The 283,736-nt window shown below is 33.9% G+C and overlaps 13 protein-coding genes and 1 long non-coding RNA gene across 17 annotated transcripts in view; 5 read left to right on the top strand and 9 right to left on the bottom strand.

Moving 5' to 3' along the window:
* The first annotated feature begins 24,105 nt into the window (after positions 1–24,105).
* LOC140044344 (uncharacterized) lies at positions 24,106–26,959 on the top strand. Its single transcript, XM_072088822.1, has one exon. It carries the CDS (start codon positions 24,304–24,306, stop codon positions 26,641–26,643), a length of 2,340 nt encoding a protein of 779 aa, XP_071944923.1. The 5' UTR covers positions 24,106–24,303; the 3' UTR covers positions 26,644–26,959.
* Positions 26,960–28,476: 1,517 nt separating this feature from the next.
* LOC140044343 (uncharacterized) lies at positions 28,477–28,833 on the top strand. Its single transcript, XM_072088821.1, has one exon. It carries the CDS (start codon positions 28,477–28,479, stop codon positions 28,831–28,833), a length of 357 nt encoding a protein of 118 aa, XP_071944922.1.
* A 21,665-nt stretch (positions 28,834–50,498) lies between these two features.
* On the bottom strand, positions 50,499–54,029 carry LOC140044342 (uncharacterized). The gene is made up of 3 exons (XM_072088820.1): positions 53,907–54,029; positions 52,973–53,390; positions 50,499–52,925 (listed from the first exon to the last, which is right to left on the bottom strand). Exons 2-3 carry the CDS (start codon positions 53,363–53,365, stop codon positions 50,499–50,501), a joined length of 2,820 nt encoding a protein of 939 aa, XP_071944921.1. The 5' UTR covers positions 53,366–53,390; positions 53,907–54,029.
* Positions 54,030–100,649: 46,620 nt separating this feature from the next.
* Positions 100,650–105,083, top strand: LOC140044340 (uncharacterized). Its single transcript, XM_072088819.1, has 3 exons — positions 100,650–101,365; positions 101,885–104,081; positions 104,540–105,083. Exons 1-2 carry the CDS (start codon positions 100,650–100,652, stop codon positions 102,795–102,797), a joined length of 1,629 nt encoding a protein of 542 aa, XP_071944920.1. The 3' UTR covers positions 102,798–104,081; positions 104,540–105,083.
* Positions 105,084–127,811: 22,728 nt separating this feature from the next.
* On the bottom strand, positions 127,812–165,492 carry LOC140045391 (clustered mitochondria protein homolog). Its single transcript, XM_072090254.1, has 30 exons — positions 165,394–165,492; positions 156,646–157,024; positions 151,350–151,521; positions 151,095–151,229; positions 150,704–150,889; positions 149,784–149,868; positions 148,140–148,265; positions 141,965–142,068; positions 141,834–141,877; positions 141,455–141,639; positions 141,154–141,256; positions 139,774–139,986; positions 138,057–138,152; positions 137,264–137,342; positions 136,359–136,464; positions 135,741–136,009; positions 135,075–135,202; positions 134,795–134,872; positions 134,263–134,406; positions 133,682–133,843; positions 133,062–133,128; positions 132,826–132,916; positions 132,256–132,497; positions 131,720–131,859; positions 131,380–131,460; positions 131,143–131,268; positions 130,768–130,983; positions 130,319–130,402; positions 130,102–130,226; positions 127,812–129,991 (listed from the first exon to the last, which is right to left on the bottom strand). The coding sequence occupies exons 2-30, from the start codon at positions 156,988–156,990 to the stop codon at positions 129,763–129,765; spliced, it is 4,161 nt and encodes a 1,386-aa protein (XP_071946355.1). The 5' UTR covers positions 156,991–157,024; positions 165,394–165,492; the 3' UTR covers positions 127,812–129,762.
* A 174-nt stretch (positions 165,493–165,666) lies between these two features.
* On the bottom strand, positions 165,667–179,412 carry LOC140045379 (ubiquitin-protein ligase E3B-like). Its single transcript, XM_072090242.1, has 25 exons — positions 179,096–179,412; positions 178,574–178,694; positions 178,363–178,427; positions 178,145–178,228; positions 177,511–177,615; positions 177,095–177,194; positions 176,569–176,737; positions 176,353–176,458; positions 175,554–175,739; positions 174,632–174,744; positions 174,265–174,416; positions 174,001–174,156; positions 173,226–173,394; positions 172,600–172,718; positions 172,018–172,129; positions 171,586–171,685; positions 171,040–171,159; positions 170,415–170,591; positions 169,681–169,788; positions 169,352–169,489; positions 169,132–169,256; positions 168,546–168,728; positions 168,125–168,236; positions 167,123–167,215; positions 165,667–166,551 (listed from the first exon to the last, which is right to left on the bottom strand). Exons 1-25 carry the CDS (start codon positions 179,204–179,206, stop codon positions 166,360–166,362), a joined length of 3,216 nt encoding a protein of 1,071 aa, XP_071946343.1. The 5' UTR covers positions 179,207–179,412; the 3' UTR covers positions 165,667–166,359.
* LOC140045380 (probable RNA-binding protein 19) lies at positions 179,337–189,533 on the top strand. Of its 2 annotated transcripts, none has more exons than XM_072090244.1 (26): positions 179,337–179,414; positions 179,659–179,841; positions 179,970–180,128; positions 180,492–180,536; positions 180,705–180,888; positions 181,105–181,217; positions 181,355–181,462; positions 181,684–181,770; positions 181,958–182,036; positions 182,341–182,412; positions 182,572–182,660; positions 182,830–182,868; positions 182,988–183,063; positions 183,432–183,562; positions 183,900–184,018; positions 184,407–184,503; positions 184,799–184,909; positions 185,117–185,317; positions 185,896–186,073; positions 186,682–186,773; positions 186,972–187,038; positions 187,284–187,422; positions 187,593–187,706; positions 187,946–188,051; positions 188,431–188,554; positions 189,020–189,533. In XM_072090244.1, exons 1-26 carry the CDS (start codon positions 179,379–179,381, stop codon positions 189,073–189,075), a joined length of 2,805 nt encoding a protein of 934 aa, XP_071946345.1. In that variant the 5' UTR covers positions 179,337–179,378; the 3' UTR covers positions 189,076–189,533. The 2 variants fall into 2 exon arrangements, with proteins under 2 accessions (XP_071946345.1, XP_071946344.1); XM_072090243.1 differs by having other exon boundaries at positions 180,702–180,888.
* LOC140045390 (uncharacterized) lies at positions 185,226–201,997 on the bottom strand. Its single transcript, XR_011844579.1, has 4 exons — positions 201,796–201,997; positions 187,883–188,034; positions 185,917–186,004; positions 185,226–185,282 (listed from the first exon to the last, which is right to left on the bottom strand). It is a non-coding gene; the product is annotated as an uncharacterized lncRNA (long non-coding RNA).
* Positions 201,998–206,893: 4,896 nt separating this feature from the next.
* Positions 206,894–209,857, top strand: LOC140045387 (transport and Golgi organization protein 2 homolog). The gene is made up of 7 exons (XM_072090250.1): positions 206,894–207,108; positions 207,632–207,751; positions 207,957–208,065; positions 208,469–208,536; positions 208,652–208,805; positions 209,096–209,191; positions 209,553–209,857. Exons 1-7 carry the CDS (start codon positions 206,967–206,969, stop codon positions 209,698–209,700), a joined length of 837 nt encoding a protein of 278 aa, XP_071946351.1. The 5' UTR covers positions 206,894–206,966; the 3' UTR covers positions 209,701–209,857.
* A 1,388-nt stretch (positions 209,858–211,245) lies between these two features.
* Positions 211,246–245,359, bottom strand: LOC140045378 (transmembrane protein 132B-like). Its single transcript, XM_072090241.1, has 10 exons — positions 244,963–245,359; positions 232,589–233,438; positions 229,159–229,308; positions 221,520–221,700; positions 217,916–218,059; positions 216,522–216,727; positions 215,063–215,160; positions 214,496–214,644; positions 212,989–213,180; positions 211,246–212,853 (listed from the first exon to the last, which is right to left on the bottom strand). The coding sequence occupies exons 1-10, from the start codon at positions 245,018–245,020 to the stop codon at positions 211,654–211,656; spliced, it is 3,228 nt and encodes a 1,075-aa protein (XP_071946342.1). The 5' UTR covers positions 245,021–245,359; the 3' UTR covers positions 211,246–211,653.
* A 3,636-nt stretch (positions 245,360–248,995) lies between these two features.
* Positions 248,996–260,698, bottom strand: LOC140043917 (acetoacetyl-CoA synthetase-like). The gene is made up of 17 exons (XM_072088405.1): positions 260,667–260,698; positions 260,349–260,563; positions 258,782–258,885; positions 258,460–258,577; positions 258,135–258,248; positions 257,450–257,547; positions 256,585–256,781; positions 255,967–256,120; positions 255,586–255,666; positions 255,005–255,129; positions 254,415–254,602; positions 253,748–253,861; positions 253,427–253,552; positions 253,233–253,302; positions 252,782–252,840; positions 252,248–252,450; positions 248,996–250,509 (listed from the first exon to the last, which is right to left on the bottom strand). Exons 2-17 carry the CDS (start codon positions 260,476–260,478, stop codon positions 250,372–250,374), a joined length of 2,019 nt encoding a protein of 672 aa, XP_071944506.1. The 5' UTR covers positions 260,479–260,563; positions 260,667–260,698; the 3' UTR covers positions 248,996–250,371.
* A 2,335-nt stretch (positions 260,699–263,033) lies between these two features.
* On the bottom strand, positions 263,034–276,954 carry LOC140045373 (protein-tyrosine sulfotransferase 1-like). The gene is made up of 3 exons (XM_072090235.1): positions 276,871–276,954; positions 265,346–266,323; positions 263,034–264,812 (listed from the first exon to the last, which is right to left on the bottom strand). Exons 2-3 carry the CDS (start codon positions 266,167–266,169, stop codon positions 264,404–264,406), a joined length of 1,233 nt encoding a protein of 410 aa, XP_071946336.1. The 5' UTR covers positions 266,170–266,323; positions 276,871–276,954; the 3' UTR covers positions 263,034–264,403.
* A 377-nt stretch (positions 276,955–277,331) lies between these two features.
* LOC140043916 (peptidyl-tRNA hydrolase 2, mitochondrial-like) lies at positions 277,332–280,605 on the bottom strand. Of its 2 annotated transcripts, none has more exons than XM_072088404.1 (5): positions 280,381–280,605; positions 280,191–280,283; positions 279,765–279,886; positions 278,769–278,881; positions 277,332–278,178 (listed from the first exon to the last, which is right to left on the bottom strand). In XM_072088404.1, the coding sequence occupies exons 1-5, from the start codon at positions 280,573–280,575 to the stop codon at positions 278,129–278,131; spliced, it is 573 nt and encodes a 190-aa protein (XP_071944505.1). In that variant the 5' UTR covers positions 280,576–280,605; the 3' UTR covers positions 277,332–278,128. The 2 variants fall into 2 exon arrangements, with proteins under 2 accessions (XP_071944505.1, XP_071944504.1); XM_072088403.1 differs by lacking the exon at positions 279,765–279,886 and adding an exon at positions 279,197–279,324.
* Positions 280,606–280,865: 260 nt separating this feature from the next.
* LOC140045375 (small integral membrane protein 14-like) overlaps positions 280,866–283,736 on the bottom strand; it is a 10,088-nt gene continuing 7,217 nt past the window's right edge. For both annotated transcript variants that reach the window (XM_072090236.1, XM_072090237.1), the window contains exon 6: positions 280,866–283,578. In XM_072090236.1, coding sequence (XP_071946337.1) covers positions 283,540–283,578 — 39 coding nt within the window. In that variant the 3' untranslated portion in view covers positions 280,866–283,539. The remainder of the gene's footprint in view (positions 283,579–283,736) is intronic.

The following is a 283,736-nucleotide window of genomic DNA, read 5'->3' as shown; positions in this document are numbered from 1 at the left end:
GGTGTTATCATCGATTTTGGTCGGATTTTGTGCACACTACCATTTCGTAGGGTCTTCGCTTTCGAGGTCTTCGGTCTTCGATCTTCGCTTTCGAGGTCTTCGCTTTCGACACACCCAACTGCGATACGATTCTTTCTACAATACAGTCGGAAAGCCGCGTTGGTAACGCATCACTGATTTCATTCATTGTGAGGGCGCGCTTCGTGGAAAATGTTGGAATTTTTGCTATTTTAGTACACTTTGAAAATTGTATAATTTTGATATTAGATGAAATCAATAAACGTATTTCAATAGTTGAACTGCAAGCTTAAATAATGATAAAAACTGTGATCTAAATTCCACAGTTTTTTTGTTTCGAGAAATATCATTATTTTGTGTATAAACTTTTTTATTTATATTTTTTTTTAAATGATGGTAAAAAATCATTAAATTTCATATTTTCTAGATAAGGTTTCAAAACGAATTTAAAATCCTTACAAGATAAACTATTAAGCTATCTATTAAAATAAAAATCTAATTTTAAGCTTTCTTGGGATGCAACTCCCACTAATCAAACCAAACCTACTACATTTCTGTTCAGTTACGATCGAAAAACCGCCATTTTGAAACTTTGTTTACGTTTTACGAAGCTGGTACGAATCGACCCGGACCGAATCGTGTCCCTGTTTAATCCGGTTGTTCATGCAGGCGTACTGCGTCACAGGCCTAAGGTTTCAATCTGCTGCCCGATTATTGTTCTATTTGGTTTCTGAGCTAGGAAAGGCCTACTTAGACTAGCTACTATAATTACTTACTTAACTTCTAGCCTAGCTAGGCCTAAAAATAGTATTTTCTAGGCCTAGTTAGGCTAGGTAATTCTGATAGTAGTTTGTGTTATACTGTAGTAGGGCCTATAGTAGCTGGAGTAGAAGTAGACATAATCTGGGTATTCCATAATCTAGGCTGGTAGGTCTATCCCAGCTCATATACCAAGCAAGAAGAAGCCTGAAGAAGAACCTAGGCCCAGAAAAAATTACAAAAACTGTTAAAAAACAATAAATTGAAAAACAAAGTGCCAAAAGATAACCCATTTTCAATTTATATATAAATATGGTGGGGAATGTTATTTACAAAATCAGGCATCTTTTGTTTGAGAGACTCAACCATGTATTTTTATATGGTCATGTTTTTAAAAAAGATAATTATTAGCCCATCATTTACTTGAGTATTGTTAATTGGTTGGTACTTATCAGTATATCAATATCTGGCAGTAAATGTCACACTTGTATACAGAAATATTCTATTACTTTATTAGATACAACTTACATTTCACACAAGCAATACATTTTTTCTTTTTATGTATACATATACAGAATGTGAAAAAATACAACCTTTCAAACAATTACTGATACAAATAGTAAATACTACTGTATATAAAAACTTCTAATAGCACCTTGTTCATCAGACATAACAAACTAGCTAGGCCTAATACTGTAAATATAAAATATGCCACCATATGTACTTTTTGAGATATCATTTTTACTTGAGTCTTACTGTTGTACTGATTTTATGATTGTTTTATGTTTATATTGTATGCATCTGTGCGACTCTGGTTAATAAAGTAAATCAATCAATCGCAACTTAATTTATATCTTTATAAATATTTACTGATCTGAAACACTTCTACAACTTAAATGAATATAAATTTATATGTTATATTAGCGAATAAAATGAAAAACTATCAGCAATGATATTGAAATCGAGAAAACCACTTTACAGCTTCCACCGTCCAACCTCATATTGAAGAACGAGATAGAAAATCTTGATACCAACAAAAAACCTGAAATGAAAATGAATAGCTGAAATGTAAAGAACTATTTAAATAATTGTCACTATGACGAAAACATTTTCTTAAATACTGTACTGTATAATTATATAATTATTCCACAACCTGAAAACATATTCAGATAAAATATGACTGTACTGTAGGCCTACCATAAAAAAGCACTAAACACAAAACTTCCTTGTGTCTGTATATTTATTGTATAATTATTAATTAATAATACAGTAAATAAATTGTACCCATCAGTTGCCAATAATGAGGATATTTAACTATATGTCAGGCTGCGATTGGCTTAATTATCTTTTTAAAACCTTCCCAACGCATCTTCAATATAGAGTATAGGATTAACGAAACTTTAATAATACTAAATTGTAACTAAAGTATTTTAATTATCAACATGTTACTAAGGCTAAGCCTAGGCCGATATTACGACAACGATCCACCAGGTCGTGCACACCCACACCTGCAACAACCACAATCAACACACCATGCACTACACACGACGGAACTAGTGCCGCGAGACGTAACAATTATGTGAAATGAGGACCTTTTTTAAAATGTTCGCTGTAGGAAGCTTAAATAGGGTTTCAAGCCAATTTTAACGTAAAACAGACTATTGATACTTACTCTATCCATATACGCCGATTTTTTGGTAATTCACTGTATGGGATGCAAATCCCACTAATGGAAAATTTGTAAACAAACACAAGTTAGAAAACTTCAGCTTTGACGGCTGCACACGAACTTTGGAAAGAAACTGTCACTGACAACAAATCCAACAAATTATTCCGAAAATTAGGTGACCTGCGACATCTTAAACATATAAGGAACTGATCTTACCATATATGGTTAATTTTTCGCCTATTAATGTTTATTAAACAGCTATAAAATGACGTATACTTTATGCTAATGTTTTCGCGCGAAACGTTGATGCCTCTGTGCCGAGAGAGGGCTTCTAAAATTAATGACGTCATGCGAAGTCGAAAATTTCGCGATAACGGTCATATTTCCCAACGCGGCTCTCCGACTGAATAGGCCTAGGATTCTAGGTCAATTCACGTGATTGCCTCGCCTTCGCGCACTATTTTTTTTCACACACACGTCCACTACTATGCAAATGTGTGGAGGCTAATCGACAGCTAGACAAAGTAGTAATTGGACATAGCCCAAAGAAAGCTTAGACCCACAAGAATAAAGAATGTGTATAATGTGTGTACTGTAATTTTTTAATTCTGCTATTTTATTATCAAACAATATGCATGTACTCAAAGAAACTTTAAAAATGCACGTATATGAACACATGAGATGGGATTAGACCCACGAGAATAAAAAATGTATTTTTGTGTAATGTTTATTGTTTAATTTTGCTGACTTAGGCCTATTAATCGGACTGTGTCATACCTAACTAACACACACGTCACACACACCAACACAGCTACTACTAGAATAGACATGGGTTTAGAGACTAGTAATTAGGCTAATAGTATCAATAGAAACTATAATTTTAACACGTAATTCTTTAGTAATAAATTATATTAAAAACACCAAACTAAAGGCTGATTATTTCGACAATCCACACAAAACGCCGCTATTCTATTAGTATTATGAAATCGCACGCGGCAACCACAGCGGAGATAGGCCTAGAATCGTACCGCACTTGTGTAAACTGTCACTTCTTGTTGCTATACGCTTGGGTGCACACGGAACAAGAAAATTTAACTGATGAATTATTCATGTTTATTTTGTGACGTTTCATGAGGGGGTCCCCAACTTATGTACGAAAAAAAAAATCGCGACCGGGCGACTAAACACCGTATCTAGCAGTCATCACTACTAAAAAGGCCTAGCTAGCTGCTTCAGGCCATGGCATTATTGTCAAACACCATTTACTCGTCCAACGGTTTCTTCAAAACGATGTTAACACACGATGTGGACGAATTTCCATCAATTTCAGTTAATTACAACGAAATAATAATAAAATGATGTTTCAATAATACGTGTATACTAAATAGCGAAATAAACATCGCTCGCGAGAGGAGGGTCGAGAGAGAGGCCAAGGTGATCGACTCTGTGATTCTCACGCATGCGCAAAATAACTCCGTGTACCCAGCAAGATAGGCATTTGGCTATGAATTTCGTGAAAGGTGGCCTTGAAAAACGAAATTAAAATCCGTTTAAAAAAAAACATGGTTGATAATATGAATTAATTTTATTCGATTAAGCTAACATACTTATCCAAGAATAAAAATATCAAAGCGATAAGTAATTACTACCATGCTTTTGCATCAATCAATGATTTACTCCAAAATTCCTATCTCTGTAATACAAAAATAACTTTTAGTGACGTCACAAAAAGTTTTTCACAGGTTTCCCAGGGGCGTTTTGAGGGCGTTGTCGTCCTCCAAAACATTAAGTATGACTATGGCGAGCTTAAAACCGATTGATCTACACGTTGAGCCAATAAAATGATATTGCTAGGAACCCTTTCATATCCATTTTAAGGAGCCACATATATTGCTAGACATGCATTTATAGGTCATTGTTATGTTTTGTTTTAGTAATCTGGTTCACATTCAAGAAACAGGAATAAAGGAGCACCTTGGGTGTTGGACTTGAATAACGACTATCACTCGCATTATTTTTAGGGCAGTTACAGCGTCCTTGCGTTCTGGAACCAAGCATATGATTTGGTCTCGGTGCTCCGATCCTAAAAACTCTCTTGAACAGTAAACGACATACTAGACTACACAAAAGCAAAAAATATGACAGGTGCTATTGTTTTTCTTGATTATGCGAAAGCTTTCGACTCAATAGACAGAATACTGCTGTTTAAGGTTTTAAAACTCTTTGGTTTTGGAAATTCATTTATCAAATGGATAAAGGTTATGTATAAAGAAACAGAATGTGTCATGCATAGTAAACAACGGATGGTTGTCAGAAAAGTTTAAAATGGAGTGTGGTGTGAGGCAAGGCTGCCCATTATCTGCTTTGCTATTTATTCTGGTATCAGAAATAATGGCAGTAAATATCAGAAATAATTCTAAATGTATAGGAATTACGTTACCTAATAGCAATGACGATGATGATAATATCGTTAAAATTGCTCAATTAGCGGATGACACCGTAATTTTTTCACATGACGAAGGTAGTTTAAAATATTTCTTTAATGAGATTGAGTCTTTTTGTAGTGTTTCAGGGTTAACATTAAATAGAAAAAAGACAAATGGTATGTGGATTGGTGTAAACGAAAATAGTGTTTCAAAACCATTAGATATTACATGGACTAGTGAACCTGTTAAATTCTTAGGAATCCATATAGGTTACAATAAGCATTTATGTGAAAAGAGAAACTGGGATAAAAAAATTACCAACCTAGAAAACGTATTAAATTTATGGAAAAGAAGGAATCTTACCTTTTTTGGTAAAATAACTATTATTAAAACACTTGCATTGTCTAAGTTTATATATAACGCAAGTATAATTGATGTTCCCAAAGATATAGTTAAACAAATAGAAAAACTATTATATACGTTCCTATGGGGAACCAGAAGGGAAAAGATAAAGAGAATAACCTTAATTAAAAATATTAAGGAAGGTGGTTTAAACATGCCAGATATTAGCTCTGTGGTTGAATCACTTAAACTGAATTGGGTCAAGCGACTGTTAAGTCCAGATCCAGGTAAATGGAAATGCATACCAAAATATTTCCTTCACCCAATTGAATATACAATAAAAAGTACTAAACTTAATGTACATGATCATGCTAACTTGAGAGATATGCCTACATTCTACAAGAACATGATTAATGCTGTTGTAAAATTTAATAATATTGTGTATTCAGAACCAACAACTTTAATAGAAATAAAAAATCAACAACTATGGGAAAATAAGTTTATACTATCTAACAATAAATCATTGTACTTCAAATCATGGTTATATTCTGATTATAAAATAATTGGTGACATATTTATAAATGATAGAGTATGTACCGCAGGTGAAATAATCTCAAATTTGTATGAAAAACATAATGGTTTAATTGAATATTTACAGCTTATGAATGCCATACCAAATGGGTGGAAAGAAATTATTAGAAAAGACAATACAAATAATCAAGATGTAGGTAATAATGACTCATTGTTGCATAAGAACATTAAAGGATCTATCTACTATAAATATTTTATAAACAAACGTTCCACTGAACCAGGTTCACAAAGAAAATGGGAATGTGAGCTAAATAACGTAGAAATAGATTGGAATAAAGTATGGTATTATAAGGTATACAAGATGAAACATATAGTTAAAGTTGCTCAATTCAACTTTAAACTCTTACATCGAATATTACCGTGTAAAAAAAGATTAAAATTATGGAATTTGGCAGAAAATAATTTATGTGACAATTGTATAAATCAGATAGAAAGTGAACAGCACATGCTGTTTGAATGCAATGCCATTCAATGGACATGGCACAAATTTAAAGGTGTGCTGGCTAATTGCTTTCCAGCTGAAGATAATATTACATGGTTTAAAATTGTTACAGGAACAAAAAACAATATTGTAAATGAATTGATTTCTATGTTTTTATTCTGTATATACAAGGTACACATAATATCCAATGGTGGAAGAAAAGATAAAGATGATAAAAAAAAGATCTGGATTCTTTTCACTGCTGAAGTTAAAAATCTAATAGAAAATGAACATATGTGTAACTTCATGAAGGCACAACGTAAATGGGGTGCAAAAAAGGAAACTCTGTTACAATTGATAGCATGAATATAATCTGTATGAAGTGTTTTTTTTTTCATGTTTTCTAAAATGCAATATGTTTTGTTTATTTCCCAATTACAAATTGTATACAGAAGTAGAAGTAGTATTATAATAAGATGTCATCGGGTATGAAGCGTCTCACATACACACAGAGCCAAAATGGCATCTTGGACTTGCACGGTGTATGGACTCTAACCTTACGGTTTTCATTTAAATATTTCATTCCACTCTATCATCCTTATCTAGTTTTCAAACTTTTGCATTCCTCTTTTTTCATCTCATCCTTTTTGTCTTGGTGAAAAGGGAGGATATTTTATATTCCTCCTCTGAGTTTATAGCCTCTCTACCAGAACATGAACAAGATTTTATAAGTACGTTTTTAATGACAGTTCATAGACTTTTATTACCATCTTTTATCTTTATATTTTAATTAACATCTTTTTAAAATTGTAAATGAAAGCATGGTTATTATATTGAAATCAATCATCTTTTTATGTAAATATGCCTACTTTTTAACTACTTGTTAACTTGTAACAATCTTAGTAATATACAACAGAAATAGAAATATTCATACAAATAATTAATTGCTACAATGTACCTTTATTTTATATATAATATATATACATATAAATCTGAGAATTATAATAAAAGTGGGAAGATCCCACACAAGACAAAAACAAAAATAAACGCCCGGGTAGTTTATTCTAATAAATAGCGGTATGCAGATGTCCTAACTAGAACACCGAGCGGTTTAGAATGTGTTGTCTGTTAATTTAGCTCTAGTTAATTTACACGTTGTTGTAAGTACTGTCAAAGAATATATATCACAAGAATGAGTAATCCGCGGTTTTCCCTGTCCCGAGAAATTCCAATGGTTTGCGTACAAACATTCCGTTAAAGGAATTCTTCACAAGCCAACATGGAATCACAGCACAGCACAGAAAATGTATATCCACGCAAACACGTTCACGGAGGAAAAACAAAAACACGGGCAATACGACTTGGAGTTTTATTGAGACATTTTGCTTTTATGATTCTTGTTTTAAGTGGAAATATATCGACTAACCCTGGACCCACAATTTGTGATCCATGTGGGCTGTGTTCAGGATCTGTGAAATCAAATCAACGAGGTATCTATCTGCTGCGATGGATGCGACTCATGGTACCACATTAAATGTGCGAATATCTCTATTAGAGAATATAATCGCCTTGCCAAATCGGATTCGGATTAGCATTGCTACTCATGTATGGTACCTAACTTCAGTGATTCATTATTTGAAGATTACACTATTAATATAATTATCTGATGTTTCGCACACGGAGTTGTTGAATGCCAATTTGGATAACGAGGATAGGCTGCTCAACGAGTTAGACTGTACGGTAAACTTCTTCGTGGTAAGGGTTTGATATTTATTCACCTTAACGTTAGAAGTTTACGTAACAAAATCGATCAAATTCGGGATATTGCAAAAAATACGAACGCATCAGTCATTGCAATAAGTGAGTTTGATTCAATCAATGATGCTGAAATAAAAATTGAAAATTTCTCCATAGAAAGGAAGGACAGAAATGGAAAAAGGGGTGGAGTGTGTTTATATATCCACAATACTATTTCATATTCAGTCAGAAATGATTTGGACAGAGAGGATATTGAATGCATGGATTGATATAATTTTGCCAAAGTCGAAGCCAATTTTAACCGGTGTTTGCTATCGCCCACCAAAACAAGGTACATTTTTTAACTGTTTAGAAAACCTGCTTATGACTGTTGGAAACTTCAATGCTCAAGAAAGTATTATTCTTGGAGACTTTAATGTAAATGTTTTAAATTGTAATCGTAACACTATGAGTCAGTGACTAACTTCTGTAATATTTTCGGCCTTGAACAACTTATCACTGAACCAACTAGGATCAGTGATAACAATAGCTCAGCAATAGATTTGATCTTTGCCAGTGATCCCTTAACAATTAAGGCCAGTGGAGTAATTCCTATTGGACTAAGTGATCACTTTTTCACGTTTTGTAGACGAAAACGGACTAACATCATTTCTGGTATACAGAAACATGTTACACAAGAAACAAAAATTGTCATGAAATTCGTTACATAAAAAATAATTTATCAAGAATCTTTTTTTACATACATTTAATGTTATCATTAAATTTGTTATAAAATTTATTTTGTCATTAAATTTGTTACATAAAAAATAATTGTTTCATGATTCTTGTTACATTTTTTCCTTTTGTTCAACTACTTATATGAAAATTCAATTTAAGAACGCAATGACAATGATTGGGCGTTTAGTGTGATTTGCGGACCGCTTTCCTGCGGTAAATCGGTATTTGTTAACAATCTTTTAGAGAATAATTACTTTGACAAGTCGTTTGATGATATGACATAGTGTTATGGCGAATATCAAACTTAGTTTACGGAACTAATTACTGCAACATCTGACATAAGTTTTACGAAGGGTATACTTATACATTGGATGTTTTCGATGTTAGTAAATAACACAATAGTGAATAACTAGATGTTTATTTACACCTTCACTGTTATAATTACAGTTAGAATGTCATAAAGGGTAAATCGGTATTCTTTAAAGAATTAGGCCTATAAAACAATTAAATTGTCGAGTTGCTTGACGTTAGAGAAGTAAATGTTGTTTGTGTTTACATGTGTGTCATAGTAGAGAATGAATTATAAAACCATTACATTGTCGAGTTTCTTGACGTTAGAGAAGTAAATGCTGTTTGTGTTTACATGCGTGTCATAGTAGTATGTGGGCGTAAACCGCCCGTCCACTTCGCGTTATGTGTAAATAGTCCATGGGATTTAGACTTTAACCTCACAAATTGCAAGAAATGGTTTTTTTTATGAAATGTGTTCTTTAGACCCTACTGAACACATTTATCAACGTTAGAACATTTTTCGACAACGGGAAGTAGCCTAATGGCGGCCATTTTTAATAACGTACTATGTATCTTAGAAACCGCTAGTCACAGATACTTAATTAAAACAAGCAATGCGAGAAATCAATGTTTAAACACATTTATTTTCTAGGCGGCACATGATCAAAAGTATACTGAATTGGTTGCCAGTTGATAAGAAAATGCTATCTCATTAATCATATCTACTAACTATTTTACTGTAAATACTACTAAGAAAAAATGTTATATTTATACTTGTGATAAATACATATATAAGTCTGTAACTATACGCATTTTTTATTTGTAGGCCTACAACGAGTATCAAGGCGAATGCACAAGGTAAGACTTTATATTATTCAATTCAATTCTAAAATGTTTTACAATTTCGAAACTGATAACCACCAATGTAATGATTTTAATATACCGTTTCATGTTGAAATTATATTTATTTCTACCATTGAAATTTGGCCATTTATATTTATTTCCCCCCGTTTCTTAGTGCAACTGAGGCCGATTACTGGTACTATTCAAATTGCATTGCTGCTGTGCTTCTTACCAACTTCTGTCCGATTAGAAAGTGTCAATATTGGTGATTTTTATCAATTATTTTCGTCGTGGTAAGTTATTTGACTCGCATCTATACCTTTAATCACAAAATAAATCCATGTTAATGAACTTTACATTAGATCAATACTGAAACTTACAGTATTTTATTGAATATAATATTTTGCTATTAAAAAAATTAATTTTGTAATGTAGAAACCGTTTTTCGGAACATATTTCACAGGAGCTCGAGTGAAAATGGTGTCTGAGTATCTATAAAAATAAATGTTCTTTCAGTTATTTGTGTATAAATAAATGTAAACATTACGACATTTCAAGTTCAATATAATTTGACATGTACTCTTGATCGACATATTTTACTAAAATTGCCAAAATTTCGACTTTAAAAATATGTTGAGGTAACACATTATGTGCGTCTGCGCATGTCAATTATTGATAGATTGTTTAATATAACATCATGTTGTAGAGCATACTCCTCAAATACGTTAACAATATTTTGGAGCCATAATGGTCATGTCATCAGCATAACTTAAATTATTTAGAACCATATTTGAAGTTCTTCACCCGTAACCACATTTACTAAGTGCTACATTCAGATCATCTATGTAAACATTATACACTAATGGAGACATGATTCCGCCCTGTCACACTCGTTCCTTAAATAGAACCATCGGGAGATGGATCTTCCCCATTTAACCAACACGATAAGAATTTTTTTTAAAATAGTCCTGTGATTTACTCTATCATGCCTTAGAGCATCAAGAAAGCAAGCATATACAGGCTATTTTGCCGCGTATAAAATTAATTAACCTGTTGTAAGACAAATATACATGTATCTGTGGAGTGACCAGATTTAAATGCAAACTGATGATCACATGACTTAAGGCTATCTCAGGACAATTTAATTAATACAGATTCTATTACCTTAGATATCACTCTATAGCTAACACTATTTGCCTATAATTGCCTTTCCTCGTAATATCACCTAATTTAGATTTTAAAATCGGAACAATTAGAAATTTACATACAATTTTGCAAATAACGAAAATAAGCACAGACCACATTATGTGATTCTGCGCATGTCACATTAAAAAAAATTTTTTTTTTTACATAATCAGTTACTAAAGCACTATAAGATGATAACGCAATATATGCGTATAATAGCAATAATAGTCATAGTAAGCTCAGTTACGGTATGCCGAGGCTCGAAATTCGGTCATTCTAAAAACTCATTTATTTATTATTAAATTTAAAGATGTATTTTCCCTTGAAACACAAAATATTCTAAATTTAAATTGGCCATATCAAAGTAATATTTAAGTTATTCTCTTTAAGTCGAAAATTCGAGCCAAAAACAACACGTTTACATAATTAACAAGTGAATTAATTTCATTACATTTCGTCTGGAAAATCGTTGCGAGCGAAAGTAAACAAAGATTTCAAACCACGAGTATGCATTATGCATGATGCTAATTAGGATTGTTTACAAATCGTCACGGTTGAGAAGGTGTTTTCACACAGATCGCGAGGAAGATTTATGATTATGCATACAGAGTAGCCAAACAAGTGCGTTGCATTATGAGATATGTTTTGATCGAAAACTTTGACTGGAAGTCAAAGTTATTTTTTGAACAAAAAAACTTCTGTATTTCAGTTAACTGATTTTTTTTCCCGACTAATTGTTGGTGAAAGTTAATAACTATTATGATACTTCAAAATGACCCACTTTTTTCCAAATCTTTAATTTTTTATTTTTTTGGAATTAGTCAAAGGGACAATACATCTTTATTATGACATTTATAAATTCAATTATCTTGAGTACTTGGCTAAACACGCCACATGACTGTCAATCACGTACCGTACTTTAGATATGTGATGATATTTTCGCGAACACTCCATGATTTTTAGACACCTTGTGACGACGTAGGTCTATGTTTGAAAATCAAAGTACATGCTCAACTATACAGTACACTTTTCCCTTTCTTAACTATTAATATCAACATAAATTCATATTTAATTTGATTTCACTAACGACTGACATTTTTACCACTTTATCAAACATAAGGCCTAGACCAATTAAAAGTAGAAATTTATAATAATTATACGAAATATTTAATTAAGAAATCATTTGTAAATTGCCGGTCAAAATCCCAGACAGAACATTTGAACCTTTATACAGATATGCTACGACACAATGGTATCTCAGTCGGATCGCTTTGTCCTGTGGTAGAGTTTATATTTGTATTAATTCAATAACAAAAGTAATGTAAAAGATCAATATTTAACATAGGCCTAATCTAGTTTTAGGTGGCACATCGAGATCATGTAGCCGTATACTGAATTAATTCCTCTATAAATAGGATAATAATTATCTTTTATATATAACTTATTAGTCGCGCGGATGCGACTCTATAGTTCACTATGTCGGTCGGTCGGTCGGTCTGTCTGTCGGTCTGTCGGTCTGTCTGTCGGTCTGTCTGTCGGTCCGGTATCACTATGCGTTTTATCGCTTTCTGACCTTATCTTGATATCAGTTTAATCTAGCTAAGTCAATTTTTCACAGTATATTCCTTATGACCAGGAATCGATGTGGTTATGTTTTCACGGTGCGCAATAAAACATTACGCGGTGTACGCACGATGTAACGAAATCACGTTTGTAATCATATCTTCACAACCATGAATCACAATTAAATAAAATTTGGTACTCATAAATTTCAGGGCATAAAGCATCATATGGCAATACAATTACGTGCGTAGCGCATGTAACGCATGCGTACGCGCGCTTAAAATTTTCAAAATTTATTTTCGATGAGTACGTTTCAGGCAATTTTAAGCTTTTACAAAATTGCCATAAGTGCGCAGATTTTTGCGCTCGCACTGCGCGTTAAATGTTATTGCGCACTCTTTTTGCCCGATTTATGTTTTCTTGACTTACTTTTCAACTCGAAATTACGTTATACGAGCACGTCAAAAGTGACAGGCTACGCACGTGGAAATTAAAAAAATATAAATGTTTTTAAACATTTCAACATTTTTAAACATGTTCAGTAATTTCGGTCAGTTGGTAGGTTGATCGGTCGGTCGGTAAACACCAATGAGCACGCGACTGCAGCCATCTATATGGCCTTGTTTAATATAATGTAAATACGACTAAAAAATTATTGAATTATTATTATTTATTTCTCCCATCGAAATTTGGCCATTTATATTTATTTTCTCCCGTTTCTTAGTGCAACTGAGGCTGACTACTAATTCTATTCAAATTACATAATCTGCTACTTCTATCCGAGGTGTTGTGTCACTGTTTTTCATTTTGGCAATCAATTTTTTCGTCGTGGACTGTGGTAAGTTATTCGACTGGCATCTATACCTTTGCTTATATTCACAAAATAAATGATAAAGGCCAATTTATACAGACGATCCGAGCCGTAATAAAGCAGAAAACCGCGTAGCTTGTGCCACATAGAATCTGTATATTTGTGAGCGTAAACCACCCGTCCACTTCGCGTTATGTGTAAATGGTCATAAGGAATAACATATATTCTATATTGTTATTACCGTTACCGCTCGTCTGTGTAAATTGGCCTTAGTAGTTATTTTTATATAGCCCTATCTACACAAACATTATAAAAGATTATAAAAAGATCCTGAAAGATCTTTGCCAGTAAGCAAAATGCTTGAGAGGTGAAAGTAAGACCTCTCAACTCTCTCGATAATGGCAGAAGTCTCCAGATATTGCGAGACAACTTTCGATCTCCCGCTAAAATGTTTTTTCCGATATTTTGGATTGGATAAACCAATCAAATGCCCGATATGTATAAATTTATCATTTCTGCTACCCTAGATATTGATAAGAAAATAGAAAACAAACTAATATCGGTCCGTATAGTGTTTATAATCCAATCGTGTGTTGTTTAATAATGAGTTACCAATGCATTGGCACGCATTATATAACCCTATATAATCTCATAAAACGTCCCGATATTTCATTTTCCAAGTTGGGAGGTCTGTACCGTAATGCAAGATAGGGTTTATTTACGACACATAATGACAACAGGTAGTCCTATTAAAATTAATTTAAGGGGACCATCAAAATTCACCCCTAAATCATGGATGTAATATGTTTACAGTAGTCTAGTACAACACATTTTCAAATATATATTAATTGATTATTTTCAGAGTCATTATCTTTACTCCTCAAACCATGACACGTTTTCGGAGCATCTTACTTCTTCTAGCAGCCATGTGTGTTGTGACGTCATCCAGAGACATCTCTACAAGGATCCAATCCGATAACACTACCTGTCTACTGGAGATGGATGGCTCAGATGTCTTGCAAGAACTCTTAAAAGGTGATGCTGTCTTTATCAACGTAAAGTTGTTATCTTTTGTTGATGCTTCTGATTCTGTTGGAAAAAGTTTTTATAAAAATACAACAGTCATTGACGTCAACCACTGGGTTGTGGCTGTCGGGGAAATCGGTGAACTCCTTTTGACTTTTCCATTTGATTTTGAATTTCTATCACTGGGAACTCTATCTCCTGGTGTGGAACACATCTCCTTAAACGTCACCTCAGCACCCGAGTGTTTCTTTGAAGTTGACAACGAAAACAAATTGAACGTAATCGCAAATTCCCTTCTTCAGCTCGAAAATGACAAAGATGCGAAACAAGAGGTTTGTATTGAACGAAAACTTGACAATTTTAGCAGCACAAGGGATATTAACTTAGCGTCTGGGGGTTATTACGCTATTCTTAAAAGCAGTACGTACTTTCAATGCTGGCAAATTTCAGAAGATGAGTCAGTTGAACTTAGTAAATTTATGAAACATTCCTTGTATACGATATTTAACTGGCTTATTTATAATATTATATTCTCGTTATATTTTATTTTGTTCCTTGTCTCGTTTTTGTGTCGCGTAAAACCAATGAATGAGAATGGAAACGAATATTTGAGCTTACGGACTGATCTACCAATGGGCCCTAAGTATTTTCTATTACATAGTGGAAATCAATATAACTGTATTTTTATTCTACGTTGGCTGATACTATGGGCACTTTTCGGTTTTCTACAATTTATACCTTACATCATTGCTAATGTTTTGGACAGTGATTCTTTTTACCGTCGTCGTGCAGCGCTTAAGAACATTGAAGGCATACCAGAGTGTAAGCCTGATAATACATTTTGCCAGGGAAATATTTGGATTAATTTATTTTATATACTTGCTTGCATTACCCTGTTGATAACCTGTTTAACGTGCCAAGACTGGTTTGAAACTGATTTTATGAATAGATATTCTAATTTGTCCGACATTAAAGGTTTGTCTATTGTTCGTTTATTTCTACATATTATATTGAAACTTCCAAAAAATAATTACAGTGGTTTGTAAGGAAACGATCAAATCAATTGTTTCAAGTTCCCACTGGAAGGATGGGTTAAACTGGTTTCGGAAGTTTTTAAAAATAAACAATATAGGAATACATGTTACTATGTTTTTTATTCTTTTAGTACCGTTCTTAATTGTCTACGGTATGCTGACTATTTTGGTGTCTTTACCGATAATTTATCTTGTCATGCGTTTAATGATATCACCGTTTGTAAACTTGACAAAAATTAATAATAATAATAATAATATTACTATAAAAAAAATTACGACATTGATATATATTGCGATGGGGGCAGGTGGTGGTTTTGGTATGATGATGATTGTGTTTACAAAGGTGGGATTATCCATTGGATACATATTTAATATTATTTGGTACTTCTACATCGGCTTGCTGGTAAAGCCTGGTACTGCTGGAGTCGTTGCAGCGATTAGTTTAATTATCATTGGTTACGTCATTTCAATTATAACAGGTTATTACAAAGGATATGTGGTTCTCCTGCAGCAAGTGATTTCAGTATTTGATGAGTTAATCAAAGATAACGTGGTGCAAGTTTCTGGTGATAAACTGCCCTCTTTTCCACAATTTAAAAACGAGGACGATGATGAGGACCACGAGGGCGATGATGAGGACCATGAGGACGATGATGAGGACCACGAGGACGATGATGAGGACCATGAGGACGATGATGAGGACCACGAGGACGATGATGAGGACCACGAGGACGATGATGAGGACCACGAGGACGATGATGAGGACCACGAGGGCGATGATGAGGACCATGAGGACGATGATGAGGACCACGAGGACGATGATGAGGACCACGAGGACGATGATGAGGACCACGAGGACGATGATGAGGACCACGAGGACGATGATGAGGACCACGAGGACGATGATGAGGACCGTGATGTCGTTGAAATATGGACGATAGTAAAGAAGATGCCAAGGGATATATGGACGAAGGTTAAGACGATGCCAAGGGATACACGGACGAAGATAAAGACGATGCAAATGGATATATGGACGAAGGTAAAGAAGATAGTAAGGACCAATGACAATGGTGAACGTTATCATTTAGCTGCACCAGATAGCACTGCAGCAGAATCTGCTTCTAACCCACAACCTACAGATACTCTCTCAGATCATACGTCTGTATCTGTACAATCAGATAGCACTGCAGCAGAATCTGCTTTTAACCCACAACTTACTGATCCTTCAAATGGACATCCTGAATCATCAAGTGATAGCACATCTTTACCCGTAATCCGACAAGACACTGAAGGCTTAACTACTATTGAAAAGACTTTCTTCTTTCTTGACACCATTGTAACAAAGTATAGACCACCAGAGACTCAACTTCTAATTATAATCATAAAACTTCTAATTCTGAGCCTAGTAATTTGGGTAAGTTTATCAACGGTAAAGGCCATCGCTGATTTCGATGAGTTACAACAAGTGAATCTATATGCAGCTGTTTTTATTGCTGGAATTTTACCTCTTCTTGAGGTAATAATACGGAATAAGGCGGAAGAAGAGAGTCAAAAAAAGATCCTTGAAAAATGCATCCGTCGCGAAATTGAAGAACATTTGGGTGTCAGTGAAGAAAACATTCAAATTACGGTTGTATAAAGATTGTTAATTCTGATTTCCTACAATTAAAATACATAGAAGTGTATTGTGGTACAACGATATAATAAGTAGATGACAAAATATATAAAATAAATGAAATATAGGACATCAAATAGAAAAAGGTAAATATGTTGTGATGGAAAACTCTGATCACCCAAACAACGGCCGAACAATACTGTAAATAAACATAAGAGACAACTGCCGAATGAAATGTATAAATATACAATAAGAAAAATAAATTGCAATTAATTAACTTTGATTAAATCAATGAACAATCAATTATTTAAAACGAGCAATAAAATGCAAATGGAGAAACGTGTGTTTTTATTTTCTTATTTTGTGTAAAAAAATTATTTTATATTGTTTGTAAGGTTACATATCAGGCCCGGAGCCAGGGGGTTTGGTTAACCACACCCCCACCCCCCTCCCCCCCCCCTACTTACAGCGAAACCCCCTTTACAGCGAACCCCCTTAACCGACTGCGAACCCCCTCATCCCGACATGCCCAATACCTCATCTCTGAAGATCCTCCAAATACGTGCCCCACAGTATAAAAGGTTATTCATAAATTATTTTTTTCCTAAAATCGACGACTTCCTTTGTTTTGATAACATTTAATATTAGGTTGCTATAGGCACACCAGTGTATTACATTATCGACCTGAGTTCGGTACTCTACTTCATCATTATTTGTTATAAGCCCTGCGATTGTAGTATCATCGGCAAACTTGACCATGAGACAGATGTCATAGGAAACAACAAAATCATAAATATAAAAAGAAAATAAAAAAGGGGGAAGTACGCACCGTTGTGGTACTCTCGTGCTAACTACTGCTTTATCCGACATCAAATTACTCAGCTTAACGTTGTGATCTATTACTGAGGAAGTCCAACACCCATCTGCATATCGGCAGTGATACTCCCAGTTTACGCATCTTGCCAAACAGTCTATGTGGGACCACAGCATTGAATTACCAATAAGATGTCATTATGCTGTCTCGGTGCTATGAAATGTTTTATATGCATGTATGTTCATGTAGATGATGCTCAGACTTGACATAATAACAATTTAAATGTTTGGCTACCACCCGTCTAATAATAATAATATCATTATTATCATTTGTATAGCGCCTTTCCAAATTGATCAAGGCGCTTCACATTCTAATGCATAGGAAACAAATAGGTTTTAAGGCCTTTCTTAAATAGATCTATAATAAGATGACATTATAAGCCATGACGTTTAATGATGGTCTTGTATAGGCAGTAAATAATGCGGGGCTAACGGTTGACACTTGTGGGACACGTCCTAACTTCAGGAGTGGTTTCCTCGATTCCGAACCATGTAGTCTTACAATTTCTATCTTCAATGTATGTCTTGATTTATTAGCATTCTGAGTAATCCCAAAACAATGTCTTAATCTATCTACAAGAATATGGTGATCCATCGTATCAAAGGCTGAAGACAAATCAAGCATCATCAAAATCACAACACGACTTTTAGCAAAATTGTGTAAGATATCTGTTTTTACCTTCAACGATGCAGTCTCAGTACTGACGTAGCTTTATAAGCGGGTTGTAAGGGTTCTGTTAAATTGTTTAAAAGACAGTGCTGGTTAAAAGTCTTAATGACCGGTCTTTCTAAAATCTTGCCAAGAGGCAAGTTCGAAACGGGACGTAGTTTGACAAGACATTTGGGTCAAGTGAAGCTTTCTTGATTATGGGAGTTACAGCAGCTTTTTTTAAACTCGGTGGGAAAATACCGGAAGCATAGGAGCAATTTGCTATATGGGTTATGACAGAGGTCTGTAAGTAGCCAAGTGGGTAATGGGTCAAGGGGGCTTGTTTTGTTTGGGGAGTATGTCTTCAACCTCCACGGGTGGGAAGGTTTCTAAGCAAACATTGGTTGGCTGACGATCATCTATGCATGCTTGGATATTAACTACCTTATTTCTAAAATAGTTAGATAGTGATTTATTAGAATTACACAATGGTTAGACTTTTCTGAAACAGATTTTGTTTTCTCCATTTGCGTTCGAGTATCCTCCGGTTTTTTTCGCGCAACCTCAACCTCGCTAGTATACCAACCTGGTTTACTGTCTATTTTGTGCACGCGTGTTTTTTCAGGGCAATGCTTGTCAAACATGATTATATGTCTTGGAATGGGCTTCAGAATCCTCTAGATATAATACTAAGGTCGTGTTGCAGTTCTAACTTAAACGAATAATGTCGAAATTGTTAAAAGAGCGAGACGTTATAATTCGCTTCATCCGATCACCACCGGTGATCGGTCTGCTTTACTGATGTTCTTTATTCTTTATTTCAAACCAACAGTGTAAAACACCAATAACAGGTTAAAAATAAAATAACTAAACTATAAAATATGAGCCAATATAAATATATACAAAAATGAAAAAAAAAATTATTTAAATAATTTCATTAATAATACATTTAAATTGAGAAAAATTACAGTTAAAAATATCTAAAGAATTATTTTTTAAAAGACATGAATTGTACAATGACGAGACTCACCATACAATACCATTTTTACAAACATTGACACGAGAATATTTAACATGAAGAAAGGGTTTACTACGAAGATTACGAACAGGAACATTAAAATAAAACAACGAAACAAGATTACAATACAGGAAGTGCAAATCCTGTCTAGCGTAACCCCTATGAGGTGATGATCCGAACCATCTATGTAGCAAAACCGCGCAGTCCACAACGACACCATCATCTTCACAACAGATGACATGATCAAGAATATGACCTCTGATTTGCGTGGGCTCATCAACGGTTTGTTTGAAGTCATGCGAGATAGGTATTGTGACACTCGGGCTGGTCAACGGGGACATTCACCGACAACAAGGGGTATACCTGGTGGGGTATACCTGGTGGGGTATACCTGGTGGGGTATACCTGGTGGGGTATACCTGGTAGGCCATCCATTTCTCCCAGAAATTCGATGGTTCTATACCATTTTTCTGTGAAGGAGGTGGGCGGTAAACGGCAATCAATCTAAAATACTTAGTGAGATCTGTCATACAAGCATGCTGAAACGATTTAAATTCATGCGTTAAAGGCGATGACACAAACTTAAGTTCAGACTTATATATAATCACTATTCCGCCACCCATCACGTCTCATTGACGTGGGAAACCCGTCAGGTGTACACTCCTCTCTAATCGCAGAAATTCCATCGCTTAACCAAGACTCCGTACTAACTAAGATGTCAATTTTAGAGTCTACTAATAAGTCAAAAATTGTAGTGGTTTTGTTACAAGTAGAGCGTGCGCTCCAAACGCAAAGAAAAACGCGTTTGTCAGAAGCATAGTTCCGGTTAATTTTTACAGGTGTTAAAATACGTTCGCGCCCAGCAGTATAGTCGGTATTTCAAGAGTTTTTGGCCTAAAATTAATAATGTGTACAGTCATTTTGTCTGATTCTAGTTCTTGTATGTCTTCTATAAGTGGAATATTAACGAGCGCGGACACTCTGCCTTCAATGGGTCTACGGTCACACATCGCTACATCTAAACGCTGTTTTATAAGGTCCGTATTGGTCGTGGCTATTTTTACCTGCTCTCCTACCTCTATGACGAACAAATGAACCATAATGTCTTATCTTACCTCTATCCTGTGGTATAATGTCTTCATAACATAAATCTCAAGCCGTATTTCCATTTGAGTAGTCCGAGTATACATTATAACAACAATCATCCTGTGTAATGTAAGGCGGCATTTCGAATGAGTTATCTGGAATGCTCCAGTAGCCCACTTTGCATATCAATAGACTATCGAAACGATTTACCGTATGCGGGTTCGGGCGGCAAGCCAACCAGGTATCTGCAATGAGGCTACATAATCGAGATCAAAAACACATTTAAATGACACTATCCACAAAATATAATCACCAAACTCTTCACAACCGTATAAACACGGAAACTTTAAACACCAAAAAACTTGTAAACTCTATCTAACGAGACACCAAAAACAGACATTTTCTAAGCAGTTAAACAGCAGTTACAATCTAAAGTTCAACATCTTCAAGATGTTGTGATCAAAATTATTCTTTTTCAACAAAGGTTTGATAACTGCTGATTAAAGTGACGGTGGTACGAATCTTTCTTTAAGAGACATATTCACGATATATGTAAGACAGTGTGAAAGCGAGTCTATTGACTTCTTAACCATTTATAATGGGACTGGGTCTAAAGAGCATGACGCACTTGTAGACTTCTTGACAATGGTCTTGACTTCTTCTGCTGATGATACAGATCAAAGGTGTTCCATGTTGCCGTGTGTAAAGTAGCATATTTAATTTGATCTGAGATGACAATAACCATTGGAAGAGCTGTTCTGATGCCCTCGATCTTTGTCTTGAAATAATTAGCAAATTGATTATCATGATTATGTAATTTAGCTGTATATGTTTCTTTCTTTGCAGAATGTCGTTGAGGGTGGAAAACAAAAACTTGAAGTCTTCACCACAATCGATAATCCTACGATTGAAGACATTACACTTTGCATGGAACATTGTGTTCGGCCTTTCACCGTTCTTATTTGATGCGATATAATGAGTCAGTAAACCAAGGTAGTTGTTTGCGAGTAACTACGGTTTTGATGCGTACTGGTGCATGATGGTCAAAAAGGATTTATTGTTACTTTTTACGTGATTTTTCTTCATAAAAGTACTAATTCCAATGTGTGGTATTCAGGATAAAGTTGGTTAACACATTTGGAGTTAAAATACAAGGCAGATGCGAAGGGGAAATAGCGGGCCTAGGCTACATCAATTTCGGTGATTTCCTGCCTTACGCACTTGAAATAAACTGATGCTTCCCATAAATTTCTGACTTGCCTCACACTTTGTTATTTCCTCTTCCATGCGGTACAATGAAAATGTGATAACCGACTGAAGTAAGATTATATAAAGTCATCCGTTTCATCACCAGCTAACCAGGTTTCTTGAAGCGCAAGATTAGAAATATTATAATATAATAATGATAATGATAATACCGGTAGATGCTTTATTTTTAATTGAAACGTACTCGATCGTATTTTAACAAGGTAACTTTAGAGCACGGGGACGGGGGGGGGAGGAGAGATCCCCTCTGTAGGTCTGTAGTTATTAAGTCGGATTTGTACAGCAAGTATCCATGCACGTCGGTCGAATGTAAACGGAAATTGTTTATATTGAATTGAGGCTAATTAAAAAACGTTTTACAATTTCGAAATTGATAACCATCAATGTAATGATTTTAATATATCGTTTCATGTTAAATTTATATTTACTTCCCTCATTGAAATTTGACCATATATTCATTTCCCACCGTATTTTAGTGCAAATGTAGACTTCTTGACAATGGTCAACAACTACTAATACTATTCAAATTACATAAAACAAACTTCTGCTTTGCTGCTGCTTCTTACCAAATTCTAATAGTGTCACTGTTGGTAATCATTTCGTGTTAATCACTTTTATTGGTAAGTTATTACTGGTAAGTTATACCACTCGCATCTATAGTATACCTTTGCTTGGATATTCACAAAATAAATTCATGTTTATAAGCCTTACATACAATACTGTTACTTACAGTATTGTATTGAATATAATATTTTGCTATTATACAATTTAATTTGTTAGGCCCTTACTATAGAAACCATTTTCCGAAACAGATTTCACTGCAGCTCGAGTGAAAATTGCGTCTGAGTGTCCTATAAAAATAAATATTCTTTCAGTTATTTGTGTAACAATAAAAATAAAAATTACGACAAATGAAATGACAATATGAGAATTATGTCTAAATAGTTTAAAATTATGAATTGTAGTAGAAGTTGGCATTGGTTTTAATACTGCAAATCACATGTAATTTTGGGATGTTCCCTACTTACACCACACACAGTTTTGTCTTATTTTATTTATTTTATTCATTTCGGCAAGCACATTTATACAAATCTGCCATATACAATACAAAGGCAAAACGAAATATAATAAAAGGCAAGGAAAGATTAAACACCTATACTATTTGGTAAATCCAGAACAATGCACAGAAAATAAACAAATAAATTACATTCTATACAATTAAAGCATCTACAAGAAAGCGACCAACTACAAACATTTTCAACATCAAAATTATTTCCTAAATAATTATTTAGATAAACCTACTTATAAATTTATAATTTTAAATAGTCTAAAAGTAGATGACCATATAAAGAAATATTTTCCTAATTCCTAAAACGAAACAAGGAAACAAGTATTGTATTTAAAACAATTGATTTTTTCAGAAATCAACTAAAACAACACGGCTACTGAGAAAAAAAATGATATAATTTGATCAGCAGTAGAGGTATCGTATTATACCAAAGAGGAAATGCCAAGAAGCTCATGAATATTCATGACCCCATAGAAATTGCCTAACCACTGAAAAAAGGGGTTTTAACCATGAAACAAAACGAATTATTTATTTATTTTATTTTAAAACAATTATATTCATTTCCCACCGTTTTTTAGTGCAAATGAGGTCGACTACTAATACTATTCAAATTACATAAAACAAACTTCTGCTTTGCTGCTGCTTCTTACCAAATTCTAATAGTGTCACTGTTGGTAATCATTTCGTGTTAATCACTTATTGGTAAGTTAATAGTACTGGTAAGTTATTCGACTTCCATCTATACCTTTGCTTAGATATTCATAGAATAAATTCATGTTAGTGTGCCTTACATACAATACTGTAACTTATTGTATTGAATATAATATGTTGCTATTAAACAATTTAATTTTGTAGGCCCTTCCTATAGAAACCATTTTCCGAAACAGAATTCATAGGAGCTCAAGTGAAAATTAAATGTTCTTTCAGTTATTTTGTGTACCAATAAATATAAAAAGACATTTCAACTTCAATATAAGTTGACATGTTCTCTTGATTGACATCTTTAATTATGGCCTAAATATACTAATCGTGGGTACTATATATGATTAGCTTGAATGCATGCGGGGGTGTAAAATACAGTAATGTAAGGTATGGTTTATTTGGCAAAAATCCTGTTAAAATTAAAAAGGACCACACAAATTACCCCTATATGGGGCAAGCTACGCCAATCATGGATTAACAAATACAATACTACCATAAAAAAACTTCATCCACAAAATGTAGGTATATTAATTTGATTATTTTCAGAGTCATTATCTTTACTCCTCAAACCATGACACGTTCTCGGAGCATCTTAGTTCTTCTGGCAACCATGTTCATTGTGACGTCATCCAGAGACATCTCTGCAAGGATCCAGTCCGATAACACTACCTGTCTACTAGAGATGGATGGCACAGATGTCTTGCAAGAACTCTTAAAAGGTGATGCTGTCTTTATCAACGTAAAGTTGTTATCTTTTGTTGATGCTTCTGATTCTGTTGGAAAAAGTTTTTATAAAAATACAACAGTCATTGACGTCAACCACTGGGTTGTGGCTGTCGGGGAAATCGGTGAACTCCTTTTGACTTTTCCATTTGATTTTGAATTTCTATCACTGGGAACTCTGTCTCCTAGTGTGGAACACATCTCCTTAAACGTCACCTCCATACCAGAGTGTTTCTTTGAAGTTGACAACGAAGACAAATTGAACGTAATCGCAAATTCCCTTCTTCAGCTCGAAAGTGACAAAGATGCGAAACAAGAGGTCTGTATTGAACGACAGCTTGATAGTTTTAACGTATGGGATTTGTCTTTAGCGTCTGCGGCTTATTACTCTATTCTTCAAATCAGTACGTACTTTGAATGCTGGCAAATTTCAGAAGATGGGTCAATTGAACTCAGTAAATTCATGAAACATTCCTATACGATATTTAACTGGCTTATTTATATATTCCCACTCTATTTTATTTGGTTCATTGTCTCCTTTTTGTGTCACGTAAAACCAATGAATGAGACGGGAAAAGAATATTTGAGCTTACGGACAGATCTACCAATGGGCCCTAAGTATTTTCTATTACATAGTGGAAATCAAAATAACTGTATTTTTATTCTACGTTGGCTGATACTATGGGCACTTGTTGGTTTGCTACAATTTGTACCTTACATCATTGCTAACGTTTCGGACAGCGATTCTTTTTACCGTCGTCGTGCAGCGCTTAAGAACATTGAAGGCATACCAGAGTGTAAGCCTGATAATACATTTTGCCAGGGAAATATTTTCAATAATTTAATGTATATACTTGCTTGCATTGTCCTGTTGATAACCTGTTTAACGCGTCAAGTCTGGTTTGAAACTGATTTTATGAATAACTATTCTAATTTGCCCGTTAGAAGAATTGAGACAGTTCGTTTATTTCTACATATATTTAAACTTCCAAAAAATAATTACAGTGGTTTGTACAAACTTTCGTTTGAAATGAAGGAAAATATCAAGTTGATTGTTTCAAGTTCCCACTGGAAGGATGGGTTAAACTGGTTTCGGAAGTATTTTAAAATAAACAATATAGGAATACATGTTACTATGTTTTTTATTCTTGTAGTACCGTTCTTAATATTCTACGGTATGCATACTATTCTTATGTCTTTGCCGATTACTTATCTTACCATGCGTTTATGTCTGTTACCGTTCGTAAACATTGAAAATATTACTGTAAAAAAAACAGTTGTGATGGTGGTGGTGTGGATGCCTTGTGGTGCTATTATGGTGGTTGTTCTGTCTACAAAGGTGGGATTAGCCATTAGATACATATTAAATATTATATGGTACTTCTACATCGGCTTGCTGGTGAACCCAGGTACTGCTGGAATCGTTGCAGCGATTAGTTTAATTATCATTGGTTACGTCATTTCAATTATAACAGATTATTACAAAGGATATGTGGTTCTCCTGCAGCAAGTGATTTCGGCATTTGATGAGTTAATCAAAGATAACAAGGTGCACGTTTCTGGTGATAAACTGCCCTCTTTTCCACAATTTATAAACGAGGACGTTGATGAGGAGCACGAGGGCGATGATGAGGATATATGGACGACGGTAAAGACGATGTCAAGGGATACATGGACGAAGATAAAGACGATGCCAAGGGATATATGGACGAAGATAAAGACGATGCCAAGGGATATATGGACGAAGGTAAAGAAGATAGTAAGGACCAATGACGATGGTGAACGTTATGATTTAGCTGCACAAGATAGCACTCCATCTTTACCGATTATCCGGCAAGACACTGACGGCTTAACTGCAATTGAAAAGACTCTCTTTGACACCATTGTAACAAAGTATAGACCACCAGAGACCCAACTTCTAATTATAATCATAAAACTTGTAATTCTGAGCCTGGTAATTTGGGTAAGTTTATCAACGCTAAAGGCCATCGCTGATTTCGATGATTTAAAACAAGTGAATCTATATGTAGCTGTTTTTATTGCTGGAATTGTACCTCTTTTTGAGGTAATACTACGGAATAAGGCAGAAGAGGAGAGTAAAAAAAGGATCCTTGAAAAATGCATTCGGCAAGACATTAAAGAATATTTGGCCGTCCGTGAGAGAACCACTCAAACTACGGCTGTATAGGCCTAAAGATTGTTAGGAAAATTGTGTGGGACTATAGTACGATTTCCTACAATTAAAATATATAGAAGTGAATTGTGATACAATATAAAAAGTAGATGACAATACTGTATATAAAATAAATAGGCCTAGGAAATCAAATAGAAAAATGTAAATATTTTGTGATGGAAGACTCTGATCAGCCAAAAGACGGCTGAACAATACTGTAAATAAAACATAAAAGAGACAAACACCGAATGAAATATATAAATATAAAATAAGAAAAATAAATAAATAACTTAAATAAACAATCAATTATTTATGTAAAATATCGATTTAAATGGAGCAGTAAAATGCAAATGAAGAAACGTGTGTCTTTATTTTCTTATTTTGTGTAAAAAAAGAATTATTTTATAATAAATTGTTTGGAATTGTTTATAAAGTTTCATTCAGCAGCTGTGTATATTTGTCTTATGGTAGTTTTGTAAAGTCTGTGACTATACGCACAGCAGCTGTGCATATAGGTGCTGACAGTCCTGTGCTAGTGTGTATAGTAACTATAGTGAGATCCCACTATTCTGTAATTTGCAGTAATTTACTACTACTGAATAAGAAATAGTAATTAATAGTGTCAAACTCCTGTATACCAATATACAAAACAAATTTAAGGGCAGATAAAACAACCGAGGTTTAATTACTGATTAACAGATAAATGAACAAGGCCAACAGCCATTAAGTCGCGTGCTACAATGCATAGTGATACCGGACCGACAGACAAACAGACCGACAGACAGACAGACAGACCGACAGACAGACAGACCGACCGACATAGTGAACTATACTGACCGAAATTACTGAACATGTTTAAAAATGTTGAAATGTTTAAAAACATTTATATTTTTTTAATTTACACGTGCGTAGCCTGTCACTTTTGACGTGCTCGTACAACGCAATTTCGAGTTGAAAAGTAAGTCAAGAAAACAGAAATCAGGCAAAAAGAGTGCGCAATAACATTTAACGCACAGTGCGCGCGCAAAAATCTGCGCACTCATGGCAATTTTGTAAACGCTTAAAATTGCCTGAAACGTACTCTTATTTCATCGAAAATAAATTTTGAAAATTTTAAGCGCGCGTACGCATGCGTTACATGCGCTACGCACGTAATTGTATTGCCATATGATGATTTATGCCCTGAAATTTATGAGTACCAAATTTTATTTAATTGTGATTCATGGTTGTTAAGATATGATTACAAACGTGATTTCGTTAAATCGTGCGTAGACCGCGTAATTTTTTATTGCGCACCGTGAAAACATAACCACATCGATTCCTGGCCATAAGGAATATTCTGTGAAAAATTGACTTAGCTAGATTAAACTGATATCAAGATAAGGTCATAAAGCGATAAAACGCATAGTGATACCGGACCGACAGACAGACAGACAGACAGACCGACAGACAGACCGACAGACAGACCGACAGACAGACCGACAGACAGACAGACAGACAGACCGACCGACCGACATAGTGAACTATAGAGTCGCTTCCACGCGACTAAAAACTAACAAAAACAATTACAACATCACTCTCAAGTGTCACATTACTCTCGTACGGTATACTGACAACAAGCATTCAGTGTCCGAATGGCAGCTGGGTAAAAGCTGTTACAAAACCTATTTGTACGAGAGATGTTTGAACGGTAACGTCTACCGCTACGTAACACCTCAACTACAGACACCGGAAAGGATACACAGCGACCAAGGGAAGTGTTTTGAGGCTGAGGTTATACAGGAACTGTGCAAACTCCTTAAAATAAAAAAGAGCCGAACCACACCTTATCACCCACATGGGAATGGCATGACGGAGCGATTCAACTCTACATTACTCAATATGTTGGGAACGCTTCAGCCTCACCAGAAACCTCGGTGGCGTGACTATGTAGAGACCATGACACACGCCTACAATTGTACCACGCATTCATCAACTGGGTTCACTCCATTCTTTTTAATGTTTATGCGGAAACCGAGAGTGCCTTCAGACTTAGTATTTGAACTAGAGACAGATGGAGAGGAATTCACTGACACAAATGAAGCTGATTTTGTCCATCGACTCAGAAACCAACTTCAAGAAGCTTACGACTTAGCAGCGACGCATGCAAATGCTGCAAGAAAGAAGCAAAAAAAATGCGTACAACAAAAGGTCCCGTGGAGTTGATTTGAACGTTGGAGACTCTGTTTTAGTTGCTAACAAGTCATTGCGGGGCCGTAATAAACTGAGGGATAGATGGGAGGAAACACCATATACCATAATTCATCACACCCAAGGTCAGCCCACATTCACTGTGCGCCGAAATAATTATGGCAGAGAGCGAACTGTTCACCGTAACCTATTGACACCATGTACCTTTGAAAATGTTGATAGTGGTGATAGTAGTTGCAACAGTGCACACGAGTCTCTTTCAACTGATGATGATGATCCAGAAGTTAACTTAATTAAAGATGTATTTTCCCCAAAAACTTGAAAAATAAAGATTAATAAAATCAAAACTTTGAATAGATTATTTTGTAGTTTTATTAAAGTTAATCACTTCCATAGAAAAAACATCGGAAAACATTAATGTTTTCACTTATAAAATGACAAAAGAAATGGCTATATTCAACCAAAAACCCATTTGCTGACAGCCAATTTGACTATTTTGTTGCTTTAAATTGCAGTTTTTTACGTAAATACATTTTTTCAATCCAATTTTTGGTCAAAGTGGATAACTATTAGGTGCCATCAAAATGGCATATTAAAAAAAATTGTTAAGAATTATTTTTCAAGAGGACAATACATTTTTAACGACACGTTGTAGACCTGACTTAGCTTTACTTGTGGCTCCGGTAAATCACACAACAAAACTAAAGGTGAGTACACTTTCAATGACAGACTTGTAAAAAATGACAATATGAAAGAGTTAACTCCAAAAGATTTCAGTCTATGCAAAAAGTAAAGGCGTTGTTGGGCTTGTTTGATACACTTGGTTATGTGATCATGTCATTTTAGATCGCTGGTAATCACCACACCATGCCTAAAAATGCTTAAAATTATCTAAAATATCCCTTTGTTTTATTAACATTTAATATTAGGTTGTTATCGGCACACCAGTGTATTACATTATCGACCTGAGTTCGGTACTCTACTTCATCATTATTTGTTATAAGCCCTGCGATTGTAGTATCATCGACAAATTTTAACAACAAAATCATAAATATAAATAGAAAATAAAAAAGGGGAAAGTACGCACTCTTGTGGTACTCCCGTGCTAACTACTGCTTTATCCGACATCAAATTACTCAGCTTAACGAATTGTGATCTATTAATGAGGAAGTCCAACACCCACCTACATATCGGCAGTGATACTCCCAGTTTACGCATCTTGCCAAACAGTCTATACCACTGTATTGAATTGCCCATAAGATGTCATTATGGACATTAAGTAATGCTGTCTCGGTGCTATGAAATGCTTTATATGCAGATTGAAACGGTTCATGTAGACATGTAACAGTTTAAGTGTTTGGCTACCACCATCCGTCCAATGATCTTAGATAGAAATGAGAGGTTGCTCACTGGACGATAGTTCTTCAAGATGTTGAGATCAAGATTACTCTTTTTCAGCTGATTTGACGGTGGTACGAAACCTTCTCTAAAGCGCGGTTCCCACTAGAGACGCAACGCAACGACGCAACGCAACGCAAGGGATTTGACCAATCACAAGCAATGGATTTATTCGACTGTCGATTGTCATTGGTCAAATCCCTTACGTTGCGTCTACGTCCTTGCGTTGCGTCCTAGTGGGAACTAACCTTAAGAGACATATTCACAATCGATGCAAGGCAGTGTGAAAGCGAGTTGATTGACTTCTTAACCATCCATGATGGGACTGAGTTTAAAGAGCATGACGCACTTGTAGACTTCTTGACAATGGTCTTGACTTCCTCTGATGATACAGATTCAAAGGTGTTCCATGTTTCCGTGTGTACAGTAGCATATTTAATTTGATCTGAGATGACATTAACCATTGGAAGAGCTGCTCTGATTGATTGAAATATATATTTATACTGGGCGACCTCTTCAGTCAAAGACTGGTCTCCCAGTTGTTTGTATTTAAATAATTAGCAAATTAATTTGCCAATCTTGCAGAACTATCGTGATGAGGTAATTTATCTGTATGTTTCTTTCTTTGCAGAATGTCGTTGAGGATGGAAAATAAAGACTTGAAGTCGTCACCACAATCGATAATCCTGCGATTGAAGAACTTACACTTTGCATGGAACATTTCGACATTAAACTTATTTTTAATTTTTTTAAATTGTTTAAAGTCTGAAAGATCCTGACTTGTCTTGTTTGATGCGGTATGAGTCAGTAAACCAATGTTGCGAGGAACTACGGTCTTGATCCGTACATGTGCATGATGGTTAAGAAGGTCAGCAAGTGTCGTGTTATCTGACGCATCAATGACAGTAGTTGCCATACTATCCGACAAGATTGAAGACTTGATATCTGCGTTGAAAAAGTTAAAATCAGCTTATTTGAGGCAATGGTCATTTTTAAAGACTTAGACTTCCTGATCAAGACATCGCAGCCAATTGTTGTGGTCAAGAGTCAAGAGCACTAGATTGTCAGTTTAATATGACATCAAGCGTATGGCCAAAGCGATGAGTAGGCCTAAAGCCCATAATGAGTGATAAGATCAGTGAATTTTATGGTATTGCAATCTTCATTAACATCAAGATGTCACCCAGCCATATTCCTCTGGAAAGTATAGTCATGTAGAAAGTCAGAAAACTCAACAAAGAACATGCATTCCGGTTGTAAGTTGGTTCTTTGCGGATGGAGCATGTCTATGGTTGACAATAGTGAAACACTTTGATTCAGATGTAAACACGATTTCACAATATTCAAATCTATTTATACGATGATCTATGTCCTTAGACTTTGAAACAATCAGTTAAACTATCTTTGTATAAAACTACAACTTCACCGTGAGGATCTCCTCTTCCACGCGGTACACTGAAAACGTGGTAACCGACTGAAGTAAGATTTTTTAAATGAAAGCCATCACCAGCTAACCAGGTTTCTTGAAGCGCAAATGTTATAGTATATCAGTGATGGTGACGGGACGTTTTGCCGAACGCCATTTTGCTGACAGATCACTGACCGACAGACTATCTGTCGATCGGACATTTCGCCGACCGAACAATTCGCCGACAAGACATTTCGCCGACAGGACATTTCGCCGAAAACCATTTAGCCGACAGACAATTAGCCGACAGACATTTGGCCGACAGACTATTGGCCGACAAGACACCGACAGGATACCGCCGATATTTTTTATGTACGAGTTTTGAATTGAATTTAAAACGTTTGCATTACGGTCTCGTTACGTGAAAGAACACGTTTCACTTTAGTAAAATAAAAATACGGTAGGCCTTTACAGTATAAACCAATTCGCATGAAAAACACTCATATAACGAATCCACTCTGACACAACAATTTAGTGATAATACCGGTAGATGCTTTATTTTTAACTGACTGGCAATTCATAGAAAGTAGTGTGATATTGTTTGAAGAACGTTCATTAGGCGGGTGTCAACTTCAGTCCCTTCTTCCGTCCCCAAAGTAATTTGCATAATAATGTGTTCACCTGCGCGATGATAACGTGTGTATTGTTGATATAAAGTTAGCGGTACACCACGTGTATTAATTCTGAAAAGAGAACTATTGAGTTTATCGACGATTCGATCAATATGCTTTGACTGTAGTAATGTGAACACATTCGGATCGCGACACTTTGATTTGTACAGCCAATATCCATGCACGTCGTACAAGGTAATTATTTACAATTTCGAAATTTATAACCACCAATGTATCATTTTAATATATCGTTTCAATATATCGTTTCATGTTAAAATTATATCTATTTCTCTCATAGAAATTTGACCATTTATATTTATTTCACCACGTTTTTTTAGTTCAAATGAGGCAGACTACTAATACTTTTCAAATTACATAATACAGACCTCTGTCGTTTGCTGTTGCTTCTTTACAACTAGTCTTCTAATAGTGTAAATGTTGGTAATCATTTCGTTTTGATCACTTATTATTGCGGTAAGTTATTACTGGTAAGTTATTCCACTCGCATCTATACCTTTGCTTAGATATTCACAAAATAAATCCATGTTAATGTGCCTTATTGAACATAGTGTTTTGTTTTTATACAATTTCAATTTTCCGAAACAGATTTCACAGGAGCTCGAGTAAAAATGGCGTCTAAGTATCCTATAAAACTAAATGTTTTTTCAGTTATTTGTGTACCATTACGACATTTCAACTTCAATATAAGTTAACATGTTCTCTTGATTTACAACTGGCCTAAATATACTAATCGTAGGTTACTATAGGTGATTAGCTTGAATGCATGCGGGGGTGTAAAGTACAGTAACGTAAGGTATGATTTATTTGGCAAAAATCCTGTTAAAATTAAAGAGGACCACACAAATTACCCCTATATGGGACAAGCTACGTGAATCATGGATTAATAAGTACAACAATAGTACCATAAAAAACTTAATCTACAAAATGTAGGTATATTAATTGATTAATTAAAACAGTTAAAACAAATAAACATAAATTTTAATTCTTACCTAGCGCTATTAGACTACACAACAATGAGTTCCAAGGATAGGTCATTAGGTCTTTTGTATATTATATTGCTTGATCAGTTGTTGTTGTTAGTTCCATGTTGATAATGAATGTAAATATTATGTGTGTATTGTTTTGTTTGTGTTTTTCTGCCAAGAAAACAATTATCATTATACTATGTATGAATGACTTAATACATCGAATCTGAATCTGATTATTTTCAGAGTCATTTACTCGACTCCTCAAACCATGCCACGTTTTCGGAGCATCTTACTTCTTTTGTCAACCATGTGCATTGTGACGTCATCCAGAGACAACTCTGCAAGGATCCAATCCGATAACACTACCTGTCTACTGGAGATGGATGGCACAGATGTCTTGCAAGAACTCTTGGAAGGTGATGCTGTCTTTATCAACATAAAGTTGTTATCTTTTGTTGATGCTTCTGATTCTGTTGGAATTGATTTTTATGAAAATACAACAGTGATTGACGTCAACCACTGGGTTGTGGCTGTCGGAGAAATCGGTGAACTCCTCTTGACTTTTCCATTTGATTTTGAATTTCTATCACTCGGAACTCTATCTCCTGGTGTGGAACACATCTCCTTAAACGTCACCTCCGTACCCGAGTGTTTCTTTGAAGTTGACAACGAAGACAAATTGAACGTAATCGCAAATTCCCTTCTTCAACTCAAAGGTGACAAAGATGCAAAACAAGAGGTTTGTATTGAACGACAGCTTGACAATTTTAGCCCATGGGATATTCACTTAGCCTCTGCGGGTTATTACTCTATTCTTCAAAGCAGTACCTACTTTGAATGCTGGCAAATTTCAGAAGATGGGTCAGTTGAACTTAGTAAATTTATGAAACATTCCTTGTATAAGATATTTAACTGGCTTAGTTTTATATTCACACTCTATTTTATTTGGTTCATTGTCTCCTTTTTGTGTCACGTAAAGCCAATGAATGAGACGGGAAAAGAATATTTGAGCTTACGGACAGATCTACCAATGGGCCCTAAGTATTTTCTATTACATAGTGGAAATCAGTATAACTGTATTTTTATTCTACGTTGGCTGATAATATGGGCACTTGTCGGTTTGCTACAATTTATACCTTACATCATTGCTAATGTTTTGGACAGCGATTCTTTTTACCATCGCCGTGCAGCGCTAAAGAACACTGGAATCATGACAGAGTGTAGGCCTGATAAAACGTTTTGCCAGGGACATATTTTCATTAATTTATTATATATATTTCTTTGCTTCCTTCTGTTGATAACCTGTTTAACGTGTCAAGTCTGGTTTGAAACTGATTTAATGGATAACTATTCTAATTTGCACACAATTCCGAAATATCGAAAATTTCTTTGGATTTGGAAGATACTGAAACTTCCAAAAAATAATTACAGTGGTTTACACAAACTTTCGTTTGAAATGAAAGAGAAGATAATGTCGATTGTTTCAATTTCCCACTGGAAGAATGGGTTAAACGCGTTTCGGGACTGTTTTAAAATAAACAATAAAGTAATATACATTATTACTACTTGTTTTCTCGCAGTACCGTTCTTGATAGTCTACGGTATTGCCACTATGTTGATGTCAATACCAATAGTTTATCTTTACTGCCGTTTCTTGCTATTATTTTCAGTAGGCTCGGTACATATTCGTGGAAAAGTAGGAGTTGTGATATGCACATCTATTATTTGGATAGGCAGTGGTTTTTCTATGCAGATTGTTCTGTTAACAAAGGTGGGATGCACCATTGGGTACATATTTGATATTATTTGGTACTTCTACATCGGTTTGCTGGTGAACCCTGGTACTGCTGGAGTTGTTGCAGCGATCATTTTAATTGTCATTGGTTACGTCATTTCAATTATATCAGATTATTACAAAGGATATGTGGTTCTGCTGCAGCAAGTGATTTTGGCATTTGATGAGTTAATCAAAGATAACAAGGTGCACGTTTCTGGTGATAAACTGTCCCCTTTTCCACAATTTATAAATCAGAACAAAGAGGACCGCCTTAATAATCAACATCCTGATGAAAATACATCATTATTAGACGTGAATGAACAATCAGTAGAATCTGGTGCCACTCCACAACCTACGCTTTCAGTTAGACCTCCTGAATCTGTACCATCAAGTGATAGCACACCTTTACCGGTAATCCGGCAAGATAGCGAAGGCTTGACTGCTATTGATAAGACTTTTTTTTACACCATTGTAACAAAGTATAGACCACCAGAGACCCAACTTCTAATTATAATCATGCAACTTCTAATTCTGAGCCTAGTAATTTGGGTAGGGTTCTCAACGCTAAAGTTCATTGACGATTTCAACCAGTTAAAACAAGTGAAGCTATATGCAGCTGTTGTCATTGCTGGAATTGTACCTCTTTTTGAGGTAATACTACGGAATAAAGCAGAAGAGGAGAGTAAAAAAATGATTCTTGAAAAATGCATTCAGCAAGACATTGAAGAATATTTCAAAAAACCACTGTCTGAAAATTGGTATGAAATTATGAACAGTGGTGGCGCCGACGAAGGTTGGGAGCCAAGGCTCCCTGGTTCTAGGGTTATTTGAGACCGTTCTATTCAGATTTAGGAACCCAGAAATTGCAATTATACATTGATAATATGATACGAAATTATAAGTGTACAGAACCAGTCCACCATGGGTGGGATGGAGCATAACAGTAAAGGCTGTAGCTTGGAGTAGAAGTAGTACAGGCTACGTGTTTTTCATATACCGTAAAATGATATAACTGTACATCTACTAAAAACTCACAGGTCTACAAGCTTCATATCTTTTTACATCAGCTGAGTTTAGCCTCTCGTATTTATTGGTACTGTTTACTGATCTCTTTAAACGATCTGTCAAAGCTAGCCCCTGGCCGCAAACACGAAGGAAACTCCCGCCGCGACGGGCACAACAACAAGACAATCAAAACAAAACCGTCTGTCAGTGTCGGAAGTTATGAATAGTCCAGATATGGTTCTATTCATTGAAGATATCATTAAAAAGGCGTTCCAGGGACCAACGATTGCTGATATTATTGGTAAGCTAGTACTGGATTCTTTCTCAAGTAAGACATTCATAGAAGTATCATGGTTACCATGGAAACTACATTAAACAGAATTGATAAGTTAGAAGGCGAATTCTATACGATCTTGAAAACAAAATTTCAAATATAGAATCTGAGTCGGAATCTATTAGTTCTTATGTAGACGAAATAAAAACTGTAATACATAAGCAAAATAAATTAACAGCGTCAGAGTTTTTGGAATTCCAGAAACCGATAAAGAAAGCACTGACGAAATCATATGCAAATTAGCCAGCAGTAAGCTCGGAGTCGATGTAAACAAACTTGACATCGATCGATCACACCGTACGGACCACGGAACTCAAGTTCACGGTGACCTAGACCCATTCTAGTCAATTAAGTTTACCTCATACATATGTAGACGAAATAAAAACTGTATACATAAGCAAAATAAATTAACAGCGTCAGAGTTTTTGGAATTCCAGAAACCGATAAAGAAAGCACTGACAAAATCATATGCAAATTAGCCAGCAGTAAGCTCGGAGTCGATGTAAACAAACTTGACATCGATCGATCACACCGTACGGACCACGGAACTCAAGTTCACGGTGACCTAGACCCATTCTAGTCAATTAAGTTTACCTCATACAGGAGCTATATATCCAATACCAAATTGGCGAGTAAATCATGTTTTACTTTAAATTAAATTTATACGCTCTTCCACAAGGTCAATTGTTAGTTATACATACAGACTATATTAAAACAATGATTTTGAACACGTAGGGCATTTCTTTGAATTCTTTCCTATTGTCGTTTTGTGGTAATTTACAGCTTTTTATATGTTTAACAAACGTACATAATCAATTGCGTCTGCATCATGCTAGACTACAACTTCCGGTAGTGACGTAATCATATTTTTGGTAATAAAACTTTTTCACTAAGCTAGGGAATCTTCTGATATCAATATTCATTAGACCGTACTTTAGTTAGCCAATCAAAATAAACGTATAACAATTTTGCGGCGATGTTACATGTTGCTGAGGTAAAATATACTGTGTTTTACAATAACCAATTTGGTTAGAGTAAAACACAATGATAAAGAATAGGAAACATTTAATAATATGATAAATGACATTTACATAGCAATTTTGCACTGTGTTTTACTATAACCAATTTGGTTAAATAGTAAAACACAATGATAAAGAATAGGAAACATTTAATAATATGATAAATGACATTTACATAGTAATTTATCACTGTGTTTTACTATAACCAATTTGGTTAGAGTAAAACATTTTAACTATGATAAATGATATTTAGCACTGTGCTGGATACAGTAAAACACAAATAAAGAATAGGAAACATATAATAATATGATACATTTACATACAAATTTAGTATTGTGTTTTACTATAGCCAATTTGGTTACAGTAAAACACAATGATAATGAAACATTTATTATATGATGTTATTTACATAGCAAAATATTTTATTAAACATATCTTATTATCTAAACGTTATGATAAAGAATAGGATACATATAATGTAATAATATAATAAATACAAGTTACATAGTTTATCATCTTGTTTTACAGAACCAATTTGGTGACACAGTTAAACACAGTGATAAAGAATAGATACTGTTTTAGGTTATATAACCCTAACCCTAGTTTGAAGCGACATAATAAATTCATCGCGAAAAAGTACGTATCGTATTCAGAAACTTTTGAAATTTGTTAGATATGTTTAATAGGTTCTTACGTCTATAAAACAAAAAATATAAATTTCACGAAAAATTCGTGATTTTAATAATTTGCATTTCTAAAAATGTACACTTATGAAATAGGCCTACCATACATTTTCCAACACATTTTTACTTCATTGATGATTCCCAGAAATCAAAATAAAACAAATTATGATATTTCTTTTACATTATGTAAGAACCTATATTGAACATGTACCAAATTTCAAACGTTTTTTAAGACGATACGTATTTTTATCGATGAATTAAGTATGTGATCGCTTCAAACTAGGGTTAGGGTTAAATAACCTAACAGTTCCATTCTTTAACACTGTGTTTAACTTTTAACCAAATTGGTTTTAGTACAACACAATGATAAACTATGTACATTTTATTTTTCATATTACATTATAGGATACATATAATGTAATAATAATAAATACAAGTTACATAGTTTATCATCTTGTTTTACAGAACCAATTTGGTTACACAATTAAACACAGTGATTTCAAGTTTCAAGACAAATTCGTGATTTTAATAATTTGCATTTCTAAACATTTACACTTATGGATGAAAGACAATACATTTCCAACACATTTTTACTTCATTGATGATTCCCAGAAATCAAAATAAAACTATAATAGGATATTTCTTTTGCATTATAGATGTAAGAACCTATATTGAACATATCTACCAAATATCAAACGTTTTTCAAGACGATACGTATTTTTAGCGATGAATATTAAATATGTGATCACTTCAAACTAGGGTTAGGGTTAAATAAACTAAAACAGTTCTATTCTTTATCACTCACTGTGTTTAACAACGAATATGTTGAAAATGTATGGTCTTTCATAAGTGTGAATTTTTAAAAATGCAAATAATGGAAATCATCGATTTGTCTTGAAATTTATAATTTGTTTTGTCTTATTGAACATATCTATACAAAATGTCAAACGTTTCTGAATACGATACGTTTTTTTTCTCGATGAATTTATAATGTCGCTTCAAACTAGAGGGTAGGGTAGTAACCTAACAAGTATCTATTCTTTATCACTATGTTTAACTGTGTAACCATATTGGTTCTAATAAAAAACAATGATAAACTATGTAAATTGTATGTTTCATATATTACATTTTTGTCAAAAAAAATTATTGGGAATGTCAAATTTCTTTTTCATGACATATATCTACAAATTTCAGAAGCTTTTGAATACGAGTATTTTACGCGATGTTTTTTTATCCTCATTTTAATATTTTGGTAATGTAATTCACATGCATAAAGTTTTGTATCCAAAAATTGTTTATTCTTGGGTAGAAATGAGGAAATAAATAGTATTCCTGTATAATATAATAATCAATAATAAAGTATTAAAAAAAGTGTTGTGTAAACGAACGTTTTTTACGCTTCGAATTTTCTGTTACATTATGTTTGAATTGAAGCTACAGATATTGAATCATGGACCTATAAATTAGTAATTTATAGGTCCATGATTGAACATATCGTCACTCACCACACATTTTTTGTTTTGTATTTCGAAAGTATTAATTCTAAAGAACAATTGATGCAAACATCAACTGCGTATCTTATTTCATTAATTAATTATATTAATTATAATTTGGCGATTATTCGTCACACGAAGCGTCGAATATCGATTCGTCTCGTCATGGGAAGAAAACGTGCATTGCGCACACTGTTTACGCGCCTCAACAATAAACGGCGAATATGCAATTCATCACTAATTATGGAACGCCGTTTTACACAAGTTTTTGGCGATGATAAAAATTGCGTCGATGATGAAATTGCGTCGATGAAAATTGCATCGACGCAATGTAGATTGCGTCGATGCAATGTAGATTGCGTCGACGTACATTGCGTCGACGCAATTTACATTGCGTCGATGAAAATTGCATCGATGAAAATTGCGTCGATGAAAATTGCGTCGATGAAAACTGTATCGATGAAAATTGCGTCGATGAAAACTGCATCGATGAAAATTGATGTGATGAATTTAATTGATTATGAAAATTCCAAATGGTTTTAATTCAATCAATGATGAAAATAACTACTAGTAAAGTAAATGATGATGTTAATAATGATGTTAATAATGTTATTATGTTGCTAAAAATTGACGGTTTCTGAATATTTTGATATGATAAACATGTTTACCGCTTGCGCTAGCGCGCGTTATAGACAAGCGCACAGTGAGCGCGCACTAAAACAATGTTGAAATATATGCACTGATTAACATTTTAGTGATTTATTGTTAACACATTTTAGCAATGGATCCATTATTGTCCTTTCGGACACATTATATCGTCTAGCTAATTGATTCCGTTAATCCACCAGTTCAGTACATAAAATTCAGATGTCCAGCATCCATGACATCTTATTCAAATCATACCGGCAGGGAGATCGCAATTTTCATCGATGAAAACTGCATCGATGAAAATTTTCATTAGGCTACATCGACGCAATTTTCATCGACGCAATGTTCATCACATCGACTTAAATTTTCATTACATCAATACTATATTCATCGACGCAATTTTCATCACATCGACGCAATTTTCATTGCATCATCGACGCGATTTTATCATCGCCTAAACTGGCATTCCATACTAATTGCGTGTGATCTGATTGGTGTATTATAAATAAATTCATCGCGATGAATTTTTCAGTAGATGTAATGAGACAGTTCAGTAGATGTAATGACAGTTAATTTAATTGTTCTGCTCTTTTTGTACAAATCTATACTACTTTATATTATGGATTTTGTAGTACTGTTAAAATTATTAAATCTCTGGAAGTGTGTTTTACGAGTATGTCCGCAAATTTATGCGTTTACAGTTTTAAAATGTGAGTTTTAAATAGCGAACATGATCTTGTTAGGTGCACTACGCACGCAGTATTCCAAAATGTCTTACTAATTGGGAGAAAATCATATTGTATCATATCATATTATATCCATTCTTTAAATTCATATTCTTTATCCAAAACTAAATTGGTATAGTAAAACACAGTGCTAGCAATTTATCATATTATTAAATGTTTCATATTCTTTATCATTGTGTTTTACTCTAATCAAATTGGTATAGTAAAACACAGTGCTAAATTGCTATGTGAATGTCATTTATCATATTTTTAAATGTTTCCTATTCTTTATCATTGTGTTTAACTCTAACCAAATTGGTTATAGTAAAACACAGTGCTAAATTGCTATGTAAATGTTATATATCATATTATTAAATTCCTATTCTTTATCATTGTGTTTTACTCTAACCAAATTGGTTATAGTAAAACACAGTGATAAATTGCTATGTGAATGTAATTTATCATATTATTAAATGTTTCCTATTCTTTATCATTGTGTTTTACTCTAACCAAATTGGTTATAGTAAAACACAGTGATAAATTGCTTTGTAAATGTAATTTATCATGTTATTAAATGTTTCCTATTCTTTATCGTTGTGTTTTACTCTAATCAAATTGGTTATAGTAAAACACAGTGCTAAATTGCTATGTGAATGTCATTTATCATGTTATTAAATGTTTCCTATTCTTTATCATTGTGCTTTTACTCTAACCAAATTGGTTATAGTAAAACACAGTGCTAAATTGCTATGTAAATGTCATTTATCATGTTATTAAATGTTTCTTATTCTTTATCATTGTGTTTTACTCTAACCAAATTGGTTATAGTAAAACACAGTGCTAAATTGCTATGTAAATGTAATTTATCATATTATTAAATGTTTCCTATTCTTTATCATTGTGTTTTACTCTAACCAAATTGGTTATAATTTATTTAATTTAATTTCAAAAGACATTTACCTAAATTGCTATTTAAATGTCATTTATCAAATTATTAAATGTTTCCTATTATTTATCTGGTTATATAGTAAAACACTGTGCTAAATTGCTATTGTATTAAGGACGAGTTCCGAGAAGATGTATTCAAAGCTACAACCAATCAGAACAGTGTTAATCAATATAGTCCATGGCTACAGCCAATCAGAAACGTCCAAATCGCAATAAGCCCTAGGCTAATAGAAATTATTGGTCCGAGTAGCCTTTTCAACCAGACGTTGCGAGGTTTAAAAAGTAAAACATGATTTACTCGCCAGTTTGGTATAGTTTATATACCTGCATACAGGACCAGGAAGAATGTTTTAATATCACGTAGAAAACTGAAAGGTAGTGGAGTATCTATACAAGAGGATCTGACTCAAGCTAAACGCAATCTACTTGCCCAAGTTAAACTGAACTCTAAATCAAACAACGTTTGGTCAATTGATGGGCGTGTATTTGCATCTGTAAACAAGAATGGCCGTGAAGTGGTGGTCAACACATCCTGCCAAGACGACATTTGTTTTTTCTCATTAATACACGTATATAAAGTGATGTAATTTATTGTTCCACTAATAATCATTGTTTATATTTATCATACTTTTGAATTTTTTGATATTTGGATTATTTATCTACTTCATTTGATATTATAAAATGAATGCTATGCTTGTATTTTCAGATACGAATGAATGTCAGCTTTCGAAAATAATCAATTATTATCTAATCAAGTACTCGAATTACAAATAATGCATTAATACTAAACAATAACAGAAAAACAAAAAAAAAGTGTTACTGATATTTATATATTGTTAATTAATCCAAATTGTATTAACTTAAACTTAAATAATCAACTCAATTATTATTGATACAATTTTACCTAACAGCACCATATCATACTGCTGTATAACATATTACATGTGATATAATGTGTATATATGTATATATATAAGAGAAAAGTTGCTATTCTCAAATGTTGTTTCAAAGTTACTCACTTCTTAATGTTGATAGTTGATAGACTTGTGAGTTATGTTATGTCTAAAAAGTACTGTAATTCAAGCTGTAAGCTTATACTTTTTTATTATTCAAATCTAACTATTTTTATGTGTTTGTTAATAATATGGAAGCACAAAACCAAAATAATAATCATGACCGACTCTCTAATTTAGTTTTTAACCCCTCTACACACAGTAGACAATTCGATGATATAGACCCAGATAATTTTTTTAATGACATAAATATCTCTAATTATTACCTGCCAAATGAATTTAACACTCAGTTTAATGACAGAACCCAATTTAACTTTTCTTGTGTCCATTTTAATGCCAGAAGCCTGCAAAAAAATTTTGATTCTATCTATGATTGCATTCAATCTTTAAACCTCAATTTCAATATTATTTCAATTACAGAAACATGGATGGATCACCCATTGATCACACTATTTTACTTTCAAAACTCTTTAACTATGGTATCCGTGGCATTACTCTTGACCTTTTTAAAGATTATCTGTCCAATCGACTTTAATGCACCTATATCAACAATGTATTTTCCGATTTCAAACCTATTGTTTGTCTCTATTAGGCCCTCTTCTTTTTTTATTGTATATCAATGATTTACCAAATGCATCTGACATCCTTTCTTTTTATCTTTATGCTGATGATATAACCATTTTTTATTCACATACTAATTTTGATTTCATTTTTAATATTTTTAATAGGGAATTGAAGAACGTGAACGATTATTTCAATGCAAACAAACTTTCAATAAATATTAACAAATACCATTTTATGCTTTTTGGTTTTCGACACCAAGATTTGATTAACGAAACTCATAATGTTTACCTTGCTGCTCACAAAATTCCTATTGTTAAGCACACCAAATTTCTTGGAGTAGAAATAGACGAAGACTAAACTTCAAACACCACATTAAAGAAATCGAAACTAAAATTTCGAAAAATATTGGAATTTTATATCGTCTTTCATTTTACTTGCCCAAAGAAGTCCTTCGCATGATTTATTATTCACTTGTTTTACCTTTTATTTCTTACTGTAATATTGTCTGGGCAAACAACTATGTCTCAACCCTTAACAACATTTTTATTCTAAAAAAAAAAAGCTATTTGCCTCATCTCTGGTGCATCACGCCTAGATCACACTAGTGAGCTTTTCTCTGACCTTAAATTATTAACTGTCCAAAACATCAATATCCTCCAACAATGCACCTTCGTCTATGAACATGTCAACTGTCTACTTCCAACTACTTCCTATTTGGGGCAAATCGTTGAACCTAAATTCGTTTTAATCGTCAATAACTAATTACCTAACTCAATTTAATTAGTAAACAGGGTTACATCAGATGGTTAAAATCAGTACCGAAAGTATGAACCAACTTTATATACCATCGAGTAGAAATTCTAGAAATAAACCGAGATTTACCGAATTTTGCCCTTACGTAAATTTATATATAGATATAGCCCGTAAAGTCAGCGTATCCATTTTTATACTTATGCATACTGTGGCAGATTATATCATATCCATGTCGTTAACAACATACTATTCGATCACCTTATTTTTATTTCTATCCGTTATGTAGGATAATATTAAGTGTATAATGATTATTGTTGAGGCAAATCACGTGTATATTTTTATTTCTGAGGTTTAAAATAGTTGTTAGTAAAATGATCATTATATGCGGATGGTTAAAAGGCGAGTAACTGAAATAACCCCCCACATAAGCCATATTGGAGATGCGCCTTCTATGATCGTGCAGCTGTTTCCTCTAACACAATACGTTATTTTGCTGACGGGGTTTCCCCTTTTTAAAAAACACGCACTTGTTAGTGTGTCAACTCATGGACAAAACACGTACGATCGTTGTCCATGGCGAGGTAAAGATGACAGTTGACAGTATGATTTATATATAATTTACGTATATACGTCGGCGATACTATAGATTTTAATTTGAATATCTTTTATTTCTTCATTTATAATACAGTAATCATTTAATGTAAATTTAAGTAAGTGCAACTCAGTGTCTCACATTCATACGCCGTTTGTAAATATAAATGTTTAAATATCAGTGCAGATTACCTCAGTCTTTGAGAATCGTGTCCACCTTTATTATCCATACATTATTATTCTCACATCAATCATTGTACATCATAGTCCTACTGTAGGCCGGTAGATTGATTTATAACGGCATATTATCTATATATTTTATTATTATCCTAAAACCATACGTAATTGTTTGCATAATTATTAATAAAAGACACGACAGACGTATATTCTCTATATAATATATTAATTACAGTACATATAAATAGAGGTAAATTATTATATTCCTTATATAATATTATGCCTAATATAATAGGCCTATTTAAACGTGTTTATAAATGGCCATTTTGAACAGACACAGTCCTTCTCCGAGACCTGTGAAATACAAAAAAAAAATTAATTTAATGATTAACAATAAATATTTATTAACCAAATAAAAAATATCCACATAAATAATCTAGTTCCTAAAAAATATCAATTAAATATATATAAACGAAAAATTTATATCCCGCTCTAGCATGCATCCCGCTCGATCCATACAAAATAGCGTGACCGATTTCAAACGCGACCGATATAATCAAAAGTATAGCTCTAGCGGCGCGCCATACAAAATACCGGAAGTCGATTTTATCGCGACCGATTTCAAACGCGACCGATTTCAAGCGCGACCGATTTCATCTGACACCGGAGGGGGCGGCCTAAACTAGTTTTTAGGGCCTCCGATCCTACTTACTAATACTACTAGGCCTAGGCTAGTCACATAGCTTGTATAATTTATTAAACAGCTAGGGCCTAACTTAAACTAGGCCTACTTAGCTGTAAAAATATTATATTCTCCACCAAAATATTTACAATTTTATTTAACAGCAGCTGTTAAATAAAGAGCTTGGACTGGGTCAGAAAGAAAATAGGTAAGTCGTCATTTAAAATGATCAATTATTCGATCGATTATCCATTATTTTCGTTATGAAGCTTTTCTGTATAATATTAATAATGAGTGTTAAAAACACTGAATGGTCTATATTATTAGTATTATGAAAATGAAAATAGTTGAAATCATATAACTTTTATTTCTTTATAGCAAAAAAAACCATAAGGTATTGCGCAGCAACGGACATAATGCTGCTGAAGGAGGTCCTGTCACTAAACCCTTATGAAAATGGAGAAAAATGGAACGATGTAGCTTCAAATTTCAATGTTGCCCTCAAGGTGTTTCGTTCATCCACCTTGCAGGTAAACACGAGATCAGTTAAAGAGAGGATATTTAAGTCGCAGCAGTTAGAATCACTAAGAAAGTAAGTGTATTTATGAATTCTTCATAGTTAACATAACTATTTGGAAACATAAAGTAAAAATGAGGTATGTAAGCTTTTCTAATGTCTACAAAATAAGGACATCTGCATAAAAAAAGGTAATAATACTTTTCACCCACTGTGCTAAATAAATAATATGTATGTATAAAGTTTTCATTAACCTGCTTTTAAATTACCAGAAATTCAATGTAATTTTGCAGATCGTGATGTGACAGAACTAACTACCCTGAAGGATGAGAGCCACAAATCAAGCAAAATACTCTATCAGAGGTGTTGTTTGAATCAGGTTTAGAAATTAGAAAAAGAGCATTGGAAACATTGGGTCCAGTAAATAGAGGTTAGTTACTCTATATATATAAAGTAAGTTAAAGTAATTATAAACTTTAACTCTTTGAAAACAAGCATGAACATTTTACCCTGGGTGGTGACACAGCAATGATTACCAAAATCATATGTAAAATCTCATTCAGTGAAAAAAAAAATCTATTTGATTGGTTCCATATTTTATATTCTAAAATATATCATGACAAATTATGTCATAAAACTGAAAACCCAGACTTTTTTCCAAAACATCTTCAGAAAGGGTTAATACTTTCAAAAAAATTTTAATGGTGTTATACTGTACTTTGTTTTTATATTTTATGGCAGATAAAACCAGTGAAAAAAAAAAGATGAAGACAAATTCACTTCATAATTACACAACTATGAAGAATAGAGAACTGGATCTTAAGGAAAGGGAGTTGGAGGTTAGAAGGCAAGAGCTGCAGTTGCAGAGGGAGGAGGCGGTTTTCAGAAGAGAGAGAGAAAAAGAAGAGAGGGACGCACTAATAGAGTGTTTGAAGGCATTTGCCAATAAATAATTTATTTATTCTCACTATCTATATTATATAAATTTACGTAAGTGCAAAATTCGGTAAATCGCGTGTTATTTCTAGAATGTTTACTCGATGGTATATAAAGTTGGTTAGAATCTCGGTAGTGATTTTAACCACCTGATGTAACCCTGTTTACTAATTAAATTTAGTTAGATAATTAGTTATTGACAATTAAAACGAATTTAGGTTTGACGATTTGCCCCAAATAGGGTGTTTTCCGATCTTGGTATACACTGTCTAATGGATGTTCTCATGAAAAAATACCTGCACACAATTCCTATCTCCTCCTACGATAATTGTTTTTAATAGCTGAAAACCGGTTGAACAGCTCGAGTACAGTATCATAATGTTGAAGACAGGCCGATTTTCTTTTAAAAAAATACTATTTTGATAGATTTAATATACGTTTATACAAATGTATTGATTTGCGATGAATGGAACATTCCAATCTATCAGACTCCCAGTTTGTAGATAAATTTATGAGCCCATGGTTTAACACAAGTAGGTAAATTTATGGGCCTTGGAGAATAAAACTTACATATAAATAATATTGCAATACTTTGACAATATTGTAAATACTGTACATATTAACCATTTTGTTTGCCATTTGAATCAAAATTGTCTTACTGTGAATACAGGGACAGTTTTAAAAAAGTATTATAAATCGTACTTCTTTACTGTGTTTAGTGGTATATTATTGATAGGCCTATAAAACATTTAATATTAAAACAATATTTCGTTACTAAGTGGATAGTAATGTTATATACAATCTAATTAAATATGAAATTTAGCATAGTAGACTGTTTATAAATATAGTAATTGAAAAGTAATTTTGACCTATGGTAGTAGTAGTGCAATAAATACATATATTTTTGCAATTGATAATTATGTTGAGGATCTATTATAGTTTTCAATTAAGCATTGCCCAAATACTCCTCGAGTGTTGGGGGTTCGACTTCAAAAAATGATCCAGTTACTGACCCATACAAACAAGTATGACAATTGGTCAGCAAACAAGCCACAATATAGTATTTTGCCACTGGTTGTAAAAACACCTTAAGGTCTTTCTTGAAGTCCACAAAAGCCCAGTTCTGTAGCATCTTTCCAAATACCCACTCCACACAAACACGTACAGAAGACATGGCAGCATTGAACTCCTGCTGACGCTGATCTAAGTTAGCAGCTCCTTGTCTGAACGGTGAAATCAGCCATGGGCGTATAGGATACGCTGGATCTCCATACAAGCAGTAATGTTGCAAAATCTACCAAATTTTCGGCCATTTTCACGTTACTTTAATAGTACCCAAGGACCTGGTGCCGATTAGTTACGATCGAGTGTACACAGTACGGCGCTAGTTCCGTTTCGCACCTGTTTTTATTTCGACTTCCTTTTGACTCCAAATTGTTAAGCAACTTATTGTGAATACCACACCTTAAAATTGGGCCTCATAAGTACTTTTATGAAGAATAATCACATAAAAAGTAACAAATAAATCCTTAAATTTATGATTTTACAGACATGTTTCTCGCGAATTTAGCATACTCGAAGTTCAATATTTTCGTTTCTATGGAGCGCCAAAAGAGCAACAACAACAGATGGTCTTCTTTTAATGCTTTTATTATTGAAATACACGTTTAATTTTAATATATTTTGTCAATAAAAATGCTGTAACATTTTACTGCTAATAATTTGCTGTTTTTAAATAGCAACCAACCCTACGCCTACGCCTAAGACTAAGAGGAATATTATTATTTAGATCAGATATACCCCTCCCTACAGTACATGTAATATGATGATGAATTTTTCGATTTTCATTCCTAAAAGTTCCTGCAAAAACCATGTACAGTATCAACAGTAATATTTTGTTGCATTGACATTGACAAAATATGATAAAATTGAACGTAATTTTCATCAATAAATGCATTAAATATACGTAATTTACTGAGTATTTAGCCCTCTAGTATGATTGCTCTTTTGGCGCTCCATAGAAACAACAACATTGAACATATCACGATAAAGTTACTTAACCAATTTTGAGTCGAAATAAACGACAGGTGCGAAACGGAACTAGCGCCCACAGTACTACTACTGTACAGTAGGCCTACAGTAGTTTGTTTTTGTTTATATCGTATGCTTTGAAGCGTATCAGAACTCTGCTGCCACCTATAGTTTTCATATTATCGGTGATCGAGGATACGAAACTACATTTGTTCTTTAAACGAGTACGAGATCGAGAACCGGTTAATGCTGGTTCTCGTTCCCGATCGAGATAGCGAAAGCTCTCTATTATCTGCGTAAATTGTACGAGTTGTCATTTCGATCCTTATTTATCTGATGTAATTTGGTCCTATAAGACATCATAAACAACACACACTTAGGCTCGCATAAACGAACTTCATTTTTAGTCGCAACAGCTCACTATGTCGGTCGGTAAACACCAAATAAAATTTACGCACACGACTGCAGCCATATATATGGTCTTTTTAGTCGCGTTGCAACGCGGCTCTACAGCTTACTATGTCGGTCGGTCGGTTGGTCGGTAAACACTAATTTGAGCACGCCACCGCATATGTTGGTCGGTTGGTTGGTCGGTAAACACTAACTTTAGCAGGCGACTGCAACCATGTATATGGCCTTGTTTTTACAGGGCTAGGTACTTCTGTCGATGCATTAAACAAGTATGACAAGTTTAGGTACTTAAAATGGCCACACCAGGAAATAAGTCGAGTAACAATAAGGAACAATATTGAAACTGGTACAACGTAAAGTTACATTTGTATAGCGTGTAACCATACAAACAATATATTTATATTTAATATCTACTTCCAAAAATATTTGTTACAAAAATAAGCAAATAAAAACACATTTCGTTTCCTAATTTACCTTTTCTTCTCCCATTATCTATATACAAAGTTGATCTATCATTAACAAACAAGATTATTCAATTGAAGCTTTTTCCATTCTTTTAAGATATTTCATGTTTTATCTTGGTGTTCGGAGGTCGTTTGACATCCAACCTTCCCTCACAAAAGATTGAATTATTTTCTTAAATGTACTACATACGATTTATTTTGCATCATCTTTCATTTCATAATCAGTGGTGGCGCCAGCGGTGGTGGAGGAAATAGTATAATACAGTAACAATCTTTCGCGTTCACTTCGTAGCTTCAGCGCGCCATGAGTACGTCGGGGGGCTATTACCCTTTAAATGCACTGCATTATTGCCAGCGATCTAAACATTAAGTACACACTTGTTTGGCGGTGTCCCTTTGTACGAATTGTTAAACATTGGGCACAGCTCATTGCGTATAATTGCTCATAGAACGCGTGCGGGGGCCCTTGGCTCCCCACTCCCGTCGTTGGCGCCATCACTGTTCATAATTTCATACCAATTTTCAGACAGTCGTGTTTTGAAATATTCTTTAATGTCTTTCCGGATTCGTTTTTCAAGGATAATTTTGTTACTCTCTTCTTCCGACTTATTCCGTAGTAATACCGCAAAAAAGGGTACAATACCAGCAATTGCAACGGCTGCATATAGCTTCACTTGTTTTAACTCGTCGTAATCAGCGATGGTCTTTAGCGTAGAGAAACCTACCCACATTACTAGGCTCAGAATTAGAAGTTTCATGATTATAGTTAGACGTTCGGTCTCTGGTGGTCTATACTTTGTTACAATGGTGTCAAAGAAAGTCTTTTCAATTGCAGTTAAGCCTTCAGTATCTTGCCGTATTACGAGTAATTTAGATGTGCTATCACTTGATGGTTCAGCATATTCTGCTGCAGTGCTATCTGATTGTACAGATACAGACGTATGACTAGCTGAAAGAGTATCTATAGGTTGTGGGTTAAAAGCAGATTCTGCTGCAGTGCTATCTGATTGTACAGATACAGACGTATGACCTGCTGAAAGAGTATCAGTAGGTTGCGGGTTAAAAGCAGATTGTGCTGCAGTGCTATCTGATTGTACAGATACAGACGTATGACCTGCTGAAAGAGTATCTGTAGCTTGTGGGTTAAAAGCAGATTCTGCTGCAGTGCTATCTGATTGTACAGATATAGACGTATGACCTGCTGAAAGAGTATCTGTAGGTTGCGGATTAAAAGCAGATTGTGCTGCAGTGATATCTGATCGTACAGATACAGACGTATGACCTGCTGAAAGAGTATCAGTAGGTTGCGCATTAAAAGCAGATTCTGCTGCAGTGCTGTCTGATTGTACAGATACAGAGGTATGGCCTGCTGAAAGAGTATCTATAGGTTGTGGGTTAAAAGCAGATTCTGCTGCAGTGCTATCTGATTGTACAGGGGCAGAAGTTTGATCTGAAAAAATGTAGTTATTTTGTGGAAGCCACCAAATTTTCAGGAAATAATGATTCCGTTTCATCAGAAGGTTCAATATAATACTTACTATCGTCTCATGCTCCTCGCCATCTTCGCCATCGTTTTTAAATTGTGGAAAAGATGGCAGTTTCTCACTAGAAACTTGCACCATGTTATTTTTTATTAACTCATCAAATGCCGAAATCACTTGCTGCAGGAGAACCACATATTCTTTGTAATAATCTGTTATAATTGAAATGACGTAACCAAGCACAATTAAAATTATCGCTGCAACGGCTCCAGCGGTACCAGGGTTCACCAGCAAACCGATGTAGAAGTACCAAATAATAATAAATATGTGCGGAGTGATTAATTTCACATTTGCAAACAGAACAGACAACATAGAAATACCGTACATCAATATCACTATGTAGATTGTCACAACTTTACAACTATTTACCATGCCTACTGGATGTAATAGCATGAAACGCAAGAAAATATGAACAATTGGTAGAGACATAAAAATAGTGAAAATACCGTAGCCTATTAAGAACGGTCCTCCAAGAATACAAAGCATAGTAATATGTATTACTTTATTGTTTATTTTTGTAAAACAGTCCCGAAACCAGTTTAACCCATTCTTCCAGTGGGAAATTGAAACAATCAACTTCATATGTTCCTTCATTTCAAACGAAAGTTTGTGTAAACCACTGTAATTATTTTTTGGAAGTTTCATTATCTTTAGAATTAAACGAACATCCATACTTCTTCTAATTTTGTGCAAATTAGATAAGTTTATTAAATGAGTTTCAACCCAGACTTGACGCGCTAAACAGCTTATCAACAGAAGGAAGCAAAGAATTATTTGTGGTACATTAATGAAAATACCTTTCTGGCAACACAGATACTGAGGCATACACTCTGGAATGACTTTAAGCGCTGCACGACGACGGTTAAAAGAATTACTGTCCAACAAATTAGCAATGATGTCAGGTATATATTGTAGCAAACCGACAAGTGCCCATAGTATCAGCCAACGTAGAATAAAAATACAGTTATACTGATTTCCACTATGTATTAGAAAATACTTAGGCCCCATTGGTAGATCAGTCTGTAAGCTCAAATATTCTTTTCTATTCTCATTCATGGGTTTTACGTGACACAAAAACGAGACAAGGAACCAAATAAAATAGAGTGCGAATATGGAACTAAGCCAGTTAAATATCTTATACAAGGAATGTTTCATAAATTTACTAAGTTTAACTGACCCATCGTCTGAAATTTGCCAGCATTGAAAGTACGTACTGATTTGAAGAATAGAGTAATAAGCCGCAGACGCTAAAGACAAATCCCATACGTTAAAATTGTCAAGCTGTCGTTCAATACAGACCTCTTGTTTCGCATCTTTGTCACTTTCGAGCTGAAGAGGGAATTTGCGATTACGTTCAATTTGTCTTCGTTGTCAACTTCAAAGAAACACTCTGGTATGGAGGTGACGTTTAAGGAGATGTGTTCCACACTAGGAGACAGAGTTCCCAGTGATAGAAATTCAAAATCAAATGGAAAAGTCAAAAGGAGTTCACCGATTTCCCCGACAGCCACAACCCAGTGGTTGACGTCAATGACTGTTGTATTTTCATAAAAACTTGTTCCAACAGAATCAGAAGCATCAACAAAAGATAACAACTTTACGTTGATAAAGACAGCATCACCTTTCAAGAGTTCTTGCAAGACATCTGTGTCATCCATCTCCAGGAGACAGGTTGTGTTATCGGATTGGATCCTTGTAGAGATGTTTCTAGGTGACGTCACAATACAAATGGCTGCCAGAAGAAGTAAGATGCTCCGAAAACGTGTCATGGTTTGAGGAGTAAATATAAGGACTCTGAAAATAATTAATTAATATACCTATATTTTTTAGATAAAGTTTTTTTTATGGTAATATTGTATTTATTAGTCCATATTGTGGTATATGTGTTCCTCTTTAATTTTAACAGGATTTTTCCCAAATAAACCATACCTTACATTACCGTACTTTACACCCCCGCATAGATTCAAGGTAATCACCTACTAGTAGCCTATACGATTAGTATATTTCGGCCATAATTAAAGATGTCAATCAAGAGAACATGTCAACTTATATTGAAGTTGAAATGTCTTTTTATATTTATTGGTACACAAAATAACTGAAAGAACATTTATTTTTCACTTGAGCTCCTGTGAATTCTGTTTCGGAAAATGGAAGGGCCTACAAAATTAAATTGTTTAATAGCAAAATATTATATTCAATACAATAAGTTACTGTATTGTATGTAAGGCACACTAACATGAATTTATTCTATGAATATCTAAGCAAAGGTATAGATGGAAGTCGAATAACTTACTAGTACTATTAACTTACCAATACGTGATTAACACGAAATGATCACCAACAGTGACACTATTAGAAGTTGGTAAGAAGCAGCAAAGCAGAAGTTTGTTTTATGTAATTTGAATAGTATTTAATAGTCGACCTCATTTGCACTAAAAAACGGTGGGAAATGAATATAATTGTTTTAAAATAAAATAAATAAATAATTCGTTTTTTTCCTAGTTAAAACCCTTTTTTCAGTGGTGGTTAGGAAATTAATATTCATGAGCTTCTTGGCATTTCCTGTTTGGTATAATATGATACCTCTGCTGATGAAATTATATCTTTTTTTTCGTAGTAGCCGTGTTGTTTTAGTTGATTTCTGAAAAAATCAATTGTTTTGAATACAATACTTGCTTCCTTGTTTCGTTTTGAGAATTAGGGAAAATATTTCCTTATATGGTCATCTACTTTTAGACCAGCACTTAAACTCCAAATTTACAATGGAGGTCGTTTAATTTAATGTATTCAAATTTGGCTATATGCACTACCTACTACCAATAATGATTTACTTGATAATTCAAGTTACAATTCACATTTAGTTGTTACTGTGTTGTAACAGTGATTATTCATATTTTGGGTTTGTTGCATATTGTGCGCAATAATAAATAAAATGTTTTGAAGTTATTGATTTAGGCCTATGAAATACGGTTTGTAGAAGTTATTGATTTAGGCCTATGAAATACGGTTTGTAGAAGTTATTGATGTAGGCCTATGAAATACGGTTTGTAGAAGTTATTGATTTAGGCCTATGAAATACGGTTTGTAGTTTGAAATCAGAAATTGGTTTGTATGCGTGACGAATCCTGAAAGTTAGAAATATTATTGTCTGTATTTTTCATAATGTTTAAGATTTACCACTGTATCTATCAATTGTTTGTAGAATACTGTACTACAAATGTTCAATAAAACCCGGAATATATGAAAATCGTCCTGTACTCGGCGGCAATAGTTTTTGTAATTACAAAAACTATTGTCGCCGAGTACAGAATGATTTTCATATATTCCGGGTTTTATTGAACATTTGTAGTACAGTAGGCCTATTCTACAAACAATTGATTGATAGATACAGTGGTAAATCTTAAACATTGTGAATAATAAAGACAATAATATTTCTAACTTTCAGGATTCATCACGCATACAAACCAATTTATGATTTCAACTACAAACTGTATTTCATAGGCCTAAATCAATAACTTTTTATTTATTATTGCGCAAAATATGTAACAAACCCAAAATATGAATAATTACTGTTACAACACAGTAACAACTAAATTTGAATTGTAACTTGAATTATCAAGTAAATCATTATTGGTAGTAGGTAGTGCATATAGCCAAATTTGAATACATTAAATTAAATGACCCCCATTATAAATTTGAGAGTTTAAAAGCTTATTGGCACTGCACTTAAAATCAAGAACACACTACTAACGTAATACCGTCAAAATTAACGGTGACAAAATGCCATTCTTTTTAAATTCTTTGTACATCCAGTTATTGAAATTTCAGCACAGTAAAAGAATATGGCCATACACACAGCAGGTGTGTATAGTCTTATGCTAGTTTTGTTACTATACGCACAGAATTTGCGTGTATAGGCAGTCCTGTGCTAGTTCTGTAAAGTATGTGGCTATACGCAAAGCAGCTGACGTGTGTATAGCCTTATGCTAGTTCTCTAAAGTTTGTGGCTATAAGCACAGCAGCTGTGTGTATAGCGAGTAATTATAGTGAGATCCCACTATTCTGTATTTTACTACTACTGTAGTTACTAAATATGAAATATTAGTGTCAACTCCTGTATACCAATATAAAACAAATTTAAGGGCAGACAAAATAAACAAGGTTTAATTACTGTTACAACACAGCAATAACTTATAAAATATACATAGAAATTATGTTTGCTCTAAGATATACAAAAACAGATAAATGAAAAACTAACAAAAACAATTACAGTGTCACATCACTCTCGTATGGTATACTGACAAGCCGCTTCAGTGCCTGAATGGCAGCTGGATAAAAACTGTTACGAAACCTATTTGTACGAGAGATGATGGACCGTAACTTCTACCGCTACGTAATACTACATTATGCATGGGATGAGTATACAATCTTGCAATATAGAATGTGTTTTTTTAATTGATCGATTTTCAAAAACGGATTCAATAGAGCTCTGCTTAGTTCCAATGATACGTGATGCATACTTAACAACACGTTGTAGATCTGAATTATCTTGTGGCCCCGATGAACCACAAAACAAAACTAAGGGTGAGTCACTTTCAATGACCGACTTGTAAAAGAAGCACGAATGTGCAATACTCGGGGTACAGCGAAAGAAGCTGTAATGACGTCATAAGACCGGATGTAACGTCACATACACATCAATAACCGCGCTACCAAATACGGCTATACGGTACCATCTTCGAGACGTGATATGGCTGCATCCGGTATGAAATTAAACATTCCGGCTCTATAGCTTTGAGGACATGTCCCTGTAGTATATTCATGCTAAATCCGAGCTCAATACTACAACGAATAAGGGCGGGAGGAGTAGTACTTTATAAATCGCACTTTTTGCTCAATAGTGTCCGGATGGAAGAAGAAGAGGAAAAGATGAGAGAGTCCTAGACTCAGGTACCCCGAGTAATAAAACGAGATATACTCTATATCATATTACGTATACAGTATATTTCACCATAAAGTTAAAGAAAAATAGGTTTCGCCAGGGCTCGAACCGGGGACCTTCTGCGTGTTATGCAGACTTGATAACCACTACACTACGAAACCTCTTGCACTAAAAATGTGGGTTACAGAAAGTTTTTTAATCCATTTAAATTACAAATAAATATGGTAATAAGCACAAAGCAAAATAAACATGTGTAAAAGTGATAATTACCGATTACACAAAATAAGTATTTAAAAAAATAATAAAAATAAGATATACTGTGTATAATTATCATATTGCGTATACAGTACTTTTCACCATAACGTTTTAAAAAAAGGTTTCGCCCGGGCTCGAACCTTCTGCGTGTTAAGCAAACGTGATAACCACTACGTCAAGAAGCCGCATATAACTACATAACGCTGTGGTGTGTGTCACACATTGTGGCTTCTTAATTAAACAAATTAATTAACAAAAAAGCACGAATGTGCGATACTCGGGGTACAGAAAATGAAGCTGTAATGACGTCATAAGACGGGATGTGACGTCACATACACATCAATAACCTACCAAATACGGCTATATGGTACCATCTTCGAGACGTCATATGGCTGCATCCGGTTTGAAATTTAAAAATCCGGCTCTATAGATTTGAGGACATGTCCCTGTAGTATATTCATGCCAAATCCCAGCTCAATACTACAACTAATAAGGGAGGAGTTGTACTTTAAAAATCGGACTTTCTACCCAATAGTGTCCAGATGGAGAAAATGAGTAAGTCCTAAAAAGTGATAATGAAATGTTTAAAAAGATTTCAGTCCACACAAAAAGTAAAGGCATTGTTGGACTTCTTTGATACACTTGGTTATGTGATCATGCCATTTTAGATCACTGGTAATCACCACGCCAAGAAACTTAAAATTATCTACAATCTCAACTTGAATTATTAATATACAATGGAATTTTATTTGGTTTATTTTTTTTCCCTGAAATTTTCCTTTGTTTTATTAACATTTAATATTAGGTTGTTACCAACACACCAGTGTATTACATTATTGACCTGAGTTAGGCACTCTACTTCATCATTATTTGTTATAAGCCCCGCGATTGTAGTATCATCGGCAAAAACCGTGCGACAATTGTCATAACAAAATCATAAATTAAGTATAAATAGAAAACAAAGGGAGACATTAAATTACTCAGCTTAACGTATTGTGATCTATTACTAAGGAAGTCCAACACCCACCTATATATCGGCAGTGATACTCCCAGTTTGCCCATCTTGCCAAACAGTCTATGTGGAACCACTGTATTGAATTGCCAATAAGATGTCATTGTGGACCTCAAGGTTAAGTAATGCTGTTTCGGTGCTATGACATGTTTTATATGCAGATTGAAACGGTTCATGTAGATGATGCTCAGACATAAGAATTTAAATGTTTGGCTACCACCCGTTAAATAATAATAAAACAATTTGTATAGCGCCTTTCTAAATTGATCAAGGCGCTTCACATTCTAATGCATAGGAAACAAGTAAGTTTTAAGGCCTTTCTTAAATAGATCTATCGATTTCAGTTCCCTTAAGTCTATTGGCAGAGGGTTCCAGAAACTTGCTCCTAATTTGGAGAAAGCAATGTCCCCCTAGACACGCCTTTCAGGTGCACTTTGCCGCAGTTACAAAGACGTTCACTGGGTGGCGTGCGAGACCACCGCCCGATTTCTTTATTGAGATGCTTTATTTTTAACTGACTGACAATTCATAGAAAATAGTGTGATGTTGTTCGAAGAACGTTCATAGGTTATTGCGGGTTTCAATTTACTTCAATCCCTTCTTCCGTCCCCAAAGTAATTTGCATAATAATGTGTTCACTTGCGCGACGATAAAGTGTGTATTGTTGTTATAAAGTTTGTTGAGTTTCTCGACGTGTCGATCAATATATGCTTTGATCATCCTCAGGCGTATTGTTTTGTTTTGTAAAGGTTGCGATAGGGTAGGTTGCGATCGCATAAAAGGCAAATTCAATCAAGTGGTAGGCCTAGAGTTGTTGACATACAATAGTCTTTAAAATATATTTGATAAATTAGATCACAAGTGAGTGAAATAGGTTGAACACTAGTACGAATCTTGTGGACGATTTCAAAACGTACTCGTATTTTAACAAGGTAAATTTAGAGCATGTGGAGAGATCACCCCTGTAAGGTCTGTAGTTATTCAATTTTGTACAGCGAGTATCCATGCACGTCGGTTGAATGTAGGCTACAGTTTACAAGGAAATTCAAAACTGTTTTACAATTTCGAAATTGATAACCATATCGTTTCATGTTAAAATTATTTTTATTTCTCTCATCGACATTTTACCATTTGTATTTATATTCCTCCGTTTTTTTAGTGCAAGTCAGACCGACTATACTGTAATACTATTCAAATTACATAATACTAATAATAATTGGCCTTCTTGAATATTAACCTTAAATCAGTACGTTGTTACAACTTCCACCATACTACCATATGGCAAACGTAGAAGTATGTAGTTTGAATGTTGGGCCTAAGGAACTCGTTTAAGCGTCGGACGGTTTTTAATTGGTTACAGGATCAGCCATTTCCATTTATTTGTTACAAGAAACACACTGCACAATCGAATTAGAAAACAGTGGCGAATAGAATGGAGGCACTAACATATTATTCAGTAATGGCACATCCAATTCTGCCGGAGTATGTGTACGTTTTAAACGGTATGCCACATACGAATTCGATAATGTTTATCAGGATGACAATGGTAGAATAATCATTGCAATTAATGAACAATTATTTACTATTGCAAACATTTACGGACCTAATAAAGCTGAACACTAGTTTATTACAGTATCCCAACTACGTAAAGGATATTATAGAAACAATAAAGAACACCAAGATAGAATGTGCAGAAAATAACCCTAACACTATTTGGGAAATGACAAAATGGAACATAAGAAGAACAACAATTAAATTTGCTATTAAACAAAATAACATGAAAAATAATAATAAAACACATTACATAATCAAAGGTCAAAGGTCAAAGGTATACTAAATTGTTTCCTCTAGTTAATGAGAGATTATGACATCTTTTTACCCATATCTTAACTTATTTTGTAAATACTACTAAAACAAAATGTTACTTAGTTAATATAAGTCTTTAGTTAATCAATTTTGATTTGTACATACAGCTAGTATCCATGCACGTCGGTCGAATGTACAAGGAAATTGTTTATATTCAATTGAGGCCAATTCAAAACCGTTTTACAATTTCGAAATTAATAACCACCAATGTATCATTTTAATATATCGTTTCATATTAAAATTATATTTATTTCTCTCATCGACATTTGATCATTTGTATTTATATTCCTCCGTTTTTTTTAGTGCAAGTCAGGCCGACTATTACTGTAATACTATTCAAATTACATAAAATAAACTTCTGCTTTGCTGCTTCTTACCAACTTCTAATAGTGTCACTGTTGGTAATCATTTCGTTTTGATCACTTATTCGTCGTCACTGGTAAGTTATTCCAATCGCATCTATACCTTTGCTTGGATATTCACAAAATAAATTCATGTTAATGTGCCTTACATACAATACTGTAAGTTACAGTATTGTATTGAATATAATATTTTGCTATTATACAATTTAATTTTGTACTGTAGAAACCATTTTCCGGAACAGGTTTCACATGAGCTTTGTTGAAAATGGCGTCTGAGTATCCTATAAAAATAAATGCTCTTTCAGTTATTTTGTGTACCAATAAATGTAAAAATTACGACATTTCAACTTCAATATAAGTTGACATGTTCTCTTGATTGACATCTTTATTATGGCCTAAATATACTAATCGTATAGGGTATTAGTATAGGTGATTAGCTTGAATGCATACGGGGGTGTAAAGTACAGTAATGTAAGGTATGGTTTATTTGGCAAAAATCCTGTTAAATTAAAGAGGAACACACAAATTACCCCTATGTGGACAAGCTACGCGACTCATGAATAAATACATACAATAGTAGCATACCAAAAAACTTCATCCACAAAGTGTAGGTACATTAATTTGATTATTTTCAGAGTCATTATCTTTACTCCTCAAACCATGACACGTTTTCGGAGCATCTTACTTCTTCTGGCAACCATGTTCATTGTGACGTCATCCAGAGACATCTCTGCAAGGATCCAGTTCGATAACACTACCTGTCTACTAGAGATGGATGGCACAGATGTCTTGCAAGAACTCTTAAAAGGTGATGCTGTCTTTATCAACGTAAAGTTGTTATCTTTTGTTGATGCTTCTGATTCTGTTGGAAAAAGTTTTTATGACAATACAACAGTGATTGATGTCAACCACTGGGTTGTGACTGTCGGGGAAATTGGTGAACTGCTTTCGACTTTTCCTTTTGATTTTGAACACCTGTCACTTGGAACTCTGTCTCCTGGTGTAGAACACATCTCCTTAAACATCACCTCAGTACCAGAGTGTTTCTTTGATGTTGAAAATGAAGACAAATTAAACATAATCGCAAACTCTTTACTGCAGCTAAAAATTGACAATGTGAAACAAGATGTTTGCATTGAGCGACAGCTTACACGTTATAATTTCAGCATATCGACAACGCCAGGGTGTTATTACCAACTTCTTCAAAGTAGTACGTACTTTGAATGCTGGACAAATTCAGACGATGGCTCAATTAAACTTCGTAAAAATATGAAACATTCTTGGTATAACACATTTTCCTGGTTTAGTAGCATATTCACATTCTACTTTATTTGGTTCCTTGTCTCCTTTTTGTGTCGCGTAAAACCAATGAATGAGTATGGAAAAGAATATTTTAGCTTACGGACTGATCTACCAATAGGCACTAAACACTTGATATTTTATAGTGGAAATCAACATAAATGTAGTTTTATTCTGCGTTGGCTGATTTTATGGGTACTTGCTGGTTTTCTACCATATCTACCTTACATCATTGCTCATGTTTCGGACAGCGATAATTTTCACCGTCGCCGTGCAGCGTTTAAGAACAGTGAAGTCATACCAAAGTGTTGGGAGCCTTTAAATATGATATGCCAGCATTCAAATATTTTTGTTGATTCATTTTATATATTTGCTTGCATTTTTATGTTGATAATCTGGTTAAAGTGTCAAGTTTGGTTTGAAACTAGTTTTTTGAATAATTACTCTAATTTGCACAACATTAGAACAAATTGGAAAGTTCGTTGCATTCTCAAGATATTGAAACTTCCAGAAAATAATTACAGTGGTTTACACAAACTTTCGTTTGAAATGAAGGAAAGGATCAAATTGATTGTTTCAATTTCCCACTGGAAGGATGGGTTAAACTGGTTCTGGAAGTGTTTGAGCAAAAAAGGATTACTCTGTAAAACTATGTTTTATATTCTTGTAGGACCGTTCTTATTAGTCTACGGTATTTTTACTGTTGTTATGTCTACATCGACATTTTATCTTTATGTTCGTTTATGTCTAGTAGTGGCAGTAGGCCAAACACTATCTGGAGTTGTGATGACATTATTATCGCCGTTTTGGGTGATATCAATTAGTGCTACTGTGAACATTGTTCTGTCTACAAAGTGGGGATGTACCATTAGGTACATATTTGATATTATTTGGTACTTCTACATCGGTTTGTTGGTCAACCCTGGTACCGCTGGGGTCGTTGCTGTTATAACTTTAATTGTGATTGGTTACGTCATTTCAATTATAACCGGTTATTACAAAGGATATGTGGTTCTCCTTCAGCAAGTGATTGCGGCATTTGATGAGTTAATTAAAGATAACAAGGTGCAAGTTTCTGGTGATAAACTGCCCTCTTTTCCACAATTTAAAAACAAGGACGATGAGGACTGCTTTGAACTTAATATTATTGAACATTCTGATGAAAGGACGGCATTATTAGCTGGAAATGAAGTTTCCACTAATTATAACTACGACACTCTTTCAGATCAAACTTCTACCCATGCACAATTATCAGATAGCCCTGCAGCAGAATCTGCTTTTAACCCACAACCTACTGATACTCTTTCAGCAGGTCATACGTCTGTATCTGTACAATCAGACAGCACTGCATCAGAATCTTCTTTTAACCCGCAACCTACAGATACTCTTTCAGCAGGTCATACGTCTATATCTGTACAATCAGATAGCACTGCAGCAGAATCTGCTTTTAATCCACAACCTACAGATACTCTTTCGGCAGGTCATACGTCTGTATCTGTACAATCAGATAGCACTGCAGTAGAATCTGCTTTTAACCAACAACCTACAGATACTCTTTCAGAAGGTCATACGTCTGTATCTATACAAACGGATATCACTATAGAAATTCCATCTTTACCGATAATCCGGCAAGATACTGAAGGCTTAATTGCTATTGAAAAGACTTTCTTTGACACCATTGTAACAAAGTATAGACCACCAGAGACTCAACTTCTAATTATAATCATGCAACTTCTAATTCTGAGCCTAGTAATTTGGGTAGGTTTCTCAACGCTAAAGTTCATTGACAATTTCAACCAGTTAAAACAAGTGAAGCTATATGCAGCGGTTTTTATTGCTGGAATTGTACCACTTTTTGAGGTAATACTACGGAATAAGGCAGAAGAGGAGAGTAAAAAAACGATCCTTGAAAAATGCATTCGGCAAGACATTAAAGAATATTTGGCTGTCCGCGAGAGAACCACTCAAACTACGGCTGTATAGACCTAAAGATTGTTAGGAAAATTGTGTGGGACTATAGTCTGATTTCTTAAAATACATAAAAGTGAATTGTGATACAATATAAAAAGTAGATGACAATACTGTATAAAATAAATAGGCCTATAGGAAATCAAATAGAAAAATGTAAATATTTGTGATGGAAGACTCTGATCAGCCAAAAGACGGCTGAACAATACTATAAACAAAACATAAAGAGACAAACACCGAATGAAATATATAAATATATAGGTCTAAAATAAGAAAAAAACAATTGCTAACCAACTTTGATTTAATCATCTAATTTTTGAATGAACAATCAATTTAATTATTTATGTAAAATATCGATTTAAAACGAGCAATAAAATGCAAATGAAGAAACGAGTGTTTTTATTTTACATTGTTTGGAAGGTTACACCGTATACACTTTCATTCAGCAGCTGTGTGTATAGTCTATGCTAGTTTTGTAAAGTCTGTGACTATCAGCATCTGTGTGTATAGGCAGTCCTGTGCTATTTAGATAGATAAAAGATGTTACGAAACCTATTTGTACGAGAGATGATGGCCCGGTAACGTCTACCGATCGTAACACCTCAAATACATTATGCATGGAGTGCAATCTTGTAATACATAATGTGTTTTCTTAATTGATCGATTTTAAAAAACGGATTCAATAGAACACTGCTCAGTTCCAATGATACGTGATGCATAACTTAAAGACGTATTGTCCCCAAAAACTTGAAAAATAAAGAAGAATAAAATCAGACTTTGAATAGATTATTTTGTAGTTTCATTGAAGTTAATCACTTCCATAGAAAAAACACCGGAAAAAAATTAATGTTTTCAGTTATAAAATGACAAAAACAAATGGTTAAATTCAACCAAAAACCCATTGGTTGGCAGCCAATTTGAGTATTTTGTTGCTTTAAATTACAGTTTTTTTAGGTAAATACATTTTTTCGATCCAATTTTTGGTCAAAGTGGATATACTATTAGGTGCCATCAAAATGGCATATTAAAAAAAAATTGTTAAGAATTATTTTTTCAAGAGGACAATAGATCTTTAACGATACGTTGTAGACCTGACTTAGCTTTACTTGTGGCTCCGGTAAATCACACAATAAAACTAAAGGTGAGTAAACTTTCAGTAACCGACTTGTACAAAAAGTGACAAAATGTAAAGGTACGTTAACTCTCAAAATATTACAGTCTACGCAAAAACTAAAGGCATTATTGGGCTTGTTTGACACTTGGTTATGTGATCATGTCATTTTAGATCGCTGGTAATCACCACACCAAGAAACTTAAAATTATATCTACAATCTCAACTTGAGAATTAATTAACTAACAATGGAATTATATTTGGTTTATTTTTCCTGAAATAGACAATGATTTCCTTTGTTTTATTAACATTTAATATCAAGTTGTATCGACACACCGGTGTATTACAATGATTTTATTAACATTTAATACTAGGTTGTTATCGGCACACGTACCACTGTATTACAATGATTTTATTAACATTTAATACTAGGTTGTTATCGGCCCACGTACCAGTGTAATACAATGATTTTATTAACATTTAATACTAGGTTGTTATCGGCCCACGTACCAGTGTATTACAATGATTTTATTAACATTTAATACTAGGTTGTTATCGGCACACGTACCAGTGTATTACAATGATTTTATTAACATTTAATACTAGTAGTCCGGTGGCAGGAGGGGGGATTCACCACCACCCGAAAGGGGACAAATTGCCATCCAACTTTTCTAGACCAGAATTTTCCGTAGATTACAAATATGGAAGGTAATCGATCAGGATAGGAAGCGTTTTCGAGATATAAGGGGTCAAAGTTCAAAATTGACCAATTACAACAATGTATTATGTATATGTATCTATATATAAATTTACGTAAGGGCAAAATTCGGTAAATCGCGCGTTACTTCTAGAATTTTTACTCGATGGTATATAAAGTTGGTTCGTACTTTCGGTACTGATTTTAACCACCTGATGTAAGCCTGTTTACTAATTAAATTAAGTTAGATAATTAGTTATTGACGATTAAAACGAATTTAGGTTCAACGATTTGCCCCAAATAGGGGTGTTTTCCGATCGTTGTATACACTGTCTAATGGATGTCCATCTTGAAAAATACCCGCCACAAAAATGCGAGGAGGCTTCGCATTTTCCTATCTCCTCCTACGATGATTGTTTTTAATAGCTGAAACTGGTTGAACAGCTAGAGTACAGCATCATAATGTTGAAGACAGGCCGATTTTATTAAAAAAATACTATTTTGATAGATTTAATATACGATTATACAAATGTATTGATTTGCGATGAATGGAACATCCCAATCTCTAGAGTTTGGTTTAACACAAGTAGGTAGATTTATGAGCCCTTGGTTTAACACATACGGTAGGTAAATATATGGGCCCTTTGAGAATAAACTTGCAATACTTTGACAATACTGTAAATACCTATTAACTATTTTTGGTCCTCATTTGAATCGAACATTTCTTACTGTGAATGTTCGTACTGTTAGATGTAGTATAAAAATATATAGGCCTACAAATAAACTTTATTACTGAGATTGTGGATAGGCTCTACTGTTAGATATATAAACACATTATTATATATACAAATAAACTTTATACTGACAGTTCCTTCTCAACGTTTGTATTAATTAATGATTACCAATAATATAAACGTCGTAGTGGTGTATCGTGAAATGTACTTTAATATTTCAATCGATTATGACAGTGACAGTTTTAACAAAGTATTAAATCGCAAATGTTTTACTGTATTTGGAGGTATATTACTTATAGGCCTATAAAACATGAACAAAATATTTCGTTACTGAGTGGATAAAGAATATATTTAAAAATTGTTCCTCTTTGTACCTATCCGCTTTCCCATCCCTCAACCCTAATGTTACATACAAAACACAAATTGGGTTTCTTTAAATGAGTCCAAACCAAAAATTTGGACTCATTTTGTGATAAGTTTCTCCTTCGGAAGTAATTCCCAGGGTGCTAATTTTAGTTGACTACATAAATCATCGTGTCTGTTTATTCGTTTCTGTAAACGACAATGTATTGTAGTCCTGCGGTACGTACATTTGAAATCGCCAGTTTTGTTACGCTGAAATTACTGTGTATTCGAGAACCATCTAGGTACCATCTATCTAACAAATTTATTGAAGCACAATTTGGTCTTTTATTACATTTTTATGATTATGTTTGTTTCTTTATATGTGTATTATAAGTGTCTATTCAATCACCTTATGAAAAAAAAATTCTTTGTAATTAAGGGTCAAATGTCAATATTGACCAATCATAGAACGTACCTATAAAACCAAATAAAAACTTATATTTAATAAAAATTGGATGTTTTCTCATCCTGTTAATCAATCATACGCAATGTAAAAGAGCGAATACATCATTTCATCAGTTGACATAAGGTCAATTTCATCAGTTGACATAAGGTCAAAGGTCAACATAATAAACGTATTAGTTAACAAATAAATGCAAAGTTGTCCAAATTATGATATTGATGGTTTTACAAATAATCAAATTATTTGATCAGTAAAGTTATGTTATTTCATTATAATTTTGATTAATATAATTATAATACTGTATTTAATCAAATCAGACTTTGATCAGGATAGGAAGCGAATAGGAAGAGATAAGGGGTCAAAGTTCAAAATTGACCAATTATAACAATGTATTATATACATATGTATTATAACCAATTTATTGAAGTTCAATTTGGTCTTTTAATACATTTGTATGGTCATATGTATCTATTCCGTCGCCTTATAAAACAAATACTTCTCAATTAAAGGTCAAATGTCAATATTGACCAATCACACAATTTGCATATAAACCCAAATAAAAACTAACATTTAAGACAAAATGTTATGTTTTGTCATTCTGTTAAGACATCTATCAATCATACACAATCCAAAAGAGCACATTTATCATTGACATAGGTCAAAGGTCAACATTTGAACAAATAATGCAAAGTTATTCAAACTATATGAGATCGATGTTCATAAATGTAATCACGTTATTTGATCAGTGAAGTATTTTTATATTTTTTCTAGTGCGCATTATTTTAAATGTATTAATATATTACTGTAAAATAAATAATAAAATTATTAATATTATGACGGTTAAAATGATGTTAAAATGTTACGCTAACCTTCAATGATTTGCCACTATACAGTTGCATTTATTAGGGCTACAATATTCGTTTTTGGAAAATAAACTACTTTCATCAGAACCAGAGAGTACCAATTCGTACAGGATAGGGCATAGGCAGATCCAGGTGGCCAAACTCAATCCACAACTCACTACACAGACACACCACAATTTTTATATAGCCACAGATAGTTTGGCCATACAGGAAAGTGTTTCCTGTACACAAAAGATTCTAAAATAACCCATATGGATTTGCCCGAATGAACCCTCTAAGGACCCTTTTGGGATCTCTATGTGGTGTGCTACATAAGGCCCTGTATTAGAAATTAATATTGGGTATATAGTTCATAGATGAACTATGGAATGAAACTAAAATGTTCACCCTCAATCTATGGATTTGCCCAAATGAACCCAAGGGCCGATCCTTCATGGACCCTTCGGGGTTCTCTATGTGGGTCTACACGAGACCCTATATTGAAAATACTGTATGTGGGGTGAAAATGTGGGTTCATAGAGATATAATAAATATCCCTGTGCACCCTCGATCATCCATAAGGAACATTTTATGGATTTGCCCAAATTAACCCAAGGGCCGGTCGTTCTCCATGGATGGACATTAAGCCCCATAATGGAAATATAAGGGGTGACACTGTGAGTTCATATAGACAGGCGCGGCCCATGGAATAAAGCTGCCTGTGCACTCTCGATCCTTAAGGAACACTTATGGATTTGCCAAAATTAACCCCCCAAAGGCCGGTCCTCCATGGATGGACATTAAGCCCCATAATGAAAATATAAGGGGTGACAATGTGGGTTTATATAGACAGGCACATGGAATAAAGCTGCCTGTGCACTCTCGATCCTTAAGGAACCGATTTGGATTTTGCCTAAAATGAAACAACAGCAGGTCATCTATTTAGACCCTTCTCTACCGTATGTTCAGTTCTACATTTGGCCCCGGTATCGGATCAATGCATTTGGCTACATAGTTACTGTGTTAGAAATATATCGGGTAACTAAAACTGTAGGTTCCAATATTAAGCCATGGGAAAAGCCTGTCTGTGCACTCTCAATCCTTTTAAAAGGAACCCATATGGATTTGCCAAAATGAACCAAGGGTAACTTCTGAATTCTCTATGAACCGTACATTCTGTTTATTGGAGATACATGGATACCTGATTGAAATTTCTGAAATGTTTCTGAAAGACATTGTACTGTATAGTAGTAGTATTCCCCTTCCACACCTCTTTGAATTAAATCTGTCCGATAGGCTCTTATGTACAGGATTTCAAAGCAATAATCACACTTATATTTTTCAAGCAGTATAATCTATTAGATTGAATAAAAATATCTATTATTGAATTGAATTGAATTGAAATTTATATTTATACTGGGTAACCTCTTCAGTCAAAGACTGGTCTCCCAGAGGGCCCAGTTGGCGATCAGTGGCTGTGATGTACTAATACAACGGGGTAAAACCCCCTACTCGTCTCGAAAGATGTACTAGGTTCTTTAAAGTGCACACGAGCTAGATGTGTACACTGGACCTACGGTTTATAGTCCTTATCCGAGAAGACTCGTTCTACCACCAGAACCATGGAGTGAGTGAGCCTCGAACCCCTGCCGATGTTATGGCTACGTAATTACGGTTCCACTGTCTTAACCGCTCGGCCACTCACTCAATTATTATTATAAACAATTTGCCGTTAGAAATCTCTATGCCATGTCGTTATTTAGATGAGAAAAACAGGTCAAAGGTTAAAATTACAGAAAAATAGTGTTTCAGTCACTTTGTGAAAAAAAATGTTGCATTATGGCAAGTATAAACATATATATTGTGAACAGGAAGTGCAAATCCTGTCTAGCGTAACCCCTATGAGGTGATGATCCGAACCATATCTATGTAGCAAAACCGCGCAGTCCACAACGAAACCATCATCTTCACGACAGATGACATGATCAAGAAGATGACCTCTGATTTGCGTGGGCTCATCAACGGTTTGTTTGAAGTCATGCGAGATAGGTATTGTGACACTCGGGCTCGGCGCTGGTCAACGGGGACATTCACCGACAACAAGGGGTATACCTGGTGGGGTTATACCTGGTGGGGTATACTTGGTAGGCCATCCATTTCTCCCAGAAATTCGATGGTTCTATACCATTTTTCTGTGAAGGAGGTGGGCGGTAAACGGCAATCAATCTAAAAGACTTAGTGAGATCTGTCATACAAGCATGCACACAAACTTAAGTTCAGACTTATATAATAATCACTATTCCGCCACCCCTCACGTCTCCTTGACGTGGGAAACCCGTCAAGTGTACACTCCTCGCTAATCGGAGAAATTCTATCGCTTAACCAAGACTCCGTAATAATTAAGCTGTCAATTTTAGAGTCTACTAATAAGTCAAAAATTGTAGTGGTTTTGTTACAAATAAAGCGTGCGTTCCAAACGCAAAAAAAAACCCGTTTATCAGAAGCATAGTTCCGGTTAATTTTTACAGGTGTTAAAATACGTTCGCGCTCAGCAGTATAGTCAGTCTTTCAAGAGTTTTTGGCCTAAAATTAATAATGTGTACAGTCATTTTGTTTGATTCTAGTTCTTGTATGTCTTCTATAAGTGGAATATTAACGAGCGCGGACACTCTGCCTACAATGGGTCTACGGTCAAACATCGCTACATCTGAACGCTGTTTTATAAGTGTCCGTATTGGTCGATGGCTATTTTTACCTGCTCTCCTACCTCTATGACGAACAAATGAACCATAATTTCTTATCTTACCCCTATCCTGTGGTATAATATCTTCACAACATAAATCTCAATCCGTATTTCCATTTGAGTAGTCCGAGTATACATTATAACAACAATCATCCTGTGTAATGTAAGGCGGCATTTCGAATGAGTTACCTGGAATGCTCCAGTAGCCCACTTTGCATATCAATAGACTATCGAAACGATTTACGGTATGCGGGTCCGGACGGCAAGCCAACCAGGTATCTGCAGTGAGGCTACATAATCGAGATCAAAAACAAATTTAAATGACACTATTTACAAAATATAATCACCAAACTCTTCACAACACGGAAACTTTAAACACCAAAAAACTTGTAAACTCTATCTAAAAAGACACTAAAAACAGAGATTTCCTGAGCGGCAGTTAAACAGCGCTTGTTACAATCTAAAGTTGTTCAACATCTTCAAGATGATGTGATCAAAATTACTCTTTTTCAGCAAAGGTTTGATAACTGCTGATTTAAATGACGGTGGTACGAATCCTTCTTTAAGAGACATATTCACAATCAATGTAAGACAGTGTGAAAGCGAGTCTATTGACTTCTTAACCATCCATGATGAGACTAGGTCTAAAGAGCATGACGCACTTGTAGACTTCTTGACTTCTTCTGCTGATACAGATTCAAAGGTGTTTCATGATGCCGTGTGTAAAGTAGCATATTTAATTTGATCTGAGATGAAATTAACCATTCGAAGAGCTGTTCTGATGTCCTCGATCTTTGTCTTGAAATAATTAGCAAATTGATTTGCCAATCTTTCAGGACTATCGTGGAGGATGGAAAATAAAGACTTCAAGTCGCCACCACAATCGATAATCCTGCGATTGAAGACATTACACTTTGCATGAAAAAGTTCGACATTAAACTTATTTCTATTTTGTTTTTATTGTTTAAAGTCTGAAAGATCTTGACACTCATTTGTTGTTCGCTGTTCTTGTTTGATGCGGTATGAGTCAGTAAACCAATGTTGCGAGGAACTACGGTCTTGATCCGTACAGTTGCATGATGGTCAAGAAGGTCAGCAAGTGTCGTGTTATCTGACGCATCATCCGATAAGATTAAAGACCTGATATCTGCGTTGAATAAGTCGAAATCAATCTCCCGCAGTTTCTTTGAGGCAATGGTCGTTTTTAAAGACTTAGACTTCCTGATCAAGACATCGCAGCCAATTAGGCTGTGTTCAAAAGTCAAGAACACGAGTGTTCTCAACTAGATTGTGAGTTTCGCGACATAGTCTAATGTCTAATCCAATTCTAGTCTAATCAAGCGTATGGCCAAAGCGATGAGTAGGCTTAGAGCCCACAATGAGTGATAAGATCAGTGAATGTGATGGTATTGCAATCTTCATTAACATCAAGATGTCACCATGCAATACTCCTCTGGAAACTATAGTACATTAGAAAGTCAGAAACCTCAGCAAAGAACATTCCGGTTGTAAGTTGGTTCTTTGCGGATGGAGCATGTCTATATAAGTTGACGATAGTGAAATACTTTGATCAAGATGTAAACACGATTTCACAATATTCAAATCTATTTATACGATGATCTATGTCCTTAGACTTTGAAACAAACAGTTAAGCTATCTTTGTATAAAACTGCAATTCCACCGTGAGGATCTCCTCTTCCACGCGGTACACTGAAAACGTGGTACCGACTGAAGTAAGATTATTTAAATGAAAGCCATCACAAGTTAACCAGGTTTCTTGAAGCGCAAATGTTATCAGTGATGGTGACGGGACGTTTTGCCGAACGCCATTTCGCCGACAGACCACTGACCGACAGACTATCTGTCGACCGGACATTTCGCCGACCGGACATTTCGCCGACCGAACGAACAATCCGCCGACAAGACATTTCGCTAAAAGCCATTTAGCCGAAAGACAATTAGCGGACAGACATTTGGCCGACACACATTTGACCGACAGACTATTGGCCGACAAGACACTTTGACGACAGGATACCGCCGATATTTTTTATGTACGAGTTTTGAATTGAATTTAACACGTTTGCATTACGGTCTCGTTACGTGAAAGAACACGTTTCACTTTAGTAAAATAAAAATACGGTAGGCCTTTACAGTATAAACCAATTCGCATGAAAAACACTCATATAACGAATCCACTCTGACACAACAATTTAGTTATAATACCGGTAGATACTTTATTTTTAACTGACTGGCAATTCATAGAAAGTAGGGCGATATTGTTTGAAGAACGTTCATTAGGCGGGTGTCAACTTCAGTCCCTTTTTCCGTCCCCAAAGTAATTTGGGCCATCATAATGTGTTCACCTGCGCGACGATAATGTGTGTAATCCGGACAATGATACACAAACTCTTGGTAGTTACTTTAACCGTTCTTTATTCTTCGGTAAAGTCTGAAACACAAATAAACTCAGTGAAAACACGCACAAGGCAGCACAGCTGCGTGTGCAAACAACCCCAAAATACAGCGTAGCAGATACATACGATCAAACTACTACACGAGACGAGGGCTAGTCAGGCTTATGGCCAATTAGCCGATCGAAACACTTAACTAAATAGCTTAACTAATAATTTTAATATTCAAAGTCAAGAACATTAACACAACTTAAATGTTATAAAACGTACGTAGTACTCCCACGTATCACAGTCGGAAATAAGATAAATACAGTATCTACTATTAGATAATAAGCGTGATCTTGCTGACAATTCTGTTTACCACCAAAACAAATCTTTACGCCACCAACGTCAAAGTTCGAAATCCGAAACACTCCCGCCTCGTGACAAATTGACATGAGTCACAGTACATAAAGGATTTCGAAAAATAACCACAACAAAGTGAATCTTAATTAAAATACAGTAATTAAATGTTCACAACTCAAGTAGTTACATAATAAAAGCATTCCTTGTTTAGAAGAAAACCCGTGTTTAAGTTCTCCCACAGTTGCAATCAAACACAACTTATGTACAGGCCCTTCCTTAATACTTATATTTGATCTTTTCTTTAACGGTCCAACTAGAGCCTTTGCTATAACGTATGTCAATTTAACTCCTACTGGGGTATCCCAACGCAGCCAGATGACAGAACCAAATGCAGCTTCACTAGCATCACTGAAACAGTGTAACTGGGGGTAAGCAATAGAATCCTCAGGCGTTAGCTGACGTGGAATTTCAAATCCCAAAAGATGATTCATCTCCTTTATAAAAACCTTCCACATAGCTGTTTGCTCATCATCAAACACGTCGTCCCAATCAAGCCTAGCTGCCCAAATCTCCTGGAGTCCGATTTTATAACGAATAGTCACAGGGCTCAACATTCGTAATGGATCCCACAACCTGGCAACAAGACTGGAAACTTTTCTTTTGGTAAGTGGAGTCTGTTCTTCATCGAACTTATCAAGCTGAATCGTTACCGTGTCATCTAGCTTATTCCACAAATGGCCTAGAACACGTGTGTGTTTCTCTTCAGGGCACTGGTCTACCATCGGATGGTTAGAATGCCACACTTTGATTTCAAACGATCCCTTTCTTAGAATACGAGTAACCTGCTCAACTGCCTCATTCGGTTTTGTAAATGAGTCGGTTATATCATCCATGTACACACAATCTTTGATCCTAAGAGCCCCTATAGGATCTGAACCGGTGTTAGCCTCAGCAAGTAAACGAACGTTTCTGTCTTCACTTGGCGTGAGCTCACGCGTAAATCCATTGTCAAGGAGAGCTCGAATTTCATCATTGTATTCATTGATTTGCTTGTTTTTTAGCAACCTAGCCTCATGTGAAATCATCCCCGTCACGGCTTGTACTCTATTACAGTCTAGAGACTCAGGAAATCCATCCTTCCATGGCATTTCCATGGTAATGTGGCCCTTCTCATTTATTTGGAGATTTTTTCTACAATGTTTGATAAACTGAGATTCAGCAATTTCCTTATTTGTACATGTACACAAGGTTGTTGGTTTAACTCCAATGACATCGGATGTATATAAAAGCTGGGAGTCATCCATGAAATTTACGTTTGTGATGTGGCTGATGACATTGAAAAATGGCTTTGGAATGGTTTGTCCGATAATTGTCCAACCTAGAGCACTTTTTGCTGCAGTTGGTGATGTATCAGGATCAGTTAATGAACGTATTGTTTTCAGTGGTGTAGTAAGACTTTGATAGTCGTATCCAATGAGTAGGTCAATCTCGGCTTCCTCCACAGGCAAATGTTCTTTAACTACCGTTAAGTGAGAGTGTTCGTCAAAGATATCTTCTCCAACAGATGGGCTATCATGGGCAGGCTTTTTTACACTAATTGCGACCAAGTCGTATGCTTTCAATTCCCGTAGTGGTCTGACTCGAAGTTGATACCTTGCACTGTTTTCTTGTACGATGCCTCCTCCAGCCACACCATAAGTAAATACAAAGGGCAGTCCGTTTAAGCCTAGACTTTCAGCGGTGGAGCACTTGACCAGAGTGGTATCAGCACCACTATCAAAGAATGCGACAGCTTTTTGCCAATTGCCCTCGTTGTCTTGTATCTCGACATATGTAGTCGGGGAATAGCGACGGCGTTCGGCATGCTTCGTCGAATTCATTTTCGAAATTGTCTGATTTGTTGATGGAGGCAAAGACACGAATGGATTTTGACTGGGTCCTGCTACAGTCTGACGTAGACTTGGGCTTGCTCCCGCTTGAGCTATCTGAGGTGAATTTATTGAGGTTTGATCTAAATTCATATTTGAAACAGTTTGGTTGGTTGATGCTGGCAAATATATGAATGGATTCTGACCTAAGTTGGTTCCTACCTGGGTTTCGTGGCGTACAATTGGCCGTAGATTTGTGTTCGCTCCCACCTGTGTTTTAGGTGACATTTGACTTTGACAGAAACCATCTGTGTTGTTGTTAGTTCTGAAAGTGCGATTGGGTGGGCAAGCAATCAGTCGGTGGTGAAATAGCTGACACACAGAGCAGCGTTTTTTGTCATGTCTGGGGCATCTGAACGCACTGTGATTTGTACGGAAACATAGGAAACATCTTCTAGCTTTCATTATCATTAACCGTCTCTTTTCATTAGATTTTGAGTTAAAGATAGGGCACTTTATAATTAAGTGACGTGAGTGGTCAGTGCAGAAAGGACAATCATCCGCGCTAGTTTCAGCACCTTTAAAATTAGATTTCGGTAAAAATTGGGTAGTATTTTTAAGTGTACTAATTTGTCCTGTAATGTGATGAGTAGATGCATTTTGATCGCCAAACATATGAGGTTGCTCTCGGCGTTCCCTTGCTTCCGTTTCACTTCGTAAGAATGAGATCAAACTTGGTATTGTCGGCTCATCTTGCTTTATCTGCCGCATGTATTCGAAGCTTAATTCAGCATCGATTTTCTGACTCACTAGTTCAACCACTACTGACGATGAGAGTTCTAATTCTTTTCCAAGTTCACGCATTCGTCTTGCAAAGTCTGTGAGTCCATTTAAAACAGGTTGCATTTCCTTTGCTGTTGCTAACTTCATTGGCTTCATCATCTGAAGTGTCAGAATAACATCACGAACAATAGCTGAAGTCGGGACCTTTTCCTTCAGACGAGCCCAAGCTCCATTATCACCTTCAACTGAGCAGCAATCAGCAATATGATCTTGAATAGATTTGGGTAACGCATCACCATTGAGCAAAACCATCAATTTTTCTTGGTCACCTTTAATACCAGCAGATTCGAAGTATTGGTCAATTCGTACATGCCAAGAATGAAAGTTTCTTGGAGATCCATCCCACCGAGGGGCTGGGAGTCCTGGTGTTTTAATCGAAGGCCGTTTGTTGTCTGAGCCGTTTCCGTTCAATTTTATTGTAAGCTGTGCCACCATTTCAGACTGAGCTTTAATTAATTTTATCATCTCTTCATCTTTTCCTGCTGCAGTTGGCTCACCTTGGGAAGAATGAGCGGTTTGCTCATTCCTTGAAAACCTTCTGTATTCTTGATATTTTCGCTCCACGTCATCAGCTGCTGACATTAGCTCTGCATGTAGACGTGTAGTAGTGTCAGTCTCATCAGGTGGTTTGACAACATCCATAGCATCAAGTAAGTCGGTTATCTTTCGAATTTTCTTTTGAATATGGTCGAATGCCACTTTAACCAGTTCCGGTTCGTCTCGGTCGAGAACACGGGTAAAACGGTCCCTTGCCCTCGTTAGGTGACCTTTAAACGAACGGTGTTTGACCTCGAGCTCTTCGAAGCTGAGGTCGATGAACGTATTTTCCTCCATTATTAAGGGAATACACTTTACTAATCCGGACAATGATACACAAACTCTTGGTAGTTACTTTAACCGTTCTTTATTCTTCGGTAAAGTCTGAAACACAAATAAACTCAGTGAAAACACGCACAAGGCAGCACAGCTGCGTGTGCAAACAACCCCAAAATACAGCGTAGCAGATACATACGATCAAACTACTACACGAGACGAGGGCTAGTCAGGCTTATGGCCAATTAGCCGATCGAAACACTTAACTAAATAGCCTAACTAATAATTTTAATATTCAAAGTCAAGAACATTAACACAACTTAAATGTTATAAAACGTACGTAGTACTCCCACGTATCACAGTCGGAAATAAGATAAATACAGTATCTACTATTAGATAATAAGCGTGATCTTGCTGACAATTCTGTTTACCACCAAAACAAATCTTTACGCCACCAACGTCAAAGTTCGAAATCCGAAACAGTGTGTATTGTTGATAGGAACACCCTGGGCTAAATGTGCCACTGTGCTTATAGATAAATGTAATAAAAACATGATTACAATGGTTCAAGGTACAATAGTAAGCAATTTAGTTAAAAAATAGACTTTTAAACGACAACATATCGGAAATTGAACAGCGCCATTTTGACAGGTTAAGAGCAATTATGTGACGTCAGATTAGGTGGACGCATTCAAGCAAATCCAAGCGTCCATCGTCTTAGTTACAGTATTTCAATATGGAAGTGCGGGATATAACCATAAATAAAATCATTTAAATAGCCTAACATACCTAATATTTTCGGAATATGACTTGGAGTTTTTATAATTCAGAAAATTTGGAACCAGAATATACAGAAAGAGAGTTAGTTTTGCGTCGTGCTGATGAGGAAAAAAGAAGAGAAGAAGAACATTCTCGAGCATAACAAGCCGTCGAAGAATGGTTTACTTTCGGCCAGTGTATCTGTACTGTATATGCTTTACTAGGCCTAGAACTCGTGTTGGACGAAAATAAAGTAGACACTGTATCGTCAACCAACAGCCTCCGTTTGGAAGGTTTGCCAGTTAATTCCCCTACCAAATCCCGTTTGAAACAGCTAGGCAATAAAAGCAATAGATTAACAATAGCTGAAAGATTTACGAATTGGCTTGCAGAAGAAAAAATCGATCGAAGGTTTGTTTACCAAGTCAGCGCATGCTCATACCGTGTCATTGATTAATCATGAATAATTCATGATTAATTATGACATAATAGGGAACATTATAGAGGGCGCTGTATAAGAATGCAGAGATATTAAATAATTAGTGTAAACAACATTTGCCTACCGAAATGTTTGGTCTAGTGGTAAAGGCTTTAACCTATTACGCTGAAGCCCTCGGTTCGAGGTGTTTCATGAACATGTTTTTTTTAATAGTTGAGAGAGATTATTTAGAGGGTTAGGTTTAGTATAATTAGGAAGTAGATCAGCTATCGTTCAATTCTTTATAATAGAAAATAATTAAGGTAATGAATTATTCATGACTTCTGCCCACGTTCGTCCTGGAAAAAAAAAACACGCGGACGGCGATGACACGGTATGAGCAGCTGCATGACCGCATGTCGCGTTATTAGCCAATCATATTAGCGGATTCGCTTAGCCAATAGAAGCGCCGAATGCAACCGCGAATCTTAAAATTTTCGTCGGCCGTATCTGACGTCACAAACAGGCTGCCATGAGCACAAGATGGCGATTTTCAAATGTCTTGAAAACAGCTTTAAAATCCTGTTTACTAGAAAACTACAAATCCGATTTAAACATAAATTGTGCTGAATATTAAGTTGGTAGGGTTACTTTTATAATAGTTAGGTAAGATATTAGGGTGTTCCTTTCCTTTAACGGTACACCACGTGTATTAATTCTGAAAAGAGAACTATTGAGTTTATCGACAATTCGATGATCAATATGCTTTGCCTGTAGTAATGTGAACATATTCGGATCGCGACACTTTGATTTGTACAGCCAATATCCATGCACGTCGTACAAGGTAATTGTTTACAATTTCGAAATTTATAACCACCAATGTAATCATTTAATATATCGTTTCAATTTCATGTTAAAATTATATTTATTTCTCTCATCGAAATTTGACCATTTGTATTTATATCCCCTTTTTTTTAGTGCAAGTGAGGCCGACTATTACTGTAATACTATTCAAAATTACATTATTATTCCACTCGCATCTGTACCTTTGCTTAGATATTCACAAAATAAATTCATGTCAATGAGTCTTACATCAATACTGAAACTTACAGTATTGTATTGAATATAATGTTTTGCTATTAAACAATTTAATTTTGTATCGTATAAACCATTTTAAATAACGAACAGATTTCACAGGAGCTCGGGTGAAAAATGGCGTCTGAGTATCCTATGAAAAATAAATTTTCTTTAGTTATTCGTGTACGAATAAAATTGTAAAAATTACGACATTTCAACTTCAATATAATTTGACAAGTCATATTCTTTTGATTGAAATATTTAATTATGACCTAAATATACTAATCGTATAGGGTATTAGTATAGGTGATTAACTTGAATACATGCGGGGGTGTAAAGTACAGTAATGTAATGTATGGTTTATTTGGTAAAAATCCTGTTAAAATTAAAGAGGAACACACAAATTACCCCTATGTCACATTAAACACTTAGACGACTATAATCAGTTTAAAAAACATTTAAAGGCACTATATTTCAAACAATGTTACGATACTAATTGATGTGAAGAGCCGCTGATTATAATTAAATGTTGTATAAATGTGCGCTTTACAAGTAATAATAATAATATGGGACAGGCTACGCAAATAATGGATTAATACACAATAGTACCATAAAACAAAAACTTCATCTACAAAATGTAAGTATATTAATTTTATTTTCAGAGTCATTATCTTTACGCCTCAAACCATGACACGTTCTCGGAGCATCTTACTTCTTCTGTGTGTTGTGACGTCATCCAGAAACATCTCTACACGGATCCAATCCGATAACATTACCTGTCTACTGGAGATGGATGGCACAGATGGCTTGCAAGAAATATTGAATAGTGATGCTGTTTTTATCAACATAAAGTTGTTATCTTTTGTTGATTTTTCTGATTTTGCTACACAAGTGATTGATTTCAACCGCTGGGTGATGATTAGCGGGAAAATTGGTGAACTCCTTGTGACTTTTCCTTTTGATTTTGAATGCCTGTCACTTGGAACTTTATCTCCTAGTGTTGAACATATCTTCCTAAATGTCACATCAGTACCCAAGTGTTTCCTTGATGTTGACAGTGAAGACAAATTAAACATTATCGCAAAATCTATTCTGCAGCGTATAAATGAAGGCAGTGTGAAACAAGATGTTTGCATTGAGCGAATACAGGACATAGGCACTTTTTATTGCGTATACGTTATGCTTCAAAGCAGTACGTACTTTGAATGCTGGCATATTTCAGAAGATGATAGTTCAGTGGAATCTCATAAATTTATGAAACATTTCTGGTTTAGAACATTTCTCTGGATTAGTTTCATATTCACTGTATTAAATTTTGACTGGTTCTTCGTATCCTTTTTGTGTCGCGTAAAACCAATGATTGAGAACGGTAAAAAATATTTGAGCTTACGGACTGATCTACCAATGGGCCCTAAATATTTTCTACTACATAGTGGAAATCAACATAATTGTATTTTTGTATTTCGTTGGCTGATACTATGGACACTTTTCGGTTCGCTACAATATATACCTATCATCATTTGTCATGTCTTTGACAGCGAAGGTCTTCAGCATCGCTTCATGTTTAACGATAAAGTTTTCATGGAAATCTTTAATAATGTGATGTATACATTGTTAGGCATTATTATGTTGAGGATATGGGTAAAGTATCGTCATTTCATTGAAGATAAATTCATGAAAAATAACGAAAATAGTTTGTATTTGAATCTTTCACAAATTAATTACAGCGGTTTACATAGACTTTCGTTTGAATTGAAGGAAAACTTTAGGTTGGCCGTTTCGAGTTGGAAAGATATTTTTGCAAATGTTAAGTGTTCGCCACTCAAAATTCTTGAAGTACCGTTATTATGTATCGTATGTGTGTTGAATGTTCTAATGTATACTCCATTATTTCAACGTTATTTATTGGATTTGCATTTAGGTCACTACTATAGTATCTGTTATTTTATATATTGTTGTGTTCTGATATCGAAATTAGCATGTATCTTTGTGTACATATGTCAGATTCTATTATACTTCTACATTGGATTGCTGGTTAACCCTAGTACCTGGAGTCGTTGCAGCTATGGCTGTGATTGCGATTGGTTACGTAATTTCAACTATAACCAGTTATTACAAAGGATATGTGGTTCTCTTACAGCAAGTGATATTGGTATTAGATGAGTTAATCAAAGATAACATAGTGCAAGTTTCTGGTGATAACCTGCCATCTTTTCCACAATTTAGGCCTGCAAATCACGAATCTGAAGAAGGAATGGAGTTAGTGGTAGCATCTGCTCCAAATGATAGCGCATCTTTACCCGTAATCCGGCAAGATACTGAAGGCTTAACTGCCGTTGAAAAGACTCTCTTTGACTTGATTGTTAAGAAGTATAGACCGACAGAGATCCAATTTCTAACTATCATCCTAAAAGTTCTAATTCTGAGTCTAGTAATTTGGGTAGGCTTCTCAACGCTAAAGACCATCGCTGATTACGACGAGTTAAAACAAGTGAAACTATATATGCAGCTGTTGCAATTGCTAGTATTGTAGGCCTACCTCTTTTTGAGGTATTACTACGAAATAAGGCAGAAGAGGAGAGTAAAAAAAAGATCCTAGAAAAATGCATTCGAGAAGACATTGAAGAATATTTTAAAAAACGACTGTCTGAAAATTGGTATGAAATTATGACTAACAGGAATGAAGCGGATTTTCGTTACGGCGATTCGAACACGTTTCAAACAGTGACGTGTCTTTGAAGTTAAAAATAGTATCTCTTCTCTTAAGATCTTATTTTATTCTAACTGGAAGACAAACACAGATAAATTAGTTGGTAAAGCTTGTCAAAGAATGTATATATTGCGAAAAATAAAAACGCTCAATATTGATATCACTATTATGAAGTTGTTTTATACAACGATGGTCCTAAGTGTATTGTCTTACTGTCTGATTTGTAACTAAAGTAATTTATTTATGAAAGATAAAAAAAAGGCTAAATCAAATTGTGAAAAGAGCTGGTAAACTTATAGGCGATATACCAATCTACCTGAATGAATTATATATTGATAGATCAATACAGGCTGCTTTGCGTATAATGGGTGATGTCAGTCATCCCCTAAATGATAAATTTATTCGATCCGGTGGTAGGCTCTGTATCCCTAAGACAAGAACAAACCGATCCCGTTACGCCTTTATTAGTACAGTCACATATGTAAGGAAAACTAGCTCCAGCTCGATATTAGTGCCAAAATAGATTTTATTGGCTAACTTTGTTATTCTTGAGTTGCTGAATTCAATTTTGTATTTCAAAATGGCCGACATTTCACACTGAACTTTGCCATCCATGGTATCATCGGAAAGGGAATATAATACTGATCATTTTATCCCATTACATCCATATCATAAAATGCATAGTTACATAGTTATTCAACAATAAAACAAGTCACGTGACCAAAAAGGTCAAAAGGTCAACATTTTAATTTTCTCAAATACTTTACTGTTTGGTATCGTAGGATACCTTTTTTTTATTCTGAATACAGTTTTACTAATATCTATTCGATTTTCCTTTATTTATTGTCATAACTTTCCAATTATGTAAATAAATTTTTAAATGTACAATAAAAAAGGTCTCCTTCGTATTAAGATAAATACGGTTTTTCCTATTGGTTTTACAATTCATTCAAATGTTGGTAACATTTAATATCTGGTTATAATAACAATTTCAGTGTGTGAAACTACTTTAGTATAAGTTAAGTTTAACTATCAAGATCCTCGATATGCCCGGTTTTTGCATTGCAAGTAAAAAACAAGATAAAACAACCATTGCTTTGCAGGTAAATTAGTTGCGACGCAAACATGATTTGGACTTAAAGTAATTGATTTTAGTACGTTTTATTTGAGCAAGTTCATACAACTACTACAGCAGAAACAGAAACGTAACTTTGGAAAGTAATTTAGATTTGTCTTAATTCTGCTAGTTAATGTAGTTTTATTTATAACTATATCCAGTACAGTGGCGTCTATGTTGTTTTTTTCAAACATGGTTTTCTGCCAATAACATGGTTGCATGTTGAAAGCCTAGGCCTATATATATATATAAAGTAAATCGATAAAAAAGTTGTTGCTTATTTAAATTAATTTATGTACACATTCTTATATTATATATATTGGATATTTGTGTGACCATAAAGGCAGGATAGAAAACAGCTCATCTATAACTGTGTATAAGTAGTCGAATAATCTTCCACCGTTTCAGATGATAACATAATTTTATTGAATATAAATTAAATCGGTGGCATATGCTCATACTCATAAGAATACAAATACTAACAACAAACGGATACAATAGGATCATGCCCAAGAACAATAAAATAATAACAATAATTCAAAACGCATCGATGACTGAAAGGCCGATTCCATCTCCTACCGGTGTGTGGTCGCACTTCACTCTTTAAAAAAACCCCACTGCATTTTTTATAAATATAACTGAGAAATGCAGTAAAAGTAACAAAATTAAAATATAAATTTATAAAAGGGAATTCAATAACTGAAATCGTTACATACGGTACATATTTATAAAGTGTCTGTAGTTAAAAGATTTCGTTTTTCTCAAACTAATTTGAATATTATTGCTGGAAAGCGGATTTTGTTTCCCTTCTTTCCGATAAGTTCTTAAAGTTAAGTTACCACAAACAAGTATAGTTTGATTAATTATTTTATGTGACTTTTAATAATAACAACGTATAGTTAGGATTTATATTGCGATAATCACAAACCACACGTAAAAATCAAAGGGCACCTTTTGACATTAAAAATACCGTAATTTGTTTCTTTACAATATCGATTGGTAGTTCTAAATTCTTAAGATTTTTTTCACTGTATAATAATATCAAATGCAAACATTCTGTTTGCTGCACTTCATCTGACGTTCAAAGAGAAAGGCATGCCAATTAACATTGGCATTGTGCACAGATGGCTTTATATTGTGTGGTACCCGCTTTGACAAAAATACAAATGATTTTGAACGCTACGCAAAGGATACCGTGACCCGTAGCATTTTTTTCTTTTTACGAAAAACAGAAATGTAAACTACTAAAAATAAAATAGATTCAGAATTTAAAAAGCTATCCAACAAAAAAAGCAAAGATGTGATGTGACAACAGTTTATTTCACCTTTGTTCACGGACAATAGTTATTTTGATTTTAAATTAAATAACTCGGAAACTTGACATTGAAGTTAAGTGTAATCCAGTACCGTACGGTACTTATTCAGTATTAAGATAATATATAATATAATATATAATATGTATAAATGGACAATAACAAAGTAGAAAGAAAATCAAACAAACATTTGAATGAATTGTAAAACCAATAAGAACAAGGCCAACAGCCATTAAGTCGCGTGCTACAATGCATAGTGATACCGGACCGACAGACAGACCGACAGACAGACCGACAGACAGACCGACAGACAGACAGACAGACCGACATAGTGAACTATACTGACCGAAATTACTGAACATGTTTAAAAATGTTGAAATGTTTAAAAACATCTATATTTTTTTAATTTACACGTGCGTAGCCTGTCACTTTTGACGTGCTCGTATAACGTAATTTCGAGTTGAAAAGTAAGTCAAGAAAACAGAAATCGGGCAAAAAGAGTGCGCAATAACATTTAACGCGCAGCAGTGGGCGCGCAAAAATCTGCGCACTCATGCCAATTTTGTAAACGCTTAAAATTGCCTGAAACGTACTCTTATTTCATCGAAAATAAATTTTGAAAATTTTAAGCGCGCGTACGCATGCGTTACATGCGCTACGCACGTAATTGTATTGCCATAGTAGAGGCTATATATGGTTTGACCTTGAAAAAATTCTAATAAAAGGTCTTTTGGTATTTTCTTGTAGCTTTAGGTGTCAATAATTACCAAAAAATTTTTGCAGCCTTCTAGTTGCTGCGTTAGTGAGATATTGAGGGTCAAAGGTCAGTGACCTTTTTGTGGCATTTGATGGCTCATAACTCCTCAATTCCTGGGTTTAAAAAGACAAATGTGGTTTCTACATCTATGTTGTATGTCAAACAACAAAATAAAGTTTTTGCAATTTTCGGGTTACTTGTGCCATTGGTCAGATAGTCGGGTCAAAGGTCATTGACCTTTATTCATTAATAACTACTGCTAGTGTAGGACCTGAGTAAGATTTGTATGCATTTAATTTAGGAGAGAATATCTCAACTGTTATAGGATAATTTGACCCCAAGGAACAACATGGGATATGTGTCAAATTCGTTATCTGGGGCGAACATGCCCAAAATCGGGGTCAAAGGTTAGAAATGTGTGGTTCTTATATCTCGAAAACCACTTGTCATACAGATTTGCTTTTGGTGTCAAATTGTTCAGAATATACATATTTATATTCGGTCTAACACAACTTTTACCCCAAAAAATGACCGGAAATGCTTTTACTGACCTTTGACCAAAAAACACATTTTCGGGTTAAATATTTAAAATGTCAATGGACACACTGTATGGTATCAAATGAAAGCATATACAATATGCTACCCATTGCTACCCAACTTGTATTTAATTATGTGATGTTATTTTTGGAAAATATGCATATTTTATTAAATTTAGACAAAAATGAGTATAAATTAATGTAAGTTTATTTTAGGTGAAATAATTCTAGCGTTGTAATGAAATATTTGGTATAAAAACAGAAAAGACTTAGTTGTAGTTTATTAAGTTCTTTATTTGGTAGACCAAACAAAATGGCATTGCAGTAGTCTAACCGTGATGTTATTAGTGCATGGACAAGTTTAATAAGCGAGGAGTGTGTTTGCGAATTGATCTTATGTTACGAAGGTGGTAGGTATCAGATTTACTAATGTTGTTGATATGTCTGGACATAATCGTTGCTGAGTCAAATACAACTCCGATATATCTAACCTCCAACGATGATGTGATTGATGTTTCTAGCAATGGCCAATTTCTTGAAGTGTTTTGAATGAAGAAATAAGATTTCTGTTTTACCAGATTTAAAAAGAGCATGTTTTTAGTTAGCCAATCCTGAACATCAACAACACAAGCTTCGATAACCGATTTCGCCTCATTAAACTCTGCTGGATTAAAGCTGATGTACAGTTGTGTATCATCTGCGTACACATGATATTGGACACAATGTCTCTTAATGATATCACTCATGGGCGAGACTTCAGTGGTAGATGACATGGATATCGTCAAAATTTTCAACTTAACCACCAGATAAGCTCCGAGAGGTTCTCCGAGGCTGAGGTGTCAATTGCCTGCAAACAGATGAAATCTGGCAAAGCACCTGGTCTTGAAGGTCTTCCCATCGAAATATGGAAATTACCTGGCACCCAGAAAGCTCTCACTTCTTTCTGCAATCAAATTCTTGATGGAAACAGGCCATCAGAATGGGGAATTTCGTTCATATCCCGAAAAAAGGTGATCTTTCAAAACCAGATAACTACAGGGGTATTTCATTATCACAATTGGCTGCAAAGATCTACAATCGCCTGATTTTAAATAGGATACGTCCTGTGATTAATGAAGTTTTACGCCCCAACCAGAATGGCTTTCGTCAGGCACGATCAACAACTACGCACATTCTTGCACTGAGGAGAATTGTTGTTTATTTTGTTAAAATTATAATTACTATCTTTTTAGGGACCACATTGGAATTAAGTTGTTTTACTTTAAACGACTTTATGTGTTTTCCCGTGCATCGTCAGACTTCATTAATCCCGCCATTTTTATTTGCTTTTTTGATGTACATGTATATTAATATTTAAGGTGATTTTATATATTATTGATGTATTTTTAATGTTATTTATTGAGATGCCAAATAAATGAAAGAAAAATGAAAGAAAAAAAGAGGTTAAGAACCATCACAAAGAGGCAGTCATTATCTTTATTGACTTTCGCAAAGCCTTCGATTCCATCAATCGCAACATCATGATGAAGATCCTCTTAGCATACGGCATCCCTCATAAAATTGTAGAAGCCATCAGAGTAATATATATCAATACATCAGCAGTTGTCCTGATTCCAGATGGTGAGACTGATTGCTTCAACATCGACTCTGGCGTAGTTCAAGGAGACCCTCTTGCTCCATTCTTGTTTATTGTCTGCCTTGACTATGTAGTGCGATCAGCAACTACATCATCAGACGGTCTCACCCTCCGCCGTAGTAGAAGACATCCAGCTGAAGTACTACCAGACCTGGACTTTGCCGATGACATCGCCATTCTTGAAGATTCCATACATGCTGCCGAAAATCTACTGCACAGAATTCAACTTAAACACTTAAACATCAAGAAGACCCAATTCATACATTTAAACCCCTCATCACCTTCTATAACTCTCGCACTGGATGGATCAGCAATAGAACAAGTAGAGGATTTCAAGTACCTCGGAAGCTACTGTTCATCCACTAACCATGATGTCGAAGCAAGACTTGGTCAAGCATGGGGTGCGCTGAACAATCTTTCAAAAATATGGGCATCTCGTATCAACAAGTCCACAAAAATCCGCCTCTTTAAGTCAACAGTTGAAGCCATTCTTCTTTACGGCTGTGAGACATGGAGTCTTACTTCATCGCTCTCAAAATCATTGGATGGAGCATACACCCGCATGCTGAGGAAAGTCCAAAACATCCCATGGTCCTCACACGCTACCAACAAGACACTATATGCCAACCTTCCCCGTCTTACGACCATCATTCAAAGACGTCGCATGGGCCTTGCCGGTCATGTTATGAGAAGCTCTGAGCCTGCCTCAAGAGTTCTCCTTTAGGAACCAGAAGAGAAAAGGAAAGTGGGAAGACCTCAACTGACTTCGCTCGACATTCTGTTGAAAGATACCAAACTAGACCTGAGTGAACTGAGAAAGAGCATGCTTGATAGAGATGTGTGGAGACAAATTATCATGGCACCCACTTAATAGTGGGATGACATTAAGTAAGTAAGTTTGGTCAAAGGTCAGTAAAAGCATTTCCGGTCATTTTTTGGGGTAAACGTTGTGTTAGACTGAATATAAATATGTATTTTCTGAACAATTTGACACCAAAAGCAAATCTGTATGATTTGGTTGTCGAGATATAAGAACCACACATGTCTAACCTTTTGACCCCGATTTTGGGCATGTTCGCCCCCCCCCCCCCCCCCGATAACGAATTTGGCACATATCTCATGTTGTTCCTTGGGGTCTAATTATCCTATAACAGTTGAGATATTCTCTCCTAAATTGAATGCATACAAATCTTATCCAGGTCCTAAACTAGTAGTAGTTATTAATGAATAAAGGTCAATGACCTTTGACCCGACTATCTAACCAATGGCACAAGTAACCCGAAATTTGCAAAAACTTTATTTTGTTGTTTGACCACTAAAACATAGATGTAGACACCACAGTTGTCTTTTTAAACCCAGGAATTGAGGAGTTATGAGCCATCAAATGCCACAAAAAGGTCACTGACCTTTGACCCTCAATATCTCACTAACGCAGCAACTAGAAGGCTGCAAAAATTTTTTGGTATTTATTCACACCTAAAGCTACAAGAAAATACCAAAAGACCTTTTATTAGAATTTTTTCAAGGTTACATAGGATAAATGTCACATATAGCCTGTACTAATATGATGATTTATGCCCTGAAATTTATGAGTACCAAATTTTATTTAATTGTGATTCATGGTTGTTAAGATATGATTACAAACGTGATTTCGTTAAATCGTGCGTAGACCGCGTAATTTTTTATTGCGCACCGTGAAAACATAACCACATCGATTCCTGGCCATAAGGAATATTCTATGAAAAATTGACTTAGCTAGATTAAACTGATATCAAGATAAGGTCAGAAAGCGATAAAACGCATAGTGATACCGGACCGACAGACAGACAGACAGACCGACAGACAGACCGACAGACAGACCGACCAACCGACCGACATAGTGAACTATAGAGTCGCTTCCACGCGACTAAAAACCGTATTTATCTTAATATGAAGGAGACTACTTTTGTCATTGTTAAAATGAGTATAGCGATTTAATGAATAGGCAAACTGCCTCAAAATGTGACATGTTTCGAGAAACTATTATCAGAAGAAAAACAGAAAACAACGCCTAAAGTACTTATATACCAATAGGACAGGTTGTATTGTAAATAAGAAAGCAATTAGCATGATAAAACAACAAGGAACATTTAAAAACAATTTATTTACATAATTGGAAAATTATGACAATAAACAAAGTAAAATACAATAGATATTAGTAAAACTGTATTCAGAATAAAAAAATCTATCCAGCAATACCAAACAGTACAGTATTTTGGTGAAATTGCATTTTGACCTTTTGACCTTTATTGGTCATGTGATTTGTTTTATTTCGCAATAACTATGTAACTATGCGTTTATTGATATGGGTGTAATGGAATAAAATAATCAGTATTACATTCCCTTTCCAATGATACCATGGATGACCAAGTTTAGTGTGGAACGTCGGCCATTTTGAAATACAAAATGGTGGCTGAAGGAGTGGTCGAAAAAAATGGCACCTAACTTTTTTAGATTCAGAATCTCAAGAATAACAAAGTTAGCTAAAAAAATCTATTTTGGCACAAATATCGAGCTGGAAGACATAATAACCCGTACTATAGCCAACGTCATACATTTGATAAACTCACGGCAAAAAAAGATAGGAAACTGTAGAGTTAACGTATCATTGTCTCCTTTTTGTGTCGCGTATAACCAATGATTGAGAACGGTAAAGAATATTTGAGCATACGGACTGATCTACCAATGGGCCCTAAATATTGTCTACTATACATAGTAGAAATCAACATAATTCTATTTTTGTATTTCGTTGGCTGATACTATTGACACTTTTCGGTTCGCTACAATATATACTGATAAAGGGAATTATCGGCCAATAGCTTTGGCATGTGTAGCTTCTAAACTTCTAGAGTCTGTAATGATACAACATTGTGGTAATTCACTGGACTCCCATGACAACCAGTTTGCCTTCAAATCTGGTCACTCAACCGAATTGTGTATATTTGCTCTTAAACAGATTATCGAGCATTACAACAATCATGGTAGCCCAGTTTATTGCTGTTTCTTGGACGCTAGCAAAGCCTTTGATAAAGTGAACCACTGGACACATTCAAGACACTAATTGACAGGGGTACCCCTTCACCTGTAGTTAAGATACTGAGGTCATGGTATAGGAATCAGGAATTTGTTGTCAGGTGGGGAAGTTCCGTTTCCGATTCTTTCACTGTTCGTAATGGGGTTCGCCAGGGAGGCGTTATGTCCCCTCTACTTTACAATGTGTACACTGATCCGTTAACTGTTGAACTGACTAAGTCAAAAGAAGGTTGTGAAATTAACAGTCTTAAACTGAATTGCCTAAGCTTTGCCGATGACTTGGTCCTTGTGGCTCCGTCAGTGACTGGCTTACAAAGCCTAATTGGACTCTGTGAAGGTTTTGCTAGTGACCATGATATTACTTTTAATGAAACCAAATCCAAATGCTTGCTATTTTGCCCGAAAGTCCGCAACCTCAAAGGTGTTCCACATATTACCTTAAATGGGGCACCTCTAATCGTTGATAATTCAATAACCTATCTTGGTCATGTGATCAGTAATAACCTGAGTGATGAAAGTGACATCAAACGTCAATATCGATCTATTTGCATTAGGGCCAACTCTCTAAATAGAAAGTTTGGAAAATGTTCTACTAAAACTAAATGTTATCTATTTTAAGAGTTACTGTGTCAGCATGTACTGTTCAACCTTATGGTGTAGATATAATAAGAGCACTCTGAGATCACTGAAAGTATGTTATAACAATGCCTTACGTTTGCTGCTGAAGCAGCCTAGACATTGTAGTGCAAGCATGATGTTTGTCTTAAATGACGTCCCATCCTTTGATGAGTTCATTAGAAAATCTGTTTTTAGTTTTTAAAATCGTGTGAACGCAAGTAGTAATTCCTTGATCATGGCCATTAATCTTAATGGGTCAAGAATGCACATACAATGGAATGCTTTGTTGCATTGATTTTATATATTTACATATCTTTGTTTTTGTTCTATGAGCTGTTAGATTAAGATTTTTTTTTTCTCTCTTTTGCTATGGATATAATATTATGTCAACATGATATTCCGAAATAAAAAGATAAATGAATGAATGAATGAATGAAATATACCTAGCATCATTTGTCATGACTTTGACATCGAAGGTCTTCAGCATCGCTTCATGTTTAACAATAGCGTTTTGAATTTGGAAATCTTTTATAATTTGCTGTATACATTGTTAGGCATTATTATGTTGATAACATGGCTAAAGTATCATCATTTCATTGAAGACGAAAATAGTTCGTGTTTGAATCTTCCACAAATTAATTACAGGGGTGTAGGCCTACATAGAATTTCGTTTGAAATGAAGGAAACCTTTAGGTTGGCCGTTTCAATTTCGTATTGATAGATATTTTTGCAAATGTTAAGTGTTTGCTACTAGAATAGTAAGATTTAGGTCTCCGGAAATTGCAATTATACATTAATATTATATGATACGAAATTATAAGTGTACAGAACTAGTCCACCATGGGTGGGATAGAGCTAAGTTAATTTTAAAAAATAGAGTTGCTAAGTCCCCGGAAATTGGATTATATCTTGAAATATGAAACAAAATATAAGTCTACATGACCAGCCCACCATGGTGGTTGGAGTGGAGTTAAGAAAATATTGAAAAATAGATTTGCTAGGTCCTGGATATTTGACTTATAAAATGTTAAGTCTCCAGAACTGGGACTAGCTGAGCTAAGAAAATGTAGAAAAATATAGTGGACCTTTCTCCCCCCCCCCCCACTCCCAGCGTTTTTTTTTTGTTTTTTTTTTAGATAGAGCGGGGGGTAGGTGGTTAACAAAATCAAGCGTAGACCATTTTCCGTCGGGAAATCAGTTCAGATTTCGTGTGTTTTGTTTAGTGATGTAGGCCTACAGTCATCCTACAATGAAACATCTACTGTAGATACCCCACGGTACAGAGGGTTAATCAGAAATTATTATGATCGTGAACATAATTCGTACCAATTTGCTATAGCGTAGTACAGTACGTCGATACACAGTACACGACGTAACGAGTCGGTACACTTCGCATGGAAAGTAACTATAGGCCTATACACATTCTTGTCCCTGGATGAAACGCATATAAACCGCAATGATCTGGGCCCAATATTGAACAATTCGTACAAAGGGACAACTCCAGAAAAATGTGTGGATCGCTGGCAATAATGCAGTGCATTTATGGGTAATTAAGTAGCCTTCCGACGTACTCAAAATGGAACGTCACGGGTCTCTGGGCGATGAAGCTACGAAGTGAACGCGAAAGATTTATAATCCCCGACAAAAAGTACTAGGCTCCCCTCCCTCGGCTGGCGCCACCACTGATTTTGAAAGAAAATACATAGAAGTACATTATGGTCCGATGAAATAAAAGATAATATAAAATAAATTGTATGTAAATTAATAGTCAATTAGTAAATAATTCAATCTTTTGCGATATGAGGGAAGATCGGATGTCGAACGAACCCCGGACACCAAGATAAAACATGAAATATTTTTTTTTTAAATGGAAAAAGCTTCGATTGAATAATCTTGTTTGTTAGAAAATAGGACAATAAAAGACAAATTAGAAAACAAAAGGTGTTTTTATTTGCTTATTTGTGTGTAAAATGTTGATGTAGTAGATGTTAAATATTGTTTGTATGGTTACACACTATACAAATGTAACTTTACGTTGTACCAGTTTCAATGTTGTTCGTTATTGTTACTCGACTTATTTCCTGGTGTGGACATTTTAAACACCTAAACTTGTCATACTTGTTTTATAATAGAACACTAGTTATTCTTTAAACACGAAATATTTCTTACAAAAAACGCCGCTCGACTTTTTGACGTAACAGTTTAAATTATTTTTCTTTCGTCATTAATGATGTTTTTTTAAAGAAATAATGATTCATTATCAACTAGCAATTATACCCGCCCCAGGGCGAGTTTCAAAATTAGTTTAAAGCCTTCTCAGTACATAACACCCGACCCCAGTATCTCCCTATACTCACCAACCTCAACCCCTCTCCACACTCTTTCCAGTTAAGGACAACTTCAATCAAACTTTAGCTTCAAATTGAGAGGGGGTATATTGGCTATGATAGGCCTATGGTTTAGGTAAGTTGTAAACTGTGTAAATGAATAGGTGTCATATTGGCTGATAATTAAACTATATAATTTTGATACTTCGGTACCCCAGCTTTCTTTCTCCTCTCACCATCCCAGCCACAATCAACAAACCTTAACTCCTCACCTGGACAGTTCAAAAGTAGTAACTTTTCGTAGTACAATTCAATCATATAGGCTACTTCATTACGCCAGTATTTTCGCTCCTTCTCCCAACACACCCCAGATACTGGTTGATGTTTTTAAAACGGATCCAGTACAAATTATGTTAGCCATCATTCCCAACCCATAATCCCTCAGTGGCAGTTTTCAAATGTAGTTTAAAACATTCCCAATACAGTTTCGGTCATGGTGATAGGCCTACATCCCCACCCCAAACTCCCAGCCCCCTCCAGGGATATTTAAATACTTTAACATTTTCCAACCACAATTCTGGTCAATTTGATAGCCTACTACTCCTAGCCTAAACAAAATCCCCAATATCCCCTGAACCTCAACTCCCACACCCTATCTCCCAACCCTGCTCTCCCACCAAATCCTCGGACTTTTTGAAATGTAGTTTAAAACCTTCTCGGTACAATTGCGATCATTTTGATACCCCATGTATGGTTACATGCAGAAACAGAAATTTGTATAACGAAGAAACATCGAAAGTGGGGAAAAGTGGGCCATTTTGACCACATTTTGGCCCTTAACTTGGATCCTAGATGGCGGATGATGTTCAAATATAGTTTAGAACTTTCCCGGTACAATTGCGGTCATTTTGATACCCCATATGTAAGGTTACGTACAGTAACACAAATTTGTATAAAGAACAAACAAACAAACAAACAAACACACAAACGTACAAACTCTCTCACTTATAATATAGATTTTATTTGTTTAATAATCAGTAGGCCTAGTGTAAGTACGTGATATAGTATATATGTATTATGAAATGCTCTATTTAATTATAAAGCAAGGCCTATTGGGTATTAAATACAACTTTTTTTTGAAGATGGGAATTATGATTATGACTTCTGATTATTCCAATGCACCCATGTTACCAAGTTACGCCAAGTCTTAACTTTGACCTTTTGGCCCTTGTTCTGACCAAGCATCCCAATTTTGTTTCGGCCAACAGCAAAAAATTGACTTGTATAAGGAAGCAAAGAAAACATTAATATAGTTTGCTAGAGGGTGCAGGTAAACCCTTTCTGGCTCCCCAACCATATTGCTTAAATAATATTTATGTTTATTCTGCTATTAATGATTATTAACCGTAATGTAATGATTTGTTATATTATGCCTAGTAATGCTGACGGACGATTACACAGTAAAAGAAATGATCAATGGTAAAACTTTCCATTCCACACTAAAACAGGTTATTATCTACCTTATCTTCTTAATTACATGACGCTCACTTGTGAAGTACAGGTATGTAGTATGATTTTTTATTTTTTTTCTCATGATAGACCTGGTTGCCGTATTTAAACAGCCATACGACGTTTCTGTGGACTTTTTTTTTAACGTTGTATACTTTACTAGATATATAATCACTACTTTGTGGTATGAATGTTTTAATTTTATTTAAATTCAGAACTACGTTGTTACAATAACCACCATACTACCCTATGGCAAACGTAGAAATATGTAGTTTGAATGTTGGGCCTAAGGAACTCTTTAATTGGTTACAGGATCAGCCTTTTCCCATTTATTTGTTACAAGAAACACATTGCACCAGCGAATTGGAAACAAAATGGCAAAAAGAATGGGGGCACAACATATTATTCAGTAATGGCACATCCAATAATTCTGCCAGAGTATGTGTACTTTATAAACCAAAGCCACATACAAATTCGATAATGTTTATCGGGATGAAAATGGTATCATAATCATTGCAAACATGTCAATTAATGAAAAATTATTTACCATTGCAAACATTTACGGACCCAATAATGATGACAGTAGCTTTTCTGAAGAATTCAGAAAAAACCTATTATCATTGGAGGTGATTTTAATACAAAAACGCATACAAAAGGCACCGAGCAAATAAATACAATTAATTATAGACAAATTAAATTTAATTGATATTTGGAGAATATAAAACCGAAAGAAGCAATTATTTACATGGCACTCAAACCACCAATATATTGTAAAATTGACTATTGTCTTATCTCAAATTCTCTATGGTCACAAGTAAACGACACTTCAATTATATCAGCCTTTTAAACTGACCATTCATTAATAACCCTTTCCTGGGTTTTGGATGGATAGTGGTGTCCTCTGAATAGTGGTGTCCCCTGAATAGTTGTGCCCCCTGAATAGTGGTGTCCCCTGAATAGATGCAGGTCGTAGTGTTCAAATATATATTGCCTCTCATTCGTTTCACAGGAAAATGATTGTCCCCTGAATAGGTTCAGATCATAATGTTGAAATAATTATATATTGCCTCTCATTCGTTTCACAGGATAGTGTCCCCTGAATAGTGGTGTCCCTGAATAGTGGTATCCCCTGAATAGTGGTGTCCCCTGAATAGGGATGTCCCCTGAATAGTGGTGTCCTCTGAATAGGGATGTCCCCTGAATAGTGGTGTCCCCTGAATAGGGTTGTGCCCTGAATAGTGGTGTCCCCTGAATAGTGGTATATATTGCCTCTCATTTGTTTTGCAGGATAGTGTCCCCTGAATAGAGGTGAGATGCTTTGAATAGAGTGGAAGGGTTCTATTGTGTTATGTTTGTAATCAGGACATTTATTGATTTTTTATGTTAAAAAGCATTTAAAGTTCCTTGTTACCAAATCATGATATGGAATTAGAAGAAGAAAGTGCAACAATTATGTTTGCATACTTAGCAAGCTAGGCTGGCCAAGTATCAACAAATGACTGAATCCTTATTTATATATTTGTAAATATGCTAATTTGTAAAATAGTGCTACTGCCTTCGCTGCATTTGTATTTGTATACAAATTTTCTAGAAGATAAATTTCTAATTAAAAGCTTTGATTAAAGCAGTGCTTTTGTTTTTGTCAAGTATATAATGACTTTTTAAAATAAGCTGAGGTAACATGCGCAGAACACATTACGTGCGTCTGCGCATGCACATTAATGATATAATTATTAGCCCAACAACAACAACAACTGAGATATGAAAAATGTGCTCCAAAAATGTTTGTGCCAGCGGTATGTCAAAGGTCAAAACTAGGGGTTTATTGGCAGTTTTATGATGATTAATACATTAGAATAAATATAAACATATAGTTAGCGAGTAATTTGAGATCTCAATTATCACTTTCTGACCAGTGGTTGCTAGAGGGTGCAGGTAAACCCTTTCTGGCTCCCCAACCATATTGCTTAAATAATATGTATGTTTATTCTGCTATTAATGATCATTAAACCGTAATGTAATGATTTGTTATATTATGCCTAGTAATGCTGACGGACGATTACACAGTAAAAGAAATGATCAATGGTAAAACTTTCCATTCCACACTAAAACAGGTTATTATCTACCTTATCTTCTTAATTACATGACGCTCACTTGTGAAGTACAGGTATGTAGTATGATTTTTTATTTTTTCTCATGATAGACATGGCTGCCGTATTTATAAATAGCCATACGACGTGACTTTTTTGACGTAGTATACTTTACTAGATATATAATCACTACCTTGTGGTATGAATTTTTAATTTTTATTTAAATTTTTATTGGCCTTCTTGAGTATTAACCTTAAATCAGTACGTTGTTACAATAACCACCATACCGTACTACCCTGTGGCAAACGTAGAAATAATATGTAGTTTGAATGTATGGGGCGCAAGGAACTCGTTTAACCCATCAAGGCCTATTGGGTCATATTGGGCGGTTTTTAATTGGTTACAGGATCAGCCCTTTCCATTTATTTGTTACAAGAAACACATTGCACCAGCGAATTGGAAACAAAATGGCAAAAAGAATGGGGGCACAACATATTATTCAGTAATGGCACATCCAATAATTCTGCCAGAGTATGTGTACTTTATAAACCAAAGCCACATACAAATTCGATAATGTTTATCGGGATGAAAATGGTATCATAATCATTGCAAACATGTCAATTAATGAAAAATTATTTACCATTGCAAACATTTACGGACCCAATAATGATGACAGTAGCTTTTCTGAAGAATTCAGAAAAAACCTATTATCATTGGAGGTGATTTTAATACAAAAACGCATACAAAAGGCACCGAGCAAATAAATACAATTAATTATAGACAAATTAAATTTAATTGATATTTGGAGAATATAAAACCGAAAGAAGCAATTATTTACATGGCACTCAAACCACCAATATATTGTAAAATTGACTATTGTCTTATCTCAAATTCTCTATGGTCACAAGTAAACGACACTTCAATTATATCAGCCTTTTAAACTGACCATTCATTAATAACCCTTTCCTGGGTTTTGGATGGATAGTGGTGTCCTCTGAATAGTGGTGTCCCCTGAATAGTTGTGCCCCCTGAATAGTGGTGTCCCCTGAATAGATGCAGGTCGTAGTGTTCAAATATATATTGCCTCTCATTCGTTTCACAGGAAAATGATTGTCCCCTGAATAGGTTCAGGTCATAATGTTGAAATAATTATATATTGCCTCTCATTCGTTTCACAGGATAGTGTCCCCTGAATAGTGGTGTCCCTGAATAGTGGTATCCCCTGAATAGTGGTGTCCCCTGAATAGGGATGTCCCCTGAATAGTGGTGTCCTCTGAATAGGGATGTCCCCTGAATAGTGGTGTCCCCTGAATAGGGTTGTGCCCTGAATAGTGGTGTCCCCTGAATAGTGGTATATATTGCCTCTCATTTGTTTTGCAGGATAGTGTCCCCTGAATAGAGGTGAGATGCTTTGAATAGAGTGGAAGGGTTCTATTGTGTTATGTTTGTAATCAGGACATTTATTGATTCTTTATAATTATATTAAAAAGCATGATTATGGTTTAAATATCATGGTATGGAAATAGAAGAAAGTGCAAAATTATGTTTGTATACTTAGCAAGCTAGGCTGGCCAAGTATCAACAAATGACTGAATCCTTATTTATATATTTGTAAATTTGCTAATTTGTAAAATAGTGCTGCCTTCGCTGCATTTGTATTTGTATACAAATTTTCTAGAAGATAAATTTCTAATTAAAAGCTTTGACCTAAAGCAGTGCTTTTGTTTTTGTCAAATGTATATAAATGACTTTTTAAAATAAGCTGAGGTAACATGCGCAGAACACATTACGTGCGTCTGCGCATGCACATTAATAATATAATTATTAGCCCAACAACAACAACAACAACAACAACTGAGATATGAAAAATGTTCTCCACAAATGTTTGTGCCGGCGGTATGTCAAAAGTCAAAACTAGGGGTTTATTGGCAGTTTTATGATTATCAATACATTAGAATAAATATAAACATATAGTTTGCGAGTAATTTGAGACCACAATTATCACTTTCTGACCAGTGGTTGCTAGAGGGTGCAGGTAAACCCTTTCTGGCTCCCTAACCATATTGCTTAAATAATATTTATGTTTATTCTGCTATTAATGATTATTAACCGTAATGTAATGATTTGTTATATTATGCCTAGTAATTCTGACGGATGATTACACAGTAAAAGAAATGATCAGTGGTAAAACTTTCCATTCCACACCAAAACAGGTTATTATCTACCTTATCTTCTTAATTACATGACGCTCACTTGTGAAGTACAGGTATGTAGTATGATTTTTTATTTTTTCTCATGATAGACCTGGCTGCCGTATTTATAAATAGCCATACGACGTTTCTTTGGACTTTTTTGACGTAGTATACTTTACTAGAGATATAATCACTACTTTGTGGTATCAATTTTTATTTTTATTTAAATTTGTATTGGCCTTCTTGAGTATTAACCTTAAATCAGTAGGTTGTTACAATAACCACCATACCGTACTACCCTGTGGCAAACGTAGAAATATGTAGTTTGAATGTATGGGGCGCAAGGAACTCGTTTAAGCGTCGGACGGTTTTTAATTGGTTACAGGAGGATCAGCCCTTTCCATTTATTTGTTACAAGAAACACACTGCACAATCGAATTAGAATCAACATAGCGAAACGAATGGAGGCACAACATAATATTCAGTAATGGCACATGCAATTCTGCCGGAGTATGTGTACTTTTTAAACCGTATGCCACATACGAATTCGATAATGTTTATCGGTATAACAATGGTAGAATAATCATTGCAATTAATGAACAATTATTTACTATTGCAAACATTTACGGACCCAATAATGATGACAGTAGCTTTTGAACTGACAAATGACAAAATTGAAGAATTCGGAAAAAACCCCTATTATCATTGGAGGTGATTTTAATATTTATTGATTTTATTTTATTTTTATCAGGCTTTAAAACTGACCATTCATTAGTAACACTTTCCTGGTTTTTGGAAGCTGAACACTAGGCCTATAGTTTATTACAGTATCCCAACTACGTAAAGGCTATTATAGAAACAATAAAGAACACCAAGATAGAATGTGCAGAAAATAAAACAATTTGGGAAATGACAAAATTTATTTCTAGGCGGCATATTACATGATCAAAGGTATACTAAATTGTTTCCTCCAGTTAATGAGAGTATGTGATATCTTTTTACCCATATCTAAACTTATTTTGTAAATACAAAAAAAATGTTATATTTATGATGACTTAATACAAGTCTTTAGTTATTCGATTTTGTACATACAGCTAGTATCCATGCACGTCGGTCGAATGTACAAGGAAATTGTTTATATTCAATTGAGGCCAATTCAAAACCGTTTTACAATTTCGAAATTAATAACCACCAATGTATCATTTTAATATATCGTTTCATAATAAAATTATATTTATTTCTCTCATCGACATTTGATCATTTGTATTTATATTCCTCCGTTTTTTTTAGTGCAAGTCAGGCCGACTACTAATACTATTCAAATTACATAAAACAAACTTCTGCTTTGCTGCTTCTTACCAACTTCTAATAGTGTCACTGTTGGTAATCATTTCGTTTTGATCACTTATTCGTCGTCACTGGTAAGTTATTCCAATCGCATCTATAGTATACCTTTGCTTGGATATTCACAAAATAAATTCATGTTTATAAGCCTTACATACAATATTGTAAGTTACAGTATTGTATTGAATATAATATTTTGCTATTATACAATTTAATTTTGTACCGTAGAAACCATTTTCCGCCGGAACAGGTTTCACATGAGCTTGATTGAAAATGGCGTCTGAGTATCCTATAAAAATAAATGCTCTTTCAGTTATTTTGTGTACCAATAAATGTAAAAATTACGACATTTCCACTTCAATATAAGTTGACATGTTCTCTTGATTGACATCTTTAATTATGGCCTAAATATACTAATCATAGGGTACTATAGGTGATTAGTTTGAATGCATGCGGGGTGTAAAATACAGTAATGTAAGGTATGGTTTATTTGGTAAAAATCCTGTTAAAATTAAAGAGGAACACACAAATTACCCCTATGGACAAGCTACGCGAATCATGGATTAATACATAAAATAGTACCATAACAAAACTTCATCTACAAAATGTAGGTATATTAATTGATTATTTTCAGGGTCATCATATTTACTCTTTAAACCATGACACGTTTTCGGAGCATCTTACTTCTTCTGGCAGCCATGTGTATTGTGACGTCATCCAGAGACACTACCTGTCTATTGGAGATAGATGGCACAGATGTCTTGCAAGAACTCTTGAAAGGTGATGCTGTCTCTATCAACATAAAGTTGTTGAATTTTGTTGATTCTTCTGATTTTGCTACACAAGTATCAGCGGTTGATATCAACCGCTGGGTGATGATTAGCGAGAAAATTGGTAAACTCCTTTTGACTTTTTCTTCTGATTTTGAATATCTGTCACTTGGAGCTCTATCTCCTGGTGTTGAACATATCTTCCTAAAGGTCACATCAGTACCCAAGTGTTTCTTTGATGTTGACAACGAAGACAAATTAAACATTATCGCAATGTCTATTTTGCAGCGTATAAGTGAAGACAATGTGAAACAAAAGGTTTGTATTGAGCGAAGGCTGTATTCAATAACTTGGGTTTCTATTTCTAGTATTCTTCAACGCAGAACGTACTTTGATTGCTGGCAAATTTCAGAAGATGATAGTTCAGTGGAATCTCATATATTTATTAATAATGTCTGGTTCCGGTGTCTCTACTGGATTACTGCCACATTAACTTCATTGAAGTTTGAATTGTTCTTTGTCTCCTATTTGTGTCACGTAAAACCAATGACTGAGAACGGAAAAGAATATTTTAGCTTACGGACTGATCTACCAATGGGTCCTAAGTATTTTTTATTGTATAGTGGAAATGAACATAATTGTATTTTTGTTTTTCGTTGGCTGATACTATGGACACTTTTCGGTACGCTACAATATGTACCTTACATCATTGCTTATGTCTGTGACAGCGAAGGTTTTAAGCATCGCTTTACAACAATGTTTTATGATAGCCCTATATTTTCGATTTCGGAAATCTCTATTAATTTGTTGTATATATTGTTAGGCCTTATTATGTTGATAACATGGCTAAAGTATCATCATTTCATTGAAGCTGAATTAAGAGAAAAAAACGAAAATAGTTCGTGTTCGAATCTTCCACAAATTAATTACAGCGTTTTACATAGAATTGCGTGTGACATGAAGGAAAGCGTTAGGTTGCCTTTTTCAATTTCGTATTGGAAAGATAATTCTGCAAGTGGTAGGTGTTTGTCACTCAAACTTCTTGTAGTACCGTTATTATTACCGTTATTATGTATCCGATATGTGTTGAATGTTCTTATGTTTACTCGGCCATTATTTCACAGTTATGCAAATTTGAAGCATTTTGGAGGTTACTGCATTTCTTTCGGTCATTTTATATTTCATTGTGTTCTGATGTTCAAATTAGAATGTATCTTTACGTACATATATAAGATTCTATTATACTTCTACGTCGGCTTGCTGGTGAACCCTGGTACCGCTGGAGTCGTTGCAGCTATGGTTGTGATTGTGATTGGTTACGTTGTTTCAACTATAACCGGTTATTACAAAGGATATGTGGTTCTCCTACGGCAAGTGATTTCGGCATTTGATGAGTTAATCAAAGATAACAAGGTGCACGTTTCTGGTGATAAACTTTCCCCTTTTCCACAATTTACAAATCATGAACTTCCCGACGAAAATGATTATGAAGAAGGAATGGAGTTAATGTCAGCTTCGGCTTCCAATAGCACAGTACCACCTAACGAGACTCCTTCCAATGAAACTTTTGGATCTGCACCAAATGATAGCACATCTTTACCCGCAATCCGGCAGGATACTGAAGGCTTAATTGCCGTTGATAAAACTCTCTTTGACTTGATTGTTCAGAAGTATCGACCGACAGAGATCCAACTTCAAACTATCATCATGAAAGTTCTAATTCTGAGTCTAGTAATTTGGGTAGGCTTCTCAACGCTAAAGGTCATTGACGATTTCGATGAGTTAAAGGAAGTGAAGCTATACGCAGCTGTTGCAATTGCTGGAATTGTATCTCTTTTTAAAGTATTACTACGGAATAAGGCTGAAGAAGAGAGTAAAAAAATGATCCTCGAAAAATGCATTCGGAAAGAAATTGAAGAATATTTTAACAAACAACTGTCTGAAAATTGGTATAAAATTATGACTAACAGGTATTCCAATGAAGCGGATTGTTGTTACGGCGATTCGAACACGTTTCAAATAGTAACGTGTCTTTGAAGTTAACAAGGCCATACATGGCTGCAGACGTCGCGTGCTCAACTTAGTGTTTACCGACCAAACGACCGACCAACATAGTGAGCTGTAGATTCGCGTTGCACGCGACTAAAAATAGGGCTGCACGATGCAAATGGAACTGAATTTAAAATATGGGAAACACATTAAACGTTTAAAATTTCCTGAAACGTACGCTTATTTCATCGAAAATAAATTTTGAAAATTTTAAGCGCGTTACATGCGCTACGCACGTAATTGTATTGTCATATGATGATTTATGCCCTGAAAGTTATGAGTACCAAATTTTATTTAATTGTGATTTATTCATGCTGGTGAAGATATGATTACAAACGTGATTTCGTTAAATCGTGCGTAGACCGCGTAATTTTTGATTGCGCACCGTGAAAACATAACCACATCCTTTCCTGGCCATAAGGAACATACTTTGAAAAATTGACTTAGCTAGATGAAAGTGATATCAATATATACAAGTTAGTGTTTACCGACCGATCGACTGACCGACATAGTGAACTGTAGAGTCGCGTTGCACGCGACTAAACATAGTATTTCTTATGTTATGTACCCATGTGATTAAAAAATATATGTCTGGAAAGATCTTGTTTAAGGGTTTATTTTATTCCATGTTAACTATTTTAATAGAAAAAGCTGGCGAGCCCAAATCCGCGCGCTAAAAATAACTTTGGAAAACACCTACCCGTTTTCAAAAACACGATCGCACAAGGTCCATAATAGGTGGCGGAGTAGTTCTTGTTGCATGTATGAGGCTTTAAATGAATTTGTGAGTCTTTATAGTGGGAAAGCCACTTCGCGTTTTGACCGTTAAATCGTGTAAAATCGACTTACTTCCGCATTGACGATTTTGAAGCGCCACCTATCGTTGAAAACTGAAACCACGATTTTTCGTCGCCTAGCAAATAAGTGCTGTTTTATTTTAAGCTCTCATAAATATTTAAGACCCGCCCAACATTACCTATTATGGTAAAAGCATTTCCTAATAAGTATTATTGAATAACCAATCGGTTTCCTTCAAAGAAACCGAAGCTAATACAATACATTCGGCGACTGAAGTCGGGACTCGTGAAATTTATAAATGTGGTACGATTTGACTACTGTTTTGTTGTCCATTTTCTGAATAGTCGGAGGTGCATCCCAACAAATTAAAACAATTATAATCAATTGTTTTATCAAGAATAATATTAGTTTAATCGAGTATGATATATTTCTATCCTGTTCAAAATTTGTTGGTGTATTCTCAGGCCTCGAAAGGTAGGTACATTTTCTAGCTGTGAGCGTGGTTTCGGCAACGCGAGACACGTGTGTCAGTATAGGCGATAGCGAGACGTGTGTTGTACTGTGTTGATGCTGATCCGATAGTCGTTAATGTTGTACTGATTACGAGTATCATTGGTCCTGGCCGGCCTAGCCTGGTGATCTGATCCCCGCAAAAAAAAAACTTTTTTTCAATCAGTATTAATATTATTATTTTATTTTTCATTTATTATTTTATTTATTAGGCTCAATAGATGCCTAGCAGGCTACTAGTACTAGTAGTAGGCCTAGATTATATAAATAATAATAGTAAATACTGTAATTTAATTAATAAAATACAGCTTCCATTTGCCTTACTTTTATGTCATCATATAATATTATATTATAATTATATATACAACCAGACATTAACGTTTTTTTAAAATAATGTTTATTATTTTTTCTGACACTTTCAGGAATCGTTGATGATGCAGAGTTCTTTGTCTTTGTGACTTCAAACTGAGAGTGAAGTGGATAAAAAGATGACACCGGTACCTATCGACATTGTCATACCCAAACTATAATTTAATTATTTAAAACAACATGTTGAATTACAAATATATATGTATGTTGCAGAGGATTTAGATGAATTACAATACAAATATTTATGTTGAATGCAAACCTACTACACTATACTCTGTAAATTATGTTATTGTCATGTGGTAGACCTTAAAAATTGAATATTTATTGTATTTTAGGCCTATTTTATATTTTATTAATACTGTATTAGTTTAATATTACTATTATTATAATTTCTATTATACAGTACTAGTTTGTACATGTTTTTACCCCCAAAAAATGAATAAATAATTTGTTATTCAATCTAATTGCTTGTTTGTTCATCAATAACAAAACAATTGTAAGCAAGTATATAACAGTTCTTGTTAGCCGCTTATTTCAGGTCATATTATTAATATTAGCTAGGCCCGACGCGCCCGATCACAACGTCACTAAGTGACTTTCCACCCCTGGAACAATCGGTCGCTAATAGGGCTAGGCCTCTGACTCGTATAAAAGCTATTATAATAGTTATGATAAATATTCCTCAACTAAAATGTATACTGTGATAAATAAACAAGTAATAATATACGTTGTATTGGAATGTATTTATTTATATGAATTCTTATACGCGGACAATTATAAACATCGCGTATATCGTTCGATATAAATAAATTCATAAACACGATGACGATGTGTTTACAAAATGGCGGTTTCGCTAGTTTTCGATGGAACAAATAGTGGTACCTTTAGTTTGAATAGTCGGAGCTGCATCCCAACCACCGAATTTTGTATCTTAATATCGTATTCTGTAGATTATTAATTTTTCTAACAGGGATTTTAAATTCAGGACTGTTCAATTTTTCTAAATATTTTATTTTAATGATTTTCTAGGGTACAATTTCGAAAAAAAGACATTGGTTGATTTTGCCGTTAAATTACAGATTATCGTTTTGTTCAAATACATTTAATTTTACATGACAATATATTAAAACCATTTATGAATTTATTTCACTAACAATATTTTTCCGATAATCAGCTAAATTTACAAATATTGTGTTTTTCCAACACCCTAAAATTTAGCAATTTTGAACTAAATTAGAAAAGTAGGGCGCCCTCTCCGAGTCGAAATTTGACACGATTTGTCGACTGGCTGTCCCACTGTTTATCATTACCCAAAATTTAGTATTAAATTGAAGCAGAGTTATATTTCTGTTTGATAAACCACATTGTTTTATTTTACTTTGCGTGGACCTCGTGCGAAGAGGCCAACAAGACAAACCACTGAAAAAAATAATCCCTACCGTAAATATCAGTGTTTACCATTTTTCTTACAGGGGTGGGGGTGGGGGGGGGTGGAAATAGTCTTTGAATGGATAGTCCTCGACGCCCAGTGGGCCAGAATCAATTCCAAAAGTCTAAAATGGTAAATGTGGCACTCCAAACTGTTAAATATTGTATTAGGAAGAAGACGTCTTAAATTATATAAAGTCACTAATAATTTTATATTTGGCAAAATTAAAATGAAATGAGCACAAGAACAGTTTTGATAAATTCGCTGTTAATTTTTCTAGAAAAAAAGCAACGGTTTTGATACTGGATGCATTTTTTATCTGTTATTAACCATATTAGGCAGTGAAAATGAAATTTCCATTATTGCTTTATTTTGGGGTTAAACGTCACCAAATATAGGCCAAAAATAAAACTACTAAAATAGTTTAGATTCATGGTGATTTAGGCGCTGATTTTGTCATTAATATTTCGAGCAAAGCTTGAGCTTTACCCCGAGCTTTACTAATTGGATACTAAATTTGGCTCCGACACAATCCACGACATTGCATTATAGCAAGCGATTTAAATGTTCCTATGCGTGCCGCGCCGTTTTTTAACATAAATTTATAATATAGGCGCGGTTTAGTTGCGCACATTGATGTACCGCAAACGCACGAACCTGACGAAGAAGGACTTTCTAACGCACCTGTATTGGAAAAGGTGATGCTACAACCACATAGGGTTAATCTTTCATTCATTAAATTAACATGGCCTCCATATAGGAAATATACAACTTTGTGAATCTATCCATTCGGCTGGTTTATTACGAACTTCGAACAAGCTTGAGATGTATATTGAATGTGGGTGATGAAGAGAACGTATCAAAAATTATTAAAACGTTATGTTATCGTTTACATGGTACTATGACCATCACAAGCTTGGCACACCAAGGGAAGTCTTTATCAAACGTTTTCGTTTAGTAACGAAACAGAACTAGATAAGACAGATGTGCCAGAAAAATCATCCCAGTTAAGAACTAACTATATTTCTCATGCATCATTCTAAACCAAGTTAATATTTGAAGGGGTTTTCGGACCCGTAGAAGTGGAGTTTTTAAAGCCGCTGATTAAAACATTGCAAACTTCAGAACATATTTAAATGTAACTTTGCTTAACGCTTCGGGGCGCAGCATAAGTTCTCTGGTTTTCTTCTTATAATACAAGTTGGTGCGCTTTTTGTGTGAGAGTACCATTTCCAGTCGGAAAGCCGCGTTGGTAACGCATCACTGATTTCATTCATTGTGAGGGCGCGCTTCGTGGAAAATGTTGGAATTTTTGCTATTTTAGTACACTTTGAAAATTGTATAATTTTGATATTAGATGAAATCAATAAACGTATTTCAATAGTTGAACTGCAAGCGTAAATAATGATAAAAACTGTGATCTAAATTCCACAGTTTTTTTGTTTCGAGAAATATCATTATTTTGTGTATAAACTTTTTTATTTATATTTTTTTTTAAATGATGGTAAAAAATCATTAAATTTCATATTTTCTAGATAAGGTTTCAAAGCGAATTTAAAATCCTTTCAAGATAAACTATTAAGCTATCTATTAAAATAAAAATCTAATTTTAAGCTTTCTTGGGATGCAACTCCCACTAATCAAACCAAACCTACTACATTTCTGTTCAGTTACGATCGAAAAACCGCCATTTTGAAACTTTGTTTACGTTTTACGAAGCTGGTACGAATCGACCCGGACCGAATCGCGTCCCTGTTTAATCCGGTTGTTCATGCAGGCGTACTGCGTCACAGGCCTAAGGTTTCAATCTGCTGCCCGATTATTGTTCTATTTGGTTTCTGAGCTAGGAAAGGCCTACTTAGACTAGCTACTATAATTAGGCCTACTTACTTAACTTCTAGCCCAGGGGTGGCGCCAGGACCTTCCAGACGCGGGGGCTACATTCCCCGACGAGGGGGCTATGCGAGCGAAGCGAGCATCACTAGGCTGGGGGCCAGGGGGCCGCCAAGGGCCCCGGTGGGGGTCCAGGGGGCAAAGCCCCCGGAAGCAACGCGTTCTAGCGTCATTTGAGGTCATTTTAATCAGATTTAGGGTAGCAATTTTTTCCATTTTTTATAATGCATAAATAAAATACTGCGTGCAAAAAAACGATGCGCGATGACTGTTTCAATCCATATTTTTCAATTTAAAAAATAAAAGTTAAAAGAAAATTTAGAAAAATAGAGTTGGAGGTCCCGGAAATTGGACTTATTATACTTCAAAACATGAAACAAAATATATAAGTCCCTATCATGGTTGTGACTGAGCTAATAAATGTTTGAAAAATAGAGATGTTAGGTCCCGGAAAATGCACTTCTTGTACTTCGAAATATGACCAGCTTTATTGTTGGGGCTGAGCTAAGAAAATGTTTAAAACTAGAGCTGCAGGTCTTCAAAAAATTGCATTTTATACTTTGGAAACATCAGGCATAGAGGCTTAAAAAACGCAAGCGTAGACCTTTTTCAGTCGGGGAAATAAGTTTATTCCTCCCAAGTGTATGCGTGCGTACCATCTGGACTTCCGAGTGGTGAGAAATTCATGACATACAGGACATTGAAAATGTAATAACTTAGCTAAAATAAGATGTTGGCTAAGCGAAAATGGCATGTTTTTTTGTTTAGTAATGGATGAAAAATTTATTTTAGGTGCCCCACGGTACAGAAGGTTACTTGTAAATTAAAAAATTGGTGAACATACGAACAATTAACATAATTCGTTTTTGCTGTGTGTAGCGTACGTCGACGCAGTACACGACGTAACCGCCGTCGGTAAACTTCGCCTGGAAAATAACTACAGTACACATTTTGGTCCCTGGATGGAACATGATATCACGCGTCTCGACCCAACGTTGAACGACTCGTACAAAGGGATACCGCCAGACAAGTGCGTACCTAGCTATTGTTTAGTAGTAAGTTAGATCGCTGGCAATAATGAATGCATATAAAGTGCATAATATCACTCTGACGTACTCTCACGGTCAATGAAACGTCGCGGTTTTAGGCGCTGAAGCTAGCTACGAAGTGAACGCGAACGCTTTTTACTGTATATTATATTCCCCGACAAAAAGTACCCGTGTTCCCTTCGGTAACCGTCGGTAAACTTCGCCTGGAAAATAACTACATTACACATTTTGGTCCCTGGATGGAACTTGATATCACGCGTCTTGACCCAACGTTGAACGATTCCTACAAAGGGATACCGCCAGACAAGTGCGTACCTAGCTAATGTTTAGTAGTAAGTTAGATCGCTGGCAATAATGAATGCATAAAAGTGCATAATAGCCCTCTGACGTACTCTCACGGTCAATGGAACGTCGTGGTTTTCTAGGCGCTGAAGCTGTATGAAGTGAACGCGAACGTTTTTTACTGTATATTATATTCCCCGACAAAAAGTACCCGTGTTCCCCGACGGGGGGGCTAGGCTCCCCGACGAGGGGGCTAGAGCCCCCGTAGCCCCCCCGCTGGCGCCACCACTGTTCTAGCCTAGCTAGGCCTAAAAATAGTATTTTCTAGGCCTAGTTAGACTAGTAATTCTGATAGTAGTTTGTGTTATAGGGCCTATAGTAGCTGGAGTAGAAGTAGACATAATCTGGGTATTCCATAATATAGGCTGGTAGGTCTATCCCAGCTCATATGCCAAGCAAGAAGAAGCCTGAAGAAGAACCTAGGCCCAGAAAAAATTACAAAAACTGTTAAAAAACAATAAATTGAAAAACAAAGTGCCAAAAGATAACCCATTTTCAATTTATATATAAATATGGTGGGGAATGTTATTTATAAAATCAGGCATCTTTTGTTTGAGAGACTCAACCATGTATTTTTATATGGTCATGTTTTTTAAAAAGATAATTATTAGCCCATCATTTACTTGAGTATTGTTAATTGGTTGGTACTTAAAAGTATATCAATATGGCAGTAAATGTCATTGAAACAAAACAAATATTTGATGTTTGTATTTTATTTAATAATTTAAATTTACTATTGCATTGGTGTTTATTACTAGGAATATGTGTTCTATATGTTTCACAGTTAAATCATATCAGTCACTATGTAATATTGCTGCTGTATTTCTAATGCTATTAATAGCCTACCTGTCGGGAGAAACCATTATACGAACAGTTGAAGCCATTTGTAATTATAAATGTTTTAATGTCGGGGGATAATTATTAACTCTAAATTTCAATTTTAGAGTTAATATAAATTTGTATTCACCAAATTTATTTAAAAAAATAAAGAATAAATCTATTTTGATAATAAATAACTTGCCTATATATTTCTTATAAACCGTGATAATAATAGTACAGTCTAGTTATAGTGCGCCACCAGTTGTTTCAGCCTCGCTATTTCGTAAGAAATCGTTAGCATATTTACCAACTTTAACGGTAATTTTCTACCAAACGCCAGGTATTTTTTTGTGGAACTTTTACTTTTTGTACTATTAGTATTTATTTAGAACAGTATATGTGGTAAAAAAGTATTATGCTTGATGAGGAACGGGATTGCTTTTCCAGGCATCATTTCAGCCTCGCCGTAAGGCCTAACACTTGTATACAGAAATATTCTATTACTTTATTAGATACAACTTACATTTCACACAAGCAATACATTTTTTCTTTTTATGTATACATATACAGGATGTGAAAAAATATAACCTTTCAAACAATTACTGATACAAATAGTAAATACTACTGTATATAAAAACTTCTAATAGCACCTTGTTCATCAGACATAAAAAAATCGAAAGGCCTAATACTGTAAATATAAAATATGCCACCATATGTACTTTTTGAGATATCATTTTTACTTGAGTCTTACTGTTGTACTGATTTTATGATTGTTTTATGTTTATATTGTATGCATCTGTGCGACTCTGGTTAATAAAGTAAATCAATCAATCAATTGCAACTTAATTAATTATATCTTTATAAAAATTTACTGATCTGAAACACTTCTACAACTTAAATGAATATAAATTTATATGTTATATTAGCGAATAAAATGAAAAACTATCAGCAATGATATTGAAATCGAGAAAACCACTTTACAGCTTCCACCGTCCAACCTCATATTGAAGAACAAGATAGAAAATCTTGATACCAACAAAAAACCTGAAATGAAAATGAATAGCTGAAATGTAAAGAACTATTTAAATAATTGTCACTATGACGAAAACATTTTCTTAAATACTGTATAATTATATAATTATTCCACAACCTGAAAACATATTCAGATAAAATATGACTGTACTGTAGGCCTACCATAAAAAAGCACTAAACACAAAACTTCCTTGTGTCTGTATATTTATTGTATAATTATTAATACAGTAAATAAATTGTACCCATCAGTTGCCAATAATGAGGATATTTAACTATATGTCAGGCTGCGATTGGCTTAATTATCTTTTTAAAACCTTCCCAACGCATATTCAATATAGAGTAGGATTAACGAAACTTTAATAATACTAAATTGTAACTAAAGTATTTTAATTATCAACATGTTACTAAGGCTAAGCCTAGGCCGATATTACGACAACGATCCACCAGGTCGTGCCCACACCCACACCTGCAACAACCACAATCAACACACCATGCACCACACACGACGGAACTAGTGCCGCGAGACGTAACAATTATGTGAAATGAGGACCTTTTTTAAAATGTTCGCTGTAGGAAGCTTAAAGACCCCTTCCCTGCAATTTTGGACGTTTTTTGGAAAATAATACATATATATCACTTTAAAAACATTAAACCATGTCATTCCTTGTCTTAAATGTACGTTTTATGGTAAATTATGATAAAAAGTGAGAAACAATGCACTACCTAAGTAGCTCGCGGCGATCGACCTCTCGTGGACGGTCTCAGGCCTAGCCTAGCTAGGCTTAGTTTTGTAGGCCTAGCTGGTAAACATCGGTAACGTACGAACATCGTACGCTAGCTATATACCTAGCCTGACGTTGTATAGTTGCTACATTAATTGTCTTTCTATTTTTGCCAGACTCCGTTGATACAAATTAGGGAAAACCCGGTATTTTCGCTGAAAAGTTAGGAGTCTTCCATTTGTTTTGGCTTCACGATCGATCGAAAAGTGGGCGAATTACAGGTGAAAAACAACAATATCAATCCGCGCGCAATGCATTTTGGGATTTATAGCGGGCCGCTATAATTATTAAAATCGATTTATTTTTCACATTTTTAACCGTTTAAAGACGAAAAAAGTTATCGCAATAGGACCATATAGTATTATTTTTACATTAAATATAGTTTGTGATCTTAAATTAGATCTAAAAAACGTAGGGAATGGGGCTTTAAATAGGGTTTCAAGCCAATTTTAACGTAAAACAGACTATTGATACTTACTCTATCCATATACGCCGATTTTTTGGTAATTCACTGTATGGGATGCAAATCCCACTAATGGAAAATTTGTAAACAAACACAAGTTAGAAAACTTCAGCTTTGTTTGACGGCTGCACACGAACTTTGGAAAGAAACTGTCACTGACAACAAATCCAACAAATTATTCCGAAAATTAGGTGACCTGCGACATCTTAAACATATAAGGAACTGATCTTACCATATATGGTTAATTTTTCGCCTATTAATGTTTATTAAACAGCTATAAAATGACGTATACTTTATGCTAATGTTTTCGCGCGAAACGTTGATGCCTCTGTGCCGAGAGAGGGCTTCTAAAATTAATGACGTCATGCGAAGTCGAAAATTTCGCGATAACGGTCATATTTCCCAACGCGGCTCTCCGCTGTCTAAAGCCCCTTTCTCTTAAGCCCCTTTCTCACAGATGTGCCTGCAATATACCGGTACAGTGCTGGCGTCGTGCCGGTATCGTTACCGGCATATACCCATTCTCATCGGACTATCGTGCCGGAAATATAACCGGTATATACCGGCTTTCTGTGAGAAAGGACTCGGGCATATTCGGCCAATAAAAAGTCTCTGACAAAATAATTATTGAGGGCGCCCTTTATTGTTATTATTTTTGTCTAGCGATGATATGGCGGCGAATGTTAAGTTACAGATTATTATCTTCCTTTATAGCATATTTATGCAATACATGCTATGTACAGTATATTGTGCATATATTATACAGGTATAGCAATTAATTTGCCGTCATCGGCAATCTGTAAAACACCTTAGAAGGCTGTAGGCCTACAATTTACAAGGCGACGAAAGGTCAGGCACCAACAAACAAAGAGCTAATGGCCTAGCCTAGCGGCCTATAATATAGGCCGCTAGGCTAGGCCATTAGCTCTTTGTTTGTTGGTGCCTGACCTTTCGTCGCCTTGTAAATTGTAGGCCTACAGCCTTCTTAGATTATGCTACACATTTCTTCTTGTCCCCTTATTTTAAGCAGCTCGCTTATCTCATTATCCCTCCAGTTCGACATTATTATTGTTAATTGAATTGAATAGGCGCCAAAGTGATACACTTGACTGCGCAAGGTGTCAAAGCCTCGACGGGGGGAACCCCGGAATATAACGGCAATACGTTCTCACAGAATGCCCGTCTGGCATTGCGGGGAATATCCCTAGAATATTACTAGGTCTAAAGCAGGTCATGTCGATGCCGGCATGGTGCCGGCATGATGCCAAGACGACCCGTTCTCACAGAAAACCATACCGGCATGGTAATGGTATATTCCCGCAATATTCCTGGCACACAACTCTGTGAGAAAGGGGCTACAGATGTGTCTGCAATATACCGGTACAGTGCTGGCGTCGTGCCGGTATCGTTACCGGCATATACCCATTCTCATCGGACTATCGTGCCGGAAATATAACCGGTAAAAACCGGCTTTCTGTGAGAAAGGAGTCGGGCATATTCGGCCAATAAAAAGTCTCTGACAAAATAATTATTGAGGGCGTCCTTTATTGTTATTATTTTTGTCTAGTAGGGATATATGGCGGCGAATGTTAGGTTACAGATTATTATCTTCCTTTATAGCATATTTATGCAATACATGCTATGTACAGTATATTGTGCATATATTATACAGGTACAGCAATTAATTAGCCGTCATCGGCAATCTGTAAAACACCTTAGAAGGCTGTACAATTTACAAGGCGACGAAGGGTCAGGCTAGTTAGGCACCAACAAAGAGCTAGGCCTAGGCCTATATGGCCTAGGCCTGCTATAGATTATGCTACAAATTTCTTCTTGTCCCCTTATTTTAAGCAGCTCTCTTATCTCATTATCCCTCCAGTTCGACATTATTATTGTTAATTGAATTGAATCGGCGCCAAAGTGATACACTTGACCGCGCAAGGTGTCTGAAGCCTCGACAGGGAACCCCGGAATATAACGGCGTTACGTTCTCTCACAGAATGCCCGTCTGGCATTGCGGGGAATATCCCTAGAATATTACTAGGTCTAAAGCAGGTCATGTCGATGCCGGCATGGTGCCGGCATGATGCCAAGACGACCCGTTCTCACAGAAAACCATACCGGCATGGTAATGGTATATTCCCGCAATATTCCTGGCACTCAAGAGTAACAAAATTCGCTCAAATACGCAATGTTGGGTCGCGAGAATACCCAAAATAGGATCGTGGTCAAAAAAGGTTGCGGAACGCTGTCTTAAGGGCCAAATTACATCATACAGAAAAGGATCTCAAATAACAACTCGTACAATTCAAATAGATATTACAAAAACTATTGTCGCCGAGTACAGATTAATTTTCATATATTCCGGGTTTTATTGAACATTTGTAGTACAGTATTCTCCAAACAATTGATTGATACAGTGGTAAATCTTAAACATTTGTAGTACAGTGTTCTACAAACAATTGATTGATAGAGTGGTAAATCTTAAACATTTGTAGTACAGTGTTCTACAAACAATTGATTGATAGAGTGGTAAATCTTAAACATTTGTAGTACAGTGTTCTACAAACAATTGATTGATACAGTGGTAAATCTTAAACATTTGTAGTACAGTGTTCTACAAACAATTGATTGATAGAGTGGTAAATCTTAAACATTTGTAGTACAGTATTCTACAAACAATTGATTGATACAGTGGTAAATCTTAAACATTTGTAGTACAGTGTTCTACAAACAATTGATTGATAGAGTGGTAAATCTTAAACATTTGTAGTACAGTGTTCTACAAACAATTGATTGATACAGTGGTAAATCTTAAACATTTGTAGTACAGTGTTCTACAAACAATTGATTGATACAGTGGTAAATCTTAAACATTTGTAGTACAGTGTTCTACAAACAATTGATTGATACAGTGGTAAATCTTAAACATTTGTAGTACAGTGTTCTACAAACAATTGATTGATACAGTGGTAAATCTTAAACATTTGTAGTACAGTGTTCTACAAACAATTGATTGATACAGTGGTAAATCTTAAACATTTGTAGTACAGTGTTCTACAAACAATTGATTGATACAGTGTTAAATCTTAAACATTGTGAATAACACAGACAATAATATTTCTAACTCTCAGGATTCGTCACCCATACAAACCAATTTATGATTTTAAACTACAAACAATACAATACAATACTTCTACAAACCGTATTTCATAGGCCTAAATCAATAACTTCTACAAACCGTAATTCATAGGCCTTTAATCAATAACTTCTACAAACCGTATTTCATAGGCCTAAATCAATAACTTCTACAAACCGTATTTCATAGGCCTTTAATCAATAACTTCTACAAACCGTATTTCATAGGCCTAAATCAATAACTTCTACAAACCGTATTTCATAGGTCTAAATCAATAACTTCTACAAACCGTATTTCATAGGCCTAAATCAATAACTTCTACAAACCGTATTTCATAGGCCTAAATCAATAACTTCTACAAACCGTATTTCATAGGCCTAAATCAATAACTTCTACAAACCGTATTTCATAGGCCTATTTCAATAACTTCTACAAACCGTATTTCATAGGCCTAAATCAATAACTTCTACAAACCGTATGTCATAGGCCTAAATCAATAACTTCTACAAACCGTATGTCATAGGCCTAAATCAATAACTTCTACAAACCGTATTTCATAGGCCTAAATCAATAACTTCTACAAACCGTATTTCATAGGCCTAAATCAATAACTTCTACAAACCGTATTTCATAGGCCTAAATCAATAACTTCTACAAACCGTATTTCATAGGCCTAAATCAATAACTTCTACAAACCGTATTTCATAGGCCTAAATCAATAACTTCTACAAACCGTATTTCATAGGCCTAAATCAATAACTTCTACAAACCGTATTTCATAGGCCTAAATCAATAACTTATACAAACCGTATTTCATAGGCCTAAATCAATAACTTCTACAAACCGTATTTCATAGGCCTAAATCAATAACTTCTACAAACCGTATTTCATAGGTCTAAATCAATAACTTCTACAAACCGTATTTCATAGGCCTAAATCAATAACTTCTACAAACCGTATTTCATAAGCCTAAATCAATAACTTCTACAAACCGTATTTCATAAGCCTAAATCAATAACTTCTACAAACCGTATTTCATAGGCCTAAATCAATAACTTCTACAAACCGTATTTCATAGGCCTAAATCAATAACTTCTACAAACCGTATTTCATAGGCCTAAATCAATAACTTCTACAAACCGTATTTCATAGGCCTAAATCAATAACTTCTACAAACCGTATTTCATAGGCCTAAATCAATAACTTCTACAAACCGTATTTCATAGGCCTAAATCAATAACTTCTACAAACCGTATTTCATAGGCCTAAATCAATAACTTCTACAAACCGTATTTCATAGGCCTAAATCAATAACTTCTACAAACCGTATTTCATAGGCCTAAATCAATAACTTCTACGAACCGTATTTCATTGGCCTAAATCAATAACTTCTACAAACCGTATTTCATTGGCTTAAATCAATAATCATACAATCCGTATTTCATAGGCCTAAATCAATAACTTCTACAAACCGTATTTCATAGGCCTTTAATCAATAACTTCTACAAACCGTATTTCATAGGCCTTTAATCAATAACTTCTTAAAACCGTATTTCATAGACCTAGATCAATAACTTCTACAAACCGTATTTCATAGACCTAAATCAATAACTTCTACAAACCGTATTTCATAGGCCTAAATCAATAACTTCTACAAACCGTATTTCATAGGCCTAAATCAATAACTTCTACAAACCGTATTTCATAGGCCTAAATCAATAACTTCTACAAACCGTATTTCATAGGCCTATTTCAATAACTTCTACAAACCGTATTTCATAGGCCTAAATCAATAACTTCTACAAACCGTATGTCATAGGCCTAAATCAATAACTTCTACAAACCGTATGTCATAGGCCTAAATCAATAACTTCTACAAACCGTATTTCATAGGCCTAAATCAATAACTTCTACAAACCGTATTTCATAGGCCTAAATCAATAACTTCTACAAACCGTATTTCATAGGCCTAAATCAATAACTTCTACAAACCGTATTTCATAGGCCTAAATCAATAACTTCTACAAACCGTATTTCATAGGCCTAAATCAATAACTTCTACAAACCGTATTTCATAGGCCTAAATCAATAACTTATACAAACCGTATTTCATAGGCCTAAATCAATAACTTCTACAAACCGTATTTCATAGGCCTAAATCAATAACTTCTACAAACCGTATTTCATAGGTCTAAATCAATAACTTCTACAAACCGTATTTCATAGGCCTAAATCAATAACTTCTACAAACCGTATTTCATAAGCCTAAATCAATAACTTCTACAAACCGTATTTCATAAGCCTAAATCAATAACTTCTACAAACCGTATTTCATAGGCCTAAATCAATAACTTCTACAAACCGTATTTCATAGGCCTAAATCAATAACTTCTACAAACCGTATTTCATAGGCCTAAATCAATAACTTCTACAAACCGTATTTCATAGGCCTAAATCAATAACTTCTACAAACCGTATTTCATAGGCCTAAATCAATAACTTCTACAAACCGTATTTCATAGGCCTAAATCAATAACTTTTACAAACCGTATTTCATAGGCCTAAATCAATAACTTCTACAAACCGTATTTCATAGGCCTAAATCAATAACTTCTACAAACCGTATTTCATAGGCCTAAATCAATAACTTCTACAAACCGTATTTCATAGGCCTAAATCAATAACTTCTACAAACCGTATTTCATAAGCCTAAATCAATAACTTCTACAAACCGTATTTCATAAGCCTAAATCAATAACTTCTACAAACCGTATTTCATAGGCCTAAATCAATAACTTCTACAAACCGTATTTCATAGGCCTAAATCAATAACTTCTACAAACCGTATTTCATAGGCCTAAATCAATAACTTCTACAAACCGTATTTCATAGGCCTAAATCAATAACTTCTACAAACCGTATTTCATAGGCCTAAATCAATAACTTCTACAAACCGTATTTCATAGGCCTAAATCAATAACTTCTAAAAACCGTATTTCATAGGCCTAAATCAATAACTTCTACAAACCGTATTTCATAGGCCTAAATCAATAACTTCTACAAACCGTATTTCATAGGCCTAAATCAATAACTTCTACAAACCGTATTTCATAGGCCTAAATCAATAACTTCTACAAACCGTATTTCATAGACCTAAATCAATAACTTCTACAAACCGTATTTCATAGGCCTAAATCAATAACTTCTACAAACCGTATTTCATAGGCCTAAATCAATAACTTCAAAACATTTTATTTATTATTGCGCAAAATATGCAACAAACCCAAAATATGAATAATTACTGTTACAACACAGTAACAACTAAATGTGAATTGTAACTTGAATTATCAAGTAAATCATTATTGGTAGTAGGTAGTGCATATAGCCAAATTTGAATACATTAAATTAAATGACCCCCATTGTAAATTTGGGAGTTTAAAAGATTATTGGCACTGCACTTAAAATCAAGAAAACACAGCTAACGTAATACCGTCAAAATTAACGGTAACAAAATGCTAATTCTTTAAAATTCTTTGTAGGCTACATCCATTTATTGAAATTTCAGCAAAGTAAAAGAACATGGATATACACACAGCAGCTGTGTGTATAGTCTTATGCTAGTTTTGCGTGTATAGGCAGTCCTGTGCTAGTTCTGTAAAGTATGTGGCTATAAGCACAGCAGCTGCGTGTATAGCCAGTAACTATATTGAGATCCCACTATTCTGTAATTTGCAGTAATTTACTACTAGTGGAGTTACTGAATAAGAAATATTAATAGTGTCAACTCCAGTATACCAATATAGAAAATAAATTTAAGGGAAACGTAACATCCCTTACGAACAACGTTTGAGAATTCTTGGTCTTCTCACTTTGATATATAGACGGCAGAGAGCGGATATTATCTAAGTGTTTAAAATTATTAAAGGGTTTTATTGTATTTCAAACACATTTTTTGAATTTGATCCAGACTCTCGTGCCCGGGGACACCCTTATAAACTTAAATTTATAAGCTCTCGTCTTAATATAAGGAGGGACACATCTCCATGAGAGTTATGGAATGCTCTGTCACGGATGTGGTTTCATGTTCTACTGTAAACTCGTTCAAAGCAAAACTTAACGTTGCATGGTCTAACCACCCGCTGAAGCTATACCATATACGAAATCTAATGGTAACAAGTCCAAGTCACAGAGACTCACTCATGATTAAGCTGCGTCGTTGACCAGCGAAAGCTAGAGTAAAAAACGTAAGTTTACGAATTTTATTCGACTTTGGATCATCCAAAAGAAAATTTACTATTTAATATATTATATTGAATATGATTTTATCTTCAAGAGGGGCTTTTAAGCACTGAGTGCTTCGCCTCGATCCCGTAGACGAAAGTGTACGGGAAACAAGTAAACAGACAAAATGAATGAGGTTTAATTACTGTTAGGCCTACAACACAGCAATCTTATAAAATATGCATAAACACTATGTTTGCTCTGAGATATACAAAAACAGATAAATGAAAAACTAACAATGTACAAAGTGTCACATCACTGACTTCAGTGCCCGAATGGCAGCTGGATAAAAGCTGTTACAAAACCTATTTGTACGAGAGATGATGGACCTGTAACTTCTACCGCTCGTAACACCTCAACTGCATTATGCATGGGAAGAGTATACAATATATAGAATGTGTTTTCTTAATGAATCGATTTTCAAAAACGGATTCAATAGAACTCTGCTCAGTTCCAATGATACGTGATACATATACTCCTTTGGTACACCTGTATCCAGAAGACATCCCTGATGCATAACTTAAAGTGTATTTTCCCAAAAAAACTTTAAAAAATTAAGATTAATTAAATCAGACTTTGAATAGATTATTTTAGTTAGTCACTTCCGTAGAAAAAAAAACTCAATAAATTAATGTTTTCCCTTATAAAGGACATTAAATTCAACCAATAATAATATATCGTTTCATGTTAAATTTATATTTACTTCCCTCATTGAAATTTGACCATATATTCATTTCCCACCGTATTTTAGTGCAAATTTAGACTTCTTGACAATGGTCAACAACTACTAATACTATTCAAATTACATAAAACAAACTTCTGTTTTGCTGCTGCTTTTTACCAAATTCTAATAGTGTCACTGTTGGTAATCATTTCGTGTTAATCACTTATTGGTAAGTTATTACTGGTAAGTTATACCACTCGCATCTATAGTATACCTTTGCTTGGATATTCACAAAATAAATTCATGTTTATATGCCTTACATACAATACTGTAAGTTACAGTATTGTATTGAATATAATATTTTGCTATTATACAATTTAATTTGTTAGGCCCTTACTATAGAAACCATTTTCCGAAACAGATTTCACTGCAGCTCGAGTGAAAATTGCGTCTGAGTGTCCTATAAAAATAAATATTCTTTCAGTTATTTGTGTAACAATAAATATAAAAATTACGACAAATGAAATGACAATATGAGAATTATGTCTAAATAGTTTCAAATTATGAATTGTAGTAAAAGTTGGCATTGGTTTTAATACTACAAATCACAGGTAATTTTTCCTACTTACACCACACACTTGCCGAAACTAATCAGAAGAGACTCGGCATTTTTGACATATTTTATTTATTTTGTTCATTTCGGCAAACACATTTATACAAATCTGCCAATACAAAGAAAAAACGAAATATAATAAAAGGCAAGAATAGAGTCACCTATACTATTTGGTAAACCCAGAACAATGCACAGAAAATAAACAAATAAATTAAATTCTACAATTAAAGCATCTACAAGAAAGCGACCAACTACAAACATTTTCAACATCAAAATTATTTCATAAATAATTATTGAGATAAACCTATACTTAATTTATAATTTTAAATAGTTTATCACTTTAAGTGCTGGTCTAAAAGTAGATGACCATATAAGGAAATATTTTCCTAATTCCTAAAACGAAACAAGGAAACAAGTATTGTATGCAAAACAATTGATTTTTTCAGAAATCAACTAAAACAACACGGCTACTGAGAAAAAAAAAATGATATAATTTGATCAGCAGTAGAGGTATCATGTTATACCAAAAACAGGAAATGCCAAGAAGCTCATGAATATTAATGACCCCATAGAAATTGCCTGACCACTGAAAAAGGGGTTTTAACCATGAAACAAAACGAATTATTTATTTATTTTCTTTTAAAATAATTATATTCATTTCCCACAGTATTTTAGTGCAAATGAGGTCGACTATTAAATACTATTCAAATTACATAAAACAAACTCCTGCTTTGCTGCTGCTTTTTACCAACTTCTAATTGTGTCACTGTTGGTGATCATTTCGTGTTAATCACGTATTGGTAAGTTAATAGTACTGGTAAGTTATTCGACTTGCATCTATACCTTTGCTTAGATATTCACAGAATAAATTCATGTTAGTGTGCCTTACATACAATACTGTAACTTATTGTATTGAATATAATATGTTGCTATTAAACAATTTAATTTTGTAGGCCCTTCCTATAGAAACCATTTTCCGAAACAGAATTCACAGGAGCTCAAGTGAAAATTAAATGTTCTTTCAGTTATTTTGTGTACCAATAAATATAAAAAGACATTTCAACTTCAATATAAGTTGACATGTTCTTTTGATTGACATCTTTAATTATGCCCTAAATATACTAATCGTGGGTACTATATATGATTAGCTTGAATGCATGCGGGGGTGTAAAATACAGTAATGTAAGGTATGGTTTATTTGGCAAAAATCCTGTTAAAATTAAAAAGGACCACACAAATTACCCCTATATGGGGCAAGCTACGCCAATCATGGATTAACAAATACAATACTACCATAAAAAAACTTCATCCACAAAATGTAGGTATATTAATTTGATTATTTTCAGAGTCATTATCTTTACTCCTCAAACCATGACACGTTCTCGGAGCATCTTAGTTCTTCTGGCAACCATGTTCATTGTGACGTCATCCAGAGACATCTCTGCAAGGATCCAGTCCGATAACACTACCTGTCTACTAGAGATGGATGGCACAGATGTCTTGCAAGAACTCTTGGAAGGTGATGCTGTCTTTATCAACGTAAAGTTGTTATCTTTTGTTGATGCTTCTGATTCTGTTGGAAAAAGTTTTTATGAAAATACAACAGTCATTGACGTCAACCATTGGGTTGTGGCTGTCGGGGAAATCGGTGAACTCCTTTTGACTTTTCCATTTGATTTTGAATTCCTATCACTGGGAACTCTGTCTCCTAGTGTGGAACACATCTCCTTAAACGTCACCTCCATACCAGAGTGTTTCTTTGAAGCTGACAACGAAGACAAATTGAACGTAATTGCAAATTCCCTTCTTCAGCTCGAAAGTGACAAAGATGCGAAACAAGAGGTCTGTATTGAACGACAGCTTGACAGTTTTAACGTATGGGATTGGTCTTTAGCGTCTGCGGCTTATTACTCTATTCTTCAAATCAGTACGTACTTTCAATGCTGGCAAATTTCAGACGATGGGTCAGTTAAACTTAGTAAATTTATGAAACATTCCTTGTATAAGATAATTAACTGGCTTAGTTCCATATTCGCACCCTATTTTATTTGGTTCCTTGTCTCGTTTTTGTGTCACGTAAAACCAATGACTGAGAACGGACAAGAATATTTGAGCTTACAGACTGATCTACCAATGGGGCCTAAGTATTTTCTAATACATAGTGGAAATCAGTATAACTGTATTTTTATTCTACGTTGGCTGATACTATGGGCACTTGTCGGTTTGCTACAATATATACCTTACATCATTGCTAATTTGTTGGACAGTAATTCTTTTAACCGTCGTCGTGCAGCGCTTAAAGTCATTCCAGAGTGTATGCCTCATTATCTGTATTGCCAAAGTATTTTCATTAATGTACCACTAATAATTTTTTGCCTCCTTCTGTTGATAAGCTGTTTAGCGCGTCAAGTCTGGGTTGAAACTCATTTAATAAACTTATCTAATTTGCACAAAATTAGAAGAAGTATGGATGTTCGTTTAATTCTAAAAAGATAATGAAACTTCCAAAAAATAATTACAGTGGTTTACACAAACTTTCGTTTGAAATGAAGGAACATATGAAGTTGATTGTTTCAATTTCCCACTGGAAGAATGGGTTAAACTGGTTTCGGGACTGTTTTACAAAAATAAACAATAAAGTAATACATATTACTATGCTTTGTATTCTTGGAGTACCGTTCTTAATAGGCTACGGTATTTTCACTATTGCTATGTCTCTACCAATTGTTCATATTTCCTTGCGTTTCATGCTATTACACCCAGTAGGCATGGTAAATAGTTGTAAAGTTGTGACAATCTACATAGTGATATTGATGTACGGTATTAATATGTTGATTGTTCTGTTTGCAAATGTAAAATTAATCACTCCGCACATATTTAATATTATTTGGTACTTCTACATCGGTTTGCTGGTGAACCCTGGTACCGCTGGAGCCGTTGCAGCGATTATTTTAATTGTGCTTGGTTACGTCATTTCAATTATAACAGATTATTACAAAGGATATGTGGTTCTCCTACAGCAAGTGATTTCAGCATTTGATGAGTTAATAAAAAATAACAAGGTGCAAGTTTCTGGTGAGAAACTGCCATCTTTTCCACAATTTAAAAACGATGGCGAAGATGGCGAGGAGCATGAGACGATAGTAAGTATTATATTGAACCTTCTGATGAAACGGAATCATTATTTCCTGAAAATTTGGTGGCTTCCACAAAATAACTACATTTTTTCAGATCAAACTTCTGCCCCTGTACAATCAGATAGCACTGCAGCAGAATCTGCTTTTAACCCGCAACCTACTGATACTCTTTCAGCAGGTCATACGTCTGTATCTGTACAATCAGATAGCACTGCAGCAGAATCTGCTTTTAACCCACAACCTATAGATACTCTTTCAGCAGGTCATACGTCTGTATCTGTACAATCAGATAGCACTGCAGCAGAATCTGCATTTAATCCACAACCTATAGATACTCTTTCAGCAGGTCATACGTCTGTATCAGTACAATCAGATAGCACTGCAGCAGAATCTGCATTTAATCCGCAACCTACAGATTCTCTTTCAGCAGGTCATACGTCTGTATCTGTACAATCAGATAGCACTGCAGCAGAATATGCTGAACCATCAAGTGATAGCACATCTTTACTCGTAATACGGCAAGATACTGAAGGCTTAACTGCAATTGAAAAGACTTTCTTTGACACCATTGTAACAAAGTATAGACCACCAGAGACCGAACGTCTAACTATAATCATGAAACTTCTAATTCTGAGCCTAGTAATGTGGGTAGGTTTCTCAACGCTAAAGACCATCGCTGATTACGACGAGTTAAAACAAGTGAAGCTATATGTAGCTGTTGCAATTGCTGGTATTGTACCTTTTTTTGAGGTATTACTACGGAAGAAGTCGGAAGAAGAGAGTACAAAAATTATCATTGAAAAACGCATTCGGCAAGACATTAAAGAATATTTCAAAACACGACTGTCTGAAAATTGGTATGAAATTATGAACAGTGATGGCGCCAACGACGGGGGTGGGAAGTCAAGGCCCCCGCGCGCGTTCTATTAGCAATTATACGCAATGAGCTGTGCCCAATGTTGAACGATTCGTACAAAGGGACACCGCCAGACAAGTGCGTACCTAATGTTTAGATCGACAATGCAGTGCATTTAAAGGGTAATAGCGCCCCACCTACCCCGACGTACTCGCGGTCAAAAATGGAACGTCACGTGGGTCTAGGCGCCTAATGCGCCGAAACTACTAAGTGAACGCAAAATATTTTTACTGTATATACAATTCCTCCACCCCCGCTGGCCCCATTACTGATTATTTAATAAAAGATGATACAACATAAATAGTATGTAGGACATTTAAGAAAATAATTCAATCTTTTGTGAGGGAAGATGGATGGATTGAATAATCTTTTTTGTTAATGATAGATCAACTTTGTATATAGATAATGGGAGAACAAAAGGTAAATTAGAAAACGAAATGTGTTTTTATTTGCTTATTTGTGTAAAAAAATGTTTTTAGAAATAGATATTAAATATTGATTGAAAGGTTACACACCATACAAATGTAACATTACGTTGTACCAGTTTCAATGTTGTTCCTTATTGTTACTCGACTTATTTACTGGTGTGGCCATTTCAAGCACCTAAACTTGTCATACTTGTTTTTTGCACGGATAGGCCTACTCAAGAACACTAAAATAGTGAGCTGTAGAGCCGCGTTGCAACGCGACTAAAAACAAGACCATATACATGGCTGCAGTCGTGTGCGTAAATTTTATTTGGTGTTTACCGAGGGTAGTAACAAAGTGCGAGGCAGCGAGGCACGCGAGGCAGGGAAGGCATGCGAGGCAAGTCAGAAATTTATGCGAGGCATCGTTTTACCATCATCAAAAAATGCGAGGCATATTTTTATCATTTCTCAAAATTGCAAGGCAGGAAATCACCGAAATTGAAGTAGCCTATAGGCCTAGGCCCGCTAGGCTAGTTTCCTTTTGCACCTGCCTTGTATTTTAACCAACTTTATCCTGAATACCACAGCTTAGAATTAGTAGGCCTACTTTAATGAAAAAAAATCACATAAAAGTAACAATAAATCCATTAAATTGGTGATTTTACAGACGTTGTTTTTCTCGCATTTCGCACACTCAATGTTCAATATTTTGGTTTCTATGGAACGCCAAAAGAGCAAAATTAATTAGAGGGCTAAAAACTCTGTGGAATCCATTTATATTTAACGCATTATTTGGTGAAAATCAAGTACAATTTCAATAGATTTTGTCACTGTCAGTAAGGAAAAATGTTACTGTTCACCGGTGTACTGTTGATAATGTACACGGTTTTGGTAACCTTTTAAAGAATAAAATAGAAAAATTCATCATAATATCCTTAGTAGGATGTCCTAGGTCTAGACTAGGTAGGTATTGAACATTGAATAAGTGAAATTCGCGAACAGTGTGCGAGAAACACGCCTGTAAAATCATTAATTTAAGGATTTATTTGTTACTTTTTATGTGATTCTTTCATTAAAGTACTCATGAGGTATACTTCTAAGGTGTGGTATTCACACGATAAAGTTAGTTATCAAATTTGGAGTAAAAATACAAGCGAAGGAAACTAGCGCCAGGTTTATTAGTACGTACATGGACAACAATAAATAAAAATCGTTCGTAATATACCTAGCTTACTAAAACAGGAATAGTGTATCATTATTAAATATTACACCAATTATTATTATATCAAAATTGATTAAATTATTTTCTACATAGGCCTCTTATCTAGGTTAGGGCTAAGCATATTAAGTTTAATTTTAGGCCTAGTATTACAATTGTCGGACGTAAGTCTTTTTTCACACGCGCTCCAGAATTCTGTCGCAATTTTTTTCTTTGCGGCATGTTATTGGATCGCCATATCAGTTACCTTTTATTCACCGCCAGTTATTGAACTTGTTCTGGCAATCGCTGTTCACCTTATTTGCGAGAGAGGTACACGTGTTGTTCCTAGAGAATGGAATGTCAAAAATGTCTTTGGCACGCCGCTCAGAGAGAAGTCTGTGCGTTGCTGCTGAAACCACGTGCTATAGGAGGGGAATGCACCACAATCCTCTGAGCTGAGGGCTGAATCATTCCGCTACCTGCTAAATAGTACAGAGGGATTTTCCATCTCTCGGGTCTACCGGATCTAGGCGCAGGGGTGTGACAAAATATTATTTTCACTCTGCTATGTTCGAGAGACATGTGAGTGAACACGCTCGAAATGCCAACAAACATTGCAGTCATTTGATGAGTGTGTCGCTATAACAATTATTGTTTATCGAAAGTTGAAGACTGTCGTTCAGATTTTTGAACCGTAGTTTGGGCACTTTTGTAAAAGAAAAATTTGACACGATATGACTTGAATGAAAAAACAATCGTTACATAAAAATAAACAACATGATGAGTGTATACACGAATCTATTTAGATACGCTTGTATCGATTGATTATTAGGCACGTTATAATAGCACGTTAAGATATGCCTCGCACCTTTTTGAAATTGTAAACTATATGCCTCGCACTTTTGGAAATGATAAAATGATGCCTCGCACAAATATTTGTCATGCCTCGCTGCCTCGCACTTTGTCAACACTCGTTTACCGACCGACATAGTGAGCTGTTGCGACTAAAAAATGAAGTTCGTTTATGCGAGCCTAAGCGTGTGTTGTCTTTATGATGTCTTTTAGGACCAAATTAAAAAAAGGATCGAAATGACAACTCGTACAATTCACACAGATATTACAAAAAAAATTGTCGCCGAGTAGGCTACAGGATGATTTTCATATATTCCGGGTTTTATTGAACATTTGTAGTACAGTGTTCTACAAACAATTGATGGATACAATGTTATATCTTAAACATTGTGAACAATAAAGACAATAATATTTCTAACTTTCAGGATTCATCACGCATACAAACCAATTTATGATTTAAACTACAAACCGTATTTCATAGGCCTAAATCAATAACTTCAAAACATTTTATTTATTATTGCGCAAAATATGCAACAAACCCAAAATATGAATAATTACTGTTACAACACAGTAACAACTAAATGTGAATTGTAACTTGAATTATCAAGTAAATCATTATTGGTAGTAGGTAGTGCATATAGCCAAATTTGAATACATTAAATTAAATGACCCCCATTGTAAATTTGGGAGTTTAAAAGATTATTGGCACTGCACTTAAAATCAAAAACACACAACTAACGTAATACCGTCTAAATTAACGGTGTAACAAAATGCCATTCTTTTTAAATTGTACATCCATTTGTTGAAATTTCAGCTAGCATAGTAAAAGTATGTGGCTATACACACAGCAGCTGTGCCTATACACACATAGGCAGTCCTACAGCTGTATGCAAGCAGCTGTGTGTATAGCCAGTAACTATAGTGAGATCCCACTATTCTGTAATTTACAGTAATTTACTACTACTATAGTTGCGGAATATGAAATATTAGTGTCAACTCCTGTATACCAATATACAAAACAAATTTAAGGGCAGACAAAATAAACAAGGTTTAATTACTGTTACAACACAGCAATTAACTATTACAAATTGTGTTTGATAAATGAATCATATTCAAATGTTATACTGTATTGTAATATTTAACATTATTGGCCAATTCATAATTATAAAAAAACACAAATATTGTTTGGTAAAATTCAATAATTTTCACCAACTTAAATTATCACTATTATTAACAATATTAAGACCAAAAAAATACAGTAGTGTCAATTTAATTTGGCAATGAACAAGAATTTAATCAGAAAACCCAATAATATTTGTGGGAGAATTTTTATCAAGGTTTTTTTCTACAGTAATATGGAAAATATGGGCTAATTGATTAAATATTAATCATCGCTATGTATTTAGTAAAAAATAAAAGATTAACGGAGAATAATCACTCTTAAAAAAATAAAAAGTAGATGATGAAGGTATGTTATTGCATTGTATGAGAACATTAATAGGTACACACACTACTGTAGGTCCAGTGTCCAGTCAGGCCTAGCAGTTACACAAGTGACCTAGGCCTAGCAGTTACACAAGTGACCTAGGCCTAGCAGTTACACAAGTGACCTAGGCCTAGCAGTTACACAAGTGACCCAGGCCTAGCAGTTACACAAGTGACCCAGGCCTAGCAGTTACACAAGTGACCCAGGCCTAGCAGTTACACAAGTGACCCAGGCCTAGCAGTTACACAAGTGACCCAGGCCTAGGAGTTACACAAGTGACCCAGGCCTAGCAGTTACACAAGTGACCCAGGCCTAGCAGTTACACAAGTGACCCAGGCCTAGCAGTTACACAAGTGACCCAGGCCTAGCAGTTACACAAGTGACCCAGGCCTAGCAGTAACACAAGACCTGACCTAGGCCTAGCAGTAACACAAGACCTGACCTAGGCCTAACAGACAGAACAGCTAGAACTAGTTCTAGCCACAATCTATTACTATTGCTAATAGAAGGAAGACATGTTTCGGCATATACATATACTTAGGAAGATGGCTAGTAAGTTTTTCAAACTATATTTTCTTGGACACAAAATCTACAGACACACAGACAGACAGCCTCAAATCCCTATCGAGACAGCACCATATAAATTTGTTTAAATTCATATAATTTGTTTTATTTTGTTATTTTTTTTTGTTTTATTTTGGAGGTAAAAGTGTATTTTTTCCAATACAATTATGTTTATAATTTTCTGTTCTTTTTGTTGTTGCTATGTTACCTAGTAACGCTGTCATCACTAGCTAGGTCACTAACAGGGCTACTAGGCTCCTCTTCCAGACTGCTTGGACTGCTAGGTTCGTCCAGTCCTTCATCTTCTTTCTTCACTTCTGTCTGTGTATTTTCTTTCTCCTTTTCTGTATGTTTTTCTTTCGTTTCCTTTGCCATTTCTTCCCCATTTTCTTCTGTTTTCTTTTCACCCCCTTCTTTAGGTACTGCTCTTACACTGTAATGTAAACAACATTTTTTTAATTCATTGTTATATATACAGTATGCACCAATATGAAAAATGTTTTTTTCATTTTGTAAATAAAAACAATAAAAAGTTAAACATACGTAAATGGAATACGAAATATTCCATTGATCATGTCTATGGTTTCTAGAACACTAGAAAACGATGGTGGCGTTATATTAAACGGCTGCATAGCTGCTCGTGGACCGGCTTTCTTTATTTCATTCATCTGTAGAAAGACAAGAAATGTTATCGTAAACATGCTCTACAAGAATACTTTATTTTGATTTAAATATTATTTTATTTTTTAATAAAACCTACTGTTTTTTGCAAGGTGACAGCTTGGTGAGTAAGATACTTCAAACATTCTGAACTTTCTTTGGTTTTGTCGTGAGTTTCACCATACTGAAAAAAAAAATATTTGTAAATTAATAATGCAACTAAAGTTATTTAAAGAAAATGCAAGCCTGTAGCCAGGAATTTTACAGTGTGGCAAGTTTCTGACAAAAGGCTAGCTAGGCTAGCTAAGCCTACCCAGCACATCTTCTGCTGGTCTCTTTTGAAAAGGTCACTTCAGGCAACAAGGCCATATACATGGCTGTAGTCGCGTTCTCAAATTTAGGTTAGTGTTTACCGACCGACCAACCGACATAGTGAGCTGCAGAGTCGCGTTTGCACAAGCCTAAAAAGTAAGTCCATTAAAACATTTGAATCCCACTGACTATGGGCTTACAACACTTGGGAATACAGGTGACAAAAAAGGTACTTGCATGTTGTTTGTAGATTTGATATGCTCCTTTCTCGTTCTTCAATGCACCTCGGAAGTTGCCCTTGCATGACTGCACACGGGCAAGCAGGTGGTAGCCCAGGGCCGCCTTCAAGCTTTTAGCACCATGAAACTGTATGCTGTTATACAATGCAGACTGAAGGAACTTGATGGACAAGTCATACTCGCCGACACCATGCAGTACTAAACCAATGTTACTCTGAAAAATCAACGTAATGTTTGTTTGTAAACAAAGAATGCACTTTTACCAAACAAAAACAATCTTATAATATAATTATTATAATAATAAAATTGTAATAATAATGTTTACAGTAAACTACTAGGTAAACAGAAATTATGAGTCAAAATTTTTATTTACATCAATTTGAGCAAATTCTGGATGGTCCTCTCCAAATACGAGCATCGCCAAATATCGTGCACGATACATCAACTTGAGGGCGTTTGTCACTTGATTACTAGCGAAACAGTACAACGCAAGGTGCATCTGAAATGAACCAATAAAAATATTTCAATTTGTGTTAACACATTATTCAAGAGGATTTCAAATCGCGTCAGATTGAGATGTTTTATTATTCAAATAACGAGTAACACTTACATATTCTGTCATTGTGGTTGGATGATCTAAACCGTTACATCGTTCACTTATCATCACAGCTTTCTCTTGCATGTCTAAAGCCTACCACAAAAAAAGTAAATAATTAAAAACTTTGAACAAGATAAAATACTTTTATTGCAACTTTTGAATTACTTGAATTATACAATATATTATTATACAAAAAAAAAACCAATATTAAAAAAATACATGAAAACATTTTTATAAAAAGTGAAATCAACTATGTTGGTGGCAAGGTCTGTCTTTCATTAATAAAAATAAAGGTTGGAAGTCAGTCGACTGCTAACCAGTTGAGTTTCAATGCTAACGTGTATGTTGTTACCTCTGGTAGTTCAGCATTGATATAATGCAGTTTAGCCAGTGTCCTCATGCATGTCCCTATCTCGCTGTGCATTGGTCCATACACATTAGTGAATAAGTTCAACGATTCCTGAATCAATTCAGTAGCATCACGATAAAGACCTGAATAAGATGATGAAATCATGTCAAAATGTATTTCATTGCTTGGAATATAATACATAATAGGTTCGCATTGTATTGTAGATTTTACAGATTACCATCTACATGCATCTCAATAATACTGTATTTATCAGCAAATGTTTTCATAGACTCTTCTCCCAGACGTGCTTTGGGGTTTGTAATTAGTTTACAAATTATCAAAAACGTCAGCCTCTAGAACTATAGCTACCACTTGATATAGCTTCTGAATGAGTATGTCCTCTTGGGACATAGCTGGCTAAAGCTGCGGCGTGATAATTTAACTTAACATGACATGATTTAGATGAGAGTTTTCTCGCTGTCAACATCGCAACTTGAATCGTCATTTGTCTAAATTAAAAACTAGTATCCAATACCAACCTTGCTGAATCTTAGCCTGTCCACTCTGATAGAAATTATAAGCATCGCTCGCTACTGGATTGATGTGTTTAGGTTGTGGGAAGACATTCAAGATATCGTCTTCTGTAAACGTTGGCTTCTGTTTACCGTCAAATACATACTCGCGGATAAGTAGCTGCAAACCCATCCGACGACAGAATTCTCGCAAGAGCGTAACTTTCTGTATTTGGAGATTTTGCAGCATTGTGTCTTTGTCTTCGCATCTAAGAAGAACAAGAAAATTACGGGCTTTTTATTTATTATTTATCTTAATGTAACTAGTTTATAGTGGGCCTCCTATCACAAGCCTCTTGGGGTTTCTTGGAGGTCCACTTTCATCGTCATTAAACTTTTTTACACTTTCTTTTGATTTCAGGATTTCTTTTATATTATTATTATTTGAATAAATAAAGAGATTGATTTGATTTGACTTGCATACAATATACAATATTCAAATTCTATTTTTTTTTACTTTGATAAAATAAACAAAACAATAGCTGCTTTGTCAAAGCACAATAATATCACAATATACAGATTTCAATTTGTAGCTACCCTTCTAGTTCAAAGTGAAAATAATCCTTGATCTCTATTTTAATGCTTGACCACAAGTCCAACGGGGTCAAGCTTGCCCATCCATTGTTGTCTATCAAAAAAAAACCAATACTTTTGTTATTAAAACAGTGAAATAATTACCACTAAAATTTTACGCAAATGTATTTGCATACATGTGTGATTTTTAAATTAAAAATAAAGTTTGAATGAATTAAATACATGTTTTGTAAACTAACCGTTTGCAATTGTTGGCAATGTTCTATTTTTCTTTTTTTTGTTCTTTTTCCTTCCATATCCATTCATCTATGAAACGAAACAAACATATAAAATTCATATTTCTTAAAGCTCTGTCTACACTATCCAACTTTATGTGACAAAAAAATGTGATGTGCCCATATATGGACATGATGATGTCATATCACTACCATATTTGGGCACATCACATGTTTTTATTAAACTAGTTTGATAGTGTAGACAGAGCTTTAAACCCTAACAAAGGCTCAACTTATTCATTCATTCAATCTTTTATTTCGGAATCTCTGGTCCAGTAAAATTATGTATAAATTTATTAACAAAAAAAGAAAACTGCACTAATTATTACTACTCATCTCAGGATTGCATTCTACCTGGAGAGCATCTTTCACTTATATAAGACGTCGTCTATAATCGTTGAGAATAAAACATTTTTACTTGAATTAAGCCTACACATCAGGCGATGTATCAATTTTCTTAAAAATTCATAAAAAGAACAGCTTTTATCTTTACTGTAAACCGTTAAACAACATACAATCTGCTTGAAGGTTAACATGCATACATTATCTTAATCTTAAAGATTTATTAATTGATTTTACTTTACCTCATCTTCCGTCTTTGCCGGTAGAGGATTAGCAAATGAACTTAAATAACAATTAAGAAACTGTGTCTTAGCGGCAGCCAGGTTCACCATACCAACTCCTTGCATATATGTCTTGTAAATGTGTTTAGCAGATCGCGTTATAAGCTCACTGACCAGTAGTTTCTAAGAAAAAAGAAATTGGCTGTTACTACCAACATACAGATATAAATATGTTTGGTGATCAAGAAATTAAATTTTAAAAAACATCAAAACAATTAAAAGGCAAGCTGGATATAAGATTTTTTTTTACAAAAGGTCTTTCAATTCAATTCAATTTCTTTATTGCTGCAAATGCCATCAAGGGCTAATATCCGCTAAACATACTACATCATACAAACATATACATATTTACATTTAAAATTTAAACACATACAAATTATAGTCATTACTACTGTAGTAGTTATTTTTTAATATTGTAATTATTGTTATTATGATTATTGTTATTATAATAATTAATATAAGTGTAATAAATTATAGGTTACATCTTAAGGGCAGAAAAATATACTTAATTGAATATTTGGTATCATAAAAAGTGTACTTACATAAAGATAAGTAAGTAATGCAGCATTCTGTACTATGGCTGTTACTGTACCAAGATACCTCATGTTGATACCCCTTTGATGTAGCATTTCAGTAAGGGTGGTTCCATCCAATGGTGCTATAGTGTGTTCTTGACATTCACGTATCTAACAATGCACAGGGTATAGACAATTTATAGCATATCTTATTTACAGTTAGTTAAGGGGGGGGGGGGGAGGAAATGGCTGTGATCATGTTACAAAGTGAGTTAAGAGTTATCAAAACAATATAGACTATCTGATAACACATAAAAGTCCTAGAAAGTAGGAAGCTTTCTGATATTTTCCCCTGACTGTTTATGTAGAAATAAATCAAATACAAACAACAATGTAATATAGTAGATCCCGTCTTTGAGGATAATTTCCTATGAATTGTACATGTACACAATATATAACACAACACCAAGCCAATCCCTATCCAGGGGACACCATATTAAGAGAACCCTGTTCACTAAATGTTTGGTTTGAGTTCTGAAATCAAATATATTTAACTTACAAATGTTGGAATTTGGACGCCAAGCACAAAGTGTGCTGCGTCAATAATAATCTTCTTTTCTCGTTCAAATTGTTCGGTCTGGAAAAGACAAAAATAATTAACTAACTTAAGTATATTAGTGAAAGCAATCAACTTTTATTAAACAAAATTATGAATATTTATGAGTGCAATGGTAAAAATAATTCCATGAGGTGAAAAGTTCTATTGTATGGGCCAATCATCATAATGACAAGAATCTACTTAGGTATTCTGTACCCAAATAATAAGCAATTCTACTTACGCCCTCGTGAGCGTGGATGACGCCGTCCGAGTAGATGTCCGGGTTAAAGCGGATATCAAACTCTGTGTTACTGAGAGAACCAGCAAACAGAGCAGCCTTCTTGATTATATCAATATGATTCTCACCAACTATACAAAAACATAATTAATTAATACAAAAATTAAAAATTATTGTATCTTAAGCTCTGTTTACATTATCAAACTAGTTTGGCAACTAGATATGATAGTGATATACCCAAATAGTGATGCGACAACATCATGTCCATATATGGGCACTTCACTTTTTTTTTTTTACAAAAAGTTTGATAGTGTAGACAGAGCATTATTAAACCCAAAATCAAGAGAATACAAAGTAACTTGCATACAGTCAACTCTCCCAATACCGGACACCTTTGGGCCGGCCAAATAAGTCTGGTTTTCCGGAAAGTCTGGTATTCGGAATGTGTTTTTAATGGTAAATATAAATTTGGGACCTTTTGGTCCTCAAAAAAAGTCTGGTATTGGGAGAGTTTCTGGTTTTCAGAGAGTCCGGTATTGGGAGAGTTGACTGTACTTGCTCACAAATTTTAAAAACAGTAGTACAAATTTATCTTGAATGTAATTTCATTTTTCTCTGCCTATTTTTGTTTCAATATGTATTTTACAAAAACAGATAACAGTTCATTACATGTTTCCTTCGTAGCTGATATCGTATTCAGCTTCTTTTCTTGTTCTGTCATATCGCCCTCTGTTGGTGTTACTTCCGTCTTTTTTACTTCTTCCTCTCCCTTTTCCGCCGCCATTCCATTGGGAGTTGATTCCCCGTTTACTTTTTCTGAATTAGATTCGGCTTGTTTATTTTGGTCCTTGTTGATTTCATTATTACTTGTTTGGTGTTTCTGTTGTTCTTGCATCAGCAGGGACGCTGCGTAACGTATAAACACCATGTATCTATTACTGCAAATTAAATAAAATTAGATTGAATGCCTGTATCATTCGATACAATGTACTAGAGTAGAACTAATATTAAAGGGACACCTTTGATAAAGTATTACAACATATTGCACCTTCGTTGTATCACAACTAGAACAGGGAGTGTCTCAAAGGATTGGCTCTGTCTACACTATCAAACTGTATGTGACAAAAAAATGTGATGTACCCATAATATGGACATGATACCATATTTGGGCACATTACACTATTTTGTCAAACTAATTTGATAGTGTGGACAAAGCTTAACATCTTTTGTATACATATTTGTATACATTATATTTTTAATTTTGTTGCTATTTCTCTGTGGACTTACTCTATAAAGCTCTCTACAAGCTCAGGCCTAAGCCTACACAACTTGTGTCTGTGTTCACGTGGAAAGCCGAGTGCCTTTATTTCTTCTGGAACATTATCGTTTCCCACTGAAACAAAACAAAAATCAACAGTTTTTGCCCAACTATGGTAGTGATATGCTCAAATATGGTAGTGACATCATCATGTCCATATATGGTCACATCACATTTTTTTTCTGTCGCATAAAGTTTGATAGTAGAGAGGTTTCGCAATCTTACGAATACGATAACGAAAACGGATACGTCACGCACACGTATTCGTTTTCGTAAGCCATAAAAAAAATCTGTTTCGCATGGCAACGAAATATTGAGGCGCGCGTCCAAAATATGACTGCGGTAAATTTGAGCGAAGCGCAGGTATGTTTTGCTTGGTGCTTGGCTGCCTAGGCCTAGCGCAACATCAAAGCGAGTGAGGACTTTAAAAACTGCTATTTATCAAAATTGACTTGGCATTTTAGTAAATTACTTTAGTAAATTACTTTCAATAAATCTATAATTATATTATAATCATGAATCATTCCTGATTCAAATGCAAAATGTGCAAAATAGATCAAAAACTATACTCGTTTTGTAGTTACGAATATGACTGGTGATATTTGTCAACACGAATACGCTTTACGAATATGAAATGGGGATCAGCTCAAAAGTTTCAGAAATGTATGCGTTTTCGTTATCGTATTCGTAAGGTTGCGAAACCTCCCTAGTGTAGATAGAGCTTTAGGTCTGTCTACACTATCAAACTAGTTTGAAAAAAAAATTGTGATATGCCCAAATATGGTAGTGATATACTTAAATAAGGTAGTGATATGACATCATCATGTCCATATATGGTCACATTAATTAAATATAAAATGAAAATATAACTCACAAGGCCAGTAGTTGGCATCAGTTGGAAAGGTACGTAGAAGATCCAATATGTAATGTCTTCCATCGTTGCCACGTATTCCCTATGGATTATTTAACAATATTATTATTATATTCTTCAAAAACAGTTGTTCATCATCTCTAAAGCTCTGTCTACATTATCAAACTTTATGTAACATCAAAATGTGATGTGCCCATATGGACATGATGATGTCATATCACTACCAAATTTGGGCACATCACATTTTTGTTGTCAAACTAGTGTGATAATAACTAGAACAATTTTACGGTTTACATTTATTGACATTTCCATACCCATATGTTTCAGACAATATGCACTCATTAACAGAGAATAAACGGGGTTTTTTTTGGTTAAAAATCTATATTTTGAGGGTTGGAATATTGTGTATGAATATTCATGATGAATAAATTAGCATAATTACTAATGACATTGGTTTGGTTGAATTAATTCCTTTAACGATGGAAGAAATAGTTAACTAATTCATCCATTAAGTTAAGTACAGAAAAAGAATGGAAAACAAAACTAAAGCCTTGTCTACACTATCAAACTTTACGTGACAAAAAATGCGATGTGCTCATATATAGACACGATGATGTCATATCACCACCATGTTTGGGCATATCACCACCATGTTTGGGCATATCACCACCATATTTGGGCACATCACACTTTTTTGTCAAACTAGTTTGATAGTGTAGATAGAGCTTAAAGCTTCACCAGTTTCGAAATACTTAAAGCTTTGATGAGAGAATTTGATTGAAGTGAATGTACTTACCTTGCATTCTATTGATGAGTATATTTTGACTTCTTCTTCCTCGCTGTTGATAACTTTATGCGGCAATATTTTGAGATGTTGAGCAGATTTTGTTAACTAAATTCAGAAAGAAAACACACTATTAATTCAACTAGATTACAAAATAAATAAATAAGTGTTTCTTTAGTTTATTTTGTTGTGATGCATTACTATATACTACAAGGTTTATTTTGGTTGACAATATCGTGACAGACGTGAGGGAATATTTCCTGCAACTGATCAACTGTCACTTTAATCATCCATTCAGTACTGATAAAGAAAGTCTTATCTGAAGGTGACTATGGAAGGCTCCAGAGGCATTAATATACTTCGACCTTAGTTTACAGAAGATTAAACATATTGTTAGAATACGATGTATTAACAGTATATATTTGTAATGATGGTCTTGTGTTGCTTTTATTGTGAAAAATAGATTATATATTAACTGTTACTATAAATATATGTTTGTATAAAATTGTTGTTGAGATGAATAAGCATTAATTATTTAGATTGTAAATATTTAATTATTAGTAACCAATTAAAATATCTATTAACAATAGCATTTTGTTAGCATTCAAACTGTATGAAAGCACAGATATAATGACAAAAAGCAAAGAGATAATAGAGCAGCTATTCAAGAACACACTAAAGCTCTGTCTACACTTATCTGACAACAAAATGTGATGTGCCCATATATGGACATGATGATGTCATACCTCTACCATATTTGTTCATATCACTACCATATTCGAGTACATCACACTTTTTTTTAAATAGTTTGATAGTGTACACAGAGCATAGCATTGTAAGGTTAAATACTGTAAATATATAATACATCAGTTTGCAATATGAATGCACTAGAATAAAGACAATACAGACAAAACATTAAACTTATTATTATGCATAAAATATCAAATAAATTATAATTAAGTTACAATAAAGATTTATTATGTATAGAAGTACATCTTAATGTGCAGTATACAATGTACTAATAATAGAGTAATAGTAATCATAAATGTATTGAACAAGTATTAAGGGTACTCATTAAAAAACGAAATCGGATTGATTGACATATTAATTAAGCTGTGTGTGTGTACACTCGTGTACAAAACTCTCTGAAGGAGACGATGAATTATAAGAGATCTAAAAATCTGAAGTATAATTCTATTCTCATGATTTGCTAGTTTTTGATTGAATGGTAATAAATGAATAATGCATTGCAATATAATTTTATAATATTAGAATATGTTTATGTTTATACTTGATAAGCACTGTCTGTGAATCAACAATATCTCAAGTGACCTGGGTTGACCTGGGTTAAATAAAATGACCTGGGTTGACCTGGATTAAATAAAATGACCTGGGTTGACCTGGATTAAATCATATGACCCGGGTTGTAGTTGCATTGTAATGCATATAATTACTCTAGCATTTTTTGTCCTTAATTATTATTAGTTATGATTTATGATTAACAATAGTAAAGTAAAATAGTAAAGCTCTGTCTACCCTATCAAACCATTTTCGACAAAAAAACTGTGATGTGTGCAAATATGGTAGTGATATGCCCAAATATGGTAGTGATGCGACATCATCATGTCCATATATGGGAACAAACATTTTTTTTTCAACATTTAAAGTTTGATAGTGTAAACTGAGCTTAAGATGTAAATTAATTCTACCAATTCTACTATTAACTTACAAGTTCTGTGTACTTTTCATTTGAGACTACCGATTTTCCAAAATCAATTGACCCGTAGATGACGGACTCCTCCTGCTCTCGCTCCAGAATGCCTGGGATGATGGACTGCGCTGTAATTCTGTAACCACGGTAATCAACGACAACTGTACCCAACGTGTACAAACCCTCAACATCAGCATTACAGTAGGCTTTCACACCATGAAGATCATTGTTCTGAAAAAGGAGAAATTTAGAAATGAAAATAAATTGAATACAATGAACAGAGGTAAATATAGAATACATTAAAGGTGTATTTTCCCCCTGACAAAATAATTCTTAACTTTTTTGTTGAATACGCCATTTGAATGTCACATAATACACAAAAAATTGAATGGCCATACAGAGAACGTCTTTGATGTCGTAGAAGTTTCAGATATTGACTCGGAAGAAGAAGATCATTATTGGTCAGATGAGGACTTTCAATGATTACAACATTTTACAAACCCTAGACTAGGCTAACTCTGGTTTTTATAATAAATGTATTTAAATGAAAAAATGTAATTTAAAGCAAAAAATAGTTAAATTTAAACATTTATTTTGTCTTTTTATAAGTGAAAACATTTTTATAATTTTTTTTTCTATGGAAGTGATTAAATGATTAAAACTACATAGTGGTCTGATTTTATAACCTTTACTTTCCATGTTTTTGGGGGACAATACATCTTTAATATATAATTCTGGCTACTAGCCATCACCTATGTTTTAATGTCCACACTAAATCCCATTCAGTAATTACTACACTTTTACAGCATAGATGATAAATCAGATTTACAAATCCAATTTGAAATTATTTCACCGATTTGTCGATACAAGCATCTACTTATCATTTCCAATAAGCTCAATGGCATTTCTTGCTAACAAGCACAAGCATTTTTAGGAATTATTTTATTATTTTGTAAGGCTTTCTTTCAAAACCTGACAAGTGCCACTAACAAATGAGTTTTAGTTGTCACAAATTTGGTACATAATTTATTAAAAATAAAATGTCACTTTTAATATTATCACAAAAAGATTGTTTCTCCAAGTATGATATGGTTTGAATATGAACACAGTAGAATATTAAGGGAACACTTTTGGGGCCCAACAAAGTGTTACCTTAATAGGTGTGTCCCCTAAATAGGAGTTGGCTAGTGTTAAAACATATGTGCTCCTCAGGGTTCAACACATCGTCCCCTTAATAGGTGTGTCTCCCAAATAGGAGTTGGCTAGTGTTAACATTTATATGCTCCTTGTTCAAAGAATAGACGTGTCCTTGGGTTGGCTAGTGTTAAAACATATATGCTCCTTGTTAAAAGGATAGGATCAAGGTTTTCCTTGAATAGAGGTGGGGCTTCTACTTACCGGTGCAACATAAGCTGCATGGTCTCCACCTAAATCTTTATAATGGTCTTTGACGTCAAATCCCAGGCTAAAGAAGATGTTGTTCCAAATAAACATCTGCTGCCTACAAAAGAGATAAAACTTTCATTTTATTCTTCTTCTAGTATTTTCCGTAATATTTCATACATTATTTTAATCAATATTTGATGTTCCTTTACTAAAAAGGAAGTTACACTTCGTGCTTGGAATTTCTTAGCGATACTTGCAAGAGAGGAGGTCCAATTAAATTTGGAATTAAAATTGCACAAAAGTAACGACTTACTTAGATTCTTCACCAGGATTGATTGCCATCACGTTTCCATCGATAACGGCAACAGCGCCACGTGTTGCTGCCATCACGAAATCACTATGCACTTTGAATATCGCCCTCTCTCGTAGTAGACGCTCTGGCAACTGCTTTCTGGGTAATTCTCTTGTTGTCATGGTTTCCTCGTTCCAGTCTCGAGTCTATATGCGTAGGAGAGATACAAGTAGTTTTTTATGTTAACACAAGAGATTTCTTAGGTATGTGTTGTGTTTAAATTATTCTGGGTGGAAGGGCTTAAAATAAGCTTTAGGCCGAGTTGAAGACTTTGATAGACTCTGTCTATCCAGGCATTAAAAGAACTGTACTTTAATATAAATACAAATATTTTCTTTACCTGTCCAGGTATATGTTCCTCATATCCAAGTCTTGAAGAAAATGCTGCAAAAAACAATGACAAATATTCAAATTAATTCATTGTTTTATAATACACTTTTCTGTTTTGAAAGTTTCGGTTGAACAACTCACCATCTTCAGCACGAATAGTATCAACCGAGTGCTCCGTAGAGGGCGCTAGCCAACTGAATGTTTGGAATGGTGTAGGAACTCTCTCAAATGGATGACGATGTGATCTAAATGAAACAAAAACCAAACTATTAATGTATCATCTTTCCATAAAGCTCTGTCTACACAATCAAACTAGTTTAACAAAAAAAAGTGTGATGTGCCCAAATATGGTAGTGATGTGCCCAAATATGGTAGTGATATGACATCATCATGTCCATATATGGGCACATCACATTTTTTTTATTAAATCACAACATTTAGAAAGCAAGAAACATCAGGGTCACTCTTCCCTGGTAGCATAAAAAGTTAGAGAAAGAATTGAAGAATTCTCAAAAAAGACAATTTTAAAATTGCTGACTTTAGACAAACAAGCATTGCTACTTAAGTACCTATCTCAAGGTAACAATTTATTAATGTATTTATATTAATGATGTAACAAAATTTATTACATACAATGATATATGGTATTGATACCTTATCTTAGCACTACTGCTACTATAAATAAAGCTTCTGTTTGATTATGTATGAAAGATAGATAGAAAAAAAATCAATAAACTCATGACGCAACAACATTACAAACTTACAATTTTATAGTTTCAAATAAAGCATCATGATTTTAAGTGGAATCATGTCAAAAATCATACACTATTGTAACTGAAATGGACAACTAGAAAAACATATATTAAGGTAATTTTAAATATTTCTTTTCCCTTAATGGCAATACTTCTTAATTTTTGTACAGCGCATTATTAAAACCAACACGACACAAGGCCCAACGGTTCAATTTGATACCCCATATTCAGCAAATTATACCAATAAAATAGTATGACTCAATATAATATAATAAAGATATAATATTATCAGGCTTAGTTATTAGGATGAGTTAGTCATTGGAACAACCAACAGGAAAAGGAAGCCTAAATAAACCTGAAAAGACACAAAACACATTGAACTATTAAGTCAAACGCTATTATATATTTACTACTAAACTGGTTATTTAAAAAAAATAATGTTTATGCTGACCATCTTTCTGCTAAAAAATAAACCATTTAATTTGTGGTTGGTCGTTAACTAACATTACCCAAAATGCAATGCGATCTGGTGGTCATTTAAATAACTGTTATTTGCGTTGCATATCGATAATCAATCAAATGGCGTTATAACACTGAATTAATTGGGTGTTTTTAACCGTTATTTTCCGGCTTGAAAATTTGTCCTGTTTCTTCTCCCAAGAAATTGGGGTTAATTTATTTACATAGGTAAAAACCGTTTTTTTTTCGCAGTAGAAACAGGACCACATATTAAAGCAACAAATAATCAACAGTCTAGGCAAATGGACTATAAAAAAATAAACTATATGCATAATGAGCCACGTTGATGACGGACTCCTCCTATAAGCCAATCAATAGAATGTTTGGTTTTCTATTAATACAAACAACATGAATCAGATTTATGCGCAAGTACAATTTCATAAAAACAAAAAATTAGAAATTCAAATGAAACGTAAATAATTTTTTTTTAAACAATAAAGAGACTTTTATGAATTCTATTCAGTTGTACCCTCATTTTTAAGAACAAAGCAAAGTAAAAAACGTTGATCATTTTCCAATAGCGCTAAATAAATACAGGATGTATATTCACAAGGTTATTTAATACACAAATACACAAACTATATGCTGTTGGATGGTGTAGTGAGGCCATGTGGTTAGCTGAGGTCAAAAGTTGAAACACGTGCAGCCATGGCACAGGTTTCTATTGCTTCACAACACAATAGCTTATTAGACATTATCATAGAATACACAATACAGCTCAGGAAACAATGTTCAGTAATGTGGGAAAGGCAGAAATGTGGTTATTAAAGGGGCATAAGTTGAGTTGTCGCGTATTTAATGATATTTCCATATATTCATAGAATGAATTTTGTGGTTGTGTATGCTTTGTGTATATGGGATTGGGTATTACATTGTTAATGAAATAACAAAGAGGCTATAAACATTAGGATTCAGTTGATGATGATCATGCATATTACTCTATATATTGATCTAAAAATGTATTCTAAAAAATAAATACAATCTATATAATACAGAAAACAAGTATATGAAAATAAGAAATGACAATTCAGTTGATGATGATGATGATACATATTATTTTACATATTGATCTAACAAAAATATATTTAAAAATAAATACAATCTATATTTAAATACAGAAAACAAGTATCAAAATAAGAAATGACAATTCAGTTGATGATGATGATGATGATGATGATGATGATGATGATGATGATGATGATGATACATATTATTTTACATATTGATCTAACAAAAATATATTTAAAAATAAATACAATCTATATTTAAATACAGAAAACAAGTATCAAAATAAGAAATGACAATTCAGTTGATGATGATGATGATACATATTATTTTATATATTAATCTAACAAAAATATATTTAAAAAATAAATACAATCTATATTTAAATACAGAAAAAGTATATGAAAATAAGAAAAATTCAAAAAAATTTTGTTACATTGCAATGATTTAAATGAAAACAAAAAACGGACGAAATTGCAAAACATTAAAACAAGACCATATGCGAGTATTCTATTTAGTTATGTATAGGAATCGGAAATTGTTCCCAATGGAGATAAATGAAGATGCCATTAAGAAAGTACTAACTACTAATTTGTACCGCATTCTCATACAATCTATTAACTTTTTAACTTTATAAACATACACAAAATGACATTTCCCTGCTAGCAGTATTGAAGATAACATTAGCCATACATTTAGTACCATACAATTTTGAAATTACTAAAAATCATTCAAAATGTCCACCCAATTCAAAGTAGAAAAATAACAAATATTTTAATTTTTTTTTTAAATGACTAATAACAAGGTTACATATATTACTCAACAGATATAGTTTGCTTCCTGTGATTGGTTCATCATTTCCATGAATCATTAAATAACCTGTCATACGATTGGCCAATATTCTAGTTAGTAGGACCCAAATCTTTACTGGTAGTAGGAAATCACTAATTATAATATTTCCATTTACATTAAATGATAACTGCTCTGAGACTCGTAAAAAAAATAAACTTCCTTTGAAAAAGATATTTATCCTGCGGTTAAAATGAATCTAATAATAAAGGTAGGCCCTGTCCATTGGTGTACTACAATGTTATAATCATCAGTGGAGCACTGTGGCGCAGTGGTTAGAGCATTGGACTTGCAATCAAGAGGTTGTCGGTTCAAGCCCCGGCTCGGTCACTGCAGTGTTGAGTCCTTGAGCAAGATTTTTTATCCACATTGTTCCTCCCCACCCAGGTGATAGAAATGGGTACCGGTATGTAAAAAGTACTGGGAAGGTAAATCAGACTCGTTTGTGCGGGAGGAGTGGCGTACCCCCCACAAACATACACACTTTAGTGGAGTCTGGCCCAAACGCTAAAGAAATGGAGATAGGCACCACGGCCGTTAGCATTAGCTTAGGTTTCGACTTTACCTATAATCATCAGTGTGATTAAATAAGTAAATAAATACAATTTACAACATTGATGTTGTTCAATTATTTATCATTATTTTGACCTAATCAAAGTAGTAAATAACCAGGACTGACTGATATAACATTTGATAATCTGCAAATAAGCGTTACACTACCTTCCACAACAAAATCTATGAGTGGGTCTCATTGACTAGGTAATCCATAGTAAATTATAGAGTACATAAATACGACAAACAATAGATGTTTATTCAAGCAAGAGCATCAGCAAGTTATACAACACCAAGTACTGCAAGGATATGAGCCAACAACTGGCTGACCTCTCAGCTAATAAAATAATATGTTAATCTACTTTGCCAACTATAAATTGTCAATTCATTTCTTGCAGTGGAAAATTAAGCAATTTAATGATAGTACCTATCTAGATGTGAAGTTGCTACCAACCATGACGGGTTAGGTGATATAAACACCTTACAGTATTCTTTTGGGATACTCTTATTTAGGGGATACCCCTAATTATGAAATGTCCCTATTCAGAGGACACTCCTATCCAGGGGATCCCCTTTTCAGGGGATACTCCTATTCAGTGGACACCCTATTTCAGTGGATACTCCTATTCAGTGGATACTCCTATTCAGTGGATACTCCTATTCAGTGGATACTCCTATTCAGTGGATACTCCTATTCAGTGGATACTCCTATTCAGTGGATACTCCTATTCAGTGGATACTCCTATTCAGTGGATACTCCTATTCAGTGGATACTCCTATTCAGTGGACACTCCTATTCAGTGGACACTCCTATTCAGTGGACACTCCTATTCAGTGGACACTCCTATTCAGTGGACACTCCTATTCAGTGGACACTCCTATTCAGTGGACACTCCTATTCAGTGGACACTCCTATTCAGTGGACACTCCTATTCAGTGGACACTCCTATTCAGTGGACACTCCTATTCAGTGGACACTCCTATTCAGTGGACACTCCTATTCAGTGGACACTCCTATTCAGTGGACACTCCTATTCAGTGGACACTCCTATTCAGTGGACACTCCTATTCAGTGGACACTCCTATTCAGTGGACACTCCTATTCAGTGGACACTCCTATTCAGTGGACACTCCTATTCAGTGGACACTCCTATTCAGTGGACACTCCTATTCAGTGGACACTCCTATTCAGTGGACACTCCTATTCAGTGGACACTCCTATTCAGTGGACACTCCTATTCAGTGGACACTCCTATTCAGTGGACACTCCTATTCAGTGGACACTCCTATTCAGTGGACACTCCTATTCAGTGGACACTCCTATTCAGTGGACACTCCTATTCAGTGGACACTCCTATTCAGTGGACACTCCTATTCAGTGGACACTCCTATTCAGTGGACACTCCTATTCAGTGGACACTCCTATTCAGTGGACACTCCTATTCAGTGGACACTCCTATTCAGTGGACACTCCTATTCAGTGGACACTCCTATTCAGTGGACACTCCTATTCAGTGGACACTCCTATTCAGTGGACACTCCTGTTCAGTGGACACTCCTGTTCAGTGGACACTCCTGTTCAGTGGACACTCCTGTTCAGTGGACACTCCTATTCAGTGGACACTCCTATTCAGGGGACACTCCTATTCAGTGGACACCCCTCTTTTCAGTGGACACCCCTCTTTTCAGTGGACACCCCTCTTTTCAGTGGACACCCCTCTTTTCAGGGGATACCGATCCTATTCAGTTGACACCCTATTTCAGTGGATACCCTATTTCAGTGGATACTCCTATTTCAGTGGATACTCCTATTTCAGTGGATACTCCTATTCAGGGGACACCCCTCTTTTCAGAAGATACTCCTATTCAGTGGACACCCTATTTCAGTGGATACTCCTATTTCAGTGGATACTCCTATTCAGTGGATACTCCTATTCAGTGGACATTCCTATTCAGTGGACATTCCTATTCAGTGGACATTCCTATTCAGTGGACATTCCTATTCAGTGGACATTCCTATTCAGTGGACACTCCTATTCAGTGGACACTCCTATTCAGTGGACACTCCTATTCAGTGGACACTCCTATTCAGTGGACACTCCTATTCAGTGGACACTCCTATTCAGGGGACACTCCTATTCAGGGGACACTCCTATTCAGGGGATACTCCTATTCAGTGGACACCCCTCTTTTCAGTGGACACCCCTCTTTTCAGTGGACACCCCTCTTTTCAGTGGACACCCCTATTTTCAGTGGACACCCCTCTTTTCAGGGGATACCCCTTTTTAGGGGATACCCCTTTTTAGGGGATACTCCTATTCAGGGGAATTATATAGCGCCTAATGTGAAACCTCCAAGCGCTGAACATTATTACCCCGGTCATTTTTTGCAACACCATGGCCAACACATTTTCAGGAGACATACCCATATTAAGGAGACACTTTGTTAGGTCCCAACAAAGTGTATCTGTGTAAACTATACACTTCCAGGTCTATGTTGCGAGTAATGTTAAGTTGTTGATGCCACCAGTCAATTTTTTTTAGCAGGCACTGCAATACATAATTATTTTTCCTCATTTTACTGGGTCATTTATTCAATTCATTTAATTGTAAACATAAAATATAAAAAAATGTTATTACCTTTTCTTAAGTAGTTGGGAGAAGTTCTTCCTGAATGTCGGGCTAAGTTTGTTGAGAAGTTCTACAAGAGAATGGCTTAAGTGTTTTGGTTCACTGGCTTTTGAGTTAAAAACATCCAATGTTGATCTGAAAAAAACCCCAGATTAATTATTATAATAAATGCGCTAACAGACGTATTAATTAATGTGATTTACACTGTTAGGAATCCCATAAGATAAGTGTCTCGTTTTACATGGACATGTGGAGGAGGATGTTAAGTTACTATAAGGTAGTAATAACAGGCTTCTCTACATATATCATTACACAGTTATACATAGAATTAATACATTCAACGTGAGACAGCATCATGTTATTCCGCATCAAATTGCTAATGCAAAAAGTCTGTCCTATATCATTTTCACATACAGTGAATAGAATACCACCTATTCAGAGAATACCACCTATTCAGGGAACACTCCTATTCAGGGGAGACAATCCTATTCAGGGGAGACAATCCTATTCAGGGGAGACAATCCTATTCAGGGGAGACAATCCTATTCAGGGGAGACAATCCTATTCAGGGGAGACAATCCTATTCAGGGGAGACACTCCTATTCAGGGGAGACACCCCTATTCAGGAGAGACACCCCTATTCAGGAGAGACAATCCTATTCAGGAGAGACACCCCTATTCAGGAGAGACACCCCTATTCAGGAGAGACACCCCTATTCAGGAGAGACACACCTATTCAGGGGGACACACCTATTCAGGGGGACACACCTATTCAGGGGGACACACCTATTCAAAGGGACACACCTATTCAAAGGGACACACCTATTCAAAGGGACACACCTATTCAAAGGGACACACCTATTCAGGGGGACACACCTATTCAGGGGGACACTTATTTAGGGAACAAACCTATTCAGGGAACACACCTTTAGGGGGACACACCTATTTAGGGGGACACACCTATTCAGGGGGACACACTTATTCAAAAGACACCACACCAAGGGACACACCTTTTCCTTAACTTATGAGGAGATATATGGGACAGATAAATGTTTGTTTAGCTTAAACTGTATTTAATAATAAACACAAATATATTAAAATTTATATTTATAGTTTGAAGTTTAAATTTCAGTAAACGATGATTCATTTTTGTAAAGTATTTTCATAAATTTAATAACTTTTCTCAATAGATATGTAATTTAAAAATCCATTAAGAAAAGTAAGCTAAGAAAGCGATCATCAAGTTATGTTCGGGGACACACAGTACATAAATTATCCATTTATATGTTCATTTCCAACTGACTGGCGTCTACATCACATTCTGCATTTAATATTAAACTTGCATATATCCATCCTTCTTATATACATATATGCACATTTTATTTTTATACTACTTACAATTAAGTATACATCTCATTAACTTTCCTGTTATTGGCGAATTTTTTGTTGCTGTTTGTTTGGGTTTCGAAATAAAATAAAATATATTTCTCCATGATACAGTAAAATCCATATTAAAGAGGACCCAACAAACAGACTTCTATTTAAATTCAATCCCATGACCATTTAAGAATTATTTAATGCATTCCTTAAGTGCACATTAATAAAATATTATAAAACACGGAAACGGAACAGTAAATGAAATGCAAAACTCACTGATTAACAAAAAATCCTCTAGTAGACGCGGTGATGTGGTATGTTCCGCCTTCCACCGTCACAACATACAGATACAACAAGTCACCTGTGAATTAAAAAAAACAGAGCATCAACATCATTCAGTGATGAATGTTTCAATGTGCCAGCACATGCTTACCACAACATTCATGATGTAATTACTATATTGGACATGTTATGTAAACATTCATATAAATCATAGTAACATTTATCATGATATATATACTACCAAAACATTAATCTGTGATGTGCACACATAATTCAAATTAGTTTTTTATCAAATATTGTTTTTTTTTTTATTAACATTGATAATAATCACATTCATGTGATATAATAACATTATGATTTATTGCTTGGTTTCAATGTTGTTAATAGTTATGGTTTTTGTTATTTAGGCCTTTGTCCTTTCACATATTAATAAATTAATAGTTATTACAGCTAAATGAATAAGTAAATCACACATTAACAAATTGATAGTTATTACAGTTAAATCACATATAACCTGAATAAACATGATTTGGATAAACTGAATACGATCACTACAGATTTAGCAATTCCCAAATATTGATTTTATTTATTTACTTATTTATGTATTTCAAATGTATTCATTTAAAGGGGCTTTGTGTCTAAATCTAAATGTATTCATTTAAAGGGGCTTTGTGTCTAAATCTAAATGTATTCATTTAAAGGGAATTTGCGTCTAAATCTCTTGCTTACAGCTTAACCCCATTCACAACTTCAACTAACTTTGTATATGTAATTTGTATTTAATATTAAAAAAATACTTATTTATGCTTACTTTTAATTTAATGAGATTGTGAATAAAGTTGTTATTATTATTAACAATAGTTTTCATCCTAGTTATTTTTGCTGATGTACTGAAATAAACATGTTTTTTTTACCATGCAGCCTTCTTGGGCCTGGGGGCGGATTCCAACCAGACATTGTAACCATTTTCATACATGGTGGTCCTTTGTTCTCCAACTTACTCGGCAGAAGTGGTACTAGAGGGCGTTCTTTGCTCTTTGGCATTATGTACGATGGTGGAGTACAATCTACGGCATCTACATTATTGTTCTTTCTAGATTCTGGAAACGCATAAAAATAAACATACATATAAAACAAAATTCTGTAAACTACAGTGCAGCCATTCCTTTGGTCAGAAAATGCTTAGTTCAAATCAAGGGGGCTACATGAAAAGATTTTGGAATGTGGGAAATAAAGAAAGGAGTGCAAAATAAAAAAAGGAGTGCAAAATAAATAAAGAAGTGCAAAATGAAGAAAGGTACTTACCGTCGCCAATTATAGTATTTATGAAGGTCATTGACTGACAGTCTACACCATTGTAAGCGTCCGACGAATCAAGGGATTTGATAAGGTCGCGTACATGGCGCACATGGATGCGTGCTTCACGAACTGTATATGGCTCTGTAAGGAAATACACAAAACTTTAATTGTTTACCTTTAGAATGCAGTTAATAATAATAATTAGTTTTAATTAAAAATAGTCTACTAATACTAATAGAAACACTTTTTTTTTTAACTTGCCTTCTACAACCTTTAAAACACTGCCTTCTTTTAGACCTTCAACCGTCTTCAATTCGGCAAAGTTGTCAAGAATCACGCCCTCAAGCTGTAGGGTGAAACACGTACGATGGCAGGTGTCTTCACGGTCCATCAAAACCTGGTGGATCTCTTGTACAAGCTCAGAACTTGACACCTGAACAATAATAAAAAAAATACAGTCTGTTATGTAACCAAATATGGTAGTAGTATGCCCAAATATAGTAATGATATGACATTAACTATGCAGCATACGTATACTTCAAACAATGGCTATACTGGCTACGAAAAATATTCTAAACATAATATGGAGCTTTCGTACCCTTCGATTAACGTTTTTTATTGACACTATTCAGAAATAAGATTCTCGACGCACGTAACTAAACGATATCATAATAATTTACACATGCGTAGAAAGTGGGCAGAGCTTGCGTGCTGCATGCTGGGAAATAGCGATTTTACGTCTCGTCTACTGCTTAGAAATATCAACTTGATGGAAATTACTGACATTGCATTTTATACACAATATGCTATGTGTCCAAAAGTTTTTTTTATCTTGTAATATAATCCTATGGATTTATATAACACAACCTATTAATATTACAATGCTACAAATTGAGAGCCTAGTGGGTGAAATGATCTGGCACCAAGTTAAGGATAAGATTAACCTAAACCAATTTGGTTGTTGTAAAGGTGTTTCTACGGTTGACGCCTTAATTGAATTCCTTAATGTTTGTTTCCTTGCCACTGATGCGGGCGAAGAGGTTAGAGTTTTATTATTGGATTTTAAAAAGGCCTACGATTTGATCGACCACAAAATTCTCTTAAACAAACTCATTGCGCTGGGGGTTGATAGTCACCTGATCCGATGGGTTAATGCCTTCCTGTATAACCGACAACAACGTGTTAAAATTGGTGATAGTCTTTCTGAATGGCTATCGCCAAACGGAGGCATACCCCAGGGGTCGTGGATTGGCCCTATTATGTTTATTATTTTTATCAATGACCTTTTAAATGGTAAACCATGTGTTAAATTTATGGATGATACTACTGTTTTCGAAAGGGTGTCTAAACTGTCCAATAGTAACTTGCAAAATATAGCTAACTCGGCCCTTGCATGGACTCGGCTTAACCATATGACCCTCAATGCTAAAAAAACATGTGAATTAATTGTGAGTTGTAAGAAAAACAAGTCGATATTTAATCCTCTAATTATTAATAAATGTAGTGTTAACCAGGTTTGCCGTACTAAGCTCCTTGGAATTATTATATGTGACAATTTATCATGGCAACCCCATATTGATTCTTTGATAGCTAAATCAAACTCACGGTTATATTTCCTTAAACAATTGCGCCGGTCCGGTCTAGACGCCCAAGCCTTATGCTATTTCTATTGTTGTGTTATCAGACCTGTACTAGAATACGCCGTCCCCGTTTGGGGAACGTGCTTAACTAAATTGCAGTCTGACCAACTGGAAAGTATCCAACGAAGGGCGCTTAGAATCACGTTCCCAGAGCTCAGTTACAACAAAGCAATGGCTCAATGTAATGTGCCTGTGCTATGTGAACGTCGAACTAGACTGTGCAAGGATTACTATCAGAAACTTAAAAACCCTTCCCATAGACTTCATCACCTTCTTCCAAAAGCGCCTAAATCTAGATACAATTTAAGACAAGTTAAAGAATTTTGCATTCCAAAAATAAAAACGGAACGATCAAAAAATTTTATTGTAAACTTAGGTCTCTTTCACAAGTGGTAAGCATACTTATATATCCCTGCACAGTCGCTTCGTTCCCTGACTTGACTTCATTTTGTCTGTTGTTCGATGTTTTTGTGTTTTTTGATTTATATCGTTGATGGATTTGATATATTTTTTCATTTAAGTCTTAGTATATATTTTTGTAAAATTCAACCCAAAAGTTGCAATAAAAGTATTTTTATCAGTTTATCAGTTTACAAATTATCTTCTAAGTTCTACATAATGCTATCAGATTGTATTGTTTTGTACAGAATTTCAGTACACAGACAAAGTCAAATTCCTGGAGGTTTTATACACCAATCTACAGTGTATAATTGTACAGTTACATTTAAATAGAAATATAATATGCTGTATGTGGAAAGAAAGATATTTGTAAAGATTTATATTTGTTTAGATGTTATAAATATATAGATGTTTATATTTAATTACTAACTTAAAAATTCTTCTTAAAATAAAGATAAATTATTAAATCAAAGGTCATTTTGTAGTTTTCGAATGTACGCTGTTGACCTCTCTCCGATTCAGCTAGAACCCAGGTTTATTAATATTATTCAATAATACTGGGCATATAGTACTATAATATAGTAATATATATTTACTATTGACTATTAAATACTCATTTTTGTCAATTTGCATTATGGATATACAAACGATGACAAAGAAGCCCTTGAGTGGATATCGTTAAATCATCGAATCAGTGGTTGATGAGGCAAGTTCCTGTCGTATAGGATCAAGACCTTAGCTGGACAGAGGCATTTACAAAATAAACTAATTACATTACTCAACCTAATTATATTGTGTATCCACTGCCCTGTATTCAAGGAGACAACAGGTCTTTATCAATCTATGTCAATTGAATCAACTCAAGTGTGTTTGAAAAGGTAAAATAACTCCCAGGTCAGTGTGTTTGAAAAGAACAAATAACTCCCAGGTTGGTGTGTTTGAAAAGGTCACATGAGAGGGTCCCTATCATTGTATAACTCCCAGGTCAGTGTGTTTGAAAAGGTCATATGAGGGTCCCTATCGTTGTATAACTCACAGGTCAGTGTGTTTGAAAAGGTTATTAGAGGGTCCCTATCATTGTATAACTCCCAGGTCAGTGTGTTTGAAAAGGTCATATGAGGGTCCCTATCATTGTATAACTCCCAGGTCAGTGTGTTTGAAAAGGTTATATTAGGCCCTGTCCGTTTTAGCGTACAACGTTACTATTAAGGTCACGTTACAAACCGCAGAGAAAAAAACGAGGTGTTCAGACCCATAGCGTACGATTATCGTTACAACGGAAGTACGTCATCCAGGTTGTTTCTAGTTGCATATTCATGTGCTCTTACCCACGTGTTTTCATCATTATTTCCACTGTATATAGGCCTAGATCTCAGCCCTACAATTATGACAAAATTTGCCGTAAATAAAACATACCTCAGCATTTATTTAAGAAAAATATAGTAAAGCCAAATTTCTGTTTCTATTGTTTTTATTTTGTAGTAAAAAACATTTTCCCCAGGCTCTTGTGTTACGAAAATAAAGCAGGCCTCGTAATGATGAAGAAAACAATGATTGTGATTAGTCTATCCAGTCCAGTCAAGATATATATTCTTTGGTCCAGTCGGTTGAAAATAACCCTTAACTTGCTAATAAAAGGGACACAGCTCCCCTTGTTTGTTTACTGATTTTTTTTAGGAGTTAGGGGGTTTTCAGCATTAAACTTGTCCAGTCTAGTCTGCCTTGATGAATGAGTGACTTGATGTCCCACGCTAGTTTTTAGCTTGAATGAAATGCGTGAATGGCTCTAGGCCTAGCTAGGCCTAAAAGCGGATGGGATTGTAGTCTCTATGTTTAAATACAAGGTGCATGTATTTATGTCATTTGTTAGAAAATATAATGGTAATCAGTTGATAATAGTTTGTAGCCTTTGTAACAGTTGTATTTGTAGTGTAGTTAGGCCTTATTTATTCTGGCCTTTTTGTTATTGAAATCCATCTCAAACATTGACGATACAAGATGTCAGCCTAGGTCAAACCTTGTTTCGCGTCATAACAGGAAACGTTCTGATTGGATACAACGTTGACTTACAGTAGCGTCGTACGCTAAAACGGTACTATCAACCGTTTTCCACTACAACGCTACAACCGTTGTACGACGCGTTGTACACTAATCCCCAACTGTTCAGACACACATTCTTTTAGCGTCGTACGCTAAAACGGTCTAACGCCATGGGTCTGAACAGGGCCTTTGAGGGTCCCTATCATTGTATAACTCCCAGGTCAGTGTGTTTGAAAAGGTTATATTAGAGGGTCCCTACCATTGTTTGCAAAGGGTACAACAGTGGTTTTAGAATTGGAGTACATACTACAATACTATCACTGTTTATCAGAAGATAAACAACGGTAATATTATTAGTCTATTACACTTTAATAGTGTCTAAAGAATATTTTGTTCTTGGTTATTGTACAATGCTTAACTTATTGTCCTATGCGGATTATATCATTTAAAAAAGGAAATGTGTACTATTTACAGAATAATCAAAGGTAATCAATGTATTTAAGAATCCTTCTTAAGCCTTGTCTACACTATCAAACTTAATATGCGACAAAAAAATGTGCTGTGCCCATATATGGACATGATGATGTCATATCACCACCATATTTGGGCATATAACTATCATATTTGGGCACATCACACTTGTTTTTGTCAATCTAATTTGATAGTGTTGACAGAGCTTTAGGATGGGTGAGAATAAAGCCAGACAAGAGGCTGGTTATATTTTGATCAAATCCAACAAACCGATACAAACTCCTACGTCTAACATTACAATTACAAGAGAGTCTATAATCAAACTGTTGCCTGTCATTTAAAAACTAATAATTTTAAGAACAATAAACACCTGTGATTTGGCTAATCAAAGGCGTCCTTCCGGCATCCCAGATGAGGTATGTTAATAAACTAAAGTCCTTCAGAAATTCCTAATTAACTACATCCTATTGTTACTCCTCTATCCGGTTAATGCAAAAAAAGATTGTTTAGCAACAAAGAAAACAAAAAGTTGTAACAGTCAAACACAGGCCTATATATTGTACAATTGTGGGGATGGTTATTGTTCATGGAGGGAGTACAATAATGTCTATTAGTATTATAAAATGTTCTCAGTTTAAAGAAGTATTGTCCCACTAAAAACCTGAAAAATATTGATAAAATCAGACTTTGAATTTTTTGCAGTTTTAATAAAGTAGTAAGTAGAAAAGTAGAAAAAATAATTATTTCGTGTATAAAAAGGCAAAAAAAAAAACCGGTTAATTTTAACCAAAAACTATTGTCTTTATATTAAATTTTTTTCAGGGAAATTTATTTTTTTTCGATCCAGTTTTTGGTCAAAGTGATTAACTATATGTGACATTAAAATGGGATATTCAATAACAATAATTAAAAAAAAATATTTTTCAGAGAGACAATATATCTTTAAGTCGACCTTCACATATAACCCAATGTAAACCCTGAGGCAGAAGCAAGTTTGATATTCTTACCTGCAAGTCAAAGGCATCCGTACCAGGTGGTGAAATCTTGATGGTAAACATAGATTCCGGAATGACAACCACATCCTCCATATTAGACGTGTCAGAATCATCTTTTCCATTCTCCTCAACATCTTTGTCTTTGGACACTGGCGATGTCTGACCGCCATTGACCATAGCCGACATCTCATTTAACAGAAGCGAGTTATTACTATCACCCTCGCCGTGGTGATCATTTGCTTTTATGACATTTTCTATGTCACTTTTGAAGGGGCACTGTCCCTTCGTATCAGGCGAGTCCGTGATCACCTTCATGTCCTTTAATAAACTGTTTATGTGACTTTGTTCTACTTCCATTGTTTCACTGTGAAATTTCTCACTCCGACAGTTTCTGCAAAAAATAAAAAAGTTATATTCCATTATTATTTTATCTAAATGAAACATATATTTGTCCATTTAGTTCATATGGATAAAAAAAAACCTGAAAACAAGATGAAATAAAAAACTCTTCAAAATACTCTTTAAAAGGTCTCAAGCTAATAGGCTACAATTTACTAAAATACATAAATTTATTATTTTGAGATACCGGTTGTGTTTACGAAATGTTTAAGCAATCGGACCATGCTGCTGGTACAAGGAAAACTAAAAAATCCTCAAATCTAGTTAGCCTTTCCCGAAAACTGAACGGAACCGGATAACAATTAAAAAATGTGCATGAACATAAGTAAAGTAGTATGATTTGCATAGAATTTTTATAAAATTCTTTCGTTTATCTAAACTAAAATGTCACAACATGGTTTTGAATGACCGGTAATTACCCTGCAAATTTGCACCCGATACGAATGGAAGCTTCAAACCAACTAACTGTACTAAATCTTACACCTTATGTTTACCACGCACTTAATTAGCTTTAAGTGAGTTTCCTTCCTATACCTTTTGTTAATATAATCCAGGTCTTTTTTTTTCTAGTTTAAAGGCCAAGAAATAAAATTGCACTACGGGCCCTGTTTACAATATCTTCCGTACCCAGAAAAGGAACAAAATAATACCAAACAATCTTTAAACCAATTGACTTTTATTATTAAAATTAAAGGTAACAAACTAAGAGCCTGTGAAATAAATACGGCAAATTTAAAATATGTAGGTTATGCCCTTGAATAATTTTAATAATAATTTAATAAATAAATCCATAAAGAGTAATAATCCTTGCAAACAACAAAGAGAATCAAATAAAAAGTACTTGTAGAAATCCTGAAGAACAATGCTCAAGAGGTAGTGTTTGTACTAGTGTAATAAAAACTGACCCATGAGAATATACTGTACAGTAGGACCTCATGTTTGGTCAGTAAACAGGTTAACACTACCAAGCTTATAGCAAGTGAGAGTTTAAAATAAAAATATTAATTATTCAATGATTAAAAAAAAAAAATATCTTTCAACTTATTAAAATATTATCCCCATTCAATTATTACAAAACACTCATAACAGCCTGGCACAACACACCCCCAACCCCTCCCCCTCCCCAACCAACTTAAATTTCGCAAATTGTAATCCAACAGATAGGACATCAAATTAAGCTCAGCCCTTCATTTCATCGTTTTTAGGCTCTGAGTCCTGAACTTTTCCCCCACTCTCCCATTTTCAAAATCCTGGATCCACCACTACATAACTTGAAATATGATAGTACTGTACTTGAAACTACTAATTACATTAGACCAGAGGCTGTACAAATAGGCTATTCAGGACAAATTATTTTGTATTATGTTGCACATTTTATGCTGGTTATAATTTGAATGCACCATGCCAGCAACAAACATCTCTGATAGACTATAAACCTATCAGTTAAATATAGCAGCTACAGTACAAAACTATAGGGTTTAGCCAGAAATAGAGAATAATCATGTATGGCTTGATAAAGGACTGGGTATTTTATTAAACATCTATATAGTATAGTAGTACATTACTACTAGGCCTACTACTGTATGATAGTACTCTGCTACGGTAATACTAGTATTATTACTACTTAAACTTTGCTACCAGTAAATCTTAAGCACTATATACACTGTGGCCATCATTCTTTGCTGATCAAGATAAGTTTAGCTAAGTTAATATACAGACTTCCTAGCTTTCTACAAATATTTGCATTCAAAGTCTTCCATACCATGTTTTGTACTGTGCTGTGTTTAATTCTTTCTCACACTCCAGTATTGTATTATAAGTTAATTGATCATTTATTACAAAATGGCATGTACTATTATAACTAAATCAATGTTGAATCCAGGGGGAGCTAAGGGCCTACAATGAGACATTAATGTTCTATCCTTTGCACTGTAATTTTCACAATTTAAAGATATTGTCCACCTTAAATTTTTTTTCTCCACATTTTTTGTTGAATATGCCATTTAAATGTAACATAATAGTTTTTCACTTTGATCAAAAACTAGATCGAAAACAAAATTATTTACCTGAAAAAATGTAATCTAAAGTAAAAAATACTTAAATTGTCTGTCAGACAATGGTTTTTGGTTAACTTTTTATAAGTGATTTTTTGGGGTTTTTTTTTTTACCTAAGTGAATAACTTTATTAAAACTGCAAAATGGTCTATTTAAAGTCTGATTTTATTAATCTTCATTTTTCATGACAATACATCTTTAAGCATCCTCACCTATGCAAATTGTTGATTATGGATAAGGGGTCGGCTATTTCAGATACTTTCAATTTATAGAATCTTAAATCTAGAAGCTCTTATTAGGGTCAGTGATTTTGAATTTTACCCTTTCTCTGGTTTAGTAAAAGTAAAGTGAACCTACAAACCTTTGCTATTCACAATTGTCACAAATGAAGCACACTTGACTTTAGATTTTACTTTGGTTTAGTAATAATCCCTTTTCTCAATGTATACATTGTTGATTAAAGATTTTAGTTTCTATTAATAGCAGGTATACATAATTATCATTTATAAGCAAAGGTCCAAGAGGTTGTTTAGAGAGCATCCATTGTCACCACTACACACTAAAATGCACAAAGTTTTTTTTTGATTAGCCTACACACTTAAGCGTGGTTCCCACTAGCGACGCAGCACAAGGACGTAACGCAACGCAAACGATGGATGGCTTATTCGCTTGTGATTGCTAACTGTCTCTAACTTCGCTTGTCATTGGTTAAAACGCTTACGTTGCGTTTATGTCCTTGCGTTACGTTCTAGTGGGAACCAAGCTTAGCTGGGTATAATACAAATTTACAGCAATTACCTTCAAATCCACGATGGTATCCTAAATGGCAACCATTTCATAAACTCAATACTATTAGCTTTATGTGCTTAGCGTGTGGAGAGGTGAAAATTGGACACATTACGACGCCTCATTTAAGACCTCTACTTACATATTATTGATCACCATCTATTCATTTCATTTTTTACTAGTATAGTCATAATGCATACACATACATAAATAATTAAATAATGCCTTAATGTGTAATTATTCCTTTCATAAATTAATTCCATGTGGCAGCCTCTTTTTGTTGGTAAGTATTTCATTGTTTTTGTAGTACTAGATTCTGAAACCGAGACTACACACTGTAATCACAAATAATTACTTCTTTGACGCCTTGATTGATCCAATTCATGTGGTCACAGCTTTTTATTAGTTTTTGAAACCTAATCAATCACAGTCAATTTAGTCATAGCATGGCAACTAGAAAATCAGTCCTACATCATGAGAAATTAAATCAATTGTTTGTACTTACACTAATTTTCCACAAGAAAATAATTTGTTTGTGCTCTGGTGTTAGTGTAGTCCCTACCTCACAAACTTGACCTAATGCCCATCTACTAAATGTTTATTTAATAATAATAATACCACATTTATATAGCGCCCTTTTCATGAGTAATCATGCTCAAAGGCGCTTTACAAGCATTATTACCCCAGTATTTTTGGGGATCAAACACGTATGGAAACATACTCCCATAATGCAGTCGGTAACCAGCGCAAAGTTGTGTGTAGATCTAACTGGGTACCCATTTATACACCTGGGTGGAGAGAGGCAACGTAAGTAAAGTATCTTGCCTACGGATACAAGCAATGCGGCGAGAGTTGGATTCGAACCTAGGTCTGACGATCGGTAGTCCAACGTCCAACACACTGCGCCACACGCCCTTATTTGTAATAATTCTATTGTCAATGTTTTCATTTAGTTTGTAGAATTGTTTATAACGAGTTTAATGAAATTTTCTGATTTTTAGGACGATATTTATCAAAAATATGGATTAAATGATTAAAATATGGTAAAATAACTTATTGTTATTGATGCCATATTTAGCTTGTTACTGTATTTCAAAGTACTTTGGCCTAATCAAATTGAAATCAAGCTGGATAACGTTACGAGAATAAATTAGGTATGCTCTAAACGTCAGCAGGACTACTTCCAATATGATGTCACACTTAATGTCATTGATGTCATAATCTTGACATCTCAGCCAGCATTCACACTTGCGTCATTTTACAGAGACCGGTAAGGGGACATTTCTTAGCCTGCCCTCTTGGATAATTGAAATACCTCGTAAGTCGTCAGGAAATACCATCTGTCTATAATTAGTACTTTAAAATCTATTAAAGTATTACACCTACAGTACCACAGTATACCAGCTTAATTAAAATGTATTAGTAAATAATTAGTCACAAAGCGCATAATGATAATTAAATTTATAGGATTATAAATTATACCATGGAGTATTAGACTCCATGATTATACCAAAAATTCAAGAAATATTTAAATAATTCATAAAACAATTTTTACGAATATTTATTCTTATTACTAATTTCCAACAAATATATGTACAGACAACAGTACTGTATTAATCGACAAAATGAGAAAGTGTTAAAATGATTATATTATTTTAAAAATTAAATCAATTTAAGATGTTTTTTTTCTCCTACCGAGTAATTACAAATGACGATATTTTGTAATGATGTACACAGAGAATTAGTAGGGGACTTGGTTGGGTTCCCAAGGAACAGTAGGCCTAAAATAGATAACTATTCCTGGCATCAATACACGTCAATCAATGACTCCGAAGACAGCATAAAGAGCAGTCATCAAATAACACAATCAATAAAATCAATTTATAATTTCATTTAATTTTTAATTTTAGACCAATCAAAAAAATCAATTTATAACTTCATTTAATTTTAAATTTTAGGGTCTGTTTCTACTGCCAAATAAACTGTTTCACAATCAAAATAGATTTAAAATAAAATTGTTATATCGACTGCATTTCTGCTCCTAAAATAACCGTTTAAATCAGTGGGTGGTCGTCGACGAAGAACATTAACAGTACCCAAAATGCAATGGGCACTGGCGGTCAATTCAAACGTTACTGTAGAGTATTTGACTTGAGGTCAGCTGCTGTCAATCAAACAACCATTATTTTGCATTGCATCTAAAAGTTGCAAAGCAATAACCAGTTACAAGGCGTTCTAACAACGAGTCGATTTTAAGTTTTTTTAACCATCAATTTCAGGCAACTACCATTTAACCAGTTATTGAAAATTTGTCCTGTTTCTGCTTCTAAAAAATTGGGGTTAATTTATTCACACGCTTATTTTTTGCAGCATAAACGATATTTGTTCTGGCAAAAGTGTTAATTTTTAAAATTTAATACTCAAGTCACATATTTGACATTGCAACCAATTGGGCCAACTGCGCAAAAGTTACATAATTGTGATCAGAATTAGTTATGCATGAGGTAACCCATGATAAATAGAAAGAGCAATTATTCAATTGACGTAGGTCCATGCCTGATTGAAGGGATCAACTTATAAATTCGAACTAAAGATATATATTGAAACATTAGAAGATAATGTAGCCATGTTGACCATAGTATAAATCCCTGACAGAAAAGTTATTTCATACACATTAAATAGAAATTATATTTAGATAGAAAATTCTGACAACTTAAGGGGTCAACTGAGATTGATTATTAAGCATGAATTAGCATTTATGGTGCACTGTGTGATATAATAAACTAACTATAATAGGTGGTTCAATTATCTAAAAACCAACCTAACTTTTACTACTTCAACACAATACTGTAGTTCTATAATTCTAAACAGAAATAGCTTTGACCTTGATAACAACAGAACCATTCATTTGCTTTATTTCGGGATACCATTGTTGAGATGTTATATAACATCAACTCTATATGGGGGACTGACCTGTATTTAAATTTATGTTCAGAATTGCTGTAAACAGAACACAGTCTAGTATACTTTATTACAACAAATTATAAAAAAAAATTAAACAATAAATCTAATATATTAATGAAGATTAACATACGTAATATACTGTACAACAGGGAGGTGAGGTTTGTGGCGATTTCTTTCTATATATATATATTTTGTCTTGTAAGTTGTATAGTGGACCCTCTGAGAGAATCCAGAATCCCATAAACTGTTTATTTCAAAATAGATTTAAAATAATAATTTTTATCGACAACATTTCAGCTCAATTTTTGCTCAAAATAACTGTTGAAATCCATGGGTGGTCGTCGACGGAAATCGTTAACACTAACAGTACCCAAAATGCAATGGGCACTGGCGGTCAATATTCAAACATTACTGCAGTGTAGTTAACTCGAGGTCAGTGTTATTTTGCATTGCATCTCTAAAAGTTGCAATAACCGGTTAAATGGCGTTCTAACACCGAATCGATTGGACGTTTTTAACCGTTACTTTCAGACTGCCATTTAACAAGTTATTGAAAATTTGTCCGGTTTCTGCTTCCAAAAAATTGGGGTTAATTTATTCACATGGTTTTAATAACCGGTTATTTTTCCTGCAGCAAAATAGATATTTATTCTGGCAAAGGTGTTTATTTTTTTTAATTTAATACTAGATTCACATGTTTGATAGTTGCCTTTGCAACAGATTGGGCCAACTGCGCAAAAGTTACATAATTGTGATCAGAATTAGTTATGCATGAGGTAACCCATGATAAAAATAAAGAGAATTTAAGGGATCAACTTATAAATTCAAACTAAAGATATCTATTGAAACATTAGAAGATATGTAGCCATGTTGACCATAGTATAAATCCCTTATATATTTTATACACATTAAATAGAAATTATTCAGGTTGAAATTATCAGACCGTTATATTTAAATAGAAAATTCTGACAACTTAAGGGGTCAACTGAGATTGATTATTAAAGATGTATTGTTGTCGTCCCCCAAAAACATGAAAAATTAACATTAATTAAATCAGACTTCGAATAGGTTATTTTGTAGTTTTAATAAATAGTTAATCAATTTTTGTAGAAAAAAAAATGTTTTCATTTATAAAATGACAAAATAAATGGTTAAATTTAACTTAAAATAAAACCCCATTTATTTCGGGATACCATTGTTGAGATGTTATATAACATCAACTCTATATGGGGCACTGACCTGTATTTAAATTTATGTTCAGAATTGCCATGTTGAGCAAACGAGAACAGTCTAGTCATGGAGCTATAAAATTAGCTAAATTTATAGCTCCATAGCTCCATGGTCTAGTATACTTTATACAGAAAATCACATAGATAAACAACAAACATTATATAATGAAGAATGTGTCATTAGTAACATAGCAATAGGGAGGCCAGGTTTATGTTAATGTTTATCAGTTTTGTCTTGTGAATTTTGTACATTAGAGGTTACCCAGTACATTAAAGAATAAAAATAAGTAAATTGAAATACCACGGTTTTAAAATTCAATACTTGATTGAAAACATGACATGTGACTTGAAGCATGTTTAATAAACAACTTATTGAGTATGTGTCCTTAGGTTGTGAAATAGCTTGTATACAGAATACCAATCAGTGTTTGCATTTTGCGAGACAACTTATAACGTTGTGACCCATGTGATAAGATTTATGTAGGTCTATTTCAACAGGTTTTTTTTTTACAAATAATAAATTAATCTATAAATCATTTCTTGATTGATGATTGAAAGGATCGGTAAACGGTAAGGATCGGTGCACGGTAAGGATCGCTATACGGTAAGGACCGGTACATGGTAAGGACCGGTACATGGTAAGGATCGGTACATGGTAAGGATCAGTACATTGTTAAGGATCTGGGCAAAATTAGTGACCTACTTGCACTACCCTATTGTTAAAAAAGTATAAAGTTATCAAAAAGGTTCAAGGATATACATTAAATAGCTGATGCAATAGTCAATTGTCATTGAAATTACAGAAGAAATAACTTGCATTTTTTGCAAATTTAATTAAACTTATTTAAAATATAATATAAAACTTGCAATTTGAATTAAAAATAAGACAAGACTTAGTCTACTGTGTAAACTGTTAAGGCTATAAAGTTTACTAAATCATATGATTTGGTTCGACACTGGTCTAAAATATGCAATTAAAAAAAAGCAAATAAAATGTCAAATGATAACTTGCAGAAAATGTGTTCATCATTATGCTAGGCCTAATGCGATATTGTATCATTGTGTAATACATTTACAAATACTTGGCTTATAGCTAGGCCCAGAGACCGGCTCAGATCATCGCCTACAATATGCACACCAAACTGACCTTTATCATCATCATCCTCCTAGGCCTAGCTATCCAATTGCATCATCATACTTCACGGACATCGGCGGCTATCTGTCTGCAGAAAACTTGCTAATCCAAACAAATCAGTAATAATGCTAATATCTTACCGCTAAACTGAACAAGCTATATATCTATTTAATCTACATAAACATTACTTACTAATTTTTCAACACGTGTTTCAAGTTGAAAACCACATTCAAGTTTAATGGGAACCCTTGCCTTGGTCCTTGATAGCCTGACGACGTGTGGTGTGGAATGATCTCTGCTGTGTAATGAATTACGCAAACTCACTTCTCGACGAGGTCTCCACACGTGTATGAAAGGTCACCGAACTTTACTTTACGAAAAATACGCAGAGGAATGGCGCCCTCAAGTTGCATGTAAAATAAACTTTACTCACAAAAGGATTATAAAATAAAGACAGACACGTAATTGTTAGAAATTTTTTATTTATTCTCATGCAGAAAGTACCATATTATAGGCATCCCTTTTCTCTGTATATTAACATACACAATTGCACCATATTATATACAAATTTCTCTATCAATTTAGATCTATTATGTATATCAAGCCTTATAAAAACTATATTACATTTCCATTCAATATTTATTATAATAAAATAAGTATAGATAGTAAAACAAATATAGCTATTAGTAATAAAGATTCTCAATTTATTTCACGCACTCATTTCAAGCTCTTCTCCCAACCTATACATCATACCACTTAGTCCTTTGTAACTGAAATATTTCCATAATCTTTTATAATATTCATGGTTTTATATTAATACAATACTAAATATAATGCAGAATAGAAAGTAATCATGCGTTAGTGTGACTATTGAACAGTACATGTTACCTGTCTAAAGCACGAGCTACAAATAACAAAGTCCAAACAAATTCCATGACATATTGTGGGACACAAACGAACAATTTATATTCATCATGTATCTCTCTCGTTTACTAGCAGTGCGTGCACTAAATGAATTCCCTTGTAAAAAAATCCTTGTCAAATTCTCCCAATTTTGCTAATATGGTCTACATATTACATTCATTGTCCAACATAGTCATATATATATAAATGATAAAAATTTATATTGACACAATAATAAAGATCTCTTTCTCTGCCTCATGATAATTCAAAGCCAGTTCCGCTAGTGATGGCATACCGCAACTTGTCTTTCAGAGTACTTTTCTTTGAGTAGTTTGGTAGTTTAAGAAGGTTGAAGCACGTGGACGATGTAGGAAGACGCCCTACAGGATCTCGACGGTGAATACCGAGGAATCCACGTACCACACTACCTAAAGTGTCGCCCGTATCCTGTGGTAAACAGAAGTCAAACATAAATAATAATGAAATTGTCTTTATAACACCTAATAGAATGTTTCTAAGCACTTTACATACAAAAAAAAGAAAAATCCTAAGATAACAAAAAAAGAAGATGATGCAGAGAAACCATTTTCTTCAGCATTGCTAAACTTCAAAATGAGAGCTTGCCATAACAAAATTCAATGGGGCTCGAGTAAAAAAGGCATCTGTGCACAACAGTACTGTATATTAACTTAATTAAATTAAAAATCAAGTTGATGAAAACCTTAATTTTAGGCAGCCTTGTGTTGATAAATAAATGTATCACTGACAATACATGTTGTACAATATTAAGATAGGGAGTGTAGAACAGGAATAGCAGATTTAAATTTGATTATTAAATCATCCATATAAGTATAGCCATCCATATAAGTATAGCCATCCATATAAGTATAGCCATCCATATAAGTATAGGCATCCATATACAGGTACAATGGCATTGGTTCTTAGTAGAAATACAAACAAAAACATGGAAAGAGTGACATTAGGAACTAAAAACATCTAAATGTAAATTCTTATTTACCTGGTCATCACTAACTTCCACACATCTAATAGAGAACGGTGGCTGGAGGTGGATAAATCCTAATAATGGCGGCTTAGAACAACTGGTGACAAACTGAGTATAAACAAAAGACAAAGAAACATCAATAAAATAATGATTTTAAAGCCCCATTCCCTACGTTTTTTAGATCTAATTTAAGATCACAAACTATATTTAATGTAAAAATAATACTATATGGTCCTATTGCGATAACTTTTTTCGTCTTTAAACGGTTAAAAATGTGAAAAATAAATCGATTTTAATAATTATAGCGGCCCACTATAAATCCCAAAATGCATTGCGCGCGGATTGATATTGTTGTTTTTCACCTGTAATTCGGCCCACTTTTCGTGAAGCCAAAACAAATGGAAGACTCCTAACTTTTCAGCGAAAATACCGGGTTTTCCCCAATTTGTATCAACGGAGTCTGGCAAAAATAGAAAGACAATTAATGCAGCAACTATACAACGTCAGGCTAGGTATATAGCTAGCGTACGATGTTCGTACGTTACCGATGTTTACCAGCTAGGCCTACAAAACTAAGCCTAGCTAGGCTAGGCCTGAGACCGTCCACGAGAGGTCGATCGCCGCGAGCTACTTAGGTAGTGCATTGTTTCTCACTTTTTATCATAATTTACCATAAAACGTACATTTAAGACAAGGAATGACATGGTTTAATGTTTTTAAAGTGATATATATGTATTATTTTCCAAAAAACGTCCAAAATTGCAGGGAAGGGGTCTTTAAGCTTTTTTAAGTTTTTTCGACTTAAAAGCTTTGCTTATTTTGAGTTCCCTTTTCCACAACTTTTTGATGACATATTTGTACATATCCTTAGTTTTATGGAATAAATTGATTTTGATTGATTGATTGCTAAATAAAGTCATTTTCATTTCATTTAGAGGGCAGAATAGCTGGTTACTTCCTTTAATAGAAAACAGAAACCACCCATTAAGCATCTATAACAATATTTTGATGATATACCTTCAAGAAAAGAGCTCGTTCTTCCTTGTTGAAGTCCTTTTCAAGGATGTCCCACAACCAGACAACAACCTTGTGGCCACTATGGAATCCACCATAATACAGCACATGCTTTCTGTAAAATAAATAAAACAAGAACATTACAAACTTTACACAATTTGTCTGCAAAAACATTGGATTCAAGTGAACAAATTCAAAGCTCTGTCCACACTATCAAACTTTTCAAAAAAAGGTGATGTGCCCATATATGGATATGATGACATCATATCACTACCATATTTGGGCACATCACAATTTTGAAATCTTATTATAAACCAATTACTTGATTGCTGCTCAGTCATGCATTACTAATCAGTTTTCTATACTCCTACATCTTCTTACATAAGCATGCGAATACACTAATGTGAATTTCGCTTAAACTTACTTGAGATCTGATAGGTCAATTGCCACGTTGTCTCCCGATATCAATCTTTGAAGCTCCGGAGTAGTGAACCATGACAACCAATCAGGATTTACAACTGAGCAAAATCCCTTCTTAAACGCTGCCACCTGCTCTCGGATTTGACGACACATCTTGAAGTGCGCCATCATATGAATGTAGCGAATTCTAAAAATAATCAAGACAAAGGCAACGCAAGTAACTTCATATGTCAGATGTGTGTTTCACAGAATTTTTAATTCAATACTTTATGTTACAATGTTAACAACCTTGTGGAAGAACACCTTTCTGGTGAAGGAGTTTTTTCCACTGCAAAAATAAAGATTGTAATAGTATTATTATTATAACATACTGTAGGTTGTTAATTTTAATTTCCCTTGTTTTTCTAAATATACTTTCACTAAATTATCTAATAATACAGGTAACAGGCTACCGATATAGTGTGATACCATAACAAACCTGATTAAAGAGAGATTTTTTTAAATGGACAAACTCCACCATGGTCAGATGTCCAATATATTAGGACTTCCAGGTATGTACAATGGTGTTTAAAATCAGTTACTTGACTTACTTGTTTTCATTGGTTACTGCTATTGCTTTACCCCCTGGTATCAACTCATGGGTGATAATTTTGCCCATTAAATCCTCGTCGTACGAGAATACAAGGTCTAGGTCTGCTATGTCCTCATCATAATGCTAATAAAATAAAACAGATTTTTACATGAAAAATCAAAATAGAGCATTGAATGAATAAAATTATTAATTCTTATTGAGATGTTGTAATAACTTACTTTTAAAAATGACAGATTCTTGAACAGGTCCTTGTCCATCGAAGAAAGTTCATCAAGAGGACTGTAGAGGGCGCTGTGTTGATGGTCGACCATTTGACTCAAGAAAAAGGACGCAAATGGAACTTCTACTACTATCCCCTATGAAAAACATAAAACATGTAAATTATTTTTGCAAAGTAAACAAATAATGACTATTTTTGTTTTTCTGCAACCCGAAAGCCTGAAATATTTATCCCCCCGCGCCCCCTAATCTATAATGCTGGATCCTCCGCTGAATATCGTTTACTTTAGCAATATTTAATTGGTAGAACTATGACGGAGTTATTTACCTCATAAATGGCCTTAGCAAGCATTCTGCCAACAAATCTAAACAACTGCAGATGATTCTCATGAACAGAAGACGTCGGGCTTGGATACAACCTTTGATCTTCTGTGTGCTGTGAATAATGAAATAAAAAAGTTAAGCTCTGTCTACACTATCAAACTAGTTTGACAAAAAAAAGTGTTATGTACCTAAATATGGTAGTTGTATTACAAATATGGTAGTGATATGACATTATCATGTCCATATATGGGCATATCACATTTTTTGGTCACATAAAGTTTGATAGTGTAGACAGAGCTAAGCAAAAAGGATTTATAAACATTGTTTTTTATATAGTAGTTAAGAAAGGATTAAGACCACTTTACGCAGACGAGCGGTAACGGTAGGCGAAAAACTGCGTAACTTGTCCCACATAGAATTTTATCTATCTAACTGCCTGTCGGCTTGGCATGTGTGTAAATGATCATAAGGAATAACATAGACTCTATATTTGTATTACCGTTACCAATCATCTGTGTAAATTGGCCTTTATTGTGTAGGTGACCTAAAAGACTGAGACGTAATATTCTGTGGTCTTTTGAGAAACTCTAGGTCAATACTGGACAACCACAGGACAACACTAAAGCTTGGAAAAATCCAGGACAATGTTTGAAGGTCTGTAAACAACTTTTAAAAACTCAAAAACATAAGATTTATTATTTAGCTGCTGACAGCCTTAAGCTACTTTTAATAAACTACCTTAAAAAGATTCAGCTCAGGATCAAAGACTTTCTTGATAATCTCTTCCAGAAACTCTTTGAAGACGCCATCTTGGTCGATACCAGCTTCCTCAAGACCCTGACGATTCACAAACTTAATCCTAAGGGTTCCTTTCAAGGATTTTCCCTCCATCTGACTTATCGCATGATAACCATCCTAATAACAAAACAGTAATAACAATAATACAGCAATAATACTTACAAATATGTTATGGTACAATCTGACTATCTGAAGTGGCTTCCCTGTAAAGGGCAGATTTCTAAATATGGCTCTAACAATATTGACTCTTGGAAAATGAGAAACTCTCCCAAACCAGACATTTCTTGTTAAGTTCCAAATACTTTTTAAACATATTCTGGAACATATCAGTCCAGTCCAAGGGCGTCCTGTAAGTAGGAGGCTTTTCAGTATGGCCCTAACAATACCAAACTCCCTGAAAATGAGAAACTCTCCTAAAAGTAAATACTTTTATAAACATATTCTGGAAATCAGACATACCAGACCAGTCCAAGGCTGGTATTGAGAGCGTTGACTGTAGAGCATTGTTTTTCGTTTAAAAAAAAGAAAGGGAGAGGGAGTGTACATAATTCTACAGGCTACGTACCTCTACCAACTGGTTACGATGTATCGTAATCAGCGTTGAGTGTGGCATAATACCAGCTGTTTCTACTAAGCCCAACTCTTTTTTCTCGTCTCCAACCTTCTTATGGAATAATATGACACGCTGAAATAAAGAAAGGAAATGGAGTATTTTTTTCTTCTTTCTTTCTTTTATTTACTCAAAAAATAGTTATGCACATAAAATAAAACATAAATTTAAAGGCAAAATACTGAAAAAATGACAATGCTGTGGGTATCAGAGGATGGATCTCAATGGAGATACAAAATGACAATGCTGTGGGTATCAGTGGCTGGATCTCAATGGAGATACAAAATGACAATGCTGTGGGTATCAGAGGATGGATCTCAATGGAGATACAAAATAAAAATAAGCAAAAAGCTTAATCAGAACGATAAAGTAAAACAGCCAGAAAAATTAGCAGAGCTTTCGGACAACTAAAACATAATACATATCAAAAGAATTCTTCTCCAAAATATTAACAAATGTACACAAGTGATGTTTACATATTGCTAACCGCATGCAGCTTACCTCTATGTGTGGGATTATATGTGGAATAATTTGGAGAACACGTTTAGCCCGCTTACTTCCTCGTTCCAGCTCGTTTCTAAATAAGCTCATTTTCAAATCTCTGCTAATAAAAAAAGCTTATCAAATATCCGAAAAAAAAAAAAATTTTACCAACCAGAATTGTTTTGAAAAAAAATGTAGAAAGGTAGCAATATTGCTTAGGCTCTGTCTACACTATAAAACTAGTTTGACAAAAACAAGTGTGATGTGTGTGCCCAAATATGGTAATGATATGCTTAAATAAGGTAGTGATATGTCTATATATGGGCACATCACATTTGTTTTGTCACATACAGTTTGATAGTGTAGGAGTGGCAAAAGAGGCCAATAGCTTCTGTCACCAATTAGGCATGCCACTCCAAAACAAAAACATTGTACTATTTATGTACTAACTTGATAAGCCAATGATTGTCTGGTGCGAATGAGCGTCTAGCATCACGTTGATGCAATATCATCAGCAGTGGATGTGTGGACACAAACAGTGAATGCTGTCTGCTGTTGGAGTCTGAAACAACAAAAGCACACGGCTAAGTATTAAGCTTGGTTTCCACCAGGACGCAGCGCAACGACATGGATGCAACGCAAACGAGTTGACCAATCACATGCGACTGTTTGAATAATCTATCACTTGTGATTGGTCAAATCACTTTGCGTTGCGTTACATCCTTGCATTGTGTCTAGTAAGTGGAAACCAAGCTTTATTAGGTATTATGGTAAAATTCAGTATAGAAAAATGACCATTGATCATTAATAGATTAGAAATAATCCAACACATACATAAATAATAATATTAATATTAGCCCTTATTACACAATGATTCTAAGCGCTTCAAATTTTTTGTGATTTTTTTTATTAAACACGTATGGAAACATACTCCCATAATGCAGCTAGTAATCAGCACAAAGTTGTGTCTTGATCTAACCGGGTACCCATTTATACACCTGAGTGTAATACAATGATACAGCATCTACTCACCTATGTTATGTTCCCAGATCATCTTATAAACAAACATGTTGAGAAATGATGACATATTTATCAAATCATCTAATTTGAACGGTTTTTGATGTTCATAAAGTTCGACATCATCAAGAATTCTATAAAAAAAACACCAAAACATTACAACCAGACTAGAACACAGACAATCTTTCATCTCCCATGGCAGCATTTTTGTTCTTCTGCGAGACAAGAATCCACAACAGCTAGTTGTGGCATGTCAACACAGCTATATTTATCGTGTGTTTGTGGCATTATTATCTTAATAAATGTTTATAAACAAAAGAATTCAAAATAAATGTCTACTTATTCTTTATTAACAATCATAAAAAGAAACAACAACTACAAAGTAAGTGGCAGGAAACACAAAAGGGAACTAAATCCCTATGACAAGAGCCTGTGAATCCTCTTACCAAGTAGCACATAGAAATCAAATATAGCATTTTAATTAAAAAAAATATCAGAAAATATCAAAAAAAAAATAACAAAAACTCATTCATAAAAATACCAAAACAAGCAGCAATGAGAACAGGTAAAAACATTTTACTCCGAGAAGAAATTCATTTTGAATTTAAACAAAAATTGTAAAAAATTTTTAAAAAACTTACGTAATTAGATAACTTGAGCAATCGCAGAAGAACATTAATAAGGACAAGATTGGTTGCGATTCCACGCTTGAGTTGAGACTTTCTAGAAACAACTTAATACCGCTGTTAGGACCGAGTTCAGTGATGAAGTGCCAAAGGCTAGGTAACAGGTTGTCCATGTACGTTAATCCTAAAAAACAAACATTATTATTGGTTGCAGGTAATTATGAGGCCCAATTATGCTTTCTCACGCATGAAATCTAATTGAGAAGTATGGAGAAAGAAGACGGTCATAGACCTGCCAAATGGCAGAAGACAAGGTAGGTGGACTGCATGATTAAGTATGTTTGGTTGTGATTATTAGTCTCCGTGGTCTAGTGTCTAGTGGATAAAGTGCTTGTCTTGTGAGCAAGAGATCATGGGTTCGAAGGATCTTGAGATTCGTATCCTTTTTTGAAATATTATTACATATGGTTTTGATTACATTTTAATGTGCCTGAATAATAATAAATAATAATAATATCGAACACTTATAAAGCGCTCTTTATCGGAGTCTCACAGCGCAACATGAAAGGAATAACTATTGAAATAGGTGGGTTTTCAGGAGAGATTTTAATTGAAAAGGGTATAGAGTGTAACGGATTGAACAGAAAAGTTGGTTCCAGATCTCTGGCGCTTGAGCAAAGAAGCCCTTAGGCACGTAATTTAGGTTGGTTCTAGGTGGTCTTAACATAAGAGGATCTGTTCCAAAAAGAAGACCTCTGCGTAGTGAGACATATGGTTTAATAGAACATACCTGACAATATATTGGCCTTGATTTCAGTAAGCGTTGACATTGCCGTTTGGAACATGTCACAAACACCGCAAACTGTGACCACCTCAGGGGCATTTAGACTCTTAGTAGGACGAGAGGACAACTTTAAAGAAGTACGCTGGAGTTTCTTTAATAATCCTAAGCAAATAAAAAAACAGTTAATACCAAAAAGATCTTGTCAAAAGAGTTGTTTTAATCCATTGTGCGGTTTACAAGTCTTTGAAAAAATATGTGAGCCTCTCACACCTTTTGGTTGTTCTTTTTGTGCCATCTTCTCTTGTTCAGCAGCAGCAGATGCCTCAGCTGATTTCAACGCATCACCGAACAGCGCTTGAACTATGACATGACTCCACAGCTTGCTGAGTTGTTTTACCACATACTCCATTGATTCATGTAAGCTAAAAACATCAAGAAATATTCAAATAATGTTACAATAATAGAATTTAGTCATTTAAATTTGTTTGTAAATGATGTATAAAGCTCTGTCTACACTATCAAACTTTATGTGACAAATAAATGTGATGTGCCCATATATAAGCATATTACTACCATATTTGGGAACATCAAACTGATTTGATAGTGTACACAAAGCTTTACATATTCTTATTCATACCTGTGATCTATTGATTGTGAGAACCAGCCGAGCACTGGGTGCCATTGCGACGTATTTGACTTCTTTTTACCAACATAATTCTGACAATGCATCAACAAGCAATGTACAACTCTCTGTAAAAATAATAGCAATGATGATATTAACGACAATATCTTTATCTTCAGGAATAAAATATAGCAAGCCTGTTTCTTTTGGAACAAATTATTATAAAGCTCTGTCTACACTATAAAGTTTATGTGACAATAAAATGTGATGTGCCCATATATGAACATGATGATGTCATATCAACACCATATTTAAGCATAACACTATGTTCCAGGACGATTTGGCCCTGAGACGATTCGGCCCGGGACTATTCGGCCCGCTTTTGGTGGGACGATCCGGCCCACTTTTGGGCCGTAACATCCCACTTTGTGGGCCGAAACGTCTCACTTTAGACCAAATTTATATTCATTTTTTTTGGTATTTATCAAGTTTTTAAAGGTGTTTAACAATCCATATTTTATTGATATTGACAATGTTGATATAATATATATAATAAATTACTAAAAAAACGTAATTTTATATTCAATTTATTACTTCGAAAACCTTGTTTATTTCGTGACTAAAAAATGATCATTTTCGACAATGTTTTCAAAATATTTGCTTTATTGCATCTTTATTCCTAGTAGTACTACCCCATAGTCTCTCTGAAAATAAAGTTTGGGGAAAAAACTTATTTTATGCTTGTAATATGCATATCAAAGCCGATAAATTTAAGTGTGCCGAATCGTCCCAGGGCTGAATCGTCCCTTTACCATATCACTACCATATTTGGGAACATCACACTTTGGAAAACTAGTTTGATAGTGTAGACAGAGCTTTACAGATAAAATAAATGGTTTGACAACTTTGTACAAGTACTAGCACTATGACAACTTACCGTAAAACAAGCAACGTTAGTAGCCAGCTTATCTTGTTCTATATATCCTAAGTAGACGATGTTTGCGAGAAGACAGAGGGCGTAGTTCCCTTCCAATGAGTTAAAGATAATTCGTGTGTTCTGGTCTAAGCTTAAATAATCCAATATATGCTTAAACATGTTTCCTGTTTGCAGAATTGTTATGCTCTGGAAAAAGAGAAAGATTAAGAATATTTAAAACACATAATCAGATCGAGTTTAATGAGTGGGCTTATATTTGAGGACCAGCATGAAACATCTTGTATCAAGATTATTCCAAATTTATAGATGGGTTTATTTTTGAGTAAATACAACTAATAAAACAACCAAATAAACAAGACCTCTGCTGAGATTAAGGTTTCTTAACAAAATGTTGAACATGTACTGTATTGTTGTCCCCCAAAATCATCAAAAATAGATTTTTTTTTTATTTATAAAATCAGACTTTTAATAGCCTATTTTGATTTCACTTATAAAAAGACAAAATAAACAGTTAAATTTAACCAAAATACATTGTCTGACAATTTGAATATTTGTTTGCTTTAAATTACAGTTTTTTTGACGATCACATTTTTAGTCAAAGTGAATAACTATTATTTTTTATTTAGTTATTTATTTAGGATCCAAAAGTTTATAAAGAAAAACACCAATGCAATACAGGATCACCATAAAATATACATAAAAAAGAACAAGGAAATATGTGACATTAAAATGGCATACCGGTATTTTTTAAAAATTGTAAAAATTATTTATCGTTAATAAAAAATGAATTTGTACTCACCTCTTTACTTGTTGTTTGAAGGTGAAAAATAACCCCAGGTACTGACATTATATAGAGTATAAATAGTGACATCAAATTATCTGAACATTTAGTGATTACAACAGGTCTGAAAATCAATCATCAATCGATAATTAATCGGTCAATTTTTTGCTACTTGTTCTACTTTTAGATGACCTATGAATAAAGGTCAATAAAGGTCAAGAAACATTAATTTACCTGATGGAAAGAGTGAATATAGCTGAGAGAGCTGCATGTGTGAATGCTGGTTTCTTTCTTGCTAAGCCTTTTAACAATAGACATTGTAGCATAGGGTAGAACCCTTTGCTGTTCAGATGCCCTATGATGTTAGCACAAAGCTGGTTCATACTGGTCCTTAACGCTTCCCCTGTTATATAAACAAAAAGACAAAACTTTCAACCAAAAAGGTTTCTGACAAAATTACAGAATGAAAATGTTTTCAAAACCAATGTAAAGGAGGGCACTGTTTTAAATAAGTCTTACACTATGACACTTTATGTGACAAAAAAAGTGATGTGCTCATCATTACCATATTTATGCAAAAAAAACAAAGAAAACAAAATATTTAAGCAGATCACTACCATATTTGGGCAAATCACACTTTGTTTGTCAAACTAATTTGATAGTGTAGACGGTACTAGAATGGAACCTTGGGCATTTGGATCGAAAGGTATAATACAGTATAATATTTTGCATAAAAGAGTTTGATATTCTTGCAACTTACCTCCAGTCATTTTCAATATCTTCCATGATGAAGCGTCTGTGAACGTGATGAGCAAACGAAGATAAATGCTCATTATCTTACAATCTGTTGGCGAATCTGGCTGGAAAATGTAAAATAACAAATAATGAAATAACAACCTTGTAAGGCTAAAAAGCAAAAGCATTTTATTTTGTAATTTTGAAGTTGAATATTGTAATTATTATTTTTCCTTTTACATTTTTAACAATAAGGAGATGTAAACAATTGTATATGCTTGAATTTACTGACTGATTGATATTAAACCGTAAAAGAGCTGATAAAAAATGTTTTGTCTTACAAAATTTTAAAACATTCCTAAGGTCTTCTCTACATGTTTTCTCTTGCATGAGGTTAAAACATACTAGCATTGAATGTTGTGATATCATGTTTTTACTTACCTTAAGTTTCTTCAAATATAAGCAACACTGCCACAGTATGCTTTTAACTTGTTGTATCCATGACAACACATGTTGTTTGGATAATGCTAGCGACACATACCAGTACTAAAGTAAAAACAAAAAACAACAAAATGGTCATTAAACCACAAAAAAAAAATGATATTAAAATGTGTGTGCTGATCTGGTAGGCTGCCATATCCAAAGTTTCTCAGTTTCCAGTTAAGCTTGAGGACCAAAAATAATACATTTAAGTGTAATTATAATTTGAATGTTTAAACTAGTATACTGTAGGATAATGGCACGTCCAGAATTAATATAAATATGATGGTTAGTGAGTGACTGGCTCATCTCACATTTGAGATTTCAAAAGTATTCAAATTTAAAAGTAACTTTGTCTTTAACTAGCTTTGGGACTTAGGTTAGCTTATGTTGACAAGGAACTGAAATAAAGTCAATTCATTGTTCACACCTCAAAGTAATGGTAAATACGAGCAGTTGAGTTGCATTAAGTTGAATACTTTTCCAGAACTAAATACAACTGAAAACCTTTATTTGCATTGGTTCAGATTTAACACAATAAACTAATCAGAATTTTGTGTTATTATTTGGAAAGGATGACGAGTTTGATACTAACTTTTGCATTTGCAACGACATCATTCCCCATGCTTTCACCGTACATCATACAAGCATTGATGTAGCTACACATCGCCTCAAATCTCTGTTGACAAACAAGATTCATTTGGTCAAAAGGTGTCGAGCCTTTGTCCCATGGTTCCAAACTAATAAAATATTATTCCAGATCTATCAAAATCATTTATTTAATGTCAGTAAAAACTATATTTTATACTTTACATGTTTATCTTCATTTGATTTAAAAACATGCCAAAATTTCTTGATGGCTGAAAATGTTTCCACAGCTAAGGAAAAAAAGAACAAATGTATTTGTGATATAATTTATAAATATTTAGCGACAGTGCCATGTTCGATCCTTAATTATGAATTAATATCCAAACTATTGTATAATGTACATGAAAAGAGACCCAACAATAATTATAATTTTAACCTGTGTAAAATTGAGGCTTGGTTTTAGGTTGACCATTTGAAAATGGAGCAATAATTCTATCGATATCTTTTAAAAGATCTTTTCTAAATCTTCTTCTGCAGATGAATCCTCTCACAACTGCCTGCAAAGATAATAAGAATGAGTTAGTTTAAAGTGATACGGGCCTAGATAATTATTGTGTAGTAAAATCTTATTTCCATAGAGTAAATTTACTCCATGATATTTCGCTTCATTCATGAAATTGAAAAGGACATCCTAAAAACTGTAAATAAAATTGGGGCATACAAATAGAGGCTTGTAATAATGTTCATGCCAATGCGCAACTATATATTGTACATATACTGAGCACAACTGCATTAACAGGCTAGACAACTTTCTTCTAGGCTAAGCCTAAATTTCCAAGCATAGGAGTAACATGACCCCCGGTATAAAACAAGCAAAGCAGGACAATCTTTAATTTTAAATAAATAACCAGCGTCAGGCCTAGTAGTAGCCTAGCCTAGCCTAGCCTTAAAAGCCTACCTGAATCAGAACAGCTGCATTTTCACGAGACCTATTCTGAGCTCGTTCATCACGAGCTGCTCTTGCTTTCTCAAGAGCAGATAGTTTGTTTAAATCTGTTTTACTAAACATGATGAAACTAAATTTTGTTTTAAAGAATCATAACACTTTTTTCTCCCATTATTATTTTTTTGTTTTGTCTGGTCTAGCGCCCCCTAAGCTTAATACTACTTCCGTCGTCAGCTACTTTTCCTGTGGCGATTTCCATGTGTCAACAACTGAGCCACATGTGAGCAGTAAAATCATGTCTCGTATAGTCGTTAAGAATTTGCCAAAAAGGGTTTGTATTCTTTTATTATTGAACTAGAATATTATTGATAACTTTGACTTCATTTAATATGTTTATAATGACTTAAAACATGCCAATTTTACCTATGTAGGCTAGGCCCGTCGGAGGTGTAGATTTGTGTTCGTATTCACCAGTTTAGAGTCATCCTCCTTCCTTCTTGATAGAAGGAGAGTATGATCTGACAGGCCTAGCCTAAAAAATGTTGATTGGGTTCATTTATTTGTTTCTTGTTTAGATAAAAGAAGACAAAATAAAAGATACTTTTGGTAAAATTGGTGAAATTACAGACTTGCAGTTGAAATACACAAAATCTGGAAAATTCCGTCAATTTGCATTTGTCGGCTACAGAAGCAACGCAGAGGCGGAGAAAGCTGTAAACTTCTTCAACAAGACATTTCTGGATTCATCACGATTACAGGTTAGATTATCGTTTCATCATTATGTTGAAACTGTAACCTAAAAAAACATTCAATCTCCGTAATAAAGTTCCGTAATTCAATTATTGTACATATTTATGCTAATATATTTTCTCACCCTCATTTTTAGGTTGAAATATGTAAATCAATTGGTGACCCAAATGCAGAGAGACCATGGAGCAAGTACTCAAGTGAGAGTTCAGCATACAAAGCGAGGCATAACAAACATGAAAAACACAAATTGGAAAATGAAGAAAAAGAAAAGAAAGAAAAAGAAAAGAAAGAAAAAGTAAATTAACAGTTACAAATAAATATTTGAAATATAATATTGTGCATATTTATTTATTTAATTAAAAACACATTTAGACAGGATTAAAAACATATAAGGTATAGATATTGCACCTGTTTTACATATGGTCCTGTTATACCGTTGTAATTTCATTTCATTTATTTTTTCTCGGATATTAAAAAAACAACAATCAATAGAGAGAGACAGGATTCCCAAAAGCAAACTGAATCAAACTATCAAGTGGGTCTTCAAAGAAAAACATAATCATCCAATATAAAACACTCATTACTATACATTTACTCTGTATAAATAAATATAGCATTTTTAACAATTATCATTTTGCTAATTCATTTACCTTTTCAGGCTAAAAAGAATAAAGGAGATACCCTAGAAACTGAGGAGAATGAGGTTAGTTTTATTTATAAATGGTACCATATATGTATATGTATGTTTTGAACTTTATTGCATTAATTAATAATATTCAGGCGGGGATTAAACAGGCCTGTGGCTTAAATATTGAATAAAACTTATTTATGAGTCATTAATTTTAAGGTATTTTTTACTTTATTTCAGGAGAAGACAGATGTAGAGCTAGAAGAGTTTCTTGCATTGCATCAGAAAGGTAATAAATCTCGTGTCTGGGGTAATGATTTGGTAGCAGGGGTGAAAGAAAGTGACCCAGGTCATGAGAAAAAGACGAGGAGGCCGCCACCGACGAAAGAAAGTGAAGAAGAAGGAGACTCAGATGAGCAAACAAGTGGTAAATATTATTTTTAATTGGTAACATCAATATGTATATATTTCACTACCATATTTGGGCATATCACTACCATATTTGAGAACACGTTTTTGTCACACAACGTTTGATAGTGTAGACAAAGCTTTAGACAAGTCCTATTTGTGAGTTATTATCTTGTTGATAACACATTTATTTCATTTCTGTATTTGACAAAAGCTAATTGTTTTCTCTCTATAGAAAGTGAAGATGATGATCCTGTAGAGGTGATGGAACAGCCTGAAGTAAACACTGTAGATGAAACTAAAGAAAAAAGTAAAACAGCCAATAAAAAGGGCTTATCTGATCTAGATGTAAGTTACAATACACTCACCCAATAGTATTTATTACTAACATTTTTATTACAAAACAAATGTCAAATATATATATATTCTAAACTGAGAGCTTACTATATACTATATTAAATATTGTTTTGCTTTTTTTTACGAAGTATCTTAAAAGTAAGGTTAAACAGACCTCGCAAAGTTCTTCAGAAGATTCTGAAAGTGAAGATGAGGAGAAAACAAAGGTTACTAAGCAACAGAAAACAAATAAAAAGGTGAGAGAAACACAAAAATATAACTTATTATTATTTTAAAACTAACCCAACAACCCAAACTTTAAACAAAACTTGGTATTGTATATTTGCACATATTGTTGAGAATGCTAGGAACAAAGCCTGACTTGAACCCAGAACTCTTAAATTAATAGATTAAAACACAAAGCTACAATGCCACTATTGGTAAAATGTATTACCTGTAATACACTTTCATCTTACAGGTTCCAAAGAAATCAGAAGAGACGTCAGAACCAACCGGCGAAGTATTTACCATCAAAATGCGTGGAGTACCGTTTAGTGCTAAAGATGTAGGCTACTCAAATTTAAAACCATCATTGACATAATTATTTATAAAATATCTGGATAAAATGTTTTTTGAGACATTATGTTTTAAATGATTTGTTTCCATATTTTAGGATACTGACATTTCAATTTTAAACTATCGTTGACATAATGTTTTATAAAATATTGATATTTCTTGGGTTTTTTTTCCAGAAAGACATAAAGACATTCTTTGCACCTTTGAAAGTAACAGAAGTAAGAATGCCTAAGAATAATAAAGGGCAAAAAACAGGTAACACACTGAATGACGAGAGTGTAAAGCTCTATCTACACTATCAAACTTTATGTGACAAAAAAATGTGATGTGACACGACGATGTCATATCACCACCATATTTGGGCATATCACCACCATATTTGTGCACATCACATTTTTGTTGTCAAACTAGTTTGATAGTGTAGACAGGGCAATGCTCCAGATTCAACATGTAGGCATAAGTTTTCCAGTCTCCTGGAACTTCCTTGAATTGTCCTGGAATTTCCTGAATTGTCCTGGAATTTCCCAAATTTGCGTTGATCGTATCTTTTTACCAATAGGCACAGTGTTTGTAGATTTGACGTCTAAAGCCGATTTGGATGAAGCTATGAAGAGACACAAAGATTACATGGGTTAGTTGGTTCATTTAATTTATAAAACAATTATCTTATATATGTACCAATTGTCATTCAGTGTTTTGAGATGAAAATAAATATGTACTGTATATACTCATTTATTTAATTTTACACTAAATTAAAGATTCACCAACACATTTTACATACCTCTTTCAGGTACAAGGTATATTGAGTTGATGGTGGATGACAAGAATAACACATCCACGTTTAATTTACCGCGTCAGGAGCCAGCATGGGCAAAGAAGGTGTGTGTGTGTGTGTTATCAATCTTTAAACGACTAGGTTCACGTATGACTACCTGTTTCACCATTAATACAGATTTGTGTCAACAAATTATAATTCATGTGTTTGTTTTGTACCATACTTAAAACAAATAAATAACTACAATTTAAAACGTTGTTTTGACATTTGCAGGCGGCTGAGTTAGAAGAACATGGAGAAACCATTGCAGAGGTAAAATGTATAATCTTTTACATTGGTTCCTAGAAAATATAGATATTAATATTATTAATGCAGTATAGGATTTATGTGAGAAAAATATGAACATAGTTGAACATAGTTTTTTTTTACAGACTGGACGTCTATTTCTTAGAAACCTGGCTTACATTTGCAAAGAAGAGGATCTTGAGGAATTATTTAGTAAATATGGTAAGATTATAATTACACATAAAGTGATAAATATTACACGAAATCACAACAGAACAAATAATCTTTGTACCGTTTTAGCTCTGTAATATAAATTTTCTCTATATACTTAATTGTTTTATCATATTTAGATTTCAACACAGTATCAAAACATTTCCTATAATCTTTTAACCTCAGACTGTGTAATTTTTAAATACCCATTGTTTATCATATGTCCAATAAAAGTGGGTTGTCCCCACAAAAGAGAGAAAAAAATCTTTTGTTAATTGTATTTCAAATGTTTGTATTATTTACAGAATATTAAGGAGCGTGTAGTGCATAGAAGATTAAGTTTAACTTACTAATGTCCTACTACTATTCAATTCTTATAGGTCCCTTAACAGAGGTCAACTTACCGATTGACACCTTAACTAAGAAGGTCAAAGGTTTTGCCTTCATCACATTCATGATGCCAGAACATGCAGTCACGGCTTACACTGAACTAGATGGTTCAATATTTATGGTAATAACATTTTCTTAATTAACTGCAAAACTAGGGTAACTTTTTTTAATACCATGGTCCTGATTCAGATTGTAGAGACTCAAGCTGAAAGTATAAAGCAATGTCTACACTATCAAACTTTATGTGAAAAAAAAAACGTGATGTGCCCATATATGGACATGATGATTTTAAGCATCCTATTTGGCCACATCACTCTTTTTTGTCAAACTAGTTTGAAAGTGTAGACAGACTTAGATTATACTATACAGCTTACAATTTAGAAAAATGTGAAGTGGCCAGCTTACTACTTTTTACTACAACTGCAAAATATAAATTATTATTTTTTCATTTATTTTAGGGAAGGTTATTACACATTTTACCGGGGCAAGAGAAGAAAACGGAGGACGATAGTTTCTCAAACGAGGGGTCATCGTATAAGAAGAAGAAAGCAGTGCAACAGAAGGCGTCCAGTGGAAGGTGCGTTTACTATGTATATTCCTTTGTTCATATACTAATTGATATGCTAATTTAGTGTCCAAGTTTATGTATGTGGGTTGCATTTAATTGGTTTTAGTATTACAGTTTATTTTTAATTTGGTTTTATCGAACTTCCGTTTTATCTGAGTATTATCTGTTTTAATCTAGTCTATCTTTATACTCATATATTTTTATATTGTATGTTTAATTGTTTTAAGGATGCACCATTATTATGTGTGCCGCTGTTCAAAAAGCGTTTTCCAAATAAATTATTATTATTATTATTATTATTATGTGTTGGCTTTAATCTACAAGCTAAATATAATATATAATATATATATTATATTTGAATATTTGTACTGATATGTATTTCTGTATATTGGTTTAGTTCACATAATTGGAATAGTTTATTCATTGGATCAAATGCAGTGGCTGATGCAATGGCAGCTAAATACAAAACAACAAAAAGTGATGTACTCGATCCTGTAAGTTAAATATAAATATTACATATATTTTAGTCTACTTCAGCATAGCATGTTATTATTACACTGAAACGGGGGTCACAACTTCAATGAACTTACTGTGACCTCCATCCATTGTATTCTTATATTAAGTTATCTGGTTTTTTTTTATTCATTTTAAGAGTGTAAAATAAATTAAACATCTTTTATGATATATGAATATGGGGATCTATATAGAAGCAAGATCCAGTATCTTGCCTCTACTCTCTTTCTATAAGAAACGATTAAAACTATACTTATAAAACTTTTTTTTGCACAGGAATCGAAAAAAAGTTTAGCTGTCCGGATGGCACTAGGTGAAACACAAATTGTGGCAGAGACGAGGCAATTTTTACTGGATAATGGGGTAGCGCTTGATTCATTTAGTCAGGTAATTTTGTGTTTTTCAATTGAAAATTTACCTCAACAAACTTATAAATATTATAATATTTTTGGGTGTTTTTTTTTTTTTGGAAACAACACCTTTATATCGCTGGTACACGTGTACAAAACAAAACTTAAAAATGAAAATATATATACCGTTGTGTGATCTTTAGTCTCTACATAACAATGTTGATTAATTTTTTGGTATTTGTAGCCGGCTGCAGCTCGGAGTAAATCAATTATTCTTGTGAAGAATCTCCCAGCTGGTACTAGTTCAGAAGAAATCAAAGACGTCTTTGAGAAGTTTGGAGAGCTTGGTAGATTGGTGCTGCCTCCAGCAGGTGTCTCTGCCATCGTGGAGTTCCTTCACACACAGGAAGCTAGAAAAGCATTCTATAGTTTAGCATACACAAAGGTTAACAAAAGAATTATTTCATTAAGGCTCTGTCTACACTATCAAACTTTATGTGACAAAAAAGTGTGATGTGCCCAAATATGGTAGTTATATGCTTAAATATGGTTGTAATATGACATCATCATGTCTATATATGGGCACATTTTTTGTCACATAAAGTTTGATAGTGTAGACAGAGCTTTAGACTTTTTTAATAATTTAATACACGCAAGTATGGGTTACTTAATATAAGAAAGAGTTGGTATGTTTTTTATATTGGAACACATTGGGTATCATAGGTATCAAAATAACTGGAATTGTATGCCAGGGAAGGTTTTAAACTGCATTTTTAAACTGCCCTGGAATCAAGGGAGGATCCAGCATTATAAATTAGGGGGGGGGGGGGGGGGGGGGGCTAAATATTTCATAAATGATAAAAACGATCAGTTGGGTTGCAGAAAAAAAAATAGTCATTATTTTATTTGAAAAAGAAAGCCTGTTTAGCCCCACCTAAATCCGAGCCTGGGAATGGGTATCTTCGCTAGGAAAGCATGGTAAAATAGAATCTGATATGAGATAACATGTTGATAACTTAATAGTTTCAGCATGTCCCTCTGTACCTTGAATGGGCACCAGTAGGTGTGTTCACCTCCCAGACATCAACAAAAGACAAGACTGAACAAGATGATGAGCAGGAGGAGAAAGAATCTGAAAAAGAGGAGGAAGTAGAGGGTGAAAAAGTAAAGAAAGCTGTAGAAGAAACAGTAGAAGATAAAGGTAATAAGGAGGTTTCGCAACCTTACGAATACGATAACGAAAACGGATACGTCATACATTTGTGAAACTTTTGAGCTGATGCCCATTTCATATTCATAAAGCGTATTCGTGTTGATGACGAATATCACCAGTCATATTCGTAACTACAAAACGAGTATAGTTTTTGATCTATTTTGTACATTTTGCATTTGAATCAGGAATGATTCATGATTATAATATAATTATAGATTTATTGAAAGTAATTTACTAAAGTAATTTACTAAAATTCCAAGTCAATTTTGATAAATAGCAGTTTTTAAAGTCCTCACTCGCTTTGATGTTACGCTAGGCCGGCCTAGGCAGCCAAGCACCAAGCAACACGTACTACCTGCGCTTCGCTCAAATTTACCGCAGTCATATTTTGGACGCGCCTCAATATTTTGTTGATTTTTTTATGGCTTACGAAAACGAATACGTGTGCGTGACGTGACCTCTCTATTATGTTTTACAACATACAATAGAACCCCTACCTCTATTAAGGGGCCACTTTGTTGGGTCACAAAGGTGTCCCATAATACAGGTTAATTCATCCACACCACACTCATTCTTTTTAACCATTTTATACTTAGAGTCGGAAGAATCGGAGGAGGAGCCTGAAGCCGACACAACTGTTTTTGTTAAGAATCTGAATTTTGAAACGACAGACGACACTCTTTTAAAGGTAAAGGGTTTGACCCAAAGGTCAACCAGTGAAGGAGGTTCACAATGAAAAACAATGCACATTATTAAACAATTTTTCCAATTTTAATTTCCTTACAAAGACCCGAAATTGTCTCAACAAAAAACATGGATGTTTCTGTTTCCAAATACAATATTTTTACTTAATTTATTTAATGTTTTTTTTAAAATATTTCTTTAGGTATTTTCTGAATGTGGTGCGGTAAGTGTTGCAACAGTTTCCAAGAAGAAAGACATGAGAAATCCAGGTAACTATTTTATTTTACAATTACTTTTAAAATTAGTAGTTTTATATGACATTTTACGACTCTACAGCTCACTATGTCGGTTGGTCGGTAAACACTAACTTGAGCACGCAACCTCAGCCATGTATATGGCTTTGTTTCTTTGTGTTCTTTTTTTCTCTTAAAATATTATGGTGTTATGTCCAGATACGATTATAATGTCTGCTGTAACAATCAGAAATTATGTCTTGATTTAAATTTATCTACAGGAAGTTTCTTATCAATGGGATATGGCTTTGTTCAGTACAAGAGACACAAAGATGCCATGACAGCTCTGAAGGAGCTCCAGCATACATCGATAGATGACCACATGGTGGAATTAAAGCTATCAAATCGTACTACTTTACAGTGAGTTTAATAACTGACATCATCGATCTATTTATAGAAATCTAAGTGTGATAGAGTGTATGTATATAACTTACATCATCGATCTATTTTTAGAGGCATAAGTTGTGATAGTGTATGTACCTAAAGCCATGTCGATCATTATGTACATTTTTGTTTGTTTTTCATTACAGAAAACAGACATCGTCAAGGAAAACTATCAAGAATAAACAACAGAAATCTACAAAGATTTTAATACGCAACATCCCGTTTGAGGCATCGAGAAACGAAATTAAAGAACTATTTAGGTAACCAAGGAAACTATGATGTTACAGTTTCTAGAGTTCAGCCATTATGTTGAATTGAATAGATGTAATTCTGATGCCAAACATCCTCAAATGCTTTCATCAATTAATATTTATTTTGGTCGCTCAACTAGTACATATTTTAAGGTCTTTCATACTAAAAATAATATGCCACTAACCTTCATTTCTAATGCTGGGTGCAGTAGTTGTCCTCATTCCCGTTTATTGTCTTTTCTTTTTAGAACGTTTGGTGAAATCAAGGCCATCAGAATTCCAAAGAAGATGTCGGGAACTGGCGGCCATCGGGGATTTGGATTTGTAGACTTTCTTACTAAAAATGATGCAAAGGTAACAAATATGCCATGATAATTTGAAACTGTGGGGGAGGAGGGGGGGGGGGCAGGTATAATGGTGTAGTTTGCTAAAGTGGTGGTGTGCTCCCTAAATGATACCAATCTCTGCCACCACGAGTGATAGTACATGAGTCAAAATCTGTTGGGTTTACTTGCTAATGCTTGGTTCCCATTAGAGATGTAACACAAGTGAGTTAACCAATCACAAGCGATTGATTATTCAAACTGTTGCTTGTCATTGGTCAACACGTGTACATTGCGTTTACGTCTTTGCGTTGCGTTTTATGTGGAACCAAGCTTTACAAGAAAGAACTGTTGCATCCTCGGTAATTTAACCAAAATTAAAAATTTTAATTTGGTCCCGACCACTACAGAGAGCATTTGAGGCCCTGTGTCACAGTAGTCATTTATACGGACGTCGATTGGTTCTTGAATGGGCGGAGGCAGACGACACGGTTGAGACATTACGAAAGAAGACTGCCGACAGATTTTTAGAAGGTTAGTTTTTTGACAAAATATATCGGAGTCAATGAGAATTTATTTGGTATAAACACACTTTAGAAAAATGATATTTATAAATAAAACTTGTTTTGACATTAAGCTTTTATTAAATACATAATACAATATTAAAATTACCCAAATTTGGTAATTATACAAAAATGCATATTTAATTATTTTAAATACAAGACAAATTGTACATTGATAAGACTATATTATAAAGAAACATTGTTTTAATTGCGCATTGAAAGTAATTACATGATTGAGGTAAAATATTAACTTCTCTCCTTCTTTGATATTAAATATGTATACAGTATGTCATACTGTATAGGATACAGTATGTGATACCATTACAAGATACTGTATGCGATACAGTATTATACAGATTTTGAATGATTTAATATGTAACAGTAGTACAACACTTTTCATATAAGATTGTATTGATGTGATCTCTCTTTCCTTCAGGCGGGCCAAAGAAGAAGTTATCACGAAAGACACTGCTAGATGAACTTGACGGTTGATGATGCTAACTGGAACAAGAAGCTCTGACGAGATTGCAACCTGAACAACAGATGCAAGAGAAGAGAGCTACTCAGGCACCGAATGTTGCAACCATAGTACAACCAAGCACTGATGGTTACAACCATAGTACCATATTATCATGCATTTTAAATATAGGTTCACTTTTGTACAATACTAAAACCCAGAAGATTAACTTAAGTTATAACAAAATTGTTGTTTTAAGTTAGAGTTAACTAGGTCATCAGGTAGCAATTGTCTGTCTCATAATAGACAACAACCTGTTCACAAACAACGCAGTATAACATTTATTATTAGTATATTTGGATGATTTGCCAGGGATGATTTGCTAGAGATGAGAACAAAACAGAACAATCTTCTGTGACGTCATAGCTCCATTATTGAATTTCATGTTATTGTAATATTTTAACGAGATATGCTATTAAAACTAATACGTTTCTATGGTGATATTCAATAAGCAATGGTTTGAATCTTGTCACGCATATTGCTGAACTGCTTGCATCATTAAATTTTCAATCGCTTCGTAAAAGGCTTTGATATCTGGATAATAATAATAATAAAGCTACAGTATTATGAAATCTATAATTGTACACAAAACGAGACTAAATTATGAAACTTGTATGAGCTTGATTGAAACAAAGTCTTTCGCTTCCATTTGTACGGAACATTTATACCATTTTAACGTCTCGGCATCACGGTGCTTCACTGCGCTTGAGTAAGTCCTTTGAGCCCATTTTGGGAAAGTGTAAACGGTCGAAGTATAATGCTTCGTTTTAAGTCCTGGTATAAATTGTATCGAACTTTTGTACCGCCTTCGAGAACTTTCCGGATAAATATAAGACGTAGTGTTGAAATATTTTTGACGAATTCCTGGCCGAACCTGAACCTCCTCTTTAAAGCGTTGTTCGTCGATGATATTTAACCGGCAGCCGTGTGAATAAACTTCGTACGCCGGCCGTGGTATGATGGTTGTGGTCTCGCTGTATTGTGTTGGTATCATCCCGTTTTCTAGTTCCTCTTCGAAATCTTCCGGTTCAAGATCGTACTCGCAGACCTCCTGTGAAAATAACGAATACATTTTAATTAATTATAACATCAATTAACATAATAAATTCTATAAATATCCGAGTGTTAAATAAAACATCACTAATTAATATTCATTCTAATTTAAAATTAGTCGGTTTCAATTTTTATTAAAGATCTGCCGTCTGAAATATTGTCAGTGCCAGATTCAAATTCCCCGTAAATGTCGATATGTACAAAATTCACGTATTTAATAGCAAATTCGTGAGATCTCTTTAGATACTTTAGTTACACGCTTTCTTTATTTTTTATATGGCCTTGTTTACAATTACCCCATCCCTGAGCCTTAAAATTCAGACCGTTTAGACCGCCTAATTAATTCCTAAATCCTCTATAATGGTTTATAACCCATGTCATGACCCTTCCCTTCGTTTTGCTAAATGTCGTGTATCTACATAATATATTTATTGATCATTTTATCCTTTATGAATAATTTTCTTCTGATGTTTGTCAAATTGATCATTTTTATCCTTCCCTACTTCTCTGATGTTTGTCTATGATCACACGGTCTTAATATATAATATTGATTTTATGATTCAGCTAAAAAGATTCATCGCTTTGGTGGTCCACACCCTAATTTTCTGTACAAATTGGTCAGTAAACTATAGATATTTATATACGTGGTTCACACTAATTATATGCCTATTTAACAATGTGAATCCATGATGCCGTGTTGACTCAGAACCACGAATGATGCCAACACAAGAAACATTGGAATTTCACATAGCAAATCTAGTGAACTTTCCCGCAGTTTATACACAGTATCTCCATAATCTCCGTACAGTAAATAATATACTGTATCAAAAATTCAAATTTTTTAGTAAACACATTAAAAATTTTAATTGTTTGTAAACTTTGTAACAGAGATGAAAATAAATTGTTTATAAAAATAGATGAAAATTAATTAATTTATATTTTACATATCCCTGATTTAGGCAACGCGTGTTGCAATACCAATACGTGAAGGAGGCCTGTACCAAATGTATTCGTTCGTTTTTCCAAAGTACAGAGTGTGTATATTTAGCAAGTATTAAAACAAATATAGGCCTAAATCACAAAAAAACATATTTTCTATTAGACCAGAACATGATATTATAGAGGAATGTCATTAAAAACGAAACTAATTGCATTTATTTGTACATCACAATGTAATCGGTATGCAGGCCGAATTTTGATCGATATTATTTTTAGAATTCTTAAAGAACAAATAATTGAGAAGGGAGTTCTGGTCGGATTGAGTCTGACTTGAATAAAAAGTAAACATTGTTGACATAATAATTGTGGGCTGTATGGGTTGTTTGGTCCCTATAGGCGAATGCGAGACTTGGGCGCAGAATAAACATTGCCGCGTTTACTTACTAAGCTAATAATAGTCATATTTCTTTTTGTGAACGGAATTCATACAGTAGTGGCGTCCGAAGAAGAGTGACGTTTAGGGGATGTCCCGTGTGACCATTGATGTAATAAGGGGAATGTTTAAACTATAGTGACGCGCAGAGACCAATGGACGCCAAGTTTAAATTGACAGGTTAATATCTATAGACGGTATATTCTTTAAATAGGCCTATTGAAATTTCTATGGACTCTGGGCGGAGGAGATGGTTGTCGGATTTAGTTTAAAACATTTGCAGACAAACATACAGGCCTAAAATATGAATGTTTAATGCAAGTTAAACGTAACGACACGAAAAGAATAAGCTGGTGATGATGAAAGTCACTAGAGATAAAGCCAAATACTTTATAAAGACTACAAAACGTCAATGTAATGGATTGGTGCTGATAACCCGAATCTGGTGTACTGTAGGCCTACTTAAAAATTGATAAAGCTGCATTCCTTTACCTCCCCTAGATTAAGCATTTACAAAATAATCTAGGAAAAAAAATATTAAGCTGTCCTGGCGACGCTAGAATTGCGCGGAGTTTGTGAGAAAATAACTCTTTGGTGAGAAGGGAATATTTTTTCAAGAAAATACTTAAACCACCAAAAGCAAAATGACAGGTAACCTATAGGACCTAAAGCAGAACAGACAAGGGATGCAGTACTCAATGCTGCTCTAGACAATAAGTAGAAAATAATAATTAAAAATGAATTTCATTTCCTCTAAAAATTTTGTTTATTATGAACCGATACGGATGTTCTTGTAGTATACCTGAGCCTACATGAGTTTACGATAAACAAGTTACAAGTTGAAGACATGCATACACAACACGCAATAAAGTAAAGTTATTGGCCTACCTCAGCCTAGCAAATGATTGTAAAAAATGTCCCCCTTACCTGGACGTTAAATGTTATTAAACAACAGGATAAAATATGAGAGATAGTTAATTTTTTCTGATTTAGCTTAGTGTGTCATAACTGTTGTACAGCTTCACGGATCAGACTATAAAATATAGGCGCTTCCTTGTTCATTAATATACTGCAGTTGTACATAATTATCACGCATCAGCGCCTTCTTTATGAATTATAGTTTAAGTATGATAATACACAATTGTAAGCTGTTTTATGGGGAATTTTTCAATTTGTATTATGGCTCTATGGAAACACTTACAAATTACGGAAGCGTAATATAATTCTGTAGCAATCTTGGTTCCGCGTGAGTTGATTAATGTGTGGTTCAATTTGGATGATATTTAAATTATTAATGAAAGAAATATGTAAATTGGGATCTAAATGTGTCAATGTTTATCGGTACGTGATATATATAGTAGTTCGAAATCTTAATAGCCTTCTAGAGACAGGAGACAAAATGTGAAAGAAATTGATTGAACACTAGGCCGATTTTATTCATCCATAGGCCTGCATGCAGTAATTGGTCACGGTTATACCAGTTTTAGGCCTATAATACACGTGTTATTATAATATATCCTACCACTATATAGGCTAGTGTAACGTTATCTCTTAAAACAAGATCATAACCATGGAAGAATAAATATTGTCTCATGCCAACTTTAAGTACTGTTTAATCTTTGGTATGCGGCATGTGGAGCATCAAATATTTCGCTAAATTGTAAATGTTAAAGATTTGAGAAAACTACAATCTACGTGTTTCCTTTAGTTACACGTATGAATGGTCTCAGAACAAATAAACGCGTTACCGCCAAATTTCGATGCAAAAGATCGCGCGTAAGTAACTCAAATTATTCGATCATTTGTGTACGGCCTGCAGGCCTATGAAAAACCAGACAAATCATTTAGACAAGCAACCGATACTACGTTAACGCGAGTATAGAATATTTACCTGTGAAAAGCCTAAACTAAACAATTGTTTTCAATCATAAAAAGAAAGTAAACTTCGTTGAGTCACACAGCAGCCGTTGTACAACACCCTATTGTTATCATCTTAAGTCTAACTCTATGATCTATAAGCATTGTAAGCCTATGGATTACTGATATAAAAAGTCAATGGCACTAAAAAGGAACCGTATTTACGCGCGCGTACCATTATACAGTATCAATATTTGAACGCGCGGTATTTGGAAAATTCTCAAAATCTCAAACTATTTTAAAGACAATTTATTGCATTTAAACATGGAATAACTTGACCCCTGGCATTACACTCGTATAACCAAAGTTCTCGCAGTAAAAAATGTGTTTAAAGAGTGTGAATTAAGCACGAAAAGTGGCTTGATGGTTTTACGAGTGGCCAGCTCAAGTGCCAAAAGTACTTGATAAACCATGGGTAAACCTACTTGTCGAAGGCCAATGTAATAAACAAAATTTAAGTGAAGTTTAGATTTTCATTTATCTAAACCCTAGTATCGTTGCTTTTCAGATCTATACACAATTATTATACGGTAGGCCTACTGTATATACATTATAAATTACAATGTCCACGTTGCAATTATTGTAGTACCTCTACCCAGTGACGTATACCACAAACGACACAAGTTTACGCGCGCGTACAAACACATACCATTATCAAAATGTAAACGCCCGTTCAAATTTTGTCAGTTTTTGCGTTCGTTTTTTTTAACTACACGGGCAAGTCACGTTCTATAAAATGATTGAATAAATACGATATAGAAACAATTATAGACCAAGCTGATTTAAGCTGCTGCCAGGATCGACTTACGTCATAATCGTATCCACGATCGATGGGGGGACCTTCACTACTGAGTTCTGTATGCACAATTTGACAAATTAGTAGCATTAGTAGTATGGTTAAAACAACTGTTGTGATAAATAAACGATAGTAGTCATACACCAGGTTCCCACATACAATATCCACAATCCACCACAGAACACAGCAGGCCGACTGGGCATCTCATTTTTCAAATACTCCGAAATATGTATACAGTATATGGCCTCCTACAGGTGGTGTAATTAGTTGAAATTGCTAAATTTCAAGTATAGTATTATAACTTTTAATCATAATTTTTCGAATACGATGTAAATCAGGAGGTCGAAACCGGGATCGAAACGATACATAGGATGTTTCGGGAGTTTAACACTATAGCTTCAATACATTCGCATTATATACCGTAAAACTGCATTTCAAAAAATGGTAGAAAATTGTAATGAGTACCTAATTTGGCGCCTAATTTGGAAATAGAACCTAACTTGGCGTGACATTGTCCCTTCCTGGTTTAGGTTACTAATGCCCGGGCAATATAATAATTCTACTAATATAGGCCTACTACTTACAGCAACTGTACATTGAAATAAAATATATATATATAAAAGCGGTATCATTTTGTATTAACTAATTTAAATGTCTGGATATTCTGCCGACTGTCGGACCATGGTCGGACTAAAACCGTGTAACATCAATTTGACATTTTCCTAACTAAACACAGAGAACAGTTGTTGGATACTGCGATATCAAATGGCGTTGAACAATTTAAACTTCATTAATGTTCTTACCCCGTTCGTCATTCCATTCATCATCGTCTATTCTCTTCTTTATTTAAATTCCTCTCAAATTGACTTCTCTAACTGCCTTTACTGGCAACTTGAGCAGAGATTAAACACAAACTGCTGTCAAATACATCAAGCGTACAAAAGACACAAGCTGTCGTCTGCTTGTAACTCCACCCTCTGCCGGCGACAACCCAATCCTACAACGGTATGACCACTGTGTAACCACTAACATATCGATCAATTTAAATGCCACTAACAATTGAGATTATGGTTTAAATTTGATATACACTCGTACTTTTTATGTAAAAGCATTTTGTCTTGCTGTACGGTAATTGATGAGGGAATTTATAACATTTTCGGTTATAAATCTTTAAAATTTCGTAGTTAATTATCATACAGGTGATTTTCTTTTAGTACGTTACTACCAGGGAAGAGTGAAATTAAAATTAGTGTAATTTCACTCGTCCCTGGTAACTACGTATTAAAATATTAACGAATATGAAAAATCTGTATTTAATAGCCACAGATCCTACAAAAATCATTGGAATACTTTAGGCATACTTTTATATATAACAGAAGAGCGCTTTACTTTTACCAGATTTTATAAAAGTTCACACATTACGTGAAAAAATTAACGCCCTCGTCCGTGAACGAATTATGAACAGTTTCATGAAAATATTCATGAATTAAATACGATTATACAGGCGTTATGACCTAAAAGAAAAAAAAATAGAGGGCGCACCAACATTTAAAAGGAAACTCAGAACTTGTAATAACTCTCTGTACTGTGTGCGTAATCATGATGATTGCTATAGGCTGTACATTATATAGCGCCCTCATTCTGTTGGGGTTTACCACAACTTATTTGAGTTTATTGTACTATTGTTATTTAAAGAACCTGTATAGTACTACGTGAACTTGACCTTTAAAAATAAATTCTAAAAATAAATACTTTGTTACAGACAGCCATGACCATTTCGCCCTAATAAGCATAATTATACTCAGCGCCAAGGAAAAGCGGAACTTCACAATCACCCGAATTGTGTGCCATTAAATCTTTTTTTTTCCTTCAAAAATCGTAACTTAAGACAAATTAAGAAAAAATGGCCTACTCGACTGATACCAACATTTCTGGACAATGCAATCTAAAGTCAAATCATTTCCTTCCTAAATCAACAATCACATTCTCATAATACGATAGTGGACTCATGGTACAGGGTCGATCTTGTATAGGCCTATATTGACACAATTACAATTATGATATCATAATTTGTTATATTACCATGGTAACGAATTCCATATCTGACTGATGATCTTAGTGATAAGCCTTCAACGTGTACACAATAGAATTCCAGTTAGGCCAAATATTATTTAAAGGAGATATCTGCAAAGCTGGGAATAAAATGTTTGTGGGTGACCATGATTGAAGGAGGTGGTTGTGGGGGTTGGGGATAAAGTTACGGTTGTTGAGGTTTAACAAAATCTCAGTTGGAATATTGTGGTTGTGGTTGTACACAGTGATGCGGCTATACTGTACAATGTTTTGATAATGATAATATGATAATGATTGTGGTTGGTGAAAGCGGTTACATCATTTAATGACAATGATCATAAGGATTTTAGAGTTACGATGGCGATGACAAATATACCCGTAATGATAACAATAATATCCATCCAGGTGCCATAAATAGTTGTTATCATAAATAGTAATACTCATAACGGATATTACCAGTGGCTACGTCACAGATTATTGTGGCACACGTGATAATGACGAAAATGAAATGTCATTATAATGAGCAGCAAAAATGAAAATAAAGCAAATGACGATAATTACCGTGATATTTAGGCCTCTCACACAGGGCATTCAAAATGAATACGACATCTGCTCACGGTTTATTGGCGCGTCTTAATTAGGCCTCAGCCCATTAGCGAATGACAATCTAATCCACATTTCACGTTTATTTATTTCCATAAGTTAAATTACATTACTTGCCATGTAATACATGTGATTACTTATTATATTCTGAATGAAAATGTTCAGTGCATTGTCCATAGGCCCTATATTTGGCTCGATGTCGGCTTGATGCTCGCAACTGTACAGACAGGACATTATTATGTTAGTTTTAAAATAAGCGCCGCTCTCAAAACAAACGTTGCACCGAAAAATTAAATAGGCCTACGTACGTTGCGCGTAAATCGTTTACGCCTCTCAATAATGCGAGTGCACACGGAGGTTACGACTGCACACGACACAAAAACAATTGCTTGAAAATGCAAGATAACGATGATATACATTAAATAACATTAACATAAAAAACTATAAACATATTCAGACAAAGTACGTCACGGTTTATTTGTAAAGGTCATAGCATTTATGAGTGTTGTAATAATAATCGGAGAGCATCATATGGCAAAATAAAGAAGAAAATGTCCATAATGAGAGAGGTCTAAAAAATAATATATCTGAGTGTGAGTGGGTTGGATGGTGTCGTAGAGGGTAGGGTGTCGGGGAGGGTAATTGTGTGGGTGTCGGAGAGGGTAGGGAGGGTAATTGCGGGGTTGTCGGAGAGGGTTGTGGGGTGTCGGAGAGAGTTATTGTTGGGGTGTCGGAGAGGTTAATTGCGGGGGTGTCGGAGAGGGTAGGGTGTCGGGGAAGGTAATTGTGGGGTGTCGGGGAGGGTAACTGTGGGGGTGTCGGAGAGGGTAGTGTGTCGGGGAGGGTAGGCTAATTGTGGGGGTGTCGGGGAGGGTAATTGTAGGGTGTCGGAGGGGTTATTGTGGGGGTGTCGGAGAGGGTAGGGTGTCGGGGGAGGATAATTTTGGGGTGTCGGAGAGGGTTATTGTGGGGGTGTCGGAGAGGGTAGGGTGTCGGGGAGGGTCATTGCGGGGTGTCGGAGAGGGTAATTGTTAGGGGAGTCGGTGGCTGGTGGTGGATATTTAGGATTAATTGTAAGTTTAGGCCCACTGATTGGTTCATTTAATAATCAAGTTCTATAATAACCGGCGTGCCTATTAAATGTTTCATCCGAAGGACGATAAGACAATCAATATAAGTCAATAGTTGGCGGCCTATTTAAGGTTAGTTACAGTCGTTGTTGTTGTTTAAAATAAAAGGCCGATAAAAAAAAATAATGAGTACAGAGTACAATTAAATGTCAAGGTTATGGAATGGCAAACAATATTACTTTCAAAACATCAAGACACACAGCTCAAAATATTCGTTTAAACACCATACATTTTAATGTTCTCATTGTTCGTTTGGTATTGCGCAATTGATGTTTTATACCATGTTTCGTTGAGCTGGCTCTAAATTTTGAAAATTACAATTTTAAATATAGGATAAGGTTGAGTTCAGTCCAAAGTCTTTCCCCTTATTAGAAAATCATGGAGTTGAAAACTATATAAACAACTAGTGTTTTACTGTAAAGACGATCTAATTTCTTCCTTTAATAGAACCAGATACTACAATGTTGTTGCTACATTATTATTCGGGATTAAATAATGTGAACATTATTCTAATAGTACAATCTCTGGTTAAGTGTAATTCACTCATACAGGATTACCGTACAAGACAATATTGAATTTATTCTTTTTTTAAAGACCGTCAAACAGCTGGATCGTCCGTCTCTCATGGGTGCAGTTAAATACATGATATTGTGATTTTATATTCCAATATTCCATTGTTCTCATGAATATTATTAATGCTGTCTCCAACAGAAGATACATTTTAAAACTTAGTCTAACTGACCACCACTATTATAATATATCTAGGCCTATAATTTTGTAGACCTAATGATCTCCTGGAAGGAAGGATTGGTCACGTCGACCCAAATCTCTCTAATTAAGATTTGTAAAACGGCCCTTAATTTGGGAAATTAACAGATTTTACCGGTAATTTCAGTTACATAATGTCTTTAAAAAGTGAGAGAAAATGCAAAATGTGTCGAAAACAATTATTTCATCAATTAACTTATTTCTCATTGATTATGAACAAGATGCACGTACGCAGTGGCGTAACGCGAAATGGCTTAAAACGAAAGAACAGCAAATATCATTCCAATAACTACTATACGACCCGAGTATTTTGATCGAAAGGTCATTAGTATTAAAATTGTACAGTGATTATGAAACAAGTAAATTCAATTCCTGCATGGTTTCATGATTATAAGCGATCTATTTAGCACTACTACTTAGGCCTACAGCATTCTGTCGTCGGCGGATAATGCCAAGATACAGAATGATTGCTTCCGCCACAAATCGATACAATCTTATCATTCAAAACAGAGATTTTTAAAGGTTTTGTTCGTGAAAAAATTGGCAAGCCTGCAATTTCAATTTAAAATATGAAAACAGAAATAGAATTAATCTAGTGGACGACGGTATTCCAATACGCTTTATAATTATGGCCCAATCATTATATTTAATAATTGTTCAAGTTAGATGTATTATTACATGAGTAGACCATAGTAGGCCGCCATTATAATATTATCAACTTTTCAACGCACACGTTGGCCGAATTAAAGTACGTGTGGTTTTAAGTTTGATTTCCTTAAATATAAATTATACGTATAATTGTGGGTAGAGTGGAGCTACTTAGACGTAATGGACTCATAGGTCTACATTAGGCCTATACGTTTTGATTAGGCCTATGGCGGAATTTCCTCATTGCTTTCAAGTTATGTCTATTTACATATCAGACCATAGGTCTATACATACATTATCAACTTTTCAACGCACACTTTAATTAAAGTATGTGTGGTTTTAAGTTTGAATTCTTTAAATTAAATTATATATGTATAATGTGTGTGTAGAGCGGAGCTCTTTAGACGTAATTATGTACTCATATATTAGGTCTACTATTATACGTTTTGATTATGGCGGATTTTCCTCGTTGCTTTTGAATGTTACATAAAGTACGAAACAAGATCACAACTAAACCATCTGGCGTTAAAACTAATCAAAATTATTCCGTAAAATATGAATAAAAATAAATCAACAAAAGAATTAATATGTCGATGTACAACATGTGATACTGGTCAACGTCACTGTTGGTGGCAATAATCAATGAAACTCAAAACACGGTTGCATGCTAGTTTTTCTTTTAACGTGCCACACAACAAAAGAAACCGAATATACTCGGTCGGGGCTGTCCCTAATGGAGACCGCGATGGAAATCATGCTCTCAGTCTCCGTGGTGGAATAACACTTGCCGTTATTATTAATATAGACACAAACATATACAAATGCATTGTCTTAAAGGCCTAATTGATAAAGAGATAAACATTTCGGCACACGTCGTCATGCGTGTCATACGTAGGCCTATCTTGAGCTGGTTACGGACAAAAATCATGGTATTTCCTAACAATGCGCATCCCATGTTAATCCTGTCATGGTCTATTCGTCTATTTATTTATTTATTATTTTTTACGGTACGGTACGTATTTTAATTAATGTAACTAGTTTTAGTGGGCCTCCTATAACAATCCCCTTAAGGTTTCTCGGAGGTCCCTAATTTCATCTTTAAACATATTTTTACTCCGTGTTTGTTTTGTGTTGTTGTTTGTTATGATATTAATAAAGGTAAATTAATCATTACATAAAAAAGTCGAAACTGTATTATAGTATTATTTGAGAGGAAAAATCTGCAATTCTGGTAATACTACATGCTGCCTAAACGTTGAGGCCTACCCATTACGATAATGCATGCATTATTTAATATACGACGGACGTCTACCATCATAAAAAAAAAAATCCTGTTCGTGGTTGAATAATATTTACATTTTGATTTCCTCAATGAAATAACCACTAACACAATGCTCTCATGCCATGTTTGTTGTTTGATATTGCTTTATTTATTTAATGTTAATTCAATTAAATTATTTAATATTATTGACGGACCTCCTGAATCACCTCTCCCGTCCCCCACTCATTCCAAAATCCAAAAGTCATTTTCGCATACTAGACAGCTACTACAACTCTTAATTTCACCAAAACTGAATATTCATTAAACCAATATTATGAGAGCGGGTCTGATGTAATTTATAAGGGTACCTATGACTGTATCAATACAGCGGGTCTCTGCAGTAAATCATCATGACGGAAAGTATATGTATTTTTCGTGCATGATAATATTATTATCATTAAGCCATAAATAAATAACGACCCTGGCTATCATATCACACAGCAGGCGTCATACTTCGCGCTTCAACAGATTTCAAAGTAATATTTATACCGTATGTTGTTTACTTTTGACTGGCTTGTTTAGCTTTAAAATGACTGATCATTAAACGATTTGTAAAAGACTACAACATTTTCTGTAAGACATATTGTGTACTATATGATTTAACAGCAAGCGGTAATCTAGTCAGATGATCGGATATGGAATTTTAATCACAATTGCTACGGTATCTCATGGTCAATTATTAACAAAATACAGACCACGCATTTAGGCCTACCCTCTCTCACTACATTCACCCCTATCCATAACTGACATTATTAATTAAGACAAACTAGTACGTACTTAAGTTGTATATCTACAGAAATTACGTTATGATACTAATTGCTAATGCTTTATTAATTATTATTTAATAAAATATTTATGTAAATAGATGATTAATAATTCAATCGGTTCTTATGAATGATTAATAACACTGCTTCTGGAATTGATCGGTCGATCACGAACTCCACTAATTAATTAAAACAAATGAACAAAAATATTTGTTGTATCTATTATTAAAATAATTTCAAATGAACGTACCTGTCTGATAACCTCAATTTTCCTTTGTAATTTTATCTGCACCATTTTGACTATTATTCCCGTTCTGTGTTGGTATACTCTATGCTACATCTATCCACGTGCATACGTGTGCACTGTTTATTTTCATCAACTGCCGCTGCTGACAAGTGGTTTAATAGCGACCCGTCGTGTGATCGGTTCAGTGCGCACGATCCGATCTATTCCTGTTATTACTCACGTTCATTTCCTCTCCCATTGTTGCGCTGTCAGCCTTTGTTGTTTGAACTAAAATTATTTCACGGACCTGCGCATGCGCATTGGATATTTTTATAAATAATGCTGATTGTTTACCATAATACACGTGACTATCGATGACAATTGTTTTTGTAACAACAAAAATGTAAATGCCGGGGATATTCCCGGATGTTATCAGGGGTCATAATAGAGGGTTGAAATATCGTACAATTAATTCTTATTTGTTCTCCAGGTTTTAAAGTGACCTACAAAATATCAAGATATTGAAAGAAAATTCAACACAGGGCCTATAGTCTTTACCCAATCAACGATATAACCTGCATTTTTATACATGGTATTAAAAATGTAGGGCTAGGCCTATCTCTAAGCTTTGTTCAAGGAGAACGTGAAAGTAAGCCGACATGGCCTTTGTTTATCGTAAAACGACAATACTGTAAATATAATTAATACGGGCGTGTATTTAATGGATTTGTTAAATTAAAATTATATGGTCGATCAGATTCAAAGGTTATGCATTAAATCAACGGGTTTATTTATCCTCCCTCTCCCCATTCCCCCCGCACCCCCTCCCCGCCTTTCTTTCAGGTCCGATTCGGTTTTAGTAAGAAACTTATGACATTATTCAATTCAATTCAACTTAACATTTATTTCTTCCTTCAAGAAAATAATAAATTCAAGTAAAATATATAACGAGTCAAGAATGATAAATATTAGTACTGAACAACAGTAATGAACGGGGCTACATGTTGTGGATAAATTATAATAATTTGGACCAATCAAATATATTTGGTCTACTTTTTACTTCCTTAAATTTCCAAATTGCGCTAAAAAACATTTTCATTTCAATTTGTAAAGTAAAAGAGGAGACCTCCCCAGATTGTTTTTTACCCGGAAAATACTATAATATCAGCATCCCGTACTTTAGTTTATGCCTGCCCTCTTCTTTTCATGTTTTTTTAAAAATTCCATATGCATACAACATGCGAGCGCAAACTCGCCAAATACAGGATGGATAACTACTATAATTTATCGGATTAGAGGGAGTGGAGTTGAAAGAGTTGTGAGTTACAACCCTGGCATGCGCTAGGTCAGGATTGAACCTGGACTTATGGGATGGAAAGGCAAGCACGTTAACCACAAAGCTACAGCAGCTCTACTATGTTTTGGGTTTTTTTGTAATGCTTTGTATAGTACACATTTGATATTGTATGCAAAAGCGTTATTCCAAAAAAAGTTAGTAATTATTATTGTATTACAAGGATGACAAATGATGACATTTCGATTGGACGTAAAGGAAATGAGTCTACAGTGACTGGTGAAATTGTAGATTGTGAATGAGTTTATTAATCATTATTGATTCACACATAAATTGCTTGTTGTAAACATACAACCGTGAACAAATAAATAAACGGATATGCGAGATAATCAATCAACAATAGTAGAAGGCCTATGTGACAATCAATACGTTTGCCGCAGTTCACATGAACGGTGACATAAAGCTTGATTCAACCAGGACCTATAGTATAGGTCCATGGTTCAACCAAGGCAATCTAACAACATTACACTGGGGCTTTCCTTGCCAAGATAGAAACTCGTAACAGTCCTTTGATCTTATGTCTGGCGCGACAAATACCAACAGTACTGTACTATGTACAATATTCTCTCTATCGCGTGGTGTCTTTTAAGAGGAGGGGAACTGATATTGTCGCAGCCACGTATAAACCCTTTGATCTCCAGAGCTCAGCATCCGGTTGAGCTCAGCATCCGGTTGTTAAGCTTGGTTCCCACTAGAACGTAACGCAAGGACGTAAACGCAACGCAAGCGTTTTAACCAATGACAAGAGATGTTATAGACAGTTAGCAATCACAAGCGAATAAGCCATCGCTTGTGATTGGTCAATTCACTTGCGTTGCGTTACGTCCTTCCGTTGCGTCGCTAGTGGGAACCACGCTTGAGATTACCTTGGTTCAACGCAATGGGCAAATCAACGATGGAATATTCGCTTGTCATCGGTCAACGGTCAACTAACTTGCGTCGCGTACGTCATTGACATTGACGTGCTCGATATTAATGAACGCACGTGTCCTCTGCGCCTCTGTAATGAACCAATCATATTACTTTTGTCCATTGTCGTACGTGGAAATAAATATATAAATCTGTATCCGGTCAATTTCGTTGTATTTTGTTTGCGAAGAAATGTTGACAAGACAACGAAATTACTACGAATTACAATACAATAGTATACCGGCAGCACATTGTTCAAGGAATAAGTTCAATAACCTCTAATATACAACGTACTTTTGTGGATTGTCGTTGCATTGTAGGTCCAAAATGCGACATGCTACTACAGTACTATGCTCGAGTAAAACGCTCAAGGAAGGGGGTATAAAACTGACTTACCTATTAATGCCTGACTAAAATATACCAATACCACATTGACTGCGATGACAAATACATTTTATGATATGCCTATTATCCATCTGCCGTGCCTATAATGTAATGAGTACATAAACTGGTAATAATAATAGGCCTAAAGGTTGATTCAGGTTGTCAAGTCAAATCTACAAGCGCCTTAGTACAGCACTAAAAATATTCAACGTAAAGTACGCATATTTATTTGCAAATTTGCATAAATATTTACAACATTCCAGGTACTGACGATAAAGTCGCCATTCTGTTACAACATAGGTCTATAAATGTTATTGGCACTATATAACGAAATATCATGAATCTAGGAAGTTAAAAATCATGTAATAATTTTTTCTTTAAAATAGACAAAGTGTTAAAAATAAATTATTGACAGATTAAAGACTGGTCGAAGTTTCTATCTCTCGAAGCTTGGTTTCCGCTAAAGCTGGTTCCCACAAAATAGTGGGAGGAACCAAGCTTAGACGTACGGCAAGTACGGTACTGTATGACGTAAGCGCAGCGCAAGTAGGCCTACCATTGACCAATCACGATGTGATTCAAACAAAACTTGCATTGCCCTTACGTCCAGTCGCGTAAAGCTTGGTTCCCACTAGAACGTAACGCAAGGACGTAAACGCGTTAGCAATCACAAGCGAATAAGCCATCGCTTGTGATTGGTCAATTAACTTGCCTTGCGTTACGTCCTTGTGTTGCGTCGCTAGTGGGAACCACGCTTTAGATGGATAATTTATCGCTTGTGACAGATCGTTGCACTTACATCCAATTGTGTTACGACGTCCTACTGAGAACAAAGCTGAACGTATACGTCACACGCGTAACGCAATTTGACCAAACACAAATTGGTGAAATTGCTTTGCATTTTAGTGTGGTAACCAATATAGAAGTATGTATATAATAATGACGTGGGCTTTTCTACAACCACTTCTGAAAATAAACAGGACTTTATTCAAATTAGTTGGAATATACATCACTGTCTTATATATGACTAAATATATTATTTAATTTTATTATTTTTTTAATATATTCATCGCTGTTCGAAGCTCCAATTTGGCAGAATGGCGTTAAAAGTTTTTACATAAGCACTGGCGTTGGTGGCGCCATATACTTTTATAATGGACCACAATCTTTTTACCGGGTAAACTTATTATCAGATACGAACACATTCATTTACAGAGCTGAACAAAAAAAAAGTATAGAAAATTGCACTTTAGTTTTCAGTCTGCAAGGACAAACCAGGATAGTATTTGGACGACCAGGCGATACACTGAAAATCAATTAATTTAGGCCTAGAAACGATAAAGATCAATTCGACTATTTTTTTGCTTTAAATTACAGTTTTTTCAGGTAAATAATTTGTTTTTTGATCCAATTTTAGGTCAAAGTGGATAGATTTTAGATGCAGATTTGGTTCTGACCATCCTGCTGGAAATTAAAATTTAAATATTCCACGTCAAATCAAGAATTAGGCGCTTTACAGAATTTACTAAACATGTGGTTTATGGTCAACAAAAGTCCAGGTGAAAATGGTTATAATCGAGATGAATATTTTAGAAAACCTACTAAATCTGCCGATTATTTGGATTCCAATGAAGATGTGTGTGTGGTAAGTTGATTTGTAGGCCTACTGTTGTATCAAGGTACAGGCATCACGTCGGACTGTAACAGTAGGGCCTAAACTATATATATTAATATTATCTCTATTAATAATCATTTTATTTGGAAGCTACGCTTTTGAAACAGTCATGGCACACGCATTCTTGAATGAAGGTGCGTCCAGAGTAAGTGAAATAAAAGTTAAAGAGAAAAAGTTATAGGCCTATTTACAAAGAAACTTGAGGAAACTAATGTACAACATATTATGTACAACATTTTAAAAAAATAACAAAAGTAATACAGGATTTTAAAAACAAAGAGCATTTTCATAAAATATATTTAATTGATTTATTTCAGAACTACAACTGTAATTTTAATCGATTAAAAGGAGAAACAACTTTTACAGAAAGAACCATGATTGTTGACCCAATGGACTCCAATACAAAATGGTCTACGAAGACATTTAACCATAATAGTATAGTACTAGACTAGAAGATTCGAGAAACCAATTTAAATACAAATTTTAACATATATTTAATTATATAGTTTATTTTAACTCTAGGCCTAATTGACACCGATTGAATAAAAATGGTGCTGTTAAGGAGTTAAAAGGAGCCGGCATTTTATTATTAATTTAATGTGCGGATACAATGTAGGCCAAGAGGCCAAACTGTATTCAATTATATTTCACGTGTGAATTTCTATAGCATTTGTTAAGCATTTGCAATGTAATTGACAGATGTATTGATTAAAGATTTTATTGTATGATATTAATATTTGTATTTTTTAGTTCTCTAGTTAAAAGAAAAATAAGCACACCGCCCTCTAGTTCTAAATGGCGTTAAAAACATGTCTACGACGCACCTCGATTTCATTTTTGACAGTAAATTCACTCAAGTTTCTAAATAAAAGAATGTGCGTTACTTGGTTTATGGTTAATGAGAATTCTGGCGTTATTGGCTATAAACTTGTATTAGCTTTTAATCGAGATGAATTCTTTGACAGACCAGCACTTCCTGCCGAGTTTTTAGAGTCCAACGGAGACGTTCTATGTGGTAAGACGGTAGAAATTATTCAGTTTTCAAGTGCGATGAAGGGGTTTCCTCCTGTGCACCCGGGACTACAGTGAACGATTGTGAATTGCCTAGGCCTAGCATTTAGCCTAGGCCATAGTTTGATTTTAAGTAATTAATCTATGGAGGTTTTCTCTTTCAGTTTACAATTTATATACGTATATTAAGCTAAAAATTGAATGATAAGTGTATAATCTTACCTTTTCAGTTTTTTTTTGCTTTTTTAGTATTATTATTATTAATGAAGTACCGCGATGAGCGACTCAATCAATAAATCCGAGCGCCGCCACAGGTCGTTCTTGTATTTTTTTTTTTGGTCGGTGTATGTGGGGAAAAAAGAAAAGGATGCTGGGGAAAAAAGAAAAGGATGCTGGGGGTGGGGGTGATGATAGGAAAGTCAAAGGCAGCAGCTGGAGAAGGGGTGAAAAATAGAATTCTACAACCTTACTACCTAAAGATAAAATAATAAAATGGTGGTTTATTTTCTTTTCCTCCAATCAAAAAGGTGTTGATATGACTCCAGGTAAAGAAGGTGGAACATGGCTAGGCATCTCAAAAATGGGAAAGGTGGCTTGTCTGTTAAACATCAGAGACAAACATGTGAATCCAGAACTTAAAGGCAGAGGTTTGTTAATATTGTTATTGTATTCAGATATCCTACCAATGCTTATTTATAGGGAATACAACCCATGATTGTCATGTGACATTGTCATGATTTGGCTCTTCCTCCTCCTCCCCCTCCTCCCTATGTATTGTATCATACTTGTTAACTAGTCCCAAGTAAGTTAGCCTGCATAATATAATCCATTTTGATTGTTATCTTTTCACAGGCTCCCTAGTAACTAACTTTCTCACAAGTGACATTGATGGATATTCTTACTTGAAGCAACTCACTGGAACAGATTACAATGGTTTCAATCTATTAACAATGGACTTTAGGTAATAAATGAAGCATATGTCACCCCCAACACATACATATAGTGGAACATCTCTTTTTTTACAATGGACAGTCACTCCCATTAAGGGACACTGGACACTCCTATTAAAGTAACACTAGACACTCCTATTAAGGGGACAATCCTATTAAGGGGACACTCCTAATAAGGGGACACTGGACATTCCTATAGGGGACACCAGACACTCCTATTAAGGGAACGATTTCCTATGAAACAAAAGTGCCACTTGCCAGAATGTTTTAACTTTCACAATAATTCTTCAATGAAAAACCTTACTGATGCACATTTTCAAGGATTTAGTTGCCCGCAAAAAACAATGGAGCCGTTGTTCCAAACATAAGTCTCTTACAGCCATGAATATAATTAATATTGCTTTTATTTTTCAGGAATTATAAACCAGAAATATGTTACTATAGCAACAGATCAGAAAGTGAGCCAGTTACCTTGGAAACTGGTAACGTAACTTCCAATCATCATTTCATCTAAATTTAAAATATAAAAAAAATGAATATAATATTACTAAAAACTGTTATTATTTTCTTCATGCTATTGTCTGTTTCTTGTTCCAGGATACTATGGTGTCTCAAATTCTTTGTTATTCCAACCATGGCCCAAGGCAAATGCTGGTAAAGAATATTTAGAACAACTTTTAAAAGATAAGCCTACAATATCGGCCGAAGAACTCACAAAGCATTTGATTTCATATGCACAAGGGAATGATGGGTAGGTAAAAACATTTATTGAGCTTCGGACCATCACCCTTAACTCTAATCCTAATGCGCCAGCCATGAGAATCCGCCCGTCTTCATTTTGATGATAGATAGATAGATAGATCTGACTGTCTATTCAATCTCGCAGCTGTGTGTTTATAAACAATTTATATGATATGATCAATTTACAACTTCAAATATTTCAACTAAATATATTATATAGTTCAGTCAAATTTATCGCGCAGCTTTTAAAATTAAAAAAAAACTATAATTACTAACCCACACTGTACTATTTTCTTACAGGTTGGCTACTAAAGTAAACTTTTTTTTAAACGAAGAAGAATTATCAAAAGCTTTACCAAAAACTGCTTTTGTTGATTCTCCTATCTATGGCACAAGGTAAAAAATGTTTTAAAAGCTAGCTGCTTGTATTTTCATTCTGGTGTTCTCACCCTCCCCCCCCCCCCTCCCCCTCCATTAGCTACATCCTAGAGCACTGTACTAATAATACTAGTAATAATAATTTAGGTATTTGTATAGCGCCAGAATCAACTAAACCGAAGTAAAAATCAAAGGCGCTTATATTGGTTGTTAAAAAGATGCGTTTTAAGTTCTTTTTTTAAAATAGCAATAGAAGTTAGTAAAATGACGAGGGAGAGAATTCCAAAGAGAAGCAGCAGAGAACATAAAAGACCATAAGATTTAGTGTTAATTCTTGGAACACAACATTAAATAAAAACCAAATATTTTACATTTGTAGATGTACAACAGTGATACTTATTGACAACGATGGGAAGGTAACCTACACAGAGAAAACCAGAATTGACCCGATGGACAGCGAAAACACAAACTGGTCCTCAAAAACAACCGTTTTTAACATCAAATCTTCATTAGATAGCAAATATTAATAGTAAAGCTCAATTTATTAATTAACTTTGCCACAAAATAAAAACGCGATAAAATATAATTTTATAAACAATTTGCCAAGTAAAAGATATACACTGTACAAGTAAATATATATTTTTAATGAAAATGTTTATTTATACCATGAAAATATTTACCGATAACAATTATGCTCAATCTATCAATTAAAGACAATATCCTTTCATGTTTGAAATAATTCCTAACAAATTAATTTCTTTATACCACTACAGTAAAACCACTATTTTTAGACATGAAATATAGTCCAAAATCTGGGAAAAGAATTCGGAACCATATAAGCCTATTATATTTGTGACATTATTTTACTTTACATACGAGGCAATGAGAGTAAAGTATGTTGCCTAAAGCTTGGTTCCCATTTTGACGAAACGGTGAGTTTACCAATCACAAACGACAGTTTGGAGTATTCATCACGTCACGATGGTCAAATTACTTGTGGTTTGTCCAAGCTTTATGATATTACAAGCAATATGACACAGACAGGTACCGAACCCATGCCTCTTGCATACTAATCCGATATACCATTATGCCATACTTGCTCAGAGCAGTATAGACTAAATAAGTGGTATTACTGTATTGTATACAAAGAATATTTTGTTTAAATTATTGGCAATTTTATAGGCATCATTAACCATGATATACTCTACCAAGAGTAGAAATCAAATATATATATATTTATGTACATTTTATATGATCTATACAATAAATTTACAATACATAACATGCTGTGGATTAGGTAGTCTTAATTCATGTCATAGTTATTTTGGCGCTAATATTTTATCTTGTAGAAAAATTGATAGCTAGCATTAGAAAATAAATTTCAAATACATTTAAATAAAATTTACAATAGCTTTTAAAAGACCATGTCAAAATTATCCTACTGCAGTTACTGCAGTAACTATACTTTAGGAAGTTTTTAACTGTTTATTAGTATTTATCATACACATTGTTTATTGCAGTAACTGCCTCATAAACCTCTACATAAAAACAAAACTCTTCCATTACTGCAGTAAGCAATGTAATTACTACAGTAACTGCAGTAAATAAAATGTTGACATGATGCAATTTATTAAATATTAATTGTAATAATATGGTAAAAATTAATTTAATGTAAATTTTAATTTTTAGCGAATATATTTCAATATTGTAGTAGGTATACTCTACATTCCGAGATCAAAAGTTAACACATCGGTAAGTGTACACTAATGGCGACTTTTGATTCGGAATAGCTGTGCGTATAAGCGTTTACTTTCTAGATATTGTATTTCGCAATATCTAATATGAGAGGTTATTACGACAAATAAATAATAAGGTAGAACACCCGGAAACCATTTTCTGAGATTTTCATTGAGAAATGATTATGCGACTTTTTTGTAGACACCATGGGCTATTTAAGGGACAACTCTTTCAGATAATGACATCAGAAGAATATATATGTCCTTCTTTCTATGTGTTTTCTTGAAAAAAGCACCACAAAACATACTAGAGTATGCAAAGCCTTATGTAACTTTAAAGTGCCTAAACATAATTTAATAAGATTTTATTGGAAATTTGTTTAAAATAAACCTTTCACAAATGCTAAGTAGTGATCAGTGAAATAATGATTTATAAAAAAACATGTATCATATTAGCCAATATTATGTTTATACTACATATAAATATTGAAATGAACAGCCTAACCCTGTCTACAACATAATAACGATGCTGAAGCCAACTCAACTATTCCAACTGCCTAAATTAATCAAATGTAGAAAAGACATCCGATATTTAACACCAATTAACAAAGTTTCTGGTATTGCATGATCCACATATTTGGACGTTTCCAGACACCTCATTTCGACAATACAATCATCGTCCATAAAAACTTTGTAAATAAAATTTGTTGAATATATATATCTAAGCATTTAAATTATTGTTGACTAAGCTTGAATCTCGGCTTGCAGTGAGTTTAAATGCGCCAGTAACTGATCGTATTCCACAGCCTCCTCATTCTCTGCATTTGGGTTCACAGTAGTCACCTGAATATCTTTATTAAGCATTGGACTCTCTTCAACAGGATCAATATTCTTTTCAGCTTCTTCTGGAGAGTCCTCTGTGCCACCTTCATCAACCGATGGTGGTTCATCGGTGACATTAATCTCTTCTTCCACGTCCAAGTTTGTCTCGCTAAGATCATGGGTTCCAGAATCTGCTGGTGATTCTGAGCATGACGTGCTGTGGTGTTCAACGCTGACTTCACTCTCGGTGTAAACCTGCGTCAATGCCATGTCTGTCTGCTCTTGTTCACAATCACAATCACCTTGTCTTTTCATGGCATCGGATTCCATCTCTCGACCAAGCCACGACCAACTCTCGTTTGGAGTTGCATAATTACCGATCACACTTGGGGGCACCTTCTTTCTGCGGCCAATTCTATACATGTACACCATACAATTAAGCAAAAACACTGTGATAGCTAAGGCAAACACTGCCAACATTACGTACATGCCGATCTCCATAGCGGATGACTTGTTCTTATTATTCTCAATGTTATTCAAAATATCATTTGTTAAATCGCTGTCTCTGTCTCTGTTGGGAGAATTTTTATTTGGGTCATTTACAGGATCAAAGTTTATCTCGTCTAATGGTATTGAATACACATTTTTATTTTTATTGCTCCCCTTATCCGACGACTTTTCTTCCAGGTCGTTTTCATACAAGCTAGGATCAAAGTTTGCGTGGACAATTCCAAAATCAACTTTACCACTTTGGGAAGCTTCTCCGGTAGCGGCACCTGGAGCCGCTTTGTTTCCCGATGTTTCGTCTTCCTTCCCAATTTTTCTCAATTTCTGTTGAATATTCTCAGTTGCAAATGATACGTTGACAGGATATATCCTTGACAAAATTTTATTTGTTGATTTGTGTTTCTTGTGACAAATTCGTGGCAATTTAAGTTCTACATCGATGGTTGTAGCGCCCTCTGCGATCGCTACAACTGCCGCTTGGATGTCATCCGACCTGTCTATCACGATGTTGGAGTCGTGACTCAATGCTTTGATGAAGTAATCTTCAGTTGAGACATGACGCAATGGCAATATAGCGCCATCGCTGAATCCCAAAGTCACATCCAAAATTCCTTCCTAAAAAAGCCAAACAAATAGAATTGATTTATATGCTGCCATTTTAATCATAATATTTAATAGATATTACTTACTAATTATTAAAAACTGTGTACTCATTGTTAAAAGTAAAATTCATTCCATTAAAATACAAACCTGATATTTCGCAATAAGTTGGTCATTAGCCTCCACGCGTACAGCCTTCAAAAGCTTGACATTAACATCCCTAACACTATGGATACGGAGGCCAGTCACCATGGAGATGTGAAGGTCTGTCACAGACACTTTATCCCCACCCACTGTAAATTCCTTGTGAGCTAGAGCTTTGTTACCTTCACCTGGCATCACCTAAAATAGAATAGAATACAAGATATTAATACCAATATAGCATAACATAGGGATTATCTCTAATATAGGGATTATCTATAATATAGGGATAATCTCAAATACCAAGAAGAGACTATTGATCTCAATCTAAAATAGCAATCAGAATATCATGCATAACTGAGTGCATAACATAATACATAGACTAAAATAAGTGTTGTGGGATTTGCTTTATCTTGGGATTAATCTCCAAATCCTAGTAAAGAAATGGTAATCTGAATTTAATCCTATCACCCATGAGTGGTTTTTGATTATACTCTAAATTCACCAGGTTACCTAGTTTGCGTTACTTTGTCTTATTCCCAAGGGATTGGGATTCAATTATGGATTCAACATACTTATGTATCTGCCGACGAACAAATTGTAATGTTAATCTCATAAATGCATGGATTTAATGTACTTAAGCTGACTGTAAATTTGGATAAACACAGAAGGATTTTCATTAGACGTTAATGTGTGCGAAAATCTTGGTTACTGTTCTCACACGCACAAAAAAAAACACCAGCTTTTGAATTACCTACAACAATTCAAGCTCATTTTTATTTATAAACAAACTAATTGTATGGTACTGCCAATAATAGAAAACAAGGCAACAGTCTGTTCTTTCAATTGATCTATCTATTATTACCGCGAAACAGATCGTAATGGTGTTCTAATTGTCCATTTACAGACCTCTCAACTTGGAAACTGAAATCCTAGGGAGGATTTATGAAAGCATGTCCAAACTCAAACTAATTAGGGCGCTATTAAAAAATAGAAAGATATGGCATCTATAATAGTGAACATGGCGGAAAATGTCAAAAAATATTGTATTTAAGCAGGAGAGTGGAAAAATGAACCAAATATCAGGAGAGTTCCGCAATTATCGGATAAGTTTCGCCATTATTGGGAAAGTTATGCCATTATTGGGAAAGTTACGCCATTATTGGAAAGTTATGCCATTATTGGGAAAGTCACGCTATATTCGGGAGAGTTCCGCCATTTAAATCGGGAGAGTTCCGCCATTTAAATCGGGAGAGTGTAGCCATTATTGGTAGAGTTCCGCCATTTAAATCGGGAGAGTTCCGCCATTATTGGGAGACTTCCGCCATTATCGGGAGACTTCCGCCATTTAAATTGGAAGAGTTCCGCCAATTAAATCGGGAGACTTCCGCCATTTAAATAGGGAGAGTTCCGCCATTTAAATAGGGAGAGTTCCGCCATTTAAATCGGAAGAGTACCGCCATTATCGGGAGACTTTTGCCATTATATCAAGAGTGTTTGTAGGTTTGCATTTTACCTGCACAGAGGCCACTCCATCTGAATGTCCATACACAATCAGATTATCAATGGTTGCAATCTTGGGGTCACTGGTGGTGAACTGAGTAGGAGCCAACAAACTTGTTACTTCTTCCTTTGTATCTTTTCCGAACATGTGAACCTTCCTGCCTGAAGTGGCAAAAATAAATAAAATACATAATATCAACTACATGTATAAATATCTAGTGGCTTTATGTTAATATGATGAGGTACTGTAATATTATTAAGTGTTTAGCAAGGGCAACCTTTAATGCATATACGTAAAGCTCTGTTTACACTATCAAACTTTATGTGACAACAAAATGTGATGTGCCCAAATATGAACATGACGATGTCATATTACTCCCACATTTGGGCATGTTAATTTCACTATCAAACTAGTTTGATAGTGTAGACAGAGCTTTACATACATATATGTACCAGTATGCTGGAATGATTTCAAGCAATCAACAGCAGTCTGTAGGCCTACATTTCATCATTCATTTCATCAAATTTTTCGTTATTCACTCTAGAGCCACCGTTCATATAAAGTAGATTTTAAAGTTACCTGAGTTTGCGTGCTTGGTGTAGAAACGAGTATAAACTGCAACAGTTGCTTGTTGATATCGTAGTTTACATTTGTTACTGTCAGTAGAACGTCTATTTCTGTACAAAATATAATATTATAAAGCTTTAATTTTCATATGATTCTATATTTTCAACTTTCCAGCCAATGTCTTGAATGTGTCTGCCATTATTTCCCTCTGTGGTATAATTGTCTTGTAAAATAACCCATACAACTATTAAGCTCTGTCTACACTATCAAACCAGTTTGACAAACAAAATGTGATGTGCTTAAATATGGTACTGTAGTGACATGCCCAAATATGGTAGTAATATGACATCATCCTGTCCATATATGGGTACAGCACATTTTTTTGTCACATAAAGTTTGAAAGTGTAGACATAGCTTAAGATTATTCACTTATATAGTACAGTAACTTAATATTACAAATGTTGTGACATTTTTAAAATCTATTTATTTTTTTCTTTATACTGTACATTGACTTCTTCAATAGAAATGTGCGATTGAAAGACTCGTGGTGAAATGTCAAGACTTCTTCGCTTTCTAAACATGTATTATACTGATTTATTGCACTTGATCGATATTTATCCCAACTAATTGTATGGTAACGGTAAAACGCTTGATTTCGTACGGCACGATCGGTCATAAACTGCTGCCAATGATTCTTCAGATGCGGTGAGCATCAAAACATAGATTATATAATTACTAATTGTACTTTAATGATGCAAATTAATTCAAAAGAATGTACTTTGATTTGAAATACTACCAAATTAAATATGTACACTTTCTTCTGAGCTTTGCAGAGCTCATAAATTTTAACCTTAGTTTTAACCTTTATTTCTGTTTCTTAAGCTCTGTCTACACATCAAACTTTATGTGACAAAAAAATGTGATGTGCCCATATATGGAGATGATGATGTCATATCACTACCGTATTTGGGTATATCACTACCATATTCGGATACATCCCACTTTTTTTATCAAACTAGTTTGATAGTGTAGACAGAGGTTTATACAAGTAAACTGCCCTTTATTGCTACAAAATTAAAAACTTGTTTTCAATCAATCCAGAGTTTTAGTTTTTTTTATGAGGAGAGTAGGCTGTTGTCGGTTTATCCAAGTAATCTAGGCACGATATAGACTAATAGAATAATATAAATATTCTGATGCCTTTGTATGATGGAAATTCTCTCAATCAGACTTGGTTTCTGATGGGACTTGAGATTGGAAGTTAAGAGAGGGTGAGAGGATGCATGGGTTTATAAATGTTTAAAAAAATGTTATAAGGAGTTAATTTGTATGGAACATTTTCGATGCAATTACAAGATATCTTGGATTGTGTTTTAAAAAAAGTAAGCAGTTGTCCTATGGTAGGTCCCACTTGGGAAATATTGCGCAATACATTTTTAGCAAAATAATAGTAGTATAGTGTTATAATCACCTTCTGAGACCTCTGTGTGGAACTTTCCATTCCTTAATCAGGCTTAGTTTCTGGTCAGACAGCTCAATGATCAGAGGGAGCTCAGGTATCCACACCCACAGACTGAGATCTACAGATTTGCCCTGGTAGTTGACAGTAATACTGATGTCAGATCTGCTACTATCTTCACTGCCATCAAAGAACATATAGCTGCAATTTTGCTCTACCTGAAAAAATACACAAAAATACAATATTTTCCAGAGGCTTAAAACAAACTATTTTATATTATATTAAGCCGTAAAGCGTAGTGGAGCTCTAGCTTGCGCTTGCTTGCCTTCCAATCCAATCAATCCTGACCTAGTACCAAGGTAATAACTCACAACTCCACTCCCTAAGCCTCAAATGAGACTTCATTTATAAGCACGATAAATTATTAAATAGTTTATTACTTGCTGTTGGATGCGTATAAAGGGGGAAAAAAGCATTTATTTTTTAGGAATTTTTTTGTCCGAAATTTATTTTCCTCAAAATATATAAATAAATTCACAATTCTAAACCTATTATTAAATGAAGGCGGAAACTAAACAATTCTTGCGCAGAAGACGGCACGGTGTTTGAGGAGGAACGTGACCGCGATTTCACCATCCCGATTTGATGCTCGACGTAATGATTAACAGCTGCTTATGCCAGTTGTGTACAGCATAACAATTTTGATTACTGTACTCGTAAAATACTTTTATCTACCAGGCAAGTTTACTGCGGCATAAATGTCACTCCAGAAACCCCCTACATCGATATCATAAACCTGCTCGTATGCGATGCCTAAAAGGGTGGCTTAGGAGCAGATGTGGTTTGTAAAAATACCACAAGATTGTGAAATCTTCCCGTAAAAGCTGTTGTAATTTGGTGTTATACAATATAGTGGTGATAAGTGAAGACTTCCAATTGGTGCAAATGCCTCAACATTTTATTATATCACTGTTAGCAATTGAGTATGCACTTGATTGCTTGGTAATCCTTTAAGCTCTGTCTACACTATCAAACTAGTTTGACAAAAAAAGTATGCTGTGCCCAAATATGGTAGTGATATGCTTAATATGGTAGTGATATGCTTAATATGGTAGTGATATGACATCATCGTGTCCATATATAGGCACATCACATTTTTTGGTCGCATAAAGTTTGATAGTGTAGACAGAGCTTTAGTCTATATGGTCTACTACAATGTCTTGTCTACAAACAGGCACAAATGCTCCCTCTTTTGACAGCTAAACTAAAATTATGAGCTACTTTATGATATCTATTTTTAACAGACTATTAATTAATATAATATGGACTCCTGCTGGACCTGCCCCTGCTGGACCTACCCCTACTGGACTTGCCCTGCTGGATCTACTCTGGACCAATAGACTTACCTTAAGAATGTTCTTGTCAGCTGATGTACAGGCAGATTGGTTTGTGACGTCCACTACACTATGGTCTTGGGAGATAGCAAACACTTTCAGCTTAGCACGAACTTTTTCGTTATTCAAAACTGCAGTATTCACCAATTCAGTTTTCTATTATAAAGAAAAAACAACAAAAGTTATATTACCTCACATTTTATATTATAATACCGTAAATTCATAACATTAATTGTTATGTTTTTGTATTATAAAGTATTATAAGTAAAGCTCTAGTTACACTATAAAACTAGTACAATATGCCCAAATATGGTAGTGGTATACCCAAATATGGTAGTGATAATATGACATCATAATATCTATAAATGGCCACATCATATTGTTTTGTCATATAAAGTTTCATAGTGTGGACAGAGCTTAAAATGTAAGTTCATTGTACTATATATTACACTATAAAACAATTAACTTAAAGCTCAGATACAGGCATGAAGTTTAAATATAATATTTGGTTAATTGTACATAAATCAAATATTTGTAACAGAAATCAAGACGAAAAAACATGAATTTCTCTTAATATGGTCAAATACAAAATTTGGCAAAATTCTTCCATAAAAACCAGAAAGACCTTTTTTCAGTAGTTAGGTAGTTAACCTAATGTAATAACATGTCTGGTGACTCCCTAGACGGTGAAAAAAGATGATGGATATACGGTGGATAATTTTTGCTACAGCATGAAAATAAAAATCTGAAGTTGAATAAAAATATCAGAAATGTAATATTCAAGTTATATTACCTATATTTAGTCATCCGATAACATTTTTTACCACACCGTTTAAAATGCCTCTCTATTTACAAAATTTGTGTACAAAAGAATAGAGATTTTACTGTGTAATTTGAACTATCCCCCCACTGATAAGAAAGTGCTTATTTTCAACAAGCTTGTGTAACACAAATAAAATCCCAAAAATTATGACACATAGGTGAACTACAGAACGATAATTATTGGAATGTATGATCACTAGAAATTTTTTGCTCGCACCTGGCCTTTTAACCATAAAGAAAGATAATAAAATATTAGTACATTTCAATACCACAGAACCAGTAATATAATAATATAATAATAGTAATATATCAAGCTATTAAACATTACAGCATAATATAACTACTGTTACTGGTAAAAATATAGCTAGTACAGTTTGTATAGCTATTTGGCAAATTGCACTGGCATTGCAATACTTTAAACATATGGCGTGACTATTAGTATTAAAATTCACAGCAATACAATATTTATGCAAGTATAAAATATTATTTTGGTACAATTTGACATGTAACACTATCTATTTATATAATATATTTACATAATATGGATTTTTAATATTATCGGGATAATAACATAACAATTAAATAATTGTATAATATTACCCAAGAAAGTATAATTACTTTAAGTTATATATATATTTCTATAGTTTATCTAGAAAGTTCAACATTATACACTAAGCATTTGGTATGGATGTTCATGGATATAATTAGTTAGATTCTTAATATTATTTTAATTTGTTTAAAAATAAATGTCATAGATGGTTTATATTTATTGTGTTCACTTGTGATTTAAACTTTAGTTTTAACATTGATAAATACCAAAGCTGCTTAAAACAGTAGAAAGTTTTATTTATAGTCTTCTTTTTCAGCATTCTATTCATACTATATGAGACCTTTTAAAAATTCACCTTTTCTAAATACAATACAGTTTATGTGACTCACTGAAACACACCGGATACATTAACAAGTCAAAGCCGAGAAACAAATTTCTATTTTAATGGCTTGTAAAACGAGCCATGAAAAACATTGTCTAATTTAGAATCGGTTTTTTTTACCTAACAAACCGATTACATCGATAAACATCTGAAAAGGTCAGAAGTTCACGTTCTAGAAAACGTGAAACCCTTCACCGTAGCAACAAGATCGCTTTAATCTGCTCGTAATATATTATACTAATCCTGCATATAATTTCAATTGTGTACAGATTTTGTACAGCGGCTATAGATTATCTGTTCTAATCCGTTTAATCTCATAGCAAGTTATAGGATTAGCTGCCATATTGATAATGTGACCATTTACCTATTCTTGGATTAGCTATTGCATACTGAAGGATCTTTTATAACAAAGGCCGTTTTTTAGATTTTAAAATGTATTGTTCACTACAAAATTGAAAAATAAAGCATAAAGGCCCATTTACACTAGGACAATAACGATCGGTGATAAATATATAAAGCATGCATTTTTTTTTACATAAAACAAAAGAAATTAGAAAGGTTTTTGTTCTAGAACTACAGAATAACCATCTATGCTTCCTTCGATAAAATATTTTTTAAATTCCCATCAATTGACGTCATGATAAATAAAAACAAATTTATATAAGAATATTTTTGCTCTTACTAATCATGACGTCATTTGATTGGACGTGTGAAAATATCATTTTCATCAAAGGAAGCATAGATTGTTATTCTATAGTTCTAGGAAGAAAAGTTTTATATTTTTTTTGTTTTATGTATGAAAAATGCATATTTGTCTATTTATCGTTGATCGTTATCGTCCTAGTGTAAATGGACCTTAACAAAAAAACCATGGTACAGACAGTTATATTATGAATGCAATACTATAGTAAATGATATTAATCTATGAATTAAACATTAGAAAAGATATTTCTATTAAAAAATGTATTAAAAGGTTCTTGAGTGAATAACTAAATGCATAAATATTTAACGAACTATGCAAAGGAATAAATATGTTTAATAATACATGGTAACAAATAAATGATGATATGACTGAATGCATACATTGGACGGTATAATAAGCATTTTGTACTAATGAAATAATTTAAATGTGGTTGTGTTTATTTAATGCCTTATACAATCAATACTGAGATTCAATCAACACTCCCCAGGGAAATCAGTATGTTTTCTTTCTTTATCTCCCTCAATGAATATGTTAATGACGCTATCAAATATACAGACAATGTAAATATCAGAGAATTCAGCCTGATTACATAGATTACCAATCAAGATTATTTCAAAAAGGACCACAAATTTATAAACATGAAAGAATTATAACTGCTAAGAACTAATTATGTAGTTTTGTAAACCAGTAATTTAAAATTACGTTTCAAGACAGTTTAGTCATATCAATATACTAAAACGAAACCCAGAGAAAAATGGTTTTTTTTTTGGTAGATCATGTCTTATTTTCCAAGAAAAAATCCAGTTTTAACGATGCATATTAAGGAATTTTTTAAAGACATTTTTTTAGAAAGAACACCACAAGTGGCTGTACTCACCAATCACACTAAATTAAGATATTTCTCTTAAACACTACAGTAAGTTTATAAAGTGGTATTCACTCTGACTACACTATCCCAACTAGTTTGACATAAAAAGTGTGATGTTCCCAAATATGTTAGTAATATCCTTAAATATGGTAGTGATATGACATCATCATATCTTGTGTTCGATGGAAGTATGAAATAAACTTTTTACCGGATGTATAAAAAAGTTGAGCTTAACTTTATTTCTTAAAAAACACAGATATTGTAATAATTACAAGCCACATTAATTCTCACCTCAGCAATCGGTATAAGCGCCAACACGTTGACTCTGCTTAAGCTAACCTTGGCCGACAGCTTTGTTGACTCCGTGACGCCATCTTGCATAATGTCAACTTTCCAACTGATGTGACGGCTATTACTGGATTCGTTCATCACTTTAAACTCAACCAGAAATATTGGCACCTCTCGAGGCGGTCTGAAAGAAAGGATAACAATTCACATTAATACTATAAAATATTTCATTCTCAAATTGGTCATTTAGAATTCTGTAAACATAATGACAAATACTATTTATGAATTTTCTAGTACATTAATTTTAGTTTTGCAGACGGCATGTCAATCATTGCGATAGAACATGTTGGAGCCACATTCAATAATGCTCGTTTTCTGTGTAATGCATCATAAATAATGTCTGTTAACATAATAAGTCTGATAAGAGACCATTACACTTCTTTTGGTTTCATACTTAATTCACAAGGATATATCCACTAATAAGTACAGTAGAAATGATATCTTTTTTAAAGTCTGTTCAGTTGATATAATTATACAGTATCATGTCTAGTGACAATAAACTTTCTGTAGTATCGTGTCTGCTAAGAGCAACAGTTATATACCATAGCACATAATTTTACATTTTATTTACTGTACGGGTATATACATAATATAATTATTAGTTTTGCATGTTTCAAGTTATATTTACAAGCTAAAACCTCCAAATACTATGTGGTGTTTTTTCAGAACCAGAATATTTTTACCGAATCCGTACAGATATATAAATATTAGTTTTGTATGTTTCAAGTTATATTTGCAAGCTAAAATATTATGTGGTGTTTTTTCAGAACCAGAATAATTTTTTACCGAATATATTATTCATTTATTGAATTGCTCTGATTTCTGTACAATAACCTATTAATAAATTGAACATTTAACCCACTTGCATCAGCTTCACAAAGGAACTTGAGACTATAAAAATACAAAGAACTGCATGCTGGCATTTCAGTGACCCATTTCATTTGAAAATTCTTCATTTCTGTATTTTATTTTTCAATTCTGCTTCCTACATCCCATTCTATGGCATACTGTATATACTGTATACTATACACACGATACTGTGTTCTATACAAATTTAAAATATTACTAAATTTATCAAAAGAAGTAGGTCTATTCTTGACAAGTTTGATGATTTTATGCTCAGAATTGTTTTTCTTTTTTCAAAGAGCATGAAGAATTGTCTGTATACGTATCATAAAGCAAGTTTGGGTATTTTTTTTTTAACGCTGCAATTCTTACATCTATGAAATTATATATACACAATACTGTGTTCTATACAAATTTAAATATTACTAAATTTGTCAAAAAAGTAGGTCTATTCTTGACAAGTTTGATGATTTTATGATCAGATTTTTTTGTCTCAAACAAAAAGAATGGTAAAAGCAAGTTGGTGACCTCGTTTAACCTATGAAATTGGGATATTAACAGGTTAAGTGCAAATAAAACCGGTTGCTCTCCTGGAAGCTGGTGGCAATCTCCGTGTAATTAAATATCCTACTTGTGAAATATCCAATACCTAATTACATCATGACAGGGATGATTTTGATTAGAATAAATCACGTCCTGAAAATACCATAAAATTTACGATAAAAGAAACTGGATCAGAAGCATACATGTTGTGAGGTAAACTGAATTTGAGACTGTAAATTAAGACAAAGGTCGACGGTTGTAACTATCGGAAGTTAACGGAGCGACGTTAGAATATAAGCCGACACAGACAAACAGAATAATTTATTTCTCCTTGGAATAAAATCCAACTCTGCTCAAGATACCGCAGCTTTAATGTTTTCATGTCGACATTGCTATTGTCACGTTCATACGCAGATGAAGTTAAGCCGCACAGCTTTTGTTAAATCTTTCATAACTAGCCGATTCACAACAATAAATACCACCTATTATAATCCTGAAAAATATTCTCTGAAAAGATTTCAATCCCTGGGGGCGTTTGATGTAGTGATATTTAAAAATATTTGATAATCTCTCTGGGTGAGCTAGTTCGTCTCCTGGGATGTTTCGGCAGAAATTGCAACAACCCACAAAGTGACAAGCATGCTGATTCATTCATTCAACTACTAATACTATAGAGAAAAGTGTAAAATAGGCTAAAATAATGAGGTAATATTATAATTGCATTTTAACTTTTTTTCTATGAGTATGAACCAAAATTTGCCTCAATAAAATGATCTGTACTGTACATCTTTTTTCAAATTGAAAAACATTTTCTTATTTTATATATTTTATGACAATTGTTTCTTTTTTTTACCACTAGCAAATAGTTGTACGCTACAGTAGTTGTAAAAACCCTAGAAAAATAAGCAACGCATAGCAAGCAAATACCACAGACTAAAGTAACCTTGCTAGACAAAAAAAACCACTTTTTTTCTAACCAGCAAACATTAATTTTGACATTTTTAACTTAACAAAAAATGAAGAATCTAATACTAAATTGCTAGTGTTCATTGGTCTACTTTGTACACTACTAACTGTATTAGTCATCTCTATTCATTTACAATTATTGTTTTCCTTCTTATGTTAAGTGTTTTGCCCTGCATATGCTTTCTTCCTCCAAGCTGTGACCTGGGAAGTTTGTTACATTCTTACAGTATGTTTTGTAATGTGGATGACATGTTCAATAGAGTACCATAAAAAGCAGGTGCTTGTCAGTTTGGATACCATTTACATGTATAGTACATACATGTACATACCAGACAACATTCATGAACAAAAACAAATTGAGATTAAATATGTATTATGTAGAAAAAAATTAATATGGGTCGGCCACAACATCAGCACCTCCGTTAAGACACTCCCCTGCAGTGGGAAAAGGGGGGAAATTTCCACGACGACGTATTGTAATCATTCTGTGTGCTAGGCCAATTTTAAGTACAGAAGCAGCTAAAGATTGCATTCACTGACTGATGTCAGACAGGTACTGTAGGTAAACATAAATCAGCCAGCAACAATAAATTTATACACCACAAAGCAAAGGACACCATCAAATGGCAGTATATCATTATCAATATTACTTACTTCTTAAAATTTCTTTAGTTTTAAAGTTAAAAGCAATAATTTGTAACAAAAATACACAGACATCTGCCACATCCACAAAGACCTTTAGCCTTCAGAAAATTTACGACTGGTTTGAGAATTTTGTTAAAGCTAACTTGATGATAAATATTAAAATATGAAAAATTAAAGTGATGCTGTAATAAATTAAAACTGATGATAATTATTCCTTAGAGGGATAACTTTTCAAGATTTACCAGCATTTTAAAAGATTTTATTTTAATTATTTAAAAGTACCAAAGTGTTTTTACTGGATGGAAATTCTTTGTTCTGGTTTATTTGCGGAAAGATTAATGGTCTTGTCGACCATGCAGGACGCTATTGATTACTCGTAAAATCTTGTATCTACCACAGCCTGCTTTACTACAGCATAAATGTCACTTTAAGGAACCCCTTTTTATGTCTTCTGTTTTTTACGATTCAGATCCTAAGTTGTGATTGGCTCTATGGTGTCCATAAGGAAAAGAAAAATAATCGGACAAAGTTTAATTATCACCTGAAATAAAAAGATAGGGTAAACATTCCAGGACCTGGTAATTAAAATCTACAAGCATAACTTTGTCTGGAAATGAAACAAGATTTTTATATGATGTAGTGTTAGTGTTATCCAACTGTTAACTTGGTCTTAAATGTCCTGTTTGTATCGGAGATAATTAAAACAACTAGAGATCCTATAAGAGGCATCGAACCAATCAGATACGCTAGTTTGAAGCCGCATCCTTTACTCATGACACGTACGATTAAAACATATTTTGTTGGTCCATGATATTGGGCTATCAAAACATTTATTTTATTTTATTGAAAAGAGCAGGGAAGAGTGCAATTTCACTGTTTCCTGAAAAGAGATAATTTCTAAAAAAGGGATTTACCAGCTTTATGAATATTAAAAGTAAACAATATTTGTTTTCATAGAAATATGTTTTTGAAAAATATTCATGGTTTTACTTTTTATATCCCAATGAAGATACCATTCCTCTTATTCAAACATGGTAAAGCTTGTTTAAACATGTCAGCTCATGGGTACATTAATGTTTTATCATTGCTCTTATTCCAACATGGTAAAGCTTGTTTAAACATGTCAGCTCATAGGTACATTAATGTTTTATCATTGTACTACCTTATAATGCTATTTGATTGATGCTGTTATATGTACTCTAGTACTTTGAAAACATTGATTTTAGAGTGCATGTTAAGGGCAAGGATGTAAAAAGAAACATCTTCTTGCAATATTTTATTAAAAAGTCTAAATCAGGATCAGATGTTTATTTAAATAATAATTACACGTAGTCTATATATTTCAAACTTCTTAGTGAGATTAAAAACCTGAAATTAGCAATTCTATTTTCCCCTTCAAAAGATCGCAAGCGATTTTTTATAAATTGGAAGATACAAACGAATTCATAAACCTTGTCTACACTATCAAACTTTATGTGATGTGCCCATACAGTATAAAGACAGGATGATGTCATATCACTACCAAATTTGGGAATATCACTACCATATTTGGGCACATCACACTTTGTCAAACTAGTTTGATAGTGTAGACAGAGCTAGATAGATGTGTGGTTTAACATGATAATATGACACGTCATATAATGTTATGATATTTTGAAAAAAAATGTCAAGGCTAGAAAACATTACTATCAAAGATGATAGCTTACTGAAATTGAACCAGAAATGTTTTCTTATTGCTTCAGTATAACTTTTTCTTTTAAAATTTAATATATAAAAAAAATCAAATCATCTTTGTTCTATGTGACATTACAAAGTCTGTATACTCTTTCAAAAGATGTTGAAGGACAGACAAACCGCTACTTAAAATGTTGTATGATCCTCAACTTGATAGTTCCCAAATGTTTCCCAATGGAAATAACAAGCCGACGTAATCCGTAAGATAACAACACCGACATTGATATTATCGCAGTATTAACATTTTAAGTTGCATTAGCGGCATTGGCACACGCAAAAATTCTCGATCGCTAGTGATGAAGTTTTAAGATTAATATCATGCTCATCTTGTCTAGAACTTTGTTAGCGACTACACAGCGGAAGCGGGCTTAAGAAACCAACTTTAGTAGTGTTTTAAAGTGATTCTTTAGGATTAAGCCCGGACTACTGTACTTAAATTGTTCCGACAAACAGGTCATAGACGGCAGAGTTCATGTAACAATTCCCCATGGATTTCCTTTATAAAAACTTTGTATTCTGTATATGCAAATGTTTTATAATACAAGAAAGAACCTATACAAGGCCTACATTAAATGCTATATAATAATGTACACTTATTTAATAATGGTATTGTACAAGGTACCAAAAATTAATATGTTCAATTTTTTTATATTATGGTATTATTAAATGGCGCAAGTGTTTTAAAATACAAGAAACCTATATAGAAGGCCTACAGTACACGCTGTATGATAATGGAAACTTATATAATAATGCTATTCAATTTCAATTCAATTTTTATTTCAGACAATTGTCCATATGGTATAATACATTACAAAGAAAACAAAAAAGATGAAGGAGAGAGGACCAAAACTTTTATCTATTGGTATATAATGCCTCTCTCCCTTTGTAGTACATGTTTGAATCCATCAATAAGTATTTATATATACAAATTAAAATTCTGTTTTCGCTTTTCATTATTCTTGCTATTGTACAAGGTACCAACAAGTAATGTGTTTAATTTTGTTATATGGCATTAATAAATAATTAAACAATTTGGAAAATGTTGTACACGAGCATTTCAAAGGATTTGTGAAAATGAGAAAAATTCATTAAAATGAATGTTTTATCATAATCTTGTAATTATAATCATACCACTTTATTTCGTTTCTGAGAATGATTAAGAAGTTAATCAATCCTTTGATTCGTCTGCTGTGCGACTAAAACTCACGGATTAAAGTGGAAATGAATCCGCTGCAAAACAGCAATATAATGGCCTAGATAATATGTATAGCGGCATCTTGTAAAGACTGGATCTATAGCATAACCATAAATACTGGCCTAGATAAGATATGAAGCGATTACGGCATCAACTAAAGACTGATATCTTATTTCAAGCAGACCAAGATAAAAAAAATAAAAACATTTCTATATTGCATAATGTTTTGAATAAAAATATTTTTCGGTTAATTTTTGGATGGCATGAAAACACCACTAAATTACTGATGTTTTCAATTTATTTTTCAGTTTTATTTTATATTACAGCATGCAGAAATTATGTAATGTATTTTTTCATGGTTACTTACAGTAATTAAAATTTAAAATATTAATGTTTGACGTACTAGTTTTGAATTGAAAAAAATATTTTTTATCAACTAGATTTAATCTTGATTCATAGTTCAATAAGTGTGTAGTTTTAATATCAACTTGATATTGTCTACACTATCAAACTAGTTTGACAAAAACAGTGTGATGTGCCCAAATATGGTAGTGATATGCTTAAATATGGTAGTGATATGACATCATGATGTCCATATACTGTATGGGCATATCATATTTTTTTGTGTAGACAGAGCTTAAGATTATATCAAAATTTGAATGAGTCACAAAATCCTGTGAGCAAATTCATAGCAGGATGTAACCTCTTTGAAGCTACTTTATGTAAGCTGTTGAACATTGAATTCACAAAGAAACTTGAAATCTTGGCCTAGCAGAAGGCTTAGTGTTGAAAGACTCCTAGATCTGCTGTGTGCTGTTCACATCTATCTAGGTTTGCAACAACGGATTTATTACACTTATGGCCTACAGTCAGCATTGAATTCAAGAATATGAAAATAGAAACAATCATTCAACATAAAAAAGAGACAAAATGACATTGAAGATCATGTTTTCATCTGAGGATTTTATGATTTTCCACCTTTACTCTTTCCAAGCATGCCCCTCCGTTCCATCATTACCAGGTAAAGGTCAAGAAAACTATACTAAATGTGTTTTTGCTATATGTGGTGTACAGAAAGCAAATTTCTGATATTTTATATAGGACAAATAAATGCTGTGGAAACAACACATTCATTCATTCACACACAACAAACATTTAAATTTAAACAAACCAACGATGGAGAGCGCCGCTTTTAGATACACCAACAATATACCTCTTTCTGAAAGATGATGTATTTACGAAAAGAAGAAATTGCATTGAGCACTATCCGATATGATATCGTCTGCGGAGCATACTTTCAAGCGAGGGAGCTACTGTATCTTACTGGTCATCATTTTTTTCATTTATTTATTTCTTCTGACAAATTAAGTTATCTGGATTTATGATTCAAAGTGACTATTGCCAAGGTCATAGGCAAGTGACTTGATATCATGACAAGTGTGATTTAATGATTTAGCCATGGTTTAGTGGATGCATTTCAAGGCAACCTTTCTCTCCTTGCTTGTTTGTGCAATAGACCTTTCATTTAACCTCGGGCTAAAGTATCAAAATGCACTAACTGGTAAAAGAAAACACTACAGGACAGTACTGCACATTACTAGAAAGTCAAATTTGTAATGCAATTTTTTTAATCAATAAAAACCATATACTTACAATGCGTTGAACTCTTCTAGACTCTCTGCAGACGTCAAGGTGTATGTGATGGTTGTGGATTCTTCGTCGGAGCTGTTTGAATGTTGCCATGGTATTACAGCATCATAGTAGTGTATAGCTGTTATTGCTAAGCCTTTTCTTGGTTTTATTCTGGAAAATAACAATTTTTCAATGAAAACAAAATTTTACTAAATTTACCTATTTAGCTTATGTGCAATTAATACAATACATATTCTTATAATTTTAATAAATAAAACGAAAAATGAAAAACGGTTACGGTTAAAAAGTTTTTTTTTTTACATATTTTTCTGTTTTGTATCTTAAATTAAATTCTGAAGAAAAAAGATCTACTAACTAAAACTAAAATGTTCTTGCATTCAAAAACCATAATGGATAATCTATTGAAAAGTTGTGAATTGAACTAACTCCCACCGGCGCCAAGAAAGAAATGACTAGTTAGAACACTAATTAAGTATTTCTGGTAGGGAGGAAAACCGTTTGATATAAGAACGTTGTTTAACCATCAAGATACTTCTTAATTGGTTGTTTTAGTAGTAAAGTGGAAACAAATTAAATGCGAGACCAAATTGCCTCTTGGCCAATCATGCAATATCACCAGAGGCCACAACCCTACGAAATCAATTTTATCAAGGTTTCTATCTTGTCGTTTTATTTTATCTTTCAGTTGTTTAGTTGCAGACCGTGTTTCAGCCTAATTAACGTCATAAAGAGAGAAGCACAGAGAGTTAATTTGTCTTTGATGAAGCCGAGAATCAACGATTTCTTTGTAACATAAATCTCATTGGCGAAATCAACATCGTTATAATATTCGGTGATGTTATCTCTTTCACCGATATTATTATCTCCCTTGCTGATATTAACTTCAGCTCATCTTCCATTATAAGTATTACAATGATACCATATATGACTTGAGTAATCCCATGCTATAATCCCTAATTTTGGACACAAGACAGCAAGATCCTTTGTTAATCCATGCATAATCTTACCTCCCAATTTTTGCAAAATTTCTTACCCATAACTCTAGAGACTATACTCTGCATAATATTTGATGTCTAATGTACAGGTATAATGTACAGTATTGGATAAGAATTGTGTCTCTTTTTGTATAGTTTTGTAATTATACGTACTGTAAATGATAACTTTTGCCTTGCGAAAAACACCAATCTGGTGATTCAAGTGTTGCATCCGTTCCAAACTTTTTATATTATTATAATTATGCATCAGTAACAACATTAAATCAGTAATAACATTTGTTTTTTTTTTAAATATTTTGTTATCCCATTAAAGCGTTTTCTCTGGTTATATGGAAGGTGAATGACCATGTCCGTGAATTTATTTCTCCCGGTGGAACTTTTCATTAAATTTTCAACAACTTTTAGCGAGTTTAACAGAAACCTAATAACTTATGCTGAAATTATCAAAAGAGTTTATAAATGCTATTAAAATGATATTAATAAGCCTAGTTACAAAGATTATACTGTATAGCATATCATTTTATTTATACTAATTCTTCTAAGATAGAATCATCTATCATTAGATGTTTTACGAGGACAGGGACTGTAATCATCAACATTTAAACAGTTATCAACTTTTTTCTCTTTATATAATTACCATTTTTTTTTTCCAAATTGATCAAATAATTTATTGATGACACTGGATTGGTGAAGCGCATAAAATATATTCTTCTCGATAAAAATGAATCGAATCTTAAGGGACATGGAATCTGCAAACTCAGCTATTAAAGATGGATAATGAATAACGCAAGGCAAACATCATTGTAGCATGTTCATAAGAAAAAATGAATTTTAATTATGATATTCAAGGACAAAGATTTATTATATTTTGTTTTGTAACAAAGATGTTACATGTACGCGAGTTCATTCCCCTTAAGCTTCCATTTTTATGGAGCTGGTGCAAACAAGATGATTCCTTTTGATAGCTTCCTTTAGGAGGAGTGAGTATTAATTACAAACAGAAGATATTGCTACGGGGATTTGAAATTATTGAAAGGTGACACGGAGGTCACCTTTAGGCTAAAAAACTTTTCATTGTAAGAAGAATGCATGTGATTTTATTTGATTAACCACTATACAGTAAGATGGTACTGTAAATGTCTATCACCGAGACACTGGTACGTTCAATTTCCAAACAGCTGTTAGAGGACATCGTATTATAACTAGTATCCTCACCGGTCTATAGTAGGCTTTGTTCATCTTATGTTCTTATGTATTAAAACCTTATACAGTATTATAAGAGTTCAGCTCTGTCCACACGATCAAACTAGTTTGACAAAAAAAGTGTGATATGCCCAAATATGGTAGTGATATGCCCAAATATGGTAGGATACGACATCTTCATGTCCATATATGGGCACATCACATACAGTAAGGTTTGATAGTTCATTCACATTAATATTTGTATATGACTGGATCTGGACTGAAAATTATTCACCATTTTTTATCTGATAAACAGTGGAAGCCATAATATGTCGGTTTAAAATACAAACTTTGCTCATCAATATGGTAAAACTGGCAATCTAAAACTACTATTTACATAGACTGTACTTTAAATGTTAATATTTTTTGTTAATTGTAGTCTTTTGTGATACATATTACTAACATTAACATGCAATAAATATCAAAAATAACCATGATAAAATGCTATACAAACATAAGCAAACAGCTTTTAAAAAAATAGATGCTATGGACAATACAGGGTCATAATTACTTAAAACTTAATTTAAAAACTTAACCCACAATTGACAAATTGCAGACAAAGGCTATAATGTACAATAACAAACCAATGAATATTTAAATAAATTATGTCAAGTCTAATAATACAATTTCTAAATAAACAGGCCTTCTGTTTTTAATCTCACGAGTATTAGCAGCAAAATAAAAAAAAAATTAATATAGGTCGCAAATACATGTGGGTCACATCAGTTTTTTCTTGCATACGGTCTATGCATCTTGTCGTTAATGACTTTTCCCTTCATTTTCTTAATGAACAAAACGCCAACAAAATTTGTCTTAAATCAGTTCTTAATATGACTAAGTGTGATTCATTTTCGGTAAAGAGAGAAGATGTAAATTTGAAGGCTTTATTGCAAATGGAAATAGGTTTAGTGAACAAACTGTGTATAAATTGAATGGAGCGTCACAACATTAATTGGCTCGTAAGTAGGTCATGTCTTGTACACTATATTACATTTACATTCAATAATCATAGTCACATAGCAACTGTCGCGCGCCAGTTAATTATTAGGATGAAATGATGTGTTGAATTAAATGATGTTTGTCTAATTACATTACCGTAAATAAATTTTTCCAATTTTTCAAAAAAATTTGCAATGTTTTTTTGTAATCAACAAAGAAGTATTGTAGCGTACTAAATGAACAATAGAACTTACTTGATAGAAAACGATTCCGCTTCAAGATCCTGCGGGATGCCGACGGGAAAAAGGAAACCGTGAGTAGGGCTCACGTCTTTGTTATCTGGAGCCTTGATGATTACTCTACTCTTATCGTCAATTCGAGAATAATGTCCTCCAAACGGTTGAAGCGGAACTTCTCCTACATGTACGTATACTGAGGGCGCTTGTTTCGATTCCTCGCCTTTTTGCGTGGTAGTCATTCCTCTGCCTTTTAGACTGTTATCCTTACGTGTGCATTCACCCGTGACAGTTTTTGATACGCTATAGGACAATTGCATTTTTGAGTTTTGATATGAAGCATCCGCAATTCCCAACCACCATTCCATAGGTATTGGCACATCGAGGAAACACGATCCTGTTGACTTATTTAGCATACACGAAGATACAATAGCGCCCTCAGCGTACAAGATATGCAAATCGATGCAAATTGACAAATCGTTTAATACTTTTAATTGCTTATGATCTAAGTGAAATAAAATATTTAAACTTGGGCTATAAGCTTGAATATGTTTTGTTATAATATGAGTTTGTATTTTTAAATTATATAGTTCAGAACTATTAAATATTAAAGAGTCACTTTCAAAAACATGAAATGGTCCGTACGAAGCTGACACAGCGCCCCCATGTGACTGCACATCCCATACTAATTTATCGACAAACAAGCCATGCCCGCTATACGTAATGTTTTCACGAAGCAAAATCTCTTCAGAGTTGTGTTTTCGGGTTTGAACGAAGAATGACGAGTTAGTATTTGCGTTGAGATCCGCTGATAAGTAAGTTGATTGAGGTCGTATACTTGACGGCCTGTTTGATGAGGCTGCAATACCTGAAAGACATAACATACATCAATTATTATTATTATTGCTCAAATTTATTTTTTCTCATAAATATAAAAATACAGTATGATCGATTAGTACATTTATTTCTCGTTATTAATATTACCATGCACTTTGTTTCACAACATTTCTTATGAATTTAACATGGGCAAAGTTTATCGGAAATTACAGTTACTGATAATAATGCCATTATTATGTTATTACTTTGCTTAGTGCAATAACCTAGTCAAATAAAACTAGTCTATTGGTGTTACATGCGGGTTACTGTAGATAATATGATCTTTTTGAATACAATAATTAAAATATCATGAATAATTAACATATTTCACACTTTTTATAGCAAATAGTCTGTCTAAAATGAATACAAAATAATGGTATCACACATGTATTAAAGAGTCAAATGCTCAAGTTTTGAATTTACATATTTAAATTTTATAGATTCATACACATATTTTATTTATTTTAAAAATCATGTTTTTTACAGTGTTTTTTTTTAGATTTATTATCAGAATGATTTTTAAATAGTATTGATTTAACAATAATTCATTTTAAACTAAAATAAAACCAAAAAAAAATTAGCCTAAATTACAATTCGGGGTTGGATATACTGTATACAGTATATTACACAACATTGACAACAAGAAGATCTTTTTCCATTAAAAATAACTACAGTATGATGATACTGTATCTAGCAATAAAAGCCATAAAACTCCATTTGCTCTGTCACTGATTGGTCTAGGCTAGGCTAACTATTTGTCAAAATTAGCTTCAGGCAGAAACTAGCTAGACCTCCTACAGTTCAGTCTGCCTAGAATGTGATGAACTGCAGGCCTGGAACATTAAACTTCACAGAGTCCCGCTAGAGCACCTATCGAGTCAGTTGTTACTGTTCTATCATTCCAACTGTGCCTGGCAAAGGCCAACGCATCTGCGGATTTGTTGTATCTTTGCGAATTCCACCAACACAGCATGCAAAAAGATGGGTTTTTTATATCAAGTTAATGCAATATCTTTTTCTATAGGTTAGAAATGTTTTCTTTGTTCGTAGTTGGTTTGTGACGTGAGTTTTTATTTTTGCAACATTTGTATATCGCTGTATTGTATAACCTCACCTCGCTGTATTGGAAGCAAACTTATGCTGATAAAGTAGACTATCTAATGTAAATTTACATTACTTAACTTAACCAAATTTATAATGGACAATTTCAAGAAATCAACAATCAATCAACAGATTTAATTATTAAATTACAGCATATTTATTAGGACAAGTTAGTTTATAACATCACTAATCTATGGTTTTAAACAAAGCACTTAACCTCATAGCTTTCAAATTAAGATACGTGTTTACGACACGTTTCACCAAAACGTGTGCAAATCGCAACATCATGATGAATTGCACACAGACAATCCAAAACAAAATTGAGGCAAATCGCAAAATCAATGAATTGTGAACCAAAAGTTGTATACCATACAACACATCTTCTGTTTATAAGCAACGACATAAGTGTAGGAGTAAACGATATGCATGAGTGCATTCAGAAACGATTCCTCAGTCTGTGAAATATCGGAAACTGGTGAATCAATAAGGTGCGAAAAACTTTTCAATCCAGACAGTAGGTAAAAGATTCTTTGCTAGGCTGGTTATAATCTGTTTATGAAGTGCTACGGTAAATGGGTTTCAATTTCACGCTCGCAATTCGTTCACTGATTTCAAGGTTATTGATCCGCGGAGCTGAATAGTATATGATTGACATATTCAGAAGAGAGCGTTACGATGGAAATTACCATTGTTTTGCCATACTCCACCTGTAGGTATCGAATTATTTTGTCGAATGAAAATCAGCGAAGTGGGAATAAATAGTTTAAACAGGTAATCAAGCGTTATAATGTGATATGGCTTAATGAGTATTAGTGTATAGCATCACACATGGTGTTATATACATTATAATACGTTCCATGATATCCTACGTGTGTTCAAAATTGTTGCCCCTTTCCCATCATCGGTATGTATAAAACGTGTAAACCGGTAAAGAAAAACACAAATACATTTGACTTTTCAACCAATGGAATGCTATAGAAAAGTTTTATCAGATAAAATTTGTTATTCATATATGGATATGTATATTCTGTAGTTACGCTTGTTGCACAAACACCAAATGTTATACTGTAGTAACTAGCGAATGAACAATATAATTACACAATACAACGCATTAAAAAGGAAAATTTGGGCAGGGACAGGTTTATGGAAAATACATTACTGTAAAGCAGATTTTCCACTACATAGGCGAATTTGTTTGCAAGATTTACTTATGCGCATGTTTGCAAGATTCACTTATGCGCATGTTTGCAAGATTCACTTATGCGCATGTTTGCAAGATTCACTTATGCGCATGCGTAGACAGGGATTTGGAGGCATGAATATTCATGCGTATACAAAGTCAACGCTTTTTATTAACAAATTAACGTAGTAGAAATCGGCTTGAGTAAAATAAGCCAGCTACTGTACTGTAAAGAGGAATTACTGTCATCTGACAGCCTGCCATATTCTTTCTGGCTGTCATCATTTTGAATTAGCTTTCTGCTAATTTTATTGTATAGCCTCCATTAATACCCACAACATTGTTATTTTTCTTTTTTTGTAGTAATTTACCTTTGGAGATATCTTACAAAATACATACAAAATAAATTAATAAGTACAAAGATGTTTGTCTATTTTAAAATTCAAGGGCTTTATATAGCTTTAGCAACAATAAAGGTTCGGTGAATTTGTTGATCCTGGTTTCTGTTCCTCCTTAACAAATTATTAGTGATCTTAATTACCTCCTGTATCTGCCGTTTATCTACAAAGTCTTTCCACTCTAACACTAAATCTATACAATCGTCTACCAAAGGTCCAAATCAATGGTATAGTTGTATGTTAATGACAAAATACTATAGACTTTTATACTAATCTAACAGGGCTAATATCGTTAAGTATTGTAAATGAGTTCAAAGTCTTACTTCTAATTACTTAACACAGGGTCATCAAGTACAAAATGATTTTGTACTGGTCTCAGCTGTTTACCAATCTACGTTTTATAGCCACCGTTTTATGGCCTTATTCTGATAGGGCTCGCATTGATTGCTCTCTGTGGCTCTACCTTTCCATTTGCTAGGATATTTACGAGCACGGAACTTAAGTACCGGTAGATCTAGTAAAATCAGCGTCAGCCATAAATGCCTAACAATAATGTGGTTATAACATAACACAAATGCTATCAAGCTATTCAATTGGAATGCTATGAAAACTTTTATTTCTAGTTTGTCATAACACACGGTCTATTGAAGATTTCAAGCCAGTATTATTTTTAATTTACAGACTTTCTAACAAAACTAATGGAAAGTCAGTACTTAGCTGAAAAGTTTAGTACATGGTGTTTTAAGTTGAACAAAATTTACGACTTTATCTGTTCGACAGCCATCTTTAAAAGCCCACCCAAAATATACATACAGTATGTCCATATGTACATGTTTTTCATCAGACTGATAGTGTACAGTTCGCAATTAATTATAATTTTTAGTGATATTATTTTGTGGTGGATAATTTGATGCATACTATAATACTTGTCTTGTCTTATTTTGAAGATTATATTGTAAATGTTGCATCCAAGTATAACATGCATATTTCTCCTCACATAAAATACAAAGCCAATCTGAACACAAATGCAACAGTCATAACACCATCCATCATCACATAAATTTATTATGAACAACTGCAACTATAAATTACAATTTTACATGTTTAGCGGCATTTAGTGCAACGGGAAAAATATGAACGCTTGATGCGAATCCTCTGTACAACGGTGCAAATTAATCTAGCAGGGAATCATTTCGAAAATGTACCAGTATTTTTAAGTATGTTTTATGTAAATTGTAATTTTTTTTGTCTTTTCTAAATTTGTTATTGAGGACCCCATAGGACTTTCATGGACTATCTTGCATCTCTGTATCTGTTTTTTTAAATTTCAATTTTATATATATCGTAAATTGTGCATGTTTTTTTTGATGAGATGCAAAAAAATCAAATCAAATAAAAAACCAATGTTGCATGTGACAAAGGGAGGGGGGGGGGAGAATGAGTGGTACGGGAAGGATGGGTGATATGGGGAGGAAGTTAGGAGGGAAAGAATGAGTGGTACGGGATGGAATGGAGGCGGGAGAATGGGTGATATGAGAAGGAAGTTACAGTAAAAGAGAGTGGCGGGGAAAGATTGAGTGGTACGGGAAGGAATGGGGGGTGGGGGTAAATGGGTGATATGGGGAGGAAGTTAGGTGGGGGGAGGAGAATGAGTGGTACTGGTAGCAAGTATAACCTCAAAACAAGAGTTTCAGAAAAGCATAACAAAACATACTGTACTTTGGAATGGTATTGTACCTACAGTACATAACATTTAAAACATATACAGTACATACATTGTATTGTATAGCTAGTGCACTTGACAATATCAACTATGATAAAAGATAATTCTAAATAAGTGAGCTATATCAGTACTATTATTGAACATACAGAAACATTACATAGTGTGTTAGCAATAGATTACAAGATTGCATTAACTTTTGAAATAATATTGCTGAAAATGGCCGTAGATGATTGTATGTTCATTAATTATGTAACTACTAACAATAACATACAGAAATAACAAGAAAAAGTATCAGTAGTTTTTTTAATACAAATATATACAGTTAAACTTGTATTTTTTTTTTCAATGAATTTTATTTTTTAAATACTTAGAAATGCATGTTAGGCCAATTATACAGGCATTTAATCAATTGAATTTCTACGAAATACAGAAATTAATAATAGTTCATTCTTATATATCACATATAAGTAAGCTCTCATGCGTAATTACTGCTATAGAATTGTTTGGGGAACATAATTAAATTATGACCAACAAAAAAGTACAAAATAGAGTATAATACAACAGAACTTCCACTAACTTTTAATCCAATACTTTTAATCTAATACTTTTAATCTAATACTTTTAATCCAATACTTTTAATCTAATGTATCCTTTGCACTAATTCAAACTAATACTTTTATAAAGGAATGCTACAGATGTATAAAATAACTAATTAAAATGTAATAATCTCTATTGTATGAGGAGAAAGGAAAGCAACTTTGTGAATGGGATGAATCAACCCTATTGTTTGCTCAAATGGGCTTATTGTTGTTTTTTTCAGTGATACATACTTGTTAAGTCACACCTATAATACCACACTACAGTAGCAGTGGTTAGAGTTTTGAATATTCTATTAAAGCATAGCACTATAATATCTCTATGATTAAAGGAATTAGTTTGTGAAAAGTTGAAGTGCATTTATTTAGGCTGAAATATGATGTGTTATATTACTACTTATTTATAATCACATGAATATTAATGACCTACACAACTGGCGCCTATATAGCGTTTTCATTGGTACATTTGAAATTATAATCGTGAAATGTCGATACCTTCAAACAAATGGTTTAGTGTAGGTTGCAGTATTCTTTTTCAAAGTTAATTATTACAAAAATAAAAAACGTTTAAAGTTTTGGAGTTACGTTACAGGAACCCGAAACCGACCATTTTACCCAACAAACAAACCTAGGCCAACTACACAATAAGTTTTGTACTTGCAAAATAACTCATCTAAATTCACTGCAGTAAAATAGACAATTGTTGGTATTAAACAAATACAAGAAACATGCCGTACGTTGATATATTCTGTATGGTTCCCTGCGGCTTTATAAGGATTGACTTTTCTTTTAGGTGTTTTCAATAGGATCAATTTCAGAATTCAGCAAGACTCCATTCATGGCCTGATGACTTTGTTTATACCTTGTTAGTTTTCAACAGTACCGCCAGACAATAGCAAGCAACTTAGCCTGATTTCAACAAGATCAATCGAAAGTTGGCAAGCACTGCCGGTCGACATTGAAAAGGACCAGAGATATGTGAATGAAACAATGTATAGGTACTTCATGCATCGCTCTGGTTATTGTTAGACTCTAAATTGGATTCTTTGAGAACTGTAAAATCCCTACTTAATACGATTAATTTGGTTAACTATGGCTGAAAGGGAGCAATGGGAAGCTTATTAATGAAGATTTTTAAGTACCTGTAGACATCCTATATTGCTTTGAAGGGGGGGCTTAAACATTCTTCTGATAATTGTCAAATGGCAGAAGGATTCAACTCATCATGTCATTGTTATTCTTTACCTGGGAATTAGTTACAAGTAGTGTAATAATTGGATTGTTGTTTGGAAGTTTCAAGTGGGAAGTGTGATTGCTATACTTTCTTTTGCAGACTTCATGTAGGACTATTTTAGACTGAGCACATTTTTTACAGTTTTTTTACTTATAAATGAATAAATATGATGAATAAGCGACTTTAAAAGGCAACAACCCAAGACATTTTCAAACTCATAAACCCATTGAATATGGCACATTTCCACACAGTTTTGTTAACCTCTAATCAGCTTAAATTGTGTTAGTTGTTAATATGTTAGTAATACTTATTTTTAAACAGCTACTGTACTGTATCTCTATTTAGTATTGTTATGTTATTTTTTATATTTTGTACATAATTTAGTTTAAGTTTCTTTGTAAATTTTTTTTTCTTTTCTGTAACTTATATTTTACTTATTTTTACTCTGGACACATCTTCATTCAAGAAGTGTGCTACCGTTTCAAAAGTGTAACTTCCAAATAAATAAATTATTATATTACTACACTGAATGTCGTAGTTTTTACATCCAATAATTATTTCAAATATTTAAATATTATATTCACATTTGGATGCCACTAATTAATTTCTTAAATGGCCTAAGTTGGTACTAACTAACCAAGCATAACTAATTTAAGTATATCTCCTTTGTTTACCAGTACTTAATAATCAGTTGTGTAATTCATTAAACAAATACTTGCCAATTAAAATGCGCAACAAACAAAATGCATGCTTACAGAAAACCTAAATAAAATAAGTTAAAATATATTAAACTGGAATAGTATGTACAGTAGAGCCAGGGTCACTTTTATTCATTCATCAGTGAAAAAATATCTTTCATTTATTGTCATTTGCATATAAAATAAACATAACAATTATGTTTGCTCTGAGAATGGGCCTGTTTCTGCTGCAACTGCTCAAAATACGGTATAAAAATACGGTATAAAATACGGTATTTTTTAGTACCCCGTTTCTGCTAACAATACTTCTTGGGTGGTCGTGTTAAATTTCATCTTTTTTACCCAAATTGCCATTCATTTATTTGATCGATAATTAAAAGTCGCAATAAAGGAAGTTTTACGTCTCACTTTCAACAGCCTAGCCCTAGTGATAGAGATGTTGTGAGAGCACAGAAAACATCGTAATGGGGACAATTAATTCGTTCCCTCCCCGAGTTATTTTATGTTGCAATATTGTACTGCTTTCGCAGGCTCTTCAGCTTTGAGTTTACTTGCTTTGGAGACAAGTCTATTCCATACTCCTGCTTTATTTTTTTAGAAATGTCTTTATAAATGTGGTTGTCCCTTTTATTACCTTTTAGTTGGCCAGACATTTTAGCTTCCCCACACAAATTTATTTAGTAAAACTGTGACGTCTTCGCTCCACATTTTCGCCGAATATATATATACACGTGTGTAAAAGAGCTGACAGCGACAGAAAATAAAAACACGAATGTTGACCTTTTGTCATGTAAAAAAAAAATACGGTATTTTTTATTGGCAGCAGAAACGGGTACAAAAAATACGGTATAAATTTGTAAATACCGTATTTTATCCACAAATTTTGTGGGGAAAATAAGGTATACAAAATACGGTATATTTTTTATGAGCGCAGTTTCTGCTGCCAAAAATATACCGTATATATACGGTATTCAAAAAATACCGTATAATATACGGTATTTAGTTGGCAGCAGAAACAGGGCCAATGAGATATACCGTACAAAAACAGATAAATGAAAAACTAACAAAACAATTATAATGTCACATCACTCTCTTTTTAGCCACCTTTCAAACTACAGTAGCTCCCCTCCCCATTTTATAACTTTTGGTGATACACATACTAAGTCAATTTAATCTTAAATGTCAAAGGTTAATGTCAAAGGTTACTAGTCAGTCACTATTACGGTAATTATCTACTGTTCTGTATCAACTACACTGGTGTTAATTGGGTCTAACTTATTTTAACACACTTGTAAATGCCCTTTAAACTCTGTATTGACTTCCAATATTTTAACAAAACACAACAAGGATTTATAACATCATTGATTGGATTAATTTAAATGCGTGTTTTTATCTTTAATGCTTTTCATTTTAATACCCCTCTCAAATAAAAATAATATACACTCTTTTTATATAGCTAAATTTTTATTAGTCAAAATATTTATATTTCTTGATTATTTAATTTGAATATTATTAATTGTATTTTGTACTGTGATAACTGTCTACTTGACAAGAACTGAACAAGCAGACTTTACTAGCTATTTATAAAGCTCTCTCTACACTAGTATCAAACTATCAAAAAAAGTGTGATGTACCCAAATATGGTAGCAATATGACATCATCATGTCCATATATAGGATCATCATGTCCATATATAAGGCACATCAATTTTTTTTGTCACATAATGTTTGATAATGTAGACAGAGCTTAAACAATAATGGTTTTGTTTTTCCAGATATTTTTTTCATATTCTTTTGTGTGTAGCCGACTGATTAACAGTTTTATTACACAACTGTATAAGGATTGTACATATGCTATTTTTTACAAGATTTCTTTGTGCGTTGTGTTTATTCTGAATAATAAATTACTTCCATTGCTTGTAGTTGTGTCGGCAGTATGAGTTATGAGTCACTGTGTTAGATAAAAAAATTGACAATATTCAAATGCAAATTACACGATAAAACTAGCATTACTCTCAAAATAAAACAAATTACTACAGCTAATTCAAACACATTAGCGTACAGTACCATCGCATTGTACACTCATCTTTTACTGCCTTCACTTTTGTATTTAAAAAAACAGCATTTTTTTTTTATCACTAACGTGTTGTGTTAGCATGCATTTTATGTACCCTTAGAATTGCTTGAGATTTATGAGTCTAAATTGAATTTAGTGACGGGTAATTTGCTTCATAAATGCGAGAAAGACGGAATTGTACAATTTTTGTTGTAAGACTATTTATTATTAGGTCTTGGAATGTAGACTGAGTTTTTGTTAAAGGCAGAGATGTAGAAACTTTGATGCCGTTATTATGGTTTATATGAATATTCAATAAATTAAAAGTATGTTTTTTTCATATTATTTTTTAAGTCTATACTTTAGAATAAAAAATTATCTTATCTTAAATCTATGTAAATGTATGCATTTTTTTTCATTTTGAAAAGTTTCTACATAATTTGATTTCTATAAATTTACTTCCTCAAAATAATAAAATGTTTTCTTTCCTCAGGATGTTAACTTCAGTATAAAGTATAACCCTTATGACTTTACAGCAAGTCAAGTATTTTGTAACCAACACCTCAATACCCTCAGGGTGCTTAACCATCGACTACTACAGTACACAACATTCTTACCATTAACCAAATCATCATAATTTCTTAGGCCAGAATTTGAGCCTTGATATTCAACTTCTACTACCCCAAGGGAGAATAAAATTAACTGTAGCACTTCTCCACCTGCCAGGTCAGCCAGAAGCTAGTTTCTATCTGTGCTTCACAATCAGAATCAACGGCAATCTATCCGACCGAACTACGTGAACTCTCATCGGGGAAGCGTAAGATGAGACGCGAGAGTAAAATTGCTTCGGAAGGGTTCTTGTCTTTTTAAGCTTCCTTGCTGTGATTTTCAACATTGGCAACATCTCTGACTGAATGGTTAACTGGCAACATCTCTGACTGAATGGTTAACTGGCTACATTAACTGAATGGTTAACTGGCTACATTAACTGAATGGTTAACTGGCTACACTAACTGAATGGTTAACTGGCTACATTAACTGAATGGTTAACTGGCTACATTAACTGAATGGTTAACTGGCTACATTAACTGAATGGTTAACTGGCTACATTAACTGAATGGTTAACTGGCTACATTAGTGTTGTAAGTTTGAGAGTGTACAGTACATTTAACTGCTATTACAGACAGACAATGCTATTTTCTATGTGTTGGTCTTTTAAACAGACAATTCTCTATTTAGTGTAGGCATACAGTACTGTATATGATTTTGTGCCCGTGATTAATAAAATACAATATTTACAAATATTAAATATAATTTTGTTTCTTATCACTTCAAACATTTTTATAAAAATTATTATCAAATTGTACATTGGTTTTTACTCTGTACACTTTTTAAATACAAAATGAAGCAAATACAATATATAAATCTATTTTTATCAATTTAAAGTTGTTTATTGTTATTCAATGCCCTTTGGCAGTATCCCTATCTGACTTCTGTATCAAACTCTATTTACAATTTACATTGTATTGTCTTCCATATTTTCCCACAGGTTTAAAAGTTATCAAAAGCCGTAATATAGTATTACCACTAAAGTCAATGTTGCATTCAACAGTCTGGTATAGCAATACCGATATAAAAGGCAGTCTTTGTTGAACAAACAGAGGCTTAATTCAGTGCTTAAGTTATCTGTTTAAACGCTAAGATTCAAGCATACTACTGTTGTGGTGGAAGCTATTTCTCAATTTCAAGGCAATTAATAGGTGCAGAGCTGCATCCCAGTTACAACTAATGTTTCAAAAAGTACAGTAATGTTCCAAGATACAGTTGGACTAATATTGGTACTGTAGATTTAAAAACATTAATTGAATGCTGCCAAAATGAATATGCTAACAATTTAACGCGACGATTTCAACAAAATTTACTGAATTGGTTTGTACAGTAGGCCTACATTTGATCAGTTGGCATGGTTTGTTTCACACTGCATACGGTAAAGTTTATTTTTGGTAAAATTATGCTAGTCAAACAATTCGTTGGTGTCTCTACTTTTCTCACGACTGTGCATTTTGTGTTACTTCATGGTATCAACAACGAATTATAGAATACACAAATTGAAAGATAAAAAAATGACATGAAATAATCCTTAATAGGTACTGAATGTTAACAGCTTATAAATCATTTTACATTAAAAGTATCAATCACATATCGATTGGTTCCACCGGCCTACAATCGTTAATATTAATCAATTTAATGCTCAGACCAATTCAAAATCAAACTTTAAAAAATCCTTTTCTCAAAATACTTGAGATTACTTTTAAAGCTTAAAATTAAAAAATTGTTGTAAAGTATTATCCTTCTTCCGAACACAAATTCTACTTTATAAAAACCCAGGTATTTTAAATACTGTTCTGTACAGATGTAAAAGAAATGTTTTTGTTTATTATTGTCTCAATAAATGCATTCGTAAATAATCTTATCGATGTTTGAATGAGAAAAATAAATGAAATGGAAAATCTAGGCCCGTAGCAACTTACCTACTAAACCCGAAATCAACAACAAAACCAAGTCACACACGACTGTGTTATGGGACATGTTGTCTTCTGTGCGTGTGGCTAGGCTGCAACAGTCTGCACAAACTATCGGTATAATCAGTAAATCCTTGTTTTAAAAGAACATATCTAGCAACCAAATTTGAAGAACAATCAGACGAATATCCTAGTTAAAATGTTAGAACCATACACACGAAAGTTATCAAATTTCTTTGCAGTAAAACATACAAAAACACGGGGCTATAACGTCCAGCAGCAATCAGCAATGCACCTTTCACGTCTGCCCGTCCAACGTAAACTCGGTAGTGATTGATCGTGCGAATCCAGAGAGTGCTAAGCACGGACTGAACTACTAAGTGCGTTATGCGGCGTATTCATATAACAAAATAGTTCTTTAAAATAGTATTATTACACTACTGTTTGCAATAAACCAACTTCGCTTCTAATAAAACAAATGAATCGAAGATTTCAAGAGCGCTACGTCTCTAAATATGGATTTATGAGCAATAAAACACAATATTAGCCAGTTTTAGATACACAATATTACTCCGCTGGTAATTAGTTAACACTGCTTATATATTGGTAACAATAACTGACTGCGGCGGCTCTATAGAAGCAATGAATAATAAAGTATCCACGTTAATAGGATCAGCCCTTTGAAAAGGGACCAATGCCGCCTGCTTTTATGGGTCTTAAGTTAGTCTTTTCATACAGTTAAAGCAATTATATTCAATCGAAAGATCTAATCATTTTGTTGGAATGGTTTTGTTGCTAATTATTTCACGGAAATCTGTTTCATTTTCCATTATAAATGTTTCTTGTTGTTTGAGAATATTTCGATATTCTATTGGTCTGTGGCCCGTCGTCATTATAATTATGAAAATTTAAAGATGTATTGTCCCTTTGACTAATTCCAAAAAAATAAAAAATAAAAGATTTCGAAAAAACGTGGGTCATTTTGAAGTATCATAATAGTTATTAACTATCACCAAAAATTTTTCGAAAAAAAAAATTATTTAACTGAAATACAGACGTTTTTTTGTTAAAAAAATTACTTTGACTTCCAGTCAAAGTTTTCAATCAAAACATATCCCATAATGAAACGAGCTTGTTTGGCTACTCTGTATGCATAGGCCTAATCATAAAACTTCCTCATGATCTGTGTGAAAATACCTTCTTAACCGTGACGAGTTGTATACAATCCTAATTTAGCATATGCATAATGCGTACTAATGGTTTGAAATCTTTGTTTACTTTTGCTCGTGACGATTTTCCAGATGAAATGTAATCAAACTAATTTACCTGTTAATTACGTAAACTTGTTGTTTTTGGCTCGAATTTTCGACTTAAAGTGAATAACTTTAATATTACTTTGATATGGCCACTTTAAATTTAGAATATTTTGACCTTCATTTTTTTGTGTTTCAAGGGACAATACATCTTTAAAATAAAAGGCTGTGTATATACTGTAATATATATACATTACATTTTGTTCCGAAATTGTGAGAAGTAGGCCTACGGGCCTACTCTTCTTTCTTCTTAACGTTTTCCGTCTTCCGACATCGCTTTCCACAATTTGTTTCCATTTTTGTCCAAGTTATGGCAGGATGGTTTGTTATTAATGTGTTAGTGTCTACTTGTCCTTGTAAGTCTTTCTTTATTTGATTCATCCAGTTATTTCTTGGTTATTACGGGCCTACACTGTATTACTTTGTTACGTTTTTATTACGTTAGGTCAACTTAGAGATCTCTATGGGCCTAGGCCTACTTATCACAGTACTTGTTCATTTGTTTCCAGAAAAATAATTTAAGGGCATTATACGGTAATTCATCATCTATGTTTTAACGTAATTTAAATAACAACTACTGTATTATGAATTATTATTGAACGTTTATTTGCACAAGAAACCAATTATTATGATTTCTAACAATCGTAATTTGCTAAAATGCGGTTAAATTTAATATAAATGTAGTAGGCCTACTTGTGCTTGGTTTACACCCACGCTAATGAACAAATCGGTCGAGGACGGTGACAAAAAGGAAGCACACATGAATACGCTTTGTAAAATACATGTCATAAAATAACGAAGAGTAAACTAGATAATGAATTGACATATATATTTATATTGGGTAACCTCTTCAGTCAAAGACTGATCTCCCAGAGGGCCCAGTTGGTGATCAGTGGCCGTGATGTACCAATACACCGGGGTAACCCCCTACTCGTCTCGAGTACTAGGTTCTTTAAAGTGCACACGAGTTATGGCTACGTAATGACGGTTCCACTGTCTTAACCGCTCGGCCACTCACTCACTGTGTTGCGACTTTTGTGAATACAGTATTTTTAAAAGCTAATAAAAACTATCGTATTCCGTAAAAAAAGTGTTTTTAACCAGTTTTCTTCTACGCTCTTCATGGTAGATATCTTGTCCGACTTTTCAAATAACAAGGCCACATGGCTGCAGTCGCGTGCGCAAATTTGAGTTAGTGTTTACCGACAGACAGACAGACCGACCGACATATCGAATAAAAACGTAGCAAAATATTTAGGTTCAGACTTAAGCAATTTAAACACATGAAATTAGTTTTTCTAAATTTTAAAAGCCATTGTTGAGGTGATGTTAATGGAAAAGAAATATAACGAGAATTTCTCATTCTGACATAATGCCAATTTACAAAGACGAGCGGTAACCGCTTATCTTGTCCCACGTAGAATCTGTATCCTGAGAAGAAAACCGCGTATCTTGTCCCACGTAGAATCTGTATCTATCCTGAGTGGAAAACGCCCATCTGCTCCGCGTTGTGTGTAAAACTGTGTATGGTCATAAAGAATAACATAGATTCTATATTTGTATTGCCGTTACCGCTCGACTTAGATGGCAATGGGCGCGTCTACCACCCTACCCCTCACTCTCTCCAGTCGGTTAATTTACAGGATGCAACTGTCATTAATATCATCCAGTATGATGCTATCTGTTTATCATCCTTATATTCAAGGATTCACTTCTATTGGGAATAACTTTTAATTAAATATGATTTTTTTGGCCGTATTGATATGACATTTAATTACCACACCCATACCAGAATTTTAGTAAACAAATTTTTAAAAACTTCAGTTATTAATGCGTGGTTCCCACTAGAGACGCAACGCAACGGATTTGTCCAATCACGAGCGATGGATTATTCGAACTGTCGCTTGTCATTGGTCAACTTGCTTGCGTTACGTCTACGTCCTTGCGTGCGTCCTAGTGGGAACCAAGCTTAACAGTGCCGTATATACTTGGGTAAAGCGTGGTTCCCACTAGCGACGCAACACAAGGACGTAACGCAACGCAAGTGAATTGACCAATCACAAGCGATGTCTTATTCGCTTGTTGTGATTGCTAACTGTCTATAACTTCGCTTGTCATTGGTTAAAACGCTTGCGTTGCGTTTACGTCCAAGCTTTAGAATGGCATGTTGATTCCAGCGTAGCGACGCAGGAACAACGCAAATGAGTTGACCAATAACAAGCGACAGTACAGATTACTGTGCCATGATTGGTCGAATTGTTTTCGGTGTGATCAGGTCCTTGCATTGAATAAGCCTACCTAAATTGGACAGATATACAGTAGTAGTAGTAGTAGTTGTAGTATCAAATACTATTATCAAATAATATCTCAATTCGCCATTCGTTTAAAATATGTCTAAAAACTCATCATTTTGCCCAGGCTTATACATAATTCTTTCCATTTTAAATTTTAAAATAAATTTGATTGTACATTTAATCTCTATGGTGACTGCATACCGTCCAAACATTCAAAAGTGCCTTGAGCAACTTTGATGGTGAAGGGCGCTCTAGAATTCTGTATTATTATTAAAGGATAATTCAATAAAAAAATTTAATACATACATAAAACAATGAAACCATTGTTAAGATTTATTAAATATTTGTATTTTTAGTTTAATTATAGAGGTTTTGTCTAAAAAAATAACCATAACTATCCTAAAATATAACATTAATTAAATTAATTTTCCCACAAAATAACCACACAGTACTGTTATATAATAATGCTACTATGATTAAATAATAATGTTTTTGAAAACATTTAATAACATTTGATAAATTTTAAAATGTTAAAACTTATTTAATTGAAAACCCAAATGTAGAAACAATCTATATTCAAGAATTCAATAAATAAAAACAAATAATAATAAAAATATCACAAAATAAAAATATAATAAACTATGCCACTATTAAATATGTTTAAAAGAAATTTGCATATCAATTTAAGCAATTTATCTTCCTTTCAAGATTTTCCCATCTTTATCATTACACATATTTCATTATTATTAGATTACACAGCTGTTGAGTCGAACAGTCATTCTGAGCATGTTAAAAACATATGAACATACACAGATTGACTGACTCGATAGCTTTGTAACCGGCTGTGCGTGTCACGTAAAAGAAAGCTCGCTAGTGTTTCTAGGTGGTTAAGACGTGGATTTTCTTTCTTCATTTTCTCTAAATATATTAAATGACTATAAACACATAAAACAAATATTACTTAAAACAAATTATTTCCTACAATTAATAGTAAAACTTATTGCTTACACAAAAAGCATAGCTGAGTTAAAGGCTTTTAATAAAATGTCATCAATATGATGTAACATGTAAATAAACAACAAAATCAAAACATCTTGGATTGAGTTGTAGGCATCATTAGTACAGCAGTTACTGTATTTGAAAAACTGAAATAGTTACACTTGCTATCGAAAATTAATGTTATTTTAAATGTAACATATTTTATGCTTCGTTCCCAATAGGGACACAATGCGAGGACAGACAGCAGTTAAAATAATCCATAATTGGTTGTGATTGGTCAAACTCCTTGCGTTACACTAACGTTCTTGTGTTTTGTCCTAGTGGCAACCAAATGTGTACAAGAAGTATACATCAACCGATCCACAGAATGGGTGTAAAATACAGCTGCAAAGGCAGTGCCTGAGACACCTCCGTTAATTAAATGAAAGTTATTAATTAAAAATTGAAACAATTAAAGGCACTTCGTCACACTAGGATAAAAAATGTATTTATGTTGAAACAAATTATTATAAGCTAAAATTCAGCATTATCAATATTCATGTCCAATATTAAATGAAAGACATAATTTAAAAGGGAAATTCCCTTAATTATTTATATTGTCTTGCCAAGGTCGAAGGTCAAATTTCTAATTGAATGATTCTTGTTTAAATTTATAATTTTATTATTCTACGTCAAAGGTCAAATTTGTAATTAAATGTTTATCATAATTTCATATCAAAGATCAAATTGAATTTTTTAAAGTTAAAATTTCTGCTTAAAAGTTTTTTTGTTTTTATTTTATTGTTGAATAATTCCAAATTATTCTATACTTATCAGAAGTCCTGGAGTTCTAAAATGTTTTCAAACAAATCGAGCGATTCTGGATTTTTGAAAGCTCCCCGACTTTCAATCGACTCGCCAGCTATAATCTTCTTTACGGCAACTTCAACCTTCTTTCCACTTAATGTATACTGAAACAAAGACAGAGTCATTCATTTAGTTTGCTGCGCATCACTAACACCCTGTTCACACTGATGGTGTTACAGCATTGCTGCGCATCACTAACACCCTGTTCACACTGATGGTGTTACAGCATTGCTGCGCATCACTAACACCCTGTTCACACTGATGGTGTTACAGCATTGCTGCGCATCACTAACACCCTGTTCACTCTGATGGTGTTACAGCATTGCTGCGCATCACTAACACCCTGTTCACACTGATGGTGTTACAGCATTGCTGCGCATCACTAACACCCTGTTCACACTGATGGTGTTACAGCATTGCTGCGCATCACTAACACCCTGTTCACACTGATGGTGTTACAGCATTGCTGCGCATCACTAACACCCTGTTCACACTGATGGTGTTACAGCATTGCTGCGCATCACTAACACCCTGTTCACACTGATGGTGTTACAGCATTGCTGCGCATCACTAACACCCTGTTCACACTGATGGTGTTACAGCATTGCTGCGCATCACTAACACCCTGTTCACACTGATGGTGTTACAGCATTGCTGCGCATCACTAACACCCTGTTCACACTGATGGTGTTACAGCATTGCTGCGCATCACTAACACCCTGTTCACACTGATGGTGTTACAGCATTGCTGCGCATCACTAACACCCTGTTCACACTGATGGTGTTACAGCATTGCTGCGCATCACTAACACCCTGTTCACACTGATGGTGTTACAGCATTGCTGCGCATCACTAACACCCTGTTCACACTGATGGTGTTACAGCATTGCTGCGCATCACTAACACCCTGTTCACACTGATGGTGTTACAGCATTGCTGCGCATCACTAACACCCTGTTCACACTGATGGTGTTACAGCATTGCTGCGCATCACTAACACCCTGTTCACACTGATGGTGTTACAGCATTGCTGCGCATCACTAACACCCTGTTCACACTGATGGTGTTACAGCATTGCTGCGCATCACTAACACCCTGTTCACACTGATGGTGTTACAGCATTGCTGCGCATCACTAACACCCTGTTCACACTGATGGTGTTACAGCATTGCTGCGCATCACTAACACCCTGTTCACACTGATGGTGTTACAGCATTGCTGCGCATCACTAACACCCTGTTCACACTGATGGTGTTACAGCATTGCTGCGCATCACTAACACTCTGTTCACACTGATGGTGTTACAGCATTGCTGCGCATCACTAACACTCTGTTCACTCTGATGGTGTTACAGCATTGCTGCGCATCACTAACACCCTGTTCACTCTGATAGTGTTACAGCATTGCTGCGCATCACTAACACCCTGTTCACTCTGATGGTGTTACAGCATTGCTGCGCATCACTAACACTCTGTTCACACTGATGGTGTTACAGCATTGCTGCGCATCACTAACACCCTGTTCACTATGATAGTGTTACAGCATTTTAGTGTACGTCGGCGCTAACATTTTGTGTATAAATGCATTATAAATGCTGACTCTTAAATGAAGGTAAAATTTGCTGCGCATCACTAACACCCTGTTCACACTGATGGTGTTACCCTAACCCTATCATTTTGTGTCTGAACGCATCATACAGCACAGAACCTTATTAGTGTAAAATGGGAGAATTGAAGACTCTTAAATGCATTTCAAAGACACTAAAAAATGTACGCTGTAGGAAGGTAAAAAATTGCTTTAAAATCAACAATTTTTCAATTCAATTTTTTATGAAAAACTTACAGGAATATCCTGAGTGGGCAGTATTTTGGTGGGAATATGGCGAGCAGACAACCCTTGTCTGATTTTAGTCTTAACAGCTTTAACAATATGGTCATCAAACGGACAATCCTTTGACATCTTTAGAAACAAGACAACTCTTTCTTCTCGTTGACTGTTGTACTGCGGAACACAAAGACTGTCCTCTATCTCTATCATCGGCTCAACTGAAAAGTAAATTTGTTTAGGCCTCTCAAAAGTTAGCCAGTAGCATATGATTAACTCATGATTAAATATCAAAGACTTAACTTGAGATATAATTTCTGAGACATGTAAAAACTCTACAAATAATGAGGGTAAAACTTTGTATTTGAGACTTTTCCGTCTTATTTATGGTGGGCCTATTGCCAATAGAGTGACAAACACATAGGATGCAGTACAAAATAGTTACGAATATTGCGGGCGCTATTTAAATATTTATCAGTACCTCAAGCATCAACTACTTGTGGGAATAAGATTTGCATAAATTACTTTTAGGATAAACTGTTTTACACTTACTAATAGAGTAAATATCTGAACTACCAAATCTCACACCATTTGGATTTAGTGTTCCATCACTACCAAAAAAAAACAGAATAAAAATAATTTATACAGAGAACATCTATTATGATGAATAGTTAGGCATAAACTATAAAAGAAATAGGCAAGTAAAAAGAAAAGAAGAAATAGATAAAAGGAAGGATGCAAAAAGGGTGCATTGTGGGAAGGAAGGGGCGTAGTTATCTCATTTTACCAAATCTTACACCATTTGGATTTAGTATTCTATCACTACCAGAAAAAAATAACAATACAAAATTAAATGAATGAATTTATACAGAAATTTATGATGGATAGTTGGCCATAAATTGTGAAAAATGGACAAGCAAGCAGAAGAGGAGAAATAGAAAAAAAGAAGGAAGAAAATGAAAGGTGCATTGTGGGAAGGAAGGCGATAGTCATCTCATATTACCTTCTCCCTTGCATTATGATTCCACCAGTTTGTGAATTGATAGTACAGAAATCTCCATGTGCCCAAACACCTGAATAAAACATTAACAAATTATTATTATATATTTTTATTATTTATCACTGCCATTCTGGGTGGTTTAAATTAGAATATTAACATTTTTGAATATTTGTTCCAAATGGTCAAAACTCGGTTACCTGGAAATTTAGTAAAGTAAGCTTTCTGATATTTGATACAGTCTTCGTCGTTCCAGAAGCATGTAGGCTGCGAGGGGAACGGCTTGGTACATACCAATTCACCACTTTCATCAAATATAGGCTGACCTGTAAAACACAAACTTTCTTAAGCTCTGTCTACACTATCACTTTTTTTGTCAAAATAGTTTGATATTTTAGACAGAGCTTTATACTACATAACACTGTTCAACAAATAATAAAAGATATTAGCATTTTGTAACACAACATTTATAATATAATAAGGAAGAATAAAAGTGAGACACAAAATGATAAATTTGGTACCATGTTCATTCCAGCTTTCAATGGCCATGCCAAGGTTCCTGCACTGGACCTCACCTCGTACCACCGGTACTGTCCAGTTCTGACCAGCAAAACAAGAGATTATATCAGTACCACCTGTATACAAAAATAATAGCATCTTAAAGAACTAGTTGTATAATAATACTCAACCAAAAACAGTCACAATAATTTTACAAGGTACTAACAATGGATTTCATCTGTGAGGTTATAATAAATATGCCACATTAGGAAGTTCATTCATATTAACTTTAGGCATGGTAAAAGTCTAAAGCTCTGTCTACACTAGTTTGACAAAAAAAGTGTGATGTGTCCAAATATGGTAGTGATATACCCACATATGGTAGTGATATGACATCATCATGTCCATATATGGGGCACATCACATTTTTTTGACAAATAAAGTTTGATAGTGTAGACAGGGCTTAAGAAAAAGGTAAGATCTTACTTGAAATTCATCCCAGGGAATACATTATTGAATCAAGGCAATCTAACAACAGGACACTGAGCTCGCCTTGCCAAGATAAGAACTCGTAACACTAACACAACATACAGTACATGTACAGTAATGGGCATAGAGCTGATCATGTCGCAGCCACAGATAAACCCTTTGATCTCCTGTTGTATAATTGCCTTGATTGAGTGAACATACCTGTTATAGAGCCCAGCAGGAGGTTCTTTTTGACGTGCTCATAAACATAGTCATAACAAACTGGGTTCAGAGGTGAACCTGTGGACAGGATTGTGTGCAAAGTTTTCAAACTGTGCGTTTCGGCCGGATAAACTTCTTTGTCGCGTAAAACTGACAACCATTTAGCTCCTGTTCCAAAAATTGAGACTCTGAAAAAAAAAACAACCAAAAAATGGTGTAATAATACAGAAAGGAAAAAAAACAAATATAATATTTTGGAGAGGACACCATAAAAAGATTTATTTTACTTTTCCCATACTGAAATATATATCAACAGAAACCATGAAGCAGATGCAGTTTCTATAACAAAAAAGTGTGATATGCCCAAATATGGTAGTAATATGCTAAAAAATGGTAGTGATATGACATCATCACGTCCATATATGGGCTCATTACATTTTTTTTTCCACATTGATAATGTAAACACAGCTTTAGGAGAGAAAGGTCAATGCTTGACCCAATAACAAGGCTACCAACCATGTCAGTTCACCATCTTACAAACATACAACTATCACTGTACAGACAGGGGTTAAAGACATATTATTACCTACCCAATGTCATCAATAAAATCCCAGAGAACATTAGCATTTGGTATGAGAGGTGAGCCATCATATAGGGCGATACTAGCTCCGACAGCGAGGCTGCTAACAAGCCAATTCCACATCATCCAACCAGTCTAAAAAAAAGAGTACAAAGAAAACCAAACTTAAGAAGAGGACAGACTACGTAATTGTTTTTACTCAAGCTCCTCTATAAATACTGTTCAGGTGAGCTCTTAAATGGAAGCTTCAAAGTGCTGGAGAACAGAGTGGTATAAATGGTTCCTCTGCTTTTCTTTACTTTTTTGGTAGGATAGGATAGACAGACACCTTTTTCACTCAAGCTCCTGTGAATACTGTTCCGGTGAACTCTCATAGGGGAGCTTCAAAGTTCTGGAGAACTGAATGCTGTAAATCGTTTCTCTGTTTTTTTGGGGTTTTTTTTGGCTATCTTTTGATATTTTATGGGTCATTAAAGTGCTTAGAAACATTGCATTAGACTATATACAAGACTAACATTGTTATCATTATTATACAGTGTACACTTGATATGACCAGTTTTTAAAAGAATTAAATTAACGTGGTTAACTTACTGTTGTAAAATACATAATGTTATCATCTCTTGTCATATTGCCATGTAGAACATGCTCCTTAAGATGCTGGAGTAATGTACCCTGAAAGGAATAGTTATATAAGATACACTGCATTTACAAAATATCAACACTTTGCTAGGGAGTCAATCTACAATTTGGTCATCATGTCCTAAAGCTCTGTCTACACTATGAAACTAATTTGACAAAAAATGTGCCCAAATATGGTAGTGATATGCTCAAATATGGTAGTGATATGACATCATCATATACATATATGGGCACATCACATTAAGTTTGATAGTGTAGATAGAGCTTAAAGTAGTAAGGAGTTTTCACAACACAATACTACTGTATTAGGTAAAATCTATTTTATATACTTACACCAGCAGAATGTACCATACACTTGGGTTCACCAGTGGTACCAGAAGAATACATAATGTAAAGTGGGTGATTAAATGGAAGCTGCTCAAAGGTGAGAGGTGGGTAGGTACCGTCAGTCCGACACCCAGATTTCAGGAACTCAGAGAGAAGAACACTGCAATAAAATAGACATAATTGGTAATGATTGAAATTTAAATACAATGTTTTTAAAAAAAAAAAATAATTTTCTAAATGTTGCTTTTCTTATATTAGGCAAATTGCCAAAAATAACCATAAGTGAATTCCTTCACTATCCTTCTTAAAGGTGGCAATCCTGTTCACAAGACAAACATATATACAAGATGCTCTACATAAACAAAGTCTTATTACAAGTTTTTGGTAGTTGAGTTGTAATTTATCATTAGAAAAAATCTTGAATTAGGACTTGAACCCAGGACTCTTGGATTGGTAGCCAAGCATCATAACCACAAAGCCACAACACCACACCTTCAGCCCCTACCATATTTGGGTATATCACTACCATATTTGGGCACATTATACTTTTTTTGTGAAACTAGTTTGATAGTGTACATAGACAGGCGTTAAAAACAAAATAACAATATCTAAAGCTCAACAAACCTGTTTTTAATATTGGGCATTTGAATGTCCTCTTCTTTACCCACAAACGGTATGATTACGACCTTTTCAATGTTGTTTAGTTCTTGTACAACATTCTTCAACTTGTCAAAATGATTGTGTGTTTTACCGTTGTACACCACAGCATTGACGGAGAAGATTAACTTTGGTTGAATTTGACTAAATCTACTTAAAACACCCTAACAGAATAAAATTGCTTGATTTAATATCGTTATGAGTATATAAATACAATAAAGTGTCTAATTAGAGATAACAGATTTATTAATGTATGCTGAAAATGTGTGCTTAAAAACAATATAATTTAAAGATGTATTGTCCCCAAACAACATGAAAAAATTAAGATTAAAAAAATCAAACTTTGAATAGGCCGTTTGTAGTTTTAAGAAAGGTAATCACTTCCGTAGAATAAAAATGTTTTCATTATAAAAAGAAAAAATAAACAGTTAAATTCAACCAAAAACCAATTGTCTGACAGACAACTTGACTATTTTTTGCTTTAAATTACAGTTTTTTCAGGTAAATATTTTTTGTTTTGATCCAATTTTTGGTCAAATTGAACAATTATTGTGTGACATTAAAATAACATGAAATTCTGAAAAATTATTTTTTCAGGTAAATATTTTTTGTTTTGATCCAATTTTTGGTCAAATTGAACAACTATTGTGTGACATTAAAATGACATGAAATTCTGAAAAATTATTTTTTTCAGTGTAAATAAAGATAATTTCACACAGACATTTATGTATGTATGTTATATGTTGGTAAAATCATGAATGGTGAAAAGCATGAACTAAAACCATCTGGTTATATAATGTGAGGTATTAGTAGTAATTTTGTTGATACTCACAGAAACCCCAAAATCAGGCGATGTTGAGCTCCACACAGCTCCTATACTGGCCGCAGCTAGCATAGCTTCCACAGCTGCAGGACAGTTAGATATGTAACCTAAGAAAAAATCAATAAAATAGCACATACTGTTACCATATGTGTATTGCTGATATGCAAATAGTTGTGTTTTAACATTACTTCTTGGATATACACATTTGTTGCATATTTCTATAATAATGCAGAAAATGATATTCCATTTGAGCTATGGCTGGCAAATTTGAAGATGTTTTTCCAACCTTTGAAGCAATATAAACTACTGAACATAAAGAATTCCCTCACCTATGACATTGGTAGTATAGATTTTTAGCATTAAAAATCAGAAATCTGTCTCTAGTCTTAATCAATAACCTGTCTCTTAATCAATAACCTGTCTCTTATTCAATAATCAATAACCTGTCTCTTAATCAATAATCAATAACCTGTCTCTTATTCAATAACCTGTCTCTTAATCAATAACATGTCTCTTAATAATTTGTCTCTTATTCAATAATCAATAACCTGCGTCTTAATCAATAATCAATAACTTTTCTCTTAATCAATAATCTGTCTCTTAATCAATAACCTGTTCCTTAATCAATAATCAATAACCTGTCTCTTATTCAATAATCAATAACCTGTCTCTTAATCAATAACCTGTCTCTTACCAACTACTCTATCGCCCTTCTTTACACCCATCTTTCGCATTGCTGCAGCATACTTTGTTACGTTTGCTCGTAGCTCTTTGAAAGTTGTTTTCTCCACAGAATCTTGACCCTCACCTTAAAAGATTACAAACTTAGTTTTTTTGTAAATACATCAAAATTATCTTATTTACTTCTTTATTTTAAAATGACAATACAAAAAACATTTTCCTTTCTTAGGCCTAAAAATGTTCACTTCAAGACAAACATACACATACATTAATAAGTGAATTTTAAAGGCTTTTTTAAATACATGTTTTCTCTAAGATTCAATAAAACACAAAACTACCTGTGGCATAGATAGCAACACGGTCATCATCATATCGCAAGAGGTTCTCGGCAAAGTTCAATAGCGATCCCTCAAACCATGTCGGCACTTCAGCGATACCTTTGGTCACGTCAACAACCTTAAGAAATCAAATTTAAACACTTCATTTAATACGCATTATATTATGCATTTAGATATGTATACTGATAAACACATAGTTTTTCCTTTATTAAATAATAATGAACGTTTATTCACAAATATACATGATATATTATAGTACCCTATTATTATGAGATTAGACAGAAGACAAGAACTTCTACCAAATGTGAATTTTAAAACTTACTTGGTCATAGGTTTTAGAACATTTGATACCAACAAATTCCCAGCATTCTTTCCAAAATGCAGAATAATTCTTGACCGACCATTTGTACAAGTCATCATAACATGCTACACAAGAAAATGTAATTTATAATCATCATTTTAATCATCATTATACCAAATAACAAAAAATATTTCCAACAATTGTTGCTCCATTCATATAAAAACTATTGTTCAAAAGTAGAAAATATATTTGTGTGACCTTTTGAAAGCTATGAATATTATTCAATTATTTGTGTACTGTATAATTTAAATTATTCAACAATTACTTTGTTGGTATCTAAATCCTCTTATTCATTCCGTTTATACCAGCATGCACAAAAATGATGACACAGATCTAGCAACAAGTGTTTTGAAATCAGTGAACCATGACAGGAGGCTTGTCAAAGGTGTGTCTCAAAAGGAGCACTCTGATTGGCTAATGCCACTATAGAATTTTTCCATTCATTTGTAATATTCTATATGGTTGATAAGCATTGCCACATCATCAATAGCATTAATTGTACAAATGATAAACGTTAAATAATTAAAACACCAAAAAAATGTTTAGGTAAATACTTAATAGTGTTTCTGGAGAAATGGATTCAATTGTCATAATCAAATTAAATGCCTACAAAATTGAATTTATATAAACTATATTTAATATATTAGATTGTCAATAGTATGATGTGGTTTTTAATCATAAAAAAAACTTTATATTTTAAAACTTCAAACTTTATCTATAGCTCATTTATTCCTATTACAACGTGGGTTAAATAGAAATTGAATAATCTGTTAATGGAATACATATGTTATTGTGAATTGAACAAATTAACGTTTAAAAATAGCAATTCATATTTGTATATTTGTATTTTATGTGAAAGTCTTGTTGTTTAGGATTGAGTAAACAGTAGCTGGTTAATAGTTGCTGGTATCATAAATAATTATTTGTGAAATCTGAGGGTATATACCTGTTAAGGTATGTAGGTTGCCATCAATGGAGCCTATCCTTTGGAACTATTCAGGGAACATTTTTCTACTAAGGGGACATTTTTCTACTAAGGGGACACTTTGATTTGAATTGATGTGAAATAAGGGGTTATGTTTTTACACAATGGACAACCTATATTAAGGGGATACTTTTTAGGTCCTGAAGAGGTCCTCCTGTATCTGAATTGATAACTAACATTAACAAGCAAATTAAAAAAAAAATTAATTGATAAACAAAATGATAAATACTATTATTTGTATATTATTATTAAAAACCAGTTATTAATTTAAAATGAATTCACTAAAAAAAATACACGTATGACAGGAGAAATCAAACACAGCTAACTTTATTTTTACTTAAACTTAATTAAACCTAAAAATGTCCTCCGTTGAAAAAAACACAGGGAATTACCACCAGCACTTCCCCCACACACAGAAATAGGGGTCCCTACTCCCTTCTTCCTTCCTCCCACCCAGACCGAGTCTGAGAAAGATGAAACTGCAGTTGCTTTTGCATCATCGACATGAAACAAGTAAAAACAGTAGAAGACTATGCAACTTACCAAGATTAAGTCCGTATCTTTGATTAATACGGAGGCGGAATTGTCCCATCTTGGTCTTGTCCACAGAGGACGGTTCCCACATGACAACATGCTTGCTCGGTGGTTGGTGTGTGCCGCCGTTTGTTGCCATGATGCCTGCCTACTAGGCCTAGCTAGGCTAGCTAGAGATTTATGGCAAATGACAAGCCTAGCCTGATTTGCAGATGACAGCGATTCTGTACAGTAAGTCAACTATTAACAATTGAAATCGAAGTATATATACAAATGTCAAGATTTAGTAGGCTTATAAAATGAAAAACAACTTTAATTTACACTTACACAACTGCTCAGTGGTCACGGATGAATCGGTTTTCCATTCACAAAATAAAATCAATCGGCGACCGATCGTTCGATCAGAAGAGAGGGCGCTGTACAAGTAATTTAAATTATCAGAAAAGTCCATAGATTTACTATAAAAATGATTGTGCATATTATTATAATATTATATAATATATTTCTGCATGTAAATTATAAATAAAAATACGAAATGGTCCTGCCTAAATAATATGGTCATATTTTGCAGCACGAAATTATTAAATGTTATATATTGGTATAAATTTGAGGTGGATTCTATCCTGAAGTAGGATGGTCACAAATCAAAAAGTTACTCAAGACCCAGAGGACTCATTAGCCATCCTTGGCCCCATGTAGCTGTTGTATAATTCAATTATTAGGATAAAGCCAATAACATCCTCAGCAAGATACAATATATAAATGCAATAAATAAAACAATTACAAATTTATAACAAAACTACTATTACAATTTATTCTCACATTTTAAAATAAACATACGTACTAAACCCTGATAGACTGATTTAAATGAATATGTACAATAAATACACAGCTAAGAAGTTAATATGAACACACACACACATGCAACATATATATGTAAATTACACATAAATATTGTGTTTTATATTACATTTAAATTGTCCTTGATGTACAAAGGTCAAAGCAGAAGGGGATTCCCCTCTAAAAATATTATTTCAATACACACAAATGTACATACACAATCTTGACTACTGGATACCACAGGACCTCATCATGGGCAAACACCAGAACCGACAACTTGGCCAACAAGAACTTCACAACTGGACCCAAAAAGGACCTCACAACTGGACCCAACAAGAACTTCACAACTGGACCCAAAAAGGACCTCACAACTGGACCCAACAAGAACTTCACAACTGGACCAAAAAAGGACCTCACAATGGGGCCCAACAAGAACCTCACAACTTGACCCAACAGGAACCTCACAACTGGTCAATACCACAACATTACAATTTAAAGATATAGTAAAGTGAATTATAATATCCCTTCAAAAACTCCGAAATGGAGCGGCAAACACCAGCGTTTTTTTGTGGTGTGGACATAAACTTTACTGCAACGTGAAAAAGATAATATATCTCTATACTTCTACATTTACAGATACAGACACACACATACCATAGCTACATTAATAATATAAATTTTATGACTAAGAAAATTATTAATAAAGACAATTTTAAAAATTATTTAATGTTTATTATAAAATTACATAATTTCTAATAACAATAAGTTCTGAAATGTTGGTACTCTAATTTTATTACAATTAAATTTTATTGTAAAATTCAAAAAATATTTGTTTTAATTAATAATGATTTACAATAAAAGGTTAAATTATGCATGGAACACAACAGGTTATAATTCTTTGCTAAGTTAATAATTAATAAGCAGCTACTTGTTAAAATCAATGTTATACTCCTTAGGCAACAGTTGATAAATATTATAGATACGCTACGAAATGAATTCCTTAAAGTGGTTAAAAATTAATCTAATGCTCTGTCTACAATATCAAACTTTATGTGACAAACAAAATGTGTGGTGCTCATATATGGACAAGATGATATCAAATCGTTACCATATTTGGGTATAGCATTACCATATTTGGGCACACTAGTATGATAGTGTAAACAGAGCTTTACATACCATACATTACAGGATCACTGTTCCAATATATTTCAATATTTTACTAATTTTTAATTTTATAAGCATTTGGGAACTCTCTCTGCCTATTCTTTTACATACTTTTTTATCATCTTTCATATGTAATAAGTGTGAAATTAAATACTAACTAAATTAATAACGTTTTGGTCACTCTGTTGCCCTTTATCCGGTATTGTTTTATGAATTATGGAAACAAATATTTTTAATATATACAAATTAAAATTATCAATATTTATTATTATGCTAATAAAATAATATTTCTTTGTGGTAATACATTAAATTTTTCATATACTGATAAAATATGTATATATATAACTTTATACCATTACAAATACAATACAAAAATAACGTCATTCTACACAGAATAAATAATACATTTTTAAAAATTTGACAAAACTAATACAATATATTGGTAAACCTAAGTAGATTTTGGACAAAGTACATTAATGTTTTTAACCAAACAATAAAAAGGATAAATGTATGAAATGCAATCTGACAGACGGTTAGCATTAAACATTTTTAAAACAAAATGACAATATACAGTAAAAATCTAACACTGCATATTATACAAATAATGAATGTTTATGAGTGCAATGGTAAAAATATTTTCATGAGGTAAAATAGAACATTTCACTTTTCACAAAACTAATATGTTCCATTGCACAATATAAAAACATTCATTATTTGTTTTATATAACATCCAAAAAATGTGTCATTTGAAGGTTGTAATTGAATCCTATAACAATGAATGCACATAGTGTGTACAAATTTGCACTCATTATAACAAAAATGCATTAAAAATTTGCACTCGCATATAACCAAAATGCACATAGTACAAATTTGCACTCGCAAATAACAAATATGCACATAGTACAAATTTGCACTCGCACATAACGAAACTGCACATATCACATGGGTTCAATGAAGTATTTATTGATTATCGTGTGACCCACAATCCTTTGTTATAACTAAGTATAGTTCCAATCCTGTTTCTGTTTATGAAATTATGGAAATATTAGAGAGTGAGATTATACCAGGATTGCATATTTACTAAAGTCTTAAGTCCGAATTTAGCCTAAATGAGGAGGTGGGATTATACCTGAGAATGGGATTATACAACTGTAGATCATGGGATATTATACACATTTGAATGTTAAATCACAATGGCTTGCCTCACATATATTATCACAATCAAACTAATTAGTATACCCTACCGTTTGCTGTTATATATTCTTCTACATTTTATTCTCTAAATATATAGTAACTATTATGACCTTTTTCATAGATATTTTTCTATGTTACCAGTGATATTGATTTTTATTTTAGTATCATTGCTTCTGTCCAACAAACCATTCTATTGTTATCCTTATTCTGTAAGTACCAGTACATTTTTTTAGGCTCAGATATTTGCATAATTTAGCAGGTTTCAGCCTAAAAATGCTCTTATATGGTGATACTATACTATCAAAATATTTAGCTCAAATACAAATACAGCTAATTGTGTGTGTGTTCTCAATCTGTTGGTGCGATTATCAGGAGACTTGGGACATATGGTTGACGGCGGTACAATATAACTTTCCATACGCATCATAGACAGACCTTCAAAGTAATTTGATGACATTTACGGAATTCAGTACTTACACAACTGGCAATCTGATTAACAAATTCACGCAACATTTAATTCCACAGATAAATTTACAATAACACACTTTGTTTTTCTAAAAGGATTGTTAGATACTTCCATTTTGAATATAAATTAAGCGTTCCTTTTGAATGTTGAAAATGTTTACTTTTAAGCAGCATCCAAATATTAGATAATAAATGAAAACATGTCCATAAGCCACAGTAGTCATCCTGATACAATTAAAATCTACTATACTTTATGTATCATACAATATAGCCATTGATTGGATGATGGGGTTTTCCCACGAGGATGGGTATTTCCCATTAGGATGGGAATTTCCCAGAGGACTGAACGTTTCTATTTCTTGTTTGTGTTTACAGTACGTACATTATTTCAACCACTATTGTTATTCAAATTTATTTCTTGCAATGGGAAGGTTTCCTCTACGAGGTGGGGGCCGTCTTATATCAGGACGCCCTCTCATTTGCGGTCTATTTGGCATTCGCTGTGGTAGTGGTTTGTCTTTCCGTTTTTTTGGGGCGTCATCCGGTTCTTGCGGTTCATCCCCAATCACTTCCTTTAACTTTTCTTTGTATTTTTGTGCGTTTCTATGTATTTCTTTTGTGTTTTCTAGTACAAATTGATCGGGGTTACCGTAATTTGGTGGGTTGGCATGTGGGTCGTATCCTAGGGTGTACAACATGGGTGCTATACTAGCCATGTCCTTAAGCACGTCATGCGGAACTTTTCCAACCCATGACGTTAGTGCATCGAGATTTACAGGTTTTATAACTTGATCTGTTGATCGTTCTTTTCTAAATTCAGAAGAAAAAAAAATAAGAAAAATGTATAAAATATAATATTTGTTTTTCTTCGTTAAAAACCAAGAAATTTCGGTTGTCAGCAAATTTGATTAAAAAGATACATGTACATAAATGAACTAAAAAATGACAAAAAGTGTAAAGTTTTCACAGTAATATTAAAAATGTTTATTTAAATGTTTTAGATTAAAATGGTAAAGTGGGTAATGAAAAGGGAGCCTGAAGTTTGAAAGATGGATGCAGAATAACTGCTCTTGTATGGTTACAATTGGGCTAGAGGGATAGCAGGAAGGGGTCGAATCTAATTAGCTGATTAGCCAAGTGAACATAGTTAATGTATACTGTGTCATTAGGGAGCTTCCCATTTGCGACAACCAACCTAGGTCAAGTCAATCGATGTGTCATCGTTTGTTGTCTAAACTTAGAAACCATCAAACCTGTATCAACGTGCATGCGCAGAATGAAACAACGTGAAATAGTTTGGCCGTCGGTCGTCATAAATCGAAAGATTAATAATAATTACTCACTTTGACAAGCTAATTCCACCAGGTTTCCCAACTTGTTTTTCATGGTGCAAAACCGATTCATCAAAATCAGTATTCAAAAACTTTAAAATCTTTTTCATCCATTCTTCTGGATGTAATACTAACTGTTCATAGTAGACAGGTAAACAATAACGTGAGCCTACACTCATACACTGGTTGTGCATGGCTTCGACGGCCGAGTTCCACTTCTTAAGGCAATCACGCCAACTCGTTATATCAAAACCGGATATCGTCACTTTGCGTGATATTATGGAATTAACAGTAGCTCGGCCATCGCGTATCATAAAAACGTACTGAGCGTTTGGAAACAGCGTTCTAAGATATACCATAGATTTAAGCGTAAAAGGATCTTTATTGCAAAGTCTCGGAGCAGGATCGCCATGTTTTGCAATAATTTCTAAAATAAACGCCCTCAACGCATCATCAATGACGGTATCGGTTAAACCGGCTTCTAAAAGTCTTGTTTGTTCTTTCTTTGATTTCTTCCATTGAACACGCATGCCGAGTAACCTAGGAACAAGACGCGTCTCCTCTCCGCAACGTATATCAGGATGAGCATCCAACATTGCACGCATTAACGTGGTTCCACTACGTGGCATTCCACCGATAAAAATCAGCGGCATGTCCTTGTGATATTCATAAACTTTATTATCGCTATCCTCTATAGTTTTCACCGATTCCTTAGGAACCATCTTCCCTTTACCGTCGGGAACGTCGCACATATTCTGCGTTATCATAATAGTCACTACCGCAGTCAGCGCCACTGTCAACAACGTCCTCATTTTACTGTGACGCGCCATTCGCATTGTTTTTATATTCTCAAATGTAGAAATGTTACTTGTTCATCTTTCTATTAAATACACAAAATAATTCAGTTTAACATCAAAGTACTTCATCATTAAAATCTTTCTGTTTATGCCAGGCTGCATTGCTCCGAAATGAGTTCACTTTATTTGTAACCTAAAAATAATAAAAAGAAAAAAAAATATTAATACTGTATTATTTTTTTTTTAATTTATTTGTTCTTTCTTTAAACTGAAATACACTTTCAATACAAATGTACTGATTTCCAAAGTGGTTCAGTAAACATAGTTACAACAAAAATAAAATATAAAAGAAAAACAAAAAGAAAGAAAACAGATATAAAACTATTTACAATTGTGAAATCCTGTATACCTGTATACTACTGTAATGATAATTTATACTGTAGGATGGCAATCACAATGATTAACATTCAATGCTATTCAATCTATTGAGGAATGACTGTACTTATTAGCAAATTATTTTTCTTTTTAAATGTCTTCATTCTATTTTTGACTGCAACTTTATCTCCAATTTCGGTATTCGTGTTCCCGCCCGTAACTTAAGAAACAACAATATCCTTTGTGTTCCCTTTTGTAGAGTCAATGTTCTAAAAAATGGTTACATCAGTAGATTAAGTTTATATTATAATAGTTTAGTCCAGGCCCATCCCCATATTGACATTTTTAATTCCAATCTTTATCTGTTTCGTCGTAATTTAAGTGTTTCTGAGTTGTTGTAATTGTATTGTATCTGTTAAACCAAGCTGTATGGCGGATTTGTTTCTGCTGTTGTTTCTGGTTTTAAAAATAAAATAAAACAAAAAAACAATAAAAAAAAAATTAATGAAATTACAACCTTACATGGCATTTTTTTTTTGTTGCTTTTAAGCTAAGATAGTAATACATTATTATTTTTTCCTTAACAGGGTATTGAAATAAAAATTACTAATATTGATTCAATTCATAACACTTGATTCAGGTACTGTTTATCTTAAACTCTGTCTAAACTATCAAACTCTATGCGACAACAAAATGTGATGTGCCATGGACATGATGTCATATCACTACTATATTTGGGCATATCACTACCATATTTGGGCACATCACACTTTCAAACTAAATGTAATTACAGTGTATCAAATTACAAAGACAACAATGTCGTCAGCACTACGGTACTAATAAAATGCTGAGTTGGCACTTACTATCAATCAATGTAACATGATACATATTATGATTTATTAATGGCAGTTTCGATAGATTGTGTTGGTTTTAATTATATCAATTTTCAATTACAATGTCATGAGCAAATATGTCAACTAAACATTTGAATAGGGTATCAATAAATTTAATAATTATTTACATTGCAACCAACGAGTTCAAAGCATTTAACAATAAATGCACACACACACACAGTACAGTACAATAGCATTATGCCTCACTCACAATGTGCAAGGATGTATTGTAGTACAGTACAAAAAACTACTTAAGCACGGTTTTCATTAAGACACAAGGTACAAACTAATAACAGTAAATGAATATTACAACAATCACAAAGTACTCACTATGCACAAGGATGTATCTTTAGTACAAAAACTACTAAAGCATGGTTCCCACTAGGACACAAGGTACAAACGCGTGACTGCATGCACACATACAGTAAACTTATATTATTCTGTACTCACTATGCGTAAGGATGTACTGTATCATAGTAAACACTACTAAAGCATGGTTCCCACTAGGACGCAAGGTACAAACTAGTGACAGACCTATAGTACAATGATATCATTATGTACTCACTACGCCTAAAGATGTATCATTAGTAAAAACTATTACAGCGTGGTTCCCACTAGGATGCAACGCAAGGATGCCGATGCCAATTTGACGGATAATGGTGACAAACGATGGCTTGGATTGAGCAAAAACTTGTGATAGGTCAAATTACTTGGCATGAACGAAATTTACAGATGAGTGGGGATATTTTTTAAGCATGCTTGTAGTACTACAGTATCTTATTTAGAAGACCCCTGATTTAGCACTCATAAAGGGGGAACTCGAATGCTATACAGTTGTATAGGCTGCTCATGCTCTCATGTCCCTTAAGGTCTGAGCCCCCTGGGTTTAGCCAGTGAATGCTCATACTGTAGCAATTACATCACTGAGCAAGATGAAAGAATATAATATGAGATTCCTCTGTACTGTAGTATTTCTAGTGTTTTCATAAAATTATTGAAAGCGAAAAAATATCACAAACTCAAAACCTAGAACACCCAATAGAACTTTTAGATTAGTAAAGCTCTGTCCACACTATAAAACTGTATGTGACAAAAAAATGTGAAGTGCCCATAAATGGACATGATGATGTCATATCACTGCCATTTTTGGGTACATCACATGTGAAGTATCAAGTGTTTTATTGACCCATCACTGAAGATCTAATGAACTGGAACAAAAAACTAAATCAATATTAAGTAATGGAGACATCCAACAAATATGAAATGCTGTCAGTATAAAGTGTGAACACACTAACAGCCTTTGAAATCGATCTAAAGCTTGTTTCGTACTTGGACGCAATGCAGCGACGTAAGCGCAAGTGAGTTGACCAATGACAACTGACGGTTTGCATGATCCATCGCGTCATGGTTATTAAATTACTTGCTGTGCGATTATGACGTCATTTCTATAAATCCCAACAATATAAATCTTTAAAATGTTATTGTCTATATTAAACTCAATAAATAAAACAAACAACAAAATTGATTTTTAAATCAATAAATAAACCAATAATGAAAGCAAACATTAACACACATTCAAATATTATTACATCATCACTCACTCAATGATTTTTTATTATTATCCATTAATGGGATATAATCTAAACTTGGCATTTAACAGGATTAAAGTGAATCTGTTTGCTTTTCAGAGAAAGTTGTTTGCTTTTAAAAGTTTTCCGATGAAATAGTGAATCGCGTCAAAATATACTGTAGATCCTGTTTGTGTGCAATGCTCTATTAAAGATAATACTACATACATACTTCTAAATACAGCTCCTACAATACAGCCTAATTATAGTATTAAGGCCCATTTACACTAGGATGATAACAATCGACGATAAATACTGTAAACATTCAATTTTCATACATAAAACCACAGATATACTGTACTATAATATCTCTATGATAAAACAAAAGAAATCTAACAAGTTTTCATCCTATAACTATAGCACAACCATCTATGCTCTCTTTGATGAAAATGATATTTTCACATCCCATCAAATGACTAATAACAACATCATGACAATGATTAATAAGAGCAATAATATCGTGACAATACAACGATTTTATTGTTTTTATTCATCATCACGTCATTTGATTAGGTTTAAAAAAATGTTATTTTTATCAAAGCCAGCATAAATAATTATCCTAAAACCTTTCCAATTTCTTTTGTATTATTTAAGAAAAATGCATGATTACCTATTTATCGTCGATCGTTATCGTTCTAGTGTAAATGGGCCTTTAGTTTTATTTTATCAATTTAATACAGGAACATAAATCATTGACAGCGCACCACCATTGTGGGATGCACAATTTGGCATTCTAAAGCGTGGTTCCCACTAGGACGCAACGCAGCGACGTATCGACGCAAAGTGCTGTATTGTGTAATTACAAGTGGGAACCGACGACGCAATAGTGCTGCAAAAATCGCAGGTCTGATTTCACGCAGGAGGGGACAAACACAATTATTAGAAGGGCATTTGCTTACGTTGTGTAGATTGTGTTGTGTTGCGTCGCTAGTGGTAACCAAGCTTTAAGATCTAAGGAGACGGTTTTTTTCAGCTTAATTAAAGCATTGTGCACAATGAACCCACCATGTATTACTACTGTATACGCTAAAAAATATTACCATAATAAATATACTGTACTGCTCCATGCTAATACTGATAATTTGAAAAGCTAAGAATTATTTGTTTAAATCTTCCACCTTTCACCTACTTTACTGTAGATGATACATCATGTATGATACTACAGTACTGTACTGTAGATTATGCAAGTATTTTTAATCATTAAATGATAATGTATTTACAGCAGCAATAACTTCCTTTTATTCGAAATAAAGCCATTACAGGAAATTTGTATTTCCAGTTAATTTTTATTTATAGACGCAGGTATCCAAGGCTACAAAGTGATAATATTGTATTCCTTGAACATAATTTATGACTTCTAATAATTTATTAGAAATCAGAATAAATTTACAAGGTTTAAAATCCTACATACAATACAATCCATTATTTTATTATATAAAATGATATGTCTATTTCGTGCCTAGTTTACCTGGATAAACCGACAATAGCCCTTTCTCCTCAAAGAGTGAGATGTATTGTACAGTAGGATTTTTTTTTAAGGAGACACAAGTGTAAATGTATATCTTAATATCAACCTGTCATTGGTACTTTGTACTGTTGGTTGTCGGGATAAAGAATAACGAATAAAGAAGTAGCTTCTGAAATGTTATATACCGTAGATGCCATACAGTAAAACGATTTAAAAAACTGAATGTTTAATATTACAGTACAGTATGCCACTGTCGATTGAAAATCACATGATGGTCTAAGCATGAATCACCGATATTTTCTCTTTCTGCTAAAACAGATAAGGATAACCTACAGGTAGAGATATTTTTTTATCTAAAAACAAGTACAATTGTATTAATACCAAACAATACCGTATATCGTCGGGTATAATCCCATTTTGGGTTTAACCCCACCTCTACTTCATGTCTGATTTCACAAATAGGCATACTGTATCTCTGGGTATAGTCCCAGTATTGACTTTTGGTCTGGATGTAGGCCTCTCTCTATCCAGTTAAGATGAGTTTTTACAAGAAATGCTTACCAAATACCATACCAATCATTTGTTGTGTGAACCAGGCTTTCCCCGGGTAGGCCTATAGTCCCACCCCCAAAATCAGCCCAATTTCTTATTCTAGGAGTGGGATTATACAGTAATCTAATTGACAAAGTATACTATCTGCTTACTCTTACATGTAAATTGCTAAGCCTAAGCAAGACATGTGTTTATATGATTTATCTTTATACAACATTTTTAAAGTCCGATTGGGAATCCAATATATTCCGGTAAATCTTTCTGGCAAAACAAGCTTCAAATGACAACTGTAATTAAATATTGTTTGATTGGACATGGTCTGTTTATTGAACCTAATGGCTGGTAACCTAATTAACAACCCACTTGGACTGCTCGTAAACCTGGTAACGAAGCTACTTACTAATACATCATGTGATGCTGTAATGCTGACAGTATTTTATTGATAATTATAATATGAAGCAAGTCTTATACAGTATGTTTATGGTAAACAAGGCCATTACATGGCTACAGTCGCGTGCTCAAGTTAGTGTTTACTAACCAACCGACTGACATAGTGAGCTGTAGAGTCGTGTTTCACGCGACTAAAAATAATTAAAATACAATTATTATTCAAACAACAAGGCAAAATAATAAAACGATGATAATAAAAACTAGATGTTAAAGGCCAGGTGCTGGCAAAAAATTTATATTGATCATACATTCCAATAATTATCGATCTATAGTTTCCCCTATGTTTCATAATTTTTGGGATTTTATTTGTGTTACATGAGCTTGTTGAAAATAAGCACTTTCTTATCAGTGGGGGGATAGTTCAAATTACACAGTAAAATCTCTATTCTTTTGTACACAAATTTTGTAAATAGAGAGGCATTTTAAAAAGCTATGAAAAATAAACGGTATGGTAAAAAATGTCATCAGATGACTAAATATAGGTAATATAACTTGAATATTACATTTCTGATATTTTTATTCAACTTCAGATTTTTATTTTCATGCTATAGCAAAAATTATCCCCCGTATATCCACCATCTTTTTTCACCGTCTAGGGAGTCACCAGACATGTTATTACATTAGGTTAACTACATAACTACTGAAAAAAAGTCTTCCTGGTTTTTATGGAAGAACTTTGCCAAATGTTGTATTTTTTTGACTATATTAAGTGAAATTCATGTTTTTTCGACTCGATTTCTGTTACAAATATTTGATTTATGTACAATTAACCAAATATTATATTTAAAATTCATGCCTGTACCTGAGCTTTAATACCACATAGTCACCATGCCTTATTTTACCTTTTCAGAACTTATTAACGCTTCTTACATATCAACTTGAATATCTACCGCGATAGAAATTAAGAAGGAAAAATTGTGACTATCGCAGTACCGGTACATAAGTTTTTGGACAACCACTTACTGGTACACTAGATTCAATTTTGGGTATCTGTTACTAAAGCCATCTATTGGTTATACAGTAGCTAAGATCAATGTTGTTCCCCTTGTAGTATGTACAGTACAGTATTGCCATACTTGTTTTTAACCAGTATGTATGGGAAATACTTTCTCTACAGGAAGTGACATCACATCCTTACCTGCTTCTGATCAGAGTGTCCAATCATATTTAGTGTCCAGGTACTGAGTGGAAATACTTACTGTACTGGTTCATCTACTAACTTACCATTTATTCAAATTTGAACTGAATTTTCTATTTTTGTAGTGTTAAAAATGTATAAATACTGAATTTTAACATTATAAAGTGCGAACATTAATTTTTACTTCATTATTATGATAATTAACATATTATTCAATTCTTTGTGGTTATTTTAATATATTTATAGCTGACAAAATTAAGAATCATAAATCATTTATTATAATGGTAATGGTATGGTAATTAATATATTATGTGGTTGTAAGTATACCTATACCTATACATCAGCATATCAAACAACTCTTAAAGCCTTGTCTACACTATCAAACTAGTTTGACAAAAAAAGTGTGAGGTGCCCAAACATGGCAGTGATACTGTATACCCAAATACATGGTAGTGATATGACATCATCACATTTTGTTGTCACATAAAGTTTGATAGTGTAGAAAGAGCATTATGGTGACAGAGCTTTTACCACATCACTCTAGAACACACTGCCCATCTCAATTCGCCAATGTACTAACTTGGATTCATTTAAAAAAATTATTAAAAATTCATCTTTTTGCCCATGCTTATACATTTAAGGGCTAATTTTTTCCATTTTAAATTCGCAATGTTATTGTTTATTTAATCATGAGGTGATTGTATACTACAGTCAAAGCATTCAAAAGCACCTTGATCCCCTTTGGTGGCGAAGTGCGCTCTAGAAAACTGTATTATTATTACTTCATTCTTTAGGATTGGGTTATCTTTTATGTTTACACACTGGGTGCAGAGAGATATCATTTATCTGATACATGATTTACTAACAAATAATATTAAAATATTTTAGACTGAATGCTTTTGTTATTTATTGAAGCAAATATTATAATTCATAATAATGATTGATTTAGTAAACTTTGTATTTATATTTATAATAATAATATTAATAATTGATAATAGTAAACCTTGTATTTTATTTTATTCAATTAAAACCAACAGCGATTAATTACCGCCATTAATAGCTTTGATTCAAACAAAGCCAGGGCTGATCAGGGGCTTCTCTCGTCTAGTGCCCATCTTCACCAGAGGAAAGGCATAAGCCAATACGTCTAAGGCAGATACTAGATTCATAATAATAATTTGTTTAGTAAACTTTATATTATATTCATAATAATAATAATAATTTATATTTAGTAAACCTTGTATTTATATTCATAATTTTAATTATAAGGCACGCTAGAAAAAAAAATGCTTAAAAAAGCCAAATGAAATATTCCTTTAATAAATCTGTCAAATTTGAGTACCTTATCTGATCATTAATGGTGGAAATAGAAGTGATGACATCAGAGAGAGAGAACTAATGACTTCCTAAAGGTCTGTATACTCGAGTCGTGTTCTTATAGAATATTTTATGCAAGCTGCTAAACTCGTTATTTTATTATATTATCGAGTATCATGTATGTAGATATATCACACTTTATTGTAATGTAAAATTAATATAAATTTGTGCTGCTCACTCAAGCATTATACAATCACACTGTATACAGTTTTTAGCAGTGATGGTTTTTTCAGAATAATTTATGCAGAATGGTTTCAAACTTTTAGTTTTTTTATTATTATTACATAACAAATGTTGATCATTGCAAAATTTGATGAAACTACTATACAACATCATGTTTTTATATGCTTCTAAGAAGCTCTGTAATACTGTAGCACAATTAGCATATTGGATTGTAACCCTTTTGTGCTCACTAAGACTCTAACAACAGGACACTGAGCTCACCTTGCCCAGATAGGAACTCGTAACATTCCTTTGATCTTATGTCTAGCTGCGACAAATACCCACAGTATATATGACATATGATATTCTCGGCGGCGCGCAGTGTCTGTCTAAGGGGCATGGAACTTATTGTGTCGCAGCCACAGTTAATCCTTTTGATCTCCGGAGCTAAGGATCCTGTTTTTAATTTGCCTTGGTTTACACACCTTTTCCTATGTACAGTTATTGGGATTAAATCATGGTAATTTAACAGCTTTCTTGTAATTGATTTTAAGGAAAATTTTAAAAAATATACACAGAATTATTATCATTGAATGTACAGTTTTTACATTACACAAATTTGTTACATTTACTGTCAATAATAAACAAATAAAATAAATAAAAATAAAATGGATGCACAATAAATTGATGTTTGCCACCAATATAAAGGTGATTCTTATGAAAACTAATATAAATAAAAACATTGTTTTTTTTTTATAAATACACGCTGTAAAATTACTGTATTTACAAACAATTTTTAAAATATGTTTTGTATTCTTCATCATTCAAATAATATGGACATATTTTTTTGGAATGGAATAATTAGGGATACATGGGATGTACTGTGGTTTGCCATCTTTTAAGATGGATTTTGCATTAATTTTGTGCATCAAACCTGTTATTTAGTGGCAGTAATTATCACTGTTGGTTTCGATTGAATAAAATAAAAAAGTTATCGATGAATTTTATAAAAATTAATACAAATTTCATTTAAATATTTTGTCTATTAATATTTAATATTAAGATTGCTAATAATATTATACAGTTGATTTGCCCCTGTATCATCATTTATAGGGTGAATGACCAAGAAGACTTATATTTTATTGCGCAATAACATACATTTTAAAAAATTTTTTGAATTTCAGTACCAGTATTTTTTTAAATGATATAATCCGGTAGTCATACAATTGATTTATCGGTATAACTTGAATAAATATCTTTACTTTAATAATGATAGCCAACTAAACATTGCATGGGCCAAACACTCACTAAAGTTTTCACCATGCGAGGAGATTTCATTTATATTCAAGAGAGGCTTTTTTACAGTTAAATTTTAATTGTTGTAGGTCTAGCTTTGCCTCAACTCTCAACTTTTGAGTGGCATTGCAGAAAAATCTGAATTGCATCAAATTTTCATTCAAAATATAAAAATATAAAATTCCATTTAAAATAAAAAAGCTCATTTATTATTTAATAATTAATTACATATGTTATGCGCGATTTGAACGATTTGCGCAATTTGAAATTGCGCAAAAAAATCCTTGCGCAATTTGAAATTGCGCAAAGAATTCTTGCGCAATTTAAAATTGCGCAAAGATTTTTTTGCGCAATTTGAAATTGCGCAATCAACTTGCGCAATTTCAAATTGCGCAAGAAAATCTTTGCGCAATTTTAAATTGCGCTGCACAATTTGTAAATTGCGCAAGATAGTTCTTGCGCAATATGACACCTTTGCGCAATTTGAAAACGAACTGTAAATTTTCCCATACATGGCTAGGCTAGGCCTAGGCAGAGGAGTTTAAAATTTAGTATTTTATTATATAGGGTAAATAAGACCATTTCAATGAAGATAATGTTAATACTCACTTTTTAAGTTTTTAATATTAGTTTAAGCTAGGCCATGTAACCTAGTCAGTATCAGTAGTCCAAACCCTAGCTAGGCTAGAGTAGTATAGCCGGCCGCCCGCGCTGCGCCCGCCTGGTGGAACACCACCGCTTCGTTTTCCTTCGTCGGTTCTTCGACGGTATGCTAACTTATAACAATATTTGCACTACTAAAATAAGGAAATGCGATATTTATCTTTAATTTTGAATCATTCTTAGAAATTACTATAAAAATATGGGTGTGCATGATTTCACAATCTGTCGAAAAACCTTGCGCAATTTGCAGATTACTTGCGCAATTTAATACGTTGCTTGCGCAATTTGAAACACATGTTTCAATTCAAATTGCGCAAGGATTTTTTTTGCGCAATTTCAAATTGCGCAAATCGTTCAAATCGCGCATAACACATTCATATATATAAATTGAAAATAAAATAAATATTGACAATATACAGCAACTAGGCTAGGCCTAACAGTATTAAATAAGTAAAATCTGTTATATAGATTATAGGCATATTATTGTCTGTGGCCGAAATTGTACACATTGGCCTAATCCAAATAACCTAGGCCTGGACTAGGAAATATCAACTATTAAGTAGGGGATTAGGACTATATTTCCTGTGCACAAACTTCCTTGGCCTTCTTGCTTTCTAAGTAAGATAGCTAGGGCTAGCCTTAGCCTATTTTACTATCTTGTTTTAGCGCTTAACGTTCAAATCACGAACAGATTTAGATGTTGAATATGTTGTTTAAAATACTATAAATTATACTTACTGATAAAAAATGAATATTTGTACGTTACAATGCTATGCAAACAAGAATTCTGATGGGGAATCTCTCCCATCTCCTCTCTCGCACACAACACACGGCATGAATGCTGTGTTTATGTTGTACGTACGGCCACCGGACACCACGACAGCTTGCACATAAGGCAGTCGGTGATTTAAATAGTTGCCAGAATGTGCAATCATTTGTATTTATCGCCCCCACACACACATTAGAAATTCATTAAGCCATACAATATATCAAAGGCAATTTACCTTTCCTTACAGCACACATAAATCTATTTCACGAAGTATTTTAGGAAGAACACTTTTATACTATAAACAGGCAGGCAGTGTTTTGTAAATTTAAAACTAAAAGCAATATTTTATTTTGAAAAAAAAAGATAAGATGTTTATATTCATTAGTTTTATTTATTTAGAATAATTACCATTTGTAAAATGTAAACAGGCTTACAATAAAATGAATTTCCTCTTATTCATTTTAAATAGATTTAATTTAATTAACACATTCTTAAATACTAATGCTGCATTAAGAATTATTAATTCAAAATATGTAATTAATAATAATAATAATAATAATAATATTTATTCGGTCATCAATGTAAAAAATAACCAGGAATGAGAATAGGCTAAAGCCCAAACAGATTCTGCACTCACTCCATACAATACAAACAGTTAAGATAAAACCATATCCAAGAAAAATACAAATAAACTATACATAACATGACATATAGTGTTTTGTTAAAGCAGCCTTAAATATTGAAATTGTTTGTGATGTAAACAATAATAGTTCACCATTTGGATAGGAATATTCTTAAAAGTTGGTATATGTGGTAGATACCAACTATGACCGTTTTACTGTTTGTTAATTGTATTATTTTACCTGTAATAGCTATATCACTACTACAAGACTACCATAAAGCAACTAGCTGGATTTATAACCTATTCATTATCAACATCTAAAATATCATAAATATCCCATTTACAAAACTCTTTAAACATTTCCCATCGACACAGTCAACTCTCCCAAACCAAAGAAAAAAGGTCTCTCGCAAAAATAAAAAAAAAAAAATTCCCGGTATTTAAAATGTATTCTGTGAACCAAACTTTCAAGAAAGTCAGATATTTTGGGCCAGTCCTAATGGTTTAGGAAAGTTCACAAAATATTCCATAAAAAAGAGAGTAATATTCTAATAAAAGATGACTGTGGTCTTCGGATGTTCTTCTTGCTTTCTGAATTTCATTCTTCAAAATAATTTCAGGTGACCAGTCACTTTGTTTATTAATTCAGCAGGACCTGGAGAAGAAGTAAAAAAAGTATTATATTAATGCATGTTTTTTGGCAAATAAAAATATTATTATTAATTTATTTAAAATCTAAACAAACATTAACATAGGAGTACTGTTTGTTTTTGTAAATACTGTAGTTTTGTATAGTAAAATGGCCTTGGTAAAAACACTATATTAAGTGATCAAGTTTTTCATTTTCAAATAAATTTATTATTATTATTAAACTGAAAAAAAATCAACTAGAATTAATATCATTTTTCACGTGCTTGTGTGGGTTTTTGCTTTTGTAAGCAGATCTTATTTTATTCTTTTAATGATTATTTCTCTTGGATGAATAAAATTAATTAAATTAAATTAAATCTGGTTTGCTTCCATATACCAAAAAATTTTGTTTTTGACTTATTTTATTGTTTACTGTTTTATACAGTTTTTCTTTTTATGTATTTCGTCATATTTGTATTGTAGGGGCTCTTATGAGACAAGCTTCTGCTTCTAGTGTGGGCCCCAGTTGTTGTCAAATAACTGAATAAATGTGTGTATGATTGAAAAAATCGGGCCTAACTACTATGAGAATTTCAAATTAAAGTTATTTTATACCTGGACCAACACCTAGTACTGTTTTTGAGCCTGGCGCTATTTGTGTTCTTCCTGCGTCTTGTATAAGACATGAAGTCAGGCCTACTGACTGTGCATGTTGCGCTAATGCGATTCTGTAATTTAAAACAAAATAAGCATTAAATCTGTTCATAGTTTCTAGAGCTCTGTCTACACTATCAAACTAGTTTATGGTAGTGATATGCTTAAATATGGTAGTGATATGACATCACAATTTTTTTTTCACATAAATTTTGATAGTGTAGACAGAGCTTAACTGTCAGATGGACAGCTTTTAAATAATGGCACATACAGTTCACCTAACACCCTAAAACAGGTAAGAAAAATAATCATGAATATTTTAAAACATTTTTGTTTTAAAAAGTATAATTTTGGAAAATTTATGTGGGACACTGTCAATTTGGACTCACAGTGTCTCTTCATCAGGGGCTTTTACTACTATTTTAGGTTGGCCATTTTCTTCCCACAATTCCAACGTGTCATCTTCATCGTCTCTCTCTAAAAGTTCTGAATAGCATCCTACAGCTGCGTGACAACACTAATGTAAAATATATCAAAATAAAATAACTTGAACCTACTCAGTTAATCTTAAGCACTGTCTACACTATCAAACTTTATGTGACAAAAAAGTGTGATGTGCCCAAATATGGTAGTGATATGCTGAAATACAGTAGTGATATGACATCATCACGTCCATATTTGGGCACATCACACTTTTGTCACATAAAGGTTGATAGTGTAGACAGAGCTTAAACTTGAAACTGCTGTTTTCATGAATTACTAATCACATTTTGGGAAATCCCAAAATTGTTCTAATTTGAACCCAATAGCATATAAGTAGAGCAGAATTGGAATCTTTTGACTAATTTTAATTTCAGATAAAAACTTATTTTTTTTAGTAAAAAATGAGAACAACAGTTTAACGAGGATTAGCAACACATCACCATGGCAACTAAATTTTTCGTCCATGTCACTCACAATGTCGCTTCATCTGTTGTCTTGACAACCACCTTAGGTTGGCCATTTGATTCCCATTTTCTTAGCATACCTGGATTATTTCGTTGTGTGTGACGATAACAGTTTACAGCTGCGTGGCTGCACTAAATATATTTATACAGTATAAAATAAGTTGCACAATTTGTAATGTAAAATACAAAAAAGTGAATTGAAAATACTTTTTTAAAAACAAAACCACATTTAAAGTGGAACATGGGAATGTTTATTTCTCTGCAATAATAAATAAAAAATCACACCGAGTCTGAAGTTGATACCATATACTATTATTTTAATAGTAGGCCTATGATCAACTATCTGTAGGCACTATATTATACTATAGATATGCCTAGATGGGTAACTGTTTATTTAGTATATTTTTTATATGTTTTGATTGTGTATGTTACGTACCTGTGCAGCAACTTTTCCCTTTCCCATTTTCAAATCTGTCCTGACAACAAGCACCATCTTATGTTCACCACCTCCCTCGCCTGCAGTATCAACCTACAGAAATCATGTAAACAATAAACTACAAATAACAATAGCCCTCTAGGCCTGCCTGCCTATAACTATATCCACGAAGCCGTAAAAGACAACTTACCAAGGCATTGGTTCTACCGACAGCTCCTGTTTCTGAAGGCCTAGCATTTTCATTCTGTAAACTAATTTGTTTGTTGTATTTTTCTTTCATAAACCATCCTAGCATGACTCCACATCCCATACTCACGAACAGGTTCAAAGTCATAGGTGATACAAAATCGTCAAGCCTCATTTTTATCTTAATAAATCGAAACATGAATTCAATTTAACAAACCTCTACCCAGCCGGCGCGCCGCACGTTGTTTTCAATGCTTTTTGTAATATACGAAATTGGCGGCCTGCACAGCTCCTGATGAAAACATGTTCAGAGTGGAACATGAACCCAATCATGTATTAATACGTTGTTCTAAAACTCAGATAAATCTTAGATCTGAAATTTCTAGACACCACCTCTGGATCCGCAGGTCAATATTAATTATTATATTGCATCATTGTTACCGGTACATCTTGACGAATTAGTAAAGTGATATAACAACCGTTTGGTTTCTTATAAAGAATCTTTTATTTATTGATGTAACATGTGAATTCATGCAGTCAGAAAGGTTTTAAAATATTACCATAATGTTTGCTTTTTAAAAAAAAAACAGTAGAATTGGAAATCATTAATGCATTTAATATTAATAATAAAAAATGGAAAATGAATTCCTATAATAAACTCAAGTGAATAAAGAACACTTTACTAGAGATAGTCTTCTAATATGCAATTGACATAGTTACTTATTTGCACTATTAGATTTTAAATAACACCTAAATAAATTCCTGTCATTTTATTGGACGATTGTGGGTCAGAATATAACCTTTCATCGTTCATTATTTGTACCATCCACTAATAAACATTCATTATTTGTATTATAGTATACTGACATTATGACAGGACATCTTAAAGTTCAACAATAGAAATTATCTGCACTTGAAATCAGTGTTCCATCAAATGATATAATATAAAGAGGAATCTTTTCTTTTGTTAATTACTGATCATAATTTTATGAGAAAATTACAAAGATCATCATTATATTGTTATACTTTGATCTCACAGACTAGTCATGTAATACAACAAGTTTACAATAATATGGTATGATTAGATCTAAGCATTACAAAGTGATGTGAAAATGTTGATAATAATATACATACAGTATTATCATCTTAAGCCCTGTCCACACTATCAAACTTTATGTGACAAAAAAATGTGATGTGACATGATGATGTCACATCACTACCATATTTGGGAATATCACTATTTGTGCACACCACACTATTTTTAAAAACTAGTTTGATAGTGTAGACAGAGCTGTTTTTTATAATAACTAAATAAATAGTTGAATACTATTACTTTCACAATATACATCACACAACCCTACTAACCCCTCCCCCACCCCAAATTTCTTAACAGATCATTTCATTTTTTAATGAAAAATATATTCTTTACTCATTTTACAATAACTATAAATAATGAAATGAAAATTCAAGTTACACTTTCTATTCAGAGATAATTGAGAAAAAAAATATACACATCTAGGTTCTGCAGTCAACAACCTTGCAACTATATACATTCCTTCACCAAATAATAATTTTGTTATGTTATAAATAGAACGTTTTGTTTACTTAGGACAGTGATTTTATTAGGTATTCAGAAATTTAAATATTAGATTCTCCCATCACCAACAATATGAAATTATCAATGACGACAAATGAACCGAACGCAGTCGGATATATTGCCATTTTTTTGAATAATTTACCAAAACAGTAGAATCGTAATAGCTTTAAGCTCTGTCTACACTATCAATCTTTATGTGACAAAAAACTGTGATGTGCCCGTATATGGACATGATGATGTCATATCACTACCAATTTTAATATCATATCACACTTTGTTGTCAAAGATCCTCTATTAATGGTATTTTTATATTTTCTCATTATAAATTATCATTCTTTTCTATTGTATTGTTTTACCATTGATAGAAACTAATAAATGAATGTTGAATTATTATTATTATTATTATTATAGTGTAGAGCTTTAACAATGGTTTGTAGAGACGATTGTAGCATTCTATTGGTATTTGATAAGCTCTGCGTTGTTCAACAAATCTTTTTTTTTAAACTTTTCTGTCTTCTAACCTGTCCATCATCTCTCCACCCTCAGTCATCTGGCATTAATATAATATATAAATATGTACAGAAAAATAAATGTTAATAGTAGTAGCATTTCTGACTAAAAAGTACAGTACCTACAAACACATTAGGTATTGTTATTAAATAAGACACATTGTGCTTGTTATGTTTTAATCTAGATTTGGATCCTTTTGTCATTTTTCGTAACCATTTTATATTCAATGGAGCTGGTAAATGTTAATAAAGTCATTCTGTACCAAAAAATTCCTTTAAAAAAAATTATTAGGTGTGGAAAAATAATTATTAAATGTGGTACAGTCAACTCTGATAACCAGACAGTGCAGGCCAGCTGAATGGTGTAGACCAGCTCAATAGTTAGGCTAGTCAAATGGTGCACCAACAAACTCAATGGTGCAGGCTAGCTCAATGGTGCAGGCTAGCTCAACAGTAAACTGAGCCAGCTCAATGGTGCAGGCCAGCTCAACAGTGAACTGAGCCAGCTCAATGGTGCAGGCCAGCTCAACAGTAAACTGAGCCAGCTCAATGGTGCAGGCCAGCTCAACAGTAAACTGAGCCAGCTCAATGGTGCAGGCCAGCTCAACAGTGAACTGAGCCAGCTCAATGGTGCAGGCCAGCCCAACAGTGAACTGGCCAGCTCAATGGTGCAGGCCAGCCCAACAGTGAACTGGCCAGTCCAATGGTGCGGGGCAAGCTCAACAGTGAACTGGGTCAGCCCAATGGTGAACTGGGTCAGCCCAACGGTGAACTGGGTCAGCCCAACAGTGAACTGGGTCAGCCCAACAGTGAACTGGGCCAGCCCAACGGTGAACTGGGCCAAGCCCAACAAACAGTGAAAGGGCCAATCCAACAGTGAACTGGGCCAGCCCAATTGTGTTTCATTGTTAGAGAATTGACTGTTAAAGTAACATGAATTGTTTTACATAATGTCTCCATGAAACCATGTAAAATAGCATAAAAAAAAGCTGTGGTGTATGAAGTCATCATATTTAGACTGGATTACTTTGGTACAGAATAACTTGAAAGAAACGACCTAGTCAACAGATGGTGCAGGCGGTGGTGGCGGAGGAGACTGAAACATAAAAACAAATAAAACACATAAATCCTAATTTCACTGTACACAATAAAATATGAATTCATAAGAAAAAATGACTGCGGTAAGTTTAAACGAAGCGAAGGTGCGTGTTGCTTGGCTGCCTAGGCCTCAAAGCGAGTGAGGACTTTAAAAAC

Source organism: Antedon mediterranea, chromosome 3 (assembly GCF_964355755.1).
Source record: "Antedon mediterranea chromosome 3, ecAntMedi1.1, whole genome shotgun sequence".
NCBI classification, from domain to species: domain Eukaryota; kingdom Metazoa; phylum Echinodermata; class Crinoidea; order Comatulida; family Antedonidae; genus Antedon; species Antedon mediterranea.
This window is presented reverse-complemented; position numbering and strand designations above follow the sequence as displayed.

Excerpts from the sequence above, each read along its gene's own strand:
- LOC140044344 (XM_072088822.1), top strand. The coding sequence starts at position 24,304 with ATGACACGTTCTCGGAGCATCTTAGTTCTTCTGGCAACCATGTTCATT.
- LOC140044343 (XM_072088821.1), top strand. The coding sequence starts at position 28,477 with ATGACGGAGCGATTCAACTCTACATTACTCAATATGTTGGGAACGCTT.
- LOC140044342 (XM_072088820.1), bottom strand. The coding sequence starts at position 53,365 with ATGACACGTTTTCGGAGCATCTTACTTCTTCTGGCAGCCATTTGTATT. Across the intron at positions 52,926-52,972 it reads TACCAGAGTGTTTCTTTGAA|CTCGAAAGTGACAAAGATGC; the intron begins GTTGACAACGAA and ends TTCCCTCTTCAG.
- LOC140044340 (XM_072088819.1), top strand. The coding sequence starts at position 100,650 with ATGACACGTTTTCGGAGCATCTTACTTCTTCTGGCAGCCATGTGTATT. Across the intron at positions 101,366-101,884 it reads GATCTACCAATGGGTCCTAA|TTATGCAAATTTGAAGCATT; the intron begins GTATTTTTTATT and ends ATTATTTCACAG.
- LOC140045391 (XM_072090254.1), bottom strand. The coding sequence starts at position 156,990 with ATGGAAGTAGAACAAAGTCACATAAACAGTTTATTAAAGGACATGAAG. Across the intron at positions 148,266-149,783 it reads AGAGGATTTTTTGTTAATCA|ATCAACATTGGATGTTTTTA; the intron begins GTGAGTTTTGCA and ends GGTTTTTTTCAG. Across the intron at positions 129,992-130,101 it reads ATATTTCGTATTCCATTTAC|TGTAAGAGCAGTACCTAAAG; the intron begins GTATGTTTAACT and ends TTTACATTACAG.
- LOC140045379 (XM_072090242.1), bottom strand. The coding sequence starts at position 179,206 with ATGTTTAGTAAAACAGATTTAAACAAACTATCTGCTCTTGAGAAAGCA. Across the intron at positions 170,592-171,039 it reads ATCGTAACCAGTTGGTAGAG|GATGGTTATCATGCGATAAG; the intron begins GTACGTAGCCTG and ends TTTTGTTATTAG. Across the intron at positions 166,552-167,122 it reads TGGAAGTTAGTGATGACCAG|GATACGGGCGACACTTTAGG; the intron begins GTAAATAAGAAT and ends TGTTTACCACAG.
- LOC140045380 (XM_072090243.1), top strand. The coding sequence starts at position 179,379 with ATGTCTCGTATAGTCGTTAAGAATTTGCCAAAAAGG. Across the intron at positions 182,037-182,340 it reads TAATAAAGGGCAAAAAACAG|GCACAGTGTTTGTAGATTTG; the intron begins GTAACACACTGA and ends TTTTACCAATAG. Across the intron at positions 187,039-187,283 it reads GAAAGACATGAGAAATCCAG|GAAGTTTCTTATCAATGGGA; the intron begins GTAACTATTTTA and ends ATTTATCTACAG.
- LOC140045387 (XM_072090250.1), top strand. The coding sequence starts at position 206,967 with ATGTGCGTTACTTGGTTTATGGTTAATGAGAATTCTGGCGTTATTGGC. Across the intron at positions 207,109-207,631 it reads CAACGGAGACGTTCTATGTG|GTGTTGATATGACTCCAGGT; the intron begins GTAAGACGGTAG and ends CCAATCAAAAAG. Across the intron at positions 208,066-208,468 it reads CTATTAACAATGGACTTTAG|GAATTATAAACCAGAAATAT; the intron begins GTAATAAATGAA and ends TTTATTTTTCAG.
- LOC140045378 (XM_072090241.1), bottom strand. The coding sequence starts at position 245,020 with ATGTCCCATAACACAGTCGTGTGTGACTTGGTTTTGTTGTTGATTTCG. Across the intron at positions 214,645-215,062 it reads CACCAAGCACGCAAACTCAG|GCAGGAAGGTTCACATGTTC; the intron begins GTAACTTTAAAA and ends TTGCCACTTCAG. Across the intron at positions 212,854-212,988 it reads AACTTATTGCGAAATATCAG|GAAGGAATTTTGGATGTGAC; the intron begins GTTTGTATTTTA and ends TGGCTTTTTTAG.
- LOC140043917 (XM_072088405.1), bottom strand. The coding sequence starts at position 260,478 with ATGGCAACAAACGGCGGCACACACCAACCACCGAGCAAGCATGTTGTC. Across the intron at positions 257,548-258,134 it reads GAAGGGCGATAGAGTAGTTG|GTTACATATCTAACTGTCCT; the intron begins GTAAGAGACAGG and ends ATTTTTTCTTAG. Across the intron at positions 252,841-253,232 it reads ATCATAATGCAAGGGAGAAG|TGATGGAACACTAAATCCAA; the intron begins GTAATATGAGAT and ends TTTTTTTGGTAG.
- LOC140045373 (XM_072090235.1), bottom strand. The coding sequence starts at position 266,169 with ATGCGAATGGCGCGTCACAGTAAAATGAGGACGTTGTTGACAGTGGCG. Across the intron at positions 264,813-265,345 it reads GGTGGAATTAGCTTGTCAAA|AAAAGAACGATCAACAGATC; the intron begins GTGAGTAATTAT and ends TTCTGAATTTAG.
- LOC140043916 (XM_072088403.1), bottom strand. The coding sequence starts at position 280,575 with ATGTTTCGATTTATTAAGATAAAAATGAGGCTTGACGATTTTGTATCA. Across the intron at positions 280,284-280,380 it reads TCGGTAGAACCAATGCCTTG|GTTGATACTGCAGGCGAGGG; the intron begins GTAAGTTGTCTT and ends TGATTTCTGTAG. Across the intron at positions 278,882-279,196 it reads GCCCCTGATGAAGAGACACT|AATCGCATTAGCGCAACATG; the intron begins GTGAGTCCAAAT and ends TTTAAATTACAG.